The 288,358-nt window shown below is 38.1% G+C and overlaps 2 protein-coding genes and 1 pseudogene across 6 annotated transcripts; all 3 read left to right on the forward strand.

Annotated features, from left to right (window-relative positions):
• The first annotated feature begins 18,614 nt into the window (after window positions 1-18,614).
• On the forward strand, window positions 18,615-20,574 carry LOC101417356 (protein MAK16 homolog pseudogene; annotated as a pseudogene).
• A 29,946-nt stretch (window positions 20,575-50,520) lies between these two features.
• RELCH (RAB11 binding and LisH domain, coiled-coil and HEAT repeat containing) lies at window positions 50,521-184,727 on the forward strand. Of its 5 annotated transcripts, XR_011646011.1 has the most exons (30): window positions 50,521-51,409; window positions 87,231-87,320; window positions 96,424-96,495; window positions 96,606-96,661; window positions 96,767-96,880; window positions 100,658-100,861; window positions 100,967-101,058; window positions 101,566-101,856; window positions 104,386-104,461; window positions 105,276-105,371; window positions 115,646-115,758; window positions 125,134-125,224; window positions 128,436-128,507; window positions 140,757-140,897; window positions 141,331-141,495; window positions 143,257-143,404; window positions 146,854-147,010; window positions 147,661-147,784; window positions 149,483-149,531; window positions 150,905-150,984; window positions 155,649-155,755; window positions 156,655-156,754; window positions 161,101-161,183; window positions 161,685-161,767; window positions 161,975-162,038; window positions 163,407-163,545; window positions 165,942-166,058; window positions 169,406-169,494; window positions 177,565-177,635; window positions 184,274-184,596. XR_011646011.1 is itself a non-coding variant. In XM_004467239.4 (29 exons), the coding sequence occupies exons 1-29, from the start codon at window positions 50,893-50,895 to the stop codon at window positions 184,392-184,394; spliced, it is 3,639 nt and encodes a 1,212-aa protein (XP_004467296.1). In that variant the 5' UTR covers window positions 50,521-50,892; the 3' UTR covers window positions 184,395-184,596. The 5 variants fall into 5 exon arrangements, 4 of the variants coding, with proteins under 4 accessions (XP_004467296.1, XP_004467297.1, XP_004467299.1 ...); XM_004467239.4 differs by lacking the exon at window positions 161,685-161,767; XM_004467240.4 differs by lacking the exon at window positions 161,101-161,183.
• A 24,238-nt stretch (window positions 184,728-208,965) lies between these two features.
• Window positions 208,966-271,433, forward strand: TNFRSF11A (TNF receptor superfamily member 11a). The gene is made up of 10 exons (XM_058277099.2): window positions 208,966-209,040; window positions 231,519-231,600; window positions 233,112-233,237; window positions 238,156-238,299; window positions 241,472-241,565; window positions 242,685-242,776; window positions 244,106-244,219; window positions 248,047-248,099; window positions 250,073-250,826; window positions 268,673-271,433. Exons 1-10 carry the CDS (start codon window positions 208,966-208,968, stop codon window positions 269,128-269,130), a joined length of 1,992 nt encoding a protein of 663 aa, XP_058133082.1. The 3' UTR covers window positions 269,131-271,433.
• Window positions 271,434-288,358: the final 16,925 nt, after the last annotated feature.

Genomic DNA, 288,358 nt, shown 5'->3' on the forward strand with positions numbered 1-288,358 from the left:
CTGGCACTGTTCTATACCCTAAGAAAAATAAAGACAGACCAATTCTTTTCCTGCAAAAAGTTTATGTTCTAGAGAGGTAAGGGAGCTTATATTCTAGTGAGATAGCTATATATAATGGTTAGTCTTATGAAATGTCAGTTTTCAAATCTACAGCAAAACAAAAAAATGGGAATGATTAATACAATATAATACAGAAATCTTTTCATTATGCTACGTAACCTGATAAATACACAGTCATAGACAACACATGCCAATAGATAAACAATATATGGTAAATAATAAACAGGGGCTCAGATGTGCTAAGTAGCAGCCCTGCTCTTGCTTACCACATAACCTCATTTCTTTACAGTGTAAAAGAAATAAAAGGATTCAGATTGAAAAGGAAGATATAAATTGTCCCTATTCACAGATGAAATGATTGTCTATGTACAAAACACAAGGAATCTCAAAACAAAAAGCAAAAGAAACAACCTCTTAAACTTAATGAGTTCAGCAAGTTCTCAGGATACCAGGTTAACTATAAAAATCATTCGTATTTCTTTATGTTTGTTCTGATCTATTCAAAAGCAAAATATAACACACAAGACAATTTATAATCCCAGAAAAAAAAGAAGAAATACATAGGTATAAATTTAACAACATGAACAGGATCTATATTCAGAAAACTACAAAACCCTGATTCAAGAAGTCAAAGACATCAGTTATCTAATTTGTTGGTATAAATTGTTCATAGTATTCCCTTATAATTCTTTAAAATTTTGTAAGATCAGTAGTAACATCCCCTCTTTCATTCCTGATATTATGTGCATTTGCCTGATGAGTTACGATGTTGAACATCTTTACATGTGTTTATTGGCCATTTATATATTGTCTTTGAAGAATTGTCTAGTCAGATCGTTTGCCAATTTTTCAATTAATTTATGTCTTTTTATTATTGCATTGTAAGACTTCTTATTCTAGACACAAGTCCCTTATTAGATACATAATTTAAATATTTTCTCCCATTTGTACATTGTCTTTTCATCTTCTTGTTGTAGAGCACAAAATGGTTTAGTTTTGATGAAATCCATTTGTCTTTTTTTTTCTCTTTTACTGGATGTACTTTTTGTGTCATCTCTAAGAATCTGTTGCCAAATCTGAGTTTGTAAAGATTTACCCCTATGCTTTCTTCTGAAAATTCTATAGTTTCATCTTTTACATTTAGGTCTTTGATCCTTTTGAGTTAATTTTTGTATATGGTGTGAAGTAAGGTTTACCATCATTCTTTTGGATGTAGCTATCCAGTTTTCCAGTCCCATTTGTTGAAAAGACTCTTCTTTCCTCATTGAGTGGTCTTGGCACCCTTGTTAAAAATTAGGTGACTGTAGACATATGGGTTTATTTTGGGGCTCTCAGTTCTATTACACCATCCATACATTTATCCTTGTGCCAATACCACCACATTGTCTTACCATTGCTTTGAAATACACTCAAAATCAGGAAGTGTAAGTTCTTCTACTTTGTTCTACTTTTTCAAGATTGTTTTGGCTATTCTGCTTCCCTTGCAATTCCATGTAAATTTAGTTTGTTAAATTCTATAAAGAAGTCATCTGGGATTCTAATAGGGATTGCATTCAAACTGTAACCTAATTTGCAGAGTGTTGCCGTCTTAATATTGAGTCTCATGATCCATCATCATGGGATATTTCCCCCTGTATTGTATCTACACTAATTTCCTTCAACAATGTTGTATCATTTTTCAAAGTATAAGTTTCACACTACTTTTGTTAAATTTATTCTAAGTATTTTATTATTTTTGTACTATTGTAAATGGAATTGTTTTCTTAATTTCATTTTCAGAGTAATCATTGCAAGCATATAGTAATACAAATATGTTGATCTTGCATCCTACAACTTTGCTGAACTTATTTGTTAGTTATAATAGTTTTTAAGTGGATTCCTGAGGATTTTCTTTATTCAAGATCATATTATCAGTGAATAGAGATTGTTTTGCTTCTTCCTTTCCAATTTGGATGCCTTTGTTTCCTTTTCTTGCTTAATTACTCTGGCTATCACCTTCAGTAAAATGTTGACTAGAAGTGGCAAGAGTGGACATTTTTGTCTTGCTCCTGATCTTAGGGAAAAGGCATCTAGTTTTTCATCATTAAGTATGATATTCACTGTGGGTTCTCATAGATGCCCTTTACCAGGATGAAGAAATTCCCTTCTATACCTACTTTGTTGAGTGTTGGTTTTTTTGGTTTGTTTGTTTTGTTTTTTAAATCATGGAAGTATTTTGGATTTTGTCAATGCTTTTTCTTTATCTATGGAGATTCATTTGGTTTTGTTTCTAATTCTATTGATATGGCATATGATATTGGTTTTTGGATATATGTCAACTCTGCATTCCTGGGAGAAATCCCACTTGGTCTTTCTGTATAATTCTTTTAAAACGTTGCTGGATTCAGATTGTTAGTTGTTAAAAGAATTTTTGCAACTACATTCATAAGAAATATTTGTCTGTACTTTTCCTTTTTTGTCGTTTCTTTATCTGGCATTGATATCAGAGTAATACTAATCTCAGAAGATAACTTGGGAAGTATACCTCTTCTATTTTTTGGATGAGTTTGTGAAGAATTAGTATTAATTCTTCTTTAGTGGTAGAATTCAGCTGTGATGCCATCGGGGAGTGGGTTTTTTGATTATTAATTTAATCCCTTTACTTGTTCTAGGTCTACCCAGATTTTCTATTTCTTCTTGAGGAAGTTTCAGTGGTTTTATCTTTCTAGGAATTTTTCCACTTCAACTAAGTTATCTAAATTATTGTTCTGAGTATTCCTTTATAATCCTCTTTATTTCTGTAAAGTCAATAGTAATGTTCTCTTTCATCTCTGATTCTTGTCCTTTGAGTCTTCTACCTATATATTTTTTTCAGTCTTGCTAAAGTCTCACCAGTTTTGTTGATATTTCCAAAGAACCAGCTATGTCTTCCTTTTTTTTTTTTAAAGATTTATTTATTTCTCTCCCCTTCCCCTCCCCCCTCCAATTGTCTGCTCTCTGAGTCCATTTGCTGCGTGTTCTTCTGTGTCTGCCTGTATTCTTGTCAACAGCACCTGAAATCTGTGTCTCTTTTTGTTGCATCATCTTGCTGCGTCAGCTCTCCGTGTGTGTGGCACCATTCCTGGGCCACTTTTTTCGCACTGGGTGGCTCTCCTTATGGGGCACACTCCTTGCATGTGGGGCTCCCCTATTCAGGGGACACCCCTGCATGGCATGGCTCTCCTTGCGTGCATCAGCACTGCACGTGGGCCAGCTCATCACACAGGTCAGGAGGCCCTGGGTTTGAATCTTGGATCTCCCATGTGGTAGGCGACGCCCTATCCATTGGGCCAAATCTGCTTCTCTCATTATTTTGTAATTGCTTTTTATTCTCTTACGATTCCAGTTATTCCTTTCTGCTCTGATCTTTGTTATTTCCTTCCTTCTGCCTACTTTAGCTTTAGTTTGCTCTACTTTTGAATTGTCTCAAGCAAAAAGATTAGGTTATTAATTTGAGAAATTTTTATCATATAAACACTTGTAGTTACATTTTTCCATTCAAAGCACTACTTCAGCTGGATCTCATACATCTTGCTGTTGTGTCTTTATTTCCATTCATGTCAAAGTATTTTCTAATTTTGATTTCTTTTTTGAGCCATTCATTTACAAGGAATTAGTTGTTTAATTTTCACATGTTCATGAGTATAATGAGTTGTATTGTGGTCCTCAAAAGACATGTCTACTGGAAACTTTGAATATGACTTTATCTTGATAAATGGTCTTGACTGATGTAATTAAGTTAAGGATCTCAGATGAGATCATCCTGGATTAGGGTAGACCTTAAGTCCAATGACAAGAGTCCTTAGAAGAGAAGAAAGGGGAGAAATAGAGAAAGGCATTGAAGATGTGGCTCCACTGCTTTTATACCCACTGGCTGGCAATAATAGGTAAGAGCTGCTAAATCTGTCCCATTTTTTTTCCTCTCTGACAGACAATTTGACAGTTGTGGTGATGTCTGGCTCCTAGTTATGTTGAAAGTACAGGTCCTGTGCTGTTTTATTTGTTCTCCTTGTTGTTTTTATGGTATTTTGGGAATGTGAGGAAGAGTTTCAGGATCAGGCTACTATAATTGTTCTCCAAACCTGAAAATATCCCACTATATGTATATTTTAATATTTCCTCTTTGAGATCAGGAGAGCTACAGAGACCTAGGTACTAGAGAATACCTACCAAATTGTGCTGGGGAGGAAATTGGTGATTTGTAGGTATTGAAACACTGTGGTCTAGTTCCAACTGGCATGTTTTGCTAACATGCTGTGATATATTATGAATATGTTCTGAAACTCATTTTACTTATGTGACTGAAGGAGAGGACTTAATCTTTTTTCCCCATTAGTACCTCAGTATTATCATTTGGGCTTTATGTTATTTCTCCCAGTTAAAATACATCAGGTTATGATATCATTATTGAGACGACACACCTAAAATAATCAGAACCTACTTATATAAGGGCATTATGAATATAATTTTCTTAGTTGTAAATCTGCAGTGACTTGACTCTTTTTTCTTTTTTTCTCTTTTGTCTTTATTCATTCTTTTAATATTACATTCAAAAAATATGTGGTCCCCATATAACCCCCCACCCCCCTCACCCCACTACTCCCCCCATAGCAACATTCTCCTCCATCATCATGAGACATTCATTGCATTTGGTGAATACATCTCTGAGCATCGCTGCACCTCATGGTCAATGGTCCACATCATAGTCCACACTCTCCCACATTCCACCCAGTGGGCCATGGGAGGACATACAATGTCTGGTAATTGTCCCTGCAGCACCACCCAGGACAACTCCAAGTCCTGAAAACGCCTCTACAGTGACTTGACTCTTGAATGAGGTTTTCTTTATATTTAACTTAATTTATTAGATTTAACCTAATTTATTAGATGCTGACTAGTAATAATAATTATTATAATTATAACAGCTAATATTCATTAGGCATCTACTATGTGTTCAGTAGATACTTCATAGATGAAATTGTATTAAACTTCATTCACAATAACTTTTTTTTTTTTTTAAAGATTTATTTATTTATTTAATTCCCCCCCCCCTCCCCTGGTTGTCTGTTCTCTGTGTCTATTTGCTGCGTCTTGTTTCTTTGTCCGCTTCTGTTGTCGTCAGCGTCATGGGAAGGTGGGCGGCGCCATTCCTGGGCAGGCTGCACTTTCTTTTCACGCTGGGCAGCTTTCCTCACGGGCGCACTCCTTGCGCGTGGGGCTCCCCAATGCGGGGGACACCCTTGCGTGGCACGGCACTCCTTGCGCACATCGGCACTGCGCATGGCCAGCTCCACACGGGTCAAGGAGGCCCGGGGTTTGAACCACGGACCTCCCATATGGTAGACGGACGCCCTAACCACTGGGCCAAAGTCCGTTTCCCCACAATAACTTTTTATATTATCTCTATTTGACAAATAGTAAAATTTCTGCTTAGGTCAGTTAACAAACTTGCTCCACAGTTACACAGTTAATAAGCAATTGAACCAAGATTTCATCCCAAGTTGTCTGTCTCCCTAGTCTGGGCACTTAACCACCACACATTATGTCCTCCTAGGGCATAACTAGAGGACTAGGAAGTTAGGCACATTTTCTTCACGAAAACAGAGATGGGTGTAGATTATGATTTGTTGTCCCCTTTCATCTGTCCATCTGTAATGGGAAAGGCTTTGGGGTTTTTTTGTTTTGTTTTGTTTTGCTTAGGGCACATCAGTTTCTGGAGAATAAGTTGTTATTCGTAAATAAGAATTATTTAAGCCAAAATAGAGTTAAAATAATGAATTATAATTTTAAAATGTGAACTGTTTTGGATTTTTCACAAATATAGCTTTGTGTTTGTCACATAAATAATATGTGCTATAAATGATAATAAGTTATCCAGTCCTTCTACCGTTACATATTTTGTGTCCCTTATATTGACATGTGACCTCCTTTGTTTCATTATAGTTTCTTCCTTGGTTGAGTCACTATCAAGTGCCACCATTCCTCTTCAGTGATTTTTTTTAGCATACTTTTTTCTTTCTGGTCAACCCATCTACTTCTGAGCATAGGGTATAAATTATGTTTTTTATGCTTTGATATTTGGTCTTTTCTCTCCCCATATTCAATCTTTACAAATGAAAATTTTTAGTCAATCTTTGGGAATCAGTTATAAATATTTTTATGCTTTGTAAGAACTGTAGACAATTTTATCTGTAATCTTCTGGTTTTCTTTTTCTTATCATTTTCATAGTATTGTTTATTGTCTTTTTCTATTTATTTACTGAACTTGCAAAAGTGTCATTTTATGGCAATGTTAGAAAATTGTGATTGATTATGAAGAATTGTAAGTTTTAAACTTAGAAAGATCTTATTTTTTTGCGTGTGTCTTTTATGCACTTTAAATTATGGCTTTAATTTGTTTATTCTCTGAGTATAGCACTTCATTTGTTTTTATTTTTACTATTACATAAATCACAGACTGCATTTTCCTTTGCTCCAGAAAGCTTTCAGAATGTTTTCCCAATAGTTAAGGAATCTATTTTCAAGACTGAAATTTTATTATGCAAACAAACAAACAAACAAAAACAAATAACCCAGCATCTTCACTGGAAACTGATTCTGAAGCATTCCCTAGAATTTAGCAATAACAAGGATGTACTCTCCCCATTTGTTTTAATGAGAATTCTTTCATTTGTTTATGAATTTTTTTCAGCCCTGTTTATATCCTTACGAAAATGAGAAATATACATATTATAACAAACACTAAATAGAATAGGCAAAGTGAATAAACACTACTCAGCTCAAATTTTGAGTCAAGTTTATAAGATCTTGGTCAACATTAGATTAAACCTACAGAATTCTCATTGTGCTGGCCACAGATGATCTTTCAAAGTCATTTTGGGTTCAGAACTTGGATTTTTTCCTTAGGAACACCCTGTCTAGAGCCTCCAGTACAGTGCTGAGTGTAAAAACGCCATTCTTGTCTGGATCCTCATCTTAGGTGGAAAGCATTCAGCCTTTCACCATTAAATATTGTTAGCTGTAGGTTTTCGTAAGTGCCCTTCTTCAAGTTGAGGAAGTTCCCTTCTATGACTAATTTTTTGAAGAGTTAATTTACTTTTCTATTTTTTCCTTCTTGAAGACCTAAAGAAAATTTTATGATTTCATGACTTATAAATATTATCATTTTAATTTTGAAAAAGGCCTCTTGGTATACGTTTGCTTTATTATTTGTTGTTTCTTTTATTTTTGCATTTCCCCCCCAACCTAGTCATGAAGCACTCTTTACTTTAATACTGTCATATCTGATGTTCATAAGGATACACATGGAACAAGAAATCCTACAACAGTCTGTGCTTTCTATAAACAGAAGATAACTTGTCAAAATTATCATATAGTTTGTTAGAATTATTAAATATTCTCTATTATGTAAGGAAATTGCATGGTTATTTGATCAAAAATTCATTCTATTTAAAATTTTTACAGTGCTTAAAGAATCCTTAGGAAACAAGGTAGCAGATATTGATAATTTAGTTAAATAAATAATTTATAAGGAAAAAATTCATTTATCATAGAAAAGCTAAATGTAATTGTTTTAAGGGTAATATGTACTTTGGAGCTTTCTTAGATAGTACTTGAGAAAGAGATGTAAGAAAACATCAATATGGATAGAATAGAGGAGAAGTAATATTCTTTATTTTATTTTTACATCCATTTTTCTTTCCTTGATTTTACTTTAGTTAGAAAGATACTCAGGTTGTCACAAGAAAATTTATAAGTTGGATCATAAGGTGACATGTAATTTTCCAGTGTTGTTTTTCTCTTTCTAGTTATCCTAATCCAAAATACTTATTCTGTCGCCTCCATGGTTCTGGTATTATCTACATTGTACATTGCTTATGTCAACAAAATGTTAAGATTACCCCCATTATGCTGAGCTAGAAAGTTTTGTATTGAAGTCCCTTGCCTTTTTCTTAACACTGTAGGTAATAATAAGGAATTGGTGATAGAATATTTACAATTTCACCAAGGTCAGATACAATGATTATTGCAGAAAAACGCTTTCATAGTTGACCCATCCTTAACTGATTCCAGGGGAGTTCATAGAGAATATATGATTATTAAGAGAAATTAAAATAAAATAAAAGAAGCAACTTTATTGAAGTATATTAATTACTTTAATTAACTTTAGGCTTTGCAATATTGAAGCCATACATGAAAAATAATTTTGATCAGATTCAAGTAAATAAATGGTCAGACCATCCTTTATATTAAATATTTTGTCAGGCTAACTGAGGCTCATTGTATCATATAATGCTATATTGCTCTAAGGTATCACAGTATAGCCTAATTTCAAAAAGTGTCTTATAACAAAGTAATTCAAATATAGGTACATATTTCTACTTTCTGATTCCATGACTTTCTTAATTCCATTTTGTAACTGATAGCCCATCTAATTTTTTCCAAAAAAGAGTAGTCAAGCACCCCAAGAACTTAAATGAACAGCTACCAGGTGAGGGGCATGTTTTTCTTTAAGCCTATTTATGATTGTTCTTTTTTGGGGGGATGTGGGGTGTTTAAGCAAACAGTGTGCCATTTTCCCTGGAATTGAGTGATTTTCTCCTTTACCAAAGAAAGGAAAATTTTACTTCTTTATTGTGAGAAAATAATTTATCTGCTGTTAGAATTAACCAAAGATTGAAGGAATAGAGAGAACTTTATTGTTAGGATACTTTTTATACTTTATTATACGTGGGTTTAAGTAGATCAGGACACTTTCTTGAGAAATCAAGAGTATAAAGGGAGGAAATATAAAGACTAAGGAGGAAAAAAAAACAATTCTTGCCATTATCGCAAATATAGCAGCACTATACAACTGTTTTCAATATATTATTAGAAATATATTGTACCCTTCAGCAGATTTCATTAAGGTATGTTTGAGCAATATGAAAAAAATTATTGTTGATTTGTCAGCACAGGCTATCTTCCTAGTCATTTTAATTTGGACTGTAAGTTTTGCTTTGAGTGTAAAGGTAAGTCAAAATTTATTCTGTGTTAATATTTTCCTTAATGTATCACAGCTCACTAGTACCTAATTTTCCTGTATTATTGTTATAATAACTCTGTTTTGACAGCTCTGTGTGGATGGCATCTGTAGGGCCTTTTCCTTTTATCCTTTGTTTTGACCTTTGTTTTAAGGAGCCACAACCTCCCATTTGATGGGAGAAGAAGACATGGAAGGAATTCCTGCTTGTCCCTTAACAGTGGCATCCCTTTGAGGCCATTTGACCTCTCTCAACCCAGCTTTCTCATATAGTCCACATTAATTTTTTTTTTAAAGCCAAAGCAAAGTGCAAAGAATGATATAGCAAACAAGTAAGTGCCTCTGTGTGTATATTCTCACCGTCCAGGATTATCCACAGTTAACATTTTATCACATTTGTTCTGTCACATCTGTATTCAATTTTTTTAAAAGTGAAAACATTATCCCTAAAACTAAAGTCTCTTCTCAGCACCTGACTCTAACCTCCCTGCCTCCAAAGCTGCCACTATTGGGAGTTCAATTTGTCTCTTATGTATGTTTTATATTCAACAGATTTTATTTACTATCTATCATACAAGATTGTTGGATCATATTAGAGAAGATATTGTGAAAGTGGAAATAATTGTTATGAGTAGAAGAAGCTTGAAAGACAATATGTCAGAAGAAAGTCTCACCTTGGGAAGGCTGGCTGACTGGCTTCAAGATAACCATAGGGAGGTATTTCTTTTGACTTTACTATAGTTCAGGGTCTGCGTCTTACAGATCCAGAAAATAAATGTTCTCCTCTCTTCTCACCTCTTGCTTCAACTCTTAATTTTGCTTTCTCTCTCTCTTCACAGGCTCCTTCCCTTCAGCCCATACTAATAAAAATACTTCTTCCCTTATGTTGGGAATTATTCCTGCCCCCCACAAAACACATGTTCAGTTTCCTACCCTGGTCCTGTGGATGTGAACCTATGCGTAAATAGGACCTCGAGGATGTTATGAGTTAAGGTGAGCCCAAATTGAATGTGGGTGGACCTTAATCCAATCTTGCTGAAGCCCTTATAAACAAAGGAAATTCACATAAAACAGAAGCAATTCATATAAAAAATTATGGCTTATAAATATAAGTGATAATCATCAGTATCACTCATGCAAAAAGAAACTACATTAAAATGAGATAATGTTTCAGCAACCAAGTTGGAAAAGATTTTAAAATTTAGATACATACAGTATTGGGCAAAGATAGTATATATTTTGCTACAATCTCTTTCGGGGGAAATATCTGTCAAAAAGTAAAAGGCAAATTTAAATACTAGAAAGAGCAATTGCATTTCTAGGAATTTACCCTACAAATCCTAGCAAAGATGTACAGGACATATGTAAAGAAATGTTGATGCACAATCATTTGTAATACCAAAGAACTTAAAACAATGTAAATATCCATCAGTAAAGTCTAAATTATGGTCTATTCAAATAAAACAGAAGCAATTCATATAAAAAATTATGGAAATTCCAATGGATGTGTCATGATGATGGGAACGAGTGTTGCTGGGGGGGGGGGGGAGAGGGGGGGTGGGGGGGGTGGGGTTGAATGGGACCTCACATATATATTTTTAATGTAATATTATTACAAAATCAATTTTAAAAAAATGTAAAAAAAAAAAAATTATGGAAATTGGGCATGCAGAGAGAGAAGCCATGAGAGAATCAAGAAGCTGAGAGTCAACAAAACCTGGAAGAGAAAGAAGACACTGCCCTGTGCATTGCCATGTGGCAGAAAAGCCAAAGAACCCCATAAATTGCCTGCCAACCAGAAGATACCAACCCAGGAAGGAAGCAAGTCTTCTAGCCTCTGACACTATAGCCTCTGAGCCAATAAATTCCTGTTGATAAGTCAACTGTTTGTATGGTATTTGTTTTAGCAGCTGAGAAACTAAAACAATTTGAATCTTGCATCCTTCTGAATTATAATTTCACCTCATCCTTTCTGCTTATCACCAAGTTTCTTGAAAGAAAGATCTACAGTGTCTTCCCCTATTGAAGCAGGCTAATAAGATAGGGAATTAATAGATGGATCTAGAACCTGACAGGGAGTCCATGTGGACATCAGAAACCCCCAAGCTGGCTGCTGGAGGAATCCCACCCCCAGGATTCTGCTACCCAGAACAAAGACTCCTTCCTGAGACAAGGAAAGCCCAGATGTTCTCTAGGAACTTTATCATTGGGTCCTCACTAAGGGATTGATGGGATTGATCAAAACAGCAAACGGCTGGAACCCCTCCCCTGCCATTAGCAAAGAGGTGGAATAATTAACAGCGTAAAAGCCAGGCACAAACTGGAGCGTGGGTTTTTTGCCCTGCTCCCCTGCCTCTGGACCTGTTCCCTGCTCTCTTTGTGCCACTTTTGCCATTTTCCCTCTGCCATATGGCCGCGCAAGTAACCCTGGGGATTTATAACTATAATGGGGAATTGTAGCTTATAAATCAGCCCTCTTCATCCCTTTTCATCCCTTCCTCACTACCTGAGACCCCTGCTCTGTTATTTTCTCCCATTACTCTTCCCTCCCTACCTGAATATATTACTGGCCTAACTCACCTGGCATGCTCTTGAAATTCATTTCTGCAGCATAGCCAAGAACCTAGATAGAATCCGATAACACTACTTCCTCCTCATCTTTGCTACTGTATCTATAAACCTAGAACAGTGTCTGGAATTTATTAGTCCTCTGAATATTTGCTGAAGGCCTCTGCTAAAACTTCTCACTCAGTGCTCTGTGGGGGCTTTGTGATTACACAGTCTAATCTATTCATTCTGTTTTACTACTGCAAAGCATTTGATTCTATTGATTTCCTTCTCTCTTCTCCCCTGACTTCCAGGACACTACCCAGGTTCTCTTCCTAGCTTTTATTTTTTTCAAGATTTTTTTATTTTTTAATTTCTCTCCCCCCCACCCCAGTTGTCTGTTCTCTGTGTCTATTTGCTGCATGTTCTTCTTTTGTCCGCTTCTGTTGTTGTCAGTGGCATGGGAATCTGAGTCTCTTTTTGTTGCGTCATCTTGCTGCGCAGCTCTCCGTTTGTGCGGCGCCATTCCTGGGCAGGCTGAACTTTCTTTTCACGCTGGGCGGCTCTCCTTACAGGGCACACCCCTTGTGCGCAGGGCTCCCCTACGTGGCATGGCACTCCTTGTGCCCACCAGCACTGCGCATGGGCCAGCTCCACATGGGTCAAGGAGGCCCGGGGTTTAAACCGCGGACCTTCCATGTGGTAGACGGACGCCCTAACCACTGGGCCAAGTCTGCTTCCTTCTTCCTAGCTTTTACATCACTTCTTTTCTCATTCATTAAAACTTTTTTCCTTTGCCTGATTTTGAACTTTGTTTTTTCCCCCAAACTCTGTCCTTAACCTTCTCTTCTTATTATTCCTGGATAATCTCATCCTTTCCTATAGCTTTGACTGACACTACCATGCACACAACTCTGAAATCTACTTCTCCAAACTTGACCCCTTTCCTGTCCTCAAAAACTTTATGTACCAGCCTTCTGCTGGGTATCATTAAATGTGTGTCCCAAACTGAACTGTATATCCCTCTTCAAAATCATTCACTCTAGCAGTCCTTATATCTCATTTAATGGCATCGCCATTCTCCCAATCACCCTGACCATGAAACTTGTCTTAATTTATTGCTCCTTGTCCAATTCTGTCCTACTCTTTTCCCTCACCATTTCTACTCTACAGTTCAGACTTTCCTTACCTCTAACATAGACAGCTGAAATAGCTTTCTAATTGGATTTTCTGTCTCCAATTATTTCTTTCTGACCCTTCCAAAGAGCCTAGCAAATGGATCATATGTCATGGCCACACAGCGAGGATATAGAATGGGACCTGTATTTCAACTGAAAATGTCTGTTCCATGCAGTAGGTCTACATCCTCCTTTTGAAAAAGTTCCTAGCAGCCAACTACAAATAACTCCCTCATGTTAGAGAAGAGGAAAATGGGATCGATAGAAAGGTTTGCCTAAGGTTACTCATGACTGTGTGCAGGGAACCTCCCAGGCCTCATTGTTTCCAGCACCTTGCTTCTTCAGGCATATTGCTTGGTTCTTTCAAAAGCTGACCCAAGGAGCTGCAATGGAACAGTCATTTAAAACAATCGTATTGAGCAAATGGAAAGTTAAACAGGTAAAGTATCTTCATAAGAGAACTGGTATATCTTCTAAAAATGAAAAAGTAATTTGTTATGAATTCTGAGTTGTTCTGGCATTTCCTTAACTCAGATTTTTTTCTTAGTGACAACAGTTTTTTGGAACTGGAAATATAGCATCTATTAACAGGTAAGTTTAAATGAACACAGCATATGTATATGACACACAAAAAAAGTTCACAATAATGTGACATGAATCATTACTTCTTGTCTCCTCCCTTCCTGTCCCACAATCCAAAAATAAATATTGTCAATACATTTTTGTATACCCTACCAGAAATTTCAAATGTGTAGCTATACCATAAATTTGTAAAATAATGCAAATAGGAGTACCCTATACTTTTATTACCTATTTTTTATTGAATGATATATTTTGAAGATCATCATACAGGACTATTTCATTCTTTTTTATCAGTTTCATAATATTCCTTCATATGAATAGACCATAATTTAGACTTTACTGATGGATATTTACATTGTTTTAAGTTCTTTGGTATTACAAATGATTGTGCATCAACATTTCTTTACATATATCCTTGTACATCTTTGCTAGGATTTGTAGGGAAAATTCCTAGAAATGCAATTGCTCCTTCTAGTATTTAAATTTGCCTTTTACTTTTTGACAGATATTTCCCCTGAAAGAGATTGTAGCAAAATATATGCTATCTTTGCTCAATACAATATGTATCTAAATTTTAAAATCTTTTCCAACTTGGTTGCTGAAACATTATCTCATTTTAATGTAGTTTCTTTTTGCATGAGTGATACTGATGATTATCACTTATATTTATAAGCCATAGTTTTTTATATGAATTGCTTCTGTTTTATGTGAATAGGTGTTGTTTACCTTTTACAAACTGATTCATGAGAAGTTTGTATATATTATGAAAATTAGCTTTGCTTATTGGTATTACAAACTTTTTCTCCAGTTTGCCACTTGGTTTTGACTTTATATTGAATTTTGCCTCAAGGTATTTTTTAAAGGTAATCTTATTTATCAGTCTTCCTTCTTTTTTTTTTTTGCCTTTGAATTATGTATTTATCTCGAGGGCATTCCTCTACCCATAAGTATTAAATATATATATATATATATATATATATATATATATATATATATATATTTCTCCCAGAATTCTTATATAAATTTCATTTTTATATTACCATCTACTATGCATTTGGATTTAAATATGGCATGAAAATAACATGGATATCTAGCTTTTATTTTTCTTACCAAATATCTTGCTAGTTGTTCCAACATTACTTTTGGACTTTTGGAATAATTCATCTTTTCTTCATTCTTTTGAAAAATTACCTCTATCAAATACTAAATGCCCAAATGCACTTGGGCCTATTTTGTTGCATTGTTTAGTAAGGGAGATTTTTTTAATCCTATCTAGATCAAGCTACCAAATGCTAGGGTTCAGAAAAGAGATTACAATTTCATTAGTGAAAATTTTATCATTAGAATTGGGAAGATTATATTAAATATTTTTAGCTCAACATTCTTTTGAAGGTGAAACCCTAAAATCCTTGTTTTCAATGATCCTGCTTCTCTCTATTGCATTCTGACTGAATTTATGCCTTTTATTATGGGAGTCTTGATAATGTAGAAGGTTGATTTTCTTATTTTCTTATTTTTATTAATCTATTGATTTGCTAAGATTATGAATTTATGTGACAAAATCAGAAGTAAGTAAAAATTGAAAAAGGATACTCTGTAGACTTGGCATTGATAGCACCGCCAGATGGAGGTGAGATTCTCTGGCCTTTACCCCAAAATACAGTTAATCTTTTTACTCTTCTCTTAAGCCATTTAATTTCAAAACAGTAAGGATTTCATGTTTGTCCTGGAAAATCCAATCCAGGATGATGAAAAGCCTGTGGGGAAGCTGCGGTCAACACTGCAGTGCTCCTAAGGATTCTAAGCCTCCTTGAACCTGGGTGCCCACCCACAAGCCTGCCAACCCGTGACAAACTCACATCTTTTCTCATAATTCAAATTCAAATTGAATGAATCAATTCATTCATTCAACCTATGTCACTGAGGGCTTACATCAGTAATGGACCAGGCACTCTGCTGGGTGCTGGGGATACAAAGGTGATTTTGACACATTCTCAACTTTCCACCAGCTTCGGTGGAATGTAATTCATGTTCTTCCCCTTCTTTTCTGGGGTCGTTGTTGATCTTATTCTTCCCAGATACTTCATCCCACAGAGAAATTAGGTCTACCATCAGGCCTGACACATTTTATATAGTTAGAATATAGTTGTTTAAATAAGGTAACTTATACCTGCCTAAAGTCTGATCCCCTTCTGTTCAGATCATACAAGCAATTATTTTTAAAGAGTATGTTTTCTCTTAATAGCATTAATATATTTTTTTTGTACCTGCACAAATATAAACGTAACTTTAAGAAATGTCAAAAAGATGTTCACAATGTTCTAATGTCTTGTTTTCTATTGAATTCTAAAATGTTGTTTCCTTAGTTTTCACAATAAGCTTTTTTTGTTTTGTTTTTTATGATGGTGATTGGTTTTTATTTCCTATCAATTTTTTAAGGACCACAGACCTTTAATTTATAACAAAAACAAAAAGAAAAAAAAAACCAAAAGCTTAAATTAAAATTCTAGACTTTTAAGCTCCATAATTCAGTGACCTTTAATGATAATATACTTCATGACATTTGTTTACTGATGCTGTAATAGGTGTGTTGTACAAGTCGAGAGAGGTTCAATTATTTGCACACAGAAAGGCCAGGACTCAGGAATAATTTTGGGAAGAAAAAAAGGATTTATTTATGACCGGCTGGGCTCAGAGCTTCTCATTCAAAATCCAAGCCCGGAACAAGATTTCTGAGGTCTTTTTATACAGAGGAAGGGCCAAATGGTTCTTTGTTTCAGTGCTCAATAAGCTTGAATTAACATATATCTGCCACATCCTAGGTAAGCTTTTAGCATGGACCTCATACATTCTAGATAAGCGTTTAGCACATTTGGTTTGCATTTCCCCTGAATATTTAAAGTTTATAGAGTTTGCTTTCCTAAGTTGTTTCTCTGGAACTGGAGTTGTTGTCATGGTTACCAAGGGCAGGGCTGCAGTTCTCACTGTCCCAAATGCACAGCTCAGGACACATACAGCTCAGGTTACCTACGAAGAGATGGAACAGCCCCCCACCCACAGCCTACATCATGTGAAGGTTCTACTTAACTATACCTTATTCCTATATAATTATTTTGAAAAAGATTATTATGCAGTCATGAATATCAATTCTTTTTCATATTTCTCCCTACTCACTTTTTTTGAAAACAGTATATGGTGGTTGTTTTTTAAATGGCCAGTGGAAAGCATTATCTCAAAATATTAACAGTGTTAGATTTGGATGGTGACTTTTTTACAGTTTACATTTCAATATACCTTTCTCTTTTTTCCAAAAAGTTTATAATAAATTTGAAATTTATATTCAGAAATAAATTAGTATTTTAGAAAACCAAAATAAGCTGTAATAAAGCAGTTGAATCATATTTTGAGCCTTGTAGTATTAAATAAACAGATGAGTTCAGGGATCTGTGAATCAAATTATCACACTAAATAATTGATTTGGTTTGTGCATTCTATGTCTTTGATTTGGTTTGTGCATTCTATGTCTTTCTCATCCTTTTACTCTTAAAGTCAATCATGTAAGTATTATATGTAAAAAAAAATTTGGAATCTTTTTTACACATTGTCATCAATTTTTAAAATTAGTTAAATAGAACAAAATTTTATGATAAACTTTTATTCAGAGTATGTGTTGGTTTGTGTTATATTTTGTCCCGAATATTTTAATCATGTAGAATTTAAAAATCAGGTGCATCACTGTTCTATATATCATTGGAATTTTGCTTTTCTTTTGGTATTTTCTCTTTTCTAGTTTATAAAAAACTTATTGGGGAAGCAGACTTGGCCTTGCTTACCACATGGGAGGTCCGCGGGTCAAACCCCAGGCCTTCTTGACCAGTGTGGAGCTGGCCCATGCGCAGTGCTGATGCGCGCAAGGAGTGCCGTGCCACGCAAGGGTGTCCCCCGCGTGGGGGAGCCCCACGCGCAAGGAGTGAGCCCTGTAAGGAGAGCTGCCCAGCACGAAAAAAAGTTCAACCTGCCTAGGAATGGCGCCGCACACACAGAGAGCTGACACTACGAGATGATGCAACAAAAAGAAACACAGATTCCCGGTGCCGCTGATAAGTATAGAAGCGGTCACAGAAGAACACACAGTGAAAGGACACAGAGAGCAGACAACTGGGGGTGGGGGGGGTGGGAAGGGGAGGGAAATAAATAAAATAAATCATAAAAAATAAATCAATAAATAAAAAGAAAAAACTTATTGAAAACTGGAATATATTTCCAAAAGCAGAAGTAGTGTTTCTTTTAAAATGTGTGCCAAGTGCCTCACTTCCCATGGCATTATTTGCTTTTAAACAGATTTTATTTCCCTTTGTTCTTGTGATGTGTCCTTTTGAAGCCGTTAGATTAACTGCTTATCTTATCATCCAAAAGATAAGATATTTAAGAAGCACTTGCTATGCCCATTTTTAGGACATGAGAGTAAATATCTGAGGGCATTTCATGTGATTGCTAGTTAGTCATTGCAACGAAGATTGTTTACTACAAAATGAGAAAAATGTTATTGTTGTAGAGAAATCGGGTGTGCGCGGTATTGAAGGCCAGGACAGGAGAACTCCGAGAAAGAAGTTGGTTTATTTCCACCGGCGGACTAGGCAGACTCTTGTCCTAATAAAAACCGAGCCCGAATAGCCTTTTTTCGGACCCTTTTATACAGAGGAAATAGGATTAGGGAGACAAACGGTGATTGTATGCAAACAGCTTTTTGGTTAGTTATTTCAGTGTTTTATCTGAGTATCAGATAGGTTATTTCCTTCAGGTAAATTTGATTTAACACATATTCTCCACATTCCAAGCCAGCTTGGATTTACATATCTTCTACATTCCATCTGGATGCAAACTTGAATACACATTCAGTCTTACATCCTTTCTGAACATTCAAAGACTGTAGGGCCTTATATTACTTATTTGGACTTTTAGGGACTAGGTACACTTGGAAACAACTTTGACTTTATGCACAGGCTATATCATTACCATTAGAGAAAATTAGTTGATTAGCATGTTTAGCAGACTAATCTGCTTTCTCATCAATAAAATGTTAGAATACTATTCCTTAGTGAAAAATCTCACTAAAAAACAGTACCAATAAATGTTAAATTATTGTGGCTAATAACTTGCTTGCTAAAAATATATCTGGAGACACTGCACACTGAATCATCAACACCATGCACTCAGATGATATTATCTGGGATACACTAAGAAACAAACAATTTTGTTCTTTCAAAGTAAGACCCAAGACTCAGAGCTTTTGCAGAAATGAATACAGCCTAACTGGATTATTATGCAGTCAGTCATCTTGCCCCCTGGCAAACAGTCAATACACCACTATCAAAAAGCAAAAGGACAGTGCTACTTGTAGATGAAGGTTATAGAACAAGAAGCTTTTCCAGGTGTCTCTGGGAATGGATTAGGCCCAGTAAAATCTATGAGAAAGGGAAGCCAGGGAAGTGTTGGATTCCTCTAGGTTCTTGGCTATGTTTCATCAAAGAATCTAAGAACATACCAATTTAGTTAGGCCAGTAAAAAGAATTTATTGGGAAATGGGGGAAAAGAACAGAGTTTACTGAGAAATAGAAGAGGACAGAAATGCACACTAAGATTTGATGTGGGCTCCTCTAGGCAGAGAGAGAGTGAGCTCTGTCTTGTGTGGTTACCTTTTAAGCTATGAATTATTCCTCCTTCTTGCTAATGTTAAGGGGAGGGACCCCAGCAATGGTGGGGGCCAATGCTGAGGACTGTTTGGAAAATCCAGGGCCAAGGAGAGGTCCCAGAAATAGAAAATGGGACCTTGTGGCAATTTGATATTATTGATGAATTCCAAAAAGAAATACTGATTGTAAACTGTCTGCTCCTCTGGGCAAGTGACTCCTTTAGATTGTATTGAATTCAGAGGTTTCACTTTTACTTGATTAAATTAGGATTAGGTCTTTGATTGGGCTACAACAGTAGGACATTGAGTCCCTGCCCCCAAAGTACTTGCCCCAAAGAGAAAACAACAAGGCACAGGAATTAGTTGAGTTTTGATCCTGGAACCTGGAAAGTAAAAACACTGAGAAGCAGATACATGAGGAAGGAGAGAAGTCTCCATTAGACACTGCAGAGGCCTCAGGGAGAGAAATGAACCATTTGCCTGATAGTCTACAGCTGGCCTTGTGGAGAGAGCAGAGCAGCTGAGCCTGAAGAGAAATGAGCCCTGGGAAGAGAAGAACCCAGGAAGCCTGAACCCTTGCAGATGTTGGCAGCCATCTTGCTCCAAAATGTGGCAACAGGCTTTGGTGAGAGAAGTAACTTATGCTTTATGGCCTGATAACTACAAGCTTTTACCCCAAATAAATACCTTTTATAAAAGCCAACAGATTTCTGGTATTTTTCATCAGCACCCCTTTGGCTGACTAACACAGACCTCAGAGTTAAGATCAAGTTCTTAGCGGGGTCTCAAGACTATGTTGTCTGTTGGCTGTGTTGTGGTCCATCTTCTCTTTTCCCTGGCTAACCTGCCTCAAAAGCACTGGAGCAAACAGATGAAAATCTGATTTACTGGCCCCATTTCATTAGACATAAATGTAAGCAGAGATTCACCAAGATCACCCAGTACCTAATTCGAATTTGAAAACTTACCCTAAAGCAACAGAGACAATGTGTTCCTTTGAGTGGGAAGGTGGAATAGAAGGAAAAAAATAAGAGGAAAAGGTATTAATAGCTACTGATTTGGAACCATTGAAAAGGAATTACTGGAGAGACTGAAACAAGATACCTAGAGTGACATCTCTGCCTTCCCCATTCATGCCTTAGTCGAGGCCCTGGAAGAGAAGGAGACAGAGAGTGATTCTTCAGATGCTGAGGAAAAAGACTATGAAAAGGAGGATGAGGAAGATTTGGGGAAAAGAGAATTTGTGGAAGATAAGGAGTTGGAGGAGAGCAACATAAGTGACTTCGAGGACATGTTTCAACTGAACCCTGCAGTGATGAAGATCAGGATTCTAGATCCTTCAATGAGAAAGAAGAAAGGCCCTAAGGCCAAACACAAAGACAAAATACCTTTGTAAGGACCTATGTGGAGAAAATGAGCCTATGTAGAGAGAATATAAGAAGACAGAGTCTGTGTCCAAGGCCAAAACCATGTGATTTCCATTCAAACATTTATATATAGGCCTGAACATTTTTAACTTCTTCCTTTCTTTTATCTTAAACACATACCCACCTCCAATTATTGCGCTTTTATGTTGTATTTAACACAATATTTGAATTACCAATATTAATGTCACTTCCATGGGCAAGAAATCTAGGCGTGGTGGAGAGTCTTAAATTGTGAATAAATATTTTAATAGCGTATATTAACGTAACAGCATGAGCCCTAGAAGCTTAACAGACAAGTTCTTGAAGTTGGAATGAGAATGTGATTGCAAATATTTCTAAGTTTTAAATACCTCTGCACCCATTTCCTTCATGTCTTTGTTTCCCTGCCTCTTATCTAGAAATGGCAGGGCTTAAAATTGTTCTTGTCCTCATTTCCCTACTCCTATGGAGGAAAGAAGGAAAAAGAAGTTCTAATACAATGTTTAGCATAAAAATACCTTTTTACTAAATAATGCCATTAAAACAATCTGGGGTAGAAAGAAAATCCTGTCTTTGAGAAAGTAATACAAATATTAAGTTTCATTGTAGGAAGCGCCTACACAGAAACCCACTGCACTTTTCTGATTCAATTCACCACCTTGCTGTCTTCACAGCTTTGGAGAATTTTGCCAGGAGTTCCTGAAACATGAAACCAAATAGGCTTTGGTTCTGTTGTTTTAACTTTTTCCTTCTACCTTGATTCTTCTTTCTTGGCACCATGCTCAAACAGGAAAGGATAAGTGACACGGGGGGACAGTTCACAGAATAGTCAGAACAGGTATTACTTTAAAATCTGTATTGACATGCTTGGAAATGTCCTGCTGGCTCAAGAAGAAGCCGCTTAGTACCAGTCAAGGCAAATTAGATTGGATCTAGGGCTTGAAAACTGCTTGAGATTAAAAAGCTGATAGGAAATAATTTAAATAAACTGATATAACAACAAAAATATATCTGCGCCTACTATTTAATATATAAAAAACAAGAGATAACATTCTAGCTGTTTTCTTTTGGCTATTTCTCAAATAGATATTGAACAACCAGATAGTCACATGTAAAAGAATGAAGGTGGTTTCTGTGCAGAAGAGTTAACATATCAGGCCTGAGACTGCTAGTCTTAGAAAGGCCTGCTTGTATCATGGAGCTGGATCTGCCTGCTGGTATTCCCATGGTCTATGAGTTGGACAAGAACTTGAAGCCAATCAAACCCATGCAGTTCCTAGGGGATGAAGAGACCATATGTAAAGCCACAGAAGCTGTGGCTGCCCAGGGCAAGGCCAAGAAAGGAAGGCTAGCAGACTAGGATCCCAAGGAACGCCCTCCCTGCCCATCCCCATCCTCTACACCTCTCTCCTATACTTGTCACACTGACCACATCTGTAGGCATTAAGTTGTAGCTGCAGATGGGGGACCAGTGGCTTCCATTTCCATTTCAGCCATTTAGTCTTCTGCACCCACTCCACTCATACAGTCTGGTCAGAATGGCTCCTCTGAGGCATGTGTCCTCAGTCCAGGGCCTAGGTTTCTGGAGTGCCTCGTTTACTGAAGACCTGCTTGAGCACAAGATTGGGAGGAACCATTCTAAGTCATGACCAAAGAGGGGAGGAAAGAGCCTGTTCTCAGGAGTCCGTACTATTCCGTAGTCAGGTCACTTCCTGTCTGGGGGTGCTCTGCTCTAGTCATTCCAGCGGAAGATGAATGTAACCTGCACGATAATTTGAGAAACAAAACAAAACATCAATGACTTATTTCCTCCCTAACCCCAGAGAAGCTGGCTCCAGAAGGTGGGGATCAACCCTGAATGTTTATGTGTTGCATTTACTTTTAAAAAATGTATATAAATAATACAAAAACCCTCTGGGGTTTCTAGTGGCAGTTGAAATAATAGTCCCACGTGTAGTCATCAGAAAATAAGCCATTCCTTAACACCACTGTGGGATAAGCTCTTTGACTTCTAAGGAGTAGGAGGAGTTCATCCTGCTGTGTATTTTAGAATCCCTCCTTCCACTGTTACATGAACAGTCCTCCACTGTTTTGTGACAGTGAAATGCCTCTTGATCATGTCAAAATGTGTTATTTACTATGTCCGACTTTTGAATAATGTTCCAGTTGTTTGGCCCAACCACTTGGGCTCAGTACTCAGTTTGAGCATAACTATACTAACTTTATTTCCCAGATAAGTATAATAAAGGAGTAATGTGCAATAAAAAAAAGAAAAAAAGAAAAAGACCTGCTTGCAAATTGGGCCGCTGACTGACATGTGGTAACATGGACTTTGAGAGGATTCCAACCATTTCCTAATAAGAATGGCTCACTGTTCCTAAACTATTTGTGTAAACAACATGGTTTATGCTAAACGCCTACTTTCTTTTTGGGAGTCTAGAATTTTGGTATTTACTAGGGAGAGGTTGCCTAGGTGATCAGCCCTCAATAAAAACCCAAGGCACTGGCTTTCTAACGGCCTTACCTGGTAGACAACATTTTCACATGCCGTCCTAGCTCATTGCTGAAAGAATTAAGCACTTTTATGTGACTCCACTGGGAAAGGACACTTAAAAGCCTGTGCATTGCTCCTACTCCCGCTCCCGCTCCAGGAGCCGACGCCCGTCCGGCTCTCGCTCCCGCTCCCGCTCCAAGTCCTACTTCGCGGGGCGGAGACGCCCGCCCCAGGCGCGGAGCCCCAGCCCGCCGAAGCTTCTGCCGCGTTGGCGAGCGGAGCCGCCGGCGCTTCGCCGGGGACGTGTAAACGTTGGTCGGAACAGCCACGCAGTGACAGCGTCGCGGGCGATAGGCGCCCACTCCCCGCCTTCCTGGTTGGCTCTGTGGGCCGGGCCGCTCCCCTCAGGGGACCCCCTTGTCTGGCGAAGAGGCCGCTGAGGACGAGAGAGACCCGGCGGCCTGCGGCCTAGAAACGCCGGCTGCCCGCCCGAGCTCCCCGCGTGACCTAGAAACGCCGGCTGCCCGCCCGAGCTCCCCGCGTGACGTTCTAGCGCTTTCCAGTAAATGTACCCGTTGTTTTCAAAAAACAAAACAAAGAAAGAAAAACTTGTGCATGGTTTCTGTCTGACTTTGTCCCATGTGCTTTTTCCTGTTGCTCGTTATGATTTGCATCCTCTGGCTGTAATAAATCATAGCATGAGTATGACTATGCTGGGAAGGTACTATGAATTATTTTATGTACGTATACAATATGTCCTACTTTCCCAGCATAGTGAGTTCGTTCTAGCAAATAATTGATCCTGGGAGTGGCCCCTGGGGACCCCTACACAATCCTCTTTATGGTATACAAAATTTAACTCAAAATGGATCATAGAGCTAAATGTAAGAGCTAAAATTATAAAACTATTAGAAGAAAACATAGGAGTAAAATTTTGTGACCTTAGGTTAGGAAAAACTTTCTTAGCTATGACACCAAACACAAAAGTGACAAGTAAAAAAAAAAATAGATTAATTGGACTTAATCGAAATTTAAAAATTTTGTGTAACAGATGATACCATCGAAGTGAAAAGCTCAGTCACAGACTGGAAGGAAATAGTTACAAATCATGTATCTGATAAGAGACTTGTATCCAGGACAAGTATGAAGAAATCTTACATTTTAATAATAAAAGATAAACAATTCAATTAAAAATGAACAAAGGAATTTGTAGTGATATGGCCACATCCTAAACCCCAGAACCCATGCATATGAATTTATTTGGATCTTTTCAGATGTAATTAGGTTAAATATTTTGAAATGCTATCATCCTGGATTTAGGGTAGATCCTAAATGCAATGGCATGTATCCTTTTGAGAGAAAGGCAGACGGATATTTTAGACACACAGACACAGGGCAAAGGCCAAGGAGCCACCAGAAGCTAGAATGAAGTAATTTCCTTGGGAAAAAGCAAAATGACATTTTCAACCAAACCTAAAAATTAATATTTAAAGGACTATTGTTTACATCATGTTTATTTATTTATTGTTCTTCCAGAAGAACAGGATCCGTGGGGTGGAATTTTTCTTGTACTTTTTTTCTCATAGAAGAAAATTTATGGAAGTAAGAGCTATCTTAAAATGGGAAGAACTCTGTCACTGGAAGGGTTAAAACAAGTGCTAGATAATTCTTTATTGAGATTGTTACAGTGGGAATTCACATTGTGGTAGAAGTTTGTATTGGATGGTGTATTAGTTAGGGTTCTCTAGGGAAACAGAATCAACAGGAGATATTGGTAAACAATATGAGATTTTATAAAATTGTCTCAAATGACTGTGGGGATGCACATTCTGTAGGGCAGGCTGCAAACCAGTAACTCCAGTGAACGTCCTCTTGAATTCCCCAGAAAAAGCTGTCTGTCTGAGGTAGAGATGGACAGTCTCTCTCTGAATGCTGATATCACTTCTCCTTTAAAGGCCTTCAACTGATTGGATAAGACATCACTCATTGCTGATGATAATCTACTCAGTTGATTGTAGATTTAACCAGCCATCTATGTGATCAACTCACTGACAATTATTAAGTCCATGAAATGCCCTTATATTACAATTAGCCCAATACTTGCCAGACCAAACAAGTAGGCACCATTTGACACATTAGTCTAACCATCACAGTCCACCCCTTGACAACCTGTCAGCCACATTTAATCTCTAAATAAAAACAATGACAGAAACATATATATATATATATTTTTTTTTTTTCACATAACAAAACTCAACTGTCCTGTATACAACTGAAATGCACTAAATTCTTACAGAATTGGGGGCAAGTGCCTGGATAATAGTCACTCTTAAAGCGGACCTACTGAAATACTCTGACATGAAACTAGTACAACTCTTTACTATGTTGTATGATAAGGGGAATAGATAGGGAAGAAAAAAAGATACTTATTTTATGTACATATACAAACATACATTCATAATCTTTACAGTCCTCTTTTCTATAACTGGGCATGTGGTTGAAGTTCATATTTATCACTACCTTCTTCTACTACCCATTCCATGTTCCCTTTATCCTAAGCAAGCAATTTAGCTAGCTGTGGTTCTTTGCCAGGTGGGGTGACCCAGACTTTCATTCCTGAAGATTCTGGGCCATTGTTAGTCCTGCCTGGACTGGGTTGTTGTTGTTTTCCATTGACTTTAATCACAGGGCATGATACTACTAAAGGAAACCTTAGGGGATTGCCTGTATTCCAGGCAAACTCTTCTTTACCACCATTGTGTAGTGGCAGTGATATTCTCCCTTGTCAGATCAATCACCCCAGTCACCTTTCTTTATCTGTTGATTCAGAGGCATGAGGAGACCAAAATGGCCAGGTGGCAGTCTTGACTTCCAGTTCAGTGGAATTTCTGTTGTGTTTCCTGGTGGAAGCACTCCTCCTTTTGCAACAAAGACCTGTAGACAAGCAGAGTTTAAGATTATAGGAAAGGAAGCAAAGATTTTCCCAGTGGATCACTAGGGGTAATAGTGAGTGGTGCCACTCCTATTTCCACCCCTTGATTCCTGGACCCATGAATCTTGGTTATGGAACAAACAGCAGTGTAGAGATGATGATTTAGAGCATCTCTAGCCTCCTGGAGAACATTTACCCAGCTCTTCAAGGTATTACCACCTAGTTGGTGCCATAATTGTGTTTTCAAAAGGCTATTCCACCATTCTATCAATTCAGCTGCTTCAGGATGTTGAGGAACATGATTAGACCAGTGAATTCCATGAGCATGTGTCCATTCCCTCACATCATTTTCTGTGAAGTAGTTTCCTTGATCAGAAGCAATTGTTTCTGATAATGCTTCTGATCAAGCACAGTTGTGTGGAATACCGTGATGGTGGATAAGATATTTATTAAGTCTGTGGATGGTAGTTTTGGCAGAAGTATTGTATGCAGGGAAGTCAAACCCATATCTGGAGTATTTGTCTAATCCAGTTAAAATAAATCACTGCTATTTCCATGATGGAAGTGGCCCAATGTAATCAACCTGCCACCAAGTAGCAGGCTGATCATGCCAGGGAATGGTGCCAGATCAGAGGCTGAGTGTGGGTCTCTGCTGCTGGAAGATTAGAGAGTCAGCAGTGGCTGTAGCCAGGTCAGCCTTGGTGGGGGGAAGCCCATTTTGTTGAGCCCATTCATAACCTCCATCCCCATCACCATGGCCACATTGTTCATGAGCCATTGGGCAATGATAAGAGTGGTTAGGGAAAGAAGTTGAATGCTACTACCCATAGAATGGGTCATCTTACTCACTTGATTATTAAAATCTTCCTCTCCTGAAGTCACTGTTTGGTGAGCATTAATGTGGGACACAAATATTTTCATGTTTTTTGCCCACTCAGAAAAATCTATCCACATATCTCTTCCCCAGACCTCTTTGTCACCAATTTTCCAATCATGTTCCTTCCAAGTCCTTGACCATCGAGCCAAACCTTTGGCAAAAGCTCACCAATTGGTGTACAAACACACCTCCAGCCATTTCTCTTTCCAAGCAAAATGAACAATCAGCTGCATTCCTCGAACTTCAACTCACTGGGAGGACTTCCTCTCACCACTGTCCTGCAGCGACGTCCCAGGAAGATGCTACAGTGCTGCAGCTGTCCACTTTTGGGTGGTATCTGCATATCATGCAGAATCATCTATACCAGACCTGAGGTTTTTCTTCCTCAGTCAACTGATCGTAAAGGGGGTCCCCAAGAGACCATAGCTGTAGCCTAGGAAAAAAGAAGATAATGTGGTGGGCGTGGTGGCCAGGGACATTTGGACCACTTCCTCATGTAACTTACTTGTGATTTCAGGACCCACTTGAGCTCTATCTCATATATATCACTTCTACTTTATGATGGAGTGCTGCTGTGCATGTCCAAATTTATGGTTTGGTGAGTCAGCCAATACTCAGATCATGATATGCAACTCAGGTCTCATGGTAACTTGGTGGCCCATGATTATGTGTTCAGTCTCTACTAAGGCCCAATAGCAGGCCAAAAGCTGTTTCTCAAAAGGGAAGTAGTTACCTGCAGGGGATGGCAGGGCTTTGCTCCAAAATCCTAAGGGTGTGCGTTGTGTTTCTCCTATAGGGACCTGCCAAATGCAGATAGCATCTCTATTTGCTACTGACCCTTCAACACCATTGCATCTGCTGGATCATATGGCCCAAGTGGCACTGCAGAGCTTCCTTCTGTTTCCATCTCTTCTCAAAACTAGCAGCTTTTCTAGTCACTCAGTAAATGGGCTGGAGTGGCACACCCAAATGAGAAGAGGTAGATAGAAAGAATAGATAACGTATATTTAGTGCCTACTATGTGCCATGGACCATGCTATGTACTATAATATAAAACAAACAAGGGTAAATCACAGTTAGTATCTAGCGATACATTTGGAAAAAGACCTTGACCAATAGAGGGAAATATTAAATACAAATGAGTTTTTAAAGCTAAGAGATTTCAAAGTGGGTCAGAAGGTTATGCCAGAGGTTACGCTTATGCACATCTCAGGAGGATCTCATGGACTGCCACAGTAAAGAGGGCCTCAAGCAGGAGGACTCCTGAGGGTTCTAGAGACATCTGGATGCTATAGGCAGGCCAGAAAACCCCAGGAAATTGACACCCCATCTGTGGGCCTTACCTTAGAATATATCTTAACCTATCTCCCCATTGTAACAGAGTTAGACTCATTTATAACTTCCCTATACATGGTTCTTCTGCCCCTTTTATTTGAGCCTATACTTAGCACTATATCCATTAAATATATGTTCCTGGGACTTAAATTTTTGGTCTTTTAATAGAAGCGGCAGAAGAGCATCAATAAACAAATAAATAAATATGCCCGTTGAGTCCTGAATCTCAGCAGAGTGGCAGCCAATATCTACTCTCCAGTTCATCATATTCCCCAGGACAACTAACAGAATGAGGATGATGATGGACAGGCCCACCCCCAAATCAGAGAGTATCTACAACTGCAAGCAAGACAGCTTCATCCACTGCCATGGGATCTAAGCCCCCTCTCAATTAGAAGAAGAGTGGGCATCACTATCCCAAAATCCTCAAGATTGAGGCATGAACAAATATAAGCATAGAATACCACTATGGACCAAAGTAGACTTATTATTATTCTAGTATGGAAGAACTTATAACATTGATATAAAGATAGTGGTCACCAGAGGTTCTGAGGGGAAGGAGAGAAGAATAGGTGTAACATGGGGCATTTTTGGGCCATTGTAATTGTTCTGCATGATATAGCAATGATGGGTACAAGCCATTATATATTTTGTCAAAACCTTTAAAAGTGTGTGGTGCAAAATGTAAGTCATAATGTAAACTACAGACCATGGTTAGTAGCAATGCTTCATATGTGTTCATCAATTGTAACAATTGTACCATACTAATTAAAGAGTTATTAATGGGGGAAATGTGAGGGGGGAAAAGGTGGGTGTATGGGAATCCCCTATATTTTCAATGTAACTTTTCTGTAATCTAAAACTTCTTTAAAAATAAAGGAAAGAAAAAAATACAGTTAGTTTAAAATACACAGAACAAAATTTTACTGTTAAGTAAAATATTTCTAATAAGAAAACTAAATGTATTAATGAAGTAAAATTTTATTTGACTAAGTTCTGTTAGAATAAAAGCAAAGTTTAGAAATAAGTTTAAAAAATAGGCTAATATTTTAGTCACAAGTGTTAAAATTGACAGATGGTACTCACTGAAGCAAAAAATATTGTGTAAGATTAGATTAAAAAGACCTTCTGGTACAATATTTCTCATGAGCATACTGGTCTTGGTAAGAATTTTTTTAAGGGAAAAAGGAGTTTTTGCAATTTTTTGTTCAATAGGTACATACTTCCTCTATATGTTAATTTTAATTTTTTTAGGAGATGCTGGGGAATGAACTTAGAACATACATGAGGAGCAGGTGCTCAACCACTGAGCAACATCCACTCCCCAATGCGAGTTGGGTTTTTTGTTTCTTTTTTTTTTTGTTTTTAGAAGGTCCTGGGAATTGAACCGGGACCTTACACATGGGAAGCAGGCACTCAACTACTTGAGCTACATCCTCTCCTCTATGTAATTTTTTTTAACAGGCAGCAATGAGCTATACATTCATCACATACTTTTATGAGTACCACATGGAAGAAATATGATATTGGGAAGTGAATTTGGCTCAACTGATAGATCGTCCACCTACCATATGGGAGGCCCAGGGTTCAAACCCAGGGCCTCCTGACCTGTGTGGTGAGTGGCTGACACACAGTGCTGATGTGCGCAAGGAGTGCCCTGCCATGCAGGGGTGTCCCCCGCATAGAGGAGCCCCATGTGCAAGGAGTGCACCCTACAAGGAGAGCTGCCCCATGCAAAAAAAGTGCAGCCTGCCCCAGAGGCACTGCATACACAGAGAGTTGATGCATCAAGATGACGCAACAAAGAAACACAGATTTCTGGTGCTGCTGACAAGAATGCAAGCGGACACAGAAGAACACACAGTGAATGGACACAGAGAGGAGACAATGGGGGTGGGGTTATGTGTAAGGGGAGAGAAATAAATAAATCTTAAAAAAAAAAAGATATGGTTTTGTGTTTACCAACAAGGTAAAATTGATTTTATTTCAATTCAATTAGCTAACAGACAAAAGAGAATTTTTATTTGCCATATAGCATATTCCTTCTCTCTTGCATTTTACTACATATCAATCATCCATTCTCTGAAGAAGTTTAGAATCATGATCACTGTCCTTAATTTTTTAAAATTAAATTATATAATTTTACCAGAAAAATTATCTAATGAACATTAAATACAGAATTATCCATATCAATGTAAATTACTTTTGAATTATTTGTATATTATTTATATTATTTCCTTTAATATAATCCTTAATGTAGAATTATGATGAATTATTGTGAATAATTCTTCAGAATTACTGAACCAATTTAAACTTCTGTTAGGAATGTATCTGTGGATAACTGTTTCCCCAAATCTGCAAGTTCTAACTTTTAATATTAATGTTTGTATTGTATTTGTCACATTTTGGTACTTTAAATTTGTTCATTTTGGTTTGTTTGCCTGCTAGCTAGTAAGACTGTATACTGATTTCCTATCTGTAGTTCTTCCGGACTTGCTATTCTGTTATGATAACTTTTCATATGAAAATATAGAATTTAGTAATATTGATTTGTAAGTATTGATATGTAATTACTCTCCAGAGAGTACAAGGCATATCTCTATATTTCTTCAGTTTTCTTTAATAGTTTCCAAGTAAGATCTCCTTGTAGGATAAGGGCAAATTAGTTATCTTATGAAGAATGGATGGAAGGGGAAACTAAGTATAGAAGTATAGTGGAGATCCTTTAGACATAAGAGCTTCTCTATTCTTGTAGACTACACATATAGATAGGTTCCAGGTAAAAAGGGACTACTGCTACTTCTAAAAATAAATCCTTTATTATTATCTTGTTTTCAAATAAGCTTATATTTCAAATCTTATTTTCCTTTTTTTTTAAAGATTTATTTTTTAATTTATTTCTCTCCCTCCCCCTCCCCCAGTTGTCTGCTCTCTGTGTCCATTCCCTGTGTGTTCTTCTGTGTCCGCTTATATTCTTGTCAGTGGCACTAGGAATCTGTGTCTCTTTTTGTTGCATCATCTTGCTGCGTCAGCTCTCTGTGTGTGCGGCGCCATTCCTGGGCAGGCTGCACTTTTTTCATACTGGGTGGCTCTCCTTATGGGGCCCACTCCTTGCATGTGGGGCTCCCCTAGGCGGGGGACATCCCTGCGTGGCATTCCTTGTGCCCATCAGCACTGCATGTGGGCCAGTTCATCACATGGGTCAGGAGGCCCTGGGTTTGAACCTTGTACCTCCCATGTGGTAGGCAGATGCCCTATCCATTGAGCCAAATCCGCTTCCTTCAAATCTTCTTTTCAATGCTACCTGCATAGTGTTCTAGTCAATAGAGAAACCTAGTTTAGGGTGTAAGACATTTTTTTGTTTTCGATCAATTTTGTTTCAAGAGCATTTTTGATGGGTTGTTAACTCAAAATTTCCTCATGGAATATGATGAGAAAGAAATGAAAAAGCATTTACATTCTAAATTTATCCTACAGTTTTGCTATCAGCTGCTCAAAAAAAGCTAGCTTTTTAAAAAAGATTTATTTTTATTTATTTCTCTGCCCCCCCCCCATTATCTGTTCTTTAAGAAACAAATACATCTGTACTCAAAGATGTAGGTCTCCTTAGAGTTACCAATGAACTCACTTTGTTGGAGACTAGGGGAGTTTCTGGAATATAGGACTTTCATTCTTGAAACTGGGTCATTGGTCAGAGGTGGTCACATAGCTCTGCCTAACTATAAGGGAGCTGGAAAATATGGGAGAACAGAGAATATTTTGGTTAGTTCCACTGTTTCTACCATAAATCTGTTCTTAGACATATTTTACACTATATGTAATATATTATGTTGCTATTATTAGATATAATAATTATTTTTTGTAATATATTACACTGGCTGGGTGAGGAGATAAGATTGCAGAGGATAAAGAGAAGAAGAAGGGATACTGTTAGAAAGCTATTATGTAAGATAGGCCAACAACAAGGTTATTGTTGATTAGTCTAAGCTGGTGCCAGGGTAACTGAGAGAAGGAAGTGGCTGGATTAAAGATATTCTTTAGAGGAAAAGCTGACAGGACTTCTGTGAAAGGACATAGGAGGAAAGGTAAAGACGGATTTCCAGATTTCTGGTTTGAGCACCTGGGTGGTCTTTAGTATAGACAGAGATGGAACAGCCTTGGCAAGATATGGGGAGAGGTAGAGGTAAAGAAAAGATGTTGAGCATTTTATTTTTAAAACAGTTTGGCAATGTATATAATATAAAATATGCCATTTTAACTACTTTAAGTGTATGATTCAGTGGCATTAATTACTTTACAATATCATACTACCATCACTATCTTCCATTACTAAAATGATTTTATCTTAAACACTATTTACCCATTAAGCAGTAACTATCCCCCCACCCCCACTGCCTCAGTTGCTGGTAACCTCTAATCTTCCGTCTCTGTGAATATGCTTATTATAGATATTTCATGTAAGTGGAACCATACAATATTTATTCTTTTGTGTTTGGTTTATTTCACTTAGCATAATATTTTCAAGGTTCGTCCATGTCATAGCATGTATCAGAACTTCATTTTTTATGACTGAATAGGATTTCACTATTTGTATGCACCACATGTTGTTTATCCATGCATCTGTTAATGGATACTTGAGTTGTTTCCACCTTTTGACTATTGTCAATAATACAGGTAAGCATTTCCTTTTTAACTTATTAATATTTATTAATACTGAGCTTCCAAAGATATGTCATAATAGGGTAGACAATTGCTGTAATATTCAGAGAGCTCTAAACTGCAAGAATGACCTAGAAAAAACCACTAGTAGAGACTGAGAAGACATAACCAGTGAAGTAAAGGAAAGCCAGAAGAGTGCGGGGTCCTTGAAGCTAAAAAATAGTGTTTGAAGAAAGAAAGGATCAACTTCTCAGATATACTGAAAGGTTGGAATAAAAGCAAGGTGGCCAAGTGATTTGACCACTTGGAGTTCTTATCAACCTCACTGAATAATTTGTACGGAGTAGTGAGACCTGAGCCCCATTAATGTGGTTGTTTGAAAAGTGAATGAGAGGTGAGGGGAGAAAGTGGAGTTAGTGCAGCTCTTTGGGAAAATGTTAACTCTGAAGAAAAAAAAAATGAAAAATGATATAGGGTTACCAGAAGGTTTTTCCTAAGCTATGAGATTCTAGAGGATATGTGTCCACAGGGGTGATTTAGAGTTTAGAAAGAAATTAATGATGCAGCAGAAAGCTGGGATAACTGCAGGAGTTAAATCCATGTGGAAGCGAGAGGAGATGGTATCTATAGCACAGGTGGAGGAGCTGGTCTATTCCTGGGTTGAGGCCCTTTCCGCTTTTAGTACTAAAAGTCCTGCATCTTAGGAAACTCCTTAGTTCCAAGCAAACTCTCAATTGGGCTCATTAGTTGGCTTTTCCCATGGCAGACTTCTTTTCTTCTCTCATGAATCTTCTCAAATGTCATCTCCTCAAGAAGTCTCCTCTGAACACCAGAAGTAGACCGCTTCCCCATTTTCCTTGATCTAAGCAATCATGCAATCTGTCATTACTGTTAAAATTTATTTAGTGTATCTTCTGCACTAGAATATAAGCCACATAAGGACACATTAATATTTTATCTTATTCATTGCTATGTGACTTGTCTATTGACAGAGAGTAGATGAGCAATAGATGTTTCTGAATGAATTAATTAAATGAATGGCCGAATAACTTGGTTATACACAAGAGTCGACTAAGATGAATGTTATTTCAATTCAACAACATTTATTCAGCACCTACTATTTCCCAAATATTATGCTCAGCACTAGAAATAGGAAAATAGACAGACATGGTCTCTGCTTTCCAGATGTTCAAAGAAAACAGACATGAAAATAAATGTACCTCAGTATAATAGGTACAAGATACAGTAGGGCCAAAAGAACAAGGCAGTGAACCCAACTAAAGCAAGGAAAGGTTTTAAAGAATAATTTACATTTTACTAAGTCTTCAAGGATATGTGAAATAATAGGGAATCAATAGAAATAAGCAAAGATGCAATATCTAGTAGCTCACTTTTCAGTGCTAACAAGGAACCCTGTGATAATTCTTTCAAATCCAAAAAATTACCTGTCATGTTTTACATTTATTTTTAGAAAATTTTCTACCAAATAGAAAGTACCTTTAACTGCATACAATTGTTTTTCACTTTAAGTGTAACAGTCTCTGTCATAGTTCATTCCACTTAGTGTTTATTCTAAGGTCAATAGTCTTACTATATTTTTCCAAAGCATTATAATGAATAGCATCTATTTTTTATTTTAAATAAACTTTATTGAAGTATAAATTATATACAAAAGTGAACCCATTTTAAGTTTGAGTTTTCACAAATACATGCACTAATGTAACCACCACCATCCAAATACAGAACATTTTTACCACTCCAAGATGTTGCCCATATCCTTGTGTAGTCAATTCCTATTCCCCAGCCCTGATCCTAAACAACCACCATTCTGCTGTCATTCAAGATTAATTTTGATGGTTCTAGAATGCCATATAGATGGATGTAATCATGCATTATGTGCCCTTTTGTGTTTTTCATTCAATTTAATGTTTTTGCGATTCATGCATGTTGCGTGATTCAATTTGTTACTTTTTATTACTGATAAATTATAATATATCCATACAATGGAATACTTATCTGTTCACCTCTTATGAATAAGTGAGCTGTTTTCAGTTTGGGGCTGTGAATAAAGTTTATATGAATATTAATGCACAAGACTTTATGTACATGTTTCATTTAAATAGAATAAATATGTATGCAGAATTAGAATTGCTGGATTAGGGAAAACGGACTTTGGCCCAGTGGTTAGGGCGTCCGTCTACCATATGGGAGGTCCGCGGTTCAAACCCCGGGCCTCCTTGACCCGTGTGGAGCTGGCCATGCGCAGTGCTGATGCGCGTAAGGAGTGCCGCGCCACGCAAGGGTGTCCCCCGCGTAGGGGAGCCCCATGCGCAAGGAGTGCACCCGTGAGGAGAGCCGCCCAGCGTGAAAAGAAAGAGCAGCCTGCCCAGGAATGGCGCCGCCCACACTTCCCGCGCCGCTGACGACAACAGAAGCGGACAAAGAAACAAGACGCAGCAAATAGACACCAAGAACAGACAACCGGGGGAGGGGGGGAAATTAAATAAATAAATAAATCTTAAAAAAAAAAAAAAAAAAAAAAAAAAAGAATTGCTGGATTAAACAGTAAGTATATGTTTAACTTTACAATAAAAAACCTGCCAAACGGTTTTTCCAAACTGTTCTACACACCTTCCCGGTTACTCCATATATTTGCACACACTTAGTATTTATTGTAATTTTATCCATTCTGGTGGGAGTACAGTGGTTTAATTTACATTTCCCTGATTAACAAAGATAAGCAATGAACAATAAATTATTCCCCTAATCTATGGCTTCCCTTTTCATTTTGCTAACAGTGTCCTCCAAAGAGCAGTATTTTAAAGTTTTAATTAAATTCAATTTATTAATTTTTCTTTTTGGTTACCATATTTTGTGTCTCATCTAAGAAATCCTTGTAAATAACATCACTTTTTAAGTTTTAAGACACTTTTTATTTTAAAGTAATTTCAAACTTATAGAAAATTAGCAAAAATAATGGCATATATACCTAATGGTAACATTTTCCCAATTTGCTTTATCATTTTTTTCTCCACCTCTCAGACCTTCACCATCCTAGTCTTGCTTTTCTGCCTTACCCCCCATATAAATAATTACATAATATTTTCTTAGTCATTTGAAAATAAGTTACATACATCATGGTGTTTTACCCCTAAAGACTTCAGTGTTTATTTCCTAAGAATAGTGATACTTGCTTATATATCCACAGTATTGTTACAACTTCAGTAAATTTAACATCAATATAATATATATAAATATATTTTCTATCTGGTTACATCATAGTCATTTTGGTGCATCTCTTCTCTGCACAGGGGTCTCTGGGCCACCTAGGGGCCTGTGCCTCTCTTTTTTCACGAGGAGGTCTGCGGGATCGAACCCAGGTCCTCCATATAGTAAACAGGAGCTCAATTGCTTGAGCCACAGCCACTTCCCAAATATAATATTTTAACCAATCTATAATCTATATTCCAATTATGTAAAATGGCCCAGTAATACCATGTTTATAAGTTTGTTAAGGTACAGACATACAATTAACTGTATACAAAGTGTATAATCAATATCAAGATAATGAACATACTCTTCACTCCCAAAAGTTTCCTCATGCTTCTTCATAATCCAACCCCTCCCTATCCCTAAGCAACCAATGATTGCTATTGATCAGTTTGTATTTTCTAGAATTTTAAGTAAATGTATTATGCAGTATGGACTTTTTAATCCGAATTCTTTCAGTGAACATAGTTTTGATTCATACAAGCTTATTACTTTTTATGAATAATAGTACATTTTATGGATATAGCCCAATTTATTTATCCACTAAAATGTTGATAGACATTTGTGGTTGTTTTAGTTTTGGGCTATTTCAAATAAATATGTTATACATAAACATGGAAAGGTATATTTATGGATATATGCTTTTATTTCTCTTCAGTAAATACCTAGGAGTATAATGGCTGAGTCAAATTTTAGGTGTATGTTTAACTTTTTAAGAAACTGGCCAACTGTTTTCCAAAATGACTCTACCGTTTTATATTACCACTGGCAATGCATGAGATTTCAGGTTGCTACAGTCCTAACCAGCATCTGTTATTGTCAGCCTTCAAAATTTTATTCATGTGGGGGTGTGGGGGGGAATATGGGAACCTCTTATATTTTTTAATGTGACTTTTTTGTGATCTCTGTATCTTCAAAAAAATACATTAAAAAAAATGATGGGGGTGGGGGGTGGGAAGTGGGGTATACAGGACCCTCTTATGTTTTTTAATGTAACATTTTGTGTGATCTATTAACTTTAAGAAAAAGATAATTAAAAAATTAAATTAAATTAAAAAAATTTTATTCACTAGTGGTATCTCATTGTGCTTTTATATAAATATTTTTAAGATTTATTTTTATTTATTTCTCTCCCCTTCCCCCCTCCCCCACCCCAGTTGTCTGTTCTCTGTGTCCATTCGTTGTGTGTTCTTCTGTGACTGCTTCTATCCTTATCAGCAGCACGGGAATCTGTATGTCTTCTTGTTGCGTCATCTTGCTCTGTCAGCTCTCTGTGCCTGTGGCGCCATTCCTGGGGAGGCTGCACTTTCTTTTGCGCTGGGCGGCTCTCCTTACAGGGCGCACTCCTTGCGCATGGGGCTCCTCTATGTGGGGGACACCCCTGTGTGGCACGGCACTCCTTGCGCGCATCAGCACTGTGCATGGGCCAGCTCCACAGGACGTTTGAACCCTGGACCTCCCATTTGGTAGACGGACACCCTATCCATTGGGCCAAGTCTGCTTCCCTCATTGTGCTTTTAATATGCATTTACCTAAGGACTGTTATTGAGCATCTTTTCATGTACTTATTTACCATGGAATTTTTATATTTTCCTTGGTAAGATGTCCAAATCTTTTGTCCATTTTTATAAATTGTAAGGATTCTTTATAAATTCTAAAAACATTATATTTTTAATATTTTTTCACACTTATTTACTCTCAGGTCTTGCTTTTTCATTTTCATAACAATATCTTTTAAAGGACACAAGTCTTAAATTAGGTTTTTGCTGTTGTTGTTATATTTAAGGAAGCTTTGCCTACTGTAAAGTTCTAACATCTCTAATGTTCTGTTTTCTTCTGTAAGTTCTACAGTTTTTGTTCTAACATTTAGGTCAATAATCAATTTCAGGTTAACTTTTGTCAAGGTAATATTCTCTCTTGTTTTCTCTCTCTCTCTCTCTGCATAGGCCTATTGAATTTTTGCAGCATAATATGTTGGCACCTTTATAAAAAAATCATTTGATAATATAAATGAAACTAATTAACCATATATATGTCAGTTTATTTCTAAACTCTGTTCTTTTCCATTGAGCTATATATCCATCCTTATGTTAACACATTGCCTAAATTACTTGAAATCAGTTAACGTAGTCCTTCAAATTTGTTCTTTTTCAACAATGTTTTGGCTACTTAAGGTCCTCTGAATTACCATATAAATTTTAAAATCAGCTTGTCAATATCTATTTTAAAAAACCATGCTGACATTTTATTTGGATCTGAGTTGAATCTATATGTCAATTTTGGCCAACTTAACAATATTTAGAGGTTCTGTTCATGAACATGATATAACTCTTCATTTATGTAGGTCTTCTTTAATTTCTCTCAGCAGTGTTTTGTAGTTTCAAGTGTATAGTTCTTGCATATCTATTCTCAAATTTATCCCTACATATTTTTATACTACAGTAAATGGCATTTTAATTCCAATTTTCTCTTACTAAAATTTAAATAATCATTGCTTTGAAAATATTAACTGTGTATCCTGAAACACTGACAAATTCATTTCTTAGTTATAATAGCTATTTTATATGCATTTTTATTTTCTACAGAGATAATCATGTCATCTATGAATAAAGATAGTTTTGCTTGTTTCACTCTATACACCTTTCATTTTTCATGTGTTAGTGTACTGCCTCAGGCTTTCAGTATAATATTGAATAGAAGCAGTAATCATGGAAATCCTTGCCTTGTTTCTAGTCTTAGGATGAAAGTTATCAGTTTTCCAAGTTTTTTTGGGTAGATGTCCCTTTATTAAATTGAGGGATTTTTTTTTTTAAGGCAGGAGCATATATCACTTATTTTTAAAGTTTTTAAAGATTTAAGTTATTTATTTCTCTCCCCTTCCCCTCCCCTGTTGTCTGCTCTCTCTGTCCATTCGCTGTGTGTTTGTCTGCATCTGCTTGCATTATCCGGTGGTACTGGGAAACCGCGTCTCTTTCTTTGTTGCATCATCTTGCTGTATCAGCGCTCTGTGTACGCAGCACCACTCCTGGGCGACCTGCGCTTCCATCTTGCAGGGTGTACTCCTTGCACATGGGGCATCCCAACGCGGGGGCGCCCGTGTGGCACAGCACTCCTTGCATGCAGCAGTGCTGTGCATGGGCCAGCTTACCACACGAGTCAGGAGGCCCTGGGGATGGAACCCTGGTATGGTAGGTGAACACTCTCTCAGTTGAGCCACATCCGCTCGCCCAAGTTGAGGAATTTTCCTTTTATTCCTCTTGTGCTAAGTGTTTTAAATCATGACTAGATGTTGGATTTTGTCAATGCTTTTTGTGTACTACTGAGATGATCATGATCGTGGTTTTTTATAGTTAGATTGTTAATAGGGTGAATTAATCATACTGATTGAATTTCAAATGTTAAACCAAGCTCACATTCACAGAGTAAACGTCACTTGATCACTATGCATTATACATTCTATATATTGCTGAACTTTTTTGCTAAAATTTTGTTTAGCATTTTTGCATCAATGTTCATGAGGAGTATTAGTTGATAACTTCATTTTTCTTTTAATGTCTTTGTCTAGTTTTGATACCAACCAATGAGTGGTAAGGATTCTTCTATTTTTTTGGATGTGTTTGTGTAGAATTTATATTATTGCATCCCTTATTGGTCACAGAATTTACCAATGAAACCATCTGGCATGGAGTTTTCCTTGTGAGAAGGTTTTTACTATAAGTTCAATTTCTTTAAAGATAAAGGGATATTCAGATTACTTATTATTTCTTGATTGAGCTTTGGTAGTTTGAATCTTTTAGGGCACTTGTCCATTTCATCTGTATTGTTGAATTTATTTGTCTAAAATTGTTCATAATAGTCACTGATTATTCTTTTATATCCTCTAGCACAGGACTCAGCCTATGGATTAGTTTTAGTTGTCTAGAGAATGGTATTTATCAAGTACACAAATCCTTTAAGTTTTATCTCAACCTCTATTCCAAGCTAAAGTGCATATAGTATGTGTATATATATATTTACATTTATTTATTTCTCTCCCCTTCCCTGCCACCCCCCCCCCCCCATTTGTCTGCTGTGTCTATTCACTGTGTGTTCTTCTGTGTCCACTTGTATTCTTGTCAGCGGTACTGGGAATCTGTATCTCTTTTCATTGCATCACCTTGCTGCATCAGCTCTCTGTGTGCGTGGCACCACCCTGGTCAGGCTGCACTTTTTTTTCGCACTGGGCAGCTCTCCTTATGGGGTGCACTCCTTCTGCGTAGGGCTCCCCTACTGGGGGGACACGGTGCTGGGCGGCTCTCCTTACGGGTGGTATTCCTTGCGTGCATCAGCACTTTGCGTGGGCCAGCTCATCGCACCAGTCAGAAGGCCCTGGGTTTGAACCATGGACCTCCCATGTGGTAGGCAGATGCTCTATCCATTGAGCCAAATCCACTTCCCTATGAGATTTTATAAAATGCCATTTAAGAAATAATTTTCCTATTTCTTCATGGAAGTGGCCCAAGAGCGATTGTTAGATGATGATCCAGCTATACATTGCAGAAGATTTCAAATAATTGTTCTTCATATCTAAGCTTCTTTTCCTGTTCCAGGATTTCATGCAGGATTGTATTTAGATCTCATGATTAATTCCTTACACTTACCATGCCTGTGACAGTTTCTTAGACTTTCCTTGTTTTGGATAACATTGAAGTTTTGAGAATTACTGATCAGGTATATTGCAGAATGCCTGACAGCAAGATTTTTCTTAAACTTTATATTTTGAAGTAATTTCAAACTTACAGGAAAGATTTTCAGAAATAATGCAAAACCCATATGGAGAACTCCAACATTCCCCTCCCCCTACACACCCAGAGACCGAGAACTATCAACTTTGAATATTTTTGCCACATTTGCCATTTTTCTTCCTTTCTCCCTTTTTCTCTCCTCTTTATTCCTATCTATCTATCTATCTATCTATCTATCTATCTATCTATCTATCTATCTATCTATCTATCTACCTACCTACCTACCTACCTACCTACCTGCCTACCTACCTCTCTATCATTCTGGCTATCATTTACCTACCTACCTAGCTACCTATTTTCTAAACTTTGAGCTGCACAAACCATGCTCCTTTAATACTTGATTATTCTATATACATTTCCTAAGAACATGGATATACCCCTTAAGTATAGGAATGAAATTTAACAAGAATATATAAATCTTAGAGTCTACAATTCAACTTTTCTCATAAGTGCCAATAATGACCTTTTGGGCCTTTCCCCCACCATTATTAGACCCAGGTAAGGATCATGTATTGCATTTAATTACCACTGTCTTTTTATTCACTGTTTAAAATATTGTAGACACATATAATGTAAATTTTCCCAATTCAGCCATTCCCTAGCATTAATCATATTCACAATGTTGCACTATCCCCACCACCTTCCATTACAAGAATATTCCCATCAGCCCAAACAGAAACCCTACACCCATTATGCCTTAACTCCCCATTCTGGTTCCCCACTGCTCTTGGTAATTTGTACTCTATTTTCTGTCCCTATGAATTTGCATATTCTATTTCATATAAGAAGAATCATAATATCTGTCCCTTTGTATCTGACTTAGCTCACTCAAGGTGTCTTCAAGATTCATCCCTGTAGTAACATGTGGTAAAACTTCACTCCTCCTCAAGGCTTAGTAACATTACAGTTTACATATATACAGCATTTGGTTTATCCATTCATCTGTTGAGGGTCACAGGTTGCTCCCACCTTTTGGTAATTGTGAATAATGCCATTATGAACACCAGTGTGCAAATATCTATTCAAGTCCCTGCTTTCAGTTCTTTTGGGTATATACCTAAAAGTGGGATTGCCTGGTTATGATAATTCTAAACTGAACTATCTGAGGAACCACCAAGATGTTTTTCACAGCAGCTGCACCATTTTACATTCCACCAGCAATGAGTGAGTGCTCCTGTTTCTCCACAGCCACACCAACACTTATTATTTTCTGATTTTTTTTTTTAAAAGTAGCCATTCTAGTGGATGTGAAATGGTATCTCATTGTGATTTTGATTTGCTGTTTTCTAATAGCTAATGTAGTTGAGCTTCTTCAAATGTGCTTTTTGGCCAATTGTATGTCTTCTTTGGAGAAATGTCTATTTGAGTTTTTGAACCATTTTGAAATTGGGTTGGATGTATTTTTGTTGTTGAGTTGTATGAATTCTTTGTGCATTCTATTTTTTTTTTTTTTTCATCTTAAGCGCATTTTCCTCTGCCATAGCACGCCATGCAACCGGGTGATTTTCCTATTGATTGTAGTTCCAAGCTATCTTTGTACATTCTAGATATCAAACCCTTATTGGCTATGTGACTTCCAAATATTTTCTCCAATTATGTATGCTGTCTTTTTACTTTCATGATGAAGTTCTTTGAGATGCACAAGTTTTTAATTTTGTTGAAGTCCTAATTACCTATTTTTGTTGTTGCTCATGCTTTCGGTGAATGCCTGAGAAAAGTGTCTAACACAAGGTCCTAAAGATGATTCCCTATGTTTTTTTCTAAGAATTTTATAGTTTTGGTTCTTATAGTTAGGTCTTTCATCCATTTTGAGTTTATTTTTGTTTATGGTGTGAGATAGGGATCCTCTTTCATTCTTTTGCATATAGATATCCAATTCTCCTGGCACCACTGGTTGGAGGGACTACTCTTTCCCAACTGAGTGTACTTTGAACCTTTGTCAAAAATCAGTTCACCAGGGTTGTGGAAGTAGCTCAACTGGTTGAGCACCTGCTTCCCACACATGAGGTCCCGGGTTTGATTCCTGGTACTTCCTAAAAACAAAAACACAACAAGCAAAACAAAAAGAAAACCCAACTTGGGGGAGCCAGTGTAGCTCGGTGGTTGAGCGCCAGCTTCCCACATATGAGGTCTGGAGTTCAATCCCCTACCCCCCACACCTCAAAAAAAAATCAGTTGGTCATAGGGGAGCAGATGTAGTTCAATAATTGAGCACCTGCCTCCCAGGTATGAGGTCCTGGGTTCAATCACCAGAATCTACTAAAAAAAAAAAGAATCAGTTGGCCATAGATAGTTTATTTATGAACTCTCAATTTTATTCCACTGCTCTATTTGTCTGTTCATGTATCAGTACCATGCATTTTGATCACTATGGCTTTGTAATAATTTTTAAATTGGGAAGTGTGAGTCCTCCAACTTCATCCTTTATCAGACGGTTTTGGCACTTCAGGGCCCCTTACCCTTCCATATAAATATGATGATTGGCTTTTTATTTCTGCCAAGAAGGTTGTCAGAATTTTATTTGGGATTATGTTGAGTCTGTATTATTTTGGGTAGAACTGGCATCTTAACAATATTTAGTATTCCTATTTATGAACACAGAATGTCCTTCCATTTATTAGGTCTTCTTTGATTGCTTTTAGCAATATTTTGTGGTTTACTGTGTACACTTTACAACCTTGGTTATATTTATTCCTAAATATTTGATTCTGTTAGTTGCTAATATAATGGCTGTTGGAATTTCCATTGGGATTTCACTGAACCTGTAAATTCCTTTGGGTACCATTGACATCTTAACCCTATTTAGCCTCCCAATTCATGAACATGGAATGGATTTCCATTTAATTAGGTACTCTCTTATTTCCCTAGCAAAGTTTTGCATTTTTTCCTGTATAAGTCCATTACATCTTTGGTTAATTTTATTCCTAGATATGATCATTTTAGCTGCTATTTAAATGAAATTTTTTCTTGATTTTTCCTTCCAGATTGTTCATTACTAGTGTAGAGAAAAATTACCGATTTTTGTATGTTTATCTTGTACCCTGTCACTTTGCTGAATTAATTTATTAGCTCTAGGAGTTTTATTATAGATTTTTCAGCATTTTCTATATCTAGGACAATATCATCAGCAAATAGGGAAAGTTTTGCTTCTTCCTTTCCAATTTGGATGGCTTTTCTTTTTCTTGCCTAATTGTTCTCAGTAGAACTTCCAGGACAATTTGGATAATGGGAATGATAGTGGGCATCCTCATACTGTTCAGAGGGAAAGCTTTTTGTCTTTCACCACTGAGAATAATGCTATCTGTAGGTTTTTCAGATATGCCACTTTTCATGTTGAGGAAATTTCCTACTAGTCCTAGTTTTCTAAGTGTTCTTTTATCAAGAAGTGTGTTGGATTTTGTCAAATGCCTTTTCTGCATCAATTGAGATGAATGTTGTTTTTCCCCTTCATTCTATTAATGTGGTATGTTATTGATGTATTACATTGCTTTTCTTATGTTGAATCATTTGCATTCCTAGGATAAATCCCACCTTATCATGGTGTATAATTCTTTTATTGTGCTGCTGCATTCAGTTTGCTAGTATGTTGCTGAGGATTTTAGCATCTATATTCATAAGGAATACTGGTATATAATTTTCTTTTTTAGGAGTATTCCTATGTATGTCTGGTATAAGAGTGATCTTGGCCTCATAAGTTAGGGAGTATTTCCTCCTCTTCAATTTTTTCGAAGAGTTTGAGCAGGATTAATGTTAATTCTCATGGGAAAGTTTGGTAAAACCAGCAATGCCACGTGAAACTATCGATTTATCATTAGTTTTTATGCATTTACATTTTAGCATCTGTAAGAAGTAAGAACTGTACTTATATAACAAAGTATACAATATACTAGTACCGGTATTTATAATTACCCCCATGGTTACCTTTACTGGAGATCTTTATTTCTTTCTGCTTCTTTGATCTGTCTAGCATCCAATTCTGTTTAGTATTGTCTGTGGGGCTGGTCTAGTGGTGATGAACTCCGTTTTTGATTACCTGGTAATGTCTAAATCTCTTCCTCATTTTCAAAAAACAGTCTCCCCAGATTTAAAATTCGTCTCCCCAGATTTAAAATTATTTTATTTCAGCATTTTAAATATTTCATCTCAGTGCTTGCCTCCATGATTTCTTATGTGATATCAGCACTTTATCTTATTGGGATTCCCCCATCCATAACACATTGCTTTTCTCTTTCAGCTTTCAGAAATCTCTGCTTGTCCTGGGCATTGGACAATTTAATTATATGTCTGGATGTGATTTTCTTTGAGTTTATCCCATTTGGGGTTCATTGGCTTCTTGAATGTGCATATTCCTGTCTTTTGTTAGATTTGGAAAGATGTTTGCCATTATTTGAATATTCCTTTTGCCCCTTTTTCTTCCTTCTTTCTGGGACCTCCACAATGAATATATTAGTATGCTTGATAGTGTCAAACAGGTCTCTTAGGCTCTGTTCTTTTTATTTTCTGCTCCACAGCCTAAATCATTTCAGTTGTCTTTGAGATCATTGATTATTTTTTCTGCTACCTCCAATCTACTGTTTAACTACCTAGTAAATTTAAAAATTTTATTTATTGTGTTTATTAACTTCAGTATTCTCTGGAGAGATTCCCACATTATTCATTCACTGTTCTCTTCATATCATTTAGTTCTTTCTCCATGTTTTCCTCAACAAATGATAGCAAATTTTAATAACAAATTATAGCTCCAAATCTACATATCTAACTCCAACCTTGACACTTGAATATACTTCAAAGAGACTCATATTGACTATGTCTAAATATTCAGGACATCTCCATTACCCTTCAGAAGGGTACCACCTTTCAGCCAGGTGTGCAAGTCAGAGGACTTGGAGTCTTTCATAAAGTTCTTCATCCCCCATATTTAATCCAACAATCTTATATATTTTGTTTCTTCAAGATGTCCACTTGTCTTTTTATTTTATTTTTTTAAAGACTTATTTCTCTCCCTTTCCCCCTAACCCTGGTTGTCTGTTCTCTGTTCTATTTGCTGCGTCTTCTTTGTCTGCTTCTGTTGTTGTCAGTGGCACAGGAATCTGTGTTTCTTTTCGTTGTGTCATCTTGTGTCAGCTCCGTGTGTGCAGCACCATTCCTGGGCAGGCTGCACTTTCTTTCGTGCTGGGCGGCTCTCCTTACGGGGCGCAGTCCTTGCACATGGGGCTCCCCTACACGGGGGACACCCCTGTGTGGCACGGCACTCCTTGTGTGCATCAGCACTGCGCATGGGCCAGCTGCACATGGGTCAAGGAGGCCTGGGGTTTGAACTGCGGACCTCCCATGTGGCAGACGGATGCCCTAACCACTGGGCCAAGCTGCTTCCCTCCACTTGTCTTAATAGCCAGTCACCTGTGTAGTTCAAAGTAAATCATCTCTGAAATACTACAATGAATGTACCAACAACTCTCCCCTATTCATTCTAATCCCTATTTCCTGCACTGTAGCCAAAGGATTACTGTTTTGTTTTCAAAATGCCCCACCTTGTTTTCACCTGCCTCTTCTCAAAATATTTCATAAAAGGACTATGTACTTTGACAAAGCCTTCCAATAAATGTACTGCAAAATAAACTAAAAAAATCACTCCTTGTATAAAACCCTTTAATGTTCACCCCATCCAAATCCTTAATCCACATTACTAAAAAAAGTCTTTTTTTTTTTTTTAAAGATTTATTTCTCTCCCCTTCCCTGCCACCCTGGTTGTCTGTTCTCTGTGTCTATTTGCTGCGTCTTCTTTGTCCACTCCTGTTGTTGTCAGCGGCACGGGACACTGTGGTTTTTTTTGTTGCATCATCTTGTTGTGTCAGCTCCCCGTGTGTGGGCACCATTCCTGGGCAGGCTGCACTTTCTTTGCACATGGGGCTCCCCTACGCAGGGGACACCCCTGCGTGGCAGGGCACTCCTTGTGCACATCTGCACTGCGCATGGGCCAGCTCCACAGGGGTCAAGGAGGTCCGGGGTTTGAACCACAGACCTCGCATGTGGCAGACGGGCGCCCTAACCACTGGGCAAGTCTGCCGCCTAAAAAAAAGTCTTAATCTGACCTGGCCTCTGGCCTCTGACTCCCTTTCTAGCCTCATCTCATATTATTCCCCCTTGCCTTCATGGCACTAATCTCTTTCTTCAAGTATTCTACATGCCCTCCTACTACAAGACATTTATAGGTACAATTCCTCACTGTAGGATGCTCTCCCAATCTATCCTACACTCTTTCTCACCCCCCTGATTCCTAATATCTCCTTGAGCTTTCAAGCATCGCTTTCCCAGGGAACTTTGCAGTTTGAAACCAAGACCTTTACTTCAGTTTACTTTATTTAGGTATGTCTTTGACTATTTGGATTAATATCTGTCTTTGCTACTTCACTAATTCCATGACAGCAGGACAGGACTTGTATCTTCTTTCTACCACCACTACATCTCTAGCAAAATCACAGTACTAGGCACTTAGTAAGCACTTGAATGTTTGCTGAGTAAATCATTTAAGATTATGGTTTCTAAGATACATGCAATTTGCACCTGTAGCCACTAAGGTTGTATTGCTTCTTTTTTATACTCCTCTGTAACACTATCTGTGAAGATTCAGGTAACTTAATTTTTTAAAAAATATATGTTTAACTTACTACTATACATAAAATTGCAGCGATTCCACAATCACATACTTCTTATTACCAAGCAGATGTATACTAAGTGATATTACTATATTCCTTTAAAAAGACTAACACTGTATTCATAGTTATTTAAAAAGAAAATTTTGAATTGTCATATTTGAATTGTTTAGAAACTTATAAATAAATGCATAACTATTAAAATTAAAAGTAGACATATCTACATACCAATAAAAATAATCTAGTTTACATCTCTGGAATGTTTACCACATATAGACAGTATTAAAATTTTAAGTCAACCAAAAACTTCCCTTTAAAAGATTATTTGTGGCAGTTTTAAGACTACAACCAAAATTAAATTTTCAAACAAAAAATGGGTGAAGAACTTGGAAAAAAGCAATCTTTTAGATTTTCATTTTTAAGGTATAAACATCAGTGACTATACAAATCAGATAAAATGTTAGCTGTAAAGGCCTAGATTAATGTTACTGTTGCTAAGTAGAAAGAAAATTTTCCAACATCAATAATAAATTATTATAGAGATCCGTAATTAATAATTTAGTGTGTAACTCCTTAAACATTTTGAATTGATAAGTAAATCCTCTATGTATAGTGTAAAAGATATGTACCTAATGGGAAGATTTGCTATGGGCTTCGAAGGTCACATAAACAAGAACATGGCTATAAGAAGTAGAATCAGGAAACTACAGATCTGTATAGGAAGTCAATCATGGAAGAACATCGACATAATGCTTCTTAAACTCTCTGAGGAACCATATTTTAAATCTATTTTTAATTTGCGTTTCAGACCTCAGCCCTATATAAAAGTTATTCCCTTTGGACCCTACTGAATTAACTTTTTTTTCAGGCTTTACTTGCTAAAACAGTTGATAATGTTTTGCTTGTTTGTTAAAACCCTGCCAAGTGTCCTTCAATATAAATGAATATTGCATTAATTAATAACTGACTAGTAACATTTATTGTGTACTAAATGTACTACATGTAAGGCACTGTGACAAGTACTTCATAAATGGTATTTCATCTTACCTTCCCAGTTCCACGTTCTTTCATAATCCCCTCTGACAGATGAAGCGAGACTGGGAGAAGGTAAGTAACTTTTTAAAGGACTCAGCAAATAATTGGTAAAACTGCAGTTTGAATTTAGGCTCTTCAACCTGATAAATACAATTCTCTTTAGGAACCCTGAGTGCAAGAGATTTCCAGAACTCCCACTTATCGGGTTCAGGACCAATCTCGGAAATATTGTATATAAACAATGCCTTTCTAATTATGCCTTTCTATGCCATTCACTATTCCCTCCCATTCCCCCATTTCTCACACTGGCTGCATTTTCAGTTCCTCCGGCACACTCAATTAAGATAAGGATCAGCAATCCCTTTTGCTAAGAAAACCCTAAAGGACAAAAAATTGGCTATTTTCCTATGAGCAGGGATTTTTTTTTTCTTTATGGATTTTCTTTCATATATAGCACAGAAAAAATATTTAGCATTAGACCATTAGGAATTAATGTTCTATAAAAAATACTTTTACATTCTTGACACTACAGCACTGCTAACTTTTTTTTGCAGCAACAACAACAAATCTCCCACAACCTAAATGAAATGAAAATTTTAGTTCACTGAAACTGGATAAACTGAAATTAAAGTCAATGCTCAACTGCTGGCATACCTTTACATGTAAACCGAAACCAATAACCTGACCTAAGATTATATTAGAATGCTCTATTTTAATTTTTCCACAGAGCTAAAGGAGATACTTTACTGCTTCAGTGTAATATGTAATTTACCTGTTAGTCATAATAACTTCTACCTATTTTACAGTTTATTGGAATCCGTACAATAAGGAAACCTAAACTCTGCAAAAGCGGCAATTGGTCTAACGTGTTTGTGTGTGAGAATGTGCGTGTGTGCTTGTGAAGAAAACAGAAGGTATTAGGAATAGCGCTCAAAAACTGTTGATCGAACAGTCCCTTAATCACCTCGGATTGTAATCAAGGAACGAAATAAATAATATACTTTGAACTCCCAAATTTAAAGCGTTTACTTATTTTTTATGCTAAAGCTTGGTAGGGAAATAATTCTCTAAACATCCATCTTTTAAAATAACTGAGTTTCACACAGTCAAAACCTTGGTTCCAGCCTAAATTGATTCGTCAGAAAAGCTGCAGGAATCAGTGGGGGAAAAAATGTCTTTGGTCCTAAGACAGCAGGCTTGAGTTCCTTTCAATCATTGGAGGAGTTGACTAGTCAAATCATTGAGCGTCTCTAGGCTGCAGTTTACTTAAGCTCTCTAGGGGCGGGTTGCATTTTATATTTTCAAGGCTCCCTGTTAAGCGAATTGTGCATTAAATTCTAAGTGTTTATGAAGCACCTAATAGTTTGCGGGCCAAGCCTAAGCTGTCCGGGTAGTAATAGATCGAGAACAATCCAAACTTTTTTCCTGTGGTTTCCCACCCCAACCCCCACTTTATTACAGGGCTAAGCCCGGGGCGGGAAGGCTTCTCCGGCTTCAGACACGTGGTTGAGAAAGAAAAACAGAGGAAGAAAGTCAAGTTCTGAATACTACCCTGGGCACTTGCTCCTCGAGCGGAGAAAACGTCATCAAAACACAGCAAAGAGCGAGAAAAAGTGAAGCACCGAAAGGAAAACAACCTCGTCTGTGAGGTCAGTTTCGGTGCCACCGCACCTCAGCACCCTGCTCCCCGGACTTTTCAGGCTCAGGTCCAATCTCGGAAATGAGACTTCCTCAGAGCGGAAGGTAGGACCCAGCGCCACTGACGCTCTTGAGTGGCGCTGCCCTCTGCCCCTGAAACAATCGCCAAGACGGTATCCCCGAGCCACCACCTTACCACCGGTCAACTACAAAACGCCCCCGAAATTCTACCGGTTCGGCCGCCTTCTCTCGCGATAATTTTCGAGCCACACACCCTCAGCTCCATGTCCCTTTCCTCCTCCACCAGCCAATCCTTGAGGAGTTGGGGGCGGGGCTTTGCTTTTGCGCGGAAGCGGGACCTTCAATCCCGGTTCTCTAGCTCTGGGAACCGGCGGGTCCGAGGCGGGGCTTGAGTGGAAGTGGGCGGGGTCCGGGGGCGGACATGCTCCATCTCTCGCGAGACCGGAGACCAGGAAGACGCCTGCAGAGCCTGGCTGCTGGTGCAGCGGCGGCTGAGGCAGTGACTACTGCTGCAGCAGGACCTTCTGCCTCCGAGCCCACGCCTGGTCTCCGGGTAGGGAGGCAGGGCGGAGCCGCACGGGCCTGTGGGGGTCTGGGGGGCCCGCAGTGCCCTCTGCGGTGTAAGAGACATTCGGGCTGCGGCCTGTCAGACCCAGTTAGGGAGGTGCCCATACTCCTGACAGGATAAGATGGCGGCTGGAGGTAGTGGCATTGGTGGTGGAGGCGTGAATCCTTTCCTCAGCGATTCCGAAGAGGATGACGACGAGGTAGCTGCGAACGAGGAGCGGCGGTCAGGACTTCGGCTGAGTGCTGGGGGTGGCCTAGATCTCGGCTCTGCGGGCTCGCTGTCGCCACAAGATCCGGTGGCCCTGGGGAGCTGTGCACGGCCGGGGCTCCCTGGGGAGGCGGCGGCCGCCTCGGCGCTGGGGGGCAGCGGGGAGACCCCGGCCCGACTGTCAGTTGATGCGATCGCGGCCCAGCTGTTGCGCGATCAATACTTGCTAACAGCCCTGGAGCTGCACACGGAGCTGCTGGAGAGCGGCCGCGAGCTGCCTCGGCTGCGCGACTACTTTTCCAACCCAGGCAACTTCGAAAGGCAGAGCGGGACCCCGCCTGGGGTGGGAGCTCCGGGAATCCCTGGAGCATCCTGCGCTGGAGCTGCTGGAGGTCGGGAGCCGAGTACGACGTCGGGCGGTGGACAGCTCAGTAAGCGCATGCAGCCTGTTGCCGTCCGGCGGGATTGCTGGGATTGTAAGGAGTTTTACTGGGGAGAGTGGAAATTCTGGGCGGGGTACCCAGTGTAGAAACATCTCAGGCAGCGAGAGTCGGGGGTGGGGGTGCGGAATCTTTGCGGTAGAAGCAAAAGGATCTGGCAATGACTGTTCTTCCTGCCTCCAACCCTTGCCTGAAGTTGCACTCTATTGGCGTTGGTATTTGTCAGGAACCTAGTTAATGGGCTATTAAGGGACTCCGGAAGGCGCGGGTATAAACCGGCTTATGGCTCTGTACACTTCTTTTTCTTAAATACATACTGTCAGTAATTTTCTCATTCAAAGTGTTGTTTGTCTTGCTAGAGTGCGAGTTCCTTGAGGGAAGGTGCCTGTTTATCTTGGTGTCTCATTGGTATCGAAATAAATACCGGAGAGTGAAAAGAATAGGAAATGTGGCTTTCTCTGCGAAATGAGATTCACTCTTTAACAGTCTTTCTCTTGGGGATGACTTTCTCACTCAAAAATTGCATTTTCTGTTGCACAAATTTTGTTCTCTTTAAATAAAGTAAACTTAATTCTTTTCTCTTCTTTGATTTCAGTAGTTCCAAAATTACAGGAAATCCCGGGAGGAGGGCAGGCACGTTCCAACTCTTGTCTGTCTCATAGTCATAACCCCTAACAGGCTGTTTTTCTCTGCACAAGTTAAGGAATTTACTTTTTTACCTCGCTATAATTATTTTTAGGAGTAAGAGTAATCATTTCTCCATCGTGTATTTATAACCGTTTCTTATGGCTTGAAAATGTACTATCAACGATGTACCATAGAATTCCCAGCCAGTATGTCTTTCTGGGAGGAGTCTTATTTTCCCATTCTGATGGTATGAGGTGTTTTAGTGTGTGGTATTAGGCCATCAGCAAATGTTAACTACACAATTTTAAAACTGAAGCCTAATTGATCATTTTTCACTCTCTTTTCCACTATACCTTTGAATGGTGCCAGTGACTTATAACGTCAAACTTAGATGTAGTCAAAGTGCAAAGAATGCATTTGCTCAAAAGGTTAATCTTAAGCACATTTTCCCTTTGGCCATGGAATGTTCTCAGTTGGTTTAACTTAGTTACTCAATATGTAGTCTAATCATCCTTTTCAGGAAGATATTTTCTTATCGCTGCCCTTTAAGACAATATAACGTGACAAAAACAGCGCTACAAAATTATGATGATGTTTTTCTAAGATTTATAAATTATCTAATAATGATCATCTTCACCTGGCCAGCTCTTACTAATTCATCAAGACCCAGCTCAGATGTCACCTCTGTAAAGGTTTCTGATATTCTCCCGGCCTAGCTAGGTGTTTGGTTCTTTCAATATATTTCTTTAAAATTTAGCCTTTACTTTCTTTTGTATTTTATTTGTTGACATTATCATTTTCTCTATTAGATAGTATGTTGTGGAGGGACATCTTTATATTCTTCACACTTCTTACATTTAGTTCCTGGCCTTCTTTTGAAAACTATTGAATTGCAGCTGCTGTATTTTCTCCTCTGTTACTGTAATGAAATGAATTATTCTTTAGTTCATATCTTCTATTAATTTAATTTTAAAGAATTGCTTTACCTTTTTAGTCTACCTTATTGATTTGATATTGTTTATGGTGAGAATTTCCTCTCAGTTATAATACTTTTTATGAAAGTGTTATAATTTAGACTATTGTAGCAATATTTTACGGTGAAAACTGACTATTACATTTTAAAAATTTGTTTTATTATTTTTTTTTTGGAGGCACAAGGGATTGAACTCAGGACATGGGAAGCAGGTGCTCAAACCACTAAGCTACACCTGCTCCCTATTATAGGTTTTATTCTTGAAATAACTTAGGTCCATGATTAAAAATTATAAATTTCTTTGCACTACCACTAAGTAGTCATGTGTTCTTGTGCTTTTTTAATCCTCATCTATTTGGACCATTTTTTCATATAGTAAATGGAAAGTTACTATATATTTAAGTAATTACAAAGCAAATTAAATTCAGGGCACAAAGTTATAAAATATAGATGAGCAATAGGGGAAAGAAGCAAAATTATCCAGTTCTCACCACTCCCTGTTAACTGCTTTTCCTCTCTTGTCTAACCATATATTTTAAAAAGCAAAAATTGGATTAAACTGTTTTACATAGATTTATACTTAGCCTATGAATGTTTTTTCATGTCACTAAGTATTTTATAACAATTTTAAATGTCATAATGGTATTGCATTATATAAATATTCTTAATTAATTCAACAAGCTTTTATTTTCAGACATTTAGATTTCTCAGTTTTTCCCTATTGAAAACAAATTTGTGATGAGTATCCTTTTAACTATGTCTTTTCACCCATCCAGAATTATTTCTATAGGATAAATTATGGGAAATGGAATTACTGGATCAGCAGTCATTTTAAAAATTGAAATATTTTGATTAGTATAGGCAGGTTGCCTTCCAAAAATGATTTTACTTATTTTCATTTATTTTATTAATGTAGGAAAATGTGCATCTGAAAGGCTTTCTTGTTGGCTTCCATATGAACTTGTTTGGAGTTTCAGTGATTTTATCTAAATGACTTTTTAAAAATTTCATCTATCCTCCCTTCCTGGTTTCTTTTCCTCCCTTCATCCTTGACTTACAAGTACCAGCCTTTGAGTCCTTCCTACCAGTCTCTTTTTTTTAAAACTTTAAATAATAGAATGATGAGAATAACAATTTCAAAAGTGTATTTCTTACAAAAATGAGCACCCAAAGCTTTTTATTTCCTTCATTTCATCCATTCTATGATGCATGTTTTTTTCACTTTATAATGTCTCTGAAATTCAGAGGTGGCTTATAACCAATGATGTATCATAGTTTATTTAGTAGCTTTTTTTTCATTGTTACATAAAATAATAGTGCAGGTTGTAGCTGATGGCATCTTAGATTGGATCGTATAGGGTTTATGCTTTCTGTAGTGGGGATTTGAATTGAGGTTTATAAAAAGTCGCTATTGAGACATGTTATATGTCATGGTGATACAGTTCTTTTATTGAGAAAACTGGAAATATTAGAAATACAAAAATTTCTTGTTTCATACTTTATATTGTAATAATATTAAAAAATATATTATTGAGAACCTTCCACACAGAAAGCTTATTTTATTTAGGCACTTCAGTATGTTATTTAATTCTTGTAGTGACCTTACAAATGAAATATTCCAATTTTACAAAAGCAGTTGTGCAGTCTTTATAGGTGTAATCTAAGTCTATTATGAGCCTCTTTTTTTTTTCAAACCGTCTCACAGGTTTAAAAAAGAAAACCAGCAAATTGCAGTATGTTTTCTATCCTCAAACTATTACCCTTTACAGGGAAAAAGAAAAATAAGGAGGAAATAGTAAGTGGGTTTTTACATGTTCGCTGTTAATTTTTATACCACCTTCTATTGTAGGTGTTGGTATCCTCATTGTACAGATGGCAACACTAAGGCTCAGAGAATTTATATAACTTGCCCAAGTTCATAAAATCTTTTAAGTGGTATAGTTAGGGTTCAAACCAGATTTTGCCTGACTCCAAATCTCTTGAGCTTTTTCTTCTCTTTATTGCCCCATAAAATAAGTTTTATGATACTCTCTTATCATACTGGCTGTTACTAGGTCATGTTTTTAGCAGTACTTGACATTCAGCTCAAAAGAAATAGGAAATTTCTTTTTTAAGTCTAGGGCGCCATGCTATACCTGATCCAAAAAGATATTTCACTCTTAACATTTGCTGTGATTTGAAAATGTACCTTGATGGCAGGCTAGTTAGCATTTGTAAATATTATTTGACAGGTACTATATTTTTCCATCAAGTTTGAGGTTAAATTTACATACAATAAAATGTATCCTTTTCAAGTGTATAGATCAATAAGTTTTAACAAATATATTCAAATTTAACAATTACCACAATTAAAATATAGAAAATTTCCATCATTTCCAAAATTCCTTTATGTTTCTTTATACTCAGTACCCCTACTCCCATCCCTAGATAATTACTAATCATGTAGAACAGGAATTTTCAACCAGGGCACTACTGACATTTTGGGTCTGATAATTCGTCATTGTGGGAGCTGTCCTTTGCATTGTAGGATGCTTAGCAACTCTGGCCTCTACGCACTAGATGCCAGTAGCATGTCCCTTTCCCTCAACCCTACTCCCAGTGGTGACAACCAAATTTGTCCAGACATTACCAAATGTCCCTGGCCAGGGATAGGGGGACAGAATTCCCCCTGGTTGAGAACCGTTTCTATAGATAAGTTTTGCCTGTTAATAAAATTTCATGTAAATAGAATAAAAAAAGTATATATTTTTTTGTATCTGGCTTCTGCTCAGCATAATATATTTGAAATTCGTATTTTTGTATGTATTAGAGTTCATTTTTATTGCTGAATACTCAATATATATACTATAATTGGTTTATCGATTCACCTATTAGACATTTGTATTATTTTCAGCTATTCTTAATAAAACTGCCATGTACATGCTTTTACATATTTTACATAGATATATGTTTTCATTTCTTTTGGGTAAGAGCTAGGAGTAGAATTGCTGGGTCATATAATTAGTATATGCTTGAATTTATAAGAAACTGCCAAACTATCTTCCAAAGTGGCTGTATCATTTTAAACTTCCACCAGATGTGTCCCACCACATCCTCACATATACTTGGTATTTCAGGCTTTTTAACTGAAGTCATTCCATTGAGGATGAACTGTTATCACCTTGTGGTTTTTAGGGAGAGGTAGTAGATTTTAAACATTTTTTATTTTGAAATATTTCAAACTTAAAGGAAATTTGATGAATTAATATAAAAATTGTACAGTAAATTCCAGTATACCCATATTCACCAATGTCATTGTGGTTTTAATTTCCATTTCTCTGATGACTCATGATGAACCTATTTGCTGTGCTTGGCATATATTTCATGAAGTGTCTATTCATATCTTTTGCCCATTTTTTAAATTAAGGTTTTTTTTGGTGTGTGTGTGCTATTGTTATTTAAAAAAAAAATTTTTTTAAGGGGGATGCTATTATTAAGTTGTAAAAGTTGCCCAAGTCCTTTATCAAATATGTATGTTGTAAATATATTCTCCCAGTTTTTGGCTTGCCTTTTCATAATGTCTTTTAAACAGAAGTTTTTAATTTCATGAAGTCAAATTTATCAGTTTTTTTTTTTAATGGTTCTTGGTCTTTGTGTTCTATATAAAAAATATTTGCCTACCCCAAGATTGCAAAGATTTTCTCATGTATTTTATTCTACACCTTTTGTAGTTGAAACTTTTATTTTTGAGTCCCTGATGATAGAACTATATTTTGGCGTAGGTATCATGGAAAGAAAGAGAAGAGCTATTACTTCACTTTGGGCCAGACATTTATAACACAAACTTTTTAGTACAGTTTAAGTACAAATGTGTTGTATATGTAAAAAATATCAATGCCTGTAAATACCTTAATTGAGTCAGAAAATAGATAAATGCTGAAATATTTCTCCTGTAAAACTGTGCTTAGTAACTATCTTCTGAGGAGTGTGAATAACTTCCTGTTCACACAAATTATATTTTAGGAAATCTGAGGATAAATACTTATGACTGAGCTACTGCCCATTTTTAAAGGTTTTCTGTATTAATTCTAGCATGCTGATTGTTGCTAGTTGGGTTATGATTTTATAATAGAGACTCAATAAGCTCTTGTTGGTTGTTTACAGTGTAAAGATTGTAGTATGGATTATCTAACAGTTATTTTTGTTTTTGTTTATATTTTGATTGGTATGTATCTGATCTGAAAATTCAAAATATATTTCAAAATAATAAATGTATAACCTAAAAGTATTCTTTCCTTAGTAAGTTTAAAAATAATTTAATTTTGCAAGATCTAGTGACTTATTGCCCTAAACATCTGCTGAATATTTAAGGTTTATATTGTAATATAGTAGTGCTTTTAACATATGTTAAGAAGTCTTTTTTACTGTGTTTAATAGTTTTTTCCTTTCTTTTTTTTTTTAAACACGCCAGTTTTATTAATACATATTAATAAAGCATACAATCCATCCAGAGTGTCTTTTTTTATTGAACAGAGGAATAATCCAGATTTATAAAACATCTAAACAGTAAAAGCTTAATGTTTACAGATTTGATGTTTTAGTAGAAGATTATCTCTTTAAGTAAATAGAATAACTTTTAACAAATGTTCTAAGGAAGTCTTGTGTTTGATAAAGTGTTGCAGTATCATTGCAATATTCCTGCTAGATCTACTTGATGAACTAACTATATACATATATATATACACACACACACCCCAGATATTTATTTGTTTTTTTTTAAGGTTATTTATTTATTTATTTCTCCCCACCCCCCTGCCCCCGTTGTCTGTTCTCTGTCTATTTGCTGTGTCTTCTTCGTCCGCTTCTGTTGTCAGCAGCAGGGGAATCTGTTTCTTCTTGTTGCATTATCTTGTGTCAGCTCTCCGTATGGGCGGCGCTATTCTTAGGCAGGCTGCACTTTCTTTAGTTCTGGGCGGCTCTCCTTACGGGGAGCATTCCTTGTGCATGGGGCTCCCCTACGTGGGGGACACCCCTGTGTGGCTTGGCACTCCTTGCGTGCATCAGCACTGTGCGTGGGCCAGCTCCACGCGGGTCAAGGAGGCCCTGGGTTTGAACCACGGACCTCCCATGTGGTAGACGGACACCCTAACCGCTGGGCCAAGTCCACTTCCCCACACCCAGATATTTATACTTTTTTCCTATTTTTGCCAGTTGAGCCAAAATAACTTCCATTTAATAATTATTTTGTTTTGCAATTAGGTTGCAAGATAAAAATTGTGGCAATGACACCGATTAACACTAAGCAGATTGTAGTAATTTAGCCAGAGGAATGTGGTTCCAATTGAAGCTTTAGTCCCTAATCACACCTGGGCTATAATTTCTTAGATTGAGCCCAGTTCTTTTTGCACAGTATAGAAATTAAATGGTCAAGTGGGGAGGGCAAATGCCTTATGCCTTTCATATAATGAATTTCTTTTATTATGTACATACCGTGCTTCAAATTTTTATAAATCAGAAGAGAGCAATTGATGATTGAATGTAAATGTTTCACCTGAAAGCCTGCAGCCTTCTGGAGTCATCTTCCTCCTTTTTTATGATCTTCTGTCTAATGATCCTATCTTTTCTCAAAACTCTTTGAGTATACATCTCTTACTATGCTCAGTGTTCCTTTCTTAATTTCATCAATGTTGAGATGACATGATTGCTTTCTTCCCAAATTCCCATCTCTTCTACATTCAAATTACTTCTTTTCTGTTAGGTTAGAATTGGGTTCATTGCTTCCTCTGCCTTCTGAGAGAGAAAATGTCAATAGAATATGTCTACAATTTAATAGGTTCACTGTTTTTAGCTGAATGAGACTTTTCACTATTGTCTGGACCATAGTCATTCTTAAATATATTGGTTGCATAACTCGTTTTTCTTGTCTGTGCCTTTCCAGTAGCTTGAAAATTATTACTTCTTTTGGAAATTTAATCAGATATTTTAAGTGCCTAGTATAGTGACTTGAATATGGTTGGAATTAAACATTTGTACATTAGTCGATATTATTAAATTGTTCTGTCAATTAAGGATCATTAGAGTTCCAGACAAGATTAGTACATGCATGCCCTTAGGTTAATACTCTTGGTGGAGAGACAAGACTAACACATGAAAGAACTATAGAATAGTCAACTGTCATATAGATAATTGTATAAATGTTTAGATAAAGAAAAATCATTGTGGTAATGAAATGGCCTTTGTGGAGAAAATAAAATTTTTTGACCCTCAAAAATGGGTAAATTTTGAATCAAATAGTAACATTATTTGGCCCTATTTGGACTTTTTATCCTATATAAGGAAAGGAAAATGAAGTGAGGATTTTTTAAAAAAGATCATTATTTTATAATTTGCTTTGTTTAATGCATCCTCTGGGAACATAAAGCTCTCTACATACCGTTATCTAACTTACCACTTACTGATTCCATTTGGGTAATTGTAAAGCTGTAGTATGATATTTCAAACTGTTATGGTACTCTAAAAGGAAGCAAGATAGGGATATTAATATGGGAAAGCAGATTTTATTTCTGGCAAAATTTAAATTACACTTCTTATTTTTCAAATAAAAAAATCAGGGATGATTTCCAGAATTTTTTTTTTAAACCTTGGTTTGAAAAACCTTACAGAATTGGTATAATTTTCCATTTTGTTTGGTATTTTTGAGGCTGAAAACTAAATTTGGTTAATTTGTTTTTATATAGCTTTTAACTGCCCTACATGCCCCCTCTCCCCCCAATCATGGGTAATGATTATCAACTGGAAAAGAACATTTACCTTGATATAAAAATGCAATCTATTTAAATCTGTATTACAAATATCAGTTGAGAAAGGTCTTAAATATTAAAGGCCTATTTTTTTTCTCAAAAGAAGTTTTATGGCTGCCACCCAGATTTGATGGGTAAAATGTGTTTTTTTACTTATTTGTATATCTGAAACATACTTGTTGATGTATTAATAAAGCATGTTTTGCTTTTTGGTCATGTTTTGAACACAACGGTTCTTTGATTTTGGGAGGATTTGCTTATACTTGGTTGATCTGCTTCAAATCTTTTATGTAAGTATTTGTTAAGAATAGATTCCTCATAGATTTTTAAAAAATTTCCCCTACCCCCTTGCAGCTTGCTTGCTGTCTGCTTTCTGTATTTTTGCTTGTCTCCCTTTTTTTTGTTGCATCACCTTGCTGAGTTGGCTCTCTGCGGCATCTGCGGCTCTTGCGGGCTGGGTAGCTCTCTGCAGTGTGCAGGCAAGCCTGCCTTCACAAGGAGGCCCTGGGACGCGAACCCAGGGCCTCCTATAGTGTAGATGGGAGCCCACCTGAGTGAGCCACAGCTGCTTCCCTCCTCATAGATTTTTGAGAAATGAATACCCAATTCACTTGAATATAGCAACAATATTTACTAAGATTTAACAAAAGTAACACTTTACAGGAGGGATCAAGGACAATAATCTAAAGCTAATGGGTTTGGATTATAGCAAGACACATGGTTGATTTCAATATTGATATGAACAAATAGAGATATATGGGCTTTATAAGAGTAGCTCTGGGAAGGTGTGTAACTGATAAAGTCCATACCAGCTATAGTTGTTTTTTCTCAAAGGAGATAATGGGGATTGAACCCGGGACATACATGGGAAGCGGGTCACTCAAACCACTGAGTGGGGAACCCACTTTCCCCAGTTACAGTTTTTAACTTGGCCCATTTGAAGACCACTGGACTTATAGTACCAATTACTGATATTCAGTTCTGCCTCTGCCACTTATCAGCTCTGTAACCCTGGGTAAATCACAGTTTTTTTAGCCTTTTTTGTTTTTTCTTAGTCACAGGGTCTTAGTAAAGATCACATGATAGCAGGTATGTGAAAGGACTACAAAACTCATTTTTTAATGATTTCCTTTTACGAGAAATGTATGTAGCATTGAAGGAAAACTAGATCAGATTTGCTGATGATCAAAGGTTGGGAAAGATAGGTGATGTCTAACAGTACTAATTAATTGCATTAAACTGAGTTGATGGATATATAGTGTGCTAATTAAAAGAATAGCGGTTCCACTATGTTTCTGCTTACTGCAAAACCCGTATTTCTTTTTTTTAGAAAAAGATTTATTTATTTATTTAATTCTCCCCCTCCCCTGCTTGTCTGTTCTCTGTGTCTATTTGCTGCGTCTTGTTTCTTGGTCCGCTTCTGTTGTCGTCAGCAGCACGGGAACTGTGGGCGGCGCCATCCCTGGGCAGGCTGCACTTTCTTTCACACTGGGCGGCTCTCCTTACGGGGCGCACTCCTTGCGCGTGGGGCTCCCCTACACGGGGGACACCCCTGCGTGGCACGGCACTCCTTGCGCACATCAGCACTGTGCATGGACCAGCTCCACACGAGTCAAGGAGGCCCAGGGTTTGAACCGCGGACCTCCCATGTGGTAGACGGATGCCCTAACCACTGGGCCAAGTCCGTTTCCCCAAAAACAGTATTTCTCACTGAAAAGATAGTTTAAAAAGCAAATACTATTAACCACAGTGCTTGAAATCCACTTGAGAAATTTGAAATTTGAATGACCAGCCTAAGTAACATCAAAGACGTCTGCTGATTCTAAAGGAAAAGATAGCATCAAATAGTGGATTATTCTATAGTGGGACCTTGCTTGAATCCTTTTGCTGTGTGACCTTGGGCAATTATTTAATCTCTCTGTGCCTCTGTTTCTTAATTTGTAAAATCAGGGATAATAGTACCTACCTCATGGGTTGCTGTGAAAGTAAGCTGAGTTAATTTTTGTATAAGTCATTGGCAGAGAGCAAGATTATATAAGTATAAAATTGTTTAAAGGCAAACATTGTTAAGATTCTGTAATGGTTTATTAAAAACTACTACCATACAGTTAATGTGCTGTATTTTATGTTGTAAAGGTATTTTACCTACATTTTAGAGATACCTTCATTTTATTTATGTAAATTATGTTTTAAATCTAATTTCTTGTTATTGTGTTTTTCTGAGGCATTGGTTAGTTACTCAAATTATATAAAGGAGATTTGTTGTAAGCAGGTGAAGTAGGCCAGACAAGAGAATAGAGAGTGATAAAGACTGTGCCAAACTGTAGAACATATGTCTTTCTCAAGCGGCATTCATTCTTCAGGCTTTAATTGCCTTGTAGAACTTTAGACTCAATTTGGTCATAAATAAAGATTTTTATGTGACACTCCCATCTTTAAATGTTGGTAAATAACTTCTCTGTTCTTTTCTCTTCTCCCTTTCTTTTTTCTTCAATTTCTTACAGGCTAAGTAAAACATGATTGGGAGGGCTCTGAATATTGCCCAAAGGCTACCAATTTGGAACTTTTCATATAGATTTTAGTTTTTTTGATAAAATTATTACAGATTCTCCATTCAGCAAGCTATTACCTCTCCAGCTTTGTGTATATTTATCAATGTTATGACGAAAAACAGATTAACATTCAAGGAAGTAAGCAGGGCTATACAGGGAGCTGAGACCAATTTTTTTTTATACTAACAGCTTTGTAGCTATACACCAATTATCTCTATCATAGCTATTTTTTGACTCCCTATTACCATAGGTTATGTTCTTTTCCTGGAATGTGCTCCTCTGTTCTTTACAGTCTGGGTAAGGATTCAAGCTGATTTTTTTCTTTGTGGGTAGATGTGTGAGTAAGAATTGACCAAAGAAAGTAGGGCGGAATGATGAGAGGGAAGTATGTACTGTCAAAATCTCTAGTGATATTTTATCATCATACTTAACAATTAATTTAATATTTGTATTTCCTACTGTTTAATAAATTACAATGGTAAGGATACTGATTTTAGTCTCTAAGCTTCTAAATAAAAAATCCATATTAGAAAGGTAGTCTGTATAAATAGGCAGTTTTTGAATCTACAATCTCTGGACTCTACCTGACAGATTTTCACTATGAGCAGTGTTGTCTTCTGAGTGTAGTCTTGATCAAAATATGTGTGATAGAAAAGTTGTAAAGTAACATGCACCATTGATAGCAACCTCTTTTGAAAGTAATTTGGGAATATATGTCACATTTTAAAGTATATGTATCCTTTAATCTCCAATTCTATTTCTATAATTTATTATAAACATTCCTCTTTAATAAAAACAAATAAACCTAGTGTTACAGCTTTTACAAGTAAAGTTGTTAAACACCGAAAACAGGGAAGTGGATTTGGCTCAACAGATAGAGCATCTGCCTACCACATGGGAGGTCCAGGGTTCAAACCCAGGGCCTCCTGACCCTGTATGGTGATCTGGTCCACATGCAGTGCTGATGCACACAAGGAGTGCCATGCCATGCAGGTGTGTCCCCCGCATAGGGGAGCCCCATGCACAAGGAGTGCGCCCTGTAAGGAGAACTGCCCCGGCAAAAAGGGTGCAGCCTGCCCAGGACTGGCGCCGCACACACGGAGAGCTGATACAGCAAGGTGATGCAACAAAAAGAGACACAGATTCCTGGTGCCGCTGACAAGAATACAGGTGGACACAGAAGAACACACAGCAAATGGACACAGCAGACAAGGGGGCGGGGGAGAAATAAATTTAAAAATCTTATAAAAAAAAAAAAAAGACTGAAAACCACCTAAATGTGCAACAAGAGAGGACTGGTTAATTAAAACAGAAAAATATGTATATACTAATGTGGAATGATCACCAAGATTTATTAGACTGGTGTAAAAGTAATTGTGGTTTTGCATTGTTGAAATTTGCCCTTTGATATTGATATATGTTCTTAAGTAAATGTGGTTATGTTATACATCATTTTAATGTGCATTTCTTTGTTTTTTTTGCTAATGACTTATTACTTGCTATTATTTATTTTCAACTATAGAAATGATATTAGACAAAAAGCAAATTCGAGCGATTTTCTTATTTGCGTTCAAAATGGGTCATAAAGCAACAGAGAAAACTAGCAACATCAACAATGCATTTAGCCAGGAACTGCTAACGAATGTACACTGCAATGGTTGTTCAAGAAGTTTTGCAAAGAAGATGAGAGCCTTGAATATGAGGAGCATAGTGATGGGCCATCAAAAGCTGACAACAACCAATTGAGAGCAGTCACCAAAACTGATCCTGTCACAACTACACAAGAAGTTGCCAAAGAACTCAACGTCGACCATTCTATTGTCTTTCAGCATTTGAAGCAAATTGGTAAGGTGAAAAAGCTCTAAGTGGGTGCCTCATGAGCTGACTGAAAATAAAAAAATCGTTTTGAAGTGTCGTCTTTTCTTGTTTTATGCAACAACAGTGAACCATTTCTCGATTGGAGTGTGATGTGTGATAAGTGGATTTTTTTTTCCCACTCTAATCCATATTTTATTCCTCTATCCTGAGGACCCTGGGATGGCAATGTCCACTCCACCTCTAAATCAAGAGGGTCTTAGATCCCACATGGCTAATGGATGCCATTCTCCTGATTGCAGTTGTAGACTCTCGGTTCCCTGGTGTGGTGGTTGACCATCTTCACCTCCCTGTTAGCTGACCTGGGTAAGTCCAATGAACCAGAGCATAGGTATTGCAACTATGCTGAGGCTCAGGGCCCAGCTGGCACATGGACAGTCCAGAGATTCAAGTCTCCTGAGCATATACCAACCCCAACACCAACCACAGGTTCAGTAAAAGTGACAGAAGAGGCATGCTCAGAGAGGTCACATCTGAGTTCAACTCCATCACACTCAGGAGCACAAATTCCAAAGTAGGGCCGACTGGCAAGCACTGAACTCCAGAGCCATCTGCCATCACTGTAGAACATGTGTGTCTCTGTAGCCCTCAGGAGTACCAGTACCTGGGGCTGTATCTACTTAGGCTCTCTCTGGGTTCCTGCTGAGATGTGCGTAAACGCAACTCCTCTGATGACCTCCTGGCTCATTTTAAAGTCTCTTAGCCATATAAACTCTACTGTCGTCATCATTTCCCCCTTTGATTCAAGGTCTTTTTCTAGTTGCATCACCAGCTGGTGTTCAACAATCCCCAAGTGCAAGGGCAAAGACCAGTGAGAAGGATGGTCTAATGATGGCCCTTGATACTGATGACTATGCTTATGAACCTGTGTGCTTGAAATTTCAACTATGCCTAGAGCTGCAGGGTGCCTAAGAGTAACCCCCTGAGAGCCTCCATGTTACTCAAATGTGGCCACTTCTCTAAGCATGGGACATGACTTCTGGGGATGAGCCTCCCTGGTGCCTATGGATTACTCCAAACATCAGCTGATGAAAAGTGGATTTTATATGACAACCAGTGATGACCAGCTCAGTGGATGACCGAGAAGAAGCAGCTCCAACGTACTTCCCAAAGCCAAACTTACTCCAAAAAAAGGTCATGGTCACTGGTGGTTTGCTGCCAGTCTGATCCACTACAGCTTTCTGAATCCCAGCAAAATCATTACATCTGAGAAGTATGCTCAGCAAATTAATGAGATGCACTGAAAACTGCAATGCCTGCAGCTGGCATTGATCAACAGAAAGGGCCCTATTCTTCACAACAACACCTGGCTGCACTTCACACAACTAACACTTCAAAAGTTGAGCGAATTGGGCTATGAAGTTTTGCTTCATCCTCCGTATTCACCTGACCTCTCACCAACTGACTACTACTTCTTCAAGCATGTCAACAACTTTTTGCTGGGAAAACGCTTCCACAACCAGGATGCAGAAATGCTTTCCAAGAGTTCATCGAATCCCGAAGCATAGATTTTTATGCTACAGGAATAAACAAATTATTTCTCATTGGCAAAAATGTGTTAATTGTAATGGTTCCTATTTTGATTATAATAAAGTTGTGTTTGAGTCTAGTTATAATGATTTAAAATTCACAGTCCGAAACTGCAAATCTTTTTGCATCAACCTAATATTATAAAATCAATATATGAGGATACAGCCCTTATATATGGTATGTTTCCATTTACATACAAAAGATTTGCACACAGCTAACATATTTCTAAAAGAACACATAAAATAGAGTCTAAACAATGATTGTTCCTGGAGAAGAGGATTGCAATTGGAAGGTGGGGGGTAGGCTTAACTTTTCTTTGTAGACCTTTTCTATTTTACCACATACATGTCTTAAGGTGTCAAGTAGAGATTCCAACCCAGATCACTAACTTCAATGTTTGCAATCTTTCTACTATACCAAAACACTACTTTATGTCTGCTTTAAAACACAGGTCAGCAAAAGTTCTTAGATCATTTCAGTATATGATCAGACAAAGTATCTTTTTTGTTTTTTTAAGATTTATTTTATTAATGTATTTTTTTTAAAGATTTCTTTTTTATTTCTCTCCCCTTCCCTGCCCTCCCCCCCCCCCCCGTTGTCTGCTCTCTGTGTCCATTTGCTGTATGTTCTGTGTCCTCTTGTATTCTTGTCAGTGGCACGAGGAATCTGTCTCTTTTTGTTGCGTCATCTTGCTGCATCAGCTCTCCATGTGTGCAGTGCTACTCTTTGCGCTGGGCGGCTCTCCTTATGGGGTGCACTCCTTGCACTTGGGGCTCCCCTACGTGGGGGACACCCCTGCATGGCAGGGCATTCCTTGTGCTCATCAGCACTGCACTTGGGCCAGCTCATCACATGGGTCAGGAGGCCCTGGGCTTGAACCCTGGACCTCCCATTTGTTAGGCAGATGCGCTATCCATTGAGCCAAATCCGCTTCCCTCTTCAGGTATTTCTCACCCCCCTTGTTGTTTTGCACTTGCTGTCTGTTTGTTGTGTGCTCATCTTTTTTTTGCACTGGTAACTGAATCGGGACCTCCCATGTGGGAGGGAGGTGCCCAATGTCTTGAGCCACCTCTGCTTCCACTTGTGTCTCTCATTGTGTTTCCTCATGGTATCTCTTCATTGAGTCATATTGTTGCATCTGCTTGCTGCACCAGCCCATTGTGTCAACTCACTGTCTTGCTCACCTTCTTTAGGAGGCACCAGGAACTGTACCTAAGACCTCCCATGTGGTAGGCAGGCACCCAACTGCTTGAGTCACATCTGCTTCCCAGGCAAAGTATTTTAACTCATTGAGAGTGTGTCTTATTAAGTCATTCAGGGACACTGATCTTAATGCAGAAGGCAAGCCAAGTAGTACAAAATTGATCATTTGAAAAAATAATCAAAATGGCAAACTATAGCACCACAGTAAGTCAGAAGTGAAAAATTGACCAGAAGAATCACTTTAATTAAAGGTGTCCACACATCACAGCATTAAACTTAATCGAAATCAGGACATATATTGTTCTTGGTGATTGTAAGATATATGGGCCATAGGCCAGGATCAATTAAGCCTCGAATTAGAGCCAATTAGAGCCATCAGTTCTTCTGAATGAAATTACCAAATAAGACTAAGTTAGCCTGTACTGTCACTTTTGATCTTGAAGTTTTGCTGCTTTGTGTTATCTAAGTTTCGGTCTAGTCATGGAGCATGACTTATCCTCAAGAGGAAGTAGACTACATGTTCCCATTAAGATTTTTAAAGACCCCAGCTGTCAGAAATGATGTTCATTAGTTTTTAAAGCCAGCCGGTCCTATTGTATGTGGATAAGATTTCTCAAGGTAGTATCATCAAATTTTATGTTATTACTAACCATCTCTCATTTTTCTGGTTCTGTGCTGCCATAGTTCAGGCCTTTAGCTCACATCTGGACCATCAGTTAGCCTTTTAACTGGTTCCTGTGGCTTTAGTCTCTTCCTCCATCCCTACCGTTACTTGATTTTAAAGGCTATTTGTTCAACTTCAGAGGCAAAATAAAACTTTTAAAATTGCTTCCTTCTGCCCAAAAGCAAATTTCCCAGCATTTTTTTGTTAGCAAAGTTATATATTACAGAAAAAAATTGATAAACATGTTTAAGAATTTTTTTCCATTTTGTATAATTTACTTTTTAAAATGTTATTTTGAATATGTATAATAAAGAAGTTTTCCCCGTAATTTTGCTTCTTCCTGCCTTTTGAACTGTGTTGTCCAGATATAAAACCTTTAGCCTACTCAAGTTTTTACTTACTATCCCTTGAACATGGTTTGTATTTTCCTGGCTCTGCCTTTGCTCAAATTATTTTAACTTTTCTTGGAATGCTTATCCCCTGTTCCACCTTTTCTTTTTTCCCCAGATCCTGTGCATCCTTAATGGAAGGTCCCTTTGTTCCTTCCTTTCCCTGAAGCTTCTCCATCTAGAAGTAATCTGTCAAACCTCCCAATTTGTGTATATTTGAAAACTAATTTTATATAGGCTTGTGAACTTACATGTGTTTCTAATGAAATCCAATAATACTATTGATTTTTTGTGTTACTATTTTAGCTGACTAGATTTTTTTTAAAAAGCCATTAGGGTAAAGTTCATATCTTACATGCCTTTGTTCTCTTTCACACCTGGAAGAAATACCTTTCTTAATAATATAGGCAATTTATAAATGTCTGTTTAACATGAGTATAAAGAAGAGACTGTGTTTTATTTTTGTATCACCTGTGCCTAATGTTGTGCCTGGCCCAATGTTAATGTTAAAGATATTCTCTTAGGTAGTATTATCATTTGAACGTGTAAGTTTGGAAAATTAGTCTTTACTTTTGTAGATTATTTCCTCAACTCTGCCTGAGCAGAGTAGAGTCAAGGCTGATCTTCCTGAAAACATTCAAGTATCAAGTACCAATTTGCCTGGAATCTAGAAGATCTGAACCTGAATGCCCTTACATATTAGTCAAGAGAATTAATAGTTTAGAGCTCAGGCTTTGTTATAAGAGACTTTGAGTTCATATTTCTTCTATTCTGCCACTTCCCAGTTGTATGACTCTGGATAAGACTGTTTCCTTTTCTGTAAATTCAGATGATAATGACTCTTGCATGGGGTTGTTGTGAAGATTAAATAAAGTTATCTGTGTAAAGTTTGCACAGTACCTGGCACAGAAAATTAATAATTAAAAATAATAATGAAAATATTGTTGTTAATAGTAAATCATCCTCTTTTCCTAACAACCTTTCATATGGTAATATTACCTGGCACTGTGAAGTTAAATTTTGAACCTGTGGAGAGATTTACATATCTCTCTATTGAATCAAGTTTTATTAGTTTTGCTCTTTCAATTTCAGTTTAGTGAGAGATTTTTTTTTTGTAAACTTAAATGTCTGTATTTGTTCTCCTTTCTAGATTTTTGTAATTTTGTAATTTGCAAGCAAGTTTTATATATATATGTATGTGTGTGTGTGTGTGTATATATATATAAAATTCACCCAGACTTAGTGAAAATAGTTGGGCAAATTTTTATTTATTATTATTATTATTTTAGGGTACCAGAGATTGAATCGAGGACCTTGTATGTGAGAAACAGGTGCTCAACTACTTGAGCTACTCCTGCTGTTCAATTTGGGCAAATTTTAACTTGCCTTGTTTGTCAATAAAAACATTTAAATCTCTTACTAAGTTAAAATCCTTAGACTTTGACATTTGGCTCACCATGGGATCATGTGACAGAGGAAAAGACAGTGACACTATTCAAGTCACACTAAGAGACTTGAATTCTAATCCTAGCTTGCTCATAGATTAATTTTCTTAACCCTTAACATTTTATTATTACTTTGTATTATAACATTGTGTTACTGTTACCTATGTACATGACTTAGTTCCAGAGATTTATAAGCTTATTTAAAGAAACAAGTCTTAGTGAATTTATCCTTATAAACCCCCCACATCCCACCCCCACAGGTGATTAGTAAATATTCATAGGATTAGTAAATGGCTTCAGTTTTCTCATCTGTAAAAATGAGGGTGTTGGTCTATCTCTAAGGTTCCCTGTCTCAAAATATTTTGAACATTGGGGCAAGTGAAAATGAGCCCCAACATAGGAGAAGAATTGAGAATCAGGAAAATATAAATGTGACTGTTTTACAAGTGACAGAAGTAAAAAGTTCCCCCAGACCCCCTTTTTTAAAGAATGATGTCTAGATCCTTGTATGCCCAGAAAGTCACCTGTTCCCATTAGTCTAGTTTGGAAAAAGTCTAAGTTTGTTCTTAAGTATTTTAAATCCTAACTGTATTTATTATATATTATATATAATATATATATTATATGTATATATCCAGGTATCCCAAATCATTTCAAAATTGACCTTAAGTAGTAGGAGACAGAATACCTTTTTTGTTTTACTCTGGCATGCATAAATATTGAAGGTAAATTTGTGCTATTTCCAAAGTAGAAAATTTATAGTTGGTCTTACTCCTTATAGCTTTCTTACATTAGAAAATCTTTGTCTGTTCTCCTTCTTGGACATTAATATCTAAGATCCACCATTGAGTGAATAGCATTAAAATATTTATATATGACCTCAGGATTAAATAGTTACTTTTAAGGTAAATTTATTATTAATATGTCTTTCTATTTATATTTCTCACAGTATAGACCATTTTAGGCATGGCTCAGTAAATGACTTTTACTGGAAGGATTGTGATTTGAAGCTAGTTGCTTAATATTTTTCTTCCTATCATTTAATTGTGAATTAGGTACTTCTGTGACTTATGAACAATCCATTCCCATCTTATAAAAAGTAATAAATGTCTATGAAGGGAAAAAAAACAACCATATTAAAAAAACAACAAAGTTCACAAACAGTTGAGAGAAGAGTACATAGGGAAATTTTAAAATTCTATTACTATTAATAATTTCTTGTGTGTGTTTAAAAATATTTAATCCATATGTAAGCATATAAAACACACATGCATACATTGATATACCATGTCCTTTTAAGGATTACTTTTATGGGGAGCAGGTGTAGCTCAGTGGTTGAGTACCTGCTTCCCATGTACGAGGTCCCAGGTTCATTCCCTGGTACCACCAAAAAATAAAATAAATAAAATATTCTCTAATATTTTATTGTACCTTTTGGTGACCTAGTACATAATAGTTTCTCAGTACATATTTAATTGAATAATTAGTATTTCTACCAGTTAGCAGCTGGATATTTAAATTTTTTTGTGTGAGGGGGCAGAGACAAGTTTTATTTATAAAAATAAATAAATATGGGTCTTCTGTGCAATGACAGCAATCAGATGAACCAAGTTTGGGAACGAAAAGTTGTTCGTTCAATACCTTTTATTTGATTTGCTTTGGTTTATTTTCTTTTTAAAAAATATATATTTTTTATTAGAGAAGTTGTGAGCTTACAAAACAATCATGCATAATGTGCAGAATTCCCGTATAGCATCCCTCCGCCAACACCTTATAATTTTGTGGAATATTTGTTACAGATTATGAAAGAACATCATCAGACTATTATACTAACTATGGTCCCTATGGTCCATAGTGTACATTTGGTATATTTTTTCTATACCCCACTGTATGAACACCATGTATTAGTATTATACATTTGTTATAGTTCATGAGAGAACACTCTTGTGTTTGTACTATTAATAAGTCCATCTTCCACCATATGTTCACTTTGTTATTTAGTTTCTTACATGTAAAATCATCCAAAGTGTACACTTACTTGCTTTCCCTTTCATCAGAGTTGTGCAATCATAGCCTCAGTAAATTTTTGAATATTTTCCTTAATCCAAAATAAAAAAAGTCTCATACCCCCAATTATTGACCTTAGCGTTGATATAGTACCTTTTTTGATATTGATGCAAGAATATTACAATGTTGCTGTTAACTATAGTCCATAAGTTACATTAATTGTATTTTTCCCATGCATCACCATGTTCTTATCACCTAGTAATTGTGATGTACATTTGTTCTAGTTCATAGACGAACATTCTTGTATTTGTTCTATTAACCACAATTCTCATCCACCGTCAGATTCACTGTTATTCAGTCACTAGATTATTCTCTAGTGTTGGCCTCCGCTGCTGCACCGCAGGCGGGTCACTGCAGGCGAGTCGCTGCCGGGGATCAGGCCTACGCCACGGCCTGACCGGGGCGGCAGCGGGCGGCTCAAGGCTTGGGGGACGCGCGGTTCGATGGAGGAAAAACCACGGAGACGAGGTCTATGCGCAGGTCTGATTTTATTCGGGAAGTACATGAGGTTTTATAGTGTCATGGAGGCGGGGAGGTTGTGGGAGGGGCATGTCCGCGGGGCAGCTGAGGATTGGCTGCAGAGGCAAGGGCGGACCTGCGGTTTATGACGTAAGCCATTGATGGCAGAGGGGGTTGTTTCCGAGGTTGTGCCGGGGCGGATACGGGATGAGGGCGGTTGAAATGAGGCGGGGAGAACAGCGATCGGCTGGGAGGGGGAAGATAACAGTGGCTGGGAGGAGGGGCGGAGGGAGGCAGCAGCACAAACTGCTGCTGAGAAGGGCCATAATACAGGGAGGTTACGAGGAACAGGCGGGCAAAGTGTAAGGAAGCGAAAGGCAGGGTGGGAGCAGGGGACAATTGCTCCCTCTTTCAAAAATAAGAACGCACAGGTTTTGTGGGATTGACATTTTGTAGGGAGGAAAGATGAGGGGGTGAGAGGAGGGGAAATAGGAGAGAAAGGAACGAGGAGGGGCTACCGGCAGGGGGCGTGGGGGCACGAGGGGGGCGTGAGCAGAGGGGAGGGCGGCTGAAATGCCCGATTCCCCATGCGGAGGGCAGAGAACCCGTACCCGCAGCTCGAGGTGGCCACGATGGGCCCTATCGATGGCCGCCTCTTGCCACCTTCGTGAGCCACACCTGGGCGTGCCGGGCTTCCTCGGGAAGGGGATGGCTTTGGGAGAGGACTAGGACAGCTGTGGCCAAGAGCCTTTGCCGCTCTCGGTGCTGGCGAACGGACTTGCGGATACAGCAGGCGAGGCCTAGGAGGAGGAGGAGAAGGAGGAAAAGGAAGGCGTAGAGGAGGAGGCTGGAGGGTTGGAAAAGGGAGAGGAATTTTTGGAGCACGTCTCTAAGGAGGGAAGCTGAGAGGGTTGGGGGCTTGATGGATTTGAGGGTGAGGATGTGTTGCTGGAGGGAGTGGGTGTAGTTGAGGAAGGAGGTGTTGTAAGAGGAGAACATCCATTGGCGTAGTGCAAGGCGGGCGGTCACCGACGAGTTGACTGGGTGGGGGGTTAAGCAGAAGCTAGAGAGGGGCCAACGGGCATCACAGGTGGTGGTGGCTATGTCGTAGAGGGCGGCAACTTCAGCGGCGAGCAGGTCGATTTGCTGCTATAGGTTGAATAAGGCTTGGTGGTGAAGGTAGTTGATGTTGCTTTGGTCGCCGAGGGCAAGGGCTGCTGCTGTGGATGCGTTGATGACGGCGGAGGCGGCGCCAGAAGAGACGGCAAGGGCCGCCGCCGCGGTGGTGGCAGCTGCGAGGGATGCGAGGACGGCAGCAGTAATGGCGGCTGTGATGCCAAAATCTCGGGGGTGGCGAGAAAGGGGGAGATCTACCAGCTGGGGGGCAACCCAGTCGGGGGAGTCAACGGGGAGCCACACAACGCGGGGCTGCATCACCAGAAAGGCGGAAGGGAAGGAAGAGTTCCAGTGGTTTGCAAGGCTGCAGTTGGTGAGGGTGGATTCGGAAGGAGGGGGGCATAAAAGGAAATAGTAAGGGTGTCGAACGAACGGGGTGGAGGTGAAGGTGACGTTTATAAGCGGCGCCATGGGCGTGACCGTTTCCGAGATTTCAAAGCCCAAGAATTGAAACGGTGGGTGGAAAACGGCTTTCTCTATGTTGATCTGAAGACCGATATCTTTCAGATTGGAGAGAAGACTGGCAACTATAGCTTGCAGTTTTGGCTCGCTCGGATGGGCTACAAGGATGTCATCCATGTAATGCACGATAGTGGCCTCGGAGGTTAAGGGCTCAATAGCAGTAGCCACAAACAGCTGGCAGATGGCAGGGCTGTTCTTCATGCCCTGGGGGAGGACTTTCCACTGATACCGTTTGGCAGGCCGGTGGTGGTTGGGCTGGGGAACAGTAAAGGCGAACCGTGGGCGGTCATCCGGATGCAGGGGGATAGAGAAGAAGCAGTCCTTGATGTTGAGGACTGCCACATACCAATCTCGCGGGAAGGCTGACGGGTGAGGCATGCCGGGCTGAGGAGAGCCCATGGGTTTGATGTGCTTGTTAACCTCTCGCAGGTCGTGGAGGAGGCGTGGCTTGCCAGATTTTTTGATGATGAAAAAAATGGGAGTACTGTATGGACTGGTGGAGGGCTCAACATGGCCAGCACGGAGCTGCTCTTCCACGAGGTCCTGAAGAATAGCTAGTTTCGGGGCAGTCATAGGCCATTGCTCCACCCAAATGGGTTCCTCTGTGTCCCATTGCAGAGGAACGGGTGCTGGAGGTCGAACGCGAGCAACGGCCAAAACTATTGGGGGGGCAGCGATGGCTGCGAAGTAAAAAGAACAGCGCCTGACTGGTGAAGAATGTCGCGCCCCCAAAGGACTTGCTTGATATCCCTGAGAACCAGGGGACGGAAGAACCCTGACCGTCCATTGGTGTCATGCCAGGCAAGATCTTCAGCCGCCTGTCGCGAGGAGGACTGGCCTGTGGCGCCTACGGTGACGGGTCCGGCTGTGAGTGGGAAGTCACGAGCTTGGGAGAGTGGGATGCAGGAGATTTCGGCGCCGGTGTCAAGAAGGCCGTCCATCCACTTTCCATTGACCTTGATGGTGAGGCGCGGCTGCGAAGCGGGCGACATGGGAACGGACCAGTGGATGCCTACGGGCGGGGCTTGCGTGGGGCGATTGGAGCCTCTTGGTGGCGGGGCTGAGGCTTGCCCCGCTGCCCGTTTAAAGGCTGTCTCGGAACACGGCAATCGCGAGCCCAATGATACCCTTTTCCACAGCGCGGGCAGGGGGTGGAGGGCGGCCGGGCGGCAGGAACAGGGCGCGGTGGTGGCACCATAGGCTGGACTACGGGTTGCGGCGGAGCCGGAAGGTTGGGGCACTCCCGAGCGAAGTGGCCCAATTCGCCGCAGCGGAAGCAGGTGTTGGTTGTTTGGACTGCCGCGACAATAGCCGCTGCAAGCGCAGATGCTTGCCCAGAAACTCCGGAGCATGCGAGGACCCAGTCTTGGAGCGGCTTGTCACGAAGGGGACGAATGATGGCTTTGCAAGCTGGGTTAGCCCCCTCCTGCAGGATGTCCTTAACGAAGGACTCGCGGGCTGCATTGCCGACGACTCGCCTCTCTGCAGCGGCCTGCACACGAGCTACGAACTCATTAAACGGCTCCTCGGGTTTTTGGAAAAGCTTCACGAAGGGCTCTGGGGCGGTCGCGGCGCACGAACGGAAGGCTCGAAAAACACAGTCACGGAGCTGGATGAAAAACCCAGGCGGGGTGGCAGTGTAGGCGCTGGGATCGCCGTAAGGGCCGAACCCGAGAAATGCGTTTGCAGGGTAATGCACACCCTGAAGAGCATTGTCGGCAATCTGATTGTCGATCAGGACACCGAGATGGGCTCGCCAGTCAATGAATTGCCCGGGGGAGAGAACCGCTCGGGCTAGAGAGATCCAATCGTAAGGGATGCAGCGAGGGATGGTCATACGCTCGAGAAGGTCTTGGGCATGAGGGCTGGCAAGGCCATCCTCTTTTATCGCGTTGCGGAGCATTTGGATGTCTTTGGGAGAAAAGGGCACCCACGCTTGTGGGCTCTGCGGAGTGCGAGCGGTATTGAGGGGGAACATCTGAGCCAGAGGCGGAGTGGGGGAGGTGAGAAAGGCGGTGTCGTACGCTGGTGGAGGAGGATTCCCGATGCTCCCGCTATTGCTGGGGCAGGCGGGATGCGAAGCGGGCCATGGAGGTGAGGCATTGGCGGTGCCACCGGGCGCCGGCCAGGAGGGCGCGGCGGCAACGGTGTTCCTGATTGGCCAAGATGGCGGCACGGTGACGTCACGCCTGACATCACTTCTGGCCTCGGGCCAAGATAGAGGAGTGGCCACGTCATTTCCAGGTACAGGCCAAGATGGCACCGGAGGCTCTGCCGGTTTAGCCGAAAATGGCGATCGGCAGGCATCCGGGACGGGACCGGATGGCGACGAGACAGGAAGAGGTGGGTAAAGGCGGGAAGAGGGCGCCGAGGAAGAAGAAGGAGGAGGTGCGCCATGTTGGCATTGTTTGCAGGACGCGGTGGGGGGGGGAGAAGGCGGGGGGTCGCCATGTTGGTTGGGGTCCGGATCAGAGGCTGTGGGGGGATCCAGTTCGAGCGCGGCCTCTAGCTGGGCGGACAGAGAACGAGCATCGTCGTCTCCATCAGGATCGCAGGTGAGAGGGTGGCTAGGCTCACAGGCGAGAGCGGAGGCAGGGGAGGGCACACCTTGGAGACAGGCGCGGATAGCGACGAGGGTCGGGATAAGGCCGGGGGGGAAACTGCTTGCGATCGTGCTCCATAGCGGACGTCACCCGCTGAATTAAACGTTCGTAGGTCTCTGGGCTCCAGAGAGCACAGGTGACGAGCCAAGGGTTAAAGGGTAGGAGAAGGTCCCAATACCGCTGTAGCTGACGGAGAGAGACCTTCACGTGGTGAGTCTCTAAGAGGGCAGCGAGCAGGCGGACTTGAGGAACCTGACGGGATGAGAGGGAGGCCCCCATCGCGGCAGAGGGCTCAGGAGGGGGGTGAAGGGAGCAACGCTGGAGAGTCCCTACCTTGAGCGGCGGCACGGGAGGACGGCGATGGGTCCCGTGCCAGGGGTCAGCAGCGGGCTGGCCAGACAAGGGGCCGTAGCTGGGGTCCCTGTTCGGGCGCCACCTGTTGGCCTCCGCTGCTGCACTGCAGGCGGGTCACTGCAGGCGAGTCGCTGCCGGGGATCGGGCCTACGCCACGGCCTGACCGGGGCGGCAGCGGGCGGCTCAAGGCTTGGGGGACGCGCGGTTCGATGGAGGAAAAACCACGGAGACGAGGTCTATGCGCAGGTCTGATTTTATTCGGGAAGTACATGAGGTTTTATAGTGTCATGGAGGCGGGGAGGTTGTGGGAGGGGCATGTCCGCGGGGCAGCTGAGGATTGGCTGCAGAGGCAAGGGCGGACCTGCGGTTTATGACGTAAGCCATTGATGGCAGAGGGGGTTGTTTCCGAGGTTGTGCCGGGGCGGATACGGGATGAGGGCGGTTGAAATGAGGCGGGGAGAACAGCGATCGGCTGGGAGGGGGAAGATAACAGTGGCTGGGAGGAGGGGCGGAGGGAGGCAGCAGCACAAACTGCTGCTGAGAAGGGCCATAATACAGGGAGGTTACGAGGAACAGGCGGGCAAAGTGTAAGGAAGCGAAAGGCAGGGTGGGAGCAGGGGACACTCTAGCTTTCTTTCAATTGACATTTACATCCCTAGACTACCCCTTTGAGCTACAGTCTCATTTATAAACCAGCTGTGTTAGTCATACTCACTATAATGTGATAGCATCAACCCTATCCATTTCTACACTTTTATAGTCAAGCTAATTGAAAATTCTACATACATTAAGGATCAGTACCCCATTCTCAGTCCTCATCCTATCTCCTTAGTAACCTATACTCTAGATTTTAATTGTTTTTATTCTTCATATTAAGTCCTCTTAGTGAGACCATACAATATGTGTCCTTTTGTGTCTCACTTATTTCACTCAGTCTAATGTCAAGTTTCATTCATGTTATCATATGTGTCCCAATTTCATTTCTTCTTCCAGCAGCATAGTATTTGAGGCTACACCATTCTACAATCCCACCAACAGTAAAGGAGTGTACTGTTTCTCCACATCCTCTCCAGCATTTTTACTGTTTCCTGTTCTTTAAAATAATGGCCATTCTGTGAGGTGTGATATCTCATTGTACTTTTGATTTGCAGTTCCTTAATAGCTATGATATTGAACATTTTTTCATGTACTTTTTGGCCATTTTTTATTTCTCTTTGGAGAAATGTCTAATTTAAGTCTTTTGCCCATGTTTAATTGTATTGCTTCCTCTTTTATTGTTGAGTAGTGTAATCTTTTTATGTGGAAATCAAACCCTTATCAGATATGTGGTTTCCAAATATTTTCTCCTATTGAGTGGGCTGCCTTTTCACCTTTTTGACAAAATCCTTTGAATCATAAAAATGTTTAAGTTTGAGGAGGTCCCATTTATACATTTTTTGCTCATGCTTTCAGGGTAAGGTTTAAGAAACCACCACCTACCAGCAGGCCTTGAAGATGTTTCCTTACACTTTGTTTTAAGAGTTTTATGGTTATAGCTTTTATATTTAAGTCCTTGACCCATTTTGAGTTAATTTTTGTGTGTGAGATAGTGGTACTCTTTCTCTTAGCTATGGATATTCAACCATTTGTTGAACAGAGTGTCAGGCTGGGTGGGCTTGACAGTCATGTCAAAATTCACTTGACCATAGATGTGAGGGTCTGTTTTTGAACCATCAGTTCAATGCCATTGGTTTATATGTCTATCTTTATTCCAGTACCATACTGTATTTACCACTGTAGCTAACTAATATAATTTAAAGTCCAGAAGTGAGAGTCCTCCAACTTTGTTCTGCCTTTTAAAAATGTTTCTGGCTATTTGGGGCTCCTTACCCTTCCAAATAAGTTTGATAATTGGGTTTTTCATTTCTTTTAAAAAAGACTGTTGGGATTTTTATTGGGATTCCATTGAATTTGTATATCAGTTTGGATAAAATTGAAATGTTAACGATATTTATCCTCCAATCCATGATCATGGAATGTTCTTCCATTTATTTTTTTATTTCTTTTAGTAATGCATTGCAGTTTTCTGAATACAAGTGTTTTACATCCTTGGTTAAGTTTATTCATAAATAATTGATTGTTTTAGTTGCTATGGTAATGGAATTTTTTTTCCTGACTTCCTCCTCAGATTGCTCATTACTAGTGTGTAGAAACACTACTGATTTTTGTATATTAATCTTTTTTTTTTTTAAAGATTTATTCATTTCTCTTGCCTTCCCCCCCACCCCGGTTGTCTGTTCTCTGTGTCTACTTGCAGCATCTTCTTTGTCTGCTTCTGTTGTTGTCAGCGGCATAGGAATCAGTGTTTCTTTTTGTTGTGTCATCTTGTGTCAGTTCTCCATGTGTGTGGCACCATTCCTGGGCAGGCTGCACTTTCTTTCATGCTGGGCGGCTGTCCTTACAGGGTGCACTCCTTGTGCGTGGGGCTCCCCTACGTGGGGGACACCCCTGTGTGGCACAGCACTCCTTGCGCGCATCAGCACTGCGCATGGGCCAGCTGCACAAGGGTCAAGGAGGCCCAGGGTTTGAACTGTGGACCTCCCATGTGGTAGATGGATGCCCTAACCACTGAGCCAAGTCCGCCACCCTATATATTAATCTTGAATCCTGTACTCTGCTGAACTCATTGATTAGCTCTAGTAGCTTTGTTGTAGATTTTTAGGGACTTTGTAGTATAGGATCATATTATCTGCAAATATTGAAAGTTTTACTTCTTCCTTTCTAATTTAGATGCCTTTTTTTTTCTTTTTCTTGCCTGATTGCTCTAGCTATAACTTGTAGCACTATATTGAACAAGAGTGGTAACAGTGGATGTCCTATCTTGTTCCCAATCTCAACAGGAAAGGTTTCAGTCTTTCGCTGTTAAGGATGATGTTATCTGTGGGTTTTTCATATATGCCCTTTATCATGTTGAGGAAATTTCCTTCAATTTCTATTTTTTGGAGTATTTTTATCAAAAAATGATACTGTATTTTGTCAATGCCTTTTCTGTGTCAATAGAGATGATAATGTGATTTTTCTTCTTTGATTTATTAATGTTTTATTAATTTTCTTTTGTTGATCCACTTTTTTTTTTTTTTTTTATAAAGGGTATTTATTTGGAAAAGAGGCTTACAGTTACTGGGTCATAAAATAAAGCATAGTTTCTTACTTTACCAAAGTCTTTTGCCATATGTTGGAGCAAGATGGCTGCTGTTGTCTGCAAGGATTAAGGATTCCTGGATTCCTCTCTTACTGAGATTAATTTCTCTCTGGGCTCAGCTGCTCTGCTCTCTTCAAAGGGACAGCTGTATACTATCAGTTGAATGGCTCATCTCTCTCCCCAGGACCTTTGCCATATCTGCTTCTCTGTGTGTTTACTTCCCACAATCCAGCTCAGAAAACTTAAATATCCCATCTTTGCAGTGTGGATTCTCTGAGTCCCCATCCACCAAGGAGTTTGGGACTCAAAGTACTACTGACATGGCCCAATCAAAGCCCTAATCATAACTTAATCATGCCTAGAGAAACAGACCAGTTTACAAACATAATCCAATATTATTTTTGGAATTCACAATGTCAGACTTCCACACTCCACCTTCTGAATTGCAAAAACACTTTACAATATTTTTAAAAATCCTTGAATCAGTACAATGCTCAATGCAGAATCATATCAAAATCAGTTTAAAGAAATACAGTTTACCTAGGAGCAAAGTTCCATCTGGCAATAGACCTCTGAAACGTACAAAACAATATATCTACTTCCAATACACATATGGACAAAGGATAAACATTTTCATTATCATAAGGAGATATTGGGAGAGAACATGAGTCATAGGTACTCTACAGTTCAATAAAGTACTACATTCTATTTCAAAGTCTGAGAGTCATTCTTAAGAAAACAGTTTCTTCTCCCTGGGGCTACATGAGGACCCACCCTTTCCACAGGCTTGAACAATAACCATTTTCTTGGTTAGACTCTCATCAAACATCCAGACATCACTCTCCAAGAGCATTGGGATGATTGCCACACTTTACCCAAATTTTGGTTTGGAGTCTTAATCTCCCTAGTACAGTGAGGTGAAGGCAACATCCTCTATAAACTTTGACACACAGGTCCAGCCCTCTCAGAGAAATGACTTGGTGACCTGGCTGTCCCTAATCCAAGGGGGACAGGCCCAATCCTCTCTGACCTATGGGGCATTGACTTCAACCTCCCTAATTCTTGAGGGTTGTGCTCCACACACTCTGTATCCTGGGGTGGCAAAAATTTCCCTGAATATTGGACAGGAACATCTACCCTCTTCAACTGCCTGGACAAACTCACCATGTCTGTATACCTAAATGGGATCATCTCTTGGCCTGAGGAGATGTCTTAATTACAGAGCTCAGCTTCTATGGCTTTCCTCTTGAAGCTGTTTCCTCTTCAATCTCTCCCTCCCATGTCTCTTTAATTCCAGATTGACAGCAATTTTACTCATACAGTTCTCTCAATATGTTTCTTGGTTTAGCATACAGGAAATAGGGGTCCGAGCCATCAGACAGTAAGACTTTCCACAAGTCCTGATTTAAAAGTTCCAAGTTTAGTTAAGTCCTCCAATGGGGCACTTTTTTCTGGGAGCTTGATTTCCAAAGGCTTAGAATTTCCAAAATCATTCTCTGTTTTCTTTGTGCCCAACAATTCAGTCCTCAGCTTATCTCTTTCATCTAGTATTTTCTATAAGCTGCAAGGAGAAGCCAAGCTGCATTATATGAGTTTACTTTGGAAAGTTCTTCAGCTAAATGCCCAGGCTCACCATTTTCAAAATCTCCCTAAAAGAAGATTCATGTCACACTACTTTGGACGTCATTCACGACCCTCATAAGAGTCCTTTCCATGGTTCCTGATACTGTTTTGGAAGACTCACTTCTTCAGACCCCACATTGGGCACCATTTGTTGGAGATTTGGACCCAAAGGGTATCGAGAATGAAAGAGAGAAAAAGGAGAGTGAAAGAAAGAGAAAGAAAGAGAGAAAGAGAGAGAGAACTGGAATCAGGGGTCTGCTGTGTATAGAGACTCATCAGACCTGTTGATCCACTCTTAACCCACTTGATCATGATGAATAATTCTTTTAATGTGTTATTGGGTTTGATTAGTGAGTATTTTGTTGAGGATTTTTGCATCTGTATTCATTAGGAAAATGGGTCTGTAATTTTCTTTTCTCATAATATCTTTATTTAGGGTGATATTGGCTTCATAGAATGAGTTGGGTAGTGTTCCTTCTTGTTCAATTTTTTGGAAGAGCTTGAGTAAGATTGGTTTTAAATCTTTGAGTGTTTGGTAGAATTCACCTGTGAAGCCATCTGGTTCTGGGCTTTTCATTTTGGGGAGTTGTTTGATGACTATTTCAATTTCTTTACTTGTGATTGGTATTTTGAGGTCTTCTATTACTTCTGGGATCAGTGTAGGTTGTCGTATGTTCCTAGGAATTTTTATATTTCATTTACATTGTCTAGTTTGTTAGCATATAGTTGTTCATAGAATTCTCTTATGATCTCTTTTATTTCTGTAGGATCTAGTAGTCATGTTCCTGTTTTCATTTCTAATTTTATTTACATCGTCTCTCTTTTTTCCTTTGTCAGTGTAGCTAAGGTTTTGTCAATTTTGTTGATCTTCTTGAAGAATCAACTTTTGGTTTTTTAATTCTGGTGTTTTTTTGTTCTCAATTTCATTTATTTCTGCTCTGCTCTTTGTTATTTCATTCCTTTTGCTTGCTTTGGGAATAGTTAGCTGTTCTTTTTATAATTCCTCCTGGGCATTTAGTTTTTAAGGTGCTATATAATTTCCGTAAAAGATACCTTCTTAAGGATCTGAGATGAATTTTTTAAAAGTAGAACTATAGTAAAAGTACATTCTGCCATTAAAATATGAAATGTAACTATAAGTAAAACTGCCTTTGTATGTTATTTATAAAATCAATCTGCATACATTATGGTCACATTGTGAATAGTACCTTTAGTCCTCAGACTTGATAAAACTTACTAACAGGTTTTTCTGGTTTACCTACTATGATGAAAGTCCTTGAGCTATAAAGTGAACTATTAAGAAATTATACAACAAACATCCTGGTACTTGAAGAAATCCTTTATGGTTAAAACACTTCATATTAAAATATGGTAGTGTCTTTCTTAGTAAATGAGGTTAATTTTTCCAAACTCTTCCACTTTTATATTAGAGTATTTGGAACACTAAAGGCATTTGCTAGCCCTAGAATAGTAATTGTGACTGAACCTGAAGAAGCAGATTTATCTTGTAGCTGTAATATTACCTGTTACTAATCTTAAACTTTTTACTTATTTTACTTATTTACTTATTTACTTATTTTACTTATGAAATATGTCATAGATCAGTTCAATAAAAGTTAAAATTACTTTCTGACAAGATGAAATGGATTTCAGGGAAACGGACTTTGGCCCAGCGGTTAGGGCGTCCGTCTACCATATGGGAGGTCCGCGGTTCAAACCCCGGGCCTCCTTGACCCGTGTGGAGCTGGCCATGCGCAGTGTTGATGCGCGCAAGGAGTGCCGTGCCACGCAAGGGTGTCCCCCGCGTGGGGGAGCCCCCACGCGCAAGGAGTGCGCCCGTGAGGAAAGCCGCCCAGCGTGAAAAGAAAGAGCAGCCTGCCCAGGAATGGCGCCGCCCACACTTCCTGTGCCGCTGACGACAACAGAAGCGGACAAAGAAACAAAAGCAGACAAAGAAACAAGACGCAACAAATAGACACCAAGAACAGACAACCAGGGGAAGGGGGGAAATTAAATAAATAAATAAATCTTTAAAAAAAAAAAGAAATGGATTTCAGTGAATAAGGAGATTTTTGCTTATTTGACATCATAGTTATTATTTAAAATATCTGATATATAAAGAAGATATCAGATCTTTTCAAATGTTGGTGAGAATACTGGATATCTACATGCTACAGAATGCAAGTTGATCCCTACCTCACATCATATACACAAATTAACTCAAAATGAATCAACAACCTAAATATAAGAACTCAAGTATAAAACTATTTTCAGAACCTTGAATCAGCAGTGGACTTTTAGACTTCTCACCAAAAGCACAAGCTTCACAAGAAAAATTAGATAAATTGGACTAACTCAGGATTAAAAACTTGCATGCATCAATGGATATTATCAAGAAAGTGAAATTTGAAAGCCAAATCACCAATAAGAGTTATATTTACAGAATATAAAAAGAAATCCTACAGTGCAACAACAAAAAAGACAAACAACCAATTAAAAAGTGAGGGACGCAGATGTGACTCAAGTGATAGAGCTTCTGCCTACTACATGGGATGACCTGGGTTTGATCCCTGGTGCCTCCTGGTGAAAAAGAAGAGAAAGCGTGTCCATATTGTGAGCCAGTGCCCATGCAAGTACCCGCATGGTGAGCCAGTGCCCCATGCAAGTGAGTCACACAGCAAGATGATGACACAACAAAAGAGAGACAAGGGGAGAGTCAAGGAGAAACCAGGAACTGAGATGGTGCAATTGAGAGGGAACCTCTCTCCCCATCAAGTTCTCCAGGATCGAATCCCGGTGAATCCTAGAGGAGAGAAAATGAGAAGAGAAGACAACAGACAGCAAAAACAGCAGGGTGGGAGAAGGGGAGGCGGGGAACATAAATAAAATAAATTAATCTTTAAAAAATAAAAAGTGAGTGTTAAAGGTTTGCAGTAATTAACAAGCTATAGCTCAGTTTCCCCTGATCTGCACTGGGGAAAGGCTAACCTCATCTGCCATAAGCCTATGTGCCTGAGGACGTGGCACTTTCCCACAGGTTAAATAAAGAAACCACATAGAGACCAGAGTAAAAGGAAATGGAAATCTTCCCTATCTACATATCAGAGAAAGATAAAATTCCTACAGAACAAAGAAACATCTGCTCCTGCAGCATTCCAAGAAACCATAACTCCCTAACCCATGATCTTCTAGTCATTATCAGGAAAAATTTCTACCTCTAGGGCTTCCTATGGGCTCCTGCACTTCACTCGGACCGTTGCTCAACCCCCTCCCACCAACTATCATTTCCCCACCTAGGAAAGTGCTGTATAAATTCAAGTTCCCCCCTTCCAAGGAGGGGGGGGGGGCTAAAGTCTGTTCTTCAGACCTCCTCCATTGGGAGAGCTTCTTAATAAATCTTTCTTTGTCTATATTTCAGTCTCTGTGTCCCAGTAAGTGCCGTATTTTCTCCAACAGTGAGCGAAGTATTTGAATAGATATTTCTTCAAGGAAGTTATGCAATTGGCCATAAGGTACATGAAGAGATACTCACCTTATTAGTTACTCTGGAAATACAATCCAAAACCAAAATGATATATCACACCCACCAGAATGGCTGTTATTTAAAAAGTGGAAAATAAGTGTTGGGAAAGATATGGAGAAATAGGAACCTTCATTCATTGTCAGTGGGAATGTAACATTTCGGTGTTTTCTCAGAAATACAAGTACCAAATTACCTATGACCCAGTGTGGTAGTTTGAGACTTTTATGGACCCCAGAAAATCATGTCCTTATTGCTAGTCCTTTCCTGCTTTATGAAATTTGTTCCTACATATTTTAATCTTTTAGATGAGATTAGAGGACTTGCTTTCTTAATTTCCATTTTGCATTGTTCATTGCTTGGATATAGAAACATAACTGATTTTTGCATGTTAATCTTATACCTTGCAACTTTGCTAAATCCTCTTATTAGCTCTGTTAGTTTTCCTGTGGATTGTTTGTTGCTAATTATAGAAATATGACTGCTTTTTGGATATTGATCTTCTATCTTATCGCCATGCTGAATCCATTTATTAGTTCTAATAGTGCTTTTTACTTTTAGGATTCCTTAGGGCTTTCTATATACAAGATCATGTCATCTTGATGCTTTTTGTTTCATTGTTTTTGATGAGAAAGCTGCCGTCATTGAAATCATTGTTCCCCTGTATATAATGTATTTTTCTCTGGCTGCCTTTTTTTTTTTTTTTAAGGAGGTACTGGGGATTGAACCCAGGATCTTGTATACAGGAAACAGGCTCTCAGCCACTGAGCTATATTCACTCCCCAATAAGAGTTGGTTTTTCTTCCTCTTTTTTTTTTCTTAGGAACTGGGGATCAAACCTGGGAAGCAGGTGCTCAATCACTTGAGCTACATCTGCTCCCCTCTGACTGCTTTTTATATTTTCTCTTTATGTTTGATTTTTAGCAGTTTACTTATAATGTACCTATTTATTTTTCTCTTTTTTCTGCGTGGTGTTCTCTGAGCTTCTTGAATTTGTGCTCTCCCTTTCAGTCCTGTCCTGTTGACTTTACACATAAATAAGAACTTTTATTCTTGTCTCATAGGTCACTGAGGCTCTGTTGATTTTCTTAGTCTTTTTCCTCTCTGTTCTTTAGATTGGATAATTTTATTAATCTATCTTGAGGGTCACTGACTCCCTCCATTCTGTTCTTAACCTATCCAGTGAATTTTTGTTTTCAGATATTGTATTTTTCTGCTTTAGAATTTCTGTTCGGGGAAGTGGATGTGGTTCAAGCATTGGGCTCCAGTCTACCATATAGGAGGTCCAGGATTTGATGCCCAGGGCCTCCTGTTGAAAGCACGCTGGCCTGCATGGCGAACTGACCCATGTGGAGTGCTGGCCAGCATGGAGTACTGCCCCACATAGGAGTACTGTCCTGCACAGGAGTACTGGCCCACACAGGAGTGCTAGCCCACGTGGAGAGCTGGCGCAGCAAGATAACAAAAAGAGACACAGAGGAGAGAGAATTAGAGATGCAGCAGATCAGGGAGCTGAAGTAGCATAAAAGAATAATCACCTCTCTCCCACTCCAAAAGGTCCTAGGATCGGTTCCCAGAGCTGCCTAATGAGAATACAAGCAGACACAGAAGAACACACAGAGGGCAGACAATGGAGGGAAGAGGGGAGAAATTAAAAAAAGAAAAAAAGAATTTCTATTTGGTAGTTTTTATATTCTATTTTTCTGCAAAGATTTCCTCTCCATTCGTTGTGTGCATATTCTCCTTTACTTCACTGAGCATAGTTATCATAGCTGATTTAAAGTTTTAGTCTATTACTTCCATCTTCTGGGTCATCTTAGAGTTGGTCCAGCCTGATTGTCTTTTCTCTTGATATTGGGTCACATTTTCCTGCTTCTTCCATATCAAGTAATTTTGGATTGCATGGTGAGCAATGTGAGTGGTTATATTGTGAGGACTGGATTCTCATATTCATTTGAAGAATATTGTTTTATTCTGTTTAAGTAAGCAATTACCTTGTTTGAATTCATATTACAAGCTCTCTTGGATAGCAATTTGAATTTCAGTTCATTTTGTTTGTTTGTTTTTCATCTTTACCTGGACTGCTTGCAGTATCCTCTGTATGCAAGTCTTAAGTGTTAGCCTGAGATTTGGGCAGGGAACTTGAATTATTTTGAATTTAATTGATGTGAGCTTTTTTACCTTATTTTAATTGTTTTAATGGAATTCTTAGATCTTAGAATCATAGTTTTAATAACTGGAAATAATCATAGGTATGAATTCCAATACATTATTTTAACAATTAAATAAAATCTGTTTATTTAATTCTTTGATTTTTCTCTTTATTATAGATCGAGCTGGGAGCATCAGTACACTTGATTCCTTAGACTTTGCAAGATATTCAGATGATGGTAACAGGGAAACTGATGAGAGAGTGGCAGGTAAGTTGCAAAGGCAGATAATCTGGATTCTTTGGCATTCCAGAAATAATGAAGTGGCTTGAGGAATTCTCTTCTACAATTGGGTGTATGGATATAATATATACACTTATTGTACAAAATTCTGTTACTTATTGGCCATAGGGAACCTCCCCTCCCCACCCCCGCAACTTCCTTTTCCACTACTGCTGAAAATTTTTGGTTATGTACATACAAATTTTGCTGAGTTCTCTTTTCACCTGAAATTATGGTGGTATAATACTGGTGCCAATTTTAAGTTAGCCCTAGTATAGTACAAAGTTAATTGGACCTTAGCCTCTTTCTTTTGGCCTTGGATTCTCTGCTCTTCACAGCCTCTTTCCAATAACTCTTCCTCTTGACTTTCCTATGATACAAAAAAGTAAAGGGCTAATGCCTGGTGTAGTATAGTAGGCACTCCAGGGCCCTTTCCAATCCAGTAAGAAAGCCAACATCTTTCTAGACATCATCATTGGATCTTTAGGTACTCAAGAGGACCAATTTGTATTGCCCACACCAGATGAACCCTGTTAAACTCTGCTGGGGGTCCATCCTAGAATTGACCAGTGTGTCAGATGTCTTATACCCTTCTAGTTCCTCAAGTCTATGGTTACCTTCCACTGAAGTCATTCTTGAGTGGCTTGTAGGAATTGTGACTTTCATAATTAGATTTGGGCTGTGAGAGAGATGAGGAAAGCCGACAGACAGGTATTTTGAACTCCTCCAGATTGGCAAGCATTCCTGAAACAGGAAGAATGCCACATAAAACAGATGGATTTTGTGGTTTTGTATATTAATTTGTATTATTGTATAAGTTGTTATATATTTGAAAATAATGTTTATCCAAAAATTGGCCAAATAATTATTTTCTTTCCTTTAAAATCCATTTGAAAATTTATATTTTAGGTTTAGTCAAATTTAGAACGTTTATCAGTATTGTTCATCAACATTATTCATGAAAAGCAAAATATTTAGCTTAAATGTCCACTCATTAATTGCTTGGGATTATTCAAAGCAAAATAAATAGAAAAGGAGAAGAAAATACAAGTACCCCCATCCAAAATTTCACTATTTCTATAACATTTTCATTCTCCATACTAACTTTGTATTATAACTTCAGAGTAAAAAAGATTGACATCCTCTATCTGATCTAAACTCTTTGATAGACAGTGAAGTAATGAGCCAAATGAAAAAACAAGAAGAGTGAAGAAGGAAGAGTAGTGGAACTGGAAAACACATAGACTTGTATAACTAAGAATGTATGAAATACATGATGTTTTTGACCTTACATTTTAAATGTAAGGAATATGCAGTGTATAAATTTGGGCAGGTTAAGCAATTTCTAAGTACTATAGTATGCTCATATATAAATAATTGTTCATCTTCATTGGAAAAGGGAGGAAGAACATGTCTTATTCTAAGAGCCTAATAAGTAAACACCTATAAAACTCACTAAGAATGAAGAGGCATCTGAGAAAGAACAAAAAGCTCTTTTTAGTTTATTCTTCCAGTCTTGGGCAGAAGGAGCTTAGGAATAACACAGCTAATGAGTCCAAGTACAGGCTCTTTAATCTTTAATTAGCTGTTGTTGTCAGATATTATGTTTGTTTTCATGGTCATTGTTATCATCTATCTCAAGTTTAAAAATCAGGTTATATTTTTACTTCTGTATAGATTTTCTTTTAAGAGGGAGGGCTTTTCAATGGAACAAATATTTATTGAACACCTCCTTTGGGTCAAGCACTGGGCTGGGTACTTTATATACATAGTGTTTTATTTAATCCTGTTAACAGTTCTTATTTTGTAGATTAGAAAATTGAGGCTTATTAAGGTTGAGAAATTTTCCCATTAGCTTCCATATGAAAGAAGCAAGATCAAGATATTGAACATAGAGCTTTTGATTTCAGAGACCACAATATACCTTTTAGTACCAGCCTATAGCTTTGACCTATCTGTACCTTCGTGTGGTTAGCAGAATTCTATCTTTCACATATAAGAAATTTCAACATAGCCAGTTTCCTTTAAAATAAGTAAAATTTTTTAAGTTTTTAATTTAAATTTTTTTCCATTTCTGATTTTGTTTTTCATATGAAGTGTAAATTTTTATATAAAAATTATTTTAGTAGCAAACACCAAACCAAAATGAGTTTAATCTAACCAATTTCTTTTTAAGTAAAGAACTTCCTGTATGTTATTAAATATGGCTAATGTTATTTGATACATATATTTTGCTTAAATTTCCAATATTCTAAATATTGGAATTTCCATTCTTTATTTTAGGAAGTTGAGAATCTGCTGTGTACTAATTTGATGTTGGATAGTAGGTATACAAATATGATATAGATAAGGAATTCGAACTGAAACATGTTCCCATGCAAGAGCTGTGATAAGAAGTATGCTAAGTTTAGGGAGGATAGCATCAGGAAGAAGGTCAAATTTGAACTGGGCCTTGATGGGTGGTGAATAGGAATTTTTTTATAGAGAGAAGAGGAGAGAGTTTAGTCTACTTGGTAGAAATCACATAGGCCAACAATGGAGAGTTGTAAAAGATCCTGGCATGTTTGGAGGATAACAAGCACTTAAATTTGGTGAAAGTATTAATTGTATAGTAGCAAATGACTAAACATTAATCTGGAAAGACAGAATGGAATCATGTTGAATAGATGCTTATAGGTATTTTGTAGGTATTTAGGAACCATCAAGAATTTTTAAGTGAGAGAGTAATATGGTAAGATTTATATTTTAGATAGGTATCTTTGGGAATAATGTGAAGAATCATGGGAGGGTATGGAGCAACAGGGAATCTAGTTAGAAAAGGATTGTTACTGTATAGGCAAGACATGACCGGAGCCTGGTGTTTGATGACAGGAAATCAGGAATGAGAGGGAGAGGGTAATAAAGAAGGAAATTCTGACCATTTTTTCAGCATCCAATTGAGTGTTACCATTTTGATAGTGGTACTAATAGTATTACTATTTTTGTTGATTCGTATTTCTGGGGAACTTCTTCCTTATAACCTATTTTTTGTATCAGCACACGATTTTGCCATTTTTCTATTTTTCCCCACAATCTTAATTATAGATGTAGTAGGTAAACTTCACTTATGTCAGACAACACTTCTTAATATTAGTCCCATTACATATATATATATATATATAATGGTTGTCTGAAGTTCTTTAGGAAGAAAAGATAGCAATCTGATGAAACAGAGCTCTTTTGGTATTGATGTTGTACAAATGATGCTCTTACCAGTTATATACACTAGACCTTTAAATCATGTACATATGAGTCCTTGCTAAAAAACAATGTTTAATTAGAAACCAGATAAAATATAGTTTATTTTGGACAGTAGTAAAGAGTAGTCCACCTCTGTAAAACCAAATCTTTTTCTCTCTTAAAAAGTATGTATACATGGGTCTTTGTTTTACTTTTTTATTCCTGAGATATGACTAAAGGTGATATTTGTAATTCAAAATAGGTTCAGTTATACAGGAAGATGAAGGTCCCATCAGAACCACCAATATCCCTGTCTCAGCTCACGTGGACCATCTTTTAGTCAGAATCCCTGGCTTTATGTTATCATATCTCCACCTGAGGCTGTTACTGCTATAGTTGACTCTTTAACTTTGTCTTGTGATCTATGGAACTATAAAAACTCTGCTTTCTAATTTGTAAGAAAGACACTCCTGAATGCTGGTAAGATCAGTAATATTTCAGATTTATTACAAATGGCATCAAGAATTGTAACACTCATTCAAGTAAATATTTTTGAGTGCTTATTACATATGCCAGATATTATGCTGTTCTGTTGAACAACTATCAACAAAATGGATACATGGAGTCTTTATTAAGCTTATATAATCTAATATACATTCTGAAATGGCACTCAATTTTTGCTTATGGAATAATCTGCCCCTGCTACCTGCGTTAGAAACAGCATCAGTAGTCCTCAGTTCTTGGGTTCTGGCCTGGCAGCAAACATATCCATCTTCAATCTTCACTGGGATTAAATAAACCTACTTGTCTGTTTGTTACATATTTCCCCTCAGTACATATTTATCTTTTCTCTCCTATTAGCACCATCTTTTGATTTTCTTGTTTTGGACCTTCTCTAAATTTTATTTTATCTTATTTTATGATTTTGTATTATTGAAAATAGGATGGATGCTCCAGCAAGACTATAAAGATGGTAGTTAGCATTTTGAAAATAGATTTTTCCTTTTTCTTTTTTCTCTAAAGAAGTTTTAGATTACATAAAAGCTCTATCGAAAATATAGAGGATTCCCAGATACTTCACCTCCTCCCCTTCTCACACTTTTCCCCATTAACAACCTCTTTCATTAGTGTGGTGTATTTGTTACAATTGAACACATATTGAAGCATTGCTACTAACCATGGTCTATAGTTTATATTGTAGTTTATTTTGTACCACACAATTTTATAGTTTTTCACAAAATGTATAATGACCTATATCTGTCATTACAATATCATGCAGAACAATTCCAGTGTCCCTAAAATATACCAATTCTTCCTTTTCCTTCCCCTCAGAACCTCTGGTGACCACTGGTTTGTATCAATGTTTTAAGTTCTTCCATTACTAGAATAATAAGTCTACTTTGGTCCACAGTTGTATTCCCACCTTATGTTTGTTCATTCCTTAATCTTGAGGATTTGTGGATGGCGATGCCCACTCTACTTCCTCTTGAGAGGAAACTTGGATCCCATAGGGCAGATGTGTGGAACTGTCTTGTTTGCAGTTGCAGATACTCTCTGGTTTTTGGAATAGGTGTTGACCACTTTTTTTTTAATATCTTTTTTTTTTTTAAGGAGGTAACTGGGGATTTAACCCAGAACCGTGTATACGTGAAGCAAGTGCTCAACCACTGAACTATACCTGCTCCCCCCAAAACAGATTTTTCTTCATTTAACACCATGAAATTAAAATAGCTTCAGAGAGAAAAAATATAAATCATTATGTGAGTTATTGCATGTAAGCTAAAAATAAAAGTGATTATGGATTCACTCAATTTTTGTTTGTTTTGTCTTTAATTTAGATCAGCAATGACAATATTAGATTCATGGGGAGGAACAAAAAAAAAAACAAACAAAAACAAGAAAAGAGAATTTCACGGTTGGATAAGTTTGGAAATTGTGGTTTTCTGCAGGATTTTTCAGGACCTTTAATATGGTGGTAGATTGTAATTTATGAGTAATCAAAGAAATCTGAGTTATGGCAATTTCAGAGACAATTGAGATGAATTAAAGGGTTGGAATCAGTACAACTTGGACATAATTGATGAGGGGAAAGGCAAAGGATAAGTGTATAAGTATAATCTCCAGGTTCCTGTTTAGGCAACTGAGTAGAATGCAGTCCCATTAGTAGAGAGAGATTACAGGAAGAGGAGAGGGAGCAGATTTTAGAGGAAGATGATGAAATTCATTTAGTTAAGGTTAAATTCAAAACTTACGGGGAGCAGGTATAGCTCAGTGGTTGAGCGCTTGCTTTGCATATATGAGGTCCTGGTTTTAGTCCCCCAGTACCTCCTACAAAAAACAAAAACAAAAAACTTAGGCACCGCTCAAGTGGGTATGTGCAGGAGGTAATTTGTTAGGTCTTTATCTTGGGAAAGGAATTTAAAGATTTCAGAGTCTTCAGGAAAACTTGTGCTAGATAAAATCTCAGGTTTGAATAAGCCTCAGTGAAGTATATAGAGTAGAAGGATGGAGAGTATGTAAAGGAAGAGATAAGAGCCAAGAATGACACTCTGATGTCCTGACACCTTTGAGGATGAGTAATGGAGGAGTCTGTAGAGAAGATTGAGTAAAAGGAATGATAATGGAAGGAAATTTTTTATGACTGTGGGAAAGAGGATGTTTTTTCCCACTAAGATGAATGTAGAAAAAGAAATCTCTACAGTCTATGGAGCTTGCATCTTGCTTTGATTTATTTATCACTACTAAATCATGCCTCTCAGTACTATACATTTTTTAAATCTGTAGTAGGCAGGGAGTATTCTCTAAACCCAGTAGGTGTGATAATAGTAGTGTCTTAGGGTTTTTAAAAATTATTATTTTGGTAAGAATTTTTATGCTAACTAATGTTCTTTAAGGAGAATTTTCCTTTCCCTAAAACTGTTTCTAGGATACTAAAATAAGTATTAAGAATGGGAAAATTATATTTTATTACAAAGTCAAATTGTCTTATTTGATATTCATAAAAATATCTAGAAAATTCTGACTTGATAGAAGACAGTTTCATGACTACTATGGGATGACAAAGTCCTTGATGCAAACCTATTGATTCGAACTCTTCATTGGTGAATGGGAATGGGAGTGAAAATATGCTCGACTCAGTTCAATTTTCTGAAAAAGATGTTCCAAAATAGCTCTTTGAGTTTCATGCCAAAGTGAAACAAGACTGGCAAGTATCCAAGGTAGTATCAGGGATAAACTGAAATGTGGTTGCAAAGAATTGATATATTATTTTATTTCTGCTTTGAATTTTAACTGTTCACCTTTGTTATCTCTACCTAGTTAGTTGTACAATCTCCCCAGAAAGTCATCAGAGCAGTCTTTAAGCACTCATGTGTCTCTAATAGAAATATTCAACCAATCTGGAGTTGCTTATACTGGTTTAATTATTAATTATTTGGCATACAATTGTAATGTATTATATTAGTATACACCTGCATCTTAGTTCATCTTAGTTCCAGTAGAAATGTATTTATTTAGCCCAGTTGGGTGAGTGGAGTGAGGAGGTTGTGGTTCCTGCGGTGTTTTTAAAAAACTTAGAAATCTTCAGACATTTTTAGGAAAAGTTATAATGTTTGAAAAATACTTGGAGGTTGTTTAGTGTAGTGTTATCTTTTTATAGAATTACTAATTTTGAGCTTTAATCAAATGTTTTTTAATAAAAAAGAGACAAATTCAAGTACTTGTAAATGCAGCACTGTTCACAATCTGTCTTGTGAAACTATCACATAACTGTGATTACTTGGCCGTACTGTGCTTTTATAATGTCCTAGAGCTGCCTTTGTCCTGTAAAAATCTATATTATATAATAATATGCCTTTGTCCTATAAAAATCTATATTATATAATAAGAAACATGCAGCAGAGTGGATTCATTTTGATAGGCACTATCTTTTTAAAGCATCAGTAACTTTTAATGATATTTGACAGTGCATATCTAGATGTGTGTAAAAATATAAATTCTTGCCGTCTGACACCGGTTTTCTGGCTTTCTGTGCCGTAATTATTAAGTGTTTTGCTTTTGGTCACCTAAACTTTCACCAGTTGAATTTGAGTTTTTCCCACTTTGTGTTTTAACCAGCCCCCCTCCCCCCATTTATTTATTTATTTTTTCATATTTCTATCAGTCTGGTACAGGGCATTTCTGATCTGCAATTGTTCTGTAATATATCTTAGTAAATTGTAAGTGATATTGAAAAACATAAGTATGTATACTCATTTTTACTTAAGGTGTTATTAAGTATTCTTAAATCAAAATCAGTTACCTACAGTTTTGAAGTTAAAAAAAGTAAAGTAAACCAACATGCTCTGTAAACCTATTCTGTATTTACATTACACACTGAACGTGTGCAGTCTTACTTTGAGCACAAACGCTAAGAGTTTACAGAAATGTGAATTTTAGGGAAAACATTTTAATTTTGTTGCACAGAAATGTTTGCAGATCAGCACTGCTGACTACTCAAAAAGAAATAGTAACATACAGTGTCATCTGATTTTTAGTTGTGCTTCCATGTTCCTGCAGTTAAATTCTGTGCATCAAATTAAGTGGCCTTCATGTACTAGATGTGATTCGGTTACATCTTAAGTTTTTAATAAAAAAATGCAAACTGAGTGAATCCTAATTTTTCCATATATTTTTATACTTTTGTTTCTGATGACATCTCATTTAATGTCTTTTTTTGGTTTAAGGAAAATTATATCTTTAAAACGAAACCTTAAATATCTTGACTTTTATGCAGAATTATTTACTATAATTGATTAATATTCAGTTGTCACAAAGACCACAGTTTTCCCAGAGCTTTATTTCACTGAAATGGCTTTTCTTCCTATGTCTGTGCTTGCATTTTTTTCAAGCTTGCATTTACACACAATATTGATAACATTTTAAAGAAATTGTCATAATAAAACATTTTAAAGAGCTTATTAATGTTTCCCCAGTATTCATGTTTATCCTTTAGTCAAACCATGTGGTAACAGAAGAAAATTTGAGCTTCATTAATACCTCTTAAATTGAAAACATTTATTTGAAAGGTTATTAGAAACTTTTCAGTTTTACTTAACTTTACTTAGTAACATTAAATAAATACATGGTTAGAAATGTACACAATCATTTGCTTTAGATTTATCTTAATTAAAGATTAAAAGAGTAACTATTTCTACTCTTTGGATTTAAGTGAAACCCAAAATAAAAGCATTGGACCTTTATTTTAAAAATATGTATTTAACATACATAATATGCCTGTTTCTAGAAAAATTTAAAGGCATCCCCAAATTTTTTAAATGTTTAAACTGTATTCCCTCAACATCTTAATGAAGGAATCTATTCACTAACATCTCTGTATATTGATTTACAACATTATGCTAGATAAAGCAGTTAAAAATAATGTTTCTTTTTTAATTCTGAGATTTTTTTTTTAGTGTATTTGCTTAGGCTTCATCTAATTTTTGTCTTTTCCTCCAAAATTATGTCACTTGAAAGCATCTCATTGCATATTCTTCCCTAGACTGGGTGAAGCTGAAAGAAATACCCAGATTACTAATATTTTATTTATCTAATTGAATATAAGCCATAGATTTTACTTTTAAATAGAGCTATTCCTTGTCAGACAGCTAGAACAATGATCAATAGCTCCCCAGATTCTATTAAAACTATGGAAAACATTCACCAGTTTGCTTGCAAATCAACTCTGCTGCATGCGTTCACAAGTTTCATAAAGATTGCATGCTTTCTGTTTTCAATACAAATTGTATTTTTTTTTCATACCCATCCTTGCTTTTTATTTTTTTATTTTTGTTTCCCTTTTCTTGGTGTGTGTTTATTCCAAATCCCTGTCCAGTCCTGGAGTTTGAACTACGGAAAGCCAAGGAGACCATTCAGGCCCTTCGAGCCAACCTGACAAAGGCTGCAGGTGGTGTACATAAAACTTTTTTGAGATTTTATTACTTTGACAATGTAGAAATAGCTGAGATATTTTCAAATATAAAATAGTAAAATATTATTTATATTTTCTTCTCCCAGAAAATGAAGTTCCATTACAGGAACGAAAAAATTACAAATCAAGTCCTGAAATTCAGGTGGGTGAGTGATATAGTTTAAAGTAACTTCCACATAAAGTGGTAGCTCAAGTACTGAAGGAGAAAAACTTATGATATTGTATCCTATTTTTATTTTGCCTCCAGGAGCCAATCAAACCTCTTGAAAAGAGAGCTCTAAATTTCTTAGTCAATGAGTTTTTACTGAAGAATAACTACAAGCTTACATCAATAACCTTTTCAGATGAAAATGATGATCAGGTATCAATTTACCTTGTTTATTTTAAAAACAATAGTGTATTTCCTATTTAGTATATCATTTATTTACTTTCTCTTTAATCTAGCCTCTCTGTTAGCTAAGTTTGGTTAGCGTAATACTGTTTTCATTATTATGACTAAGTGTACTATTACTTTTCCTTTCCTACAGAACTTTTATTTTTCTTGGAATTAATAATTTTCTCTTTTCATTTGTTTTCTAAGTACTTATCACTGTTTCATCCTTAAATAGGCTGGTGGCCTAGTCTCACTAAGTTCATTCATATTCAATATTCTGTCATTTTCATCTTGAAAAAAATCTCTTCTGGACCCCTCTAACCTCCAGTCTGGCTAGGTGTTACTCTGTGTCTGATGTACTGCCTCATCCTGGGACTTCCTTTCCCTGCTTTTTTGAGTTGTACCTCCTGATCTCTGTCGCAGATCTCTCTTGCTTCACTCTCTCATTTTAGTGGAGCATATCTCCCTGTGGATTCCTGAGAGTGGATAGCATATGCCATTCTGATTCCTGATCCTATAGGTATGACCATATTTGTGTTTGTTTGATTTTTTTTTTTCCAATTCGAGAGGCTTTTGTGATCTCTACATTGCCACCTGAATTTCTCAATAATATGCCTTATTCTCATTTCATTATGTTTTTTGAGCACTCACATCCTTTAAATCTAGAATTTCTCATCACTCAGTTCTAGAAAAGTATTTTAAATTATTTCTTTGATAAACTTCTTTCTTTTGTCTGTTTGCTCTTTTGAGAATTCTTTATTTACATTTAAGCCACCTGTATTGACCTTTTAATTTTCTTAACCTTTCTCTGCCATTTTTCCTCCTCTGTGTTCTGAGTAATTGTTCATTTTCCTGTCAATCTGTTAAATATTTATTTATTTATACATTGATTTGTTGATATGTCTTACATAGTTAACATTTTTCTTATTTGGGGATTAGTAGTTCACTCATAATGATAATAGAACATTGAAACAATGAAGGAGGCCCAGAGCATGCAGGTAGAGTTCATGTATTGTGGACTTTACAGTATGTTAATCCAACTAGACTATTTATATCAGTATCTTTAGGTCTTTCATCTTTGACTGCTTATATTCTAAAGGAAAGGATCCTCAAAATCTTCCTGGAGTGCTTGCCTAGTGACATTCTAGGAGCTGAATGGGGCAAAAGGACTTATGGAGGATGGAAGAGCAAGTCTTGACATAGAAATGAAGAAGAAGAAAAAAAGAATTTATGTACTATCACTTAATCTTCTCATTTTTTATATGGTTCCTTTCCTGTGCCTGATATCACCCAGTCTAGTATTCTGTTGGCTTGTAAATTTCTTTTCTTCTTTCCTTGTAGCTTTCTACATAAAAAATTTTTGTTCTCTTCAAGTAGTTTTTTACAATTCCCCAGTAACAATATAATCCAGTTATATTTGCATGTTTCATAAATAAGAGTGAGGTTTTTAGTTGTGTGTCTTCCTGAAATTCATTATTATTTTTTTGGTAAGCTCTTCTAAACAAGTGATGACTTGTTTAGACATGTCATCACCCAACTGTGGATATTTTGACTTCTGAGAGCTAATGGATCAGTTCAAATCTTGGACCTTAGAAAAATAAATACCAAAGAGTTTATTGTATAGAAATTGAGAGTCCATCATTTAAAATCAATATTATTGCACTGATCCATAAAATAGCCTTTAGATCTTTTAGTAAAAATAGAAGTTCTCTAAGTTACTCCCTCAGTCATTATAATGTATTTTATCAAAAATTAAATGTAATTTTAAAAACTAGTAATTTTTTATTAAATGGTAGCTTTAAATTTAATATGTATTATTAATATTAAATATGTGATATTTAATATTTAGCTAAAATAAATATATACTATACTAATGATGTATTTTAGATGAAACATGTTTTGTAAATGAGCAACTAAATAATGAATAGGAAAATTGTTGAATAAGTGAAAAATATTGATAATGCACAAAAGAAGACAGGAAAAAGAGGAAAAGACTTAGAACAAATGGGACTCAGAAAACTATATGGCAAGATGATAGATGTAAATCCAATTATATTAATAAGTTAAATGCAAATGGTCTATCCTTCATAATTAAAAGGGAAAATTATTAGAAATTTCAACATGCCTTTCCCAGTAACTGATAAATCAAATAAATAGAGATTCAGTAAGAATTAGAACACTTGTATGCTACTACCAATCAACTTTACATAATTAGCATTTATAAAACACTTCTTCTACAACAACCAAATACACATCCTACCCCCTAACGTCTCATTGCCATGTGCCTAGTAAATATCTTACTTTATTCCAAGAGAGTTCCACCTCAACACAGAAATTGATTCCTTTCTCTGACTTCTTGACAGCACTTCAATTACAGTATCAATGATACTTTAGATTCTACCTATCTCTCTGAGTCCCTAGTTGTCACTGAAAGCTCCTAAAAGGTGACAATATTTTACTCCTGGTACTAAGCACAGCATAGCTATCTAGTAAGTATTAGATGAATATTGGTAGATAAATGAACATTTGAATAATGTGAGTTATATTCCTTTAGTAAATTTTTTAAAAGTTATTATTTAACTCTTATAGTCTGTCAAGCACTATATTAAACTGTTTACATAAATTATTTTATTTGATCCTTACAAAAATCCTAAGAGTGAAGTATACACTCACTTTGCAGATGGCAGTTTAAGCCTCGAATCACCTTATAACAGTAAATGGAGAAAATTATTAATTTCATTCTTAGGTCTGATTTTCTCCAAAACTGCCACTTTTAATTCCTATTTAATTATTTAACCCACAGTAATTTCCCATTATTCAAAGGATTGAGAGTAGTACATTTGAGAATATTCAAATGAATATGCCATGGTCTCTTAAAGGGAATTTCAGAAATAAATTAGAAATCAGTTAATTATAAGAAATCAAATTAGTACAGAATAGTGATGATTAGAGGAAGATAGAATGGTAGGACAATGTATTTGTATGTGATTAGTTTTCTGGAACTTCATAAAGTTCTTCTGAAAATCTTTGCCCATAGAATTCTTAAGGCAGCACACCTTTTTGTAATTTAATAGTAAAATTGTATTAGGTTCAATTAAAGAGAATATTTCACACACAACAAATCAAAGAGCACCTATTTAGATGCTGAAAAATGCCCAAAGCCTTCTTAATAATACAATTTTGAATCAAACAGGTACTGTAAGAAGGCAAGCAGATTAAATTGTTTTCTTACCCATTAGAGATTAAACAATATATATTATAAATTGGAATAATGAAGAAATAAAGGAAGAACAAAATTAATACCATAAGAACAAAATTAATACCATCACTAAGTTCATTTATTGCCTATAAATAATAGGTATAATTTATCAGTTAAGACTTTTCTAATCTAGACAAATGTTTTATAACTTGATGCAAACATTTAGGCTTGATTTACAAGCCTTAGACTTAAGAATTTACATTTCTGAGAGATTAAAAAAAAAAAGATTGTATGTGCAACATCTTCTGAGTTAGACCTGTTTACCTAGAATGTCAGGAAACTTAGGTGGACCTGTAATTTACAAGAATGTTGGACAGTGGAAGATGTTAATTAAGTTTAAGAATGACATTTACTTACTTGGAACATATACATACTTTGACATTACAACAGAATTATTATTATGTTAGGTTTTCAAGATACTAGCAGTAAGGAATAAAATGAATCTAAATAAAGCAGGAAAAAATTGCTTCATAGGTATTTAAAATAAATATATATTTATATTTCAGGATTTTGAATTATGGGATGATGTAGGATTAAACATTCCAAAACCTCCAGACTTATTGCAACTTTACCGAGATTTTGGAAATCATCAAGTAACTGGGAAAGATCTTGTGGATGTGGCCAGTGGAGTAGAAGAAGATGAATTAGAGGCTCTTACACCCATTTTAGGCAACCTTCCTCCAACGCTTGAAACTCCTCAGCCTATAGAGGTGAGAAATATCAACTAGCTAATCAAGTCCACACAGTTTCCTTAAAATATATAAAAGCATGCTCTGAGAGCTTGAGATTCTGTTTTTCTTCCATTTTGATTTTAGAACTCTTTGCTGGTACAGAAACTGGAAGATAAAATTAGTTTATTAAATAGTGAGAAATGGTCTTTGATGGAGCAAATCAGAAGACTTGAAAGGTAAATACTTGATCAATGGAACTAAGGAATAAGTATATTTTACTTTGCCTGAGTTGTAGCAGTATCAATAAAATAACACCTTTACATCAATGATGTACATGTTTCCCATTTATTATTTCATTTAATACTTATAATAATTCTGTGAATTAGAAGAAATTATCCCCATTTTGCAAATGAGGGAAAGGAAGTTAAGTGCTAGAATTTCAATTTTTTTATATTAGGTATGTTCTTATGATGGAAAAGTAGTTACCACTGATTGAGAACAGGGTTCATAAAACCATTTTTATGATTCATTGTTGAGAGTTTGTAGATAAACTGTTAGGTGTATGAAGCAATAGTGTATATTACAGAGAAGATTAATAATTTGCCAAAATATTTTAAATTGATGAGTTTTAAAGCACTGAACCCATTAAGGTTTATGATACAATCAAAGTGTGTAAAAATACAGGTTTGTTCTGTTTGGTTTTTTTTTTTTTCTTTTTTGGTAATTTTTCTTTCTTTTTACAGTGAAATCAACTTCCTCAAAAATGAACACTTTTCCATTCCAGTAGTTTGTGACTCTCTTCAACCTTCTTTGGATCAGTCTCTCCAAAAAGACTCTGAAGACAGTGGACAGAATTCAGCTGTAAATAGTTCAGACAAGGGAAAAAGCAAGGATACACATCTTTCAGTATCAGATGAAGGTGATTCCACTATTCCTAAAGAGAATTTTCCGAATTCCTTCCCCAGAAGAGAAGCAGAAGGAATGTCATCTTCTCCATCAAGTAAAACCACAGTCCATTTTGATAAACCCAATAGGTTAGTTTGTATTCCATATTTTGAACTATTTTTGCATTTCATATGAGTGAATTTTTACATGTGGCATAAACTTTACACACAGGACAAATTCCTTCCTGAGGAGAGAAGTGGAAGGAATGTCATCTTCTCCATCAAATAAAACCACAATCCAATTTGATAAACCCAGTAGATTAGTTTGTATTCCATGTTTTGAACTGCTTTTGCAAATTATGAGTTAATTTTTACATGTGGTGTAAACTTTACACCCAGGAGGGTACATATCATAAATATACGTCACAAAGTAGTTACTAAATTAAATTATATCAAAGGGGAATAAAGCAGTCAACCAGTTAGGTTCTCTTTTTATATGTCTGGCAATTATAAATGCTTTATGTGTACTAACTCACTCAATACTCACAAATAACCTACGGTGTATCCTTAGCCCCAAGGTCATGCTTCATCCTCCTCTAACACAGAGGGATATTATACCTAGTGTTTGGATAATATAGGAAAGCATGACTAATTTGTTTTAGACAAGAGGTATGCACTAATGAGAAATATTTGTTTTGTTTTAAAGAAAAGCTTTCTACTAACAAACCACAACTTTTGTTCATCTACTATATATATGTTTTTTCTCTAGTTCTATAATAATTACAGAGTTGAAATAGACACAGCCCAATTCTCAAGGTGGATTTATTCTAATACAGATAAGAAAACAGTCATAAAAATCTATATTGTGATATTCAACAATAATTGCATTTATAATAGTTCTTTAATATTTAGGAGTGCTTTAATATTTCTCCTTTGGAACTGCAAAGATTCCCTGTGAAGATACATGATTATTAAATTTGTTCAACTAATTTTTTTTTTTTTAAGATTTATTATTTTTATTTATATGGGCCATCTCCACACGGGCCAAGGAGGCCTGGGGTTTGAACCGTGGACCTCCCATGTGGTAGGCAGAGGCCCTATCCATTGGGCCAAGTCTGCTTCCCTCAACTAATTTTTTAAACTCCTACTATGTTTCAGGTACTGTTAAAAGGAATATAATAGTAAGAAAGACATATAGGAATCCCTTCAGTCACAGACCTTATTGTCTAGTGTAAGAGAAACAGACAAGCAATTACAATAAGGTATGAAAGATAGTAATAGAAGGGAAGTGTAGCTTGCTTTGTGAACAAATAATAGAGGCACCTAATATAATCATCAGAGCAGGAAAAGTTTCATGGAAGAGGTGACATTCTGAGACCTGAAGACTAAGTAGGAGTTAACCAGGCAAAGATGTGAGAGGAAGAACATTTCCATTACGGGAGAATATCATGTGTGAAGTTAACACAGTGCATTAGGGGAACAAAAAAGAAATCGGTATGGTTTAAACAAAGAATGCAAGTGAAAGGAATGACAGGAGATGAGTTTGAAGAATTAAGCAAAGATCAAGTGGTGAGAGCCTGTGTTAACTCATTGTAAAGAGTTGTTACATAACAGTATCTAAATTTTAGAAAAAGTCTTCTGTGATAGAGGTAATTGGAGGGTAGCAAGACTAGGGAAAGGGAAACCAGGTGTATCTACTGGAAGAATCCAAGTAGGAAGTGATTGAGGCCTGTTTATATTGGAACATTGGCACTTGGAATGGAAAGAAGTGGATAGATTCACAAAATATTAAGATGGTAAAAGATTGATTGGATATGGGGTTAGAAGAAAGGGAAGGAACAAGGCTGACTTGAGGTTTCTGGCCGGGTACTAAAATGAACTATGGTACACTCCACTAAAAGAATATGGGAAGAGGAACGTAAATGAGCAAACAGGTGCAAGCTTTGGTACACCACTCTTAACTCTAAGAATTGTAATTTCATACTCACACTTTGTATATACTAACATCTGGTATACTGCCTAAGCTCTGTCATGTAATTTTTGGTGTTAGCCTATTTTTTGTAGGTTGAGCAAGTAAAGTACAACTCATAGTCATAATTTTATGAATAATACTGTATAAAGAAGAATTTATTAGAAATGTAAATGGTGCTTTAACCTCCTTTATTAAACATAAATTGGCTAATATTTTCAATTGCAAAAAATAAACTTTCTCTAAAATATACCATGAATGTTGAATGAGCCTCTTCTTCATTTATCTCTAAATTTTAATTCTATGTGGACTTCTAACAATAAGATTTGTCATTAGCTAGATGTATCTATCTGCAAATATTTGATTCCCCTCAGCAACATACTCAGGTCAATCTTTGTACCTACTGTTTATCTTTCTGTGATCACAGAGAACTAAGGGGGGAGGAGTTCCTTATTTCAGATTTTGCAAATACTTTATATACCTACAAAAACACTTCAGGTTTGAGCCATTTATTCACATAACATCAAGCTACTTCAGGACCAGGAGATTTTTTTCTCACTGTATAATTTCAAGTGAGTCATTGGTGGTTGAGAAATCTGGTTAAAATTTGCGGGGTAGGAATGGGAGTTGAAACATGTAGCTTACTTTGCCTTAAATGTCAGTGGTAATTCTTTGGTATTGCCTATTTTTCATCTACTATTTTCTTCTAGGAAATTGTCTCCTGCTTTTCACCAAGCCCTACTTTCTTTTTGTCGAATGTCAGCAGATAGTCGTCTAGGATCAGAGGTAAATTATACCAGATTACTGTTGGCTGCTGTCTTAAAAATATTCAGATGTTTTTCTTTTTATTATCTCTTATTCAAAAGTAGCTGAGATTAGCCATTATTTCAAATACAAATCTATTATTTAAAATAATGTTCGAAGAAGTAGTTCCTAAATTTTTGAACTTTAAGGAAGGTAGTTAATTATTTCTATTTTTTTGATTAAAGCTTTGTTTATTAGTATTAAAGTGATCTATATTTTAAATTTGTTATGTCTACTGAGATATAGTATATGCCTCTCTTTGGTATAATTAAGAAAACTAATTTAAGTGTGTACGTTATATTTGTTATTTTTATTATTGTTTTTCTTCTCTCTTGGTACTTTCTAGCTGTTTTTTGGTTGATTCCACTTAGTACCTTATGGGATCTGTCCCATAATGTCATTGACAATATCAAAGAACTAAAGGATGGTTTGGATGCCGTTCTGGCAATCCTTATTGCAAACAGGTCTGCTTCCTTGGGCTACCCCTAATATGTACCTTTTCTAGGACAAAAGGAGCCCCACTGAGCCTAACTCGGTTGGGCTAGCCCTACTTATTTCTAGAGAACTGGATGTTAGCAGGCCTCCCAGCTTCATTCTCGCTTACTTACTGGTGTTTTTAATCCATTTTGGCCTACAGATATGTTTATCCATTTGGGGACATGGTTATTATTGTTGTTCTTGTTGTAATTTTGGAATGTATATTTCGAGCAGAGGTGGGAGTGGTCTAAAGCTGAACTTTAAGTATCAGGATGCAAAGACATTCTCCTCAGTCATTTATTAACCCTTTGTTTTCTAGGTATCTCGGATTGCAGACAGTGAGAAAAGCGTTATGTTAATGCTGGGACGCTGCCTGCCACACATTGTCCCTAATGTGCTGCTGGCAAAGAGAGAGGTGAGACATGTAAAGATATTTTTCATACCTCAGTTCTCATCATGTTGTCCATTTTTTGTCATTTTGAAGTTTAGTGTTATATTTTTATTTTGTTAAAGTCTATTACTTGCAATCATATTCTTACTTTTGTGCATGCATCTCTGCTCCTAGAGAATGGTTTTACACCTCTGTCAGGTGAGTTCAGTAAAACTGCATGGTATTCATGTTTTTCAAGTTTTGCTTAAAGCATTATTAGCTTTTGCAGCACTAACTATTACTGTAGGTCCATTTATGTGCCAGGAACACTGTCTGTTTTTTACATTACCAATTAACTAATTTATTTTATCTTTGCTCTTGATATGATCTGCATCATAAATCTATAGAAATGGACACTCTTTGGATTGAAAATTATGTTCCTCTTTTCTTAAATATAGTTTCCTATTACAAATGGCAGTTTTATCATGTTTTCTATGTATGTTTAGCAATAAGGTATACTTAAAATAATAAGATAGTTATAATATTGATGAAAACAACATATAAAAGCACATATTTTGTTTTTCTTATAGTTAACTTGTTGAAAGATGCTTTAAATATCCAAAATACAGGTGCAAATATTTTTAGTACACATAGCCTATATTATGAGCTGTACATACTGTAGGAAGTTATCCTTATACTTTATTTAGCTGATAATAGATTAATGACAAGTTATCTATAATTAAATGAGTGGATGATTTGTTTGCAAAACAAATTATTTGAATTCAATATGTGATAAATTTCCAATTCACAAATTTTTTAATGAAAAATTTTTATTAAAAAAAAGTTTTAAGAACATTTTAGAATGTATCTTATAAGTTTCCACTATTGTCATCTTAATATTTACCACTTATTTCAATCATAATTATCAGGGGACCTACAGTACGATAGGTATATAATGCATTGGCAAAATCCATTTAAAGCTTATCTTTAATTATCTGTTTAGCACAAGAAATTTGTACTGATCCTCAAGAAAACGTATATATAGAGCTTTTGGAAATTTTTTCTGTTAAGTATTTTTAATGAAAAAGATAGACTCTTTGTATCTATGGTTGTATTTTACCTAATTATTTAAAAATAGTTGTAAGATATTAATTAATATGGAAAATTTTCTGTCTTGAAGGATCAGTGTCTAATTTCAGATTGTTTTGCAGTTCTGCCTGGCAGAATGGTGTTTGAGCTTCTTTTTTCCTTTCTTAGCTTGTAACATAATCCATGTAATGCATTAATGTCTGCAACTCTTTTACTATGTTTCTTCAATGTAACCTTTAAAATATTACAGAAACTCAGTTATCATGAGATGCAGTTTTAGCTTTTTCATTTTAATTTCCATATTATCATAAAAAACTACCCCTGAAATCTGATTCTACTGCATGAAAAATTTATAAACTTGCATCATCAGTAATCAGATATGGTGTATATATAAAAATATATATATATATTCATAAACATATTTAATTTGTTGTATGATGTTTACTTTTCTGGCTGATTTTAAATTTCTTATATTTAAAAAAATTCTTTATATACTTATAATTTCATGAAGAACTGATTATTTATCTTTGTTAATGAATTATTTTTACCTTGTTTTATTGTATTAGAAAACTAACATTTATAGTGTCCCAAAGTAGTATTCCCTTGAAATTAATTTGTAAATGATGAAGTATATCTTGGTTTGATTTAAAAACACTCCCTGAACATAAAAGGACAAAACTGTTGTTTCATTACTTCCCTTGATATTTAATTATTTAATATTTATTTAATATCTCATCCTAGTCCTTTAAATCTGTATTTTTAAAATGCTTTTTTGATTGAAAGGCTAACATTTTGGTTTTCTTCTTGAGTTTATATCATCACTTCTCAGTATAAACATTTTATTGGCGTGTAAATACAATAAAAATGTTCTTTAGTAAACTGATTGATAATAGTAATTTCCTAATTGTTTAAATAAATAAAACATTATGAATAGTTTGCCTTTAGGATTTTGACTGTAATACATTCATGTGGTTTAAATTTTTTTTAATGTAAAAAGAAATACAATTAAAACTCTTCTTCCTCCTGTGCCTGAGCTACCCTCCCACCTGCAGTCAATTTTACTAGCTTCTAATGTATTTTATCAGCAATATTTTGTGCATGTAGAAACAAATATGAATATATGATATTTTTTTCCATCATTAACACAAGTGACACCATACTCTGCGCTTTTCTTCGCTTTGTTTTTTTCCACATAACATTATATTTTGGATATCTTTGGAGATCCAGTCTATAAAGAACTTACTCATTTTTAAAATCTGCATAATATCTGGTCTTTTAAATTAGTGGTTTTTTTTCAAATTTTATTTCTCAGTAAGAAAGGTTTTTCACATAACATGGCAGTACATACATATATATAATTAAAAGTTTTACAAATCAAATGTTACCTTTACTACTTCCAAAAAGTTAAAATAGAAGATAAGCAATATCAAACATGATTTTATAAATATTTTGAAAAAATAAAGAAAATTCCCTAATTAAACAATAAAAAAAAGAAATAATGATTCATTGTCCACTGTTTTATGATCCACTGTTTTTAAAGGAGTGGCTTAAAGTTTGACTAAAAGCTGTCTAATAAATTTTTCTTTGAAAAGTAGAAAGCAAAATGAATATAGATTCAAGTGTATTTGTTTTTACTTTCTTTTAAAAACAGAAAAATAACCACATCTCTCAACCTGCAGGCTGCAGCAAAAGTATATTTAAAACATTTTCTAATACCACATGCCATCTTTCAGTTTTAAGATGCAATTGATTATAAGAGTGATATACCTTTAACAAAGAAAAGGAATTCCGATTAAATTATGATGTGGTATCCCAATATCAGAGATGTTAAAAAGTGGGGAAAAAATGTACATCTTAAAATCCAATTTGTATTTTAAAATGTTTTCTTGCCTATCCATTTTGGGAGTAAAAAATAAAATGATGGACTAATTTTCTGTACATGAATTACATAGTAGTTCACTTTAATGGGTTGGTAGAGGAAAATTGAATCTTTGAGCTAAATTATGGAATAATAAATGTTTTTTATTATGATCTATGTATATAGAAAATATGTACTTTACTTTAAAAAATTGATTTTTGACAATCTCTGCTCTAAATGAATTTGAAAGGGAAGCTCAGTACTTTAAAGATAAGATTTCACAAAGAATTATTTCTAAAAGCATTTTAAACTAATACATCAAAACTTAACTTTCATTTTCCTTCCATGGCAAGGAAAAATATGCTACTGGCTAGCTAAGGTGAAAAAGCAGAGGAGAAACCTGGGGCTAGGATGGAGATTGGGAAAATGGAAACAGAATAACTGGCTAATTAATGAGTACTGGGTTTAATTTTGAAATGTGGAAAATGTGCTAAAATTAGGTTGTGGTGATGGTTGCACAAGTCTGTGAATGAACTAAAAACTAATGAATTATCACTTTAAATGTTTGAATTTTATGATCTCACTGAAATGGGTAGGAGGGAGCAAAGGTGAAAAGAGATTTCCCTGAAAGTTTCAAAAAGTAGTTAGTACCTTTAAAGACCTGCCGCTCTTCTGAGACACCTAACTTTGCTCCTTTACATTGCTATTTATATTTGCTGTGTGGAAAATTATTTTTCCAAACTGTTTTTTTACTTATGAGGTTATTTACTTATGGGATTATTATTATTACTTAAGCCCCAGATGATCATAACTCATTGAGAAAAGTAGGTAAGCTAGGTCCCTCTTCTTTACATGTTAGTGGTTTTTCTGGTTTTGTTTTGTGTTTTTGAGTGAATCCTATGCTTTTCAGCAATATCAGCGATGTAAAGTCATTTAAGTACTTCAGTTAGGCTTCTTGAAGGTTGAGCCCCAGGAACTATAGATATTAATAATTCTAAGAATAGATATTTTAGCAGCCCTTGAAGTATAGAACTTTTCCAGAGGTGAGTAGTCTTATTTTCTCCTTGTGTGCTATCATAATGTTCTTTCTTATTTTTATTTCTTTAACTAGTAATTTCAACACCCTGGCAAAATGCCACCTGGTAATTTAAATCAGGGGTTGCACTTTTTATCCATAGATCTAGTGTGGCTCATTGATAACGTTTTGTTTGGGCCACTCAATGATCCTATGATGAGCTAGTTACTAAACTTTTAAAAATTGAAATTTCTTACCTAAAAATATCAATTTTCCAGCTTTTCTTGAAAAGTCATAAATCTGGAAGTAAGGAGCTTGCATTTCCAAATATTTCTTTTCAATTGGAGCTTAGTAGTTCCCTGTCCCTTTTAGATGGGATATGGGCTCTTTAGTTAGCCACAGTTGTTCCTCTACCTTTTTTTTTCCTATACACTGAAACCCACTGTTCTGTTTATCCATCATGTTTGCATGTTGTTTTACTTATATCCTTTATTTTACAATTTTACATGTTTACATTACCTTCTTAATTCCCCTAGCCATTTGTGTTTGTGACCTATAAATATAGCTAGTTTTATAGATGTTTCTCTATTCTAGACCACATTATCAAGCCTTGCTAGTAACAGCCAACTTTCACTGACTCCTTAGCTAGTGTTTTCCCTTTACATTTATCCTGAACACAACTATTACATAAACATTTATTCAAACATTTTTATCTTATTATTTTCATTCTTGAAACTTAGATTTTTATTGTTCTCTAATGCTTAGCTTATCAAAGCATTAGAAGATTCATCTTCAAGTTTAGCACTCCCTTTTCAACTTTGCATGTAATTTGCTTGTTTCATCTCTCTACAGATTACTACTCCCTGAGTACTTAGAAAATTCATGAGTATTTTCTTCATCAAAATTTAACTTCTGGAGCAGATGTGGCTCAAGCAGTTGAGCGCCCACCTCACACATGGGTCCTGGGTTCGGTTCCTGATGCCTACTGGAAAAAAAAACCCACAACAAAACAAAAACAAAAATGAACAACAAGCAAAACAAATGAAAAACCCAACTCAGGGAAGCCTATGTGGCTCAGTGGTTGAGGCCCGGCTTCCCACATACAAGGTCCTAGGTTCAATCCTCAGCCCCCAATACCTCACAAGAAAAAAAAAATTTAACTTCTACCAAGAAATATGTCCAGTTTTCCTCATTTTAAACTGACTAGGCTTGTTGGGCTCCTCTCTGTTTTCTATGCTATGTATTAAATTTTACACATTACTTTCTTGGCTTACCAGTGTTCTGATTATCTCATCATAGTTGATATCTCCAAGGTTGTTTTAGCTGCATCAGTATGCATTTTTTCTTACTATATTTTGCTTTTTATTCTTCCTTCTTCAATCATTTCTAACCCTTCCTGGTTGTTTTGACATATGTATGCTCTTTCCTTTGGATTTTTTTAAAAAATTATATTTTTTAAGGTTTAATGTATATTTTATATATAATATATATTGTATGTTTATATATAATAATACCATTTTCAAAGCATTCTTGATTTAAAGGAAACAATTTTCAAATGAATTAAGGATGTTCTTATGTGTGGATTCCCCCAAAACATACATACTAATAAATGAAATGTTTCTCATATATAACATGTACAAGTCAAATGAAGTTTAATCAGATATACTGTCTTATGATACTAGGCTCAACAATTTTTAAGTGAACAATGGCATATGAAGATTTTAGTTTTGGATTAGCCAAAAATTGTATTGTAGTTGAGGGTTAAAGTAAATATAAGTAACTTGTCAGTACTTGAATTTAAATTGTAATTCATTATTACTTAATTCCTAAGCAAAAGATTATTTGGAATATTTAAGAATAACAGCCATCCAAAATGTTAAAAAGAGACTTGAGCTATAGGAAATAATTTTAGCAGCAAAATTAGGGCAAGCCATGAACCATACTTTATCAGAATAAATAAATTAGTTCAATTAATTGCCTTTTTAGGAGTGTATAGAATTTTTAAAATAGATATTGAATGTAATCTTTTTGTGTATTTATTTATTTGTTTATTTATTTATTTGAAGGTATGGGGGATTGAACCCCGAACCTCATAGGTGAGAAGCAGGCACTCAACCACTGAGCTACATCCACTCCCCATTGTATAGAATTTTGATTCTTGCCCTAAAGTACTCAAACTTTTGCTCTTTGGCATTTGATCAAAATGCAGTGCTTCCTTTTCAGTTTTGAATCCTTTCAAATTCCAAAGCCATTATCTTACCAATATTCCATGCTTTTTTTTTTTAACATGTTATAACTTGCCAGGTCTTATTTCCTACTTCATTTCTCCCCTCTTAATATCTGATCACTTTCACTGTTTAAGATGCTTTTTTCCCTGCTTTTATAGTACAAATACATACTAATTTATATTCTGAGGTGATTTTTCTTTATGATTTAAAATCCTTTGAATAATAAAAATCTTGGGAAAAAGACTGTACCTAGGGAATATTTCAGAAGTTTTGTTATAAAAGTAGGAAAGCTAAGTAAAAATATTAATAAAATGTAAAAACGTCTAAAGAGATTGCTTTACTATCACTGGAAGTTATTTTGTTTTTTACTCAAAAAAGTGAAAAGCAAACTCAAATGCTAGAAGCTTTTCTCATTTAATTTTATACAAAATTACATAGATGACCTAGGATTTGAGGGGTGGTGATTAGTTCATGTAGCAAAAACTATCCTTGTTATTACAATTAGAAAATCAAAATTAGTTAAAGCAAAAGATATTGACTTCAGTAAGGTGCCAGTTACTACTTTAAACCTGTTAAATGAATTCTGAAAGTCTTACAAACATCCTTTCTAGCGGGGTAATAAAGTGTTGGAATATCTCCTACAATTGGATTATTACACTTTTTCCTCTTTAATGATCAGTAGGGGAACAGTTTTATAATTCACCTCAATATATATTTATTAAGTTTTGTCCGTGTTCCAATACATGTTTGAAAACAAACATGGACTATGAATTCATCAGCTTTTTACATGGGGGGAGGAGGGACAGAAGCTACCTTTTGGAAATATTACCAATGCCATAATGTTATTTATTATTAATTATTTGATTATTTATTGACATTAAACATAAAATCTAATATTAATGATTTTTTAATGTGAAAAACTCTTGAGCTCTTAAATTTGATACTTAAAATTTATCTGTTCTTTTCAATATATTTCTTTTATATTTAATATTTCCAAGACATTTTTCAAACTCAGTTACCTTGTCTTCTGAAGGACATTTAGCCACCATTTTTAAGATGTTGAATTCAGAATTATAGGAAAGATTTTAAAAATGAGACTTTATTTGAAGAGCTGATGTCAAAGGGAAAATGTTGACTCAAGTTTATAATTTTATGTATAGTTTGAACATATTAGTACTTTAGAGGCTTGAAAGAGATGAATCCATGGTAAATAGTTGTCAATATATAACACAACATTTGTATACTTAAAGAATTAATAGTTTCAAGAGTGGTACAAATAGAAATTATGAATTAATAAATCAGTGATAGAGAAATTAGGATATTTTGGGACAGTCCTAACTTACCAACTAAAATCCTTATAGTGTTCCTTAATGACTCTACAAACCACTTTTTGTACATTTTTTTTTTTAACCACCACTTTTTAGGCTTTTTTCCAGCTACAGTCTACTAGAAGAGGGAGAAGACATATGGAGGTACTTTATCCTCTGAATTGTAACTCTCATAGCTGTTAATGTGCCAGGATGAACCCAGTTCTTCTTGGCATGGAATAACAACTAAAAATTATTAGCAAGGACTTTCCATATATTGTTAGTTTGTCAGTAAGAAATAAAAGCAAATGGAAATATAAATTATTACTAACCATGATTAAGAAAACTGAAAAAATATTTTTCTTCAAAAGACCTTACAAAAGAATTTTTGAATAAAGGGGCAAGGACTAACAAATAGTTTTCCTCCCATGTGTCAGTTTGGATTGATTGGTAATGGCTGCAGGAGTACTCTGTTGAGATGGATTTTTTATGCCATCTTTGATCTCAGAAAGTAGAATGACAGTTCTGTTAGTAATAAATTAGGAAATGGCATAATGTATGTGAAGTATTCTCCATATTTTAGAGCAAATATGAAGTATGCTCCATATTTTAAATAGTGTATGTGTATATATAATTTTAAGCTATAGCAAACATCTTCCCTTATTTCAGAACTAGTAATAGAATAGGATAAGAAAGGGAAAATACAATGTAAGAAGTAGATGTGATGAGACAGTGAAAAAGCAGGAATGGCAATTAGGAGGAATCAATAAAGCCTTCAGGAGAGAGACTTGTGAGGTGAAAGTGCAAGTAAAACTTTCAGGACCTTTCTTGGATTTCAAACAAAGATATTTTTTTCCTTCGTTAAACCTCCTAAAATAACTACTTTCCATCCCTAAGGTTCTACTTTCAGTAGATGATGAAGCATATAGTCTTCTCATTAGTATCATCAGCCCTTCTCAGCCTAGTTGAATCCACTAAAGGTTGCACTAGTCCTTGGTAGCAATAATCTCTACCCTAATATTGTTAAATATCCAGACAACACAGAATTTTAGATATTTTATGAAATGTTTTATTTTTTTTCCCAACAAAATCAGGATTAGTTTATCAATCATCATATTAAGTCTAAGGTGAAAACATTTTTTTAAAAGATTTATTTATTTATTTCTCTCCCCTTCTCCCCCCACCCTGGTTGTCTGTTCTCTGTGTCTATTTGCTGTGCCTTCTTTGTCCACTTCTGTTGTTGTCAGCAGCATGGGAATCTGTGTTTCTTTTCGTTGCATCATCTTGTTGTGTCAGCTCTACGGTTGTGTGCGGCGCCATTCCTGGGCAGGCTGCACTTTCTTTTTCGTTGGGCGGCTCTCCTTATGGGGCGCACTCCTTGTGCTGTGGAATCCTCTACGCGGAGGACACCCCTGCGTGGCAGGGCATTCCTTGCACATCAGCACTGCGCATGGGCCAGCTCCACACGGGTCAAGGAGGCCCGGGGTTTGAACCGCGGACCTCCCATGTGGTAGGCAGACGCCCTAACCACTGGGCCAAGTCCGCCACCTGAAAGCATTCTTTATCAGTATAGGACCCATTTATATATACTGTTTCCCATTCACAAACCAAATTATTTTCCTTAATTGTTCTTTATTTCTTTTGCTTTCAATCACTCGCTTATCTAAAACCTGCCAAAGTATCCAAATAGGAAGATTAAAAATGTCAAAATAAAGTTTTTAACTCATTTTTACTTTCATAGATGTTTTCCAAGCTCTTATCTACATCTTTGTAGCTTCAAATTTAAGATATATGCCACTTTAAAATGGCATATAAAGACTAGAAATTATGGAAAGGGATATCTAGCCATGGCTTTAGGCTTCAGTTTCAACTTCCTCTAGAAATTACATCATCTGTTTTTAGGGGACTATTTTTCAAAAAAGGGAATGTATTGTTCAGTGTACATTTTTCATTTATGCTTTTTTTCAGGGTATCATCTGTTACAACATAATGATCAATCCAATTTTAAATCTCCTAGCACTTTTTGGTAGGTTCAATGGTAGATGGGAAAGGAAAGTGGGGGTTATCATTCTTTCCTTAGTATTAAGAACTTAATTCAGTTTAATTAAAATGTGAAAACCTTAACTCTCAAATATTTCTTTGGAAGAGAAAATAAAAATTTTGACTTATTTTCCTTCAAAATATTTAATTTGCCTCTTCATGTTGAACATGTAACAAATGAGATATTGTTAAAAATTTTCATTTCAACATAAAACATTTCTACTGACACTGTAGTAGTATTGAGCTTACAACACTGTGGAAATGGTCTTTTCAATTAGCCACTTGGCTAGGTGCTAAGGGTACAAAATTATTAGATTATAGCTAATCTTAGGAAACACAGATGTGCTGTATTTCTGGAACTGGGAAGAGTTGTTTATTTTTTATCATCTTTTTAAGTTTTAAAATATAATGAATTTCTGCAAGTTTTTGTTTTTAAAAACACCTTCAAAATTAAAATTGCTACATCAGCTTTTCACATTGTGAAATGTTAGTATAAAAGCTAGTGGACCCTTGGGAAGTACTGGATTAGAAAAACAAGGTTAGTTGAATCTTAAGTGATTTTATTACATTGTTATTTGTACCTTCTGCACAACCAACACTTAAGTATGTATTTAGTGTTTTTGATGATTTCTCTTGAATTAACGTTACAAAATTTAAATTTGCTCTTTCATATGTTTAGATTTATTTCACTTTAAATTTCCAATTAAGAATACTTTGGTGGGAAAAAGAATATTCTACAATGTATTTTTACTTTGAATTTTTCCACCCTCATATTTCTTTAGGAGTTGATTCCTCTCATATTGTGTACAGCATGCCTACATCCTGAGCCTAAAGAGAGAGATCAGCTTCTCCACATACTTTTTAATTTGATCAAGAGGCCAGATGATGAGCAAAGGTGGGTATGAGTACTTCACAAGGAAATACCTGATTTATTAATTTTATAAACTTGATATTGAGATTACCATTTTAATCTAAATATCTTCTTTCCTTCTCAATAATTTATTTTAGTGTCATTGTAACTTTACACCATCTGGTTATCACCAAGGACCTTCCCTCCCCACCCACTTTTTTAAGGTGATGTGGAATTTACTACAGACAAAAGCAGATAAAAGGGAACTTACTCTGAGGAATTTAATTTATGGGTAATAAATAAAAACTGAAACAAAAATGGCTTTTAAGTTTATGTGGAAGCCTACTGAGATCAGAGTTCTTATCACCTACCATATTTACTGACAACTTTTATTGTTAAATTTCTGAAAAGGAATTCTACACCTTATTAAAGTTGGCAATTTCTCAAGGCTTCTAGACAAACGTACTTATTGAAGTATACTATCTAATTATCTTTTCTCTTTGAGGAATAGTTTACATTAAGATATTTTAAATTTTAGAGAACTTTATTTCTTTTAAAATATATAAATACTGTCTTTTCTGAAAATTGCAGGATATTTATTTCTGGGTTGGAAAGCAGATCTATTAATATAATTTTCTCATTTCTAGTAGAAAAAACACAAATTGTATATTAGCTAGAAGACAACTCTTCCTCTGCCCTCCATATGCAATAAACCATAGTTATGTCACTTAGCCGAAAATTGGGGCATATCTAATAAGCCCTCAGGTATTCTAATGTTCTCAAGATAGTAACATTTCAGGGAAACAAAAAGACTTTTAGAGAAGACTAACTTCATCTGTTTATATAAATTCTCATTGCTGTTTTTAATGAGTACTAAGACCTATAAAGGCAAGCAATAAAACCTTGTTAGGTTCTGTGATACTGCTGAAGGTTTCCTTTGTAATGAAATATTCCCAGCAGAAACATTTTTTAAAACATTTTTTTTTGAGAGCGTGAACTTCTGGGTTTAAGGTGGTAATGTTTCTTGATATTTTTTCTCCCAACTTGGAACTTCCTTTGAAGACGTATAAAAGATATAAAAACTAAACATTGGTGAAAAACAAGGATAGCAGTCACCCATGAAAAATTTTTTTATTATTCTGACAAATGAGACTGGATTAAGAAGCTCAATCTAAGACGCATGTCATTTTCACCTTGAGAAAATATGTTTTAGTTGGCTCAAAATAAGTAGAAAAAAGCACCACCACTCCCCCTGTCTGCCACTAGGTCAGACACCCACTACGGTGGTCTAAGGCAGCCCATTATCTGTATCCCCGTTCACTCCCCAGTCAGTGCCTAACTCTTTTCATCCATTCAGAAATCATTATTTCCAGTAACAAGAAATAAAGGGAGATAGGCAAGTGGTCTATTTCATCGTAGAATAAATATATGGTATTCTTTTGTAAAGTCCTATGAAGGTATAAAGACCAGAAGTAGCCATAGAAGTACATGGCAGAAGTTACCTTTTCATAGGATAATTTTGGGTGAATAAAGCTCCAGACTGCCTTAAATCTTTTACAACATAAATTCTCATCATTGTCTAGAGAACTGAGCATTGGGACGAAAAGAAAAGCACACCTAATTCAGCAGAACCACATTGAGTTATTGTCTCCTTTATACTAGAAATATCCCAGGGGATAGAGCTATTAGTAGTGGCCCCTTCCTTTTTCTTGTAATAAGCTGGGGCTGGATAAATTTCTTCTCATTATAGTAAGCAGCAAAAAGGAATCAACATGGACCCCACAAAAATGCCACAGTATGAAGAAAATCAAATTTACTCTTAAAATTCAGAATAAAGGCATATTTTGGCAAATGATTTATAACAAAAAACCCAAAACAAACATTTAAAGACATTCTATTTGTTATCCTAAAAGGGAGATAAGAATTCATGGCTTAGAGAGAAGGGATTGGGATAAGAAAAGACACCAGAAGGGGGGAAAACAAGCAAACAAACTAGAAAATGCCATATTTTCAATTTTATATTAGGCACAAATAGAATTGACCCTACTGAAAATTGAATCCATGTTTTAAATGAAAACCTTGACAACTACTTTTAGTCTTGAAGACAGAGTGAAAAAGTACAAAAATGAAACTAATGAGAAAGAAGTAGATATCGAGACGAGAAAGCAAATAATAAAAATTATTGAAGAAAAATAAAAAACAAGAGGGAACAGATGTGGCTCAAGCAGTTGAGTGCTTACCTCCCACATAGGAGGTCCTGGGTTTGGTTTCTGTTGCCCCGTGGAAAAAAAAAACAACAAGCAAAACAAATGAAAAAAACAACAACTTAGGGAAGCCGATGTGGCTCAGTGGTTCAATGCTGGCTTCCCACATACAAGGAAGTCCCAGGTTCAATCCCTGCCCCTGGTACCTTGGGAAAAAAAAATAACCAGAAATACAAAAAGTTTTAAGATAGGAAACCTTTACAGAGTTGGGAAAATGCTCAGATATTGGTGCTTTTCCAGGCAAAATTATGAAATAAGACACAAACCTAAATGCCCTAGAAAATAACCCTACAAGCATGTGGAGAAACTCTTGACTTGAATTAGTAAATGGAGATAGTACATTTTTGTGTGGGAAGACTCAAAAACCCTAAAGATCCTAAGTCTTTATAAATTACTGTAATTATAATAAAAATTCTAGTGGAATAGGGTTGTAGGTGGTTATTACTTCGCAAAATGAATCTGAACGTGATTAAAGAATAAAATGGCAAAAATGTTAAGATTTTGAAAAAGATGGGTAATAGCAAACATCCTTATCATGTGTTAAATAATATTGTTAAATGACAATGATTAAGATAATGTAGTACATACTCTGTAATAGAAGACCCAAAAGTACAAAATTAGTTAATCCAGAATCAGGGTTTAATATGTAATTGACCATCACAAATCCAAAAATAAGAAATGAGCTTCTTAAGCAAACAGGTAGCAAATGATAGAGGTAGAGCATCTGGTTGATAGTTGAACAAAGGTAATATAGATCCTCATTTCATATCACACCCAAAATAAGTTCCCTGTAGCTTAAAACATTAAATGTTTTTTTTTAAATCCCCCTCCCCACCCCGTTGTCTGCTCTCTGTGTCCATTCGCTGTCCATTCTTCTGTGTCTATTGTATTCTCATTAGGTGGCTCTGGGAACCCATCCTGGGACCTTCTGGAGTGGGAGAGAGGCAATCATTCTCTTGTGTCACCTCAGCTCCCTAGTTCTCTGTGTCTCCTATTGTCTCTTCTCTGTGTCACTTTTTTTGTTGCGTCATCTTGCTGCATCAGCTCCCCGTATGGGCGGCACCACTCCTGGGTGTGCTGTACTCCTGTGTGACGCTGCACTCCTTGCGTGGGGGTCATTCCTTGCGTGGAGTGGCACTCCTTGCATGCAGCAGCGTTCCACATGGGCCAGCTCACCACACAGGCCAGGAGGCCCAGGGTATTGAACCCTAGACCTGCTATATGGTAGGCTGAAGCTCTATCCGTTGAGCCATGTCTGCTTCCCTAAATGTTCATATTAAAATCACTAGAAATTGGAAGATTATGTCAATGAGAATTTGATCTCAAGTGCAGTAGGATGCTTTACACATAAAAATAATAAAGATGTAATTGTAAAATTTTAAGATTTCTGAAAAATGCAATAGAACGCTATATTATATGTGCTTCCTTTCGTATAAGAAGTAGGAGACTATTACATAAACAACTTTTAGAAAAAAAATAATAGGGGGACTCTCTTTGGGTTAGGAGGAGTCAGTTAGATGGGAACAAAGTTGTGAGTGAGGCTTTTGACTGTAGTTTTTGGTGTTTGTAACATGTAAATGTATTACTATTTTTAAAACATTTAAAGCAAGTTTAAGACATCCCAAAAAACCCCATCTTAACCAAAATTAAGCAACAAGAAACTAAGAAAAACAATTGCCACAAAATATCATAGCTGATTAATAGTATTAAGTCAAAGAGTTTATCCAAATCAGTAAAGCAAGCCCAAACCCCAACGTGAAAAAGGATAGATCACTTGAACTGACAATTCACAAAAGATATGTATCACTCAAGTTTAGCTGTGGACTTCTATTCTGCCTCTTCCATCCAGATCCTTTGGGAGGTTTAATAATATACTTTGTTAGCAAAGTCAGACCAGGAGTCTTACATCGTATTTTCTTCTTAGTTTAGAAACTATCTTGATGTCTGACAGTTATATACAAATGAGAACGTAGATGTTAGAACATTGCTGTATAATAGAACTTTCTAGGATGATGGAAATGTTTTTTGTGCTGTTCTTCTGTAGTAACTTGCCATATGTGGTTACTGAGCACTTGAAATGTGGCTAGTGAGACTGATAAACTGAATTTTTAATTATATTTAATTTTAATTAATTTTAAGTTAACGTTAAATAGCCTCATTTGGATTTTGGGTATCATTTTGGACAGAGTGTGAAATATTCTCTGAATTTAAAGCCTGGGTGGTTATCTCCCAATATCCTGGGCATTGACATAGTATGAAATAGTATGATTAAAATATTTAAGAGTAGAAGAAAAACTATGAAATAAGGTGGTTAAGTAGATCTTTCATGAGTAAATAGAAAGCTCCACAAGAAAATTTAGTTTAAAAATTTTCAAAGGAATTGTTTACTTTTATAAAAATGTTATATCACCTGAGCAGTAGCCCCAAATTCTAATTTAGAAACAGAAGACAAAATTCAAGTTATCATTATAAACTGCTCTACTCATTGGTCACTTGCAGATTTGAAGAATTGTTTGCCCAAATTTCCATGGTTTCAATAATTTCCAAAAACTCTTCAATCATAACTTATAATATATGATGATGGACAAAATGTTAATATATCCATTCTTACATATTATATATTGGCTTTTCAGTAAAATGTTTTGAAAAACTGCCAGTGCCTTTGTAGATGGCATGAATGGTATTATATCAACAGACTGACAGTTTTGAAAGCATTTTGTAGTTAGTTACTGGTTCATCCAAAGACGTTTGTAAAAATATATGTCTAAAGCTCTTAGGTTTTTTTCCATATACTTTGGTATAATACTTTAAATTTCCCCCAGATAATGGCACTATTATGGAAACACATTTTATTCAAATAATTTTGTGTTAATATGAGCAAATTTGTTAATAGTCTGTGGAAAGTTGGTCCTAGCCAACTTCTCAAAAGTTAAATCCCAGAGTTTCTCTTTAAATGTGAAATCCTTTGATGTTTCAAGGTATATGTAAATTTGTAAAGGGAACACTGCCATATAACTTTATTTGATAAACAGAGGATGCACTCACTGGTCTTTTAATTTTCTGCTTTGTTTCCCTTTTTTTAAAATTCCAGTTATTCGCGTTGAAATTGTACATTTTGTTTTAGTTACCTTTGAACTTCTAGTTCAAATACTTTTTTGCCTTTATCTTTCGATATCTAAGAATGAAACATTCCCTCTTTTTCCCACAGATGAAGTAGAAATATTATGGCCTCTTAATGATTATGCTTTCTAAGAAAGAATGTCTTTTAATATGAATTTCTGCATCACTGGTTCATCCTTAAATAGTTACTATATGGTTAAAGGAACGTAGTGTTTTGTTTTAGTTAGTCCTGGTAAAATGCCCACAACCAAGGATGGAGTCCACTGATCTGAAACCATATTCCAGAGAGGAGAAATGGGGTTTTCCTAAGGTTGGTGCAGGGAAAAGGTGCAGATCAGGGTGATTTTTTTTCCCCCAGAAGAATAGGGGTGTGGGTGGTTAGCAGGCAACAATACCTCAGAGAGTAAAACCTTAAACTACTCAATGAAGCTGTACAAGTGTGGACTTGAATAAAACATCCTAGTGGATAGGTGGGCAGGTGAACTGAGTACCAGTTGGATAAAAATTGTGCTTTTATGGTATAATTTTTATCTTAATGAAAATATTTTTGTTTATACTGTTGCAAACAATAAACTTGTACTTTATGATTCAGTAGTTTTTATCAAATTCTGATACTTAATCTTACTGTTGTAAGTTTTAACTCTTCTAAGGGAGTTGGAAAATCAGAAATAAGAGTAAATCATAAGGAAGTGGATGTGGCTCAAGTAATTGGGCTCCCATCTACCATATGAGAGGCCCTGGGTTCAATTCCTGGGGCAACTTGGTGAAGGCAAGCTGGCCTGTGCTGCAGAGAGCTGATGGCTTGCCCCACGGAGAGCTGGCACAGCAAGATGACACAACAAAGGAAGATGCAGAGGAGAGACAATGAGTGATGCAGCATATCAGGGCCGCACTGGAAGGTCCTGGGATAGGTTCCTGGTCCTCCCATAGAGAAAGATGAAAAGAAAAGACAAGCAAACATGGAAAGAACACACAGCAAATGGACACAGAGAGGAGACAGCAAGTGCAAACAACAATGGGGGGTGGTGAGGTGGAGATAAGTTTTTTAAAAAAAGTGAATCCTAAATCAAGCTCAAAATTTAAAATATAGGGAAACCCTCAACTATGAGAAAAAAAAGTCATAGATTTTAGGTTACTATAAGTAGACATCTCTTTCCTGCTCTTAACCAACCCATACCTGAGCACGGGTTGAGGTGTCCTTTTCAGGATTCAACCAAGGTGTTAATCCACACCAGCAGCCCTCACATAATTGAGTAGGACTAAGGGAAATTAAATCACATTATTAGGATCAGCTATTGCAAACTGAGAATTTTCTAAACACAATTTGGTACTTTATAGGAAAATTGATATTTTATCCTTGAAAAACTATTTCCTATCTTGGTGGCTTAATTAATAATTAAATACCATATGTTCTATTTGCCTCTCAAAACCTCTAAGTCTTAGAGCCAGGTTCATAAAATCTGCATGGAAAGCTAATAGCTGCCACCTGGTGGCCAGAAGTACCTCTTAGCCTTACTTCAGGTCAAGATACGGTAGGAATTAGCACTCCCATGCATACTTAAATCTACTCTCACTTTACAGAAATATTTTTACTCATTAAACTCTACCTACATTTTATACTCTATAAAATGTGAATAACAAATGAACACAGCAAGAGTGTTATGTTAGAATAATATACTTGACATATAATTATTTTTCTTTATTTAATATACCTCAGGCTGTTTGGATCGCATCCCAAGAATTCATCTCATGAATGTAGTAATGGTGCTTTTTCTAGTTCTTTGCTAACTATAATTGACACCATATTTCTGCCTGTGTAATACAACAATCCCTGTCCAAAGATTTTCTACTAGTAGGAACAATATTTATTTTTACTATCCCAGGAGCCTATTTCCATTGCTCTTAATAATCTCTAGGCTACCTGACCATTACTACTTTTATTTGCATTTTCAGAGCTATGTTATATTAATATTTCTTAGTACTTTGAATTTTAACTCTGTTGACTAGAAAGTCTTTTTTAAGGGGTCTAATCTTTTTTCCTATTGTAGAGTTGGTACATCTTAGAGTGATGATGAGTCATTATTTAAAGACATTTCATGTGGTGTCTCTGTACAAGTGTGTACTTTTTACAAAGTTCAGAATGTTTACCTTTCAAAAAATTCAGTTATCATAGTTATTAAACATTTATATTACCTACATTTATATATACCTTTTCATTATTTTAAAACACTTGTGGGAAAGGAAACAATTATCAGATGTTAGGAAATTTTCATTGGAGAGCAGACAGAGTGTTGGCTGTAAAGCTTGGGAATTTCTTTTTATTTCCTTTAATTTATTTGCTTTCTAAAGTAAGGGGAAATAGAAAAGTTGTGAGGGGGGAATAGAGGATGGCAATGTTAATATAAAGGGGAAACAGTCAGATAAAAATTACAAAGTGGTGGGGTGAAGAATGAGAAGATACTGTAATATGCAATGAAGACATACTGGCTCAATGTTTCCCTCAGTATTGTTCAGAGGATCTTAGCCTGTTATTATTCTCCTTGAGTAACCTGAGGGAATGCCATAGCAAATATGGCTAAACTAAATAGATGTTTAAAGTTATTTTGTAGTTTAAGTTAAATTTTCATATATCAAGAAACAGCAATGCCTAGGTTTGAAATGCTGGTTTTATAATTAATATGAATGAAGCATTCTCTTTTGTTTTCCCTTAAAGTTGGATACTTCAACTGAACACATCTTTTTGTGGGGAGTGTGGTTTTACTGTTTTAAAGTGTTAGACAATCAAACATGATGGCAAAACTTAAAACTCTGCTTTTTAAGGTACCTTTACATGAAACTTCATTCTGAAGAGTGAAAAGTCTTATTTACAAATCTATACTATTTTTAAATTACAAATCTGTCAATTCAAGTGAAGTTATTGTAATAGTTATTAATCTATTACTCTGTAACAAATTACTTCAAATCTTAGTGGTTAAAAATACCATACATTTACCATCTTAATGTTTCTGTGACTCAGGAATGTGGATCCTATGCTTCAGGGTCTCTTACAAGGAAGGCTATAATCAAGGTAGTGGCTGGGGTTATAGTTATCTCAGAGCTCAACTGGGGAAGGATCTGCTTCTAAGCTCAGTCACAAGGTTGGGAGGATTCACTTCTTCATGGATTGTTGGACTGAGGGCCTCAGTTCCTCGCTGGCTGTTGGCTAGACGCCACCCTCAATTCTTTGCCTCATGGGCTTCTGCAACATGGCAGTTTGCTTCATCAAAGAATGCCTGCTGAAAAGGCAATAAGAGAAAGTCCCACAAGATAGAAGTCACTTTCTTTTTTAGCCTAATCTTAGAAGTGACATCCCATTACTTTGGTCATAATCTTTTTGTGAAAAACAACTCATTAGGTCCAGCACATGATCAGGGGATTAGGATTACCCAAGGACATAAATATCAAGAGACAGATTTTATTGGGGCCAGGTCAGAAGCTGTCTACCACAGTTATCCTAGATACCATGCCAAAAATGCAGATAAATATAGTTTTACTGCTAATATATACCATTGTTTATAATCATAGAAACAATGAAAAAATAATCACTAATTGAGTTAGTGGCTAGAAACTAAAGTTCAGTAGAAATTGAAGCATTAGGCATATTATAATCTCATAATATATGTGTGGCAGGTTAATTTAGGAGATTATGAGATTCACCTTCACACCAACACAAAAATCCCTTTACAACATCTCTCAGAAATTACTGCTGCTTGAATAGCTAGTCCTTAAGGAACTCATTCTCTTAGAAGCAGCCTAGTCTATTGTTGGTAAGGGCTAATTTGATTGTACAAAAATATGATACTTCATGTGAATTACAAAGCTGCCTCTTTTTAATCCTTAGTCCTTGTCGTACTTTCTAAAGCCAATGTAGGAGCAGGCGTAGCTTAGTTATTGAGCTTCTGCTTCACATGTACAAGGTCCTGGGTTCAATTCCCAGTACCTCCTTAAAAAAAAACAAATATAAGACTTTCATTTATTTTTGTGTATTGTTTTTTAGGCAAATGATATTGACAGGTTGTGTGGCATTTGCACGTCATGTTGGACCGACACGTGTTGAAGCTGAACTTCTACCACAGTGTTGGGAACAGGTAAATAACTATATTGAGTTTTCCATAACTATTCTAATTTATTATAAATATTTTAAAGGATCTTTGAGTAATGATGATTTTCTAGATTTATTTTTCTTACACTTTAAAATTGGATGTAATAATTATATAAATTATGTTAATATATTCATTTAAAATGACATTAGTAAATATGCAGGAGGTAAATTATGCTGCACAGTGATTTAGTAGTGATTTGAGTGCTCTGAGATGCATTGCTTTTATTCATTCATTCAACAAATACTTACAGAATACTAGTTCCAGTGCCACGTACTATTGTACTCACTAGAGCAGGGGTTCTTAACCTTTTTTGTTCCACAGACCCCTTTGCCAGTCAGGTAAAAACCACAAACCTTACTAAGTCCATACTATACTGTGTATTATTCAGTAAATATATCACACCCACACCAACATACCCCCACAAGAATGATTTTTTTAAAAATTTCATTCAACCTTATGGACCCCTTGTTAAGAACCCCTGCACTAGAGATATAGTGGTGAACAAAAGACAGAGACATTTTCTAATGGGGACATCACACTGAAAAAATAAATGATATGATGCCTTGTTGTGGCATATACTATGCCATATACTATGAAAAAAACTATTCTATGAATACAAATAAGGTAGGTAAGAGTTAGAGACTGACATGGAATGCTGCTTTAAAAGGGTCATCATAGAAGGACTCTGAGGAGGTGATGTTTAGGCAGGGACATGAAAAATCCGCCAACAAAAAAATGAAATGAGGTACAGCAAACAAATCTCTGAGGTGGGAGTATGCTTGGTGGGTTCAAGGAAAAGCCAAAAGATGTGTGTATATGGGTAGGTAAATAAAACTATATTGTTTATATTGTAAATGTATACAGTATATAAATAAAAACCTTTGATGCAGAGGATTTTTAGATTATGGTTGAACTATTGTAGTAGCAGTATTTTTTGTTTTATATTGAATTTTAATACTTCTGTGAAAATCAGAATCATTGACTTTCTAGACTTAACATTTAGGTCATTAAGCAGCTTATTTCTCTCTCTCTTTTTTTTTAAAGATTTATTTCTTTCCTCTTCCCCCCCATACACCCCATTGTCTGCTCTCTCTGTCCATTCACTGTGTGTTGTTCTGTGTTCGCTTGCATTCTTTTCAGTGGCACCAGAAATCTGTGTCTCTTTTTGTCGCATCACCTTGCTGCGTCAGCTCTCCATGTGTGTGGCGCCACTCCTAGACAGGCTGCGCTTTTCTCGTGCTGGCGGCTCTCCTTGCAGGGCGCATTCCTTGCACATGGGGCTCCCCTATGCAGGGGACACCCTTGTGTGGCACGGCACTCCTTTTGAGTGCATTAGCGCTGCACATGGGCCAGCTCACCACATGGGTCTGAACCTTGGACCTCCCATGTGGTAGGCGGATGCTCTATCAGTTGAGCCAAATCTGCTTCCTTATTTCTCATCTTAAAAAGATTGTTTTCCTACTTATGGTGACAAATTTCATGGCTTAAAGTTCTATTCTCGATCTAGATTCATTATATACAGTCTCTATTACCTTTGAAAATCCCTTATATCATCTGTACATGATGGTGTATAATAATTTTGGGTGAGGTTCTAATCAAAGTAAAATTTAACTTTGGTACAACATACACAGCTTTGAATTTACTGTACAGTTAACTCTTGTATACATTGAATTTTTAAAAAAATTAACAGCACCTTTTGAGATGTAATTCAGATACCATACAATTTACCCATTTAAAGTGTACAATTCAGTGGTTTTTAGTATATTTACAGAGTTGTGCAACCATCACCACAATCAATTTTAGAACAGTTTTATCACCCCCAAAAGAAACCCCAACCCTTCCAACATTATTCTTTTTAATATTGTTTTGGCTATTTTGAGTACCTTGGATTTCCTTATAAATTTGAGAATCAGCTTGTCAATTTCTGCAAAGAAGCCATTTGGGATTTTTATATTTATTGCATTGAATCTCTAGATCAGTTTGTTGAGTTTTGCCGACTTTACAATGTTAAGCCTTTTGATCCATTGATTTAGCATGTTTTTCCATTTATTTAGGACTTTAACTTCTTTCAACAATGTTTATCGTTTTCAGAGTATGAGTTTTACTCTTCTATCATTCCCAGTATTTTATTTGTTTTGATGATATTATAAACAGAATTCTTTTCCTTTTTTTCCTTTTTGTTTTTTTTCATAACTAACATGTGGAAATTCAATTGATTTTCTTATGTACATTTAATTTTGAGACTCACTGAGCTGGACTAAAGAAAGACAAAATAAAAGGTTATGTAAAAGATAATGTACATTTAAACCATCCTGCCTTTGAGGTAACTATTTCTGGATTAATTGAAATCAGAGATGTTCTTTATAAAATTCTCTATCACCTCCATTTCTAATAATCAAATAAACATGGATATTGGGGATCTGTCTAGCTGCCTATTTCTAGTCTGTTGCATAGTAGATTATTATATAACTTCTTTTCCTAGTTTTTGGCATCTAATTCCATAGTGAATTATGTCACTTTTTCAGGTGGGAATATAAGAAAAAATAAACTTCTTTTCTAGTCAGATTTATATTCTATGATGAAGGCATTTAGGAACAGACCCCAATGTGTGTCATTTTTTTGGTGTTATTTTTGTTATGGTTCAGTGTAATCATTACAATAGCAAATCCCCATCATTTTGTATTTGCAAAAGGAGGACTGGATTGCATTGTTTATTTTAAAAACGAAATTATGTCACTATTCAAGAACTCTGATTATATCATTGATTTAGTTACCACCTCATCCCTTAGGTAAAAAGGCAGCCTAATAAATCATTCCTGGTACACATTATAGAACATATTTATATTACCCAAAAGTTGGATTTTCCAAATATACTAATATTAATAGAGAAGGATCCTGACTTTTCCTGACATCCTAGGAAAAGCCTAATCTTAGGCAAACTGATCATTTCTCGACGCTATGCCAAATATTCATCTTTGCTTTTTCATTTCTCTCTAACAGATCACCCCTGTGACCTCTTTTTTAGGCTCTCCTTGATTCCCTTATTCCTCATCCAGGGGTAGCCACACAGGAATTCCCAGAAGTGCAAAAAGAAGCTTTATGGCATTCTTAATAGGATTTGTGATGAGAAGTAATTCTCTGTTGGAGGAAGAGAGGATATGCTGTCTATGCTTTATTGATTTATTTTTTATTCTAGATTAATCACAAATACCCAGAAAGACGACTGCTTGTGGCCGAATCCTGTGGAGCATTGGCGCCTTACCTCCCTGTAAGAATTGTCATTTTTTTCTGAATTAATTATTAATAAAATAATATTTATTATACTAACCTTTTTTCAAGTGCTTTGTACATTTTAATCTGAATTCTTCTAGGGCATGCTATCCTAATAAATGAAAATGATGAGCCAAAAATTATACAGAAGATATATGACTTTAGAGGCATTATGACATTGCACTCAGATAGGCACATTCTCCAAGTGAGGTCTGCGGACCCTGAAGGGGTCCTTTTGTTTCTCTCAAGGGATTCCATAAGGTGAAAACTGTTTTCATAATAATATTAAGACTTTTTTATCATTTTTCATTGTGGTGACATTTGCACAGTTGATGCAGAAGCAGTGATGGGCAGAACTGGTAGTGCATCAGCACAGATTAAGGCATTGGTACCCAGCTATACTAATGAGTATTATATTCTTCGCTGTCACAAAATTGCATCAAAAGAAAAAGCCAACTTTGCTTAAAAATGACTGATGAACCAGTAAAATTATTAATTTTATCAGATCTTGAAACTTGAATGTGTATCTTTTTTTAATATTCTGTATGACAAAATGGAAAGTACTCACACAAAGTCCTTTTGCTGCATACTGAAGTATGACAGTTGTCTCCAGGAACTTACACAGCTTTTGGAGTTGTGAGCTGCACTAACCATTTTTTCCCCATGGGACACCTGTTTTACTTGAAAGAACAATGGACAGATAAGCTATGTTTTCCAGACTTGGATATTTGGCTGAAATTTTCATAAAAGTGAAGTGACTCTGTCTCTTCAAGGAAAACAAATATATATCATTTGTTGCCAGTGATAAAATGGGAGTTTTTTTTTTTTTAAGATTTATTATTTATTTATTTCTCTCCACACCCCGCCCCCTCCAGTTGCTCGCTCTTTCTGTCCATTTGCTGTGTGTGCTTTTGTGTCCACTTGTATTCTTGTCAGTGGTACCAGGAATCTGTGTCACTTTTTGTTGCATCATCTTGCAGCGTCAGCTCTCCATGTATGTGGCGCCACTCCTGGGCAGGCTGCACTTTTCTCGCGTGGGGCGGCTCTCCTTATATGGCATACTCCTTGTGTGTGGGGCTTCCCTATGCAGGGGACACCCCTGTGTGGCACGGCACTCCTTGTGCACATCAATCAGTACTGCGCGTGGGCCAGCTCACCACATGGGTCAGGAGCCCTTGGGTGTGAACCCTGGACCTCCCATGTGGTGGGTGGATGCTCTATCCATTGAGTCAAATCTGCTTCCCAAAATGGGAGCTTTTAAGTAAGAACTAGAGTTTTGGAAAATTTGTATCTATCACCATATGTCTGACAGTTTTGAAAGATGTAAAAATTTTTCTGATTAGATCAGTGGTGATCCTAACAGATGTGACTTTTAAAAATATTCTGTATTGAGATATATTAGTATTGAGGAAGAGCTGTATAACTCTGTGGTCCTGTATGTCCCAAATGATTGATGTGTGGGTAAAAAAGGCTAAGATAGACTAAAGGAATTCAATATATCAGACTTTAAAGTTCATTGTCAATGAACTGCATATCATGATTTCAGATTCCATATTGAAACTAATCTTGGCCAGTTTGGCTGCAGAATGAAAGTAAAATATCCATGCTTATTGGAAAAGGTGATTAAAATATTCCTCCCACTTCCAATTGTAAGCCTTGTATGAGGCCAGAATTACTATAAATACTCCCACCAAAACTACATATCACAACTAACTGAAGGTAGAACAAATAAGAGAATCCATTTATCCTCCTTTTAAGTAGGCATTAAAGAGATTTACAAGAAATGTGAAATAATACCATTCTTTACACTGATATTTTTGCTTTGAAAGTTTAGTTATTTTTCATAGAAATGCTAACATTTAATGTTTATTGCTATTTTAAAATGAAATTAAAACTTTAATTTTTCAGTTTTATTTTCTAATATGATAAATGTCAATAGGTATTACCTACCCAAATGTAAGCTCCTTGGGGTACTCAGTAATTTTTGAAAGAATAAAGGAGTCCTGACACCAAAAAGTTTGAGAACCGCTAGATTTTTGTCCCCTCATAAGTATCTTACAATAAGTCTAGGGCTTGGAAGGAGTAAGGGGAATGAAGTAGGATCACAATTATTTTAATTTAAATAACCATAGTTTAAAGAAGAGCTTCCCCCTACCAACTGTTTTTACAAATAAAGTTTTATTGAAATACAGCCATGCCCATTCATTTCTGTATTATCTATGGCTCTTTTCACACATAAAGGCAGAGTTTAGTGGTTACAACAGTGACCTTATGACTCCGAAAGCCAAGAATATTACACCATCTGGCCTTTACAGAAAAAGTTTGCTGAACCTTGTCTTAAAGGATGATTCTTATAAAAAGATCATTCTCGAAAAAAAGTTATAAAAAATTGAATTGTACAACAGTGCATAAATTATTTATTTAGTTGCATTTAGTATTAACCTCAGTAAGAAACCAATAGTAAACTGATCCTCTTTTTAAAAAGTAAGACTTACTATCAAGTTTATATTCAGGAAGAGATAATGAATAAAAGAATAACTTCCAATAACAGTGTATTTTTAAAAATTTTGTTAAAAATAAACCTTCATACAGAAATATAGAGAAGAATAAAAGAAAAATAAAAAGCTTCCTTTCCCTACTTTTGGTCCCCAGTCACTATCTAGAAGGGTATCACTGTTAATAGTTTTAAATTAATCTTTCCAAAAAGTAAAAGAATTAATGCATATGCCATTTTGTATATCCATGTCCTTTAAAAAGATTGTACCCAAATTGATTGTACTAGATATGATATTCTATATCCCAGTACCAATAACCTGAAAATAAGCACTATTGCCAGCTTCTTATGTGGGTGTCTGCATTAAAAAAATTTCTCACACTATTAAAACCTCTACATCTTGCCATTAAAAAAATTTCTCACACTATTAAAACCTCTACATCTTGCTTCTTTTGGTATTTGCATTTTTAATTTTGACAATGTTAAATTGCCCACAAGCAAGGTAGCATGGATTTACACTTCTATCCACAGTGTACTGTTGTGCTTATTTTCCCATACCTTCACTAGGAACTAGGCATAATGAACTTATTTTGTTTTCCTATCTTATAGGAGAAAACTGGTATTTCATTGTAATACCGTATATGACAATTGAGTTTGAGCATCCTGTTTATTGTTACAAGAAAAATGAGCATTATTTGCTTTCAAAAGCAATCTGTTCCACTCTGTTCCTAGAATACAAAGCACTATTTATAATAGACTTAATGTTTCCTTTATGGATCTCTACTTAGCCTATACTTCACTGTGACTAGCATCAGCAAAATTTCTATACTTCAGCAGTACTTCAGTGTGGTCATGGTTTAAAGGGAGTAATACCTCCTGATTTATTTTGTGGAGTCTCCGTAGCTTACTGAAACTAGTTGCCACGGTTAACTTCAGCCCAGATCAATGTGAGGCAAATACTTAGCTGAAGCTTACTTATCTCTGTCTTATTGTTTATGCTGATACCTTCCAAGAAGACCTTTTAAGATATTTTAGGCATTTTTTATCCAAAATGATAAATAAACAAGATTCTACCAAAGGCAATTTCACCAACCAAAAAAACAAGTACTTAGACTTTTGTTTCTAAAGAATCAAAATGAAAACCAGGCCTTTAAAAAACATCCATAAAGCCTTGGTGGATACCAAGTCAGGCTCGAATTTTATGAAAATGTTCACATCTTCTATCTTTATTTTTATTTTCTTCCAACCATTATATGTAAAAAGACCTACATGGGCTTAGATTTAAAGAATTTTGTAAATCAATCAAATTGCAACTGTTGTACAAAGTAGGTTAGGAGGATATGAATTTGTATATTGATAGCTCTATTCTAAATTAAGCAATGCAATAAATAAAGACATTCTTCAACAGAACTGTGGTAAAACTATGAAATTAAGGCATAGCAGTTGTTAACATTATATTATGTACTAGTGTATTGGGATAGCAATGATATTGTTTTAAATTACTTTTAAAGCTTACTCTAATATTTTATTATCCTGTTTGAATTTTTTTCTTTGCTTCACAAAATAGGAACACTGGAATTTTATAATGTTTCTTTTTTTTTTTTTTTTTTTTTTTTTTTTTTTTTTTTTTTTTTTTTAATTTTTTTATTTTTTATTGACTTTGTAAATATAATGTTTCTTTATTTCTGCCTCCAGGCAAATGTTTTGGTTGCCAGATTGATTTTTGTAATCCTTCCTGTTGTTGTAACTTTCAAAACTCCTCTGTGTTGAACAATAATGATAGAAGACTCACTGTCTATTTGTAGCAGAGTGTTAATTTTGTCAGCTTGCCAAAAATTCCTTCTATTGTGTACTGTAAATCTTAGTGGGATTTGGACATGTTTAGCAAAAATATAAAAACATGCTGGGAGATAATTAATACCAAATTCAGGGTAGATAATACTTCCAGAGACAGAGGGTAGAAGAAGTAATTTTGGGGAGCGTGAGACTTTAACTGTATCTATAATTTGTTAATTCTATGATAAATGTAGACTTGAAGCAAAAATGGCCAATTGTTAATGTCTCTTTAATATGGATTGTGAATACATGAATGTCTGCCATTAATTTTTATTCTCTTCTACTGGTAGCATAAATAAATAGTAAAAACATTTTCTTGGGGGACCAAGATGGCAGAGTAGGGTGCTCCAGGACTCACTTCTACTCCAAAACAGCTAGTGGACGGGTACAAACTTTCTGAAACAACTGTTCTGGGGCATCAGGTCGGGGAGCACTGTGCAACATCCAGGGAAGAGTGGGAGGAAGAGGCAAAGAAACTATAGTACATAACTGTGAGTAGCTCACTCATTGTGACTGCTGATGTCCATCCCCCACTCTCAAGGGGCCCACCTCGGGTTCTACAACCTGGCTAGTTGCAGCAAACAGAAAGAGACATGGAAGTTCTCTCCCAAATAGCAGGGGGGTCACAGCTGAGCACTGACCAGGGCTTTTGATTGGCAAGTTCGTATCCCTGAGTCTCAGCTCTGAGCTACTGTTTCAACACACTCCAAACAGAGACCATGGCCATTGCTTCAACCCCACTCTCAACAGGGGCAGAGACAGTGCAGGTTTAAAAACACAGTACTTCCTTAAGCTGCAGGGAACAGTTTGCTAAAGAGCGTCATCTGCTAGGCAGACCAGGAAAGCACAAATATAGGGAGTTGTCAAAAAGACTTCTAGTGTCTTCGACTCTCTCTTTGGAGCTTGTCTTCACTCCCTTCCTGGTTCCCTATTCCTGTTTTGTCTTGGAGTACTGATGGCAAAGTCCACTCTGGGGTGGCCAGAATTTGTATTCCAGGCAAAAGCAGCTAGAGGTAATGAAAGAAATATGTATATATATATATAGAGAGAGAGACAGAGACAGATAGAGAGACAGAGAGAGACAAAACAAAACAAAACAAAACAGAGCATATCAAGTTTCCAGGAGAAGGAACCAGAAGAAAGGAAGCATTCTCTTAGGGATGAAATAATTGCACAAATAGTGCAATCTTAAAAATTTGTATTGCATATCCAGGGCTACAATCAGATGAAGAAAAAGTGGGAAAATCTGATCAGTTAAACATGGGCAATACTAAAGGTCTAGGATAAGTGGAACCAAGTGTCAAAGAAGAGCCTTAACACAAAGTCAATCATCAATAAAATCCTAGGCAATAGAGAGAAACTAACCTCCAAAGTAAATTCATCAAGATAAGTAGATCCCTAGACATCAGCAAAAAATTACAAGCCAAACTAGAAACAGGAAGACATGGCCAGGTCAAAGGAGCAAATTAAAACTTGGGAGAATTGAAACAACAAATCAGTGATATTCGTACAAATCTCCTAAATCAGTTCATGGAGATGAAGGAAAATATGGCTAGAGATAAAGGATATTGAGGAGATCCCTAGGTGCGCAGAAAGAAGATTTTGAAAGTCAAGCAACATAACAGAAATTATGGGATGAAAGGCATAATAGAAGAGATTAAAAATACACTAGAATTATACTTTAGCCAGTCAAATGTACTAATCAGTAGCATATTCTTGCATCAATGCCAAAGAAATGTACTGTGTTGATAATGGAGAGTTATGGAAAAAGTGTGCCAAATGTATGCTATGGGCCATGATTGGTGGTAATAGTCTGGTATTGTCTCATAGTCTGTAATATTCCACCATGGTGTGGTGTGTTGGTGAAAGTGTGTTCCATGGGAATTCTACACATGTGCATGATTGTTTTGCAAGTTCACAACCTCTGTAATAAAAAATAGGATGGGTTGGGGGAACAATACACCAAATGTAAGATATGGTTAATATAGTTAGTAATATTTGGATGATCCTTTTGCATAGTTTGTTAACAAATGTTTCACAACAATGCTACGTATCAGTGGAGGGTTGATATTTGATGTTATGCGTGTTTATTTTGTAAGTTCACAACTTTTACTATATATTTACTGTTTATGTATGTTCGTGTATATATGATATACTTCAATAAAATTATATATTTAAAAAATAAACTAGAGGCATACAATAGCAGATTTGAGCAGGCAGAAGAAAAGAATCAACAAACTAGAAGATAGGACAGTCAGAATCTTACAGACAGAAGAAGATATAGAAAGTAGAATGGAAAATATTGAGCAAGATCTCAGGGATTTGAATGACAGCATGAAGTGCATAAACATACACATTATGTGTCCCAGAAGGAGAAGAGAGGGAAAAGGGGTGGAAAGAATATTTGAAGAAATAATGGCCAAACATTTCCCAACTCTTATGACAGACATAAGTATATATGTCCAAGAAGCATAACATACTCCAAACAGAATAAATCCTAATAGACCTACTTCAAGACACATATTAACCAGAATGTCAAATGTGAAAGATAAAGAGACAATTTTGAAAGCAGCAAGAGAAAAGCAATTCGTCATGTGCAAGGGAACTGCAGTAAGACTAAGTGCCAATTTCTCAGCAGAAAGTATTGAAAGAGGAAAACTGGCAGCCAAAATTCTTTATTCAGCAAAACTGTTATTCAAAAATGGGTAGAGTTTCAAATATTCACTGATAAACAGAAACTGAGAGAATCTATCAACAAGAGACCTGCCCTATAAGAAAGACTAAAGAGAGTTCTGCAGGCTGAAAGGAAAAGACAGGAGAGAGAGGCTTGTAGAGTGTTGGAATGAAGATGAGTGGTAAGCATAACTAAAAGGGTCAAAAGAGAGACACAAAGGAGATAATGACATATAAAAATTAAAGGATAAAATGGTTGAGGTAAAGTATTTCCATTACAGTAATAACACTGAATGTTAATGGATTAAACTCCCTCATCAAAAGACACAGATTGGAAGAATGGATTAAAAAGTATGATCCAACTATATGCTGTCTACAAGATATTCACCTTAGACCCAAAAACACAAATAGGTTGAAAGTGAGAGATTTGAAAAAGATATTCTATACAATCATTAACCAAAAAAAGAACTGGGATAGCTATACGAATATCAGATAAAATAGAATTTAAATGCAAAATGATTCTAAGAGACAAAGAAGGAAACTATATTAAGAAAAGGGACAACTCACCAAGAAGAAATTACATAAATTTATATTTATGCACCTAGCCAGGATATCCTGAAATACAGGAGGCAAATACTGGCAAAACAGAAGGGAGAAATAGATATTTCTACAATAATAGTTGGATACATCAATATACCACTCTCATCAATAGGTAAAACATCTAGACAGAGAATCAATAAGGTCATAGAGAACTTGAATAATGTAAGTGAACTAGGCCTATCAGAATTATACAAAACATTGCACCCAAGGCAACAGGATATACATTATTCTCAAGTTGTTATGGATCATTTTCTAGGATAGACCACTTGTTAGGTTGCCAGACAAGCCTCAACAAATTTTAAAAGATTGAAATTACCCAAAGCACTTTCTCTGACCATAATGGAATAAAGTTGGAAATCAATAACAAGTGGAGAACTGGAAAATTCACAAATATATGGAAGTTAAACAACACACTTAAACAATCAGTGGGTCAGAGAAGAAATGGCAAGAGAAATTGGTAAATATCTTGAGATGAATGAAAATGAAAACACAACATATCAAAACTTATGGAATGCAGCAAAGGCAGTGCTGAAAAGGAACTTTTAGCCCTAAATGCCTCTATTAAAAAAGAAGAAAGAGCTACAATAAAAAATTATACCCCTGGAAGAACTAGAAAAGAACAGTAAACTAATTCCAAAGCAAGCAGAAGGAAAGAAATAACAAAGATTAGAGCAGAATATTGTTTGACTCCATTTATATAAATTGTAAATATAAATAAATTTATAGAGATGGAGTTAAATTAGCAGATATGTATTGGCAGTGGATGGATAGAGGGAGGGATTGAGTGGTAACTGCTAAGGGTGGGAGGTTTTTCTTTTTGAAGTAATGAAAATGCTCTAATATTGATTGTGATGGTGAACATACACTTCTGGGATTATACAAAAACCCACTGAATGCACACTTAGGACGGATATGTATATAGCTCAGTAAAAATTTTAAAAAAAGATTAGAGCAGAAATAAATGAAATTGAGAACAAAAAACAATAGCTAGACTGACAGATAAAAATAGAGACGTGCATATAAAGAAAAGCAGAAATGATGGGGGGACCTTACAACTGACCCCTCAGAAATAACATGGATCATGAGGATACTATGAACAACTGTATGCCAACAAATTAGACAACCTAGATGAAATAGAAAAATTCCTAAAAACACATGAACAACCTAAATGCTAGAAGAAACAGAAGACCTCAACAAACCAATTACATGTGAAAAGATTGAATCAATCATCAAAACCTCCCAAAAATGTTAAGCGCAGAACCAGATGGCTTTACAGGTGAATTCTACCAGTCATCCAAGAAGAATTGATATCAAATATGCACAGACTCTTGCAAAAAACTGAAGAGGAGGGTACACTACCTACTCATTCAATGAATCCAACATCACCCTAATACTGAAGCCAGATCAAGATTCTACAAGAAAAGAATATTATAGATTAATTTCTCTTATAAATATAAATGAAAATCTCCAACAGAATACTTGCAAATCAGATCTAACAACCAATTAAAAAATTATACACCATGTCCAAGTGAGTTTTATCCCAGGTATGCAAGGATGGTACAACAGAAGAAAATTCATTAATGCAATACAACATATTAACAAATCGAAGGGGAAAACTACATGATCATCTTCATTGACACAGAAAAGACTTCTTAACAAAATCCAGCATCCTTTCTTGATAAAAACACTTCAAAGACAGAAATAGAAGGAAAGTTCCTCAACATGATAAAGGGCATATATGAAAAATCCACAGGTATAATAACTTCATACTCAGTGGTGAAAGACTGAAAGCTTTCCCTCAAAGATTGGGAACAAGACAAGGATGCCAGTGTCACCACCGTTATTCAACATTGTGCTAGAAGTTCTAGCTAGATCAGTTAGGCAAGTAAAAAGATAAAAGAGGCATCCAAAATGGAAGGAAGAAATAAAACTTCCACTATTTGCAGATGACATGATTATAGATAGTCCTAAAAAGTCTACAACAGAGCTGCTAGAACTAATAAAAATGAGTTCAGCAAAGTGGCAGGATACAAGATCAACATGCAAAAATCAGTAGTATTTATTTATGCTTGTAATGAGCAATCTGAGGAGGAAATTAAGTCAAATAACCAAACGTCTTGAAAAAGACCGATAAAGTTGGAATACTCACACTTCCTGACCTTAAAGCATATTACAAAGCTACAGTGGTCAAAACAACATGATACTAGCATAAAGGTAGATATATTTACCAATGGAATAGAGCTGAGATTTCAGAAATATACCCTTACATCTATGGTTCAGTTGATATTTTACAAGGCTGCCATGTCCACTCCACTTGGACATAACAGTCTGCTCAACAAATGGTGATAGGAGAACTGGATATCCATATGCAAAAGAATATCGTACTCATACAAAAATCAACTCAAAATGGATCAAAGACCTAGATAAAAGAACCAGGACCATAAAGGTCCTAGGAGAAAATGTAGGGAAGCATCTTCAAGATCTTGTGGTAGACAATATTTTCTTAGACTTTATACCCAGAGCATAAGCAACAACATAAAAAATCAATAAATGGGACCTACTCAAAATTGAAAACTTTTGTGCTTCCAAGGACTTTGTCAAGACAGTGAAAAGGCAACCTATTCAATGGGAGAAAATATTTGGAAACCATATATCCAGTTAGGACTTAATATTCTTAATATAAAAAGAAACCTTGTAATTCAACAATAAAAATACAAGTAATCCAATTTTTTAAACGGCCAAAAGGCTTGAATAGACATTTTTCTAAAGAGGAAATATAAATGGCTAAAAAGCACATGGAAAGATGATCAGCACACTAGTTATTAGGGAAATGCAAATCAAAACCACAGAGAGATAATCCTTTCATACCTACTAGAATGGCTACTATTAAAAAAATAAAACCAGAAAACTACAGGTGTTGGTAAGGATGTAGAGAAATAGGAACATTCCTTCACTGCTGGAGGGAATGTAAACTGGGGCAGCCGCTGTGGAAGCCAGTCTGGCGATTCACTTGAAGCTAAGTATAAAATTGCCATATGATCCGGCAATCCCACTACTAGGTATATGACCAGAAGAAATGAAAGCAGGGACTTGAACAGACATTTGCACACCAATACAGCACATAAACAATTGTTCATAGTGGCATTATTTACAACTGCCAAAAGATTGAAGCAACGCAGGTGTCCACTAACTGAAAAATGGATAAATAAAATGTGGTATATACATATGATGGAATATTATTCAGCTGTAGGAAGAAATGAAGTCCTGATGTATACAACAACATGGATAAACCTTGCGGACATTATTTTATCAAAATAAGCTAGACAAAAAATGACAAATATTGTATGAGATCACTGATATAGAGTTAAAATCTAGGATATAGGTTACCAGCGGGTAGAATGAGGTAGAGATGTAGAGCTCATGTTTAATTTGTGCAGAATTTCTGTTCAGGTAGATTGTAAATGTTTGGAAATAGGTAGTGGTGATGGAAGCATATTATTGTGAGTATGATTAACAGTGCTGGATTATGTTTGTAAATGTGGTTGAAAGAGGAAGTTTTGTGTGATCTGTGTTACTAGAAGGAAAGTTAGAAGACAAAATATGGGACCGTATACGTACAACACAGTGAACCCTGTTGTGGATGATTGATTGTGGTTAATAGTATAAATATAAGAATGCCCATTCACGAATCATAACAAATGTACTAAACTATTACACAATTATAAGATGTTAATAATAGTGGTATATGAGAAAAATATATACCTAATAAACTGGACTATATTTAAGAGTAATATTTTAATATTAATAATGTTTTATCGATTGTAACAAAGTGTTACAAGAAATCTGCAGATTTGTTAATATTTAAGCCTGGATATTTTTTTTTTTTTTCTTTTTCTTTTCTTTATTCCTAATTATTTTTTTTTTAATTTTTTTATTTTTTATTGACTTTGTAATAATATTACATTAAAAATATATATGTGAGGTCCCATTCAACCCCACCCCCCCACCCCCCCTCTCCCCCCCCCCCAACAACACTCGTTCCCATCATCATGACACATCCATTGGATTTGGTAAGTACATCTTTGGGCACCTCTGCACCTCATATACATTGGTTCACATCATGGCCCATACTCTCCTCTATTCCATCAAGTGGGCCCTGTGAGGATTTACAATGTCCGGTGATTACCTCTGAAGCACCATCCAGGGCAGCTCCAGGTCCCGAAGACGCCTCCACCTCTCATCTCTTCCTGCCTTTCCCCATACCCTTTGTCCATTATGTCCACTTTTCCCAATCCAATGCCACCTCTTCTATGTGGACATTGGATTGGTTGTGTCCATTGCACCTCTATGTCAAGAGGAGGCTCAGATTCCACCTGGATGCTGGATGCAATCCTCCCATTTTCAGTTGTAATCACTCTAAAGCCTGGATATTTGATTATATTAGCTTATTGTTGTAATCGTTAACTGTGATAATGTGATAGTGGTTATGTCTTTACAAAGTATCTGTATCTTCTCAAGTCACATGTAAACGTTGTATCTGGAAATTGCTTCAAAGAAATTGTGGTGGTGGGTGATGGCTGGGAGTACTGATGACATAAAATAAACTACTAGTTAGGGGGAAAAACATGTTCTTGTTATTTTCAGAAAGAAATCCGTAGCTCCTTGGTTCTTTCAATGTTGCAACAGATGTTAATGGAAGATAAAGCAGATTTGGTACGAGAAGCTGTAATCAAAAGCCTTGGCATCATTATGGGATACATTGATGACCCAGACAAATATCAACAGGTACACTTTTCAGACTAAATCCATTTTACCCCATTATAAAATTAGAGTATTCTAAAACTCAGGTTCAGGTATCATATAATCTGTAGCAGAGGTGCCAGGTATGTCAACTTTAATCAGTTGGTGATAGCTGCATGGTTTCAATTCTGCAGCTCAGAGGAAGGGATGCTATGATTGATTTACAGTATCTGCCATAGCCATGTGGCAAGAAATTCACTGCAAGCTTGCCATATTTACCACTCCTTCTCTTTGGTTTGTTCATCAGTGGATAAGGTGATATTTTCATTAAAGAAAATGAGAAGAATTGGATTAAGGATGGCTTATTTCTTACCTAATACTTTCTAAATTTACTGGAATGTATGTTTATTTCTTAAAAACATTTTTTTCAAAGTTTATTCATTTAAACATTTATATTTTGCCTATCTCCTTTTGGCAGGGTTTTGAACTGTTGCTCTCAGCCTTGGGTGATCCCTCAGAAAGAGTAGTTAGTGCAACACATCAAGTATTTTTACCAGCCTATGCTGCCTGGACTACAGAACTTGGAAATTTACAGTCTCATCTTATACCTACTCTGCTGAATAAAATTGAGAAACTTCTCAGGGTAGGTGCTTCCTTTTTTAATATAGCTTGCAGAAATTTAAAAGGTCCACTCTAAGCCATCTTGGAAGAATATTGAGGAGGAGGGACAGAAAGTACCACTTAGTTGAACATTCTAATAATTATCATTAAAGAGTCTGTTGATATGAAGCCGAGAGAGAGATATGAAGAGTTTTGCTTTGCTGAAGCTAGATGAGGAAGGGTATGATCTGACTTTGTTAGCTGACATGGCAAATTCATGGAAGTAATGGTATGTTGTTCATTAAGACAGATCTTCCTTGACCTTCTAAAGACTTAAATATTTTACTTAAAGTAATATTTTACTTAAGTAATATTAGTTTCAGATCCCGGAGTGGAGAAAGGACTAAAAATGAGTCTGTAGAGTTTTCTTATTTACATGGTATCAAACTTGCTTTGTGTTTATTTCACTGCAGTATTTCATTCTCTCACTTTTAAAGTCAACTTTTCTTTCTTCCCAACCAAAAGAATTGAAGTAAAATTTAAAAAATGATTGAAAATTCTTCATCTGATTTCTGTACTGAAAGTTACCTTTTAGGCTAGAAGAGAAATTAATAATTCTTAATGCCTACAAAAGAATTAATAATTCCTTAATATTTTATATATAAAATATCCTATTTCATTCTCATAATTCTTGGAGTTCAATACTATTTTTTTATGCTGAAACTGAGACTTAGTGATTAAGTAACTTGCTCAGGGTCCCTCAGCTGTCTGACTTCAAATGCTTGCCCCTTCTACCCCAGAATTTTAAAGGCATCTATAAAGCAGTGTAACTATTCTGTAGATGGTCTCAGATGTATCCACATGTATTTATTTAATTTAAAAATCAAGCTATTCTTTATATAAATTTCAAAATAGACTGAAATATCTCTTTTTATGAAACCTAGAGGAATTTTTTAAAAATATTTTTTGAAAGTGTTTGCTTTCCTTCTATCTGATAATTATCCATACTTGGTTTTTCTTGTTCCATTTTGTAACATTGCTAATTTCACATTGCTACTATAAGACTCTGCAGTAATCAGCATAGACTGTGATTCTTACATGAAGAAATCTTATAACGTAGTGAGAACATCTCAAGTGGATATGAACATCAATGAACACTTTCCCCATTACTGGTCCTATTTTTCACTCTACAGCTTTGTTTCTGTGTACCATACTAATCCTCTTACCTTTTATTTTGTTGTTATCACTTTCTTTTGTTTCCTTTTAAGTTTCTTCTCCTAATTTTATCTATGCATTGAATTATACTAAACTGTTTTCCATGCTTAGAAATACAGATGCCACCAAGTCTATAAAAGGAGATGGGAAGCAGGAGAAGGGAAGTAGCAAGTTTACTAGCTGCTAGTTTAACAGTTGAGCATTTGTATTGATTCTTATGACTTGCATTAATTTCTTTACCTTGACTTTTAAAATTTCAAAAGACAAGACCCTTTCAAAAGAAAAAAGAACAAAAACAAAAATTAGTAAGACATTGACTACAAATGGAAATTACTGATGTTCACCTTAAAGTTTTCCAAATAAAAGATTATTTTACTTCTACACTGACTTAGTGCTTCTTCACCTTTTCACATACTTAGAGAAATTGAGAAAAGATTCCTGTACATTTTCAAAAGTCTTATGCTATGACTCCAACATACAAGTCCTTAAATGTTTTATTATTGGCCACAAAAAAGGAAAAACATCATAAATTCAATTAGAAATATAATTTCAGGATACTAAAATTAGCTTCTGCATCCTTATATTTCAGGAAGGAGAGCATGGGCTGGATGAACATAAGCTCCACATGTATCTTTCTGCCTTGCAGTCTTTGATTCCTTCACTTTTTGCATTAGTGCTACAGAATGCACCTTTCTCAAGTAAAGCCAAGCTTCATGGTGAAGTGCCACAGATAGAAGGTACTGAACTTAAATTCTAAGAGGAAGATGTAGAGTATTAGCAATTTAGCTTCCCAAATAATTGTTTTGGTTAAAATTTGAAAAATCACATTATATGACAGCAGTATTACTAAAATGTATTATATGTGTAGAATCTCATGGTCATAGATTGTATGATAACCAAGGTAAACTGTGGCTTCATCTTTTATAGATTAGCTTCGCTGTATTATTTTGTAATACTTATGCTTTTTTTCCCCATTCTTAATCTAGAGTCACTATGGTGCCACTATAATAGACTTTGTTTTAGGGACTAAGATAAGTGTTTCCTTTAGATTTGAGTCAAGGAAAGATTCACCTAATAGTTTCTATTGCCCTTTATATTTTCTTCTTCCTAGACTTTTTGCCTCATTTTCAGTAGGGAAGGTAAATGTAATTACTTTTCCTACTGTGTCTTTTAGAGAGAGCAACATAAGCATATGCAGCTGAATTTTCTTTTTTTTCCAAAATAAGGAATGTGATATATTTTCAGAAATTCATGAAATTGTTAGTTGAAGACAGTATTTTCTTTTCTCACTGTGCAGCTCACCAGTAATTTATCTTTAATACGTGGCAATTGGTAACACCATGGCACCTAATCCCTGGGATAAATGGCTATAGACTAGCTATTGTTGTACATGAAATATCTCTTTGTAGCTTTTTCAGGTTTGTGAAATCAACCATGCCTTTTACCAGCTTGTGGTAGGCAATTATTACATTCAGAACATCAGCAGACACTAAATGTTTTAGGATTGCAGGTTTTCAGACAAAACCAGTTGTGGGCTACTTATAATCATTGGGATATGAAGCAGTGTGTCTGTGGATACACGAATCCATAGAATAAACTAGTGTATCCTCCTGGGATGTCAGTTTTATTTGGAGAATTGAGAGTATTAATAGATGGGGTGGAGTTAGTTTAATATTTTAAAATGATATAATTGAGGCAAATGCAAATTCAAATTTATAAGATAAGACTTCATAAAACACAACTAGTACAACTTCAGGATCTACCCCTTTATTCATTAAGGCATTTTATTTGCCTAGGGATTTTTCTATCTTTCTAATGCCCTCTCTTTCTCCTTTTTACTTGCTATCATTCATTCATTTATTTATTCAACAAATAATTATTAAATATTAACTTTTGGCAAGCACTATCCTGGAAATGAGATGTAGAAGTTTCAAAACAACTCCATTAGGTTAATCAGATCCTACACGTAGTCCTTCTAGTGTTTATGTAACATTTTCTTATAATTATGTCTTTAGCATATCAGAAATAATTTTTATTTTCTGTGTTTGTTGACTTAATTTAGCTACCTGATTTTCATAGTAGCAATAAAAGTAAGTGCTCTTATACCCTCACTTAGGGTATAATTTTTATAAATAAGGATTTATTATTTATTCATTTAGTATAGAAATATATATATATATATGTATCTGTCCATAGCTATCTACCTATCCACACATACATACATATAATTTGTTATATAATGTATTTATTTTCCCATGAATGATGGAAATTTTTATATATATTTTCATTACCAATTTATTCCACTTTATTCCACAGTGTTAACCAATATTTGTTTTAGGCTCTGTTTTAGACACTGGAGATAAAATCACAAACAAAATAGACAAAAACCTCTGCCCTCATAGAGCTTACATTTTAGTGAGGGGAAGTACTCTAAAGATTCACAACAATTATTTTCTAGATAATTGTGCTTAACTTTGTTGATAATAAAATACTGATGTTTTACCAGTCTGTTCAAATGGCATTCTTGGGACTTGCACATAGTAGGCCTTCAGTTAGAGCTAGTTAATATGATGGTGATGATGATGATGATGATGACAGTGACTTGAAGCCCCTCATGAATCTATTCTTGATTCTCCCCTCTTAGCTCTATATTTTTATAAGATAGATGCTCAGATTTTTAAAAATCATTGTTAAACAGAATAATGTTTTGAGGCTCTTGAACCATTCAGATTGCTTAGCTATACTTATAATTGAGTTATCCAAGTAAAAATTTGTTTGCTGGCATTATTTTGCTTTTATTTGATCTAGTCTTACAACTTTGGACACCACATTTCCTACAGTAGATCTCACTGTATCATATTTTACTTTTGACTACTCTCTCATTTTTCAGTAATTTGTCAGTATTTTTGAAGGTCTAATACTCATTCTACTTGAGTGTAGCAAATTGTGAACAATATAATAGAACTCTGTTTTGAATTTATATCAGATATGCTTTAGTGTGATAGAGAAATATGAAATACTAATACACCTCACTATCCAAATCTTTTTGATTCCTGGATTGAGATAGTAAGAATACAAGGAGAGAGCTCAGATAGCGAGGAACAGCATGTATCTTAGTTTGCCAGGTTGCAATAACATATGTCATAGACTGGTTGGCTTAAACAACACGAATTTATTGCCTCACAGTTTTGGAGGCTAGAAGTCCAAAATCAAGGTGTCATCAGGATCATACTTTCTCCAAAGTCTGGTGTTCTGGTGGCAGCTTGCCAGCAATCCATAATTCAGTCTGTACCTCCTTCATGTGGTTGTCTTCTCTTTCCTACTGACTGTGTCCAAATATCCTCTGCTTATGTGGACTCCAGTAATAATTAGATTAAGGCCAACCCTGATTCAATTTGGACTCATCTTAAGTATTCTACAATTGTATTTACAAAAGGGTTCACATTCACAGGATTGGGGTTTGCTTGAACATGCCTTTGTGGGGGGCATGATTCACTCCTTAACACTATGTTTTCCAATTTTTTGTTTGTTTATTATGATAGCAAATTGGAAAACTTCAAACAGCAAAGGATATTAATCCAATAATTTCTGAATCTGTTTAGTTCTTGTGTTTAGCTAGCAAAGGATAACCTTTGTCTGTACTTAAGATGTTGTTAAAAGCCTGGAGTAGCACAGAAAGACAAGAAGTTAATTTTTGTCTTTGGTCTGAACATTTTTAAAATTAGGTACTCTTTAACATTTTCTTATGTTTAATAATTATCATTAAGCCATTAATACATTTCAAGAAAATGCTGCATCCTTATTTTTTAAGTTGTTTGCCTCTATGTAAGAGTAGTTGGTCCATTATGAGTTCCTTTGACCAACCGTTACCATTAGCATGCATTATTCATCTAAGGGCTATCCAAATAGTATTCCCATAATTACCTGGCATTTAATTACTCTGTATTTTGTGATATGTTCAAACTTTAAAAATATACCAGTATATATTCATGTTTTATTTACATAATTTTAAAAGTAAGTTTTAAAAAATTTCTCCAAAAACTTAAAATATTTTTGATTTGATTAAGATGTTTCAGTTATGTATTTAAAGTTCATATCAGGGGGAAAGGACTTATGTCCCTTTTGACATAATAGCTGCGTTCCCAAGCTGCCACTTTCCATGTAACTTTACTTCTACTATTTATAGTGACTAGGTTCCCTCGGCCCGTGTCGCCTCTTCAAGATGTGTCTACTATTATTGGAAGTCGTGAGCAATTGGCCGTGCTGCTACAGCTTTATGATTACCAGCTGGAACATGAGGGTACAACAGGCTGGGAGAGTTTACTATGGGTCGTCAATCAGTTGTAAGTTATGACCTCTATATTCATTTGGTACATTTACATCAGTTGAGTGAGGGATAGCGTAATGTATTTAGACTATCCCTGAGGGGCAAAATACAACAAAATATTAAAAATACAACAAAATATAACACAGCATCATCTATGGTAAGCTTCCTTAGGAGAGGAGATTGACACCACTGGTTATATAGTTATTTATCTATACAGATGGTTCTATTATGTCAATAGGAGCTTTCTGCTTCCTTCTTTCCCCAGTAGTGGTAATAGACTTTAAACTGGCAAATGTGCAGACTTCTCATTTTGAAGCTTAAATGGATGTAATGTTGGTTTTCTCTTATGTCACGCTTAGCAGGAACCTGATCCATAATATGAGTTTCACTAACACCATACTCAAAACTCTATCATTGAGGTTCCATATATTTTATAATAAGCAGTTAAAGTTTTACTTTAAGAAGTGTATAGAATAGAATGTAACCTTAAGACCTTTTCAAAAGGTCCAAAACAAAAGGGTACAAAACAACTCTTTTGTTTTCTAAATTTACTAATTATAAGGAGCAAAACAGAAGAGCTTGTTAGATTTGCATTGTTTCAAAATTGGCAAGGAAACAGTAATTTATATGTACCTTCTGCCTATTTTTCTTTCCTCTCAAATTCAGGTTGCCACAACTTATAGAAATAGTTGGCAAAATTAATGTTACTTCAACTGCCTGTGTCCATGAATTCTCAAGATTTTTCTGGCGCCTTTGCCGGACATTTGGCAAAATTTTTACAAACGCTAAGGTAAAAATTTTTATTCTGTGTTTTCTTATATGCAAGAGAAATAGAAATGTAATGTGTTAAGGTTTTAATAGAGCAAATAAAAGCATGAACCCTTCTTTTACTCCAATTATCTGTCTCAGAATAATATGAAAGTAAAAGAAAATTCCAGTTGGCAATAGTCTTAACTTTGTTGCTTCTTAGAAGATAATTTAGGCTAAACTTAGTTTGTATCCAAACTTGGAAATACTATCTACTCACTGTGGATATCTCAAAGATTTTCAGCATAGGAGGTAGCAGTTAAGGAAGCCAACTGCAATCCTTTGGATATACTACTGGTACTTTACTCCCTCTATAAAGTTTCAGGAAGCAGCTGTTTCCTCAGCACACTTTGGTCAAAACCTCAGACAATTGTGGAACCTCAGCAGCTTTTATATAAGACTTAATACAAGGATACTGCTGAGATCATGGACCCTTGAAATATACTGCATATTTTGATCACTACCAAAAGTATTATTTATTACATTTGTATGTACAGGTTATTTTGTACTCTGATATGAACATTGAAATGTCCTTAGGTCCTATTTTCTTCTTTAATACTTTTAAACCATTGTCTCATAGCATGTTGTTAAGCTAGTTCTTTAGAGACCTAATAAAAACATAAAAGATGTAGTTGCTCTAATCAAAATGTAAAAGGTAAACATTTTAAATATCACATTTAACTTTAGTGCAATTCTTTACAGTTAAACAGCAATTATTGAAACATTTAAAGTAAAACAGTGTGGTTTAGTGGACAGAGTAAAACCCAAAAGTCTTGAATTATAGCTGTTTTCTGCTAATTAATGTTTTGACCTTTATTAAAAAAGTTAATTTATCTGGGCTTAGTCTTCTCACGTGTGAAATGAAGAACTTGCTAGTTTATGTGCATTCTAGAAGTTTGATTATGTAGATTAATCATTTAATTACTCAGTATAAGCTTAATATATAAATTTTAAGTATAATATGCCTGACCTACCCTAATTAGAGGGCAAAACTAGAACATGATGTTACTATAAAAGAAACAAGGTCATTTTACATTTTTCACTAACATTTAATTTACTGTATGAAAACTGACAAGAGTTGTTTGACATCTCCAAAAAAGGTACCTATCTTTAAAAGTAAATAAATAAATAAAAACCAAGTGGGAGCCAACTTCAGCACTTAACAGAAAGTGTTCAATTTCAGTAGCTTGAAATCTGAAATAATAAAAATTGAAAAAAGCTTTTCCTCTAACTTAAAATATTAAAGTTAATGTCTGTATTTGATGTTTAAATTTTAAATAAGTTACTATAACAGACTAAATCTAGTCATGAATATCACATAATTAATATGTTATTCATTGAATATCCTAAATGACTGGGATTTCCTCTTCATTCCTTTTGAATGCAACCAGATGCTTGTTTCAGTAATTCTTATCATGTGATCTCTACCTACATAATGCTTTCTATCACCAAGTTCATTTTTAAGGAGGCTTGTTTCAGTAATTCTTATCATGTGATCTCTACCTACATAATGCTTTCTATCACCAAGTTCATTTTTAAGGAGGCAATAATTTCAAGCATTTAAAATAATCTTGAAAATTAATTTAATGACTGTTCAGAAAATACTGTAACATTTGATTTATGTAATCATTGATTGTCCATTGTACCTGAGACATTTTGGATCTGTTTTTGGGTTACTTAGGTAAAACCCCAGTTCCAGGAGATTTTAAGACTCTCTGAAGAAAACATTGGTAAGTTGTTCATTATTACTTTTTTAAAAATTGAATCTTTTTACTTAGAAAATTTAGTACTTAGGATATGTTAATTGTTTAAGCAAACTAGCCAGCAAGTAGAGTTGAAAAAGAAAGCATAATATATTTAGGAGTTCTTGGTTTTATAACTGTGTCACATCTAATACCTTCCCATGAGGTGGTGTTGGAATTAGTCCTCAATTTGATTACAAATATCTACCTCCATTGTAACTAAACAATGAGTCCCCGGAAGCAAACCCAAGGCCTCCCGTATGGTAGACAGGAGCCCAACTGACTGAGCCACAGCCACTTCCCTGAAGCATCTTCTTTTAATTTTGAAAACGTTGATGAAATTAATCCTGATGGCTTTTCTAAAAACATCTTTTTGAAGGGTTAATATTTTGAATGCATTTTTCTTGCTGTTATCTATTTAGTTAAATGTTTGCTTTGATGATAAATTAATGAATAAAAATTTTTAAGTATTTTGGAAATTGACAGCTTTTAGAATTAAGAGTTGGCTGTGAATGTTCAGCTGTTCATATAAGAAGTGATTATGAACTACTGTATATAAAGGCCATATCTATTAATATAATGTAAACCTGGATTCCTAGCTTCAGATTTATCTCTCTACTACCACAAAGAGAACTTTTCTTTTGAAATCATCTATAGATGCTACACAGGAAAATATCTGTTATGATAGACAAGTCAAAGTGCACTCACCTGTGGTTGGATGCTTTCTTCTCTCACCCTGCTTTACTTAGCCTGACTCCTGTCTCTTCTATGAAAGTAATCCGGTCTCTCTCTGGCTATAAAACCCTAGGAAGAATGGAGGAGAGGCTCTTGAACTAGGCTAATACTGGAAACTGGACAGAGTCTGTAAACAGGCTTAATAATGCAAATCTCATTGCCAGCTTTGAACTGAGTGCCTTTTTTTTTTAGGAGGTACTGGGGATTGAACCCAGGACTTCAAAGATGGGAAGCAGGCACTCAACCACTTCAGCAACATCCACTCCCCAAGCTGAGGGCCTTTATATTTTACTAAACAGTATATATTGAAAGCATAAAATTTAGAAAGACCTGTCCCTGCAGGCCCTTGGGAGACTCTTGAAAAAAAGTCCTCATTTCTGATTATCGAAACAGGAACGTAACACTTCATTTTGGTTATTAAAGTTCCTTCCCATTTAATAAAAGTGTTTATGCTAATGACTGCAAGAAATATTAAGCTGTGTTTTTTACAACAAGCAGTAGAAATGTATTTTAATAAAATACTTTCTAAACGAATGACAATATTTATTTGTAAACATGGTAAATATTTGCACTTTTTTCCTTTACATTTGAAACTTTGATTTTTAAAATTATTTTAATGATTTCAGATTCCTCGGCAGGAAATGGGGTCCTCACTAAAGCTACAGTCCCTATTTATGCCACAGGAGTCCTTACGTGTTATATTCAGGTAAGGGGAAAATTCTGATTTTCCAATAAAAGTATTTTCTATTAAAGGATAACTAATATTAATCTTTTTAGTATTGCGTGTGTGTGCTGATCTTACCTATAATGGAAAATTAATTTATTCATTTGTATTCAGTAAATAATTTATAGTGGAGGGCATTTTTTAATAAGGCTTTGAGTAAAATCTCAACTGAATGAGTAATTTTAGAGATTGTGATTGTGATATTTTGTTACAGGTGTTAGATTACATTTGTTAGCCAGGTTTTCTTGTTGTTGTTTCATAATGAGTTTTTCATACATAACAAACAGGGCACATTTGTTGGTTGAAGGAAACCACTAAATGTTGTAGAATACTATCCTATATCATTTTTAGCAGATTACTGTTTAGCTATCCTTCATTTTTCATAACTTTTGCAGCATAATAAACCACCCCAAATCATAATGACTTATTGTAATTATTTTATTTATTCACAATTCTACAACCTGGACTTTATTTGTCATCTCTTGTTACTGGAGGTCACTTACATTGTTGCATTGAGCTGGTTGGTTGGCTAGGGGCTTATCCAGGATGGCTGGGTCTCACGCTCCATGTAGTCTCAGGGTCTTTCTTTCCATGTGGCCTCATGAGCATCAGATCCAGACCAATTATATGGCGACTTCTTTTTTTTTTTTTTCCTCTCCCCTTCCCCCAACCCCCGCCCCAGTTGTCTGTTCTCTGTGTCCATTTGCTTTGTGTTCTTCTTTTTGTCCACTTCTGTTGTTGTCAGTGGCACAGGAATCTGTGTTTCTTTTTGTTGTGCCATCTTGTTGCATCAGCTCTCCACGTGTGTGGCGCCATTCTTGGGCAGGCTGCACTTTCTTTCACGCTGGGCAACTCTCCTTATGGGGCGCACTCCTTGCACGTGGGGCTCCCCTACATGGGGGGCACCCCTGTGTGGCACGGCACTCCTTGCGCGCATCAGCACTGCGCGTGGACCAGCTCCACACGGGTCAAGGAGGCCCGGGGTTTGAACTGTGGACCTCTCATGTGGTAGACAGACGCCCTATCCACTGGGCCAAGTCCGCTTCCCCCATATGGTGACTTCTAACAGTGCAAAAGCAGAACCTACCAGATCAAGGGTTAGGCCTGGAATTAGAACAGTATCACTTCTACTGCATTCTGTTGGTTAAAGTCTATCACAGGCCCAGGCCAGATTCAAGGGGAGGGAAATAAGCAAGGATGTGACTCAAAAGGCATATTTCATTGGTGACTACCAATGTATTAGACTGCCACACTTTGCTTAACATAAATAACACACAAGGCATATTAGTAATATGTTATTTGTATCCTAAAATTATTACTGTGTATTTTTTGAGAAATATTCATCCTAGTTCTGCAAATTCATGATAATAAAAACATTTCCTTGGATGGAGACAAATGGCATTTTCGTTACCAAGATTTAAAAAAATAAAATAAAATTACATTGTCCTTTTTAAGTGTGGGGCAATCCCACCAGTAAGGTAAAAATATGGCTCAGCATAAAGCATTGGTGGAAGTTAGAATATGAGAATTAAGAAGAAATTTCTATTTCAGTGGTTGCGTGAATTCCCACCCACCCCCACTAATACCCAGCTTATTTCTTTTGCCCTTTAAATTCAAAGTATAGCATTCATATTTATTGTACTCTTTTTCCAAAACAGATTTGAATCATCTTACATTATTAAAATATAATTCTACTATATCACATAATATTTCATAATAAAAACTCCAATTTTTCTACCTGTTAAAGTAGCAAAGTATACTTTTAAATTTTTCTTTTTATACTAGTTTGTAAGACTACTTCATACCACTTACAGAATCTCTGCATGTAGAATATTTTAAGTCAGGTAACATTATAGATGTGTTGCTCTTACATTCATGGAATGCAATGATATTAAGTCCTAGCACAGTGCCAGGCACGACAGCATGCATATTGCTCTCCTTCTCTTTAGGTTTGGTAACTATTCCAGCACAATAACAAGTATATTGATGTCAATATTTTTCTTTTTTTTAAACCTGTGCAAGTTTTGTTAGCATTTTTTTTTAAGATTTATTTTTATTCTTATTTTTTTATTTCTTTCTCTTTCCCCCCGTTGTCTGCTCCTATTTCCATTTGCTGTGTGTTCTTCTTTATCCACTTGCATTCTTGTCAGCGGCACCAAGAATCTGTGTCTCTTCTTTTGCACCATCTTGCTGCGTCAGCTCTCTGTGTGTGCGGTGCCACCTCTGGGAGGGCTGCACTTCTTTTGCACGGGGCGGCTCTCCTTGAGGGGTGCACTCCTTGCACGTGGGGCTCCCCTACACGAGGGACACCCCTGTGTGGCATGGCACTCCTTCGCGCATCAGCACTGCGCGTGGGCCAGCTCACCACACAGGTCAGGAGGCCCTGGATTTGAACCCTGGACCCTCCATTTGGTAGGCGGAAGCTCTATCATTGAGTCAAATCTGCTTCCCAGATAGCGTTTTGATGTTTTACATTTTTGACCATAAATATCATTTTAAAGCATGATAAACTACCTAGTGCAAGGTTTTGTTCATAGTAGATTCTTAATATAGTTTTGTTGAATAAGTGAATAAGGATTTGTCTTTTGAGAAAATATGTACAGTTCAAATATTATTCATATCTCTAAAGAGATGACTTTTCAGCTTATTGTTATAAAATGTATGGTAAGTTAAGGTAGCTATCGCAAATAGCTAGTGTTATCTTGTTTTAGGAAAAGCATACTGGCAGTTAATATTTTTCTTACTAAACAAAATTGCCTGATAGGACATATTGCAGCCCTGTTTGCTTTTGGTAAAGAAAACCTGTTTTGAATCAAATACATAAGTAGAATTACTTGTTTTATGATTTCAAAAATCAAAAATAGGATTGGATTAAATTTTTAAGTAAAAAAATCCATGCTCTTTTAGGAGTCTATTTTATAGCTCTTATTTCACTCTTGAGTTTTTTTTCAGATTTACAGTTTGTTTTCCAAAGATATGTCTACCCTATATTTTACGTAGCAGACAACTGAAAATGGATGAAATCTGTTCCATCTTAGTTCCAATGCTGGTCTGTCAGTGTGTAAGCTTTTTTACTAAGTAGACTGTTATGTTTTTGTGGGTTTTTTTGATTTATTTATTTATTTAATTCCCCCCCCTCCCCTGGTTGTCTGTTCTTGGTGTCCATTTGCTGCGTCTTGTTTCTTTGTCCGCTTCTGTTGTTGTCAGCGGCACGGGAAGTGTGGGCGGCGCCATTCCTGGGCAGGCTGCTCTTTCTTTTCACGCATCGGGAAACGGACTTTGGCCCAGTGGTTAGGGCGTCCGTCTACCATATGGGAGGTCCGCGGTTCAAACCCCGGGCCTCCTTGACCCGTGTGGAGCTGGCCATGCGCAGTGCTGATGCGCGCAAGGAGTGCCCTGCCACGCAGGGGTGTCCCCTGTGCGGGGGAGCCCCACGCGCAAGGAGTGCGCCCGTGAGGAAAGCCGCCCAGCGTGAAAAGAAAGAGCAGCCTGCCCAGGAATGGCGCCGCCCACACTTCCCGTGCCGCTGACGACAACAGAAGCGGACAAAGAAACAAGACGCAGCAAATGGACACCAAGAACAGACAACCAGGGGAGGGGGGGAAATTAAATAAATAAATAAATCTTTAAAAAATAAAAAAAAATAAAAAAATAAAATAAAATAAAATCCCTATATCCTTCCTTTATTAATGCTGATCTTTACTTTTGTCAATCCTTTATGTTAACCTGATTCTAAACCTACGTAGAAAAAAATGTGAGTTGTTAAACCAGTCTTCCGCATGCATCGATTTATACACTCAATACATATTTATTGTTGACCTTCTCTGTTCTTAGTGAGAAAAAGCTTGACTTTCATTTCTTATATATATATTTCCTACTAGAATGTCAGGATCCCTTTATTTAGAAGTTCAAACATACAAGTTATTTTTAAACTCTCCTAATTTAAAGAGCTTGCTTTTTCTAGCATATTACTTAGTAAAGTCCTGCATGGAAGGAAGGAAGGAAATTTCTGGTTAGGCAAATAAGAACAGTTCATTGAAGAAAGTTTGGAATGATTGAAAAATCAAGGATGCAATGATTTCTTTTAAGAACACGGTAGTTTATATTTCAGCAAGAATGCAGTTTCTCACCACTAGGATATTGCAAAGATAATTTCTTGAAAATCAATTTTCTACTATGAGGGGATAATTGTCTTAGTAGTTTGTTGTTGGGTATGTGCAGCCATAATTCATGAGAATTTAAAATGGTAAGGTAAAATATAATAAAATAATATAATCTGAACTGCCCAATAAAATCTTCTGCAATGATGGAAAGATATTATTATACCTGAGTTTATCCAGTAAGGTAGAGCCTAGCCCCATGTGGTTACTAAGCAGTTGAATTATAGCTAGCACAACTGTGGAAATGAATTTTTAATTTTACTTAATTTTTTATTTAAATTTGAATATAGTCACATGTAACTTGTAGCTACCATATCATACTATTTTGATCATAGATTGCTTAGTAAATACCTGTAATTAAAATTGATTTCAAATCAGGATATTCCCCCTTCTTTTGTAACATATTCTAATTTTAGATAGGTTATGTATAGTTTTTAGTTCTTCTTGATTGCTTGGAAATTCATTATCAGTCTTTTTCCTCTGTAGGAAGAAGACCGAAAACTGTTAGTTGGATTCTTAGAAGATGTAATGACCCTGCTTTCATTATCTCATGCTCCTCTTGATAGCCTGAAGGCTTCTTTCGTGGAACTGGGGTAAAAATAATAGCTTGTAATTTTTAAAAATACATATGACGTTCTAGAGGTGGATTTAAGAATATGTTAAGTCTAAGAAAGATTGATAGGCGTAACAAATTTGTGGATTTTAAGACTTAAGATTGCTTTTTGCTCTATGAGTTGCTTTTGTTTTTGCTTATTTGTACATTCTACACATTTGTAATTAATGCATTTAAAAAAAAAAACTGAAGGAAGATGTACAAGCATGTTTTCTTTGAAACATTTGGAAAAATAAAAGCAAGTACAAATATGACAAAAATGATCCCAGAATTGAAAAAGCTATCCCAAAGTGAAAGCTAGCTCATTACGTTCCTTTTTCTATTCTGTTTGATTCACTTAGTGGCTGCTAAACTAATTTTTTATTTTTCAGTCTTTACTGAAAACAGACTTATGCATTTATTACATTGGGAAAGGCTTTATAACCAACAGTCTCTTAATTTGAGTTGATCTTACTTGATCATACAACAATTATATGACATAAATAGGGCATGTATTACTGCCCCAATTTTTGTAGATGCAGAAACTAAGGCCCATAAAGGTTGTAACATACCCATGTGACATATGATTCTTACTAAAGCGTTCTTTACTTATTTCTCATAAGGGAGTTTATTTTTTTTCATTTCTTTGTAATTTTAACTTTTTGCTATTTAGAAAGAGTTGAAATTTCCATCACATTTACAAATGCTTAGAGAAACTAAAACTGTGATTTTTGAATACACTAAAAGTTTGTTGGTTTTCAAGGTAACTTCCTTTTGAGACACCATACAAAGCAATTCCATATGTTTTGCTAATATCTTTATCTGTAATATTGTAAATTTTTCAGGACTCCTCTAAGGTATTGTCGCTCTGAATTTTAATATTAATTTTTTTTCTTCCAGTGCAAATCCAGCCTACCATGAGTTATTGTTAACTGTTTTGTGGTATGGTGTTGTCCATACTTCAGCACTTGTGAGATGTACTGCTGCTAGAATGTTTGAGGTATGTAAACAAATGCTTTTGTTGGTTCAGATTACGATGAGCCATTTTGAAAGAGGGAGAGGGAATGTTTTATTTAAAAAAGAGTTTGCATGCCATGTTATGTTGATGTATATTTTATGGCATTGAACGTTATTTAGTTGTGTACTGTGTGATGGGGCAGAAATTCAATGATTTAGCTTTTACCTGTTTAAAAATGCTTTCTACCCTTATTGGTTCCTTGAATTTTAATCTATTCTCAGTTCTGTTCCTCACATTCTCTTTTTATCCTTATTTTAAATTATAGCCTTTGTAAATCTTTCTTACTATACTTTTCTGTTTACTGAAATAAAGGACTACTACTAAGCCAAAATAATAATAGAGTATCTTTCAAGTGGTAAAATGTAGTTGGGTTCATAAATAGTATTAAAAAGCAATTATTGCAATTATGGAAATATTTATTATATTGGAATAACATCTCTCTATATTAATTGCTAATCATCTTATAAGAGAAAGGAGGCTAGTCATATAATTTACCTACATTTTCTTAAAATGCCATCTACTCAAGAAAAGTGTGAAAATTGAAATCTTTTGTACCCATTGTGTTATTATGACACAGCCTACTAGTATATTTTAAAAATACATATTTATAGAACTTTTATTAGAGGACTAAAATTTATTCAGATTATTCCATGTTGATATTGATTCTTGCCATATAGCCAAATCGCCTGGGTTTGTTTCCATCTCTGCCACTTAGTGGCTTTGTAAATTACTTGGGCAAGGTTTGCTTCTTCATGCCTTAGTTTCCTCATCTACAAAATGAAGATGATAATAAGTACCTGTCTCAAAGGATTTTTGTTAGTATTGAATGAATTAATACTTATAAAGCCCTTAAAATAACGGTATATAGTAAGAGTATAAATGTTAGCTAGCATTATCATTATTGTTTTTTTATCCATGCTATTAATATTTCCCTAAATAATATAATAGGAAACATATACTTATCCAAATGAAATTGTCCCTAATAGTTATGTAATTCTTAAAATATCTTAAAACACTTATATCCATTAGAAGAATTAAGTAATTTAGTTCTTACTGAATTTCAGAATTTCTCCACAAGATAAATTGCATTTGGAAAAATAGAGCATCAGTATATTTAAAATGCATGGAATGCCATCTAATTTTAAATATGTAAGATAGATTCATGAAATCTAAAGAAATTCCATTGATATCAGGAAGGGGAAAATTCTCTGTCCATGTTATTCCCTCAGTTATTTTACATATTTGATTTTAAAAACTATAATGAAGTCTTCTCTGACGAAGTGAATGCCAAATTAAAAGTGTGGTTTAATGTCTAGCTCAGGTTCCTTCTGGTGTAAATTCTGATTATTTAGTATGCTGCCAGTAGACATCACTGTGAAAGAAAAAGGTCTTTCTTCAGCATCCCTTCCCAAAAGAAAAATGCAGCCTTTTAAATAAAGAGCTATTTCTTTAATACACTCTTCACAGGATTTTATTCTGAGATCATAAAAGCTATTTCTTTTTCTTAAACTCTTTGCTTCTGCAATATACGTATACACTGCTAAAACATATGATGAAAATAATTTAAGTATGAATGAATGAATGAAGCTTCCTCCTCTTTCATTTGCTTTTTATTTTTTGCCTTAGTTCCCATATGTGGCTTTTTGTGTGAGTTTGGTTTCTATCTTTGCTGTCAGTGTTGGTCTGGAAACTATACCTATGCTTAAGAAGTTTCTAGTGTTCTCGCATGTTGATTATGAACTTCCAAGTCTTTTTTGAGAGACTTATTCCAATGTTTTTCCTAATTCATTTATGTCAAAAAAGATTTCACCAAGTATATGTTAGTAAAAGCAATTAGTAGGAGAAAGTAAAGTTATTCTTTTGCCAAAGATCCTTATTTAGAACAAAATTGTTTTAAAAGAAAAAGTATGGTTTATAATATTTATTTTGATACTAGCACTTTAGAATTTAGAATTATGCCTCCTCTCCCCACCCCCAAAATGAGTTAATCCAAAATAAATCCATATGAAAATACGACAGTAAAATAACTATAGAAAAAAAGAAAAAGTGAAATGAGTAACTCTAGAGAAGAAATACCAGGAACCTAATATAACATACTTACTGAAATTAAACACTAAATTTAGCTATAAGTTTTTAGATAGTGGGACCAAAAGAAGAAATCCAGTTATATTGTTCTCATTGTTAAATAAAAGGTAATATATTACTTCTTGAAGTAGCAAATTGTTAATACAAATTGTTAAAAATAAAATTGTTATAAAATTAATTTATAACATCAATTTATCCCTCCTAGTGTGATATAATGGATTTTTACAAATAAGGCAGAAAAGAACTTCATTTAACTATTTCTTATATCAGTCATAAGGAAACTGAGCATGTAACATTGGACCTCAACTCAAAGCTTTAATGCATGTACTTTGTCAGACATAACTACATCCATTTCCAGCTCCACTACTTGGACTTACTGGCTCTAAAACCCTGAACAAGTTATTTAACTTTTTTTAGCCTTGGTTTCTTCATCTGTTAAAATATTTATTATAATTGTACTACCTCATCAGATTTTAAAGATCAAGTATATATGTAAAATACTTAGAGAATAGTGTTTAATAACTGATAGCTCTTAAATTGCTTTCCAGTTTTCCAGCTTAATAAAGGAATTGACCTTAAAAAACCTTAAAGCAATGAGAACTTAACTTGTCCTCTAGATGAGTCTTGCTGGAGCAAGACAGCAGACTTTTGAAGATACACTTTACTGACTTAAATTCAAGGAATCTTATTTATAAAATGATATACAAAATAAAGTGTATAGTTTATATCTAGGCTATTAATAAACATGTTAAAATATTTTTAATTAATAATGTTTGAACTTCCTTTTCCTATTTCCTTCTACTTGACATCTGTAAATTTTAGAGTAATAAGAAAAGATCTTTTGTCATTTTATTCCTGCCTAATTTTCATTGGTCCTTTATAAAAGTTATTTCAGGATTTTGAAGTGGATTTTAATAGTTATTAAATGACAGCAAATTATTGTGACATTAGGAGTCTTCAAATATAGCAGGATATGCTTTCTCTGACACGTAGGAAGAATATCTTACTGACTGCACACAGATGGGTTTTAGTTTTTAAAAATTGCATGGCATCTTAAATCTTCTATGAAGACTACTTCTATTAACTAAACAGATTAGTTAGCATTTAGATTAATTTGCCTACATTCTGAAATTGTGAATATAGGATTAGGAGGTTGCCCTTCTCTGTCTAACTCATAAAATTTATTAATATTTATAAAAACAAATATATATGGTTAAATATTGTCCTATTGTTTTTGTGATTTAAGGTTGATTGCTGAATAAATTTTAGCAGTCAGTGTAAATTATACTCATAAAATTTATTTTGAAATTTATTTGTGCTTTTAGAAAATTTAAAGCAAAGAGTTATTCATAAAATGTTAACTGCATGGTCCAACCAAAAAATTAAAAAGTTAAATAACTTTTTTTTCTCAAATTTAACACAAATCTTACACTCTTAGAGTGATTATAATAATAAAATTATCATTTCTTGAGTGCCTGGTCTTTATTAGGCACAATATGTAGGTATATTATGTGCAGGTCAGTAGTATAGCAATCCTTTAAGAAAAATGATAATATCACCATTTTCAGGTGCGTAAACTGACTTAAAAGAGATTGTATTGTATCTAAGGCCACATGGCTAATGAGCCAGAGTCTGAATTCAGATCTGATCCTTAGGTGTGATACTTTCTACTAGGTTGCATTATATCTCTGTACCTCAAAAGAGAATGCTATGAGATTTTTAAAATTAGTAATTTTCCTTTGTGAATTATAAATGTACTTGCTGTACAACTATCATAAGCAATTTAGTGGCAGCTACTCGCCATTTGCATTTGGTTAAAAACAGTCCAGTTTGTACCTTGTGGTCATTATAAATTCACACCAGATTTATTTTGAGAATTATAACCATAAAACCGTATATATCTTCTTTTTAGCTTCTTAAAAAAAGAAAAAAGTGAAGCTGTCTTCTAAAATGCATTTTAATTGAACATGGAAATTGTGACTGATATGACTAGAAGTACAAACTGCCTTTGAATTGGTGAAAAACTCTGTTTTTGTGCCCTGCCAGGCTATTTAAGCTTTATTCTCCTCCTAAGCATTCTCTGCCTTTATAAAGCACTCTAGTAGCAATATTTGCTTAGCTTCTAATTTTGGTTTTGCTTTTGTGTTTTCTCTTTTTCTTGGTTGTGCCTTTCTTCTTCCCATGGCACTGTATTTGCTCTTTCCGTGAATCACCTGTGAATACCCCCTGTGCTGACCAATCAGCTGTTGGTGAAGGGGGTGAATGAAACTCTGGTAGCTCAGAGGGTTGTTCCTGCTCTCATTACTCTCTCCAGTGACCCTGAAATGTAAGTGTCATCCCTGCCTTTTATATTCAGCATCCCTTCCAAAATTAGCCTGTCAAGAAATAACCATCAGCTTTTAAATTCACTGAAGAATAGTGTATTTATTTCTTAATACTACTGGATTATACTTACTTGATTTTAAACTTTACTATATTACTATTCATAATCATTTTTAAAGTCAGCCCTACAGTAAGTTTAATTTAGAGATCAATTATTGAAAAAAAATAATAACAGTATTAGTGCTCCATAACTATTTCCAAAATTTAAAACAAGCTGATGGATTATTTCTTCCAAGCCAAGAAGGGATGCTCTGCTAATCTCGCTAACAGGTTGTTACCAGTAAGTGTAGTGGCATGAACCAGAGGCTTAACATTTTAATGTCTCCTGTGGGTGACTAAACCAAGAACGGCCAATGAGTCTGCCTGCCCATCCTCAGTCACAGCTAACCCAGTTCTCATTCCAGTTTACCAAACCATTTTTTATTGCATGTTGACTGGTTTACAGCTGACTCTTCGAGGCATGAGTGAAGCGTTAGTTGACAAGCGGGTTGCTCCGGCCCTTGTTACCTTGTCCAGTGATCCTGAATTGTGAGTTTCACAGATGCAACCCTAAGTTATCCTGTCTGTCTTTTTGAGCATTCTTCTTGGTCTGCTTTTTTTTTTTTTTTTAATTTGTCATTGCTAGAGACTAATCAATATATTTACCTTATACTTATTTTGAGAAGCATTTTAATAATACTCATTTTCATATCAAAGGAAGTTTCAGTTTCTTTAATTTTTTTTAAATTCTAACAGCTCTGTCAGGATTGCCACCATTCCATCCTTTGGCACTATTATGGAAACAGTTATTCAAAGAGAGGTAGGAAAAATTGAAATTTATTTATATCTATGTACTATCAAGATGATGATGTCATATTACCATGTAAATCTCTTTCATTTTATTAGTTATGATAGCCTAACCAAGGCATATTTCCATATTCTAAGAAAATCTCTTGTCTTTTTTCTCAACCAGAAAGTTAAGTGTAGGACAACTTTCTGATGTTCTATTGTAAGTCCAGCTGGTTATTGCAGTTCTGAATAGTCCTTCAGACCAGATCTTGTTGCAAAGACTTCTATTATCCAGTAGACTTTTGGGCAAAACAACATAAATTCCTGATCGCAAATTTTCACAGATGTGAAGGCTGTTTTGCATTATGGTTTTATGACCACAAATTTATGTGTCTTGCAAATGGAGGCTAGAGGGTACCTATATTTTGATAACTGTGTCATTTATAGCAAGCTCTATAAGTCTTCTAGAGTACATCACCGTAAAAAAACCCTTTTTCATGACTGCTTCAGGAGATTACCAAGTATTTCCTAAGTGTGTTTTGATTCTGAAACTGATTTCATTCATATTTGCTAAATTCAATCTGCAACATTAACTGTAAGACCATTCTCAAAATTAGTATCAGACTTTCACTCTTTTGTGAAATTGTATATGTCCATATGCAAATTAAAAACCCTTGAATTAGAAAATAGGTTGTTTCATATTACCTAGTTACTTCATCAAATAAACAAGGTTTTCTTGTCCATTTAATAATTGATATTTTCTTTTATAAAAATTAAAAGTATCTATTTGCATTTTAAAAATAAAATCCATTGTCATACAGACTTTTTTTCTTACTATAACAAAAATTAAATTTTATTATGGAAAGAAATGTTTTCCATTTTCATTGGTGAAGTAGCATAAAAAGAGCAGAGCATTCTGCAAAGTCTGCAATCTTGACAGAATTTCAACATGTTCTTATATCCTAAAATAAAAATGTCTTTTAGGGAAATGTGAGTAAGATGTAAGTCATTAATGAGTCATTGCTTTCAGAAGGTGAATAATTGGGTAACTTACATTCTAATTTTTTTTGTAGGAATTTATAATTTAGATACAAACTCATCATAAACTTATCTCCTTTTCCCTAAATATTGGGGGAGAGGGGTCTTTTATTTTTACAATTTGTAGGGAATATGTATATTTCTCAAAAAACAAAATAAACAATTTAAGCGTTAACAAGCATATACAAAAATGTAAAATATTTTGAGCTAAAAGACCAAATATGTACTTATATAATTTCAAATTTCTGCTATCATGTTCAAATCCACTAGGCAAACCATGTTTAATGTGTATGTGTCTCTTTAACAACTCTACTTATTTTTAAATATTTTATAAAATGACTGTACATTTTCCAATTTTAAGTTGCTAGAAAGAGTAAAAATGCAGTTGGCTTCTTTCCTGGAAGATCCTCAGTATCAAGACCAGCATTCTTTGCAGACTGAGATCATAAAAACATTTGGTAGAGTTGGACCTAATGCAGAACCCAGGTTCCGAGATGAATGTAAGTTGCATTTCTCTTTTTCCTGAATTGTAATGTAAAATTAAAGCCAGGAGCTTCTCTGAGCATTTTTCATATCTTAAAGCCTTGCCACAATTTATCTTTCATATACTAAAAGCTGAAAGTGAAACAAACAAATTGGTTATTGTGAATTGAACAATATTACTATTAGTGGACAAATAACGTGGTTTCTTATACTATATACTGATGGCTTTAAGACACATGAAAAGTAACTCGAACACAATTTCAAATCATTCAAAAAAACATTTCTTAATACCTTTTAGTTGCAAAATATTGTGCTGCCTTATATTTAGATCCTGATATTTAATTCATATTACTTGTTTCTAATCATGTTCTTAGGAAAAGTCTCTCCCATTTAGCATGCCATTCAGCTTATGATACATCACTTTGTGTTTTAATTCACAGATTATTGTTCTGCTTTAGTTTCTGTAGTATCCCTTTTACTAAGGACTTCAACCTTTATGACAACAGTTTCTTGGAGTAGCATCAAGGCATCCAGTACTTATTACTCCAAAAGCATATAAATTATCACTGCTGTATTTAGCCCTTTTGTTTTTAGCAGTTCGACACACTCCAGAGAGGGCCACAAGTTTACCCACTTAGGTCAGTTTGTTTTCTAGTACAAAATTGGGTTCCTCAACAATCTAGTTATTTTGACATCTCCAGCGTAGTATTATCTCTTTTCATTTTTAAAATACTCGTCAATGAAAATATTAATTCAGGTTTTGGACTGCAGTATACAGAAGGTCTGTTCAGGGCATGGACACTTACTAAATTACAGAAACATAATCATGAGATTCTTTTTTTTGTTGTATTGGTAACATGAGGAGAAGGACTAAATAACATTTCATAAGTAGCTAACTAATGAACAGAAAAATGTGTGGTGTTTTAGTTAATAATGATAGTTCCACATAGTGTAACATCAGATACAGGTGATCCTAGTACAAGCTCGAAGGTGATTTAACTAACTTTGTTTAGGTTCTAATTGCTCAGAGGCAAAGAGAATAAGCCCTGGCTCCTGGACCAAGGGATAGGTTAAATAGGCAGAAGGTCTTGGGTATGTACCATGTTGTTGAGTTAGTACCTCTCAGGAGGTACTCAGTGTCTGGAGTACTTCTATAAGAGAAACTTTCTCTCATCAAATATTTGGTTACCCTGAGGTATACAGTTTTGACAGAAAAGGTGGAATAAGTGATTAATTCTTTCCCTTCATTTACTTGTTTTGTAAAGAGTTTGTTCCCTAGCATCCTCCAAAGGTATGACCAATAAAGGAGAGTTGGTTGGTATAAGGATTTAAACATAGTTGATGTGTTCCAATCCATTGCAGTTATTTTACATACCAGTGTTGAAACTAACCCATCTTTGGCAAGCAGGAATCTTTCTAAGTTGGCAATGACATAACTCCAGTTGTTTTTTCTGGTATGAAAAGCTTTTCTAAACTTACCTTACACATATCCTTCTTAGACTTGGCATTAGCCATTTCTCCAAGGAACAGTGGGTTTAGGGGAAATGGTGTTTTGAAAACACAAACTTAGGCACTGGGGGTGTTCATTGCTGCTGAATTGATCAATGTTACTAGGACCATCACTTTTTTTTTAAGATTTATTTTACCTCTCCCCATCCCCTTGTTGTTTGCACTTGCTGTGTCTATTTGTCTTCTTTGTTTCTTTACGAGGCACTGGGCACTGAACCCCGGACCTCCAATGTGGGGAGCCCAATCACTTAAGACACATCTGCTTCCCTAGGGCCATCACTTTTATTTTCATAGTAGTTTGTCTAAATTCTTGAGATTTTACTTTTTTTTTGATATATAGGATATTAAACCCTATATCTCAAAGAAAAAGCAATCATCAATACTATTCAACATTGCTCTTTGCTAAGAATTTGAGAAATTAAAGATAGTAATAGTTTTGAGGGAGTGAAGATTAAATAATGTGTTGTTTGAAAAATAATACTGTATTTATCTTCTGTTTAATAACAGTATTAATACCTGATTTTTTTTAAAAAAAAACTAATTTGTCAAGCGAATAATAACATAAAAGGTAGGTTTACATATGAGGGTTTACGTATGTTTATTTGGTTTTCATTATATATATTGGGAAATGGAATCACAGCAAGGTGAAATGACCCGTACACGTTCCCATAATTAGGTTCTAGTGACAATGCCAGAATCTGTTTCTCCCAAATCCCAGGTTGCTTTTGTTCAGATACTTTCTTCCCTAATAAGAAAAAGCACAAGATGTGGGTAATTTTTTGTAATCATCTAGAATTAAGATGAAATGTTACAAAGTAAAATTATAAATTATTTTTAAAATACTTGCATGTTGTATGTGAATGTTTTGGATAAAAATTTTAACAGTTTGCTCTTATTTTTTCAGTTGTTATACCACATTTACATAAGTTGGCTTTGGTGAACAACTTACAAATTGTGGATTCTAAAAGACTGGATATTGCTACCCATCTTTTTGAAGCCTACAGTGCACTTTCCTGCTGTTGTATCCTTACTTTATTAATATATATCTATATTTATATAACCAATATTACAATGGTCTTCTTTTGTTTTTTCTTCAACTCATTTAGAAAATTGAAAATTTGATTTGACTTGCCCTATTCTAACCATCTCATATTTTTAAAAGATCAGTTAAGTTCTCTGTGCTTATATGTTCTATAGTTTTGAAAACATTGATGAGGTTCCTAACCCAAAACTTTGTCAAAGTAGCTGAGACTTCTGTTAATCAAGAGAAAACCTTGTATATATCCTGGCACTTAGGTTTTTCAAAGAATACTTAACTGTCGGTATCCTACAGAATAGTATGTTTATCTCTTAGGCCAATTCAGCTAATTATTTCCAAAGATGATAGAGCTGGGAGAGAAAATACAGAGATCATCTAGGCCCATGTCTACCACTATATTTAATAAATGATTAAAGCAAGGCTTAAAATTTAGTGACTTTTTTTGTTTTTTTTATAGTTAAAAGCAAATCTAGACTGAAACAAAGAACATTAGCCATCCCGTTACATGTTTTTTTTTACTACACTATGCCATCTCCCTAGTTTAAAAAAAAATTTTTAAACAAAAACACAAAATAAACAGCAACTAAAAAACTAAAAAAAAAACAAAAAATAACTAATAAGAGTGTAGAGATAATGAAGGGCAGTAGTTTTTTACCCTTCCCTCCAGGCAAATTGAACCTTAGCTTGTAGGCTCTCCCATTAAAAAGCAGAATTATTCTAGAAAAGGAAAACAAAGAGCTTGGAAGAGGAGTTAGAGGCTGAATACTCAAAACTATAAATTGCAATCTTGATAATATAATCAGGAAATCATGATTATGACAGAAAAATAATTGTGGAAGGAGCTTCCTAGTGATTCTTAGGATAAGCTAGAGAAAATAGGGATAGTTTCAGGATTAATACTTAACGGTTTCACATTGTTATATACCAGTTTGAAGTAATAAGCAAAGTGAACAGATAATTTTAAATAAGATAATTATGTTTCAAATATCACTGACACTCATTGGCACTGAATTCTTGATTGGAATGTACCAATGAAGGTTGTTTTTTGTGCAGAATAAATCAGAGGGTTCAAAAAGTAGAGCTTTATGTTAAGGAGCTGTTTGTCCTTTTCGAAATTTTGAAACTTGAAGTTGGATACATAGTTGAGAGTGTTTTATTTTGGAAATTTACAAATTACCTAATCATAAGGGTATCAGCCATGTATTTTTAATAATATAGATTATAAAGTAGACAGATATACCAAATTCTAATACTTCATAATAGTAACTATCCATACACTATCCATATCAACTATCCATACACTATTTAAGCTTAGTTCCACTAAAAGCAGAACTCTCATTGCTGATTTATCTAGTTTGCATTTTTAACTTATACAAGATAGGGGAAGCAAAAAAAGGAACTGATATTCTGAATTGGCAAGGAAGAATTCTTTAGTAATGGAGAAGTGACACGACTCTTGTAAGAAAGTAATATTGGGATTTTAAAGTTTATATCTCAAAAAACGAAAACATTGATATGTTTTATACATGATCCTTAGACTTTAGGACTGTAGATGTTTAAAACTGAAGCATAAGCAGAGAATTCCTAAAAGAATATGCCTCAAGGAAAATGGGAAAGTAAAATCAAAATTTTTAGCTCCATAAAATAAATTTTCAAGTGGGAAAAACAGTTGTTTCTAATGAGAGATAGAAGCCTATGTAGAAGAAATGTTATTATGTGGTTGGATACACACAGAATATATCATACAATAAAAAGTCTTTGCACCAATACAGTAAGGGGAAGAACTGTCTTAACGATAGTCTTGGTTCAAGTACAAAACTGTTAGTTCTATATGAGTCAGAACTTATGAGTCAAACAGTATAATATGGCCATTAATAAAACCATATTGTCCAAATCTTTTCTGCTCTTCTGTTGCATTCTGAGCTGATCAGACCACAACAGTCTTCCTCTCAGACTGACATAGAAAAACTAGTGTGTAACTTTCAGGATTAATAAGTCAGGAAATCATGTTAAAGAAATGTTTGAAGGAGTTAAGAGATGTTTAACCTAGAGAAAAGATGACTTGGGAATGAAAAGATAACTTGACAATTGTTTTAAAGGTTCTTAGGAGAAAGAAAGGTTAGGCACACTATAACTGAGGTTCAGAGCTAACACTGACAAACAGAAGTTGCAGAGGAGCTGATTTTATTTATAAGAAAACCTTTCTAATTGATTTATCTAAAAACATAGTGATCTCTCTTATGAAACTCATTACCTGTCATTGATGACAGAGAGGTGATTCCTACTATTAGATAGCACTAAATGACTGCTATGGTCCCTTCCAACTCACAAGATTCTGTGATTGCCTGGGGAAAATGTAGGACCAAACTGAGTAGAAAGAGAAGAAAAGGACAGTGGCCTCCCTCTTACCTTCACATAAAACCATCTTCACCTTCTTAATTCATGCCCATATTTCTCTTGGTCATACTTTTTAACTACTAATCCAAAGTCACTCTCAGTTATATCTTGGTGGCACCTCACCCACCTCTAGTAAACAAGACTATGTAACCATTAGGTTGCAGCCTTCTATATGTATACAGGAATTTGGTTCAACCAAATGATTTTTGTATTTTTAGGATACCCTATGTAATTTGGTACCCATTATAGGAGCTTTGATTACAGATCATTTTTATTTATAACTGTTTCAAGGCAATAGTTATATTTTTTCTTAACCTTAATTACAATGAATTTATCACTTATTTTCCCCCAAAAAAACTGATTAAAACTCATCTTTATAAAGAAACTGGTTGGCATTTTTTCATTTTAATATGGTATAATATTAGATGAAGCTTTTCTTAAAAGGTTAACAACTGTGATAAGGTGAGAATGTGCCAGATTGATGAGAATGAACAAGTTGACTTATTTTCTTGAGAAATACCTCTGCTTTCTTGATTCTTTTGAATATAAAGTTATTTAATTCATTCAAGAGCATACTTGGTTGTTTAAAAGGATGATTAATGCAAGAAATGAAGGAAAGATATATGTTTTAAGAAAATTATATGACTTAATTTTCACACTCATTATTTCATACATTTACATAGTGCAATTAAACTATTGTAATGTGCCAAGGACAATACTACTGACATAAATAGGTTTGGGGGAATAAACACAATACTTCTTGATATGTAACTAGCTCAACAGGCTGGAGTCATACTTGAGGGAGGTGTAATTAGCTGCAAGCAGTCAGCAGGCTATAAACATCATTTATTAGAGCTTCCATAGATCTAACCACTGTTGTTCTATTGGACCACAACAGTTTATTTTAATTCCCTTAACTACCTTTTCTCAAGTCATTTCAGAGGATTTAATGATTAATCACTTTTTACCTGGTCTCAGATGTTTACGGACTGACATGGAACATCTTTCTCCAGAGCATGAGGTAAACTACTGTGATTGCTAAGCCACTGTGATTGTCAGTGCTATGTATGTTCATGTTTGATATCTCCTATACAGACTTTCATTCTTCTTAGTGTGGAACTTGATTATGATGTGCTCTGCTTAATTTTTAAAAACCTAGTTCAATGTTATTTTACTAATTTATTTACCAGTTGTAAATAAACTCATTTACCAGTTTAAATGAGTTTGAACAGCTCATTTGAACATATTTGAGCCTCAGTTTAATTCTCTTAAGTAGGAATATAACACACTTCACTGAATATTCTGAGAATTTAAGATAATATACATAAAATGCTTTATAACCATAAAGTATTATAAACTGTTAGTTATCTTTGACCATCAACTTTCTCAGTAGCCACATTTTTATTTTCTATCTCTGTTTCCTCTTAACTTTTTCATTCCATTCCATTTGTCTTCCTACTTCCTCTTCTGTTTCCTCCAAATTCTTGCTTTGTCATTTATCCCCTATTCTATATCTTCAGCCTGTTTTTGTACCCACTTTTCTTCAACCTATTATGATGTTTGACTCTCCCTTAATAAATAAAACAAAAGCAAAAACCTCCCTTGTTTATCCTCCCCAAATCTCTTTCTTCTCAATAGACTGCACTTACTCTCTCAACTTTCACACTGCCTATTGGTACATCTCACTGATAACTATCACACTAATCCAATGAAACTGCTGTCCCTAAAATCAGTTGTGATCAAATTGTCACACTGAAAGGATACTTTTTTATACCTACTATTCCAGCTTTTTCTGCAGCATTTTGTTTTTCGAAATTCCTTTGGCTCTTGGGATACCATTCTCTTCCTATTTTTTCTCTTCTAGTCAATTCTTCCCAGATTCCCTTTCTTTCCTCACCCTTAAATATGTGTATTAGTCAGCCAAAGGGGTGCTGATGCAAAATACCAGAAATATGTTGGCTTTTATAAAGAGTATTTATTTGGGATAGAAGCTTACAGTCACAAGGCCATAAAGAGTTAACTTCCCTCACTAAAGTATGTTGCCACGTGTTGGACAAGATGGCTGCTGGTTTCTGTGAGGGTTTAGCCTTCCTCTTCCTCCTAAGGCTCTGTGGTCCCAGCTTCTTTCCATCTCAGCTATAGGGTAGCATAAGGCTCGTCTCTCTCTCCCAGGCTCATTTCTTTCCAGGCTTTCTCAGCTGTTCAGGGCTCTGATCTCTTCAGCTATAAACTGTCAGGCAAATGGCTTGGCTTTCTCCCTGGGGCTCCAGCTTCCAAAACTAAACCCTCTCTGTTCTCCTCTGTGTATTTACTTCTCTGTCTTTGAGCATCTGTTTATATAGCCCACAAAGTGGGTAGGGGGTACAGGGACTCAAACCAAGTCGCCTAACGAAGTGGTCAAATAAAAGCCCTAATCTTGATTTAATAAGGTAAAAGTGAAACCACTGAGTCTTATACAATATACCCAGAGGAACAGACCAGTTTACAAACACAATCCTTGAGCTATTTTTAAATTCATAAACAACATCAAGCTGCCACAGTATGGTTATTTTTTTTTCATTCATTAGAAATTACTCTCTGTAAACAACTTTATCCACACTTTTATCATCTAATGTGCCATCTACATGTTAATGTCTCACAAATCTTCATCTTTTGCCCTGATTGTGTTCTGCAACTATAAAACTTCATTTTTAACTGCCTACTTGTACATCCCTCCAGGATGTCCCACAAGTGTCATACCAAATTCAGGATAGCCAGTCCCCCAAATTAAAATAACCAATCTATTTCTCCGTTTTCCCCATTTTGGCTAATGGCAGACTGATTTTTTCCTAGGTCAGATACCCAGTACACAACTTAGAATTTTTTCAATTAGTTTTAAAATTTCATAATATACTTCTAATCTGTTCCATTTTTTCCCTACCATTCTAGTATCTCCTAATTGTTCTCCCATCTTTCATCTCTCCTTCTCAGTTATTCTCATTATAGCCAAAGAACTTTTTCTATAGTATAAATCATTCATGTCATGCTTCTATTAAAATCCTTTAAAAGTTTATTCAAACAAGGCCATTTATGATCTGACATCTGTGCATCTTGATAACCTTACTCCAACCATGCCAAAGTAATTTTCTACCCTAGTCTGACAATTTGTCATCCTTTCTTGCTCTCATGCCTTTGCACATTCTCTTCCCTTTGTCAAGAGTATACCATTTTATACTATGAAGTATAAAATAAATATTTAAAGGGTATAGTACCTACATATTGTTTAAAAAATAATTAGGAAGGTGATGGGGCTCAGTGGTTGAGTGCTGGCCTCCCATATATGAGGTCCAGGGTTCAATCCCCAGCCCCAGTGCCTCAAAATAATATCAATAATAATAATTAAACCAACATCCATGTTCTTGCTACCTCGCTTAAGATGTAGAAAATTACTGATATCCTAAAAACTATATGTGTCCCTCCCTGATCATATCCTTTTCCTGTGACCACTACCCTGAATTTTTTTTATAATACCTTGTTTTTATTATTGTTTTACCACCTCTCTTTATTCCTAGACAAAATATTGTTTTGCTTATTTCAACTAAAATATAAAATATATTGTAAAATATATTTCCATATATAGGATTCAGCCTTATTAATACTTGTAAATGTAGTTCACTTATTTTCATAATTTGATTTCATTCAGATTATTCCTTTGTATGATTATGCCACTGTTTATTCATTCTATCTGTAACCATGTGTATTTTCAGTTTTTTGTTATTATAAACAATGTTATAACATGTCTTCTGATGCACATGTGCAAAGATTTCTTTGTGGGATATACTTAACAATGGAATCAACAAGTTGTATGGCATATACATTTTCATCTTTGCCCACTACTGCTAAGTTGTTTTCTGAAACGGTAACAATATACAACCCAACAGGCAATAGGTAGGAGTACCCCTATAGTTCATATCTTTGCCAGCACTTGGAATTGTTAGACTTTCTCCCGGTCCCTGTCCCAGTCCTGGTCCCGGTCCCTCTCCATCTCCCTCTCCCTCTCTTTGTTTACTTTCTAGGCAGTTAGGAACTTTCTAGTTACATTCTCTTGTTGTTTTCTAACTTAATTCCTCTATGCTTAGAGAACATACTCTGATTCCAGTCCTTTGAATTTTTGTTAAGGCTTTCTTTTGGCCAGCATATGATCAGTATGACATTTGAAAAGAATATTTAATGTCATAGTTGGTTGCACTGTTCTGTATATTCCAGTTAGGTAAAGTTTGTTAATTGCATGATTCATTTGCCCTGTATTTGTATTAAATTTTTTACATGTGAACTGCTTGTTCTATAAGCTATTGAAGGATATGTGTTAAAGTTTCCTGTTTTAATTGGTGATTTGTCTATTTCTCCTTTTTGTTTTTTCAGTTTTTGTTTTGTATAATTTGAAGATATATTATTGGATAAATATAGATTTAGGATTGTTATGTTTTCCCATTGAACTGACCCTTTCATCAGTGCTCAAGGTCCTTATTTATTTCTAATAATCTTTCCTTCTTAAAGTCCATGTTGTTTGACATTAATGTAGCTTTCTTTTAGTTAGTATTTGCTATATGTATATATTTTTCCCCCATCCTTCTCCATTCAATGTGTATCCTCCCATAAGCAGCACAGTTAGGTTCTTAGTATTTTTTTTGTAGTATTTTGCTCATTTACATTTGCTATAATGACTTCTTTAGTTGGTTTTATATCTACTAAATAACCCTTTTTTTTAATCTACATGTTTTGTGTTATTTTTTCTTGCCTTGTTTTTTAGATTAATCAAATATGTTTTATTATTTTATTTTTTTGCATTTAAAATTGTTGTGGTTGTTATTTTCTCTTTGCCACTAATTTTCAAATACTCTAAATGTTATAACTAAGGGTTTTTTGTGTTTGTTTTTTTTTATCTCTCTACCCTCCCCCCCCCCAGTTGTCTGTTCTCTCTGTCTATTTGCTGCATGTTCTTCTTTGTCCACTTCTCTCGGGAATCTGTGTTTCTTTTTGTTGCGTCATCTTGTGTCAGCTCTCCATGTGTGCGGCACCGTTCCTGGGCAGGCTGAACTTTCTTTCGCGCTGGGTGGTTCTCCTTATGGGGCATACTCCTTGCACGTGAGGCTTCCCTACGTGGCGGACACCCCTGCGTGGCACGGCACTCCTTGCGGGCATCAACGCTACATGTGGGCCAGCTCCACACGGGTCAAGGAGGCCCCGGGTTTGAACCACGGACCTCCCATGTGGTAGACGGATGCCCTAACCACTGGGCCAAGTCCACTTCCCATAACTGAGTTTTTGTTTTGCATTTTTCCTGCCTGATATTTGCCAAACTTCTTGACTTCTGAATTGGTGGTTTTTCAACAGTGTTGGGAAATTCTCACCAGTTATCTTTTAAAATATTGTATTTTCTCACTGTGCTTTAGTTTGTATATTTTCTGTTAACCGTTCTCCTACTTCATTAATCCTGTCTTCTTCTCTACCCAGTCTCCTGTTAAACCCATCCTTAGGTTTCTCCATATTGTTATTTTTCAAGTCTGGATTGAATATTTGATTCTTTTTTTCTAAGCTACTTTATTAATATATAATTCACATAATATACAATTCACTGGATTTTGGTGTGTTCACAGATATGTGTAACAATTACCACAGCCAAATTTAGAACATTTTTACCCCCTCTCACTCCATGTCCCACAGCCCTTTACAGACCTAAGTAATCACTGATCTACTTTCTTTCTCTATAGAATTCCCTATTTGGCTTTTATATGAATTGAATCATGTATGTGTTGCTCATGCTTTTGATGTTGTATCTAAAAATCCTTTGCCAAATCCAAAGTCATAAAGATTTACCCCTTGTTTTCTTCTAAGTATTATATAGTTTTTGATCTTACATTTAGGTCTTTGATCCCTTTTAAGTTAATTTTTGCTTTTGGTGTGAAGTAAGGCTCTAAATTCATTCTTTTGCATGTTGCTATTCTAGTTGTCTTAGCCCCATTGTTAAAAAGAGTCTTCTTTCCTCCATTGCATGATCTTGATAACCTTTGTCAAAATCTAGTTTACTATAGATGTATGGGTTTATTTCTGGACTCTCAATTCTATTTTCTTGATTTATACTGTATCTATCCTTGTGCCAACACCCTACTGCCTTGATTGACGTTGCCTTGTATTGAGTTTTAAAATTGGGAAATGTGCACCCTTCTACTTTATTCTTCATTTTCAGGATTGTTTTGCCTATTTAGAATCCCTTAAAATTCCATGTGAATTTTAGTATCAGCTTGTCAAATTATACAAAGAGTCTGCTGAGATTGTGATAGGGATTGCTTTGAATTGGTAGATCAGTTTGGGGAATATTGCCATGAATGTTGGAGAGTATTATTTAAATCTTTTTTTTATTTTTACACCTCTTTTATTAAATTTATTCCAAGTATTTTATTCTTTTTAATACTATTATAAATAGAATTGTTTTCTTAATTTCATTTTCACATTGTTCATTACTGTGTATAGAAATATAACTGGATTTTGTATGTTTATCTTATATGCCACAGCTTTGTTAAATTCATTTATTACCTCTGTTTTCTTCTGGATTCTTCAGGATTTTCTATATTATAAGATCATGTCATCTGCAAAGAAAGGTAGTTTTACTTCTTCCTTTCCAACTTGGGTACTGTTTCTTTTTCTTGCTTAATTGCTCAGGCTAGAACTTGCAGTACAATTTTGAATAGAAGCATCACAAGTAGATATCTGTGTCTTGTTCCTAGTTTTAGGGGAAAAGATTTTAGCCTTTCATCATTGAATATATGAGATTAGCTATGTATTTTTCATTGATGCTTTTGATTATTTTAAAGAAGTTTCCTTCTATTCCAATTTATTGAGTGTTTTTATCATGTTGGATTTCAACAAATTCTTTTTCTGCATCTTTTGAGATGATTGATCATATGGGTTTTTTAATTTAATTTAATTTTATTTATATTTGCATTACATTAATTGATTTTCAGGTGTTAAACCAGTTTTACCTTTCTGGAATAAATCCCACTTGTTTATGGTGTATAATTCTTTTTAAAATTTGCTGGATTCAATGTGCTACTATTTAATTGAAGATTTTTGTGTCCATAATCATAAGGAATATTGGTCTGTAGTTTCCCTGGTGATGTCTTTGGCTTTAATACCAGGCTAAACTGGCATCATAAAATGATTTGTGAAGTGTTCCCTCTTCATGGTTTTGGAAGAATCTGTGAAGAACTGGTACTAGTTCTTTTTTAAATGTTTGGTAGAACTCAGTAGTAAAGCAATCTGGGCCTACACTATTCTTTATGGGACTTCATTGATTACTACTTCAATATCTTCATTTGTTATGGGTCTATTCACACTGTCCATTTTTTCTTGGTCAGTTTTGATAGTTTGTGTCTTTCTAGGAGTTTGCCTATTTTATCTAAATTATTTAATTTATTAGTATATAATTGTTGATTTGAAGGACGTAATTTGGGGCCTTTTTTCTAATTCAATATTATTCCATTCTCATAGCTTTAAAACCTATCTAGTCCTCTAATTTATATCTCCAGCCTGAAATTTTCCCCTAAATACCACTCATATCCAATTCCGTACTTCAAATCTTTCCTTGAATGTCTAATAGATATCTTATACTTAACATTTGCAAAAATGATCTCTCGATCTTCTCTCCCAAAACCTTCTCCACTCACTGTCTTCCAAGTCTCCATTTATGGCAACACTTTCTTCCAGTTATTCAGGTTAATATGGTTGGAGTCATTCTTGGCTTCTCTCCAGTTTTCAAGAACTCCATCGCTACCACCCTGGTCTAAGCCCCATAATCTCTACCTTAGAAGAGCTTCCTAATAGTTTTTTCTGCTTTCACTCTTGTTCCCTACAATCTATCCCCATAACAGAAGCAGATTTATCCTATGAAAGTATGTCAGATGAATTCACTCCTTTGTTCCCCATTCTATCAATAAGAGCCTGAGTCCTTACCATAATCTACAAGGCACTATAGGATCCCCATTACATTTTGGACCTCATTGTCTACTCTCTCCCTTGCTCACTCTGCATTCACCCTTCTGGCCTTCTTGCTTAGAATACCATAGGCATACTCCCACCTCAGAGCCTTTGCTCAGGCTCTTTCCAGTGCCTAAAACATTCCATTGCTTTCAAGTCTTTCCTTAAATGTCATCTTCTCCACGAAGCCTACCCTGAACATTCCATGTTAATTGAAACAGTCTTCACCTTGGCCTTTCTAGTACTTTTTTCTTATTTATTTTTTTCCAAAGCCATTATTACCTTTTAAAATACTATATAATTTACCTATTTTTGTGTGTGTTTATTGTCTAGCTCCCTTACTAGAACATAAACTCCATAAGGAGGGAATGTCGTCTTTTTTGTTTGTTGTATCCTCAGTATCTAAAAGAATACCTGGCACTCAGTTAATATTTGTTTAGTGACCTCCAGACCGCCCAGAATATGGTCCCAAGAATTTTCAGGAGGGTCATTTGGTTTCTACTGTGGTTGCCAGCAGTTGGAACCACACTTTAGATTCCTCCACTTCTTCCATCTTTACTCTTTTCTCTCTGCAAGAATAATGTTAACTCTTAGATACTCATCCCCAGTTTTCTTAGTCACCTGTAAGTATCTGGGCTTAGCTCTAGTCATTAATGTAGAGCACCTTGCTTTTTTGCAACCTGAAGTTAAGGCAATTGGACATGAAACAGAACAACTTTTAATAATATGTATGTGTATGACCATAGGGTGTGTATATGCTAAATTTATAAAGAAAGATAAATTTTACTTTTAATATTAGATGGTTTTGGAAGCTAAGGGAGTCTGAAAGTTAGATTTGGAGATAAGGTTAGTGAAAATCAAAATGAGTTAAGTGATAGGATTGAAATCCTTTAACAGTATTGCTGCACTTAGTCTGGCAATTGAATATGAATTCCTTTAACAAATTAACTGCTAAAACTTTACATTTTTATTAACATATTAATTTATGGGAATATTAAAAATTAAATAAAAACTAGATTAAACCTTAGTGTGTCACTAAAGAAACTATATTTCACTAACGTAACTTTTTTTAAATCAGGTTATTTTAAGTTCCATGATAAAAGAATGTGAACAAAAAATAGAGAACAAGACTGTCCAAGAACCTCAAGGGTAAGATATTCTTCTTTTTTAAGGTGTTAAGAAGTTAACCTTCATTTCTCTACATTTTCTATAGATAAGTATAGAGTTTGTATTTTGTGTTAATTTGTACTCATTTATTTGAAAGGCAAGAAAGTGATTTAAATCAGTGATTCTCAAATGCTAATTCATGAACCATCTGCATCCAAATTGTCTGGAGAATTTATTTAAAATGCTCATCTTTACCCCAGACTCTGTGCCCTCTTCTCATTCTGATTCAGCCTTGGCATCTGTATGTGTTTAAGAGATTCCAAGGAGATTTCTGAAATGTAGCCAGAGTGTCAGAATCCTTTCTTTAGCCTTACGGTGGTAGGATCTCTTCTCCATACATACTTACCATTTTAACCATGGGAAGTTAAAACAAGAAAAGTATTCTGCTGGCTTCTATTCTGAACACAAAACCTATGAAATCAGCACCAGAGCAAATACTTCTATTCATTTGTCAAACAAATAAGTGTCAAGATTATTTGCTGTCTTCAGATTATTAGTTTAAAATGTGAGAAGTTTTGGAACAAAGTTAAGAAAAACATGTGACACACATTCTAAATGAAATTTCATGGGTTAGAAAGAGAGAAATATCCCTGTAGCTTCCTAAGATTGCTTCTGTTATATGGACCTTCCATTTAAAAAAAAAAAAAAAAAGGTGATTTTTATAGGCAGACTTTTTCTCATGTTATTCAAATATTCTATATGCTTACTTATTTTTATTATAGAAAATTTTGAATAAATATAAAAATAGATTATTAATTCCCATATACTCATCACCTAGTTTCAATAATAATCAACTCATAGTCAATTCTCTTTAATCTGTACCTTCACTTACTTCCCCCTTTTCTATTCTGTATGTATTTCTAACAGATAAGTACTACTCTTTAAAACATAAACACAATATCATTTTCACACCAAATAACAATAACTCCTTAATATTATCAGCTACCAAGACTTTGGATATTTGTTGCATAAATGTCATGAGTGATTTCGTGGGTTTTTTTCTTTACAGTTTGTTTCTTTAAATCAGGATCCAATAGATTTCCATATATTGCAATTGGTTAATATATCTTTTAAGTTTCTTTTAAACTATAGGTTCCCCTTCAATCGCTTCATACAGTTCACTTGTTTCATTTGTCCTATAGGTTTTCCACAGTCTAAATTTTCCTCATTGCACCTTGCCCCCCTTGTGTCTGTAATTAGCATGTTCCTCTGTATTTCCTTTATTTATTTATTTTTTAAGTGATCTGATCAAGTGATCTAACCAAGGTAATGGGTTGGTTGTTTTTTTTTTTAAAGATTTACTTATTTATTTATTTCTCTCCCCTTCCCTGTATTTCCTTTAAATACATAGTTGGATCTAAATCTAAAGACTTAATCAGATTCAGATATCTGTGTGTCTGTGTGTTTGGCAAGACTGCTTATAGGAGGAGGGTTAGGTTTTCATCATTAGACACATTTTGTTCTCTCTCTTTCAGTGATGTTAGCAGCTGTTAATGATCTGTACATAGATCCACTAATTCATTAATATTCCGTCTTGATTTATGAGCCAGAATATTTCAGTGTAGAAAAATTTCCCCATATCTACTGCTCTTACTCAGTGGTTTAGTTTATATAGGAAAGGCAAGATAAATGCTTGACTCTTTCTCTTTCTTTATCAGTTTACAAAATTATGAATTGGTTCATCTGTCTTTAAGCAGTTATATGTTTTTGTTATGTTTTGTTTTTTGTTTTTTCGTTTTTTTAGTGTCATGTAAACTCATATATTTGGTGTAATTCAGTACACTGCATTTACCAAGTTATCCCGTCTTTGGCCAATTTGAGTCTTTTCAAGTTGACTCCTAAATCCTCTTAACATGACATACCTTGCTACCTGGTATGACAGGAACATAAACATTCTTTTAAAAAACTCCTTCTTTTGGAGAGTTAAGAGCAAGAGAGGGAAACAATTTAACTTTGTGTCTGAATTGTTCCTAATGATTTAAGGAGAACTGTTTTCTTCATTTAGATTTATGAAGCTTAGTGACAAGGATTAAAAAAATTTTTTTTTCATTTTCAGTTACACTTTTATACTCTAAAAGTAGTTTTTGGAAACATTTTATATTTATATAGTAAAAGAGCATTCTGTAAACATCAGATAAAGTAAGAAAAGTACCTAAAGTTTTACAATATTATATTTGTTAATCTTTAACTTATTTATGTAACAGAAGTATACATGTGAAAAGATTAATCATGTTATCAGTCAAATATACAAATATTCTGCTTTGCTCTTAGATACAAGAGAGAAACAGAATAATTGGGGCATGTTTCCTTCCATCAGGATGTTTATAGTCTTATAGGAGTCAAGGCATTTATATGAATTTAACAGAACAGAGATTTTATAAATACCAAGTAAATGATACAGGAAGTATACATTGTAGGAATCACAGGTCATCTGATACAATTTCTCACATGTATGAATTTCATTTCAGCAAACAATTAATACTTTGTACCAGGTACTATGCAGGGAGTCTGAGAAAAACATAATAAAAATAAATGATACAGTAACTTATATGGAGTAAGACTAGACAAGATATGTAAATAGCATTGAAGTCACGTGTTAAAGATAATCTAATAAAGCATGTGTAATAGGTAATCTAACCTAGGATGACTAAAATGCTTAATTGGGAGCTTTAGGTGCCTCAATTATACCATGCTTTTGTTCTCCCCAAGTCTTTACACAGAGGATTACTTCCACTAGGAATATTCTTACTCTGCCTAGCTAGTTCTATTCATCCTCAGGACAAAGCTTGGATGTCACCTCTTAGGAAAGCCTTCCTTGATCTACCCATCTTCCAGTCTATAATAGATCTAAAGTACAAGAGGAAAGTTTTGAACAGTAAAAGGAATTACTTCAAGATGGAAGGAAAAGTGAGAGTGCATACAGATTAAGATATTTATATCTGTAAAAATACTCTGTGAATTATGTAAGAAATACAAAGATGAAGTATATGTGGATTTTATCCTCAAAGAGCCAACAATTTAGAGTTGTGTTTTCAAACCACAGGTCATGATGTATTAATGCATCATTAAATTCAATTGGTTGTAATAAACATTTTTTTCCAAAGAAATAGAACTGAATAAAAAATAGAGAGTGTATCCCATGTAGTGAAGTTGAGTGTTGCTTTATGAAACTTTGGTTTCAGTTATCCGTATGTAAGTGTGTTATTGGGTCATTATGTAAAATGTATCTCTTACCATGGGTCTGCTGGCAGAAGATATATGCAGAAGTATATTTTGATACACTTCTTATATTCATTCTGCAGTCAGTAAAATTCATCGAGCACTTATGGACTATTCACAAAGATGAGCATGAGCAAGACATAGTTCCTTCTCTCAGAGTGTTCACACTTGAAAGTGGAAGAGATAAGTTTACAAAGTATACATAAACACTAAAATAATGCCAGCAAATGTTCCCAAAGAAGAAGGAATGAAGGGTGTCTTCAAGTATGAACCATTTGCCAAAAAGACAAAAGAAAATAGGGGAGGGATTACATCAGAAATATCAGCACAATGCAAAGGACAGAAATTACTGAAGAGCAGGTTTAGGAGCTGTAAGGAAAACAAGAGTACACTTTATGTGCTTAGAATTTGGTTTCTGACCATTAAATGGATGACGGTACAGTACAACAACGGAAATATAAGAAGTATTCTGAGGATGAATATGAAAACTTTGAATTACAGGTAGAAAAACACTATAGGCGGTTCATTGAGATGTATGAGCCATTAACATTTAGGTGGATAATTAAAGACTTGGTCTGGAGGCTCTGATTGAGAGGAAAAGCAAGCCAGTCTTGAAATTAGAGTGAAGATCAATTTTTAAGATACAGATAGAAGAGGAGCCTATCTTAGAAGGCAAAGTAGTGTGGTGTCAGAAATCAAGTGGGGATTTCAAAGAGGGAAGAATTGGTATTACATTTGCAAGATGAAATGGTGTGAAGAGAGACTCCAAGAAATAGTTTTAAAGAGACAAGGTAGAGCTAAGAACTTCTGCAGATTCAGAATCAATAGGAGATGGCAACCAGTTGGATCTGAGTTGCAAAGTTTTCCTTGAAAACTTACAGTAAGATGACACCTTACCTTACAGGGTAGCACATTTCATTTTTAACCACTTTTTTTTGACAATTCCTGTCATCCTGAGTTAAAAACCACCTTCCTATAATGTTTACCTTCTGTAATAGGTATTTATCATTTGGGGGTGGGGAGGTAGGGTTTAGACCCATTGTAAAAATTGTTAAAGCTTTAAACTTCTCTCCCCAAAATATGCTGTGGTGCAGCGTTTCTTTACTGGAAAGCTTTTTAGAAATAGATGCTTGGTCCCTCTACCCTGGATAGAAAAAATCAGAATCACTGAGGATTAGGCCTAGGCACCTCCATTTTTAAAAAACTGTCTAGTTGATTATGATATGTACCATTAGAGCATACAGATATATAAAGCTTTACTGATATGCTTTCTATACCTAATTTTTCTTTCATAACATAACATTAAGTTTCCTAAATCTTCACTTCTCCAGACCATTCGTCATTGCTTTCAGTTTTACCTCTTATTGTTCCCACACTCCTGAACACCATAGTTGCCTCCTCTTAGAATGTCATTAAAACTTGATACTATCTCAAGTAGGGTCTGATCCATGCTTTCCCTTTTTCTAGATACAAGTGAAAATCATACCTATCTTTTGACTTACACTGAGTTTTCTACAGAAAGTCAACAGCACTGTAAACCCACAGTGTCAAGGAAAGGCATAATAGGTGGGACACAAACTGGGCTTTCAAAGTTAGCTAGGCACCAGATAGAAAAAGAAAAAGCTATTTCAAGTTGAGAATGTTTGAACAATGCACTAGGCAAACCTGACTGAAGGGGGCTAGGGAAATGGGCAGTGATGATTTGTAGAAAAACACGAATTAGATTGCTAAGTTTGTTGAATTTCAAGCACATTTTACTTCATAGGTGGTAATGGCCATTAAGGATTTTTGAGTGGGGATATGAAATAAAGAAGATTATTTCAGGAAGTTAATCTGATAGTACAAGGAGACCAGGTCCAAGACAGTTAGAATAATACAGTTGTAAAGTATTGGCAAGGATAATAAAAGGAAAATATTGAGGAGTTGTTTCTTAGAATAAAGCTAGAGGATTTGGTGATTGGTTAGAAATAGAAGAGAGGGAGTCATTATACTTACTGTTCAGAAGAGAGAAAAATGGCCAATGAGGAAATTAAAATGGGGAGTAAGTTTTAAAGTTTGTGTCTGAATAAAACATTTGAGATTTGGCTTTTTCTAGCAAACAATAGTTCTTCCCCTTCAGGGAAGAAGTGATTACATATTTTGTACTCATCCTTATAGAAATGATATTTGGAACTTTTGATATAATAGGTTAAGTTTTGTAATTGAAGAACCAAGAGCCAAATACTGACCCTTATAGAGAGTTACTTTGTGGGAAGAGAGCGGAGTAGTCCAAGACACAAGGAGAGAGACCAGGTTAGTGTCCTGGCAGAAGAGCAATGCGAAGAAGAGATTTTGAAGGCAGGCCGTGGCTGGGTTTTTTTTACTTGAGTAATTCACAATGCACACCTTTAAAAGATACACAGAACTAGAAGTCCTTGGTGGCAGCACACATTTCACATGAAAATTCAATAAACATATCTTAAACTCCTGTAGCTTTCTATTCATTGTCTTTGACATGTTCAAACACATTATCTTTTTTAATCTTCAGGGTTTTTTTAAAATAGGAATTGCAATCTCCATTTAATAGATGAGGAAACTGAATCAGAGAGATCTAAAGCACTTTGGCCAAAGTGCAGCCAATGCACTGGCTCCTGAATTCATTGTAGCACAATTGCTGGGTTACTAAAAAATTGTGCTTAATCTCCTTCTGCCCAGTATTGTAATAAATTAATAATCTTTAGTAGTCCTTTAGATTGTGCTTTACTCCTTACCCAGCAGTTCGGTTAAAAAGAAAGTTACAAGAAACAGTTCTGAAACTGTTGACTGAAACTAATGCTACTGGCAATTCAGGACATATGTCCCCCAAAAAAGTAATAGTATCATATGATTTGTTGTCAGTACGGTACAAAATCTCACTGGGATTTAATTCACTTATTTGTGAAAATAGGAATACTATCTGTCTACCAGTATTGCTGTAAGAATGAAATGAAATGATGCTGAATATAAGAAGAATAGCTACTAACACAGCGATTATGTGCCTGGCACCTTGCTAAATACTTTATGCTCATTTAATCCGTAAAAATAGCCCTATCAGGTAGATACCAGAATTATCCCCTTTATACAGATAAGGAAACAGAAGTTAAATAACATGCCCAAGGTCATACAACCGTAAATGAGCCAAGATTCAGTCTAGTTCCAAACTTGGCTCCTAACCACTACACCATATAGCTTCCTGTAATATAAATGAACACAAAAACTCCTATCCTAGTATAGTACATGAAAAGGTCCCTTCATAAATATTTGTTTCCCTTTTGTGACACCAATTCAGAATGTATTTATAAATGATATGCTACTAAAGACATGAAAAATGGATATTTTAGCTTTCTAATTGCTTTATGTGAATTTTAAAATTTCTTTCCTAGCTCAATGTCAATTGCTGCAAGCTTAGTGAGTGAAGATACAAAGACCAAGTTTTTGAACAAAATGGGCCAGTTGACAACATCAGGTGCCATGTTGGCCAATGTGTTTCAGAGAAAGAAGTAAAAGCAGGAAGGAAGCCCCAGTAAACACTAAGATGGACCTCAAGCAGACTGGTTCCTTGTACTTGAAGTACTTGCCTTTTTATTTCCTGTGTTTTATGTTTTTGCATTATAGTTTTATCCTAACCTCCAAAGATATTTGCACTGCTTTTGATTATTGCTGTATATCTGTTAATTTGGGGGTTATAGCTGTGGTGAGAAAAAAATTGAGTTGATAAGTCTATACCAGATCCCTCTTCCATGTTTTTGTCTTTCAGAATAATTTTTTTATATATATATATATGTATATATATATAGTGAAGAGGTTTTTTTTTTTTTAATTTTTGGATGGGATATTAGAAAATATCTGTATTATACACTGAGTTATTACAATGGTACTTAAATAATGTAAATTTGAAAGTCATTGTTATAAAGTACTACAAGTGGAAATTACTTAAGTATTTAAATTATGAAAGTATAATGCAGACTTTTTATTGTTTCTTAACTGACTAGAAAGAGCCACCAGCATTACTCTGTGCCTTTTGGACTTCAGTTTGTGTGTTCTGTAGGAATTGTGGGCATTCCATTCACACAGTATTTATTTATGATGCTGTGATGAATTTGAGTTACAAATCCTGCAGTAAGTAGATAATGATGACACTTACAAATTTTAGAGTTCTCATGAATATTCTTTAAGTGCTATCTAAACTTCCCAGCACTTACCTACATACAGTGGACTTACCTGAGGAAAGATAGAATGTAAGCCTGGGGAATGGTAACTAAGGTAAATTTTACAAACTGATGTATAGTACATTTAAATGCTCACAATAAATGTAATTAAGAAGAGCTAATAATTGTGACATTTTCCCAAGTTGAAATATAGAAAAAAATATGATTTCCACCTGAAATTTTACATTTTTATTTAATGTATTTTATTTAAGATATTTTCTAATGATTTTAATTTCAGAAATTATCATTTCATTCTGTGTGTTACAGAGAAGTACTGAAAAGTTAAGGACATTTGGGGGCTGCTTTCCTCCCTCTAAACTAAAGATAACATTGGCTAAATTATTCTTCGTTAGCTCCCACGTAATCCCTTAAAGTCCGACTACTTTTGCATTTGATATGTATTACATAGTGTCTTCAGTCAATGTTCAGTTTTACTCGAATTTGACAGTTCTATCAAGTAATGCAACCTGAAGTGGGAAAGAGTGGTACTGGAAATAGAAGGGGGGTGATTGGTTTGAAGGGTTAATGTGAGGCCTTTTTGAAAGATGAATATTTTGATAAAGAGAATTCTCATTTGAGCACAGTTCATGCACATAGGCAATTATCATCTGTTGTTTAAACTGGTTTAATATACTTGGGAATATAGTTAGGTGGATTATAATTCACTTCCTGGGAATGCTGACTTACCACACATTCAAGCTTATAAAAGAATGTGCCATAGGCAAAGCCATTTAACAAATTCATTCTGAAATTATTTCTTTTACCTACAATGAAATGATTATTGACTGACTAGTCTTTCTGAAACTGTTGGATTCTAGGCATTCCTGAGAAATTGAAAGTGGCTACCTTTCATGTCAAAAATGTTGATCTGTTATAAATAAAATGTTTCCATACTTGTTTTTGTTTTGTTTTTGGCTATGTGTTTATTTTCATTTTGAAACACTAATCCCATATCCAAGAAATGGAAATGAGAAAGCATATATTCATAAAAATGTACTAATATTTTATTTTAGGAATATAATCTATATAAACTACTTATTTTGATTTAATATTACTCAAGAGATTGTATTGATATGAAACTACTACATTTCAGAGATGATTTAAAGAAAAATGTTTAAACTCTGATTTGCTTTGAACAATAAGAATATGTTTGTTACCAGATAAATGGAGGTAATATATTTTCAATGTGATAATTTTTATTAGTTAGTGAATCCAAGTATCCCAAGATGCTATTTTTTAAAGAAAATATTTCAAGTGAATCCCCTTATTATGCCCTTAAATACCTTAATTTATTAAAATTTCACATTCTGTAATTTTTTTATAGTAAAATATGAACTCTTTAAAGACAAGACAGACACTAATCACTAAGACTGAGTGTGTTTTTTCAAAATAGGCCATAAAACTCTCACATTCATTCTTTCTACATGGAAGTAAAGTTAATGGTACAAAGTTTAAAGTATTCAACTTAGCAAAAAGCTACATTTGCTTAGCAAACGAGAGGTTAAATTTTTTTCAGAAATCCTGAAGTACCATAGTTGTCAAGCTAGCTGAACTCTTCCAACAATGATGCTTGAATGGTCACACTATCTATCTTTATGCATAGGTGTCAATGTTCATTTGTCCCTATTAGTCAACCTTTTGAAAGATTACTTTGCTAAACGTCAAATTGATTTACAACCTGAATGAAATTGTGAGTAATTTGAGTGAAGCCATCTTCACCATAGATAACATTTAGAATGTCAACTCCTCTACTATAATTTTTATGGTGTCTAAATTCAAGGTACTATAAAGTTCCTTTTTCCTATGGAAAAAAAATTGTCTCAAATACTCCCTGATAATCAGTTTTGATAAAACGAAATCACTATGTATTGAATTGTCTTTCCATGGACCACTGTCTTCAAGACAACCTATTTTAGATCATTATTTGAACTTTAAATATATATCTTTCTCTTGATAAATCTTGTTGACCATTGAACTGTGAATGCTAACTACATTTTCAAGGGTAAATACTGTATGCTTAGTTACTAGTTTCTTATCCATTCTTTGTGTAAAGAACGTATATTTAAAGATCTTTGTAATTAATATTTCTAGTTCCTAAAATTCTCCAAACTTGCCAGGAAATAAAATTTAAACTTTAATGTAGGATATTAACTCTCTTACAAGCAAACTATGAAACAAATTCAGCCTTTCCTATGAAGACATATGAAAATTCTAATGTAGCTTTACAGTATGCTTGTTTTGTTACTATTTTATTTCATTTTTTAAAAAAATAAGACAAGTTCCACAAATCAAAGATAATATTGTATCTGGTAAATTTCTGCATGTTTGCAAAATGATTGGATTGCAGACTATTTTCATACTATCCAAGGACATGTATCATGCATTTCATCTCCTTTAGTCCATGGAATTAGTGCTCTAGTCACAATTTTAGAATGGCACATTTTATAATCCCTAATTTCCCTTTAGGAATTTTCCCTTTAGGCCTAACTCCAGGAAACTTTGTTTTGATGTATTCTTTATGGTTTATTTTATTTGCATGTTTTTAAAAACCTTAACAGAAGTTCTTCTCTCTGTGAGACCGTGCCAAAGTATGTAAAAGTTAATGTAAACTTATCCAAATATAAAAAGACGTTAATTTATTGTGTTTTCTGATTGTATATATATATCATTCCTTGAGTTCACTGTTGGCAAGGAATATAAGTTATTCACTTTTCTCTAAAGAGTCTTCAATAGTATCTGGAAAAGTCTATCCAAGATATATCTACACAGAGGACTGTATTACTATTTTAATTCTTTTTATTCCATTAAAAACTGATCCATTGTATTTATTTCAATTAGATCATTGCATAAATATATATCTTGAGGACCTTAATACAGTAAAATTTATTTCATTTGTGTTGTCTATAAATTGGCATTTTGTGTTATGTGTTACAGGTATTAAATTATTTCTCAGTGATGGTTTTTAGGGTTGTCATTTGTTGGTAGCCGTCTTCTTTTTATAATTTTATAAAACTACTATCTTATTGGAAATGTAGTTCTGCTGGCATTTTCAACCTTAGGAAGATCTTTTTAAAATATGCATTTTCAGTAAAGCTGAAACTATTACAAATAATCTATATAAAATACACATCTGTATGTGGTATAAATCTAATAATTTCTCATTGACTTAATTTATGACTTCATAGATATTTTCTCTCTACTTCTGATAATTACCGTTCTTTAAATTTTTAACTTTCTCTGTTCCTAAGCCTTTCTGTCATGTCTTTAACAATGAGCCTCATAGTGACTACTTTCATAATGTAAATCATTTCCTGTTTTTACATGGATTTTATTAATATGGTCACCTTTCTAACAAATTCTTTTGTCTTACCCTTAAAGAGCATGGGCATAACAATATGCTCTCAGTCCCTCACAGAACTTTGTGGAAATTACATAATTGTAAACCTATAAACACTTTTGCATAAAATGTATTTATGAAAATTTAAGACGCAATTAGAATTTTTAAATCATTAAATAAATAAAGCTGGGGTGAGCGCCTCCCACCCCACCCCATATTTTGATTAGATCTAGTTTTCCAATAAAAGAATAGGTTCCCATGCCTAAGCATGATTTCCGTAAAATTGCAGATGGCAGAAACCACTTTAGATTGTTATTTTTGCCCTGTGTTTCTAACCTAGTGAAAACTATCTAGTAAGGTCATTTTATTTTTTATATACCAAAACTTGTGACTAAACTGAAAAGTTAACTTAAAATTTTCCATTAAATAATTTGTTTTTGAAAAAGAATTTTTCCTTTGCAACTTCATTAGCGTGTTAGTAAGCTTTTGATTTATAGTAACTAACTCTTCCTTTGTTACTTTACCTCCTTGTAACTAAACTTTTCATATTAATGGCAGAAAAATAAGAACTGATATTTCTTAAAAATGTTTGGCTCCAAGTATTACCTAAAAGAAAGAAATTCTTCACTTAAGCATTGGACAATAATGAGAAAAGTTAGAATCTGAGTTTCTTACTGAGGCTATAAAAGTCTTCAGGTATTGGGGGGGGTCAATGCTAGATTTCAAATTTTTGGATATGGAGCCTATTTCGTTTTCTTTGTCACATTACTAAATCCCTAATATATCCTCAAGTAATCCTGGAGAGATGACAGAAGACTAGAGATGTACAGCTATTCATTTCTGTTTTTCTCTTTCACTAGATTTAGGTCCATGAGTAAAAATGTTGTTAATCCTTTTCAGCCAGTGTCTCTCCAATACTTAGAAGAATCTCTTGTATGTATGGTACTCAACAAATTGATTAAAGGAAGTAATGAATTGTTGAGCTTGATAGCAATCCCACTCAAGATTGCTGATTAAGTTTAAAAGATGGTTTATGCACGTAATTAGAAGTCTCCTGAAACAGTATGAGTTTACTAAGATTACATGCCAAACTAACTTAATGCCCTTTTTTTTTTTTTTTAAAGATTTATTTATTTATTTAATTTCCCCCCCTCCCCTGGTTGTCTGTTCTTGGTGTCTATTTGCTGCGACTCGTTTCTTTGTCCGCTTCTGTTGTCGTCAGCGGCACGGGAAGTGTGGGCGGCGCCATTCCTGGGCAGGCTGCTCTTTCTTTTCACGCTGGGCGGCTTTCCTCACGGGCGCACTCCTTGTGCGTGGGGCTCCCCCACGCGGGGGACACCCTTGCGTGGCACGGCACTCCTTGCGTGCATCAGCGATGCGCATGGCCAGCTCCACACGGGTTAAGGAGGCCGCCCGGGGTTTGAACCGCGGACCTCCCATATGGTAGACGGACGCCCTAACCACTGGGCCAAAGTCCGTTTCCCCTTAATGCCCTTTTAATAGAACTATTAGACTGGTTGATCAGGAGACTTACGTAGTCTTCTGCTTTTTTACCTCAGTAAAGTATTTGACTATTTTTCTCGTAAGTCCTTCTTTAGACCCACGATAGAATATATAGGCCAAAAGAAAGTGGAAATAAAGACTTGTGCCATGTGTGTATGCTGTGAAAAGCCATACAGAGATTGTATTCATTTCATCTGGCTCTCTTGGTAGCACACGTGATCAACAATTCTCACCAAGTTTTCCATGTGATGTGTAAGTGTGGAGAATCCTTCTCTCCACAGATTATAGAATCATTCAACATATATTTATGGAGTACTGCATAGGAATGCAATGAATAAGACAGACACAGAATCTATCCTCAGAGCTTGCAGCCAGGTAAAGAAGCAAACAGGTTGAGAGTAGCTGAAGGGGACTTACTTCACTTAGAGTGTCTGTCTTTATGGTCTACTTTGGAAGGCCCCTTTGAGTTGACATTTAATCTAAGATCTAGGAAGGATAGGCTTTAAGCATGTGAAAATAGGAAGAGAAAAAGAGCAGTATATGCATAGACCATGAGGTGAAAATGTGTTTTGTTCAAGGAACTGAATAAAATACCAATATAGCTAGAGCTTATTGAGTGAGACAGCATCAAAAGATGAAATTGGAGTGAGAGGGAAGGCCAAATCACATAGGGCCTTGTGCACTACATTTAGAAGTAGAAAGGAAAACCTTTAAATAGTTCAATTACTAGAGAGATTGAATCTAATTTATATTATGGTTAGATATACAACCGCCTTTGGAGAAGGGCAAGAAGAGAGGCTGAAGGCAGAGGTTAATGCAGTAGTCCAGGCAAAAGATAATGGTGGCTTGGATGAAGACATGACAGATTGGACATGAAGAGTGAGGGAAAGGGAGAAACCGAGATTGTCACCTGGGTTTCTGACAGGAATAACAATAATAGTGGGTGATGCCAATAGTAGGGAAGTGAAGTGGAGAACAGGTTTGTGGGATTAATCTATCATTTTTTTTTAGATGTGTTAAATTTGAGATGTCCGAAAGGTATCTGTGGGAATGTCAAGTAGGAAGTTCTGCAAGTCTGGATCTCAGGAAAGATCAGGGTTGAAGACACAGATTTTGGAGTCTTCAATGTTTAGATAAGTCATGGAACTAAATGAGATGGCCTAAGGAGAGTGACAGTAGAAATGTTCCAAATCTGAGTCCCAGGACACTCCCATATTTGGAAATTGAGCAGAGAAAGATAAATATGAGTGGACAGTGCAGTAGGAGGGAAACAAGTAGAGTGGAGAGTGTGGTATCATGGAAGCAATGAGAAGAGCATTGCAAGAAGAAGGTGCTGGTTAGCTATGTTAGTTGCTATTGATCAATCAATGAGGATGAATCTGAAACCCACTGGAAAAGTAACATCATTGATAACTTCAATAGCAATTTATGTGGATGGGTGGAAGTAGATGCCTTAGTGGGGGTTATGCAGAGACGGTAACTGAAAATGAGAACTCTGGGGAAATTTTGCCATGTAGAAGAGAACATGGGGTCAAAGAAGGTTTTGCTTATAATGTGTGGATGATTTTTATAATGGGAGAAAATAGATCATGTTCATATAATCTGATGAGAATAAACCAGTAAAGTAAGCAGGTGGTGTGATAATGCAGCAGCAGTAGGCAATAACTAAGAGTGAAATCATTGCAAAAGGCAAGAGGGGCTGAGTTATAGAGCACAAACGGAGGACTGGTCTTCACTGTAATGGGAGAGAAAGCGGAAAATAGATACACTTGCAGGTAATTTGGTTGTTAATGGTGGGAATATTAGGGAGTTTCCATTTAATTCCTTCTATTTTCTCATTGAAATATGAAGCAAAGACATCAGCTTGGCTGGCATAGGGGAAGTGCTGGAGGTATGAGGAGAAAGAAGGTAGAAATGGTTGTTTTCAAGAGTGGCAGAATAAATTATGGAAGGAATAGTAGGATTACCAAGCAATTTTGAAAGTTCATGTGAAAATAATGATTATGAATGGAAGATTAGTTAGCAAATCTGCATTTTTCTTCTATAGTCAGGATCATTTATTCAAGAGCAGATGTTAAATATACAGAGAGTAAAATATAACTAGGGCTGGATTGTTTCAGGTGAATAAGTGGGATAAAAAAGGACAAGGGTATTAAAGGTGCTTGCAAAGGAACAAATATAGTAATAACCACAGAATCCAAACTGGGTAAGGACAAAATGAGATCCTGGGGTGAGTGTTAGGAGAAAAATAGGTTAAGGGATGGTCTAGTAAAGTAAAAAATTTGTTGGAGTGAAGATATTTGTGTAAGTGAATTGGAAAAATAACGTTCTTTTGAAGTAGATATGAATGGCAAATAAGACACCTCTACTACCTCCAGACTCTAAAGCACAGGGACAGGATTGTAAAAGGAAAAAAGAAATCCTCCACTTGAAGGTATAGCAGGGAAGGTGGTATCCTTAGAGGTGGCCAGGATTCAATTTGTATATAAAGAACATTCAAAGAGACTGAGGATATTGGCGAGACTGCTAATAACAGACCGTAAGTTCCCTGTGGGCCAAGTGGGAAGTAGGGAAAGGTCAGAGACTGAGTTACTTCAAGGATGTTCGGAGTAGTTTGGGATAAGAGCTCAGGTCAAAAGGAAGCTTGGGCTTCTTCAGGTGAGGTAAACTGGTTTGTGTGGTATGATGGGATTAGATCTGATCATCTCTGAGAAAGTGAATAGTTCCTTTATGGGTCCATTGGCACCTGTTCCATATCAAAATGGTAGGTGTCCAAGGAAAGTGAGTGAAGATACCAGTTTGATTTTTTTTTCCTTTTTAAATGACTTATTTACAAAAGAAATAATGTTATTTCTGCAAGGTTTTAGGATCTTCCATTTAAACTTTGTGTTCTAAAATGTCAATGTAATGATACAATACTAATAGAATACTTTTTTTACTTATCCTGGAAGCTCATCTCTATTCCTGGAAGGTATATATGCCCATTTAAAAATCTGAAATTCTTTTAGGAAAAGGTGAATACAAATAATTGGAGGAAAGTAGCAGTCTTTTTCAAAAAGTTTCTTTTTTCTTTCATATTTTCCACCTCTTTCATTTCTTCCATTTCTTCCATTTTGTGAAAGAGTTCTGATACTTTATCTTCCAAACCCTGAATCGATTATTTTCTTTTGGCATTTATGTTTTCTATTTCCATGAGCTCTTTTGTGTTCTCTGATCCTTTTTATTAGCATTATGTTCTTGTTTCAAGGATGTAAAAACGTCTTTACTCTCTTTGAGGATATCAAGGATGTAAAAACTTCTTTACTCTCTTTGAGGATATCAAGATTAATCTTTTTTTAAAAGATTGATTGATTGATTGATTTAATCCCCCCCCCCCCCCCCCCGGTTGTCTGTTCTCTGTGTCTATTTGCTGCATCTTGTTTCTTTGTCCACTTCTGTTGTCGTCAGCGGCACGGGAAGTGTGGGCAGCACCATTCCTGGGCAGGCTGCACTTTCTTTCGCGCTGGGCGGCTCTCCTTATGGGGCACACTCCTTGCGCGTGGGGCTCCCCTACGCGGGGACACCCCTGCGTGGCAGGGCACTCCTTGTGCGCATCAGCACTGTGCATGGGCCAGTTCCACACGGGTCAAGGAGGCCCGGGGTTTGAACCGCGGACCTCCCATGTGGTAGACGGATGCCCTAACCACTGGGCCAAGTCTGTTTCCCTCAAGATAAATTTTGATTTTCTAGTTCCTTAACATTATTTCTGTTTGCTTCTGTGTTATTTTTCTATTTGTTCATTATGATCTCTTTCATATGGGATGCTTTCCTCAAACATATGGACACCTTTGTTTATTCATTAAATTTTGAGTGAAATTAGAAGGTAATTGGGATCTTTGTGTATTAGATGTTAGGAGATTATTCTCCATGTATCACAAGTTTTTGCATAATTTATAAGCAGAGGCATTGTCTTACTTTCAAGGATGTTGAAAGATATAGTATCTTCCTAAAATTTCTTTTCTGCCCAAGTAATAATGTCTCCCTCCATAGCAAGGATTAGGCAGGCTAACTGTCCATATTTACAGATCTGGGTTCCCTAAGCTCAGGGTTCCTCTCCATGATGCATGTTTAGGGCATCACATGCCCCTTTATGCATCACACTGAGGAAACTGGAATTTGGGGAGAAAAACAACAACAATGCTATAATCTGGTTACAGCTATTGCTATGAGTAATATATTTTCCTTTGTCTCTGAGCCTTGTGTCTTCTGCCATCATCCATTTAAACAGGCCAACTTGTTAGTTTGCAAGTAAGGTAAAATCTTAGGCCCTTCACAGTTCTTGATAACAGGTAGAGTTTATCATCTGGCAGGCTTAACAAATGAAGCCCAAGAGAAATTTCTCCCATGAGTCCTCAGGAGAAGGGGGCTACTTCTTCAGCAACAGCCCTATAACAAATACTATTGTAAGCTTTGTGTAGTAATTTCTTATAATGGCCTCATTGTAAATTAAGAATATCAAGAATGAGTTCAGGAAAGGCAACCCATAAGGGACCAAGACAATGCAGTCCAAGTACACTGATCTTTGATTATTTGAGTTAATGCCAAAATTTAGATGGGCGTCACAGCATATTTGGAAAATGCTGCATATGCTAGTTGTTTCTTCTCCAAGATATACACCAGCATATTAAATTCTGAGGATTCCTGTCAATGAAAAAGTGACTTTATTTTCTTTAGTAAAAACTTTCTCAAACTTGTTTTATCAAAGAGCTTCTTTTTAAAAATGTCTTAATATTCCAACAAACAAGGTTCTTAAGAATATACTTTGATAGACAGTAATTAGAGGGACTTTGACCTTTAAACAATTTTTCATGAACATTATTTCCCCCAAACAGATTCTTAAAAGAAATTGAATAATAGAGAGTTGGAAAATAAAATCTTTTCTTTGTTAAGAAATCAGGAATACACATGTTCTGTGTGTGCTGAAATTTAAGGGCATGTCTCTAATTTTTTTTGAGGCTGACATTTTCTTACAAAAATTTAGGAACCTAGTCATGATATTCAGCCTAATCTGAAAGAAATTCAACCACCCTCTGTGTAGAAATCCACTTAAAGAGAATATAAAGTAGCAATACCTATTATTATTGTCTCTTTTATTGCCAGATTTATAGCTTGGCATATTGTATACTTTATCTCTAATCCTTATACCAACACTCCTACGTAGGTATTATTTTTTCCCCATTTTACAATGAAGAGACTAATGTTAAATGACTTGCCCTAGGATGTAAATGGAGCTAAGATACCTTCTCAAAGTAGATGTGGGATAGAATCCTGATCCTAAACCAATACTTTCCATTGCATTCCTAATCCTTGACAGCACAAGGCCAAAACAATGGGCTAGAGCCAAATTCACCACCAGAAACAATTACGCTCTCATTCTACCATAAAGACAATTGAGTATTTGAGTGTGAAAATTCTATGGATGCTATAGAACAAGGGTGCCTGATAGTAACATATTTTGGACTTTGTAGGCCATACATTTACTCAACTGCAATTGTTATGCAATAGTAACAGATAGTAAGGAAACAAATGGGCATGGGTGTGTTCCAGTAAAACCTTATTTACCTTTATTAACAAAATAGATGATGGGCTAGAATTGGCCCAAAGATTGTAGTTTCCTAACACCTGCTATAGAGCATGAATGTACTGATTTTAACCTGAAAAGCCTGAGTAGGTATTACTAGTCATCTACCACAATCATTAGAAAAAAAGAAGAAAAATAAAAAGCAAGAAAAAAAACCTCAGTAATTGTGCCTTTGTTTTATATGGATCGATCAAATACCTAATTGAAAGTAGTAAAGTATTTCTTAGATAAATGTATTCCTAGAAAAGAAATATTATATCTGAGGCCCTCTGACCCAAACACATAATTTCCTTTATAGTTTATTTGATTAAATCATTCTATATCAGAGTCCCACTTCCAGGAGTGGCAAATATGCTTATTTCCCCTCCCGCTGAGAACTAGAATATCTGGACAAAATATGAAAAATATGTTAGAAGGTATCAGAATTCTCAAGGCAGCAGGATTGGTAGGACTGGCAAGATCTTTGGTGAAGACCCCAAACGGTTATACTCTAAGGGTGAAATGGAAATAGTAGACCACCTGTGAGTCACTCCAATCCCTGACTGGATGAAATGATCTGTTCCTAAACTACTACCTGCCAGAAACAAAAGCATATCTTCCCTAAAAGGAAGTATCACCCCAAGTCTCATTCAAGTTATTATACTCAATGTCTTCAATCAATAAAGAATTACCACTTACACCAATTAACCAAAATTACTAGAAGGAAAATACAGAAACCAACTTATTGTAAAACCAAATATTGGTATTATCACATACAAACTTTAAAATAACAGTGGTTAGTGCATTCAAGAAAAGAATGAACAAAATAATTTCAGCAGAAACCTGGAAACTAAAAATGAATCAAATGGAAATTATAAAAATGAAAAATATAATCATTGAACTTAGTGAAAAAGTATAGTTGAAGAGAGATAGTAAACTGACAGATAGATTAAAAGAAAATATCTAATAAAAATAAACGAAGTTTTTAACAAAAATTGCACAAAAGAGGGTAAAAGTCATATAGGGCAGAAGGAAAAAAGAATGGAGCAGAAACAGCATTTGAAGAGATAATGGCAGAGAATTTTCTCAAACTGATAAATGACAATAAGAAGGATAATAAATCACACACAAAATAAATGCAAAGAAAACTATACCTAACATGTTATAGTAAAACTGTTGAAAGACAAATGCAAAGAGAAATTCTTAACAGCAGCAACAAGACTGATCTTGACTTATCACAGAGAACAAAGGAATGATATGTTTTAAATGCTGAAAGAAAATAATTGCCATCCTAGAATTCTCTATTCTGCAAAACTGTCTTTGAAAATGAAGGCAAATTAAGGTATTTTTAGGCCAGAAAAAAAAAAAAGAAAAAGGCAGAATTTGTCACCAGACTCACACTAAATGAAAAACTAAAATAAATCATTCAAGCAAAAGGTAAATGATCCTCGATGGTGGCACAGAGATGCCAAAAGGAATAAGAAGCAATGTAGGAAAACGGACTTGGCCCAGTGGTTAGGGCGTCCTTCTACCACATGGGAGGTCCGCGGTTCAAACCCCGGGCCTCCTTGACCCGTGTGGAGCTGGCCCATGCACAGTGCTGATGCGCGCAAGGAGTGCCACGCCATGCAGGGGTGTCCCCAGCGTAGGGGAGCCCCACGCGCAAGGAGTGCGCCCCATAAGGAGAGCCGCCCAGCACGAAAGAGAGTGCAACCTGCCCAGGAATGGTGCCGCCCACACTTCCCGTGCCGCTGACGACAACAGAAGCGGACAAAGAAACAAGACGCAGCAAATAGACACAGAGAACAGACAACCGGGGAAGGGGGGAATTAAATAAATAAATAAATCTTTTTAAAAAATCCTATAGCGTACAACAGCAAGATGGTGGCAGAGTAAGGAGTTCCTAGAGTCAGTTCGTGCTACAGAGCAGTTAGTAATCACTCAGAGCTATCTAAAGAACCTGTTTGGGAGGCTCCAGGAGACCAGAAGAGCATTCTGTAACCTCTTTGAAAGAAAGGAAGGAGGAGACTGCCCATCTGCAGAGAAGATTCAAGCGTAGAGCACCCCACGCCCTGCAGGCTGGCGCCCATCCTCCACAGGTAGCACAAGCCACCTCAGGAGCTATTCTGTGGCTGGAATTGGAAGCTCCATTTCCAAAAACGGAAGAGGAAGAGATGTTGGGCACCAATTTCAGCTACTGATTAGTAAATTCGGTGGGCTAAAGTATAATCCTAAGAACAGCTAAAGTTTGAACCTATCCGAGTAAGAAAGAGGCTAGCAGACACCATCTTAACTCTGCCCCCCCAGCATGAGGGGAAGCAGGGCTGACTGAAAATCAGTGACAGTAGGGACCAGCTTCTTTCCATCCAGGTCAGACTGCAGCTCTAGTCTATGACCCAGACCCACCTCTAGAAGGGAGGAAGTTGGGGGGACCTATGCCAGCCTCTCTGGGAAAATACAGGTCATGCAGCCAAGGTTGGTGACCATCTTACTCTGGCGGCACAATCCGCCTCAGGAGCCATGTTGTGACTGGAGTTGGAAACTCCATTTCCCAAAAACTGGAGGAAGAGCCCTTGGCCACCAACTTCAGCTACTGATTAGTAAATTTGGCTGGCTAAAGTATAACTCCAAGAAAAGCTAAAGTTTGAACCCATCCAAGTTGGAAAGAGGCCGGTACCTGCCATTTTTACTCCACCCCCAGGATGAGGGGAAGCCAGTCTGCCTAAAAATCACAATGATGGTAGGAACCGGCTTCTTTCACCCAGATCAGCCTGCAGCCTAATTTAGACTTCAGCCCCACCTCTAGCAGAAAAGAGGCTGGTGGGCCCTGCACCAGCGTCTCCAGGTAACTGCAAGTACATTCGGCTGGTAATGACTGAATAGTCAGAAGTCTGCCAGGGCAACTGCTGTCATCTTGGACCCACACTGCATAGATTGCTGCTCATACCTGCAGCTCCATCCCTGCCCCAGGCAGGGGAGAAAGGGGCTTGAAGTTTCCTCAGTCTGTGCAACTACTGTCTAGGCCTGCACGACTTGGATTACTACATATAACTGTGGTGCTGTCCCTACCCCTGGCAAAGGAGAATGTTGGGAGAAGATTCATCAGTCCCTGGGACAATGAGGGCAGCTTGAGCCTCCATAGCTTACAGCACCAACTACATCCTAGGTTCCTAATACAACCAGCAAGGGAGAAAGGACAAGAAAGCCCTAAACTAAAGAGAGAAACTGCACCCAGAATAAATACATCTAGTAAGGCAGATGCCAAGACACCAACAAAAAATAACAGTCCACACCAAGAAACAGGAAGATATGGCCCAGTGAAAGGAATACAGACATAGAACAACACACAGCGAATGGACAGAGAGAGCAGACAGGATGCAAAAAGCCACAAGGGGGGGGGGGTATAAAAAAATACATTGGAATCAATCATATAATAGCAAATTTCAGGAGGCAGAAGGATTGGTGAGCTTGAAGAAATGATCTCTGAAAGCAAACATACAAAAGAACAGATGAAGAAAAGAATGGGAAAAAATTCAACAAGGTCTCAGGGAACTAAACGACAGCAAGAGACATGCAAACATACATGTCATGGGTGTCCCAGAAGGAAAAGAGAAGGGAAAGAGGGAAGAAGGAATATTTGAAGAAATAATGGTAGAAAATGTCCCAACCTTATTGAAGGACATGGATATCCATGTCCAAGAAGCACAACTCCCATCTGAATAAATCCAAATAGACCAACTCTGAGACACACATTAATCAGAATGTCAAATGCCAAAGACAAAGACTCCTGAGAGCAGCAATGCATAATATATAGGGGATACCCAATAAGATTAAGTGCTGATTTCTCATCAGAAATCATGAAGCAAGAAGACAGTCGTACAATATATTTAAGATACTGCAAGAGAAAAACTTCCACCAAGAATTTTATCTCGGGTAAGATTGCCTTTAAAAAATGAGGGCAAGTTTAAAATATGCACAGATAAACAGAAACTGAGAGAGCTTGTAACCAAGAGACCAGGTTTGCAGGAATTACTAAAGGGTGTGCTACAGTCTGAAAAGAAAAGACAGGACAGAGAGGCTTGGAAGAGAGCCTAGAAATGAAGATAATATCAGTAAAAGTAACTAAAAGTGTCAAACGAGTGGTGAAAATAAAATATGAGAGATAAAACCCAAATATTTAGGAATAAACTTGACCAACAATATAAAGCACTTATATTCAGAAAACTACAACTCATTGTTAAAAGAAATTTTAAAAGACCTAAATAATTGGAAGAACATTCCATGCTCATGGATTGGAAGACTAAATATCATTAAAATGTCAATTCTACTCAAATTGATATACATATTCAATGTAATCCTGATAAAAACTCCACCAGCATTTTAAAAATAAATGGAAAATATGATTATCAAATATATATGGAAGGGTAAGGGGTCCTGAATAGCCAGAAATATTGTAAAAAGAAAAACTGGAACTCAATGAATGGACACAAAGAGCAGACAATGGGGGTGGGAGGGGAGAGAAATAAATCTTAAAAAAAAAAAAAAAAAGAAAAACTGAAGTTGAAGTATTCTCACTTCCAGACTTTAAATCATTTTACCTAACTACAATGGTAAAAACAGCATGATACTGGTAAAAAGAAAGACACATAGACCAATGGAATCAAATTGATGGTTTAGAAACAGATCCTCACATCTACAGTCATGTGATTTTTGACAAGTCTTTCAAACCCACCCAGCTCTGGCAGAACAGTCTATTCAACAAATTGTGCTGAGAGAACTGGATATCCATAGCAAAAAGAAGAAAAGAGGACCCCTGTTTCATACCTTATACAAAAATTAACTCAAAATAGATCAAAGACCTAAATATAGAAGCAAAAACTATAAAGCTTCTAAAAGAAAATATAAGAAAATATCTTCAAGACCTGGTGGTAGGTGGTGGCTTCTTAAAGGAGATAGGAGGGGGACTGGGATGGACTATTGATGTTTAATAAATGTAGAAGTTTTAATTATCTTTGCTGTAGAAGTGTGGAAATGCATAGAGTTGATGGTAACACATTATAGTGAGTAATAGCTGGTTTATAAATGGGAATGTGGTTGATAAGGGTAGGCCAGGGATGTAAATGCCAATTGAAAGAACGCCAGAGAATAATCTAGAGACTGAATACCACAGTAAATCCAGAGGTGGGCGAGAACTGTGGTTGATGGTACAGATGCAAGAGTGTCCTTTGTGAGCTAGAGCAAATGTACATCAGTATTGCAGGGTGGTGGAAATGTTAAGAAGCATGGGAAAAATATAACTGGAGTAACCTATGGACTATGGTTAACACTAATAATGTAATATTCATGCATCTATGCCAAAGGTGTACTGTGTTGATAATGGGGGAGTATGGGGGAAAATGGGCCAAATATACACTATGGACATGGTAATAGTCTGATGATATCATCTCATAATCTGTAACAAATGTTCTACCATGGTGTGGTGTGTTGATAGAGGGGTGTGTATGGGAATTCTGCACATGTGCATGAAGTTTTGTAAGTTTACAACTTCTGTCATAAAAATATATTTAAAAAATAATAATAGGGTGAGTTGGGGGAAAAATACACCAAATGTAAGGTAAGGACTATAGTTAGTAAAGTAAGATTTTGACAATATTCTTTCATAATGTGTAACAAATGTCTCACAACAATGCAAGGTGTAGGTGGTAGGTTGATGTGTGGGACCCCTGTATGATGTTATGCATGTTTGCTTTGTAAGTTCATAATTTTTACTATACATTTATTGTTTATGTATGTTTATGTAAAAATGACATAAAAATAATAATAATAGGGTGGATTGGGAGAAAAATACACCAAATGAAAGACACTTTAGTTGGTAGTAATATTTCAAGGATGTTCTTTTATCATTAGATAAAATTATTTCACAACAGTGCAAGGTATTGGTGGTAGGGTGAGGTATGCGTGCCCTGTATGATGTTATGTATGTTTGTTTTGTATGAGTGATATACTTCAATCATTTTTTTTTAATTTTTAATTTGATTTTTTTAAATCCTATAGCAAAAATCATACTTAATGGTAAAATATAGAATACTTTGCTCCTGAAACCAGAAATGAGTCAAGAATACTTGTTATCACTGTTTATATGCAACATTGTACTAGAGATCCTAATTAGTTCAACAAGGCAAGGAAAAGAAAGAAAAGCTGTAAGAACTAGAAATGAAGAAATGAAACTCACCTTTTGCACACATCACAGTTGTGTTTATAAACTTTTAAAAAATCTACAGATAGATATTAGAATGTTAATACATTGGTTTAGAAAGATTGCTAGATAGAAAGTCAATACACAAAAATCAGTTGGATTTCTATAAACAGCAATAAGCTATCAGCATATGAGATTATTCATATGGAATAATACCAGTTAAAATAGCATTAAATCCCTAGACTAAACCTAAGGAAAGATGAGTAAAATATCATCTTTTTATCATCAGAAAACTACAAAACACTGAAAGAAATTAAAGGAGACCTAAACATATAGAGAGATATATCATGTTCATGTACTGGAAGACTCTATGATAAGAATATCAACTTCCCATAAATACACTGATTTATAGAATCTGATCCCCCTGAATCATATCAGTAGATATTTTTTGTGGAAATTAACAAGCTGATTCAAAACTTACTTGGAAATTCAAAGGGCCAAGAAGAGCCAAAACAATCTTGGAAAAGAGAACAAAGTTGAAGGATTTACATTATCAGATACCAAGACTTCCTATAAAACAATAGAAATTAAGACAGTGAGGGGAAACGGACTTGGTCCAGTGGTTAGGGCGTCCTTCTACCACATGGGAGGTCCGCAGTTCAAACCCCGGGCCTCCTTGACCCATGTGGAGCTGGCCCATGCACAGTGCTGATGCGCGCAAGGAGTGCCGCGCCACGCAGGGGTGTCCCCCGCGTAGGGGAGCCCCACGCGCAAGGAGTGCGCCCCGTAAGGAGAGCCACCCAGCGCGAAAGAAAGTGCAGCCTGCCCAGGAATGGCACCGCCCACACTTCCTGTGCCGCTGACGACAACAGAAGCGGACAAAGAAACAAGACAACAAGACGCAGCAAATAGACACAGAGAACCGACAACCGGGGGAGGGGGGGAATTAAATAAATAAATAAATCTAAAAAAAAAAAAAGACAGTGAGGTACTCTCTAGCAGGCATAAACAAATAGAGAAGAGAAACAGAATAAAGAATCCAGAAAAAAGACAGCCCTTTCAATAAATGCCATTGGGTCAAATGATAATCCAAATGGAATAAAAAGAACTCTGGTGCATTGTAGTTCTAAATTTCAAAGTTAAACAATAAAGATTCTAAAAGATGACAGGGGAGAAAATCTTCATTATCTTGGATTAGGAAAAAGAAATTTTAACAGGACATAAAAAGCACACTACAAGGAAAAGACTGATAAGTTGGAGAACCTCCAAGACACTATGGAAAGGGTCAAAACGAAAAGAAAAGCCACAGAGCAGGAGAATATAACCACAAAAGAATCATATCCATAGTATAAACAGAATTCCTACAAATCGATAAAAAAAAAAGGCCAGAATCCCATTGGAAAAATGGGCAAAAGGCTTGAACCAACACTTCAAAGAAGAGGATAGTCAAAAAGCCCAATAAACTTATGAAAAGACACTCAACCTCATTAGTCATCAGGAAAACTCAAAATAAAACCATACTATTTGGTATTAAAATTAAATCTTGAGCAAACTCATGGAGTTAATAGCTAGAATATAATTCACTAGAGAATAGAATGAGGTTAGAGACTGAAAAGCTGAGGTTTAATCTGTGCAGAAGTGGTAAAAAGTTGTTTGTAAATGTTTAAAAATGAATAGAAATCGTGAAAGCACATTATAGGATTTGTAATTAGTAGCACTAACAAATGGGTATGATGGGGGTTAGTTTTTTGTTTGTTTTGAGTAATGAAACTGTTCTAATATTGATTGAATTGATGAATGCACATCTCTGTGATTAATCAAATACCAGTGATTGTATACTTTAAATAAATATATGGTTTATGAACAAAAATGTAATAGGGTGAGTTGGGGGAAAAATACACCAAATGTAAGATATGGACTATAGCTAGTAGTAATACTCCGATGATGTTCTTTCATAATTTGTTACAAATATTTAACAACAATGAAAAGATTGGTGGTGGGATGAAGTACACGAACTCTGTATGATGTTATGCATGTGTGTTTGGTAGATTCACAACTTTTACTATACACTTATTGTTTATATATGTTCTTGGATGAATTGATATACTTAAAAATTTTAATGGAAAAAAATTAAATCTTATCTAGAAGGATGAGGGGTATGACTAGAAGGGAGTGTAAAGGGTACTGGTAATGTTCTAGTTCATTATCTGGGTGCTGGCTACATATATGTTTACATTTTATAATAATTCATGAAGCTGTATACTTATATATGTTACACCCCAACAAAAATATTAAAAAGAAATCATTCCATCTCAATCTAGAAAGCAGCATCCGTTTTCCATCGAGGCCTATCTAACTCTGACCATTCTGCATGTAAATCTTTGCCATACCATATTGGAGAACACTTGTTCTTCTGTTCATGTGTAAGGGGCATGCAGCCACCTCATCCAAATAAGGCATCAAATCATTAAAGCCTAGTTAAAAAGGAAAGCAGAGAAGATACAAATTATATCCCCATATCCACCTGAAATTATTTTATCTGTAACAAAACATCCAAAGAGTATGTGATGATTACTAGTTTTTACTACTATAGTTTACAAATTCATTTATTTTGAATACCAGTTCTGTAGACCTAAAAAAATTCTTGTCTACCAAAGCAAGCAAGATAAATGACTATTTATATATACAGTCTAAAAGTTTTCATATTATGGTTGAATGCCATTATGAGATAGTATTACATTTTGATTTATCTTAGTCAACACTGATTTATCAGTGTTTTACTTTTGTTTAAAAAGTGTTTTATAGAAGAGATGGAAGGAAGAGCAAAAAAACCACAGGGTAGGTAATAAAAACATTTTTACTGTAAAAAAGATTTGTAAAGTCTTATGTTTACTTAATTACTTTAAGTCTTTTATGTGTTTGCTTTAGCTCTGTGCCCAGTAACAGCGATTATTTTTATATCACTGTCTGAAAAAGTTATGCAAACTGATTCTTATTTTTACTGACATTTTATAAGCATTTCATTAAAAAGATCTTACTTTTGTTTTTTGATGCCTAAATCAAGACCTGTTAAAATGTAATCTAATATTTACAAGCCATCCACTAGAAACAAAAGTAATGGCCACATTTTCATTTTTACCTTTTTGATTCTGTAAGCTTAAAGAGTTCATGCAGAAGTGGGGAAAAGTGGGGATTTCCAAGGTGAGGTGCACACTATCTATATAAAAGAGTTTTCATATAAACCTATGATTCCTCTGTGTGTGAGTGTGTGTTTTGTTTTTCCCCATTGTCAGGTGATTACTTTTTCTAAATTGGAAACATTTAACTTTAATAAACATTAAAGCATTTATTGTTTAAAATGTATTTTTACATTTATAATAGATAACCAAAGTTTAATTGTACATGTGTTCATAAAAGTGGATTTTGGGGGAGCAGATGTAGCTCAAGTGGTTGAGCACCTGCTCTCCGTTTACGAGGCCCTGAGTTGATTTCTGGTGCCTCCTAAAAACAAAACAGACAATAGTTATGGAAGCAGATGTGGCTCAAGTGATTGAGTGCCTGCTTACCACATGGGAGGTCCTGGTTTGGTCCCAAGTTTGGCCCTGGTGTCTCCTACAAACAAACAAACAAAAAACAAACAACAAGCAAACAAATGAAAAAACCTACTCCAAGGAGCGAATGTGGCTCCGTGGTTGAGTGCCAGCTTCCCATATGTGAGGTCTCAGGTCCAATTCCCGGCCCTGATACCTCAGAAAAAAAAAGTTTTTTAAATCACACACACACAAAACATTTAAACTAGTTCCTATAAATGATGAGTGACCACTTTAGCTATTTTGTATGCATTCTTCATTGAACAGAGACTAGCAGTTTAGATAACTTACATGTTTCTAATAATGCTATTTCTATAGGAAAGATGACATCCTCAAGTCCATTTTAATAAATTTTGTTATTAACAAGTAGGATTTTAGGTTAATATTTATAAAATACTTGAATTATTTTAGTGATAGTTAATTTAGAAATAGTAAATATAATATATACAATAGTAGTAATATAGAATCATAAATATAGAAATAGAGTCTTTAAGGAGTAATTAAACTTTTTTAATTAAAAGAAAAAACCTCAGTAGATTTAATATGTTAACATGAGCATTGTACACTTCAAAGTGCTTCCAAAACCAGCACACTCACCTCTGGGGCTTTCCAAGCAGAAGTTTTAATTCCCTTAATCTTTTTTGAAAATAGAAGGGGGAAATGTTGGAAATGTGTCAGGAATAAGCTTTGGTATTTCTCATAAAGTGCCACAGTGAAGTACCCTCTCCAACAAGTAAGTTCCTTTTAGCAAAATCATAACCTCATCCAGTCTTCACAACTGCTGCTTTTTCCCAAAAAGCCTCTCTCCACCTTTGAGATAATAATATTAAATATTAAATATTGGTTGTACTTGCAACCATTTCTGTATTTATTTCATTCAGAGTTTTAACATTTACCAAATTTTTACAATTGTCATTTAAAACACGACAGTACTTTTTCCACAATGTAAATAATTTAGAAACATCATAAGCAAAATTAGTTGTATCTCCTGCCATTCTGCAACTCACCTGATGTTAAAAATTTGGTGCTTAGGCAGGCAGAAACTCAGATTCCAGAGCCAGACAACCAGAGTTTGAATTCCAGTTCTGTCACTTATTGGAAAGTGACCCTAGACAGATTATTTACCTTAGTGCCTCAGTTTCCTTATCTGTAAAATGGGAATAGTTTTCCTTACAGGACTTTTGTGAGGATTAAATGTGTTTGTAAATGTGAGTATGCTATTTCTGTTTGGTATTATTATTGTCTTTCCAAAAACTTCCTTTGCTTATATAAATAAAATCAAATTTATGACTGTTATTTACAAATATGGGATGATATTATTCTGTACCTTGCTTCTTTAATATATCATGGGCATCTTTCCACTTAATTTTAATTAATTAATCTACTTAATTTTCTTTTAAAAGTTGCATTGTATTCTATACTCTAATAGAACATAATTTTTCCTACCATTTCTCTATTAATTGCCTTTACATTTTTTCCTTTTTATGAATTTACAGAAATGCTATGGTAAATATATGTATCAATATATTGAATTCCAAGATATGGAATTGCTTTGTCAAAGGATATTTACATTCTTAATTCTTTCAATTAAGACTACCAGATAATTTTCCCTTCCCCAGAGCACAAGAATTGCACAGTGCACCAATCAGCCTGCACATTATGGAGTTAAAAAGCAAGGCAAAAGTAGAATTAATGTAATAGTACAGAATTAGAGAAGGGGAAATAGAAGTATGCTGTTGCAAGGTTCTTACATTTACATGACGTGGCAGAATTTCACCTGACGTTAAAGATGTATATTGTGAATCCATGGGAATATATATATATATATATATAAAACAAGAAGGTAAGAAGTTATATAAAATAAGCTAACAGTGGAAAGAAAATGAAATTTTAAAATACTCAAAAATTCCAAAGGAAGGTAGGAAAAGAGGGAAAAAGTAACAAAGAAGGAACAAATAGAAAGCAAACAGCAAGATGGCAAGCAAATTCCACCATATCTATAATCACATTAAATGTATATGGTCTAAACACTAATTGAAAGGCAGAGATTACCAGACTGGGTAAAACAAAAGAGCAAGACCTAATTAACGCTGTGGCTTTAACTAGACATAGATAAGTTAAAAGTATAGAATATAAACAGTATTCATAAGAAAGGTGGGAAGGAAAAAAAAAGGTGGCATGGCTGTATTATTAACATCTAAGTACACTTTGGAATCTGGAATATTACCAGCAATCAAGGAAGACAGTTCAGAATAATAAAAGCATCAACCCATTAAGAAAACATATAATCCCAAACGTCTCTGCCTCTAATAAGAGTTTCAAAACATGGAAAACTGACAGAACTGAAAGAAGAAATCACAAATCTATAGTTAGTGTTGGAAATTTCCATACTACTCTCTCAGAAAAGGTGGACAGAAAATCAGAATGGGAATTTCAACCAATTTGACCTAATTGACATTTATAAAACATTTCATCCAACAGCATCCAAACATAGTTTTTTTCCAAGTGCACATGAACATTCACCACAACAGACCATGCTCTGGGCCAAAAGTAGAGCAAGTAAGCAATCCTGGCACTCAAGGAATTCAAAACAGAATACATTCTATGGACATGGGACAAGTATTTTCACACAATGTTACTTATATAAATGAGTGTGCATCCAGCAGCAACCTAGAATGTACAGATCAGCAAGGGAAGACACATTTGTGAGTAATAACAACCGACAGTATGATACTGTGTCCCAGACATCTGGCCAGGAGCTCTGTATCAGAAAGGGGAGTGTGGGAATGAGGGGGTGGGGCTGGGGGACGAGTCCGGCAGGTGCCTTGTGTCAACCTGGAGAGTTTGATGGGGGCTGGGCAGGGAGGGTGAGGGAAACAGCTGTGGTGACTGGCAGCCTAGAGAAGGATCCTGGAGAAGCAGCAAGATGAGGTGGCTGCCGGCTGAAAAACGTCCTAAGAAAGAACAGAGCTATTTACAAGAGGATTTTATGAAGAGTAGCAGACAGTGTATGGTGCTGATCCTCTTAACTGTAGTGAATGAAATCCCCAGTAAGCAATCCTATGTTGTTGCATCCCCCTTTGGATGCCTGCGAAGTCTCCAGGCAGGTGCTGGGGCCGAGCCAGGCCCCGGGGATGCTCTCCTTCCCTGGGAAGCCGGCCCAGAAGGCCTGGCGTGCGAGCGGGGACTGTTCCATAAACGTGAAAGACACCTTTAGTCAGGACGCAGGCACACCTGGCTGAAGAGGGTGCCCGCTGGCAGCGTGGAGCCCGAAGCGCCAAGGTTAGGAAGCTCCCCGGCCAACGCGCGCGCCGACGGCGAGAGAGGACCGGGGCCGAGAAAGAGACAAAGGACGCCGTGAGCGCGGCGGGCGCTCGCTTCCCGCTTCTCTCCCACCTCGCTCGCCTCCCGGGACCCTCCACCCGCCGCAACCCCAGAAAGCAGAAGCGGGCGGGCAGCCCCGCCCTGGGGGCCCTCCTGGCGCGCGCGGCCGGGCGGGCGGCGGGGACTCCAGGCGGGCGGCGGCGCGCAGGGGGCCGGTCCCGGAGGGCGGGGCGCGCGGGGCGGGCCGACGGGCGGCCGAGGGCAGCGGCGCCGCCGGGGCCGCAGAGGCCGCGGCGCGCAGCCCGCCCGCACCGCGCCATGGCCCCGCACGCCCCGCGGCGCCGCCCGCTGCGCGCGCTGCTCGCGCTGTGCGCGCTGCTCGCCCGCCTGCAGGTAAGGAGGCCGCGCGCCCGCGCCGTCCCGCGCGCCCTCGCACGCCTGCGCCCCGCGTTCGCAGAGGGCGCGGGAGCGGCTCCCACGCGCGCCCGGGCCCGCGGCCCTGAGGAAGACCCCGTCGGAGGGCGGCGATTAGTCCCGCGACCCGGGCTGAGACGGCTGGTTCCTCAGCCTCGGGAGAAGCGGGAGCTGAGGATTTGCGTGAGGGGGCGTCGGACACCTGCGGGGTCGCGGAGCCTTCGGGGGGTCGGAAGGAGGGAAGGGGCCGTGGAGCGGGTCCTGGCGCGCAGAAGGGTGAGGCTGGCGGCTTATCGGAAAGCCGGGCTGAGTCCCCGGCCTTGACGGCGTCGTTTAGCCTCCAAACTTTTCCTGAGCGCCTACTAAGTGACGACGCAGAGTAGTTGCTGGGCGACTGCGCCGATCTAGACACGGCCCCTTCCAGGCGAACAAAGTGAGCCAAGTGAAAAAATGCAAAGTCGCAGAGAATGGCCCTGTCAGAGAGCCATTTTTGAGTAAGATTTCCTCAGGTGGTCTCCTCTTCCATCCTCTCCTTGCCCGCACTAGGCGGTTGCCTCTAGCTGGGTCTGCACGCCCTCCAACTCAGTTTCTCTTCTGAGGAATCACAGGAGTGTTTTGAGCACGCAGTGAAACAACTTGGAAGTTTCTTCAGAAAAGCTGGCATTAAGATTGCTTTTTTTATGTTCCCCACTGTTCTCCCCTCTCTGCTCCCTGACTCCCACCCCCCACCCCCGCCCCCCAAACGCTTTAGCTCCACCGACCAGTTCAGGTAGACCCTCAATAACCATAGAACCACTTGTTCTCAGCCTTTGACAAAGTATTTTCTGCAACTGGAGAAACAAGGAACATGATTTGCCTCAAACCAGGGGCAAAGCCCACAGAGCCCAGTTCTCCCCTGCCTGAGCCTAGGGCAGGAATTTCGCTCTCTCCAAGGCCCTATGGGGGCTCACAAGCCCCTGTTTCGACGCCCCCCTCCACAACCACCCTCCCATGCATCTGGGGTCACCCAGGTCCAATTGCAGCCCTAAGGAGGCGGCAAGTCTGTAAGTCTGTTCTAGAAAGAGCCTTGATTCCTGACCCTGGAGCTGAGTGGTCGCCTTTGACCCACAGACGCTCAGGGGCCAACCCTGGCTTTTGGAGCACCGGGTCGCTGATAAAAGGGCTCCAGCAGGATGAGTTCTAGGGATGCTGGAATTTGGGTTTCTTCTCAGACATTGCTGCCATCTAGTCCTCTCAGAACAGATTTCTTACCACATCACTCAGTACCGTTACCAAGTAAGGACAGTTACTGATTTTCTCTCCTGAAGGAGAGCTATGGTACAGCAAACCCCGCACAAGGAGATAGTTTAAAAACTGTTTATACCTGAAAGTTCCTCCTAGGGAAGGTCAATTGTGATTGTCTTGGTTTCAGCAGTTTCGGGTTTATCTTCTCTGTCAGATTGGCTTGGGCTGCTAACATCGCTCTGCAGCATGGCACAGAACCTGTGAAAACATGGAGGAGCATTTGGAGAACTAACTGGGTGTGGGGTGAGCAGGGAGGGGAAACCCGCCTAGGAGAAAACCTTGGTGCAAAATAATGGGAATACACGGTAGGCTCAAGCAGAAAATTCTTAAGATTCATTTCATTCCTGATATTATGGGTCTCTTGGAATGGTTGAGGGAAAAGAAGGTGGAAAAACCTAATGGAATTTTTTCGTTTTAAACACGTCTGGTGTTGCCTAATACACTCAACAGGTTGAGCAGGGTGCTGCCTTATTTGAACTGCAGGACTGGAGCTTCAGAGAAGAGTTAGCCACCTAAGAAAAACCTGCCCAACTGCACATGATGAGCCTGTCTTTTTCCAGATGACCCCCCAAAAATATCTCACATTGCTATTGCAAAAACTATACATACATACATAACATGTGCATAAACTGCATTAGGGTCTAATATTAATGGCAAATACTATCAGAACAAGTTTATATTTTACAGAGACCTTTCAATAAGTGCTATTGCCCCTCCTTTTCCCTTGAGACCACTTTAGATGCATTTTTTTAATCGTCTTTAAACAGGAAATTTCTGCATAGGTCACTTTCAATCAAATGATGTTGGAATGCTCTTCTGCTTATTTTGGTTTGCTCCCAGCCTCACCAGTGGAAATGCATTAACTTTAAAAGATGGAGCTAGATACAGTGTTGAACTATTATCCTCAAAAAACACTGTGGTTGTATGTACTCTGTGTTTAATGGCTACTTCTTTGGCCAGCCTGTTCTATTGGTTCAAAACTTAGGAATTGCAGTGGCAGTCCATTATGTTGCTAATGATCATGTATTGGGCAAGGAGCTGCTTTGCTGGGAAATTAGATTTGTAAAATAGGTGGCAAAAACAGCCTCTAGAAAGTGCTTTATCTGCAAGTATAGTGTTTAGTTTATTCAACCTTATATTAGACAGATTCAGACTTACCTGAGAGGCTTGCAGTTTTGCCTTTTAAAACGTTTCTATGATTATATCTCTGCCTGCATGTATTTATGAGGGAATTTATGTTCAGATGTAATGAGTGTTTGCCTACAGATAAAACATTTTAAATTTTTATGTTGTTAGTTGTTGGTTATTCCAAATAAAATATGGAAGCATACTGCTTTCATTTAGATGAAGTGCTTATACACAACCACTCTTGTCTAAGGTTCCCTAAGACCTGAGAGCAGATGCATACACACCCAGGACAACAAACACCTCTGGTGTGTGAACCTTTGTGCTAGGTGAGAATCAAAATTGAAGACAGAACCTGTGTCTTCGGAGAGGTCACACTCTAGGGGAGAGAGTAAGGCTGGTGATAAAGCAGATAGTGGTAGGAGAAGCACTGAGAGGGGTGGAGAAAAAGAGTAGAGTTGTAGGAATCAGGGAAGACTTTTGGAGGAAGGGGTTTCTGACGTGGGCATTAAAAGATAGGTGGGAAAGCAAGGGTCAGAGAAGGAATGATTTCAAAGGAAGAAGGCTTTCTGGTAGAGAATGATGTGAGTAGTTTAGGCCTATAGGAATCTTGAAAAAAAGAGACATTTTTATGGCTTCTCGAAGCACTTCATTCAGAAAACCCCACCAAACAGATGGGCATTGAATCTTTATAGTTTTAAGATAACTCAAATAAGGGCCCTTATTGAGTAGGTGAGGCAGACTAATCAGAAACAGAAGGCCTCGCAGGACCATGGAAATGCTCGGAGGGAGACCCCTCAGAGGAAATCCCCAAGGGTGGAGGGGGTTGTGGGGTAGGTGCTCTGCCCAGTCCTTCCTGCTACCACCCTCCCATCCTAGAGGGAAGACTTGGCTCCAGAGGAACAGATTGAAGAACCACAGACGCTTGGGTCAGTGGGCTTTGCCTACATTTTGTTGATAACGAATGTTTCAAATGCCCCACCCGCACGATTTCCTTCCCACCACTACCCCCTAAATGGCAAACCTGTAAACCGAACACATTCTCTGTGTTGATAAGGAAATAGGAGCTTGCCTTTTCAATTATCTACCAGAAATTCTTACACCAGGAAAACCGAAACAATAAAGATGCGGCTGAAGGTCAGTAAATCAGTGTTTTATGAGGCCATGACAAGGGGAGTTCCACCCAGGCCTCCTTTGCAGAGAGTGTTGTTTGAAGAAGGTATTGTGTGAACTTTATCTACCATTTCAGTATATTAAAAATTTCCCCCTTGCATTTTCCTAGTTTTGAAGTGCGTGGGGGAAAAAAAAGAGTGTTTTATCCCACACGGTGTGTCTGATGGACTGTAAGGTTGTCTGGGTTGCTCTCTTGCTGGTGTGTGGTTCACTCGCCGGGCCCTCTACCCACTGGCCAGGTGGCTGCCCCTGGGAGGGCCTCCCTGCAGCCTCCTGGGCCCTGTCCACAGGGCGGCACACCCTGCTCCCAGCGCAGCCATCCCTCACCCCTCCTCCAGGCTTCCCAGAACTGGCAGGTGTAGGACTCTGCCAGGCGGGCGACTTTCCCTCCAAGCTCCCAGCCGTTCTCCCCTTCTAGTTGCAGTGTGTGAGCTTTCCGTAGTATCCACGGTATAAGAAACACTGCTTGTGTTCAACTCATCCTCTCTGACCCAGAGCCCTGAGTTTGAAAAACCAAGAATTAGACAATTAGGCTTCAGCAAAACAGAGTTGGTCCCTCTGAAGTTCTGAGTGAGCTTTGAGGTTTAAGGCTGAGTGGGTGTTGAGCGAGATTACGCACAGCCCCATATCTATCTTCTGTCCTGATTCTGAGAGACCTCTCAGGCTGTTTCCTGCCAGAGCCCCCGGGCAGGCTTCCCCTCCGCCTCGGTCACCAGAAGTGCCTTGTCAGGGGCTGGCGCTGCTGTTCTCACGGCAGACGGTTCCAGTCACAATGCTCTCCGACAGCGAGGCCTGGGTAGCCCCGTCAGCAGTCTGAAGTACATTCTTGATGGCTGCCTGATGATAACTTTATATCGTGTTTGTTTTGTTGGCCACCCGCGAGTCCACTGCTTTCAGCCTTTGATTTCTATGGGTATGCCCCCTTCAGGGCATTTCATAATGAGAAGTAAAACTGAATCTGTGCCAAGTATATTCATTTATTCCAACAGATTGAGTGCGCGGTGGGGTTCTCTACAGTGGGCTGAGGAGACAGGGCCACAGGGACCCAGCTCTTGTCTTCAGGGAGCTCGCAGGCTAGACCTGGGCAGACAATTAAAATACAGGAGGTTGATTGTGTTACCGGGAACGTCTTCAAAGCGTGTTGGGCACACAGGACAAGGAGTGCTTTATTCTGCCTGGAAGTGTCTAACGATATCTCGTTCTCCCTTCCCTAGTAATTATGTGTGTCTAGTGCTATAAAAGGACAAGTGAGAGAGCAGCATTTGGGCCAGGGGTTAAAGGATGGTTAGTGCCTTGGCTGGCAGAGGGAGCAGCAGAGAGGTATGACGGAGGAGGGTATTTCCAGGGAGCTATAAAAAGTACAGAATTCCTGGACTCACAGGTTGTGGGTGGAGAGGAGGCAGAAGGCAGAGCTCAAAGACCCACGTGTGCTAGCAGAAGAGTTTAGATTTTATCTTGATGAACTGGGTAGGCTGGGAGTGACATGGCCAGATTTTCGTGTGTTACAGGAAGAGTCCAGATGGGTCCAAAAGTCCAGGCAGGAGACCACTGCCTTGGTTCAAGGAAGAGCTAGTAAAGACTTGAATCAGATTGTGGGGAGAGTAGGGAGAAGCCAAGTGCAGGGGCAATTTCAGAGCCAGCAGAGCTGTTCCAGGCACTCAGGATGCAGGGACTGCTGAGATCTGTCAATGGCAGGACAAAATAGCCAACCCTTTGGATTGTGTTTTTCATACTTCGTTAAGGAAATTTCTGTCTTAGCCCAAATCAAAATGTTGTTCAGGTTCAAGTGAAGAAGGATTTTTAAATAAATAACATACAAAAACGGAAGGATGAAGCTGGGGCTATTGAATTGCAGCTCTTTTGGATTATTCCATTGGGAAGCAGAGACAAATTTCCTTAGACAGTATAGAGGTGGACAAGCCCCAGGGTTTGGAATCAGCAGGAAATTTGTGTGCTCCGGAATTCAGAGAGCCATTTCCTGATCCAAAAGTGTCTTTGAATCAGAAGTTCAGGATATAGGCCGAGCTCTGAAGCTCAGGACTAAGGAGAGATAACCCCAGAGGGTCCACCATGAGAGCAGGTGTGACCTGACCTGTGGCCATCCCACACTGGTCACCTGCTCACAGAGGCAGTGTTTACCTTGGACCCTTAGCTTGGCAAAAACTTTTCACTTGTGCGACACACATTTTCCCAGGGGACTGCTGTTTGCCCAAGATGAGTATCTCTCTTCCTTTCTGCACAGCCTCTGTTATGCTTCCCCTGTCAAAAAAAGAAAAAATCCTAACCCAGCAGGTGACATGGAGCCCCTTTGGCACTAGCAAAGTCAGAGAGCTGCCAGGTTTCCAAGTGTCAGGAAGAACTGACTGCAAACACTGCCCTTTTGGTTCATCAGGATAATAATAATAACTTACTACATTTCCTGTTCAAAGGGTTGACAGTACAAGAGCCACTTCCTCAAGCTACCAGAAATTTGAAGACTTTCCATTAAAAATGAGGAAGAAAAACTCTCTTTAGCTTTTGGTGAATGTGATGTCTGAACGGAGCAAGTGGGAAACACTGACATGTGGGAAACACTGACATGTGGGAAATAGCATGTGGTAGTGCCTAAAATCCTATCAGCACCACAGTGCTGGCCAGTTTGGGACTGATGAACTCCCATCGAGTGGGAGATGAACCACTTTCCTACCTTACTGGTATTAAAAAATATTTGTTACTTTTTCTAACAAAAAACTAACTTAAAAATCTAGTGCTTCATACTAATAGCACAAGCAGCTGTCAAACTCATATCGGCTAAAAAAGAGACCTCGAAGGGCCCTTGTGACCAGTTCCCCACCTTCTCTCAAGGTTACACTCAAGAAATAAAAGTAAGATCCCATTTAAAACTTTCTGTGGTGATTGGGAATCTGGTCCGTTTTCATAGTTTAGTAGAGATTATTCACATTTGCCCTTGATAACCCATTTCATTGTTTGATAACTGCTAATGTCAGAAAAATCTTCCCTATAGCAAACCTAAATCTAACATGTCACAATTTGACCCCATTTCCTCAAGTTTGTTTTTTTAGTGGAGGTAAAGATCAGTTGGTCAGTATCTTCTTTATTTTAATGTTTCTATTGTTGAAGATTGTTAACCCACAACTTCCCCTTCCCTAGGGTTGTTCATTCCAGTTCCTTTAACCTCTTTGTACACTTTTCCCCTTAAATTCAACAGATAATTATTTTGTACTTACTGTCAAAATACATTTTATTTTATTTTATTTTTTAAATTATCTTTTTTTTTAAAGTTAATAGATCCACAAAACCAAACAACCCATAAGGGATTGTGGAAACATTAGTCTTAGTGCTGCACAGCCTCAGACCCTGGAAAGCTTACAATCTAGTAGAGAGGAGAAGACATCATATCCTTCCTTCCTGGTGGTGGAGTCTAAAGTATGTGGACTTTAAGTGCTACTGAAGAGGGACAGTGAGACGCTGTGGGAAGACAAGCAAGAAAGCTGATTCCAAAGGAAAGAATTGCACAGTGTTTGCTCTGATAGTGGGAAGGTGGGTTGTTTAGAGAGGCAAGAGAGAACAGGGAAGAGGAGGAGCAGTGGTGGGGACCAGCAGCACCATTCATGAGAAAATCAGGTCCCTTTTGCCTGTCAGGGGCCCAGGGCCTGTGAAAGGGACCAGGGAAGGAAGAGGCCAGCTGGGGAAGTATGGCAGGTCTGACTCATATAGGGCCATGTGAACAAACCTCAGGAGCCAGGGCTGTGTTCTGGGGAGCAGTGGTTCTCAGTGTGGTCCCTCGACTCGGCATCAGTGTCACCTGTGAACGTGTTAGAAATGCACCATCTCAGGCCTCACCCTGCATCTGCTGAGTCGGCAACCCTGGAAGTGGGGCCCACAGTCTATAACTTAACAACCTCTCCCAGTGATGCTGAAGCACATTAAGTTCGAGAACTGCTGCTGTAGACCATGGAACTCCACGAAAAGGTTTTGAGCTCAGCTCCAAGTTAATACTATTATAAGATTAATACATTAAAAGGACCTGCCATTTGTTGAATCCTTCCTGTGTGCCAGACATGTGCTAGGAGTTTTCCATAAATTACCTCTACTCTTCATTCCACCTGGTGAGGATGAGCAATCTCAGGCAAGTAACCCACCTCTGTTTGCACAGCTAGTGAGTGGCAGAGCTGAGACTCCCTCCTGGGCATCTGCTCCAGTGGCCATGGGCTTAACCCTAATCCCTCAGGTAAGCTGCATGTGCTTCCAGCTACAGTGCGGTGGGGAGGAGAGAGACCTCCAGCAATGGTGGGACAGAAGTAAGCTTTTTAGTGTTGGGGGAAATCGTGTAATCATCTGTGTTAGTGGGGTCTGAGTTGTCTGGTTGAGGATATATACTCCTTAAGGGCTTTCTAGAACTGTAACTATCCAGAAATGAAAATGCTGGGTCTTTGAAGCTAATCGAGACAGACAGGCACCCAGTGCACGCTCTGGGTTGGTGTACCAGTTGATCCCTGACTCAGGAGCAAAAGAAGTATGATATATTTGAATCACCACTGCCACTTCCTGAAGCAAAGGCAGCCTTGACTCCTCCAGATCCCCCACCCTCTGCCAGAAATAAAGTGCCTCAGCACCACTGTCCGCCCATTGCTGCCCCAGTCAAGACAACGCAGGTTCATCCCTCTCCTGTCATCTGCCAGGCTCTGTGCTGGACCTGGGGTGGGGGTGACAAGCCTTCAAGCCCCAGGTTAGGTGCAGCAAGAGAGTGTCTGTCCTCATAAGCTTTAGGCAGTGGTTCTATTATGTTTTACAAGTAATTAATGTCTTAGTATTGCTGTAACTGTGAATCTGGGGACTCTACCCTTGACCCAAAAGACCTGGGCTTCAGTTTTCCTGAGCCTCTACCATTGCCCAAAGTGAAACTGTTTTTATCACCTACATTTTTTTTTCAATTCCTTAAAACCACACTCTCTAAGCAGTAGGAGAAGAAATTAGAAGAGGGTCAGAACATACATAGCCTTGTGGGTCACGGTCCAGCCTCAAGCCCCTACTCAGAGTGAGAGAGGGAAGTGCTGCCAGGATTCAAGAGGGGCTACACATCATGTTACAAATGCACTAGAGCAAGAAACGTAAAAAGAGCCCCCAGATTTGAATCTCTGGACTGACAATGTGATAGCCAGATCCTGAGCCTCAACAGACTCCAGCACCTACAATCTGATTTATTGGACTTACCACACTCAGCTAAGATGGAGGTGAAGAAGGACAACCACCACACCATGGAGCCTAGAGTGATTACAACTGAAAATGGGAGGATTGCATCCAGCATCCAGGTGGAATCTGAGCCTCCTCTTGACATAAAGGTGCAATGGACACAACCAAACCAGTGTCCACATAGAAGAGGTGGCATTGGATTGGGAAAAGTGGACATAATGGACAAAGGGTATGGGGAAAGGCAGGAAGAGATGAGAGGTGGAGGCGTCTTCGGGACATGGAGCTGCCCTGGATGGTGCTTCAGAGGTAATCACCGGACATTGTAAATCCTCACAGGGCCTACATGATGGAATAGAGGAGAGTATGGGCCATGATGTGAACCAATGTATATGAGGTGCAGAGGTGCCCAAAGATGTACTTACCAAATCCAATGGATGTGTCAGGATGATGGGAACGAGTGTTGTTGGGGGGGGGGAGAGGGGGGGTGGGGGGGTGGGGTTGAATGGGACCTCACATATATATTTTTAATGTAATATTATTACAAAGTCAATAAAAAAAAATAAAAAAAATAAAAAAAAAAAAAACAAAAAAAAAAAACAAAAAAAAAAAAAAAAAAAAAAAGAGCCCCCAAAGCCTACAAAGCCTACAGCAATGGAGTGTAGCATGCAGTGCCAACTAAATTCAGGGGGACACAACTGGAATCTGTCTTAAACCTGACCCCACTAATTTCTAATGGTCACAAGGCTAAAAAATTTTAAAATGAGACCATAAAAAAATGTGCCCTTTTGATGGGTTCAGGTTTTCCATGCTCCAGTTGGTATCCCTGTGATCAGGCCACTGAGGTCCTCTTTATGTGTAAAATTACAAAAGACCAAAGCACAAGAATGTCCACCCTTTCCCCCCAACACTCCTCCCCACCAACACCCAGCCATCTCAACTGTGCGGAGCAGCTCTCAAAATGAGGGGATGCAGAAGGAATAGGTGCCAGCTCCCGTGTGCCCAGAGGGGCTTGTCTAAGAGGCCTTACCCAGTGAAAGGCCCTCAGTTCCAAGGCTTGAATGATGGACATAAAGAGGCTTGAGCAGCTGTGTTATGTGTTAGTTAGGCAGACCTGATTCCTGTCACTGTAAGAAAAGAGAATTTGAGTCCAGGAAGAGATTTTTCATTTTATTTTGCAACCCTCTTCCCACAGGGTATTTTACCCCAAATTGGCAGAGCCTTTCCAAGTCCATGCTTGGGAGTATGAATTTGATTCAGAACTAGTAGGAAACTGTTACGGTCTTCTGTAAAAGGAAGTTATGAGGTCATAGGGGTCCTTCAGAAAAATTGTTCATTAATTTAATGAGTAATCATTGAAGCACCTGCTACCTGCTTAGCACTGCTCCAATCTACTTATCATAACCATCTGAGCAAGTTGCTTCATCTCTCTGGTGCTTGTGAGGATATAGTAAAATAAGGAAACTAAAGTTTCTAGCAAAGTGCCTGGCACAGAGAAGGTATTTTCTAAGGACTAATTCTTCACCCACTCAAGAAAAATGATTTTTGTATCCAATGATGGGAGAGGTGGGTCTTGAGGTCCATTATATAGATGGAGATGAGTGTACAGTGTGTGGGGATATTAGAAAGTCTGCTCATGGTTTTTAAATGTAATCTCTGGCCTCCAGCAGGATCAGTATCACCTGGAACTTGCTAAAAAGACAGAACTTCGGGCCCTTTCCCAGACCTCCTGCACCAGAATCTGCATTTTCATTAGATTTCCATGCTATCCATTTGTGTATTAACTTTTGAGAAGCACCTGTCTGTAAGGCTTGGGAGTGGGGAAGAAGAGTCTCATTCCCATATCTAGCACAATGCATTTACTGAATAAATATTGGTTAATTGAGTTTATTCCCAAAAAAAGTCTGAGACCAAAGAAGGTGAAGATCAATGGTGTTGAAAAGGAAGGAGGGGGATAAATTCAAGAGAATCTAGGGTTAGTGTTGGTAGCCACATGCATGTAGGTTTTAACGTCTTGAACAGCAGGAAAGGTAAAGGGGATCTCATGTGGTAATGAATATTGCAGATGCAAGGGCAGTGGTGTTCCAGGCCCCCATCCCTGCCACCGTGGGGGTGGGGGTCTCCCCATCACATTCCTTACCCAGGCCAGTGTCTTCCAAGTTCCCTTCAGTGGCCAACAGTGGCTTAGATCTTCAGGGAACATGGATGTAGGCATCTCTCCTCAAGGAGCTTCTAACCCAGTGAAGACCTGCCTGTGGCCACATGAGGATGCTGGAGGATAATAAGAGGTGGGATACAAGATCTGGGTAGTAGGATGTCAGAAAGAGTACAGGGTTTCGTGGGCCTGAGCTCTCAGGCAAGGCTCCTCAGTGGAGGCCAGACATGGGCCAAGAGGGGAGGATGGCCAGGATTTGGAAGACAGGGAAGAGTGAACAAACCCAGAGGTGGGTTGATACATGAGCAGGTATGAGTAGACAGGTTGTTGCTGAGCAGTGGGCAGGCACTGGGCACAGGTAAACACAGGTGACAGGGCTTGGACTGTAGCAAGCAGAGATCTGATTGAGGATATGGAGCAGGGCAGGAGCAGGGAAAGCACGTGGGGACATCTGACAAAGTTTGGGGCAGGGGAGCTGGGGAGGACAGGGGTGGTGTGCTGAGGACCTAGAGCGCCAGGGGATTGGGAGAAGAGAAAGTAGAGGTGACCATGAGGCCATCTAGCACAGAGTCTAACCAGTCTAGGTGTGAGGGAATCTTAGATCATCCCAATGTCAACAGAAGGAAGTTGACACAGGCTGGCAGGTTAAGGAGGACCACAGGGGTTGGCCAAAAGAAACAGGAGTCAGGGACTGGAGGGTGTTCCAGGCCAAGCAAGGTTCCTGGGTCGGGCTGCTAAGGAGAGGGCAAGAGAAGAAAGAGCTGCAGGTGAGACTGAGCAGAGGTAAGACCAGACAGGTGTGCAGGGCCTGGTGCGCATTGTGGAGGAGCCAGACTTCACCCTGAGGGCCGGGGGCAGTACGGAAGAAGGGGTGGTCAGGGGCTTTGTCACCTCAGCAGCTTGGTGCACCTGGGAGTGGAGGTGGAACTTAAAAGGTCAGCGTGCTCTTAGCAATCAAGCAGGAGGTTCTTGACTTTTACTACAGGGAAGAAGAAAAAGTGGTTTTGATTTCAAATGAATAGAAGTTGAAAAAAAGGAGAAGAGGAAGAAAAAAAAAAGCCTTCCACTGTGCGAATAAAGAGGGCATTCACTGGAGCCTGTGGAACTCCTGTTGATTGATAAAGGAGTCAAAGTCATCCTAACTACCATGTTTAGGAAACAAACCTTCCTTGCGCTTTCCTTTCAGGTAACCCACAGCTGCAAGCTTTTCTTACTCTTAATCTCACTTGAAGACAAATTTGCAAATAAAGTTTTGAAATGCAAGGTTATTTCTTCATTTTCCCTTGGGCCATATGTTTTCTTTTCACGGAGAAGAGATAATAAATGCTTTGTGAGGGAAGTAAGAAAGGGGGTTGGACAAAGATCAATAGACCTTTGATATCTTCCCAAGAAAGTACATTGCTTTTTTTTCTTCTTTAGAGAGTATATCTGGAGTCAGGATGGTTAGGGGGAAAAAGCTGATTGGCCCAAATAAAAACCACTCTCAAGATAAGTTATAAAATCAATTGTTTAAAGTTTGCTAAATCAAAATGGTGAATATGTCAAGACCTCTACAGTTACTCTCAGTTAAGGTGCTTGTTTATCAAACCTGACCTAAGTCAGACTGTTTTCTGTTCATACCCATTCCCCAAAAATCTTGTGGCAAATGTAATCCCTGCCTGCTAATGAAAAAGCACAAAGTGCTTATTATTTAAACCTTTATGGAGTAACTGCAATGCTCCCAGATGATTCTAAAGTCACTACCACATAATCCTGATACTGTGGATATAGATTAACTCATGCTTTGAATAAATATGTAATTGGATGTGTGATCTTATGTACCACCTTCCCCTCAGGCAGTCACACTGGCCTGTTTTGGTCCTTGATCAAGGCCATTTAAAACGCTCCCTCCACCGGCCATTTCAAATGCTTTTTACATCTACCTACCATAGTCCTTCTCCACACATTGGCTATAAGTTTAACTTGTTCCCTCACTGTGCAGGTCTCTTCTCCCAGAGGCTCCCCTTCACAATCCTTCACCTTATTTGTTGTTTTTTTAATGGCAATTACTACACCCAATCATTGCAAGGACTTTGTCTGGTATCCTCTGTAGCCACAAAATCTAAAATTGTCTCTGGCACATGTGGTCTACTAACATGTGAGGAATAAATGAATGTATATTTAATTTGTCCCACCTTTTGGTTGTAAACTCACAGACTGTGTCTAACTTGAAATGCTAAAACTCCTAGGTTCATTTCTAGACAGCCATGCAGTGATGCTGTTCAGAAGTGGGAGCATTTTCCTTCAATAGGAAAATCAAGGAGTTCTTTCAAGATGGCCCTACAGCCCTACGGCCCTCTGATGCCACTCATGACCCATGTAATGACTGTGCTGAGAACAGCTAAATGGGATCCTGTGAACCGATGGAGGCAAACTTAAGTAATTATACTACAGATTTAAAAAAATAAAGGTGTTCAAAGAACAGGCAAAAAAAAAAAAAAAAGCCAAACATTATATTTCATGATGGAAGACCACCCTTTCTCACCTCCCTGAAGTGAATTCCACTCTTTGGTATTGGCTCACACCAGCTCTGTCCCATATCTATTTCCTCAAGGTATTAGCCTGGGCTCTCTTCATTGTCCAGAAGGATTTTGCACCTTCTTATCAGCCTTTCAAAGCCCACCAGTCTTTACAATATAGCTCATGTATCTTATATGCTAAAAAAGAACTGCTCTCCGTCCCTTCTCCTAGAACTACCCGGCTGCGCTGTCCACACAACCCTGAAGCGGCACCCATCCCTTGTCAGTACCAGGACACTCACCTGGCCGCCCCACCTCCTCGCTCTTTTCCCTTTCCCAACCTTCTGCCTTGCCCAAGCATCATTCCCTTTCCTTCTCTTCCTTCTGCCTCTGCCCCATCAGACTTGCCCTCTCAGGCATTGTACATACACCTCCTTTTGTGACTCCTTCAAAATCCTCCCAAATTTCCCTTCTTCGTGCAGCCATCCAAAGATGGCAAGGCACAAGCATCGCTCAGTGCCTCAGGCTGCCTGTTCTTCCCCTCCTGCCAGGATCTGTAAGGATCAAGTTCAGGGACCCAGGGGAGCTTGGATTGTTGTGTGGCCATGCATCTGTGTCTGTGGCCATGTCACCTGCACTGAAAGCTTTGAGCGGACAGAGCTTAATTCCTTTAGTCCTGCACCAACACAACACCTTGCACAAAGAAGTGAGTGCTCGTACAGACTGCCACGATGGCCTGATGATAGCAAAGCTTCCGAAGAGATTGATGCTTTCTGCAGTTAAATCCTAGACTAGACCCAACTTAGTCTTCTGATTGTAGTTATGTGAAAAATTGTTTTCCTTGGGCAAAGGAATGTTATCTGCACAGTGAGTAAATAAATTCACAACCCCTTTTGGGGGGCTGGTTTCTTATGAGGAGTGGGGGTAGATTGATATCTGTAATTTTCTGTGAGACCAGTAGGAGTTGACCAGCTGTGATGAATGCCTTCAAGTTGGAGTTTTGAGTACTTTTTGGAGTATTCCAACACATTCACAAAATGCATGTTAGAATGCCCCAAATCCTTTAGCAGCAAGTCAGTTATAATAGTTTGTGATCAGTCATAATTTTCTTTGCAGCCTTCTCAAACTAATTAGACACATCTTTTCATATTGCACTAATCACAGAATAATTGGGCCTCACTTTTGGCAGCAGACTTTTTTTCAAGAGCTGTGTGTAAAGTATGTTCCTCTGAAATGAATTATATTTTAAGCACTGAGGGAGTTTCTGTTTAAACCTTCTTCTCTGCCTCCACTTCCTTTAGGACTTAGGCCAAGTGCCCTGCGGTATAATGTGGGCCTCCAAGTTTTTAATGTGTTTCATAATACCAAAGGGTCTCCCAGGTGGGGAGCGTTCCCCCAGGGAGTGTGCCAGATGATCCAGTGGGTTGCACAGGAAGATCCTAAAAAGAGGGTCCGTTTATCCCATATGACTCTCAAATTTATAATATACTATCTTCTTGGTGCCAGTATCTAGCAAGGTTGTTCCTAAGCATGAAATTTGAAGCCTTAGTTTGTACAAAAGAAAAATTAGTCCGATATTTTATCTGTAAATGTGTAAGCTTGACATTCTGTCTCTCAAGTTTGTTTAAAATAAGACTGTCTGGAAGGGCACTTGGTCATAACTCAATTATGTCCTATTTAACAAAAATCACTGACCGATATAATCTAGCAGCAGCTTTATCAGCAGACACACTGAGTAAACTGTGTCTCTGCCCTCACTCAAGTGTGGCTCACGTAACTGATGAGCCCTCAGACAGAAAACCACAGAGATGACTCGGATCCCTTGTCACCACTCAAAAGTGATACTTCAAGTTTCCAACCCCATGAAAATGCACTTCTTTATTGGAAATCAAGCATGTGTTGTTGTTTTTTTAATCTCTCTGAGCAAAAACAGAGTTTTTCATTGCCCAGCTAAAATACTTTGCCGCGCATATTTTGCCTACCATAGACAGGTAAAAAGTAAGTGGGAGAAAGCAGATGTGGCTCAACTGATAGAGCATCCGCCTACCATATGGAGGATCCAGGGTTCAATCGCAGGGCCTCCTGTCCTGTGTGGTGAGCTGGCCCACACACAGTGCTGCCACATGCAAAGAGTGCCACACCATGCAGGGGCGCCCCTGCGTAGGGGTGCCCCACATGCAATGAGTGCATCCCACAAGGAGAGCTGCCCTGCATGAAAAAAGTGCAGCCCGCCCAGGAGTGGCACCGCACACATGGAAAACTGATGCAGAAGAACACACAGCAAATGGACACCGAGAGCAGACAACAGGGGGGAAGGGGAGAGAAATAAATAAATCTTTAAAAAAAAAAAAAGTAAATGGGGGTAGAGCAGGTGTAGCTCAGTGGTTGAGCACCTGCTTCACATGTACAAGGTCCCAGGTTCAATCCCCAGTACCTCCTTAAAAAAATAATTTAAAAAAATAAATGAGGGTGGTGCATTCAGGAAAATGCTCAGGCCTTCAGGATTTTTCTCTTGGTCCCTGTTATCCCTTTCTGTTGCTCTCTCCCTTTCTGGTGATGCTTTTTTCACTTTATGTCCTTAGAGAATAATCTTAGGAATTCAGCTCCAGCATGCACTTTATCCTCCCTCTACTGTGTGCACTTTTGCTGAGTGTATAGTGGCTCATTTCACTTTGTTCTCCCAGCAACCTGCTAGAAAAATGTTTAGTTTAACAGTGGGGAAGCAGAGCCTTAATTTGTGTTGAGTATTTCCATTTGCCCATGCTAACTAATTTACCTGAATTATTGCATCTGAGCCTCAATGATGTAGAGTGGGCACTATACTTAGCCCCGTTGTACAACTGAGGAAACCAAGGCCTAGAATTAGCTTTTTCTTTTCTTTCTTTTCTTGGTCATCAAATTATAGAAATGTAGGCATTTTCATCAAAGAAATGTCAGGCATCCTTCTGTCCAGGCCAAACTGGCCTTAGGGAGGCTTCAGAGCTGATTCCGAGAGCTGACCTGGGACACCCCACGCCACCACCTGCCTCACCCCCAGCCCCCGGGGTGACCCACTGGTCAGGCCTCTTCTACACTCTTCGCCAGCATGCTGGGACCTCGTCCCCTCCTCCAGCTGCTCTCCCCAGCCCATGCGTCTGCTCCACCACAGTTCCTATGTTCAGACATATCAGACTTTTGGTTTGTATTTAATTTTTCTTTTTTATATGCAAACCTGCCATATCTGATTTGTGGGCTACAAATTACTCCTGTATCATGTCCACTTCCAGTAATGAGATTTTAAGCAAGAAGGGTGTTGGTGGAATGCTTTCTTTCCATTAACAGACATATAACTGACATGATCAAGAATAGAAAACTAGATAAAATAGAGAAGGGCAAGGGGCTCAGGAAGCTTTGGGAGAAAAGCAGCTAAGAAAGGTACAAACCTGAAAAAGTCCCCCAGAACGTCTAAACAAAAGGGTCTGAATTTTTGACTCACTAATTCAAACACTTGTGAAGGGAGAAACTTAAGTTTTCTCTCTGGCATGTCATCAGCTGGCTGAGAAAAATGACATTCAAAGAAATGGACAAGAAACGAGAGTATTTGTAGTTTTTCTGACCTATTAATGCTACCTTTTGTGTATTTGTTTTTATTTGCTTCTAAGAACAGAAGGTTTCAGATAGAAATAATTTCTATCTGAAATTATGTATGTAAGACCATCATAGATAGTTAAAGAAGCTCTCTTAGTGTGCTGTGGACACGGGTCCATCATAATTTATTTTTATTCTCTTCTGGACAGGATCGGTTTCAGTAGAGACTTTCTTTAAGGTTATCTTTCTCAGGGAGAACAAGATTAAGTCAGGTGTTATTTTCACATTTAATACTTTCTCTCAACAGAAACCACATTTCTCAGTTCTAATGTAACAATCACAAATTTGATACCATCCTACTTAAATTATAGCCACAATCTCAAATATAGTCATGGATGACATGTTATAAAATAAAATCTATGGAAAACCCCTCATTGTTCTTGGTTAGGTTCTTTTCCCCCTTGATTTGACAGTTGGGGCCAAACCTCTTTCTGCTCTGTTATATCAGCATGAATTTTCAGTAGAACAAGAAAGTAATTTTAGCATCCACGATGACTTTCACTGCAATTGGGTTGCTTAATAGCACAAGAAAAGAAGGCAACAGAAGTCAAGTAAATGCACTGCCTTGCCATTTTTAAATCCTTTTTTAGGCTTGCCAAGGAATTTGTATGGGGTGCTAGGGAATGTAGATGATATTTGTCATAAATAGTCTCTAGTGTTCCTTATTAATTCAAGTGAAGTTTATTAGAAAACAAAGGTTTTTGTAGTATATTAAGAACTATACTAGGACACTGCCAATCCATTGCTTTTTTTTTTTTACTAGATTTATAAATACCTTAAATTGTATTCCTCAATTCACAAATGCTATATACAGATCTGATCCCAGCTGGCCTCCAAGGCACCTGTAACATAGAATGGATCACAAACCAGTTCTCCTTACATATCCAGAAAGATACACAAGAAAATTACGCTAACATTAGCAACCTGTGCAGAAGGGTAGCTGGGAGAACGGCAGGAGGGAGACTTTTTCCCACAGAGCCTGCTTCATCTTTTTAATTTTGTATCATGTGACTATATTTTATATATAAGAAGTATACATTTTAAAAGTGGCTCTGCTTTGTTTGCTTAATTAAAATAACTATGGTCCAAAAGCTTTGACTCTACTGTTTTAGAAGAAAACAAGGCAATCTTTAAGACAAGCTAAAAAAACAATCTAGGTAACTAAACATTTGTACAGCTCATCTCAATTCAATTATCAAAGGCCTTCCACTGCTCTTGGGAAAAGAGAGATTGTAGGTGGCTGACAAAATTACCCCATTAACCAATGCCTGCAGCCTTCTGCCTAAATTCCCATATTTCCTGGGGGATTACTTCAGTACTACCTAAACAGGAACATTTTTATAACAAATTTCAACTTTACTAGCATTGCATTTAATAATATCAATAGCTTTACCCTTCACAGCATTTTTGGAGTTTGGTTTTGGAGGATGGAGTCAGCCTGAACTCTGAGGATCTGGAAGGGAAGAACCAGAGAGGGTGGGGGTGGAGCAGGTACCAGGAAGGTCCTACACAGCCCAGGGCTCTCCCAGCTGATGGGGGGCATTGCAGCCGGTGCTGATGGTAGATGTCAGACTGGAATCGTGTAGGCAAAGGAGGGTTCTGCCAGGCAGGGGTAGGACCCGGCTGAATAACTGAAGGACACCTGCTTATTCATGCGAAAAAATGACATCCAGAGAATGTCCCTGGTGGGCCACTCAGGCAGAGGAAAACTGGCATAGAGGAGACCCAAGGCAAGTTAACCAGTTTTGGAATGCACGCACAAGGTTAGAGTAAGACCTGCACAAAACTGGCTTTATCTGCCTTGTGAGGTTTGGACAACCTCAACTTCCTCTAACACAGGGGTTCTTAACCTTTTTTGTTCCAGAGACCTCTTTGCCAGTCAGGTGAAATGAATACTTATTTATTCCATACATTCGTAAGTGAAGGAAATGCTAGATTTCACTTAGAGGTCAGAGAAAATAAAGATAATAAGTTGATTTTTTTTTTAATTCAAGTTCACAAACCCCCTGAAATCTTTCCAACAGACCAAGGGGTCCATGGACCCCCAGTTAAGAACCCCTGCTCTAATAGGATTCATCCCAGGACTGGGTCTTTGCAAGTGGAGGATGTACAGGCATTCTAAAAGAGTTTTCCAAATTTTTTTCTTATTTATTCCTAATCCACATTTTTTTAAATACGTGTGTGTGTTGCCTTTTAAATTGTGTGTGTGTTTATATATACATATAGCCATTTTGAAGGTTTAAGGTATACTGCAAAGTATATAATGTAACTAGAGAACAAAGTAGATTTCTCTTTAAGCTGTACCTTAAATTAAAATCATAGTTTTCTGCCTTACCACAACGTATTTTTCCCACAGCAAAATTACTGCTGTTCCTTGAAAGATCTGTAATCCTATAGCTCTGTCATGCAGACATACCAGTTTTGGAGTAGAATTAGTGGTGATGATTATAGAACCTTGTGAATATATTTTTTAAAATAGTGAATTGTACACTTTAAAAGGATGAATTATATGTTATATGAATTATATCAATTAAAAAAACACACATCAAGGTGCCTAGTCACAGATACAAACTTAGGAGAGAGAAAGACATCTGGTCACTTCTGAAAACAGTGACTTCCCCATTTGCACCAGAAGATGTAAGCTCCTGGGTTAGTTAATAGATGGATTGAATGAATCACAGCCACACTCCTAGACTTGTAAGTGAATTGTCCACATGTGCCCATCAGATGATGCTCAGCGGTCACTGGGATTTGGAGTCCAGGACTGAGCGGTAGCATCTGACAGAGCTCCTAAGCAGCTACTTCAGAGTAGCCATTTTGCCAAATTCCCCTAAAAAGTACCTCTCATTGTGTGTAACACAGACAAGTATGTGCTTATCTTACAGAGACTGTCAGCTTTTCTTATGGGTCAGAGGCAGTTGATAACCTTTATCATCTGAATACAGCCAACCACACGTTTATCTTCTTTTCCTTTATCTTCAGCATTTGCAGTAGTGTTCACATATTATTAGGCTCAGGCAAATCCTACTTGTTAGGCAAAATTTGCATTGACCCCATTTAGTTGTACCATTTTATATCTGTTGGTCTTTCTTCCCTGTGCATCTGTTATAGTGCTTGACACAGAGAAGGCTGCATATGCCTACAGGGAAATGGATGCCTATGAAAAGCAAAGTGAAAAAGGGACCAGAAGGGAGATGTGGCGTGGTTTCTAATAAGTCATTCATCCTGGTTTCCACTGGGCTCTTCCCTGTCCTTTGGGCTCTGTCATCAGATAAATGCATAGGAGCATCCAATACTAGTGTCCACGGGGAGGGTGGACATTGAAGATACAAGACCAGAATTGCAAGCAAGTCCAAATACACCTTGCTCCAGGAACACAGTGGTACCTTCTTATCACCCTCACAATAGCCACGTTCCTGTCCCAGTCCCTCCATCAGCCCTTGCCTAGACCAGGGTGAGGTCAGAAGGGTTCCCCTCCCACACCCTGCCCAGCTGGCCTGGGGCCTCATAGCCTCTGTCTGAACTGTTCACTTGGTCCTGAAAAGTCTTCCTTGTCTCTCCCTCTTCTTCTGTCTGCCAGTTCCTATTTCCTCAGCTGGCTAATTTCTATTTAACCTGTAAAAACCAAGCTCACTTATGCCCCTTGGGAAATCTCCCCTGGCCTTCAGCTGGGTGGAGGCCACCTGCCTTGACCCCCTAGAATGCAAGTCCATGCCCATAGAAGCACACCCCTGTGGAAGCACAGCTCTGTGGAGGCACACCCCTGTGGAAGCACACCCCCGTGGTGGAAGCACACTCTACCTCACCACTAGACCCTTATGTCCATTGGAAGGAAAGTCTGCTAATTTTGTAACTTTGTATCCATCCCTAGGACCTAGCAAGGAACTGACAAGCTGTATGCCATAGAGAGTGCATAAATTGATCTCTACTCAACTATACCTAACTTTCAGTTTCACTGTTCATTTCCAACATGACTACTTAAGTTGTTTGTTTGTTTGTTTCTTAAGCTGAGAAGGCTGATGAGAAAATGAGCTTTTCTGTGGCAAACTGATTAAGAATCAGCGATTATAGGGGACTTATTTTTTGTCTCGTTTGTTTTGTTTTGTTACTTAGACAGGCAGATTCGGAAATTAGATTTTCATTACATTGGTACGGTTTTGAACCAGAAAGGAAACTGGAGACTCAAAAAGCTTAAGCAACTTGCCCAGGATGCCTCAGTCATCAGGTGGTTGGGACTCTCAACTCTAAGCTCACGAGGGTCCTACAGCACCTTGCTGGCCCTCCTTTTTATGTTTTAAGGTGCTGCTTTTTTTTTCTTCTTTAAATTGTGGTAAAATATATATAACAGAATTGCCATTTTATCCACTTTTAAGTGTACAAGTTGGTGGCGTAAGTTACATTCACAATGTTGTGGAATCATCACTTACTGTCTTTTTCCAAAACTTTTTCATTACCCCAAAGGGTAACTCTGCACCTATTAAGCAATAATTCTCCATCCCCCTTTCTCCCAGCCCCTGGTAACCTCTAATCTACTTTCTATCTCTACAAATTTGCCTATTCTAGATATTTCATGTAAGTGGAGTCATGCAATACTTACCCTTTCTTGTGTGGCTTATTTCACTCAACATTTTCAAGCTTTGTCCATAGTTGCTTGTATCAGGACTTCATTCCTTGTTTTAATAAGATTTTTTTAAATATTAAGGTTTATTTTATTTATCCCCCCACTCCCTGTTGTTTGCACCCGCTGAATGTCCTCTCTGTCCATTTGCTGTGTGCTGTGTCTGATATATATACACTACATTTTGTTTATCCATTCATCCGTTGTTTCCATCTTTTGGCAACTGTGAATAAAGCATTGATGTACTGTTCCCACTTTAAAAAATTCTTTGCATGTTTAAAGGAAAAATTTTAAAGTAATCTATACTAAACATCTTTTGAAATTCAGAGATAGCTTGTAAAACCAAATTTAATGTTCCCTGGAATAATCTCAGTAAAGGGCCTCATATTCTCCTACAAAACTTATGGCCAAATTTGACTGAGCATATTATCCACCATGTGATGGCAAAGAAGTAGAACCAATATTCTGTGTAGCTTGTGAAAAGCAGTTTCACCATTCAGTGTACAATTTGTAAATATTTCTTTAATCTACCATATTATCATAAGGATAACCAAAAAAAATTTAAATTCTTAAACAGGTATTCATACCAGTATCAAATGGTTGCGTTCGTTCTTAGTGTAAATAGGCTAGAATAAGTAAGTGACCTTTTTTTGGTGATACTCCATAGAAGAGGTTCAGAAATGTGTATGGCATTATGTTTTTCAGAAGTATAATTTGGTGACTCACTTCTGTTTTAACTAGAAAGAACTTGTGCATAACCTTTACCTGGTGTCCACTTTTTCCCCAGGTAACTTTTCAGATCGCTCTTCCGTGTGCCAGTGAGAGGCATTATGAGCATTTTGGACGGTGCTGCAACAAGTGTGAGCCAGGTATGAGGTTTCTGAACCACTGGTTGGGTTTGCCAGGGCTGCTGTAACAAGCACCAAAAACCAGCTGGCATAAACCACAGGACTTATTGTCTCACGATTGTGGGGGCAGAGGTTTAAAATCAGGGTATCATCGAGACTGTGCTTTCTCTGAAATCTCCTGCATCTGGTGGAGGCTTGGTAGCAGTCATTCTCCTCCCCGTCCCATGGCAATCTGTCTCCTCTGTCACCTATTCACTCCTACTTCTGGGTCCAGATGTTCTTGGCTTATAAGGACTGCAGTCTTGTTGATTAAGGCCCCACCTGATTCAGTTTGGCCTCATCTTAACTAATGACCACTTCAAAGATCCTTTGAACAAATGATTCACATCTACAGGACTGAGGGTTAGGACTTGAACATGCCTTTGTAGGGAGTATGATTCAATCCCTGCCGGCCACTTTCATGTTCCCTCAAAGTGGGTGGGAAGTAGGGTTTCCGCTTATTTTTCTAAAGTAAGGAATGATATCTATCTTTCCAGGCATAAAAAGAAGTTGGATAACTTTTTCACGGTAGTGGCAGGTAGTAATGACTGTCATTCTGAAGATAAAAATCTTTCCCTCAATAGATAGAACCAGTTAAAAGTCAAAAGCCATTTCAGAAACTGGTTCTTAGTTCATGCTGGAGCACAATTTTCCAAAAACACTATTTCTTTGGATGGCAAGAAGGTTTTTAAACTACCTTTTGGTGCTTTGTGATACAAACCCTCAAAATATGAAGTGCAACTCTTATTTAAAATTATTATTTTCACGGGAAAAATTTTTTGGAATAACCATAATGGAATGGTCTGCTGCTGAACACTGCCTAAACTCTTCTACACTTGCTCCTCACATACCTTCTGAGGAGGAGAAATAAACTGGTTACCTCTTTCCCAAAGTTATTCTGTTAGAAGTGTGACCAGGTATTTTTGCAGCCCCGGGGAAGCTCAGGTCCCCTGGACTTCTCTCTCATGCTTCTGGGGAGCAGAGGGTAACTCAGAGGAAAAGATAAAGTTACCCTGTGTCAAGACCCTTTGGATATTCCATCTACAAATAACTCTTGGATATGCAGAACCAAAACGCAGTCAGTTTCGCGTGTGGGTATAGGACTCTGCTCAAACTACTCAGCCATGAGCCCATGGACAAAGGAGGCAGACTGAAGGTAGAGGGGAGTTTGAAGGTGGGGTGCATAACAAAGTTCCTCTTGCTTAGGAAGGAAGGGGTTCCAGGGAACCCCTCAAGTTCTGAAAACCCTAGTTCTCCTCCTCCATCATCAGAGTTCTGGGGGTGGAAAGCATGGACTTTAACTTAGGAGAACTAAAGGTACTGTGACCACGACACAACAACCCCAGGAGAGGTCATTTTAGCACCTGGAGGCCTGAGGAGCCCCGGGGCACTGCCCTCAAATGCACATGCCCTTGTCTGCCTGACCGTCTTTGGGAGGCTTCCTGGGAGCTTGGTCATTTGGACTGGTGCATTCTTTTCCTGTCTAATTTCAGGAAACTACATGTCCTCTAAATGCACTGCTACCTCTGAAAGTGTGTGTCTACCCTGTGGCCCAGATGAATACCTGGATACCTGGAACGAAGAAGATAAATGCTTGCTGCATAAAGTTTGTGATACAGGTGAGTTAGTCTTGTCGGCGTTTCCGTGGCAAGTTTAGAAACCAAGTGTTCATCTTTAGTCCTACAAATCTCTTCTATATACCACATTTTTAGGTCCAGACAGTTCTGTCTCTTTAGGGGGCACAGGAAGTAGTTGTGACTGTGGCCTCCAGAAGGATATGCTTTAAATCCCCAAAACCCTGTGTTAAAAATCTTCATGTATAACTTCTGTTCCAGAATGTGTTTATGTTGCATGCCAATCATGAAACACATTTTAAAGCTTACAAAATTTTCCCATATATTTTGTATCATTTAATCCTCCCCCAAAACCCTGCAAGGGGACAACAATTATGCCATTTTAAAGATGAACAAACTGAAACCCAGAAAGATTGCCTCTCTTCTCCCAGGTTAACACATGTGAGCATGTCTCAAAGCCAGATCTTCTACCTCTTAAGTCTTTTTCCCAATCATAAAAGTTTCACTAATTTTACAATTTGATGTATTTACCAGACTGCCTTTTTTTTTTTTAATCTCAGTGAGCTTTTAATTATAGTTTATTTGTAGGGATCAAGATTAGAATATGAAGTCTCTTTTGTCTAGATTTGAAGTCCTAGCAGTTCCTTTCTCTCTTTTTTCCTTTTTGCATTTCGCTTATTTGCTGAAGAAATGTGTTGTTTGTCCTGTGGCGTTTCCATAGTCTGGATTTTGAGCTCACAGTCCCTTGGTTTCATTTAACGTATTCCTCTGCCCTCTTTATTCCCTGCAAATATGGTTGTTAGCTTCAGAAAGCTGATCAACTTCTGGTTTGAGTTCCTTTTTTTTTTTTTTTGGCAGAACTCCTGCATAGTTGGAGTGCTGTGCTTGTCAGGAATCATGTTAATAGCTGCTTCTCTGTCTTTTTTGTGATATTTGCTGCTGTTGATAATCATGGCCTAAACCTATTTTCATTAGAGGCTTTGAAAGACATTTGTTCTAATTATATCATTCTTATTAGCTGGAATGCTTTATAAAGAGAAACTACCCTCAATAATTTGTACATACATATAGGAAAGTCAGGATACATACTTGGTTCTTTACCTTTATGTATCACTTTTCAGCTTTCTCCAAAGCATTTGTATTAATAACATAAACTCATGAATTTAAATGTATATGAGTTAATTCATCCCATTGCCATTTCTACTCTTACTGGTGTTCAGATTGTCCCATTTTTTTGGCCACTGGGAGCCCCTTCAGATGTCACCTGTGTGTGTGTGTGTGTGTGTGTGTGTGTGTGTGTGTATATGATAACTATATTATTAGAGAAGTTATAGGTTTACAGAAAAATACATGCATAAAGTACAAACTTCCCATGTATCACCCTATATTGCATGTATTTAGTACATTTACCATAATTCATGAAAGAACATTTTTATAATTATACTATTAACTGTAGTTCATTGTTTACAATAGGATTCACTGTGTTGTACAGTCCTGTGTTGTAATTTTTTAAAAGTAACATAAATATAACCTAAAATTTCCTCTTTCAACCACTTTCCAATATATAGTTCAGTCCTGTTAATTACATTCACAATGTCGTGCTACCATCACCACCATCTATTACCAAAACTTTACAGTCAACCCAAATAGAAACTGTACAATTTAACCATGTTGTTAACCCTCTATTCCCTATCCCCCCTCCCCACCCCAGCCAGCCTGTGATAACCTATGTTCTAGATTCTGACTCTGTGAGTTTGCTTATTCTAATTATTTCATATCAGTGAAAGCATGCAATATTTGTCCTTTTGTGTCTGGTTTATTTCACTCAAAATGATGTCTTCAAGGTATATCCATGTTGTCACATATCAGAACTTAATTCCTTTTTCAGCTGAATAATATCTATTTATTAATATGTATATCCCACATTTTATTTATTCATTCATCATTGATGGACACTTGGATTGCTTCCATCTTTTGGCAATGTGAATAATGCTTCCAGAACATTGGGGTGCAAATATCTGTTCGAGTCCCTGCTTTCAGATCTTTTGAATATATGCCTAGAAAAATGGAATTGCTGTGATATATGGTAATTGTGGCCGTTTGAAATTATTTTCTAATCCCAAAAAGAGAAAGGTTGTGTTTTTAAAATATCACATTATGGGCGTGATAGCCTTTAATTGCATTAAATTCGGTTGAGGGTCTTTTGATTAGATTGCTTGATAAGAATGCTTTAGGGCTTTGGAGTGGACTATGTCAGTGAAGCCTGAGCCGCTTGGGTCTCTGCCCCCTTGCTGGGTCTGATAGGAATGGAGACACAGAGCTAGACATTTACTGACATAGAAGAAAAGCAAGCTGCCATATATGATCCTACAATGTGAGAGAAAGGACTCTAGTTTCACCCACAGCTAAGCTGCAAGGGGAGCAGCCCTGAGAGGCTCAAAGAGCTGAGGCCCAGGGAGAGATGAGCCCTTAGCCTGACAGCTTGCGAACTCTGGAAGAAAAGAGGAGCAGCTGAGACTGGTAGAAAAAGCCTGGAAAGAAACAAGATCTATGCCTGGTTGCCCACAGCTGAGCTCCGGGAGAAGGTAGATTCTAGAGGGGAAGGCGAGTCCTCAGCAGAGATTGGCAGCCATCTTGCTTCACGGCAGTGAGTCCTGAGGGGAAGGTTGAGATCTCAGCAGTGGGTGGCCAGCTTGCTTTGACATGTGTCCAGGACAACAGGATCAGCAATAGCTGACTTTGGTTAGAAAGCACTTCTGATGGTGCCTCAATTTGTACATTTCACAGCCTTGGAACTGTAAGTTTTTACCCTAGATATATCCCCATTATAAAAGCCAAACCATTTCTGGTACTTTGCATCAGCAGTCCTTTGGCAAACTGAGACAGTAATTCTATACCTGACTGCCCAAGGAACCACTAAACTGTCTTCTATAGCAGCTATACCATTTTACATTCCTACCAACAAGGCCCCCAAGGCTTCTTTTTTTAAAGATTTATTTATTTCTCTCCCCTTCCCGAAGGCCCTGCCCTGCCCCGCCCCGGTTTTCTGTTCTCTGTGTCTATTTGTTGCGTCTTCTTCTTTGTCCGCTTCTGTTGTTGTCAGCAACATGGGAATCTGTGTTTCTTTTTGTTGCTCATCTTATGTCAGCTCTCCATGTGTGCGGCGCCATTCCTGGGCAGGCTGCACTTTCTGTTGCGCTGGGCGGCTCTCCTTACGGGGCGCACTCCTTGCGTGTGGGGCTCCCCTACTCGGGGACACCCCTGCGTGGCACAGCACTCCTTGTGCGCATCAGCACTGCGCATGGGCCAGCTCCACACGGGTCAAGGAGGCCCAGGGTTTGAACCACGGACCTCCCGTGTGGTAGACGGATGCCCTAACCACTGGGCCAAGTCTGCTTCCCCCCCAGGCTTTTGATACAACTCCAGTTATCTTGAAGAACTCCCTTGCTTCCAGGTTCATCTTAACATTTCCTGCCTCAAACCTGGAATCAACCATTTCTCCAAGAAGTCTGTGGAACATATTATTTAGAGACCTCAGTGTGGGTACCAAGGGTCCTCAGTGCCACTAGGTTGGACAGTGGCAATCAATTTTTTAAAACACCAGAATTCTAATGTGTTAGAGATAGCTGGCAGATTTTGGCTGGAGGGGACAAGATGGAAACTCCTCTGAGCAGAAGCATCTGATCAAGTCTTTTTTTTAATTTCCCATTGCTTAGTAATGACCTTGACTCATTGCTGTCTCTTGGAAATAAAGATTCATTCTGTCCACTGCTAAAATTTATTAAAACCAAAAACCTGGTACACTTAGATATTTAAAAATACGTCAGAATTATCATTCGTCAGCCAGGCTTACATTCACTTATGTTTGAGTGCATCCTGATAGTAATTGGAATTTTCCAGGGAAATGACATGTATCCAGGTATGTTCCTATGTGTTATGTACATGTTTCTGCATATCATGCTTGGTGCTGCAGAGCTGACCTGGACCTCAGAGAGAGAACACAGAAGAAAATAGGAATCCACAGGTTCCCCATGCTCATGTCTGGAAAGAATGGAAGTTGGAAATGTCCCCTTCCTGTTGGCTATAACATGAGAAAATGAAGGAGGGAACAGGTTCCTGGTTTCTTTTACCCTTGGAGCTACTCTAACTATTCACTTTATTGATAAGGTGCAGGGGCCATCTGGACAATCGGGTGAAATGGGGTCTTACAAGGATAGAAAACCTGTTTGAAATAAGGTTATTGTGGTGTATCAAATATATAGATCAATTAATAGATACATACACCATTTCCAATAGATAAATTCCCATTCTTTTATATTTCACAAGAACTGGAATGAATCCGAAGATTTGGGGTAAGAAAATTTGCTGTGTTGTTAAAAAAAAGAGAAAATTTACAACTCTGTTAATCTGTTTATCCTAAGTATTGGGAGAAAGGTTCATTCCCAGGGTATGCCCTCAGGCGCAGTCTCTCTACTTTTTCCACTTTCCACTTATCTAATTACACAGTGGTCCCTGTCTTCATAACTGAATAGTCCTGTGGCCCTTCAGGATCCCAAGACGAATCCCAAATCTCCAGAAACAAATCCCAAATCTCTTAGGCCCGACGAGTATTAATAGTTACCAGCTTGAATCTACTAAAAATTAAGAAGCAGTTTACTCTGACTGTTCTGCATTTAAAAAAATATGCAAAATATACCATAAAACTCCCGAGTCCTTCATCTTCCTCCTAATGTGAAAATTGACTTTAAAACACACACACAACTCTTGATTATTAGAGAGAAAAAACCCCGTGGGGCCAATGCAGAAGTGTGGGGAGGAACTTGAGAGTTCCTTAAAGCCAAGGCCCTGGATGATTCATTCTTAGAGCAGCCGGCTGCTTCGCCTGGAAGGCGGCTCTCGGCCTCGCCCTCTTCTCCTGAGTGCCAGGCAGTCTGTGCCCCAGCCTTTCCCTTCTCTCCCCCAGGCAAGGCTCTGGTGGCCGTGGACCCCGGCAACCGGACGGCCCCGCGGCGCTGCGCCTGCACTGTTGGATACCACTGGAGCGAAGACTGCGCCTGCTGCCGCCGCAACACCGAGTGCGCGCCCGGCTTCGGAGCCCTGCACCCCTGTACGCGTTTGCTTCGTGCGTCCGTCTGCACATACTAAACCGCTAAGTTGAACAGAGGGCAGAGAGCTTTGAGGCCAGTTAAAGGAGTCTTTACAGCTCAGGGAGCCAGGTGGTGCGTGGGAGCAAGGCTCCGAGAAAACAGCACAGTTCAGGTTCTTCAGAGGGCGTGTAAGTTGTCAGCCCACGTGCCCTTCTCTCTCTGTTGCGTCCTACCCCAGGTGGAAGAGCCATTCTGACTCCAACAGCTTGGAATCCTTAGGATTCCCAATGTAAAAGGAAGAGTTACGACTGCAGGGGTCCCATTTGTTATGTATCTCTGGCACGCTTTTGACACATTACTTTTTTTAATATAAATGTAAAAAGTGTGAAAGACTTAGTTTGCAGAGAATTATAACTGCAGTAACACTTTCAAAAATATTCAATGGAATCTAGACACCATGGCAATTGATACCCACCATCATCCATTGAAAAGCACACTAATCTTCTTTAACTTGGAAATATTAAATAGTTCCTTTTTCCCTACTTAGATTCATATCCATTCTACCTTCTCCACAGTATCTTATCCTAATATATTTTTATGCTTGGAAAGCTTTTATGATCTCTTTTTCATACTCCTTTACATAAAGAATATGTACCTACTTGAAATCTTAATTTAAAAAAAATTCCTATGACTCAAGGCTCTAGGGACTAAAACATTTCTTCTGGACTGAGTTGTCCAGAAGTTATTATTACACAATTGGTCAAAAATGAACACACTCTATTTTGGTATATTATAAAAATAAAAGCTTTTGGTCTTCATAATTAGTGGGATTTTTGCTGTTAATTCATATATTCATGAATATTACTGCTAAAATGTAACAGGATTTGATATCTATTTCCACTTTTTGTTTTCATAACTAATTAAATAGCTAAGGAAGGACTTCTATCATAGCAATATCATTCCATTCTTTCAGCATCTTCTGCATTACATGATCAGTGATGTAGTATCAAAAGTTGTTTTGAGTGATCTATTAGTTGATAACTTGATTGTGTCCTTCAATTTTGTTGAAAGCAAAGAGAAACCATCTTACTCAAAAAGAATTTCTTACGGTCATTTATTTTCCCATCTTATAGAAAGTATACCAAAACCATTTTTTCAAGCTAACAAATGATTAATAATTTTGCATTAAAACACGTTGTTTAAATTTGGACAGAGTTGGGAGAATTGAAGTCTTATTCATTTCCACTTCTATTGAGGGAAATGTCCATACAGAATCTAACTGGCATTGTGAGTCCTTATTTGCAAATATATTAACCATATCAGATGTGCTTTCTCTTGGAAAAAGTCTACATCATTTTTTTCCCCACTTATTAAAGGAAGTGTCCTTACAAGAGCCATCTCCCTTCTGAATTCTGATTCTAAGAAAGAGAAGGCCCCAAGACTTTCTGCAAGTTTGTCACCTGGGTGAAATAAGTTGCTACTGCATTCAGGGTTTATCAATGGCCTCTCTGCCCTTTGTCGAGGGCCCTCCTTGGGGAATGATGCAGTCTTTGACAACAGGGGAAGGAAGGAAGGGATGAGGTGGATGAATGAAAATCCTCACTTCTGCCCTGCCTTGCAGTGGATTTGATTTCAGAACAACTCAACAATCTTCTATTGCCATTTGCCCTTAGTAATCAGGAAAAGATGAACTTTACTGAATGTTTGGACTTTGCTGTCACCAGTATTTAGACTTGCCAGTATGTTTGACCTCTCAGAGTTTGGGCACCATGGCAAGATTTAGTTTGAATAAGAAGTGGCCTTTTTTTTATAAAGTGGGAGAAGTATGATTGTGAAAGGGGAGAAAGGAAAGGACAACCTGTAGGATGCCTCTGGCAGATCAGTTGGGTCAAAGAGTAGCTAGGGAGGTCAAGTGTGTGGAAATGAATGCCCTTCAAGCTTTGCATGCCTTGTAACCCATAAAGAAGTGTCTATGTTTTTGAGACTTATTCTTTTAGATAGCATGCATCTTTTAAAAGGCTGTTTAAATTATGAGTCACTAGATGTTAACTGGGCTTTTGTTAATATAATTTCAAGGTAAATAGAAATTGCAAGGTCAAGGGCAGGATTCTACTTCTTGAGTTAAATTACAGAAATCAAGAAGGTTCTTCCTGATGTTGGACCAAGAACATTTAATTCCTCATTTTAATGCTTTATGCATGAAAATAAATCACAGAAGTGCTACTAATTTCAAGAGTAATTTGTGGTTTGGGCACCAGCCAATTGCCAGATTATGGTATCACATAGCAGCCAATGTTCTTCTTCATTGGAATTACTAAAGGACCATTCTGTGCCCTTGCAGCAGAGGTAATAGAAATATGAAATATGAAGATTTTATTATTTTAATAAGGTAGTTTATGAGGCATATGGGAAAGATGAATAAACTTACTAACCAGGATCAACTCCTGGTTTCAGCACTGTGGCTGTGGGGCCCACACCTGTTTTTGTAAACGGAGTTTTATTGGGATACAGCCATCTCATCCAGTCATTTCATTCTGTGATGGCTTTTGTGCTTCAAGTAATTGTGGCAGAGACTGTAAGGCCCACAAATCCTAAAATATTTTCTGTATGACTGTTTACAGAAAAAATTAGCCAATTCCTGGTCTAAGGGAAAGAGACCCGTGGACATTTTGTTTTGTTTTTAATTCAGAAGTCTCTGTTGTCACTCCAGTTCTTGGACTAGTGAGATTCAGCTGGCCAGAAGGGGTCAGGACAAGAAATTTTCCTCCAAAGCAGTAATAGGGCTGCTATTATTCCCTATGGATGAAGGCTGATATAAGCCAGAAGGGCAGGAAGGAAATAGCAGACAGGTGCCTTGTTAAGACAGGAGTCGTACTACAGGGACCAGCAGGCCAGGCTCTCGTGGTAAGACTATAGCAGTGACCAGGGCAGGGTTTCTGAACAAGCAAGGGTCAGGATAGAGCCTGTGGGCCTGAACAGCAGAGACTGGTGCTGGTGAGCAGGCAAATCATGAGCTCAATTCCATAGCTCAGTGCTGGGATCAGAACTGGTTCTTGGGCCCCGTGGGGAGGAAAAATTCAGGTACCTGGTGAGAGGCTGGATGCAAGAGAAAAGCAGCAGCTTATCCTGGCTGATCTCTAAGTGTTCCTTGTTTGGTTTTTGTTCTTTTTTGTTCGTTCATTTTTTTGACAGTGCAGCTCAACAAGGACACGGTTTGCAAGCCTTGCCTTGCCGGCTCCTTCTCAGATGTCTTTTCTTCCATGGATAAATGCAAACCCTGGACCAAGTAAGTGACAATGAAGGAGCCAAGAGAGGCTCCTAAAATCAATTGATTTTAAACAGTTTGACCTCCATTGTCTCATCTGGGTTGAAAACAGAGTGATTCTATTTGGTTAGATTTCTTCTGTAAACTCTGTTCAAAATGGATAAATTCTGTCAATTCAGCATGGGGAAAATAAATCAATCAAACCAATTATTCAACTTGATGTGTGACAGATACTTTGTGTTACTTTTTAGATTCACTAGTATAAGGCCTTTGACTTTCAGTTACAGCATTTTTCCCTTTTTTAACCTTATTTAGTTGAAAATGATTAAAGATGTTTATTATCACCTACTCAGCACTCCCTCTTCTCCCAATTTCCCCCACTACTAGTTTATTCTTCCAGAGATTTGTGTGTATGTGCATATAGCAGCCTCCTGTTTATGTAACTTTTTGTTTACCATAGACACTTTGGTTTTTCTCACACAGTGTATTTTGGAGCTCAGTCCACATTATTTCATTTAGAACTTTATTGCTTTTTTACAACTGCATGGTATTTCATTGTGTTTGTATAAATGTATCATAATTCATTTAGTAAGTTCCCTTTTGAAAATCATTTAGTTTCCCGTCTTTGGTAGTAATAGACAATTTTGTAATGAATAGTCTTAAAAAATACTATTTCATACTTATGTGAGTATATCCGTACTGGAATATACTCATGCATGCTTGTGTAATTTTTGTTGTTGAATAGTAATAATCAATGTAATGATTCTTTCAGTTACCAGTATAACTCTTATTAAATATTTATTTTCTGATCTACTCATCTTAGTATTATGTTGAAAAATTGTTCTGTTTTTTAAATTTGAAAAAAGCAATCATCAAAAATGTATGACTTCACAACTGTGCTGGAAGCATTTGGAATATTCTTTACTGAAGATACTAATCCACTCTTCTGACCACACCCTCAGAATAGTACTCAGAGAACATGGCAGCAGTTACTTTCTGTTCAGGAAGACTTGAATTCCTCCTCTGAAGGAGCTGGCAATCTAGTGGAGTAGACCTTTGTAGCTTTTTTTTTTTTTTTTAGTAAAAAAAAAAAAAGAATATAAAATTAAAGCACTAAACCACGCCTCCCCCTCCCCCCAGTTGTACCATTCTTGGAAGGGCAGAAAAGCATCACGGGACTGAGAAATCAGATGTGGTTTGCGGTTTTCTGCCAACCAGAAAACCACCAAAAGGTATGTGTAAAAACGAGCATGTTGGTTGGTAGCTGGACCCCGGTATAGTCAGTTCTTGTAGATTTCTCCCAAATTGCAAGCTGTGTCTGGAAGGGTTCATATTTTCCTTTTCTTTTCATTCCATCTTATCCATTGCCAGCTCAGTGCTTCATTTTAATTAGTATTTTAATTCCAGGTATGTTGTTTAACTTAATTATTTTCTACAGTGGAGTGGATAACTAATAATGAATTCATATAGACAAAAAAAGGATAATAGTGCTGCAAACATAAATTAAAATGCTCAGGCATGGAGGTTGGTGCGGGTCCCAGGGAAGGGGTCTGAGGACATCTGTGTAGTCAACAGAGGTTACCAGCCTGTTAGAATGTAGCTATAATTATTGATGGGACATCTTGTAGATAAAATTAATCCTCAGGCAGTTTCAAAAATCGACAGAAAGTAAGTGGTTAATGGTAGAAGCTAGTTACTCAGGTGAGTGGGATGGCATGCAGGTGGGTCCATATCTCAGAAGAGATGACACAAGAGGCAAGAAGACCTTTCTAAAAAGGCTGGAAAACATAGGCCACAGAGTAACATGTTAATGAGCTTCAACTAAGAAAATATTTAGAATTGACATTTTGGGAAACAGGAAGACATTACAGGGTTCTGGATATGTAATTACACAATCAACAGAGTTTTAGACAGATCATTCTAATGATAAGATTAAAAATAACTGGGAATAAAAAGTTATTTTTAAAAAGCAGAAAGAGAGAGGAAAGGTGGGGGACCAGGAAACCAGGTCAGGTAAACCAAGAATTTATATATAAATCACTAGGAAGGAAGTGATTGAGTAGAAGGTGAAAAAAATGGATGCGTCCACATTGTATTGTAGATGAGTTACTGAAAATACTTCACAGTGTAGCTGTAGTTCTAGTCTCATGACCAGCAAAACCCTGGGGCTGTGTTATTTTCTGGAAAGAGATGCGATAAGGCGCTTCCTTTTGTAGGCAAAGGTGATCCTTCTGGAGCAGTTGGGGTGTTATGTAGGTGAGCAGAGGTGAAACCAGATGGTGTGGTGGACCTGGTTAGAGGTGTTCAGAAGTGGAAACATGTACTGAAGGTTCCGAGCTGGCCTTGGCTCAGAGTGATGCCAGGCTGAGCAGGACCAGGCTAGAGTGTCGACTCCACCCTTCTGGCTGTGAGTCCTCTCTGACAAATGTAGAGTCCTGGCTGGGGAGCTTGATACTTGTGATATTCCCGACCAACATCATCGATTCTGGGGATTGATTTAAGTTTATGGAATAAAATTAAATTGTCTTTAATTCAATTTTTCTCCTTTTCTCCCTTTACAGAACCCCACCTTTATTTGCCCAGTTTAATTATTCTGCTCCTCTTCATATCTGTGGCATTAGTTGCTGCCGTCACCTTTGGTGTTTACTATAGGAAAAGAGGGAAAGCACTAACAGGTATCGTGTCTATGGTGGTTTTTGAGAATTAATCGTAAAGGAAATAGATACATTTCTAGGTGTATACTTTGGAAGATGAGTGGCTTCTCCACCGATTGCCTGTGATGAAGTGCTTAAAATAAGTGCCTTGAGCTGGTGGCAATTCAACTAAGCTGCAACACCCTTTATATCTGATTCATTGCTCTCTGGCAAAAATCATTGTGCCTGTTTGTGTATAAGCAAGAAAATATTCTAACATTCATAAAAACCATGACTTGTAAGCCACATGTTGCTATGTTTAGATTATGCAACATCATATATACAGGGGTTCGCATTTATCCTGGAACACAACCATTGAAAGTGAGCCTACTTGAAACAAATCTAAAATGTTCAAATAAGAGGTGGGGAGAAGTCTCAATTAGGGTGTTAACTTCAAATACTGATTTACAATTATGAAAAGTTTATGGTCTTTTTTTTTTTAGATTTGTTTTTTATTTATTTCTCTCCCCTCCCCGCTCCCTGGTTGTCTGCTCTCTGTGTCCATCTGCTGTGTGTTCTTTTGTGTTCTCTTGTATTCTTGTCAGCGGAACTGGGAATCTGTGTCTCTATTTGTTGGATCATCTTGCTGTGTCAGCTCTCCATGTGTGCAGCGCCACTCCTGGGCAGGCTGCACTTTTTTTGCACTGGGTAGCTCTCCTTACGGGGCACACTCCTTGCATGTGGGGCTCCCCTATGCAGGGGACACCCCTGCGTGGCATGGCACTCCTTGCACATATCAACACTGGGCATGGACCAGCTCATCACATGGGTCAGGAGGCCCTGGGTTTGAACCCTGGACTTTCCATGTGATAGGTGGACGCTCTATCCGTTGAGCCAAATCTGCTTCCCAAGTTTATACCTTTGGGTATTCAAATCATTCTTTTTTTTTTGTATCCCCTCCTCCCCCACCTCCATGGCTCCCTTGTCTGTTTGCTCGTTGTTTTTACTCATTGTCTGCTTCAAATCATTCTCTTTTGAAACACCTGTTGTGTCATCAGCCTTTCCCATTTTCATTTCCTTTGTTGTTTATCTTGTCCATCTCTGCTTTGTTGTGATTTCATCAGTTCTATATCACATTCATGGATTTCATGAAACCCTAATATAACATTGGGCAATTAAAAATTAATCAAAGAGTGAGGATGGTGGTTGAATATGTCCAATGTTAAGTACAGAGCGATGTCTGAGTAGAGATGAATTTTTAAGTGTTCATTATTGAATATTTTCATTATCCACAGCTGTGCATCCTTAACAACCTTGTACGTGGGGGTTTGACTCTGAGTAAACATAAGCACACTCAGTGCTCTCACGCTCGCTCACGCGGCTTGGTGGGCAACACAGGTGCTGAGACCACAGAGTGAGACTGAATACCAAGAAGGGATGGTACTGCTCTCCATGTGAGCAGGTGACAAAGGAGGCTGTCTAGCCTGGGGCCGGCCGGGACTTCCTAGAGGAAGAGACACTGGAGCTGAGATCTGAGGGGCAGGGACGTTGAAACTAAATAGACCAAGGGGACCAAGGAGAATCAAAAGCATTCCATGCAGAGAAAGGAGTGTGAAGGAGGAAACTTGGTGAATTGGGCGGATTAAAAGAAAGCAGGTGCAGCTGGAGCAGAAAGTCAGGGACCCAGGGAGCACAGGTGAGGTGAATCTGGAGAGGTGGGCAGGTCTTGTGAAGAATTTTGCAACTTTGATAGCAAAGGGAAGCACAAACAGCCTTCTGGTTTTAGTGTGGAAAACAAACTTGAGGGTGAGAGTGGATACGGGCACACCATTTAGGCGGGCTTTTGCATTCGACTAGGGGACAGATTGCCACAGCAATAACAGTTATAAATAGTTATCAACTGCATGAACACATATTTTTCAGTACTATTTGTGATTGTCTAGCACTGATTCCTACAAGGAAAGAACTGCAACTTTCCCTTTATTTTGGGTACCTTTGCTTTGCTTTATTATGATTTCAAAATGATAGAAAAGTAGTAAGAATGACGATGATGGTGATGATAGCGATAGTTGACACATGTTGAATATTTACTATGTGCTAGCACTGCCAAGTGCATTTTATATATACTGAAATCTTCACAACAGCAATATGAAATCGGCACTATTTTTTCCCCATGTTTTGATGAGAAAACTGGGGCTTAGAGAAGAAAAGTCACATTACAGTCTGTGCTATAAATGAGATTACGTGTGTAGACTGCTTAGCCATCCTGGAGTGCTCGAGAGGTATTTAGATCTCATTAACTATTGTTATGAACTGTGATTATCTGCCAATGGAGACTTGATGACCTCCTTACTACCTTACAAATTATATTAGTCTGTATAGTGAATCCAACATTAAATGTTCATTAAAGGTAGGCTAACCTTTTATCGTTGTATAATATAAATTAATAGATTTTTAAAATTCATAGATTTGACTTTTTAGGTTTCATCACTTGTACTTTAAAAATTAATGGAGGCAGGAAGCGGACTTGGCCCAGTGGTTAGGACTTCTGTCTACCACATGGGAGGTCCACGGTTCAAACCCTGGGCCTCCTTGACCCGTGTGGAGCTGGCCCACGCTCAGTGCTGATGCGCGCAAGGAGTGCCCTGCCACGCAGGGGTGTCCCCCATGTAGAAGAACCCCAAGTGCAAGGAGTGTGCCCTGTAAGGAGGGCCGCCCAGCACGAAAGAAAGTGCAGCCTGCCCAGGAGTGGCGCCGCACACATGGAGAGCTGACACAACAAGGTGACACTACAAAAAGAAACACAGATTCCCATGTCACTGACAACAGAAGCAGACAAAGAAGAAGACGCAGCAAATAGACACAGAGAACAGACAACTGGGGGGGGAGGGGAGAGAAATAAAATATAAATCTTAAAAAAAAAAAATTAATGGAGGGAGCAGATGTGGCTCCAGCAGTTGAGCTCCCATTGCCCAAGGAAGGTCCCAGGTCTGGTTCCCAATGCCTCTTGAAAAATCAAAACAAAACAAAACAAAACACAAGCAAGAAGCAAAAAAAAAAAAAAAGAACAAAAAAATTAACCCAGGAAAGCCAATGTGGCTCAGTGGTTGAGTGACAGCTTCCTACATATGAGGTCCTAGGTTCAATCTCGAGCCCTGATACCTCAAAAAAAAAAAAAAAAAAAAAAAAAATTAATGGACATGTACTTTGAATAGGCCAAGAACATACTATTCATTCTTCTAAGAGGCAACAGGATATTGTGGACAAGGATTCAGTGTCCTCTGGAACTTGGCCAGGTCTGGCATTTGGCTGTCCTCCTTGTGTTTTCCTTTCATTGTACATAGACTGGAGATAGTTTACTGGAAACTCCATCTCAGACAGGTGTTCTTTGGGCTTCTTCACTGCCTGCCTAGGCCCTCATTTTTAAAGAGAAGTTGCTAAGAAAATCAGGATAGTCGTAGCAGCCACTCTGACAGCACCCAAATGTGCCCAGGTATTCAACAGAACATTAGAACTCTTTTTGGGGGGTGGGGGTGGTAGGGTTGAATGGGACCTCATGTTTTTGAATGTAATATTTTTTTAAAAAATGAATTAAATAAAAAAATTAAAAAAAAAAAAAACCCTTTTTTGCTTTACAGAGAACAAGAAGTTCTCTTTTTGGTCAGAGGAATAAGATGCCTACATAGTCTTTAAATCAGTTGATTTATTGGTAAATGTCTTTACTCCCAGGACTATCACTAAATGACTCGCAGAAGATGGTATATAAAGATAATATTGGGCTGACAGAATGGTCAATCATACTGAATTCAAAATAGGAAATCTTTTTTATTGAAATCTTATGATGCTATTATTTTGCTTTGTTTTTCTAGCTAATTTGTGGCACTGGGTCAATGAGGCATGCGGTGGCCTAAGAGGAAATAAGGTAAAGTTAAAAGTCTTAGGTTCTTCTTTTATGCTTTTAAAAATTAGACTGATATTGCGACTATTGTCAGATATTGAGCCCCAGTGTCTAAAGCAGGGATTCTTAACAAGGCGTCCATGAACTTGAATTTAAATTTAAAAAAAACATTTTTGTGGAGACGTGTTGGCGCAGGTATGATTATTTATTAAATAAAATACAGTATAGTGTGGATTTAATAAGGGGTCTGTGGTTTTCACCTGACTGGCAAAGGGGTCCATGGAATAAAAAAGGTTAAGAACCCCTGGTCTGAAGGGTATTTTCCTGAGGTGATCAAACCTCAAATCCCCAGGATTGCTTCCTACAGAGTACTTAAATGTCTGTTTTCTTTCTATTTCATTCCACTTTTGTCACCTCTGTGTATATAAGTATTATTTTTGGTACCAATCTTGATTGTCTAATAGTGTAAAACTTCCATATGTCCTTTATTCAGATTCTCCAATTGTTTGCATTTTATGACATTGTTTTATTATTTTTTCTCTCTCTCCCTCTATATATATGTATATATTTTTTCTTGAACTATTTTAGAGTGAATGGCAGATATTATGCTCCTATATCCTTAACTATTTCAGCATGAATTTCTTAAGAACAAGGACATTCTCTCATATAACCATAGTACATTTATCAAAACCAAGGAAGTTAACAGTGTATAATAGTCAGCCAAAGGGGTGCTGATGCAAAGTACCAGAACTGTGTTGCTTTTATAAGGGTATTCATTTGGGGTAGAAACTTAGTTACCAGGCCCTAAAGTGTCCTATTCAAGGTACCATAAAAGGTACTTTCTCACCCAAAGTCTGTTGCCACGTGTTGATGCAAGATGGCGGGCGGTATCTGCCTCCCTTTTTCCTCTTAAGGCTCTGTGGTCTCAGCTTCTGATCTCAGCTATAGGCTGGCATAAGGCTCATCTCTCTTCCCAGGGCTCGTTTCTTTCTGGGTTCAGCTGTAGACTATCAGCTCATCTCTCTTCCCAGAGCAGCAGGATCCTGTCTAATGGGCTGTGTCTCTTCCTCTGTGTTCTCCTTCTCCGGGCATTTACTTCCATGTGAGAGTCTTGTTTTATCCCCACGAGGGGAGTGGGGACTCAACCCTGCACGTCCTAATGACGTGGTCAAATAAAGGCCTAATCTTGATTTACTAAGGTAAAAGTGAAACCTCTGAATCTAATACAGTCTAATACACCCAGAAGAACAGACCAGTTTACAAACACAATCCAATATCTATTTTTGAAATTCATAAAAGTATCAAACTGCTACACAGTGGTACAATACAATTATCCAATCTACATTTGATGTTAAAATTTTAGTGATTATCCCAGTATACCCCTAGATCTGTTTTCCTACATATAAAAAGGTAAAAATTTTAAACCATTAGCTTAGACGGGTTTATCCAATTCCAGCCCCAAAATCACAGGATTCATTCTTGTCTTTCCCTAGTCTATATTTGAATCTTCCCTTCTCCAGTACTGTGAAACCTGCTACCGTGATTCTCTTTAATATATTTATTCATTTGTTCCAGTCTAGAATACATAGAAAGTAGTTTCAGAATTGTTAAACCGCACCACATCAAAAAAACATACCGACTAAAGTGCAATATTCGTTTAGTTCTTTTTGTCCTTAACTTGAGGGTACATAGGGTATGTTATTTGAGTTCCTCTTGTTTCAGTGTAATTAGGCTCATGTTTTGTTTTTTCAATCTATTTGCTAGATTCATTTGTTTCTGGCTGTATTCCATTTTAGTGATCTCTCCCATCCTTAATGATTTAAATTTATTTTTTACCCTAGAATCTTAAATGACACAATGAAGTGCGATGGCAAATGTGCCATCTGTACTTGTTAAAGTGAAAATAATTAGTATAAACACCATTTTCAGCAGCATTGAGCAGAGCAGAGCCCCAGTGAGTCTGGGTCCTAATGCGTCTTCTCCTGAATCTCGATCAGCAGGGGTCGTCAGTCGACAATTTCATGGGCACCCCTGCGGCAGCCTCCAGGCAGCGCCAAGCCTGCGAAGGCGTCTTACTGCTGACTCTGGAAGAGAAGATGTTTTCTGAAGACGTGTGCCAGCCGGATGGCCGCGGTGGGTGCGGGGGTGCAGGCGCAGAGGGCGCCCTGGCGCGCTCCGTGGTCAGCGGGGCGGAGGGTGACCCCTTCAGGCAGATGCCCATGGAGGACGAGTATGTGGACAGGCCCCCGCAGGCCGCAGACTCCTTCCTGTGCTCCACCCGGCCCGGGAGCAAGTCCACACCCCCTTTCTCTGAGCCCCTGGAGGTGGGGGAGAATGACAGTTTAAGCCAGTGCTTCACGGGGACCGAGGACGTGCTGGATTTGGAGAGCTGCGACTGCGTCGAGCCGCTGGGCAGGACTGACTGGATTCCTGCGTCCTCCGAACAGTACTTGCAAAAGGAGGTGGAGGGCGGGCACTGCCGCGACTGGGCAGCCCGCACCCCCTCGGATGGCTGCGAAGGCTGCGGGCAGCTTCCCGCGGAGGACCGGGGGCCCATCGTGGGATCCCCCCAAAGTGGACCCTGGCCGCAGTGTGCCTACGGCATGGCCCTCCCGCCTGAGGAAGCCGCAGACCAGGCAGAGGCGGGAGACCAGCCCTCGGGTGGGCCTGATGGCACCCCTCCAAGCTCCGCGAGGGGCGGCGGAAGCCCTGGGCCTGGAGGCTCCTCCGGTGACCACCCACCTGCGTCTGGTAAGTGACTTTCCTGCTCCCTCAGTTCTGAGCACAAAGACTTGTTTTTTTATTTTTAAAGAAGCTTTAGATTGCATAAAAATATATAGGGGATTCCCCTATGCCCCATCTCTCCCCCTCCCACACTTTTCCCTGGTAACAGTGTTTCCGGGGAGATGTCACAGAGCTTTTAGGGAGTTGGGAAGCTGCGCAGGGAACAGTTCAGCTGGACTATTTTCTTTTGCTACGCTCCTTCGCAGAAGGGTGTTGACCGGGTCAACGAGCCTCTGGATTGTGCCCAGTGCCCTGTGACTTACCTTCTACTCCTGGAGTGTTTGTGTTGATACCTGCCCCATAGCCCTTTGTGGTCAAGCTTCTTGGAAAGCCTTAACCTCAGACCCCAGAGCTGATTCCTAAAGACAGAGCCAGCACTGACCTCAGGACTGGCCAGTCAAAACATTCCCGGAGATTCTGGTTTTGGTTTTAAAACAACCTAGGACCCTTAGGTTTCCACCAGGAAAGTTGTTATAAATTTTAGGAGGATCAACAAAACTGTTTAGGTATTCCATAATTAATTAATATTTATTGTGAGTAGCATGTTGATTCTATACCAAATTAAGGATGCTATGAAACTGTCCTTTAATGGTTTATATGAGAAGCCCCTTTTATAACCACTGTGTTTTAATGTATTTATGGAACCATAAATGATTTAAAGTCATTATAGGAACTTATTGCTGCAACATTGCTTGAGCAGGAACAACCCAACAATTACAATCTTACTGACTTTTTTTACTAGGGTAAATGCCCTCTGTTTCATTATGTTTTACAAGAAACTTTGCAGCTGATGGGAAGGAATTCCTCTCTGGCTCTTGGATTATTTACTATATGGGGGGTCAGGGATCTCTTTGAGAATCTTATGAAAGCTCTAGATACTTTCTCCAGAAAAGTGAATATATGGATATATTATCAGAATTTTCCCCTACTATTTAGGGAAATAGAGTCCTCCCAGCCGGGGGGGAAAAAGCTCATTCATGGACCACCTTCTCATTTGGTGATGTTTATTCTTTCCTGCCTTTTTATTCAGCCTCAAGTAGTGCCAGAAGCCTGTCTTTGATTTATTTTATAAACCTGCTCATGAATTTTATAATTCATGCTCTCAATGCAAGGACTGTTCTGTCCAGTGGTGATGAGGGCTTGTATGTAGCCTTGTTTGTTAGAACAGTGGTACGTTCATCTTTTATCATGGTTTTGCTGCAAATACAGAAATTCACTGATATACAAATTCTATAATATCCATTCTTAGTAAAACTGGAGAGGGGAAAGATGTTTGGGGATATTTTTCAAAGAGCTGGTGTATTTTTCCTTCAGAAGACCTCAGAATTTTTTTTTCTGTGACTGAAATTTGGTTCTTTTGTTTGTCGTCATTATTCTCTTTCTTTGCTAGCATTTAGTTTTCTTCCCTTTAGGAATGAAGATACGTGGAACACTAGTTATTTGGGCTGTGGGGGCAGGGGGCACAGACCAGGTTTTCAGTTGGTGACTTTAGGAAGGTGGCATTTGCCATGTGAACATCATCAGCAGTTCTTAGAGGAACGGTGCTGGCAAACTTTTTTTTTTTTTTTTAAAGGGAACTGACAAGGCTGGTAAAATGTCAAATGTTCAGATGTTTTAAAGTCACCATTCTCTATTCTTTTCTTTTTTTAGTTTTTACAAATAAACACTCCCTCTTCCCTCTCCCCTTACCCATCCCAACCTCTGATCTGATTTCTGTCTGCAAATTTGCTATTTCTTCTCTTCTATCTCCCTTTCTGACCTCATGTGCCTTACTAATTTCACAGAGCCTCGTGTTCGCAAGGTTCTTCCATGTTGCAGCATGTCTCATAGCTTCGTTCTTCTTTATGGCCAAATAATACTCCTTTTTTTGAATATACAACATTTCATTTATCCATTCATTTGTTGTTGGGCACTTGAGTTATTTCCAGCTTTTGATTATTGTGAATAATGCTGCTGTAAATATTGGTGTGCAAGTTTCTGTTTGAGAACCTGTTTTTACTCTCTGTGGGTACATATCTAGAAGTAGAATTTCCAGATCTTATCGTAATTCTGTGTTAAACTTTTTGAGGAACTGCCATATTGCTTTCCACAGTGCCTGTACCATTTTACATCCCAGCCAACAATGCACTAGAGTTCCAATTTCTCAGCATTCTCTGCAATGCTTGTTTTTTTGTTTGCTTGTTTTTGTAATAATTGCTATCCTTGTGAGTGTGAAGTGGTATCTCATTGTGGTTTTGATTTGTATTTCCCTAAGGGTTAATGATAGCTAATGCTGTGGACCATCTTTTCATATGTATATTGACTATGAATTTTCTATTCAAGTCCTTTACCCATGTTTTAATTGTGTGGTTTGTCTTTTTGTTGTTGCATTGTGAATGTTCTTTATATATTCTGGATATTAAACCTTATCCAATATATGGTTTGAAATTACTTTTTCACATTTTTTAGGTTGTCTTTTCACTTTCTTGATAATTTCCTTCAATGCACCAAAGTCTTTAATTTTAATGAAATCACATTTATCTCGTTTCTTTGTTGCTCCTGCTTTGGGTATCACATCTAAGTATCCATTGCTGAATCCCAGGTCATGAAGATTTGCCCCTGCGTTACCTTCTAAGAGTTTTAGAGTTTTTGGCCTTATATTTAGGTCCTTGATCCATTTGGAGTTGCTTTTTGAATACTCTGTGAAGTAGGGGGTCCATTCTTATCCATGTGGATATCCAATTTTCCCAACACCATTTGTTGAAGAAACTATTCTTTCTCCACTGCATGCACTGAGCACCCTTGTCAAAAATTAATTGACCATAGATATGTGGGTCTGGGCTTTTAGTTCTGGTTCCATTGATCTATTTTCTATCTTTATGATGGTACCCCAATCCTTTGGTTACTTTTGCTTTGTGTATAATTTGAAATCAGGAAGTATGAGTCCTCCAGCACTATTCTTCTTTATCAAGATTGTTTTGGCTAGTCAGGAACCCTTACGGTTCCATATGAAATTAAGGATCAGTTTTTCCATTTCTGCAAAAAAAAGGCTTCTGAGTTTTTTTTCTTTGTGTCATGAAACCAAAAGTCAAATCTGTACTTTCCTCTGAAGAGTTTAAACTCTAGCATTTGGTGACCTAGCCTGTTTTTTATTATCTTTAATTTCTCCAGCACTAAACATCTAGGCATAGAAGTAAAAAACAAAGTGTGTCATCAACTAAGTGGTGTTAATTTGCAGAAAGGTTATACTGCTTTTTCTATCGTTTTCTGGTGCTTAGCCATATAAAACATCCGTAGAGTCTGCCAGAGAACATCAGCAAGTGGGCCACGTTAATTTTCGCCTGACGAGAAGAAGCCAGGTTGATTTTTTTTTTAATTAGAGACGTTGTAGGTTTACATAAAAATCATACAGAAGATTCAGAGTTCCCATACACTCCTCCCATACACTCCTTCCCACACAAATTTTTCTTATTACTAACACTTTGCATTAGTGTGGTACATTTGTTACAGTTGATGAAACAATATTTTATTTCTACCATAAACTATAGTCCGTAGTTTACATTAGGGTTCACTGTTGTACAATCCTGTGTTTGTTTGTTTTTCATCCTAGTAACATATACAGAAACTAAAATTGTTTACATTCACAGTGTTGTGCTACCATTTCCACCATCCATTACCAAAACTTTTCCATTCTCCCGAACAGACCTCTGTTCTAATTAAGCATTAACTCCCCATTCCCTACCCCCACCCAGCCACTGGTAAACTATTCTAGTTTCTATCTCTATGAATTTGCTTATTCTGATTATTTCTTATCAGTGAAAGCATACAGTTTTGGTCCTTTTGTGTCTGACTTATTTCATTCAACATGATGTTTTCAAGATTCATCCATATTGTTACATGTATCAGAACTTCATCCCTTTTCCCAGCTGAATAATATTCTATGTGTAGACCACATTTTGTTTATCCATTTTTCTGTTTGTTTGTTTTTTTTAAGATTTTATTTATTTATTTAATTCCCCTCCTCCCCTGGTTGTCTGTTCTCTGTGTCTTTTTGCTGCGTCTTATTTCTTTGTCCGCTTCTGTCGTCGTCAGCGGCACGGGAAGTGTGGGCGGCGCCATTCCTGGGCAGGCTGCACTTTCTTTCGCGCTGGGCGGCTCTCCTTACGGGGTGCACTCCTTGCGCGTGGGGCTCCCCTATGCGGGGGACACCCCTGTGTGGCACCGCACTCCTTGCGCGCATCAGCACTGCGCATGGGCCAGCTCCACACGGGTCAAGGAGGCCTGGGGTTTGAACCGCAGACCTCCCATGTGGTAGACGGACACCCTAACCACTGGGCCAAGTCGGTTTCCCCCATTTTTCTGTTGATAGCCACTTAGGTTGCTTCCATCTTTTGACAATTGTGAATAATAACACTATGAAACCTAGAAGTGAGATTGCTGGGTTATATGATAATTCTGTACTTTCTGAAGAACCATCAAACTGTTTTCCACAGTGGTTATACCATTTTACATTCCCACCAACAATGAACAAGTGTTCTTATTTCTCCATATCTTTTCTAACACATATTTTCCTTTTTTAAAATAGTAATCATTTTAATAGGTGTGAAATGGCATCTTATTGTGGTTTGTGGTTTTGCTTAGGAATTTTTTAATGGCTAATAGCGTTGAGCATCTTTTCATGTGCCTTTTGGCCACTCATATATATGTGTCTTCCTTGAAGAAATATCTAATCAAGTCCTTGGGTCATTTTTCAATTGGGTGGTTTGTGTTTTTGCTGTTGAGTTGTAGTTGCTATTTATATTTTCTGGATATTATTATAAATCTCTATCAGATATGTGGTTTCCAGATAATTTCTCCCATTCTAGGTTGTCTTTTTGATTTCATGATAAAGTCCTTTGTTGCACAATAGTTTTTAAATTTTGATAAAGTACCATTTATCTATTTTTTCTTCTGTTGCTTATGCTTTGGTTGTAAAGTCTAAGAAACGATCACCTAACACAAGGTCATGAAGATGCTTCTCTGCGTTTTCTTCTAGAAATTGTATAGCTTTGTTTCTTAAATAAGTCTTTGATTCATTTTGAGTTAATTTTGGTATATGGTGTGACATAGAAGTCCACCTTCTTTCTTTTGCATATGGATATCCAGTTTTCTTGGTACCATTTGTAGAAGAAACTGTTCTTTCCCAAGTCAGTGACTTTGCACTCTTGTCAAAGATCAATTGACATATATGATATGTCAATTGATATATGTGAGGGTTTATTTCTGAACTCTCAATTTGAGTCCTTTGGTCTTACATGTCTGTCATTGTGTCAGTACCTTGCAGTTTTGATTACTATAGCATTGTAATAAGTTTTAAAATCAGGATATATAAGTCCTCCAGCTTTGTTCAAGATGTTTTTGGCTATTTGAACTCCTTACTCCTTCATATAAATTTGATGATTCCTTTCAGTTTGAGGAACTCCCATTATCATTGCTTATAGGGCAAATCTAGTGGTGATAAACCCTCTCAGCTATTGATTATCTGGAAATGTCTTAAACTTTCCCTTATTTTTTGAAAGACAGTCTTGCCAGATATAAAATTCTTGATTGGCAATAATTTTCTTTCAATGCTTTAAATATTTCATCCTACTGCCTTCTTGCCTTTATGATTTCTGATGAGAAACTGGCACTTAATCTTATTTGAGCTCCCTTGTACATAACATGTTGCTTTTCTTTTGCAGCTTTCAGAACTCTTTCCTTTCCCTTTGCACTCGACAGTGACTATATGTGTCTAGGCAGGGTTCTCTTCAAGTTTATCCTGCTTGGAGTTCATTGGGATTCTTGAATTTTCATATTAATGTATTTCATTAAATTGGGGACGTTTTCTGCCATTATTTCTTTGAATATTCCTTCTGCCCCTTTCTCTCTTTCTTGTCCTTCTGGGACTCCCATAATGCATTTATTGGAACACTTGAAGGTATCCCACAGGTCTCTTAGCCTCTGTTCACTTTCTCTCATTCATTTTTCTTTGTGCTCCTCAGCCTGAATCATTTCCATTGTCTTGTCTTAGAGATCCCTGAGTCTTTCTTCTGCCAGCTCCAATCTGCTATTGAAACCCTCTAGAGTTTTTCATTTCAGTTATTGTCATCTTCAATTCTAGTATTTTTGTTTGGTTTCTTTTTAAAATTTCTCTTCCTTTACTGACTTTCTTATATTGTTCATTCGTTATTTTCCTGATACTTTAGTTGTTTCTTTGTGTTTTCCTGTATTTCCTGAGGATACTGAGAATTTTTTTTTGTTAAGTGTTTTTCTGATGTTCCCAAAGGTGGTCATCTTCATTGATGGTTTCTGGATTTTTATCTTGTTCCTTTGGATGGGCTACCATCCTGGTTTTTTTGTCTGTCTTGTAATCTTTTATTGCGCACTGTACATTTTAATATTTTAAAGTGCTACCTTGAGATTTGGGCCCTGAGCTGTATGTTCCTTAAGTTTCTATCCAGTTATATGACAGAGGGTTCCTTGAGTGCCAGGAATAACAGAAACAAACCAGTCACTGCACAAAACACCTTTCACAGTTTAACTCTCCTATCAAGAAGATCAGCGCAAGGCGAATGTCAAGTGCCTGGTCCTCTCTGTCTTTTCTGAGCCTGTTTTTCCTGGACTTGTGCTTGCTCATGGCCTTAAGAATTCCCCACATATAGTAATTTGGATGCCCCCTCCACTCCTTATGAAATAGACTTTCTCCCCCTCCAGGGTGTTCTATTTTATGTAATTCTTTGCCCTAGGCTGCTTTCACTTAATTGATTTTTATACTGCTTTAGCTGCCTACAAGCTGCTTCTGCCTGCGGGCAAGTTCTGTTAGGATGAGCTGAGTTTAGTTTCCTGGTTCTGTCTTTCAGGCTGTCACCCAGTAGATTGGCACCAACATTCAGGCACCCAGAATGTGCATAGGGGTTACTCTGCTCCTTCTGGAACAGGGCCAGGGACTCACAATGGGAGTGCAGGTTGGCTTCACACCGCACTGGGAAGGGGTTTGGGGAAGGGCCAGCAAGAGTGCTATGAACTTGTCATACCATTTTTAAAGTTGCATTTGCTTGATTAAGCACTCCCCCAATTTCTGCAACCCTTTACTTGCTTTCAAGAGACTTGGGAAAGATGGCTCTGTCAGTTTGTGGTAGTTGTTCAAAGATTCTTTGGAGGAGTGGCACCGTGAAACATCTTATGCCATCATCTGTGACTTGAATGGTTGCAGTGATGGTAGTCAGATTCAGAGGTTCTTAACCGAGGGTCCATGGAAACACAATCAAGCTTCAAGGAGCATGAAAAGTTCATGAAAGCTTTTAAGGAAGTTCTTTCCTCAAGAAGTTCAGGGCTCAGGGACAATTAATTTGTAGTGGTATCTAAGAAAGAGTTTTTGAAGCTGGGAAAAGTCTAAAAACAAGGCAAAGTGATGCTTGCTCCCCAAAGTCTGTAACATTCTGGTGCTGACTGCCAGAAATCCTTTGGGTTCCTTGGCTTGTGTTCCTGCCCCCCATCACACAGCAATGTCCTCTACTTTCTCTCTCAGTTGGGCTGTTCTCTCCTCAGTTACTTTTAAATGAACAGGCCTTATGGTTTCTGGACAAAATGGCACTTTCTCAAGGCCTTTTTTAAAAAGTTGTCATGATTTATGTTCTGTAAAATGTATGAAAAAGGATGGAGCTTGGGTGAGAGGTAAAGGGAAACCTGATACCAAATGATCTCATAAAAGCCACCATGCTCTCAGGAATTAAGGGAGGTGGCCTTTCATATTGAGTTTTGAGATTTGTATATGTGTGTTTTTTGTTTGTTTGTTTTTTGTTTTTTATTTAACCTTACAACCACATTAAGTGGTTTCTAGAGAAATGACAATGGATGGGGACCAGATAGTAGGGCAAAGAGGTCTCCTTCGGAGCCAGCATCCCTTTGAAGAGAGTGATGGTTTTTCATCCAGTTTCACAGTGTAGACTGTTATTTTAAAAATAATACTGTATACTTTGTTTAATTTAGTCCTGCTATTCTTTCTGTACTAATTGGGCTCATCTTGAAGGGTTTGGTTTGTACGCCTTTCTAAGTACTTTTAAAATATGATTCAGAATGGAACTATTAAATACTGCTTCCCATCCCTTTTCTTATCATCATATACCCAGTTTCTTCCAAATGCCTAAAACAGAATTTCTATTTCCATAAAAAGGAAAATCACATGAGAAGCATATGGGTTAAATATAAAATAAGTTCTTTTAAAAATTCCCAAGAACCCAGTGTAGCCTGGATAATTTGAGTATATTTGCATATATTTTTAGTCCTGTTCCTTGGAAGACAATCTACATGATAATTTGGTGGTATTATTTGCCATTGTTCTTGTGATTTAATATTCATGTAAGTTATACATTTTAAACAACTTAATAAGCTTTTGAGAAGAAAAGCATGCATTATCTTGCTTAAAAATGTAAATTTTGTCAGGGATTGAGTTCTCAGAAGTAGGCTTGTTCTCTCTGACTGAGAAATAAAGATTCCATGGGGCCTACCATGTAAGGCATGGACTTAGCAAAGTAAAAACATCTTTCAGGATCATGATGAGATACTTCCTTTGTTCATTGTTTCTGTTGACTTAATGCTATTTTTAACACTAAGCTTCTTGAAAATGTTCCTACTTTAGTTGCATTAAATATTAAAGTCAACTAACCTTTTAAATGATACTCTTCAAAATTCTTGATTTAAGAAGAAATCCTCATGTCATGATGGCTTCCAAGCCTTCAAATACAGTTCTGTGAGTTGCATTGTGTTCACCTGTGAACTGGTTACAGTTTTATCAGTAGGTTAAAGATGTTAGTTACCAGGTGCTGGGTAGGTGCTCTGTGTGCATTATCTTCTTACAACCTCACAGAAATCCTGAAGGGCAGGTTCCTTACTCAGGATCACAAAGGTAGTGAGTGATGAAGCCACAATTCACATGTCTGATGGTGAAGCCTGTGTGTGTGTGTGTGTGTGTGTGTTTGTTTTCTGTTTTTTAAGGAGGTACTGAGGATTGAACCCAGGATCTCATACATGGGAAGCAAGTGTTCAACCACTGAGCTACGTCTGCTCCCCAAGCCTTTGCCTTTAACCATCACACTTTTGCCTCTTAAATTGGCACCAGGGATATTGATTTTATTTGCTTAATATGCCAGAGAATAAAGGGGAACCCTGGCGTGGTAATTGAGCAGCTGCTCTGGCTGACTCACCTAAGCTCCGGAACATTCCACTGGAAGGGACACCAGGTTCTGTGCAAAAGATGATGGTTCCTTTGGTCTATAATGAGACTTCTCTCTTCTTTCAGATGGGTCTGGAAATTCTTGCCTTCACTAGCACTATTCTCTTATGAGGAAAACCCTTTCTTCCACATGTCTCCAACCCCATCTTTTCTTTACAGGTGAAATATGGTTAAAATAAGTGCCAGGGCAACCTTGATTGGAAAAGCTTTCAGAGGAGGGAAAGGGGAGTGGTGAGGCCTCTGGCTATGCTTGTATTCCTAGAGACCTATGGACTGATGGTATCTGTAAAAGCCCAGGCCTTTTAAGCTGTTTTGGGTTAGCCTCCCACATCATCACTCCCTTTTTATACTTCCCCCTAGCAGCCACTAGCAGGGAGAGGTCCTCCCTGACAGAGGACTATCTGGGGTTCCTTAGCACTCAGTGAAAAGAGTTAACTCTCTAAGGGGCATGTATCAGCTGCAGAAACCATGGCAAACATGCTGGAAAGGAGTCCCTGCAGCACCCACCCGATCACACAGAAGCACCCACCTGGTCATGCAGCACACCCACCTGATGGCACAGCAGCACCCACCTGATCACACAGAAGCACCCACCTGGTCATGCAGCACACCCACCTGATGGCACAGCAGTACCCACCTGGTCGTGCAGCAGCACTCACCTGGTTGCACAGCACACCCACCTGGTCGCACAGTGGCACCCACCTGATCACACAGCAGCACCCACCTGGTTGTGCAGCAGGACCCACCTGAACACACAGAAGCACCCACTTGGTTGTGCAGCTTTCTGACACAGCAGCTATGCATGTCGCCGTCCCAGGCCCTTGTCCTCTCATGTCAGCTTGCATAACCACCTAAAACCCTTCCATTCTGAAATACAGAAAGCAAAATCATAAGGAATTATTGCTTTTAGCAAGGACAGTTCAGAACTGAGGGATATTGTGGGAGAAGGAGATTACCAGTTCACTCTAAACCTTGGCCTAGTGCCATGTTAAGTCAGCTTGCAGCTGGTTCACATGAGAAATGAGTGCGGTTTGGGGTAGAATTAAATAAATGAGTCATATTAATTGATTATTTCAGCAAAGAAAACAAATGTCGATTCGATTTGAGCAAAGTGCCCTTTGACTCTTCAATACACCTTCAGATCCTCCAGTAGACAGGGATGGAAAGATAACATTGCTATGCGGTACATTTCACAAATCTCTGTTTCCTTAGGACACTAAATTACGTTCTGGTAGTAACGAGGCTATTGTTGCCGCCACGACTCATACTTTGCTATTTACCAAATGTTTTTAAATCCTTCATTTCATTTGCCCCTCATACCATTCTGCCAGGTACTTATGAGTTTACTTATTCATTCATGTAACAAATATTTAATGCGTGCATGCTTTGTGCAGCTGTACTCTGCCAGGCTAGCAGGTTGTGAAAATTGATGCTCATTTCTTAGAAGAGCAAATCTGGGGAGTTGTTAGGTGGTTTGCCCCAAATGCTTTCACAGAGCATGAGGGGTGAGCCAGGACACAACCAGAAAGCTTTTCTAGCTGCCGTGTTCTCACTGTAGTAAGTCAGGCAGCCGCTAAGACCATGGCTCTTATAGTCACCAGGTCGTCTTCAGAGACTGAAACACAGGAGGACTGTGATGTTTTTATATTACCTTTAAGTGAGTCTGGACTACGAAAAGCCAAGGAAAAAGAAGGCTGTTACACAGTTTTCATCCTTGGAACAATGTCAGTCAGAAAACAAAACAAAACAAATGGAATTCTCACATGCAAAGCCCCTGCAAGCTAGTCTTTATAATGAAGGCAGCCCAGCAGGTGGAGAGTACTCAGGACATTCTGGATTGGGGGTGTGGTTGCTATTGCTCTTAGTATTACTGGAAGTTCTATTTTTTTTTTAAAGATTTATTTATTTATTTATTTCTCTCCCCTCCCTCCCCACCCCAGTCGTCAGTGGCTGGGGAATCTGTGTTTCTCTTCGTTGCGTCATCTCATTGTGTCAGCTCTCCGTGTGGGCGGCACCATTCCTGGGCAGGCTGAACTTTATTTCGCTCTGGGCGGCTCTCCTTATGGGGCGCACTCCTTGTGTGTGGGGCTCCCCTATGCGGGGGACACCCCTGCGTGGCAGGGCACTCCTTACGCGCATCAGCACTGCATGTGGGCCAGTGGGGTTTGAACCATGGACCTCCCATGTGGTAGACAGACGCCCTAACCACTGGGCCAAGTCTGCCGCCTGGATGTTCTCTTACAATCTATCACCACATAACCCACAGATGAGCCCTGTAAAAGGAGCAGACTGATCACTCACAGCTAGTGGGTCCCTCTTGAATGCCCAAGCCCTTCTGCTCCCAACCCAAGCTTACAAAGAATTTGTGAGTGTTCACAATCCTGAGAGTGTGAGCCAATCTTATACTTTAAAATCTATTTAAAAGCTATTATGTTACCTGGTAAAAAAAAGAATTGAGTAGTGATAAGCATTGGATTTGGTTTTATAATAATCACTGAATGCTTTGGGAAGATTCAAGGAATGAGCTGCTAAAAATATTTGTTATTGAAGTTGTTGGTTGAGACAACTATGAAAGATTGGTAAAATAAAACTACAGAAGGATTCTGCACTTAGACTGCTTGGCAAGCGACTTTTAGGTCTCATTGTACTCTAAAGAAACCAAAACTGGAAATGGTAGGCAAAACATTAAAGGGATCTTTGGTATAGTCAGTAGATCCATTCTCAAAAGGGCAGGCTTTAGTTCCACATCAGAAAATTGGTGTTGAAAGTTTTACAGCAAGTGACAGATGGTTTGACTATCAGAAAAATCATATCCTAGGAGACCAGTATTTAAGACTGGTGGATATCTTCTGCAACCCAATTGTTTTACTGAAGATTTAATTCTTTATCAATAGGGAAAATTTTTGCAGTATTGGAGCATGTCTAAATTATAAGATGTTCCCTCCAAAAACAGTGATGCCAAACCAAAGTATCAATGGGGAAAAAAACCTGAAGCAGTACTCTTCAGCAGCTGCTTGCAGTGAGAACCAATAATGTAATTTGCAGAGCCCAGTGGAAAATGGAAATTCAAAGTTCCTTGTGCAAAATTAATAAGAATTTTAAGGTGAAAACAGCAGGGATTATACCAAACATGGGGCCCTTCTGTGTGCGTCACCTGTGCAGCTGCACAAGTCATACACCCACAATCATGTCCCTGCTGCCACTTTCTTTTTTTTAATTAATTTATTTCTTTCTCTCCCCTTACCCCCCGCCCCAGTTGTCTGTTCTCTGTGTCTATTTGCTGCGTATTTTTCTTTGTCTGCTTCTGTTGTTGTCAGCGGCATGGGAATCTGTGTCTCTTTTTGTTGCGTTATCTTGCTGTGTCAACTCTCCCTGTGTGCAGTGCCATTCCTGGGCAGGCTGCACTTTCTTTCGCACTGGGTGGCTCTCCTTATGGGGCACACTCCTTGTGCATGGGGCTCCCCTATGCTGGGACACCCCTGCATGGCACGGCACTCCTTGCGCACATCAGTCCCGCCCGTGGGCCAGCTCCACACAGGTCAGGGAGGCCCGGGGCTTGAACCGCGGACCTCCCATGTGGTAGACGGACGCCCTAACCACTGGGCCAAGTCCGCTTCCCCTGCCACTTTTTTTTACATTGGCAATTCCGGAGAAGTTAAAAAAAATTTAGTCTGTACCAGTTTACTGTCTCATAAAAGTCAGCATGGATGGAATGAACTTGGAGTTGATCAGATTGTTCTTGCATTAATTATGCTTTCAATAAACACTGGAAGAATAAACTTGTCTGAGAATCTCATATTCTTTATAAGTAACTTTTCTTTACATCCCAGTCATTAGGATTTAAAGGTCCTGTTTTGTCTCCCCTCCTTTTCACCTTGGCCCCCCAAGTATAATATCCTTAATGCAGTTATGGATCTAAGGGTTCTGGAATGTTTAAATATATCACTTAGGTTTTGAGTTCCATTTTTGGGGGGAAAAATTGGAAATAAGATGTAGAGCCTATAGAATTAAAAATTAAAAATATCAAAAATGTTTGCTATGGGGCAGTGACATGGGATGAAATTCTTAAAATGGGAATTTTTACACAAAATCCTGTTTTGCAAAATAAGGTGAAAAACACAGATTTTCACCTATGCTCAAACTGAAGTTTCCAACAAAGAAGAAGGTAAATAACAATGGATTCATGATGATGATTTGTTGGAAAATAAAATTTTAAATTATGTAGAAATCTTATATGCCGTGACATAAACAGAAGATAAATCTAAATATGAAGAAGAGATGAGATTAAATTCAAAACCATACATCAGTCATGCAGTGGCTAGAAATGCCCTCCGTGCACATCATATTGAAGAAAACTGAAACCAGTAGTTGATGTAGTGAAAAAAAGTAAAGGAACTATGGAAAAATCATCCTTTCAAGCAACTTAAAGTAACCAATTTTATGAAATAAGCATGGTATGTTTTAAAGTAGAAGGTTTATGTTATAGCATTATTTTTATTTCCCACTTTGACTTTTTCTATTAAACTAACCATCCCAGCATTTAGGACTGCTCCTGAGCCACCAAGGCTACTCATTCTGAGGCTGCTTCTTCAGCAGAAGCCCTTGTGCTTGGGGTCAGTAGTAGCTGAGTTACTTGTAAAAATCATTTAGAGAGAGAATTATTTTAAAAGTTCCTATCTTAAACATTTGAAAACTAAAACATATAACTTACATACACTGATTCTTTTTTAATATAGAGCCATATGTATTGGCTGATTAGTTTCCTGATTCTTTTTTACATTAACCACAATGTCTTTTTTTTTTTTAAGATTTATTTTTTATTTATTTCTCTCCCTTTCCTCCCCAGTTGTCTGCTGTGTCCATTCGCTGTGTGTTCTTCTGTGACCACTTCTATCCTTATCAGCAGCACCAGGAATCTGTGTTTCTTTCTTTTTTTTTTTTTTTTTAAGATTTATTTATTTATTTAACTCCCCCGGTTGTCTGTTCTCTGTGTCTATTTGCTGCGTCTTGTTTCTTTGTCCGCTTCTGTTGTGGTCAGCGGCACGGGAAGTGTGGGTGGCCATTCCTGGGCAGGCTGCACTTTCTTTCGCGCTGGGTGGCTCTCCTTACGGGGCGCCCTTGCGTGTGGGGCTCCTCTACGCAGGGGACACCCCTGCGTGGCACGGCATTCCTTGCGCACATCTGCACTGCGCGTGGGCCAGCTCCACACGGGTCGAGGAGGCCCAGGGTTTGAACCCTGGACCTCCCATGTGGTAGGCAGACGTCCTATCCATTGGGCCAAGTCCACTTCCCACCACAATGTCTTAAGTTCCAGTTTCTATTTCTTTACTGTAGAATGAGAAATTAAAGACATTTGCAGAACAAACTTATGCACACAATCCTTCTAGACTTGTACTGTTTAAATTTTTTATTTTTTTTTTACAGTTGCCTCAACTACATCTGGTTTGTTGCTGTTCCTTTCCTTCCCCTTCCCCTTCCCCTTCCCTCACTTTTATTTGGGTTTTTACGAAGCATTCACTTTAGTTTTTATAGAGACATTTTCCATTTGTTTACACACATTTCACCTCTTTACATAATACATATTTAATTAACTTCCCTAATAAGTTCAACTGGTAAAAACAGACTTGAGAGTCACATGGTCACTGGTGGGAGCAGAAAGATGTAACATACTAGCAAGTAGATTCCAGCTTAGAGCATGCTGTTATGTTATGGCATCTGTCAGTATATTTTATAGAGAATGGAGAATGTGGGTCAATCTGGTAAATGGAAATACTAGTTGGCCTCCCCCATATTGCTCAGGAGGATTATTAATTTATTTTTATGAACATTTTTTTTTTTAAGATTTTTTATTTATTACTCTCTCCTTCCTCCCACCCCCCCCCCCAGTTGTCTGCTCTCTGTGTCCATTTGCTGTGTGTTCTTCTGTGTCTGCTTATATTCTTGTCAGTGGCTCAGGAAATCTGTGTATTTGTTGCATCACCTTGGTGCATCAGCTCTCCATGTGCATGGTGCCACTCCTGGGCAGGCTGCGTTTTTTTTGCGCAGGGCGCACTTCTTGCACGTGGGACTCTCCTACGCGGTGGACAACCCTGCGTGGCAGGGCATTCCTTATGCGCATCAGCACTGCGAGTGGGCCAGCTCACCAGAGAGGTCAGGAGGCCCTGGGTTTGAACTCTGGACCTCCCATGTGGTAGGTGGAGGCTCTATCCATTGAGCCAAATCCGCTTCCCTGGGAGGATTATTAGACAAACAAAATCTTGCTTCTATCCATCTTGTAGTATACCCCATACAACTACGTATGGGACAAATAGTATGAGTAGTAAATCTCCCTGGGTGAGTTTCCAATGTTTTGCTTCCTTTTGAAATCACTTGATTTCACAGCTCCTTAACTGTGAAAGGCCCCTGTGGATGGAGATAAGTCTCTCCAAAGGAAATTTCCTGGATGCCTGGTGGTATTTTACACCATCCAAAACGTGCCTTCCAATTTTGGGGGGAAACTTCTTCATATTGAGTGACGACAGAAACTTAAATTTGTTTATATAACAAATTTATATACATTTTTTAAAGCTGGGTCACAATAAAGAAGAAAAAAGTGAGGCCAGTGAATCATGAAGAGCCAGTTTGATGTTCACATCTCAAGGTCAGACTATAGGTTTTGTTTGTTATGCTGAGTGCTGAGGCCTTCTGATCTGCTTTGTTTGTGGCACATATTTTAGCCTGGAAATTTTCTGGAGCAGTCGACTTTAAAATAGAAGAAGAATAAGACGTAGTAGTTTCCTAACATTTGTTGATCTATTTGTTTTTCAAGAAGCCCATTAATTAAAGACTGGTTAAACCCATAAGGACAAAACATCCCAGGATCAGAAAGAAAGAATAATTTATAGGATAATTCTTTTTTCCTGTTTTAATCTTCAGAATCTCCTTTTACCAGGCGTAAGAAGAAAAAAAAATCAATTAAGGAAATGTATTAACCTCTGCTAAATACTGATCCCACTTGGCCCAATGGCCCTCCAGGACAGGGCTCTGCTAGGGGCATCTCTGGAAGGTGAGAGCGAAGGCACCCAGGGAGATAAAGGCATCAGATGTGGATGAGTCGGTTAGAGAGGAGGCTCGACTGTGGTCTCATCAGGCAACAAACTTTCTTTCTCCACCTTCACTTCCCTTCCTGATATTTTTGACCATTTTAAGTGTATGATTCAGTGGCATTAATTGCATTTATAATATTGTTACCATCTCTACCATTCATTACCCAAATTTTTTCATCACTCCCTAAAGAAACTATATCCATTAAATAATAATTTCCCATTGCCCCCAACACCTCCAACACCATCCCTCCTGACTATTGGTAATCTTATTGTACTTTCCGTGAATACGCTTATTTTAGATATTTCATCCAAGTGCATTCGTACAATATTTGTCCTTTTGTGTTTGGATTATTTCATGTAACATAATGTTTTTAGGTTCTTCCATATTGTAGCATATATCAGATAGTCATTCTTTTTTATGGCTGAATAATATTCCACTATATACATACTGTAAACATTTTGTTTATCCATTCAACTCTTGATGGGTCTGTTGTTTCCATCTTTTCGCTGTTGTGAATACTACTACTCTGAACATTGGTGTGGCTGTATTTGTTTGAGTCCTGGCTTTCAGTTATTTGGACATATTGTAATTCTGTTTTAAGTTTTTGAGGAATCTTCAAACTTTTTTATAGCAGCTGCATCATTTCACATTCCCACCAACAATGTGTAAGTCTTCCAATATTTCCATATCCTCACCAACACTTGTTATTTTCCATTTTTTAAAAAATAATAGGCAACTTAATTTGATATAAAATGGTATCTCATTGCAGTTCTGATATGCATTTCCTTAGTGACTAGTGATGTTGAGCATCTTCTTATATGCTTTTTAGCCATTTGTATGTCTTCTTTGGAGAAATGTCTATTCCAGTCCTTTGCCCATTTTTTTATTTAATTGGGCTGTATGTCTTTTTTTTGTTGAGTTGAAGGAGTTTTTTTTTGTATTCTGGGTATTAAACCTTTAGCAGATATGATATTGCAACTGTTATTTCCCATTCTGTAGATTGTCTTTTCACTTTGCTGACAATGTCCTTTGATGCACAAACGTTTTTTATTTTAATGGGGTCCAATTTATTTATTTTTCCTTTTATTACTCGTGCACCCTTTTTTTTTTCAAACATCTTAATCTTGTCTATGATTCTACCACTCAGTTTTCTTCTGCCATTATTACTCTGAATCCCACATGGAAAATGATAAAGCTTGAGTATGGTCCGTAAGCTTGCTTCTCTTTATTTTTCTCACCTCTTTTTCTCTCTCTCCCTTCTCACCCTCTCCGTCAGACTGGTGGGATGAAAAATGACATTGCAGAAAAAACTCACGGGAGTGTCCCGATGCATTTCCTAAGTGTGTCCTTAAGAAAGGGCTGCTGCGACACCGGCTGTGAGAGAAGTGGGGCACCATGACCCCCCTCTTCATCAGGAAACTTTCCTCTCACAAGACCGAGTTCTCACCAAGAACGTATGAATCACCCCTCTCCTGTTCTCTCTTCCTCTCCTTTGTAGGAAATGTGACTGGAAACAGTAACTCCACGTTTATTTCCAGCGGGCAAGTCATGAACTTCAAGGGCGACATCATCGTGGTCTACGTCAGCCAGACGTCGCAGGAGGGCGCGGCGGGGCCCGGCGGCGGCGCGGCGGGGGAGCCAGAGGGCCGCCCGGTGCAGGAGGAGGGTGCCGGCCACAGGGCCGCCTTCGCGGGGCCGGGTCCCCGCTTCCCGGACAAGGCCGCCGAGGAGCAGGCGCCGGCCTGGCCCGAGGAGGCCTCGCGGCCTGTGCAGGAAGAAGGGGCGCCCCCACCCCCGCGCGCCTTCCAGCTTCCGGCCGCCTGGGACCGAGGGGACAGATCTGTGCCTGCAGAACCTGCCGCGGCATCCCTCGCGCAGGGTGCTTGCGGGGCCGGCGGAGGGTCCCGCGGTTGCGGGGTCGCACCCAGCAGGGACCTGCATTTCCGGTGGACGTAAGCGAGCGGCGAGGACCTGCATTTCCGGCGGACATAGGCGAGCGGCAAGGACCTGCATTTCCGGCCAACATAAGCGAGCGGCGCAGGCGCAGCTTCGGGTCCCACGTGCCTTCAGGATGGACGCGGCGGCTCACGCCCGGACCTGGGAAGGCTGGCGCGGGAGAAGCGGAACGGGGGCCTGGCCGCCCTCCAGCTTGTCACCCTTCTGAAACCTTACAGGGATTGCCATTTGGCTGGTTCCAAATCTGCTGTTTATTCGGTACATTTATAGAAAATAAGGTGACCTTTCTCTTCCTAGAAAATTACTTTTTAGAAAGTAAAGTTATTACCACCCAGTGATGCGCACAACCACTTATCACCTGATTACACAGGTGCATATTATTTTGGTTGGACGGTGTTTTACCTTCTATGGTTTTTATCCCTCCTCTCTCCTTATTATCATCTCTTCAGTGATTTGTGTCTTCGTGACATCTCATTTCATGACTGTCCTATTCTATTTGGGTGTTTTTGTTTTCTCTATTTGTATTTTGCTTTCAGTCATAGTGTATTGCTTGACACTTTGGCTTTTGGTTTTTTCCCCCACTCTTTTAAGTGTGTAAGAGTTTGTTTTTGAAAAATCTCCTAAGGGTGACAGTCTTTACATTTTCTTTTGCACCCCCTCTTAAGATAGCTATGTACCGGTGCTTGGGGCATGGTTTTGGGTGGGTGTCTGTACTAAGCACTTTGGGGAAAGCTTTGAACTTGGAAACCCACAGGGAGAGATAGTGAAGAGTGGAGGAACTTTTATTTTCTGAACACTTTTCTGTTTCCATTTTTTAAAGAAGGAAAAAGGGAAGCCCTGTTTTTCCCTGAATGCATTTAAGTTTGTATCAGTCGTTCAGCAGAACTAAGAAGAACTGTGTGTCCTCCCCACACCATTCCAAGAGAAAGCTTCCTGGGGTGAGTTTATGTATCCACTCTGCAGAGGCACTCAGGTACTCTGGTAACGAAATTGCTAAACATCCAAGTATTGCAGCCTTATATTCTTAATGTCTCTGGAAAAGATGTGAAAAAATGAATAGGACACAGGTATCATTTACACACAAAGTGAAATGGAGATGCTAGGGAAGTTCAAGAAAGAATAAATAAAGTTGAAACATTAATTCGCATTTTCTCTTTCTAGATAAGTATGGCATAATATTTTTAGGCAATAGGCCCTTTTTCTTCCTAACTCATTGTGCATCTCTGATTTAGCCTTGTGTAAGTGGAAAGCATTAACTGCTATTTTCCAATGCATTTAAATTAAAAACCCAATTTCCATGTTGTGAATATGAGAAAACATATCCTAGAGATAGATACTTTTCTCTTGTTGAAGAAGCAGTATGAGTCAAACGAGCAAGACTTACATGGATTGTTTCACCTTTCGAGACCAGTGAATATTTGTCCTCCTCAAATACTCAGTGGCAAAAGTTAAAATATACCTAAGCAAATTTAAATTAATTTCGTGGATCTGGTAGGTTAGAAGAGTAGTAATAATGGTCACCAGCCAGGACTTAAATAGCCATAAATGTGCAGCTGAAGGGAACAGTCAGTGATGGTTAGTTCCTCCTTGCAGGTTGCAATTCTCTTGGAACTCCACTGAGCTAGGAGTGGTCAGTTACGGTTTTTAATGGAGAAGCAGAGGGCAGCTGCAAAACTGATGTGAGTCCATAGCTGACATAAAAATTAAATTTTTTTTTTAAACCGCAGGGAGTAATTGCATTACCAGGATCGCCAAATGGTGGGGTTTACCATCTTTAAAAGGACAGATTTTTTTAGCTGAGTTAACATTCATCTAAAGAGATGTTTTAAAAGTGAAGAGATCATTGTACCTTTAAATATGGAATATATTCAACAAAATAGAGATGACAAAGTAGGATGCTGAGCTAAAAGCCCAAGTTTCTACTGTGACACTATCGTAGTCTCGCTGATACTGCTTTACCTTTCTGTGCTTTCATTTTTCTTTCTAATTAGCATTTTTACTAGTTTTCCTACTCAGAGATATCAAAAGGATGCTAGGGGAAATATAAAGAAAGTACTTTGAACCCCTTAAATTAAAAATGCTATATAAATACGAGAATCTATTTTCAGAAAACGGTAGTTATTCTTTCCCCACACTGATCCCTACTAATTGTATATTGATCCAGAAAAACCTAAATGATAGGAAATGATTAACATAGATCTGTGTCTGTGTATTGTAATGATGTATGTGATAAATGTAAACAGAATGAAATGAAGGCAATAATGAAAAATTGTTTGGAGGAAGTGATAAAGAGATTAAACTCATGTTAGACTATAAAAGATTTTTCTTCATGGTTTGCTCAAACAGAGCTCTTAATAGAATAATGATCAGACTTACTCCTGTTCTCTAGGGTGTACGGTAGTGTCAAACATTGGTTATATTGTATCCTATTTGTGGTACCCTTGGCAACAGAGTTGGGACAGAAAATACCTTAAGTGCAGTTGATCTTGTAAGAAAACTCTTTAAAATATTGTCCACTCAATGCAAGAGTTGAAAGGGAAATGGAGTTCTAAGGTATCCCACCCACATTTAACTCCTCTACCAGGAGAAGGAAGAACTAATTTCTCTTATCTGCAAGCTCAAAGAGCAAGCTCCTATGGCAGAGGTGGGAATGGGGTTGTGGGCTCTTGCCACATCCAACCGCCCAAAATTCAGTGGCTTAAAACAACACCATTTATTTAGCTCACAAGTCTGTGGGGTGGTTCAGCTAGGGTGGGTCTTCAGGCCAGGGTGGAACTCAGCTGGGCTTGCTTCTATGTGTGCAGCCTGCTGGCAGGTTGGCTTGGGGTTGGCTGGGGTGGGTTCAGCTCTGCCACACGGTCTTCAGCAGGATAGCTGGGGTCGTTCTCATGGCCGTGGCAGGGTTCCAAGAGAGCAAGCAAAAGCATGCCAGGCTGGGACTGGCAACACTGTCACTTCTCCCGTGTTCTTCAGTCAAAGCAAGTCACAGGGCCAACTGGATTCAAAGTGTGCAGAGTTTTCAGTGATTGGGCCCTGAACAAGAGATCATGATCACTGGCCAGACTCTGAGCTTGGGAAGACTGGGACACTGGAGGAAGCTTCAGGGAAGGGGTTGTTATCTGTGGAGCTCCTGACTGATTTATTTATTTTTTTAACATGATTTTTTAATTCTTTGCACTGGCTGTCTGCTCTGTGTGCCTGTTTGTTGTGTGCTCTCTGTGTCTGTTTGTCTTCTTTTTAGGAGGCACCAGGAATCAAACCCAGAAACTTCCATGTGGGAGGGAGGTACCCAATTACCTGTGCTACCTCCACTCCCTGCTTGTTGTGTCTCTCCTTGTGTTTCCTCCTGTCTCCTTGTTGCATCATCTCGTTGTGTCATCTTGTTTCAGCTCACCACACCAGCCCATCACATCAGCTTGCTGCCTTGCTCATCTTCTTTAGGAGGCACCAGGAACCAAACCCAGGACTTCCCATAGGGTAGGCAGGTGCCCAACTTCTTGAGCCACATCAGCTGCCCAGTTGGTTGGCTATAAATACAAGTGCAGCAAATATATTATTTTACCAAAAAATACATGTATATGTAGAAAAGACCCATACTTGTTATAGTGTAGACAGTTTTTCAGAGAATTTTCTCAATTGATCCTGGCCCCTCTTCCCTCTGTTAGGTTTTTAATGTTTTAAAATTTTATTTATTTATTTTTAAGGATTTACTTATTTTTATCTATTTATTTCTCCGCAAACCCCCCCCCCCAATGCCATTGTTTGCACTCTGTCTGCTCACCTTTTTTTTAGGAGGTTCTGGGGACCAGGGAGGCACCTAATCACCTCAGCCACCTCTGCTCCCTATTTTTTATTTTTATCCCACCAGAAAATGGGGACAGTCTAGAAGGGGCTATGACATGGAGTAGGTCACTCATGAGAACACTGCAGTACCAGTCTCCTTATTTCTCCTTCCCTTTCCCCTTCCACTCCCTCCTCTCCAACTTCCCTACCATCCCTTCTGCATAACCTAATTCTGTGTTCCCCTTTTCTCATTGTCTTCCTGCCACTCAAACCTGCTGCGGCTTGCTCGGTCGGTAGAGGTGGGGTCTGGCTGCGGACGAGGGGTCGGTCCCGCTTGGGACGAGGGGTCGGTCCCACTTGGGACGAGGGGTCGGTCCGGCAGCAGACGAGGGGTCGGTCTCAACAGGGGTTGCGCGGTTCGGCTGACGGGGTTGCCCGGCGAAGCCGGCGACGAGGGTGTCGCCCGGAGAAGCAGGCGACGAACTGGGGACAAGGGAAGCCAGGCCCTTGTCGGGGGCTCTCAGGACTGGAGGGTGCACGGCAGAAGAACTACCGCGGAGACAAGGTAAACACGCAAGTCCACTTTATTGAGGGAGAGGCAACAGTTTTATAGGGGCTGGGGAAGGCTGATTGGTCGAAGCCACGCCCTGTTCTGATTGGTTGCCGGCGAAAGGTCAGTGGGCGGTACTGGACGGGGGAGGGGTGGTGGTTAGGGATTGGCTGTCGCTGTTGCTGGGGGAAGGGGCAGGGTTTAGGGATTGGTGGCTGCTGTTGCTGGAGTGGAGGGCAGACTTGAGTTTCCCGCCCACGCCTGGCTGTTGCTGCTGTCGGGGGGAGGGAAGAGGGCAGACTGGATTTTTCCGCCCACACCTGGCTGTTGCTGCTGTCGGGGGAGGGGAAAAGGGTAGACTGGATTTTTCCGCCCACGCCTGGCTGTTGCTGCTGTCGGGGGAGGGGAAAAGGGCAGACTGGAATTTTCCGCCCTGCGCCTGCGCAGGGAGAAAGAAGAAGAAGGGTGCCGCCCCACAGGCATCGTGTGGCGCCATCCGGGAGGAGGGGCGGCCGCGGAAGCATGGCTGCCGAGAAGGGGAGACCCGAGGGCACTCTGCGCCCATACCGAGCTTCCTTCAGGGGTGGCGGTGAGTCCGACCAGTCACCCTACTATGGGGGCAGCGGAATTAGGCCTACCGCAGCTGCCCCCCCCGCCAGGCCAGCAAACCACACTTCAGCCTGAGGGGTGACCGCATTTCCCCCTTCTTTTCAAATAAGGGCCAAGATGGCAGCAGCAACAAGTAGCTGAGGCCCAAGAGGCAGTAAGCAATGAGGGAAGCGGGGCTGAAGAGGGAGGTGAGTATGACGGGGATATAAATGTACAATTTAGGGGGCGGTATCTTGCCGTTGCAAGCAAGGGTGGCCAATGTCCAATTCTTGTTGATCTCGCAGCTATAAGATCCATCTGTTGTTAAAAGTCCGGGATGACAGCGCGTTACAGGTAGTTGATCTCTCCTTGGCGGCGAAGAGCGGTAGAGGCAGACTGTGTGATGGTCTGGAGGATCGCAACGGTGAGGACAAGTCGCGTCAGGGCACCAGCGACGGTGGTGGCGGCAGTGTCGGGAGTGGTGGAGACGTAGGCGAGGACAATAAGAAGGTCAAAGTCTTCACGGGCGCGAGAGAGGCCGATGTTAATGGGGCGGCCCAATCTGCAATGCAGTGGGGGTTCAAGCGAAAAAAGGAGGGGGGCGGGGGACGAGAAAGGACGCTTTGGATGGCTGAGAAGAGGAGTGAGGTCGAGACAGGAGGAAGCTCCGCAAGCTGCGGGCCGGGGAAAGCGGGTTGCGGGCCGTTTAGCGGGGCTGGTGAGAGGGGTTAGTTTGGCCAGAGGTGGCGAAGGAGAGCATAAGGAGAAGGAGAGAGACTATGTTAATTGGCTCGGCAGCATGGCGAGGGTTGCGGCGTCTGCACTGACGGTAGAGTGCGAGCAGTGAACGGACTTCAGGGTTGGATGGTTGCCTCTGGGGGTGGAGGGTGAGCTGGCTCAGTTGGTGCTGGATCACTCGCATCTGGCGCCGTGTCCTGCGGGACATCCGCTGCTGAGGTGGCGGGTTTGACGTATCTCCCGGGGACCCAGATTGGCTGAGCGGCATCCTTGAGAGCGCGGCGATGGGAGCGCGGCGAGGTGCGCAGTGAGACGAGGGGTCGGAGCCGGTGGGGCTCCGACGGTGGTCGCGGGCCAAGAGAAGGCCCCGATGAGGGGAGGGCGGAACGACGAGCAGTGGAGCAAGGCAAAGGGGAGCAAGCATGGAGGGGAGGAGGCAGAGGTGAAGGCAGGGGTGGAGGTGCTCAGGCACGCGCTCCTGAGAGTTTTATTGGCGCCTCTTAATCATAGCGGGTTGGTATAAGCCCCCAACATGGAAGGAGAAAGCCATCCAGCGATTCTCCCAGACCGCCGTGGATCATATGAGGTCACCAAGGTTCAGGAGCAGCAATGCAGAGCGAAAAGATAGGGGTGAGAAGAGAGGAGAGCGTAGGGCTATGGTAGGGTTACTTCAGACGTGCAAGTGCGTGCTCCCGAGAAATCCAAGGCTCCTCTTAATCATAGCGGGTCGGTATAAGCCCCCGACATGGAAGGAGAAAGCCATCCAGCGATTCTCCCAGACCGCCGTGGATCGTATGAGGTAGCCAAGGCTCAGGTAGCAGGAGTGTTGCACGAGAGAAGTCCCAAGGTGAGAAGATAGGAGGGCGTAGGGCTGTGGTAGGATTACTTCAGACGTGCAAGCGCGCGCTTCTGAGAAATCCAAGGCTCCTCTTAATCATAGCAGGTCGGTATAAGCCCCCGACATGGAAGGAGAAAGCCATCCAGCGATTCTCCCAGACCGCCGTGGATCGTATGAGGTAGCCAAGGCTCAGGTAGCAGCAATGTTGCATGAGAGAAGTCCCAAGGTGAGAAGAGAGGAGGGGGGGGCCGCCAGGTTATGGAGTGAGGCTGTGGTGGAGTTGCCTTGCCCCACGTTGTGCTGTGGTGGGGTTGCTTTGCCCCACGTTGGGCGCCAGCTGCGGCGGCTTGCTCGGTCGGTAGAGGTGGGGTCTGGCTGCGGACGAGGGGTCGGTCCAGCTTTGGACGAGGGGTCGGTCCCGCTTGGGACGAGGGGTCGGTCCCACTTGGGACGAGGGGTCGGTCCGGCAGCAGACGAGGGGTCGGTCTCAACAGGGGTTGCGCGGTTCGGCTGACGGGGTCGCCCGGCGAAGCCGGCGACGAGGGTGTCGCCCGGAGAAGCAGGCGACGAACTGGGGACAAGGGAAGCCAGGCCCTTGTCGGGGGCTCTCAGGACTGGAGGGCGCACGGCAGAAGAACTACCGCGGAGACAAGGTAAACACGCAAGTCCACTTTATTGAGGGAGAGGCAACAGTTTTATAGGGGCTGGGGAAGGCTGATTGGTCAAAGCCACGCCCTGTTCTGATTGGTTGCCGGCGAAAGGTCAGTGGGCGGTACTGGACGGGGGAGGGGTGGTGGTTAGGGATTGGCTGTCGCTGTTGCTGGGGGAAGGGGCAGGGTTTAGGGATTGTGGCTGCTGTTGCTGGAGTGGAGGGCAGACTTGAGTTTCCCGCCCACGCCTGGCTGTTGCTGCTGTCGGGGGGAGGGAAAAGGGCAGACTGGATTTTTCCGCCCACACCTGGCTGTTGCTGCTGTCGGGGGAGGGGAAAAGGGTAGACTGGATTTCTCCGCCCACGCCTGGCTGTTGCTGCTGTCTGGGGAGGGGAAAAGGGTAGGCTGGATTTTTCCGCCCACGCCTGGCTGTTGCTGCTGTCAGGGGAGGGGAAAAGGGCAGACTGGAATTTTCCGCCCTGCGCCTGCGCAGGGAGAAAGAAGAAGAAGGGTGCCGCCCCACAGGCATCGTGTGGCGCCATCCGGGAGGAGGGGCGGCCGCGGAAGCATGGCTGCCGAGAAGGGGAGACCCGAGGGCACTCTGCGCCCATACCGAGCTTCCTTCAGGGGTGGCGGTGAGTCCGACCAGTCACCCTATTATGGGGGCAGCGGAATTAGGCCTACCGCAGCTGCCCCCCCCCGCCAGGCCAGCAAACCACACTTCAGCCTGAGGGGTGACCACACAAACCCTTCCCTCTCTCTCCCTTTCTCAGTCACGTGGTCTCTCCCTCTTTCATCCTTCCTTCCACGTGTTTCCCACAATTCTTAACTGACACTTTCTCCTCTGGTCTTCCTGCTTCCTGGGCCCTCAGAACCTCCTCTTCCCCAGCTTCCTCTCTTACTTCCATCCAACTCCTCTCTCTGCATCCTCTGCTCTTGTGAGTTGAATTACATCCCCCCAAAAGATATGTTTGAGTCCTAGCCTCTGGTCCCTTGTTTGTGGCCCTGTTTGAAAATAGGATTTTTGAAGATGTGATTAGTTAAAATTAAGTCAAACGGGGTTAAGGTGGGGCCTAGGGTGACCTTAGAAGAAGATGGAAATGTGGACTCGGGCAGACAGACACAGGAGGAGAGAAGGCCAAGTGATGACAAGCAAAGATGGACGCACTGCAGCCACAAGCCAAGGAACGCCGTGTTGCGGGCAGACACCAGAAGCCAGAGGACGAAAGGGAGGAGTCTGCTCTACAGGCTCCAGAGGGAGCGTGGCCCTTTTGACACGATTCCAGACTTGTAGCCTCCTGCACTGTGAGGCAATAAAGTTGTTGGTTGAAGCTGCCCAGTTTGTGGTACATTGTTCTGTAAGTCCTAGGAAAGTAATCTAGCCCCTTCACTGGCTTCACTGGATCCTTCGTTTCCTGTTACCACCCCAAAGCCCAGGCTACAGAGGGAGCTGTGGTGATCCCTCCATGCCAGAGCGAAACCTTCTACCCATTCAGAATTTGCCCTTTTCCTAGAAATTACCATTTGTTCCTTTCGTCCAATGGACATATTGCTTCTGCTTCAAGACTAAGTCTAGATCCCATCTGTTAGGGGTTGAATTGTGTCCCCTAAAAAGATATATGAAAGTCCTAAACCTAGTGCCGCAGAGTGTGATCTTCTTTGAAAATAGGGTCATTGCAGATGTAATTATTTAATGAGAGGCCACGTGAAGGTAGAAGCAGAGAGCGGACAGTAAGGAACACCTAGGATCTCTAGAGACTGGAAGAGGCCAGGAATGAGTCTCCTAGAACCTCCAGAGAGAGATCATGACCCCCTGGCACCTTGATTTCGGGCTTCTGGCTGCCAGAACCGTGAGAAAGTGTCTTGTTTTAAATGGTACTTTGCTATGGCAGTCCTAGGAAACTAAGATACTCTTTCCCTAGGAAAGCCCCCCTCAGACACAGCAGGGTTTGAACTCACGCCTCACCATTTCAGTGGCTCTGGGGCACTTTTTAACAGTGTTTTCTAAACCCTTGAACACTGCTCAGGATAGTTGAAACCAACAATTATTTCTAACTGCCTCAAAGGTTTGTACAAGGGTTTCAGGGACCAGGAATCCCCTTAAGTCAGGTGAATCCAGGAGGGACCCCAAGAAACCAGGGAAAGATGAACCTTGGACTGTTGGAAGGATGGGGACAAGGTAACTCCAGAGATTGGCCCTATGTTCTTTTTCTTCTTCCCCCACTTGAAAAGTTATTTATTGTCATAAAATATATGTAACATAATTGTCATTTTAACTATTTTTAACTATACAATTCAGTGGCACTAATTACATTCAAAATATTATACAGCCATCACCACCATCCACTTCTAAAATGTTTTCATCACCCCAAACAGATCTGTATCCATTAAGCAATTACTTCCCATTCCTCCTCAGCCCCTAATAATCTCTACTTTCTGTCTCTATCAATTTGCCTATTCTAGGTATTTCATGTAAGTGGAATCATAGGAATGCATCCTTTTGTGTTTGGCTTGCTTCACTTAGCATAATGATTGCAAGGTTGATCCATGTTGTAGCATGTGTCAGGACTTCATTCCTTTTTATAGCTGAGTCATTCCATTTCATTTTTATACCATATTTTATCTATTCAACTATTGATGGAAACTTGGGTTGTCTCTACCTTTTGGCTATTGTGGATAATGCTGCTGTCAACATGGGTGTACAAGTATCCATTGAGTCCCTGTTTCTTTTCCTTTGAATATACCTAGGAATGGCATTGCTGGAGCATAAGGTGTTGGGAATTGAATCCTGTCCCCCACAAAAAGGCATGTTCAGTCCTAATTCATGATCCTGGGGGTGTGAACCCATGTGTAAATAGGACCTTAAAAGATGTTACTAGTTAAGGTGTGCCCAAGCTAAATGAGGGTGGGCCTTCATCCATGTGGTTGAAGTCTTTTTGAGCAAAAGGAAATTGAATGTGGAAAATAAGACCACAGGAAGAAGCATGCAATCAGTGGGAACCTGGGAGAGAAAGGAGAGGACACCACCATGTCACAGGAAAGCCAAGGAACCCAAGGGTTGCTAGCTGGCCAGAACACTGCCCACCCAGGAGGCAGCAGACCTTCCAGCCTCCCGAACCACGGACCAATCAACGCCCACTATTTAAGCCAACCCATGTGTGGTGTTAGTCATGGGAAACTAAGACATACGCTTAACTGTTCGAGGAACTGCAAACTGCTTTCTACAGCGGCTGTCCCTTTTACATTCCCGCCAGCATACCCCTTGGCTCTTGATTGCTCAGTTTTTCTCCTCTCCCAGATTCAGTTTCTCTTTTCCCCTCATAACCTCACAATGCAGGTTCACGTAATGGCTGCCCTATTTCCAATCCTTGCAGCTGCAGTGTCCACTGCCTAATGGCTCAGTTTACCCATTTGCCAATTCCACATTCCAAAAGACAAGACTCTGGATAGTTCAACCTAACTTTTACTGGGTCGCCCTTTGTAGGTCATTGGGTCAGACCAGTTGGCCAAGACCAAGGAGAGTCACTGATACCAAACAAGGCCACTTGGGACAGCAGGCCTGTAGGCAGGGATTTGTCCCGACGAGGATGTTGAGGGAGGACCCCCGACTCAAGACTAGTCCCAGACTGCTTAGGTCTAATAAGAGATGCAAAGAGCAGGGACAAGACCATTGTAGGCGTTTTCTCTTCCAGTTTCTGCTCTATCCGTAATGTCTCAAGAAAGCATACATTTTTCTAGTGAAGTCATATCAAGAAGCAGCCACACCTTAAGGTTCTGCTCTAAAAACGCTGGAGGTGAGGAGTGGGGCTATTTAAATAGGCATTTTTTCCTTTTTCGAAACAGGCTTTTATATTAAGCCAGAGCTGGCTGTTCAGAAGGTAAAGAAAGGACAAAGCAATAATTCCTGACAAAGAAACAAATCTTAGCCCTGCAAGAGTTCAAATGTCATGACTGGGGCATGATGTGACAGCAGCATCAGGGGAGCCCAAGTTCTCAGCCAGGACCCTCGCCTGATGCTGAGCTGTCATTTGGCTCTACCCGGGGCCTCTCAACAGTGACAGTGGCCTCTGCTCTTGGCCTTAAATTCCCATTGTAAATAAATGCACGTGGGGGTGACCACAGGGAAGGAGCAACTGCAGCAATCATGGACACTTCTGTTCTTGAAGAAGACAAGAATATGGATTTTACTCAAGGTAAAGAGAGGGCCCTACTTTCCATCAGTATAGAAACACTTATTCAGTGTTTCAGTTATTAACACTTAGGCAAATAACTACCATTTACTGAAGCGCCCTGCTAAGTGATTTACATAGCAATTATCTCATTTCATCTTCACAGCAAATCTATGAGCTGAATATTATCTTTACAGGAAAGGAAGTAGGCTCAGAGAGGTTAATGAACTTCCACAAGGTCACAAAGCTGGTGAGTGGGTTTTGAACCCAAGCTTCCGAGTTTGCACTCCTGCCCACTATTATTATGCCTTTGTGATCTATGATCATGTGTATGCCTGGTATATTTTGCTTCCTCTAAGGCATTCTGTTTTCAGCTGTAGCTAAAAACTGGAATTGAACTGATTGGAGCCAAGGGAGTCAGTGTTGGGAATATGAGAAGTGTCTGTGGGGTGGAGGACATTTACCAAGAGGGACAGATGGCCCTGTGTCCTGCCCAGACAGAGAAGAGCAGCTACTGCCTAGCATCTGGGCAGGTTATTTGAAGAGCAAAGGAACCCCACCCACCCCCTCCTCTACCTACCCACCTCTCCCACGCATGTTTGCAGCAGGAGTGTCTAATGAAGCTTATTCAACATCAGTGGGATACTTAGGAAGCCACAACCGGACCCATTCTAAAGTCAGTTTTGTTGAGGTTTAATTAAATAGGGTAAAACTCACCCTCTTTCGGTCTACAGTTTTTGAATTCTGACAAATGCATTTTGTCCAGTAACCCCCACCCCAATTCCGCCTGCTCCTCGGTAGCCAGTTGCCTCTCCCCACAGCCAGGCCCTGGCGACCACTGATCTGTTCTCTGTCCCTAAAGTTTTGCCTTTTCCAAAATGTCACATAAATGGAATCATACAGTATGTAGCCATTTGAGTCTGGCTTCTTTCACATAACATCATGCATGTTTTTGGAGCTAGCTGTCGTTTGTTCCTTTGCATTGCTGAGCAGTAGTCCTTCGCTTGGATAGACTAGTTTATTTACCCATTCACCAGCTGAGCAACATTTGGGTTATTTCCAGTTTGGGTGGTAATTATGCGTAAGACCACATAAATATTCACATGCAGGTTTCTGTGTGAACGTGTTCTCATTTTTCTTGGGTAAATAGCTAGGAGGGGGATTGTTGGCTTGTGTGGTACATGCATGTTTCCACGCTAGGTGCTCTACCGCTGGGCGTTCCACCAGCAAGGAATGAGAGATCCAGTTTCTGCCCCATCTCCCCAGTATTGTCCACAGCCTGACTCTTCAAAGCAGTTTAAAATAGTTGCTAATGATGGGCAAAGGTATTTGTTTTATTCCCTAAAAGTTAGGCCTCTATAGGCTTTAGTTCTTATCCACAGACATCAGTAATGAGATAGTGTTTTTTCCCCTTGGGTAATTGCACTCTTAAATTATAGCATTTTTCCTTCTTATTTTATTAAAAGTTTTACTATCAGCATCCCTGATACCTAAGCAAGGTAAAATAGAGAGTTTGTCCTTTGCTCAAGAGGTATTCTTAAATATTCAAGGGAGATTGTATTTTCATTAAAAGGAGGCTTTCAACTTCCTTAATGCTGTTTTTTTTATTTTAAAAATTTGTATTGTAGTATATATAATTCATATATGAACATATATAAATAAGAGTGTATAGTAAAAGTTGTGAACTTACAAAACCAGCATTCATATCATCATATATGGCTCCCATATATCACCCACCTACAAGACCTTGCATTTTTGTGAAACACTTATTGCAAACCATGAAGGCGCATCATCAAACTATTACTTCTATCCCCCATATCTTACATTTGGGGTGTTTTTCCTCCAACCAAGCTGATTATTAACTCCCTGTGTTAGTATTGTATGTTGGTTATAGTTCATGAGAGAACGTTCTTCTATTTGTATTGATAACCACAGTCCATCTTCCGCCACAAGAGTCACTGTGTTAGACAGTCCCACACCTTGTATAATCCATTCGAATTTACACTCATTGGCTCTCATTTTCATCACAAAATTGTTGTGCTGTCATCATGCAGTGAAGGGATGAGACCGGGGCATAGGGATGCTATGGGTTGGGCTTTGAAGGATAATGCTATTTTGAAAAGAATGTGAAGTTTCCTGTACTATGCAGGCAAACCAAAACCGTAATTAGAACAATGGCAACCATGCACTGGTCTCATTTCTCTCTCAGGAAATGGCTTTTTTTTTCAGTCACATCCATATAATACATATGTATTATCTACTTCTAGGATTAGGCACAACAAATTTAGAATACTGGATTGGCCTGGATTTCCCTCCAAATCCCCTCATAGCCCAAGTCAATTGCTGGTTTTGTTTGTTTGTTTCCATTCTGTCCAGGAAGACTACAAATTAATTTTAAATGATTAGCATTAGTCCAAATGGAACATAATTAGAAAATTAACTCTGTAATGAAAAATAATTATAGAAACCATCAAAAAGACAAATGAAGTGTTCCTCTTTGGAGCATCAATTTTGCAGCTCTTCCTCATTAGCCTGGGAATTCGAGAATAAAATGAAAATGTGTCAACAACAGTCTGAGAAGAAAAGACATGAAGGCGAATCATCTGAGCTGGACCCTCCCTCCCAGCCTCTGTTCCCCCGTCCCCCTCCCCGCAGCCTGTTCTCCAAAAGCACTTCACAAGCTAAGTGGTCATTATTTATAAAATTAGCACTTTACAGGTAAAACATTTTGTGTTGTTGAATGTCTAAAGTACCAGAAAGGTGTCGGGTTCCAGTTTGGTCTCGCTCAAATGGCTTCTAGGGTGCCCCTTGGGCCTTCGGGTTTTGGGGGGCCTAAGGTCAGTGACGTCCTCGATTCTGAGCTCCTGAAGCCCCACAGGAGGCGAAAATAAGAAATTCTACAAGTGGCTATGTAGATCACGATATCGTTTACAATTCCAGCAAAATTATTCATTTTCTCAATGATTACCCCAAACAATAGAGAGTGGTATGAGGAGAGGTGTGAGTGATTCAGCAGCTGCTGTGTGGTAATCGTGATCTAGAGCCTGTCTCATGAATTTACCCACTTACTCCTAGGACCATCTTATAAAAGGGGCATTATGTCCCACAGTTACTTGCAGCTGGGGAAACTGAGGCTGGGTGGGGAGCCTAAGAAACTCACTTGTGTAGCTTATTACATGGCCAAACTCAAAGTCTCACCCAGATCTGTCCAATTCCAAAACTTGTTCTTTTCCCACCATCCCACACTGCCTCCCCAAAGGCCTGATAGCAACCCTTGAAAATCCTGTCCTCAGTTGATTTTCCCAATAAAATACAGGACAGCCAGTTGAAACAACAAATATTTTTTTTAGTATTTGTATGCCCCAAATATTGCCTGGGACATATGTATACAAAAAATTATTTCTTGCTTTTCTGATTCAGATTTAACTGGGCATCCTGTATTTTTGTTTGCTAAAATCCAGCAGCCCTAACCCTTATTGATGCTCTTTGGCCACAAGATCTAGATGCCAGCCTTCTGCAATTTGCTCTTCTTTAAAAATCTTTGCAAAAAGAATTCTTCCCTCTTCTGTGTTTTGGGTTGGTGGAGTGGTGAGGAGGGGCTCTAAGGGAGGACCACGTTTGAGTTCCGTCACATTTGGGAAAATACCAAGCATTTCCTCCCTCAAGGATCACTGCACTGCAGTCGAGGTTAGGAAACAGGGCTGGCCACGTAGATTTCCATGATGCTCAATATTCCAGTTCAGGACTTTCCAAATGAGCCAGTGAAAGACTGGAGCGACCAGCACTCAATCCCTCCTGGACCTGCGGAACCATGCACATGTGTATCCGCATTGTCCACCCATGAGATCCCTGCCTCTGACTGAAGTCGCCCTATGGGGAGTTAACTCGCTGGACTTCTGTGGCTGTGCATGTGTCAGTTTAGAGGAAGCCCCCATAGGCCCAGGACAGGCCCGGGGCGAAGGCTGCAGAAAGTTCCTGTGGCTGGGACCAGAGGTAGGGCCCAGAGGATGTGAGTCAGCGTACAAGAATTTTATTAAATTCTCAAATTACCCAGTTAGCATGGGTCATGTTTCCTGCCTGGACCCTGATGGATTCAGAGGTCAACAAGACATTGGCCAAACTGACTTGGAAAAGGGTGAGTAATTCACTCGCAGCATCTCTTAACTGTGGCTCACCTATCAGTTCTGTTCTCCCATCCACTCAGGGAAGAGCTTGTTCTCTCCCCTCTATAATTTTTGGGGAATAAGGCAAGCGGTCCAGAGATGTCTAGGGCCCCAAAGAAGGGGTTTACACTCTCCACGTGTTTGAGAACCACGTCACCACAACACGTCCCCAGGACAATGTCTGCATGCCAGCCTTTGATTACAGCAGGTGAACAAAAGCACCATCTACAAGCATCACCAGCTCAAGAGGGAAGTACGTTATGGTGGCCAATGGGGAAATGGTTTTCCATCAGCTTTTCCTTAATAATTAGAACACATCCTGCATACTATCCTTGGCCAAAAGCTCCTTCGCCCTGCGCCGCCCAGTTCCATTCACTCCCTGAGGATGTGAAGAGATGGGGCAGCTCACTCAGGGTCCCTCACTCACAGGAGGCCCCAGGAAGGCTTGGACACCTGCCTCTTGTCCTCCTACTGGAGACCCAGTGCCCGGAAGGACTTTCCAGGAGTAAACTGACCCCCCTACATATCTAACCCTCGGGTTTGCTCAGTCCTGATCTTAGCTAATCCTTGATTTTGTAGCCCATACAAAATGAGTTCACCTCTACTCCAAGGGTTCCCAGTCTTCAGGGATGCCTCCCACCCCCACTCCTAAAAAAGAAGCACTTTTCAGATATGCTTGAGAGCTCCAGAAGTCTCAAGATTTGAGGCGATTTCCCTTGGAAATTCTTAATTTGCTTGATTTTGGTTTCACAGCAGATGGTATATAAATACTTCATTAAATACTTGATTATCAATAACAGCCTCAATTTGCATAAACGTTTATGCCATGTTAAAGGGGATGAAAAGAGAAATGACATAATTACTGCAAACTAATTTTATTAATGACTCAGAACATGACACCACTGTGAAGGGCTTCAAAAGGCTTGTGGAGCGAGGACCTGAATGCTGAGCACTGAGGTTTGCAGGTGCACTTTGGCTGGTCATGGCGGCACGCAGGTGTGTGGGGGGAAGGCTAGTCGTGGCAGCACAGGTGTGTGTATGTGGAGGGCTGTCATGGCGGCACACAGGTGTGGGGGAGGGCTGTCATGGCGGCAGCACAGGTGTGTGTGTGGAGGGCTGTCATGGCGGCAGCACAGGTGTGTGTGGAGGGCTGTCATGGTGGCACACAGGTGTGGGGGAGGGCTGTCGTGGCAGCACACAGATGTGTGTGTGGAGGGCTGTCATGGCGGCAGCACAGGTGTGCAGGGGAGCAGCCGGGCTTCCTTCCCTGACAAATTGGGCAGCCAGCGCTGCGCCTGAGGCTTTCCTGGCCCAGCTCCAGGCCTGCCCCTGTGTGCCTTCCTCTGACCCACAGCTTCCTGCCCCAGGTAGTGGCCAGGCCCTTGACCCCTAGAAGGCTCTGTGGAGAGAGGACTGAGCTGGGCAAAGCTCAGAGGAGGTGACTGTCTGAAAGCCGTTGTGGCGAGCCCCCCACACCTGCCTTGGCTGTGGGTCGCGGCTCAGGTGCTGCCACACTGAGCTCCTCCGCAGGGTTTCGCTTGACCCTGCTCATCACTTCTTTTTCACTGCCTCTGAAATTCTTAAGGTGCAATCACCTGGGACCACTAGAAGAGAATCCTCCGGAACTCTGGTCCTAAGTGGTAAACCCGGGTCAGGTTGCCTGTGGGAGGTCGTTCCAGGAATGTGCTCCAGTGACTCCAGCTCCCTTTCTCCCAGGCCTCGGGCCGCCCCTCCCAACTGACGCTGGCCTTGACCCCGTCACATGCTTTGGCCAGTGGGCACCAGGTGGAGGTGTGACACGCACCTGGGTATCGGGCTTGCCCTATGGGAATGTGGCTGCCTTCCCCCTCTCCTCTCCCTCTCCTCCCCCTCCCCTTCCCCTTCCTTACTCCCTCTCCCCTCCCCTTTATGCCCTCCCCCTACCCTCCCCTTCCCCTTCTTTCCCCCTCCCCCTCCCCCCCACAGGAGTGGCCTGGGAAGTGGGGACTAGGCAGTGGCTGGGGGCAGCCCCTCTCTAGAGCAGCTGGGGGCAGCAGAAGGGCAGCTCTTTTGGGAGGTATCCACCTAACCATTCTGGGGAGTAGTGCCGTTAGCAGTGTCCTATATGGGGTTCCCCAGGAAGCAGACCCTGAGATGGAGATTTGGGTGCTGGGAGGTCGTTAGGGACTCACCTCTGAGAAGGGCAAGGAAGGAAGCAGGACTGGGCAGAGGGAGACGCTGAGCTGCCGCGGCCCCAGCCGACCCACAGGGTGCGCGGAAGCTGGCATGGCCTTTCAGCGTGGTCTCCGGCGGCTGAGGCGGGCAGGCCTCTAGACCCCTGAGTCAACCACCACTGGGTATGGCTGCCTAGGAAGAGGGGTTTTCCTGGGCAAAGTGGCTGTCTTCAGCCAAAGTAACTCCTGAAGAGGGTCAATAGCAAGGGCTATCACCCGGCAAGAACCCCAGCCACTGCTGAACGAAATCCTTTCTTCCTGGAGGGCACCTGGGAGGTGCGTGGCGACAACTACCCACAGGAATGAACTGTCCTTGAGCAAGCAGGAACACCATTTCGGCCACTGCTAAACTGCCCACCATGCCCTCTTTGGGGCCTCGTGCTAATACAGAGGTGACTGGCTCTGTTTCCTAGGGTTCCCTTCCACTAGACCATTTCCGAATAGAAATGATCATGGGGATGATACTGAAGAAGGAGGAGGAAGATATCTGACTCAAAAGATAGGAAACTTCAGTTTTAAAATTCAAAGAATCATCCCTGTCATGTTTGCTGACCCAGATGAACATACTCTAAGGCAGTCTGCTTGGTATACGGCAGGTGCATCTCAGCAGACCAGGCCTCAGCTTGCGGGGTGCACACGGGCAGCGGTGGGGCCAGGTGCTGTGCTGGGTCCTCGCCTTCGTGGGAACACAGTAAGTTGGACCATCGGAGCATGAGGAGCCGAGATCTGCATGGCCCGTGGAGGAGCTCAAGGCACTCAGCTGCTTCCAGAGGCCTGAGAACCCAAGCCAGGAGGCAGAAGTCCAAGGTCAAAGAAGGGTTTAGTTCCCTAAGTGTATACTGGAGCTAGTACCAAAATTTTCAAATTCATGTACCAAAAAGAAGACTACCCCTTCCTTTCATCAAATACAAAACAAATATAGAAAGACTTTTCAAACCAGTCACCATGAAGATTCCATTAAAATAAAAGCCTCTTTATACTGTAAATTTTCTTAAAAGTAGAAGGAATGCTGTAGTGACCCTCCCATGACTCCACTGCCCAGCTTCAATACTTGTCAATATTTTGCAAATCTTATTTCACCTATCCATTTTTTTTCCTGGAGTAAAGTAAATCCCAAACACCATGTTATTTCCCCAGTAAATATTTCAGTATGCCTCTCTACCTGATAAGGACTTTTGTTTCTTGCATAATCAACGTGGCATTATCATATTAAATATTTGCCATAATTTCTTAATATCATCTAATGATCAGACCATATTCAAACTTCTTTGTCTTAAAAATGTCTTTTTAAGGTAGGTTTGTTTGAACCAGGATCCATATGGGACCCACACATTACGTTTGATTATTATGACTCCTAAGTCCCTTTTACTCTTTCGCAAACTCCTCTTTTTTTTTTTTTTCATGCTATTGATTTATTTGGGAAAGTCAGTTATCCTGTAGAATGCTCCGTAGTCTAGATTTGGCTGATTACTTCCTCAGGGTGTCATTTTACCAGTTCCTCTTTCTACTGTCTTTTCTGTAAAATGCTAATTATGT

This window comes from Dasypus novemcinctus, chromosome 16 (genome assembly GCF_030445035.2).
Source record: "Dasypus novemcinctus isolate mDasNov1 chromosome 16, mDasNov1.1.hap2, whole genome shotgun sequence".
In the NCBI taxonomy this organism is placed as follows: domain Eukaryota; kingdom Metazoa; phylum Chordata; class Mammalia; order Cingulata; family Dasypodidae; genus Dasypus; species Dasypus novemcinctus.

What these genes read in the sequence shown, in the direction of transcription:
- RELCH (XM_004467239.4), top strand. Translation starts at nt 50,893, where the DNA reads ATGGCGGCTGGAGGTAGTGGCATTGGTGGTGGAGGCGTGAATCCTTTC. An exon ending in CAGATGAAAATGATGATCAG is followed by an intron (nt 96,881 to 100,657) that starts GTATCAATTTAC and finishes TTTATATTTCAG; the next exon opens with GATTTTGAATTATGGGATGA. An exon ending in TGAAGTGCCACAGATAGAAG is followed by an intron (nt 143,405 to 146,853) that starts GTACTGAACTTA and finishes TACTATTTATAG; the next exon opens with TGACTAGGTTCCCTCGGCCC.
- TNFRSF11A (XM_058277099.2), top strand. Translation starts at nt 208,966, where the DNA reads ATGGCCCCGCACGCCCCGCGGCGCCGCCCGCTGCGCGCGCTGCTCGCG. An exon ending in GCATAAAGTTTGTGATACAG is followed by an intron (nt 233,238 to 238,155) that starts GTGAGTTAGTCT and finishes TCTCTCCCCCAG; the next exon opens with GCAAGGCTCTGGTGGCCGTG. An exon ending in GTGGCCTAAGAGGAAATAAG is followed by an intron (nt 248,100 to 250,072) that starts GTAAAGTTAAAA and finishes AATCTCGATCAG; the next exon opens with CAGGGGTCGTCAGTCGACAA.